The sequence below is a fragment of the Gorilla gorilla genome, chromosome 5 (genome assembly GCF_029281585.2).
Source record: "Gorilla gorilla gorilla isolate KB3781 chromosome 5, NHGRI_mGorGor1-v2.1_pri, whole genome shotgun sequence".
Taxonomy (NCBI): Eukaryota; Metazoa; Chordata; class Mammalia; order Primates; family Hominidae; genus Gorilla; species Gorilla gorilla.
Window position 1 is genome coordinate 91,974,566 of NC_073229.2, and position 243,152 is coordinate 92,217,717.

The 243,152-nt window shown below is 35.2% G+C and overlaps 1 long non-coding RNA gene across 3 annotated transcripts; it reads left to right on the forward strand.

Moving 5' to 3' along the window:
• The first annotated feature begins 39,654 nt into the window (after positions 1–39,654).
• LOC109027129 (uncharacterized) lies at positions 39,655–144,826 on the forward strand. Of its 3 annotated transcripts, none has more exons than XR_008680771.1 (4): positions 39,655–39,910; positions 72,106–72,158; positions 142,111–142,216; positions 144,132–144,826. It is a non-coding gene; the product is annotated as an uncharacterized lncRNA (long non-coding RNA). The 3 variants fall into 3 exon arrangements; XR_008680769.1 differs by lacking the exon at positions 39,655–39,910 and adding an exon at positions 40,006–40,071; XR_008680770.2 differs by lacking the exon at positions 39,655–39,910 and adding an exon at positions 41,971–42,041.
• The last annotated feature ends 98,326 nt before the right edge of the window (positions 144,827–243,152 follow it).

Here is a 243,152-nt window from a genome sequence, read left to right on the forward strand (position 1 = left end):
CTGGGAAGCTATTGTAGTGTTTTTATTGTCCTAATTTTAATATTATAATGTATCAAGAAATAGAGGGATGGTGGAGAATGAGAGAGATGAGGAAATGGCCAGTTGGTGGAGCAGTCAGAACACAAAAAATTTATTAACAGGTTGCAGTGAGCCGAGATCATGCCACCGCACTCCAGCCTGGGTGACAGAGCAAGAGTCCATCTCAAAAAAAAAAAAATTATTAATAGAGAGAGAATGGAGCAAAATGATGAAATAAAAGCCTATACCATTAGTCTCCTTTCCTGGGACACCCAAACTATAACAACTATCTCTATATACAAAAGCAACGTAAGAATAAAAAAATAAGGTGACCAATTACAATACCTGATTTTAACTTCATGTCACTGAAAGAGGCATTGAAGAAGGCAGGAGAAACAGCCTTGAATCACTGACACCACTCCTCTCCTATCCCCTGAAAGAAGCTGTGTGGCACAGAGAGTCTATGCAGTTGGAGGAGGGAGAGTGCAGTGACTGGGGAACTTTACACTGAATGTCAGAGAGCAAGGCTGCGCTGGGTTCACCTAGCATCCACACATAGAGAGAGCATTTGGACAAGATCTGTCCAGAGGGGAATTTCCCATCCCAGGGGTCAGAACTTGAGTTTCCTGGAAAGCCTTGCCACCACAGGCCAACGTGCTCTGGAGTTCTAGATAAACTCAAAAGGCACTCTAGGACACAAAAACTGCAATTCCTAGACAACTCTTAGTACTGAGCTAGGCTCAGAGCCAGTGGACCAGGGTGGCGTGTAACCTAGGGAGACAACAGCTAGGGTGGCTAAGTCAGTGCTTGTGCCACTCCTCTCCCAACTCTAGGCAGTACATCTCACAACAATGAAAATGACTCCTTTCTTCTGCTTAAGGAGAGGAGAGGAGAGGAGAACAGACAGTAAAGAATACTTTGTCTAGCATTGTGGATACAAGCTCAGCCACAGTAGGATACGGCACTGGACAGAGTTTTGAGTCCCCCATTCCAGGCTATAGCTGAAAGGTGACATTTCCAAATAGACCCTGAGCCAAAAGGGAAACTGCTTCCTTGAAGGGACGGACCAAGTCCTGGCAGTATTCATCACCTGCTGACTAAAGAACCAATAGGCCTTAAATAACCAGGAGCAATATCTAGGTAGTATGCTGTGGACTTTGGGTCAAGAATGAAAAAAATACCCTAAAAGCAGCAAGAGAAAAGACACAAACAACATACAATGGAGCTCCAATACATCTGTCTCCAGACTGTTCAGTGAAAATTAAAGGCCAGGAGAGAGTGGTTTAACATATTTAAATTGCTGAAGGAAAAAAACTATTATTCTAGAATAGTATATTCAGCAGAAATATCACCCAAATATGAAGGAGAAATAAAGACCTTTCCAAACAAACTAAAGTTAAGGAATTTTATTAACACCAGAACTATCCTAAAAGAAATGCTAAAGGGAATTCTTCATTTTGAAAGAAAAGGATGTTACTGAGCAAGAAGAAATCACCTGAAGGCACAAAACTCACTGGTAATCATAAACCCACAGAAAAACACATAATATTATACCATAGATATTGTGGTGTGCACACTATTCTTATCTTAATTAGAAAAATTAAATAAACATTTAATTAAAATTAATACCTATGGCAACTTTCAAGACATATTATGAGACATAAAGAGAAAAAACAAAAAGGTTAAAAAGTGGGAGAATAAATTTAAAGTATGGGTTTTATAGTTGTTTTCTGTTGCATGTTTGTTTATGCAACTAGTGTAAAGTTGTTAGTTTAAAATAGGTTATAAGATATAATTTACAAGCCTCATGGTAACGTCAAATCAAAAAACGCACAACAATACATAAAAATAAAGAGCAAAAATTGTAATAATACCTTGAGAGAAAATTACCAGAAAACAAATAAAATAATGGCAGTAGTAAGTTCCTACTTACCAATAATAACATTGAATGAAAATGCACTAAACTCTTCAATAAAAGGATATAGAGTAGCTTAATGGATGAGAAAAGAAGACCCAATAATCTATTGCCTGCAAGAAACACACTTCACCTATAAAGATACACATAGACGGAAGATAAATGGTTAGCAAATGACGTTCCATACCAATGAAAACCAAAAAAGAGCAAAAGTAAATACACTTATATCAGACAAAATAGATTTTAAGACAAAAACTATTAGAAGAGACATAGTCATTATATAATGATAAAAAGTCGGTTAAAAAAGATGATATAATGATCATAAGTAAATATGCTCCCAACACTAGAGCACCCAGATGTATAAAGCAACTATTATTAGAGATATATAGAAAAATAGGCCTCAATATAATAATAGTCACAGAATTCAACACCCTCTTTCAGCATTGGACTGATCTCCCAGACAGAAAATCAACAAAGAAACATTGAATTTAATCTGCACTATGGACCTAATGGACCTGATAGATATTTACAGAAAATTTCATCTAAGAGCTGCAGAAAACACTCTTTTCCTCAGCACATGAATTATTCTCAAGGTTTGACCCTATGTTAGTTCACAAATCAAGTCTTAAAACATTCCAAAAAAATTGGAAAGAGTATCAAGCATCTTATCTGATCACAATGGAATAAAATTAGGAATCCATAACAAGAGAATTTCATAAACCATACAAATACAAAAAATTAAACAATATGTACCTGAATATCTACTGGGTTAATGAAGAAATTAAGAAGATAATAGAAAAATTTCTTGAAACAAAAGATAATGGAAACATAACATATCAAAACCTATGGGATACAGCAAAAGCAGTACTAAGAGGGATGTTTATAGTTGGAAGTGCCTACATCAAAAAAGATGAAAATTTTCAAATAAGCAGTCTAACACATCTTAAAGAACTGGAAAATCAACAGCAAAACAAACTTTAATTTAGTAGAAAAAATAACAAAGATCAGAGCAGAAATAAATTTCATTTTCAATAAAATGCAAATGAACAAAACAATAAAAAAGACCAATGAAACAGAAAGTAGGTTATTTGAAAAGTTAAACAAAATTGGCAAACCTTTAACTGGACTAACAAAAAGACAGAGAAAATCCAAATAAATAACATTCGAGATGAAAATGGAGACAGCTACTGCAAAAATTCAAAAGATTATTATTGGCTCCTATGAGCAACTATTAGCCAATAAATTGGAAAATCTAGAAGAAATAGATGAACTCTGAGACACAAACATCTTACCCAGATTGAGCCAGGAAGAAATCCAAAAGTTAAACAGATTAATAATAAATAATAAGATTAAAACATAATAAAAATTTTCTCTTTTAAAAAAAAGCCTGGGACACAATTACAAACTACACTGCTGAATTCTATTGAACATTTAGAGAAATAATATCAATCCCACTCAAACTACTTGGAAAAATAGAGAAGAAGTGAATACATTCAGACTTATTCTACTAGGCCAGTATTACCCTGATTTAAAATAACAACAAACAACAACAACAATAAAAAACACAGACAAAAATGTATCAAAGAAAGAAAATTACTGGCCAATATATCTGATGAATATTAATGCAAATATCTTCAACAAAATACTAGAAAACTAATTAAACATTTCAACAATACATTAAAAAGATTATTCATTGTGACAACATGGGATTTAATACAGTGACAAGGATTGTTCAATATATGCAAGTCAACAGACGTGACACATCATATCGAGAATGAAGAACAAAAACTATACAATCATTTCAACTGATGCTGGAAAAGCATTTGACAAATTCAACATCTGTTCATAATACAAACGCAAAAAACTGGATATAGAAGGAACATACCTCAACATAATAAAAGCCATATATGACAGACCCTCAGTTAGTATTATACTGAATGAGGAAAAACTAAGTCTTTCCTCTAAGATCTGGAAGATGACAAGGATGTCCACTTTGACCATCATTATTCAACACAGTACTGGAAGTCCTACCCAGAGCAATCAGACAAAAGAAAGAAATAAAAGGCATCGAAATAGGAAAGAAAGATGTAAAATTACCCTTGTTTGCAGATGATATGATAAGCCTAAACACTCCACACAAAAAAATTATTGGAACTCATAAACAAATTCAGTGAAATTGCAGAACACAAAATCAACATGCAAAAACCAGTAGCATTTCTATGTGTCACAGTGAGCAATGTGAAGAAGAAATTTTAAAAGTTATCCCATTTATCCTGGGGGCAGCAGCTTATGCCTGTAATCCCAGAATTTTGGGAGGCCAAGATGGGCGGATCACCTTAGGTCAGGAGTTCAAGACCAGTCTGACAAACATGGTGAAACCCTGTCCCTACTAAAAATACAAAATTAGCCAGGCATGCTGGCACAGGCCTCTAATCTCAGCTACTCTGGAGGCTGAGGCAGGAGAATCGCTCAATCACAGGAGGCAGAGGTAGCAGTGAGCCAAGATCATGCCATTGCACTCCAACCTGGGAAACAAGAGTGAAACTCTGTCTCAAATAAATAAATAAAGTTATCCCATTTATAATTGCCACACATGAAATTAAATACCTAGGAATTCACTTAAAACCAAAGAAGTGAAAGATCTTTTTTATTGGAAACTATAAAGCAATGATGAAAGAAATTTAACAGAACATCAAAAATGGAAAGAAATTGTATATTTATGCATTGGAAGAATCAATATTGTTAAAATTTCCATACAATCCAAAGCAATCTACAGATTCAATGAAATATTCATCAAAATACCAACGACATTCTTTAGAGAAATATAAAAAAAAATTATATGGAACCTCAAAAGTTCCAGAACAGACAAACCTATCCTAAGAAAAAAGAACAAAACTGGAAGAATCACATTATCTGACTTCAAATTATACTACAGAGTGATAGTCACCAAAAGAGCATGATACTTGAATAAACACAGACATAGCTAAGATTTGGAAGCAACTTAAGTATTCATCAACAGATGAATGGATAAAGAAAATGCAATTCATATACATGATGGAGTACTTTTCAGCCATAAAAATAATTAGATTCTGTCATTTGCAAACCATGGACAGAAATGGAGATCATTATGTGTAGTGAATGAAGCTAGGCACAGAAAGACAAACATGGCATGCTCTCACTTATTTGTGAGATCGAAAAATCAAATCAATTGAACTCATAGACATAGAGAGTAAAAGTATGGTTACCAGAAGCTAGGAAGTGTAGTGGGGGGTGGGGTGAGGGGGAGGTCAAGATGGTTAATATGCAAAACAATAAAATAGTTCAAAAGAATGAAGAAGACCTAATATGTGGTAATACAACAGGGTGACTATAGTCAATAACTTACTTTTACATTTTTAAAAAACTAAAAGAAAGTAATTGGAATATTTGTTACACAAAGGATAAATACTTGAGGGGATGGGTAAAAAGTGTATTGTTTACTTCAAAATAGCTAGAAGAGAGAATTTTTGAATTCCACTACAAAAAATGTCAAATGTTTGAGGTGATGAATATGCTAATTACCCTGATTTTATCATTACACAATATATATGTGTAAGAACATCACCTTGTACCCCACAAATATGTATAATTATTATGTCAAGTAAAAACAAAAATAAAACATTAAAAAAGACTAAAAGTATGAAATTCATAATTATATTTATATAGCCATTATAAATTAGGGCTCCTATATTTATGTAGGTAGAAGGAAACTTGGACACAATGAGGAGGGGGATGGAAAATATAAAATAAATTCAGGAAGAATCTCTGAAAATAAAAAATTGTGTATAGTCAATGAAAAATGCCCTGGATAGGATTCAGTATAATTAGCACAGAAAAAGATCAGTGTACTTACAAAATTGCAAAAGATTGAAAAAAAAATGAATACAACAATGGTAAATTTTAGAAAAATTTTAAACAGTTTCTTGAAGATATAAGATATCAATCCCAGTAAGGGAAATGAACAGACAAAATACTTAGACAAATATTTGCTAAAAAATATTCTATTTTGAATACATAAATATAGATATATAAAGATCCAAGAAGTATAATAACCCTATGCTGAACAATAATAATAATGATAATAAGAAGAGCATATAATAATCAATCTTCTGAAAACTATTAATAAACATATCAATCTTAGAAGATCTAGAAAAAAAGACACATCACATACAGAGGAACAAAGATAAAACTTAACAATAGACTACTCACCAGAACTATATCAACTAGAACATTTTTAAACTATTAATTTTTTAATGTCAATCTAGAATTATATAGCCAATTAAAATTTATTTCAAAAACTAAGGTATAAAATGACTTCTGAAAAAAACAGAAGCAGAGAAAATTAATCACCAACAAATTTGCGCTATAAGACATTCCAAACAACATTTTTCAGCTAAAAGAAAAATGATACCTGAAAGAAAGGTTGATCTATCAAAGCAATGAAGGATGATAGGAATACAAATTCATTCACAAACATAGAATCCATGAATAATGAAGATAGACTATTCTTTAAACCTGGCTTTCTCAGTCCTTTGTAGATTATGTGTGCTAACTAATGTGCATTAATTATTTTTCTCTTTCAATACTAAAGTTGTGTTTTTAGTGGAAGGTGTTCCAATCCAGACCCCAAGAGAGGGTTCCTGGACCCCTCGCAAGAAAAAATTCAGGGCGAGTCCATAGAATAAATTGAAAACAAGTTTATTAAGAAAGTAAAAGAATAAATAATGGCTACTCTATAGGCAGAGCAGTGGCATGGGCTGCTCAACTGAGTATACTTAGAGTTATTTGTTGATTTTATGCTAAACGAGGGATGGATTATACATGAGTTTTCCAGAAAGGGGGTGGGCAATTCCTGAAACAGTGTTCCTCCCCCGTTTAGACCATATAGGGTAGCTTCCAGACATTGCCATGGCATTTGTTAACTGTCATGGTGCTGACAAGAGTGTGTTTTAGCATGCTAATGCATTATAAATAGCATATAATGAGTAGTGAGGACAACCAGAGGTCACTTCAGTTGCCATCTTGGTTTGGGTGGTTTAGGCCAGCTTCTTTATTGCATCCCATTTTATCAGCAAGATCTTAGTGACCTGTAACCTGTTCTGTCTATATTATCCTGTGACTAAGAATGCCTAATCTCCTGAGAATGCAGCCCAGTAAGTCTCAGCCTTATTTTACACAGCCCTTATTCAAGAAGGAGCCACTCTAGTTTAAATGCCTGTGACAGTGCTGGCCCAGTGCTGTTCTATAGCTGCTCTTCAATGGCAAAAGAATAGATTGACAATGTCAGGGAAAGGTGGAAAAGAGAAATGGGAATAAATAGAAAATTCTCTCTTGGCTTGAGCCCCTTTGTGGCACACAAAATTATCCTGACTGAGGTTTGGTTTTCTTCTCATTTTGGGATCCAATTACTATGCCTTTTATGGGTGTGACGGTGAATATTAGGTGTCAACTTGATTGGAGTGACGGATGTCTAGATAGCAGGTAAAGTATTGTTTCTGAGTGTGTCTGTGAGGGTGTTGCTGGAGGAGTAGAGAACCCTGACTAATACAATGGGTTATATTTTACTTTCAAATTTTATTCTATTTTGGAATGCATCAGATTCAAAATCTTTTGAAATTCAGTCTTCTTTCAGCTTCTGTGGGTTTTTCATACAGCTAATAAACGGTAAAGCTGAAATTTAAACCCTAAGAGTCAGAGATAATTCAAGGCTTTGGAAAGGTATTGGAGGAAGTATTTTACCAATAATAAACAAACAAATATGTGGAGGATGATACAACAGGTAAAGAAATGTAAAAATGCTCAAGTAGGTGGCATTTTTCTTTCCTTACAAAAACATTAAACCTTTCAAAAAAATTGGAAATAAAAAGAAAAGGAAATAAATAGAGTAAGGGAGGGAGGCAGAAAGGAAGAAAGGAAGGGTATTTTTTATAGCTAATAAATAAAAAATTTTGTTTCATAGTTCTGAAACATTGCTGCATATCATTATTACCTGAGGATCTTTGAAGAATCCTAATGCTAAGTACAGACCACATGTTAATTAAATTAGAATCCCTGTGGGTAGAAACCAGGCATCAATATTTAAAACAAATGGGTGATTTCCACGTGTACTCAGTTTTAGATATGCTCCTCTATACACTTGGTACACAAAAGATGATCAAGAGAACATTATATTAAAGAAAAATAAAATATATTTATCAAAATATTTTGACACATTTTGAAATGGCTGCCAATTGGCCATTCTGACAGAAGTGGCCTTGCAAAGCTGTCTTAAGTGGAAAAATATTATATCTGTAGAGAATCTCCATTAATGCAGAAATGCCCTCTTCCCCTTTCTCTGCCTTTCCCCAGATCTAGGGGAGATTGAAAGTCTGACACCTTTTAAAGTCTGAAAAAGAAAAGTTTATCATCATGTTACCCTCATACTGTTCTCATGATAGTGAGTGAGTTCTCATGAGATTTAATCGTTTTATAAGGGGCTTTTCTCCATTCTGCTCAGCACTTCTCCTTGCTGCCACCATGTGATGAAGGAAATGTTTCTTCTGCTTCTGCTATGATTGTAAATAAGTTTCCTGAGGCCTCCCCAGCCATGCTGAACTGTGAGTAAATTAAACCTTTTTCCTTTATCAATTATCCAGTCTTTGGTATGTCTTTACTAGCAGTGTGAGAATGGACTAACACATTATCCAAAGGAATCTACACATGCAACGAAATCCCTATTTAAAAAAATGAATAAGATCTACTATTTGAAAGCAAAATAAAATGACTATAGTCAATAATAACTTAATTGTACGTTGTAAAATAACTTAAAGAGTGTAATTGGATTATTTTTAACTCAAAAAATAAATGTTCAAGGTGATGGATAGTTCATTCTCCATGATGTGCTTATTTTACATTGTATGTCTCTATCAAAATGTCTCATGTAGCACATAAATATATATACCTACTATGCACCCATAAAATTAAAAAAATTAAATAAATAAAATTAAAATGTAAAAATAAAATAAAAGATGGTGTATAGTCAGCTGTATGACTTGAACAGGTGATGTTAAATGAAGGTTTCTGATAACACTAAAGATTATGCCTTTAAAATCGAGATAAAAACATCCAGGACTGTCATAGACAGCTGATGTGTTCATGAGGATTGTGGACTAATGAAAGATTTGAAGCAAAACAGGAGTTAATTACATGGACTAAACTAACAGAACACTATGTAAGCCAAAAGTATCTGAGACAGGTCTCAATCAGTTTAGAAGTTAATTTTGCCGAACTTTGATGAACTTCAAGGAAATTACACTGAATAAAAAAATCCAATCTCAAAACGATACACACTACACAATTTCATTTATACAGTATTTGTGAAATGACAGAATTCTACATATAGAAAACAAGCTAGTTTTGCTAGTGGCAAGGGAATGGATGTGGAGTTGGTGGCTAGAAATGAATTGCACCAGGAATCCCGTGGTGACAGTACTGGAAGTATCTTGATTATGGTATGATATGGTTTGGATCTGTGTCCCCGCCCAAATCTCATGTTAAATTATAATCCTCAATGTTGGAAGTGGGGCCTGGCGGGAGGTGATTGGCTTGTGGAGGTGATTTCTAATGGTTTCGCACTAGCCCCCTCGTGCTGTCTTGTGATAGAGTTCTCACAATATCTGGTTGTTTAAAAATGAGTGGCACCTCCCCCACTCTGTCTTCCTCTTGTTCCAGCCATGTAAGACATGCCTGCTTCCCCTTTCCCTTCTGCCATGATTGTAAGTTACTGAGGCCTCCCTGAGCAGATGCCAGCATTATGCTTTCTATACAGCCTGTGGAACCATGAGCGAATTAAACATCTTTCCTTTATTTAAAGAAAAAGAAAAAGTTGATTTTGCCAAGGTTAAAGACATGTCCAGGAGAGAGGTCTGTGATTTTCTTCAAAGTTGATTTTGAGGGCTTCAATATTTAAAGGGGAAACTGGGCTGGAGAGGAAAGAAGGAGAGTATGGCCACATTACAGATGCTCCTTAGAGTTCTATAGCTGATTATAAACTACCCAATGAAAGGATAAAAGTAACACAAAAATTGTGGATGACAACAGTCTAGGAACAGTCATGGTTAATGACACCATTGACAAGGAAATTTGGTTACTTTAGTAGCATACAACAATATTACATACTAATTATGATTACTACTGATAACATATACTAAGACACATCAGAATCATAGAAATCTCATGCAACTTTGGAACACATACTAATGGCATATTTACAGAATAATGTGAAGAAATTAAGCAACATTTTATAGTTGCCAAAATCATATTCCTGTATGATTTTATAATACGAAATAGGCTGAATATGTCTCTTTTGGACTTCAAGAGACCTAATATATATTTTAAAAAAACTAATGAGGTCAAAAGAACTGAATTTACAATTTGATTTGGGAAATTTTGTCAAATATAAAAAGTTTAAAACACTTGACACCACAAAATAGGATCACAGGTTACTGTAAAAAAAAAAAAAAAAAAAATTCATTTAGCCAAAGTGACAACACATAGATATCAAAAAAAGGCAAAAACCTTTATTCTTTGATAGGAGTCTTAATTTCCTAAAATATAAGCCCTAATAAACACGGCACGAGAACAATTAAATCTGTCTCCCAAACCTTATAAACAATCTGTTAAATTTTAAGTTCTGTAAACCTTTTTATGACCTTTTATAATTATTTATTAACAAATGGGTTAATGCTCCAAGAAAATCTTGTCAATTTGACACAGGAACCCAGATGCTCGTCTTGCATCAGTGTGCCTTTGATGTTCATGTTTAATTTATGGAGAAACTCTGACCTAATTTTATCTCTCAAGATCAGCCTTTAAAATCTCACATGCCCACCTCTTCTTCAACAGTCCCTGTCCCTAGAGGAGTTGAATAGTTTTCATTCTGGCCTCCTGTCTCATGAGTGCAGTTTATTTTGATTGTCATCTTCTCCTGGATATAAAGGTGAGTCTTTAAATACAGTCAGTGCTTAAGATTTAGCAGGACTTGTCCTTTTTAGACCCAGGAGTCAAAGTCCTGTAACTAATCAGCACAGGTACCTTAAAAGCCACAAGGAAAGTTACATGGATGTAATAACCTTAATTTTAGAAAATTGTTTGTCTCAGTTTTCCTAAGTAAATAAAAAGTTAATAACAATGGCATAGAAATTATTTTGGTCAAACATAAAATCTGTTTGTTAGACCAGTTACCAAAAGTCAAAAAAAAAAAAAAATTCTGCAGTGTAATTGTTTTTCTCTATTGGCAGTCCATTTAGGTAACCTGCAGGTCAAAGCCAATGAAAATGGTATTTGCATTAGTTAGATATAGAAAAATTGTGTCCTGGGTTACAAGTAAAAGTTTTCAGTTTTATAGAACAATCTAAATTCATGATCACAGAATGTTATATAAGAAGAAAACATTTCCTTTAGACTTTTAAGATAAAACATTTTCAGCATGAGGCCACAACAACAGTTAGAACCTGTGGGAAAAAAATTACAGGAATTGATCAAAAATTTGAAAGAGAACTATTATCTCAGATCTTTTCAAAAGGGAGAGAAAGCTGAAAACAATGAGATGCAATAAAAAGTTGAACTTTTGGATTTAAAAAATTAGAATCTCTTTTATATTTATTAAAGATGAATCAATATCTTAAGAAAATTTTATTGTCCTTACCAATTCATTAGGGTATTGGTGTGTTTTTAATGTCAACGTCCAATCTCTAAACTATTATTAATAATTTTCTTAAATTATAGCCAACTAGATTACATAAAGTCTTTTTCCCCCATGAATCCTCTACTTACAAACCTCATTACGACTTAAACAAATCTTTCAAAACATGCTTGGACTGCATATTTTATCATGAATCCCCCTCTTTTCTAAATAATTAGTAATTTTATTTTAGAACGAAATTTGCCATACAAGATTCTTCCTTATATAAATTATTTTTCTTTTAAAAATTCTTACCCCCAAATACTTCATTATATTTGCAACCTTTTTTTACATCTCTCTTATTTACTGGTTCCATTTACACTGTTCTATAAATGACCTTTAAAGGACCTTCAAGTAAGATGAAATTTTTTTTTCTTTTTTTTTTTTTTTTTTTTAATTGAGACAGAGTGTTGCCCGGTCACCCAGGCTGGAGTGCAGTGGTACAATCTCAGCTCTCTGCAACCTCTGCCACCCAAGTTTGAGTGATCCTCCTGCCTCAGCCTCTCTCGTAGCTGGGACTACAGGTGTAACCAACTATGCCCAACTGACTTTTCTATTTTTCAGTAGAGACAGGGTTTCACCATGTTGACCAGACTGGTCTCGAAATCCTGACCTCAGGTGATCTACCCACCTCAGCCTCCCAAAGTGCTGGGATCACAGGCATGAGCCACCATACCTGACCAATTTTTCTTTAAATAAGAACACAATTTTCAAAAAGTATTTTATATAATTTGTTAAAAAATTGGAAATTACTTAGATGTTTGATAAGTGCCTACTATTTAATTTAATATCGCTTTAGATTCTAAATTGTATGTTTATTCAGAACTTATTTCATTGCATTTGCCTAATTTTTTTAATAGCTTATCCAGAGTACCTATGAAAACTATGATAGTGATTACTTAAATTTATTTGCCTCTTAACCACTTTTAATGCCTGTGAATGTCAGGTGTTTTATTTTTTGCCAGTAACTCAGAATTTAGCTGTTTTCATTAAATCAACAATATTAGATGCCTTATTTATAAAAAAATAAATAAATAAACAAGGATAATTATCTTTTGGGCTGCATTTAAAGATTTATAATCCCCATGCCAAATTTTGATACCTTATAATATTTAGCAGAGATAAATATAAAACTACTTGACCAATATATCTAAAAATAATATATGTTGCAATTCTGAAGACATTTCTAATTTTATTTATCCAAAAAAATTTAAAACCAGCTTGTTTATTAAAGATTTACTTAAGTCATGTGAATTTGAAAAAGCATCATGTCCTAAAGTCTCCATTTTTGCTGAAAAATATTTAAGTGCTTTTTCTTTCTTTAAGCCAAATAATTACGGCTTTTTAATATATTTTTGGCAGTGAGACATACATAAAACACATACATGCATAGATATTTTAGACATGAATGTAAAAGTAAATCTCATACATTCATAAGTTTTCCCATTTTTTCTCCTATTTTAGACTCAATTTCTTGATAACCTGTTTCATTATTCTGGGCCATTGTCAGCTACATGGCTCCAAATTTGCATACTAATGGAACAACTATTAGTTGAAATTCAGACAGCTAAATATATATCTCAAAGTATGAAGAGAAATTATGGTATGTTGGAGGGAGATTAAAAATGGATGCCACGTCAAACATAAAATTAGAGAAATCTACCACAAGATTTTATGTAAAGACCAATTTCATTTAGAACGGTAGCCTTAATTTAGTTTCTATTTTTAATTGGACCTCTGAGCTGTGGGAAAAGCCCACACTGATTCCTGGATCTCCAAAAGCAGATACCGTAGAACCTAGGCCACATCGTACACTTTGTTATAAAGATATTTATCTAAGTATCTAAATCATGACCTTTATTATCTTAAACACCCAAGAGCAGCCACTATTGTAATAACTACTTTAGTCAAAAAATCAGGCAATGTAGTACAAAAATAAGCAGTTTAAATCGGAGAGAAGCTTGTCTATTTATACCTTTGGGGTTTCAGAAGGGAAAGTAGATTTCTCCCCAAAAAGGAGTCCGTTGTCTTCTCCGTTTTCTTTAAGGAATCCCAGGCTAATATAAATTATTTTAGACCCCTCATGCAGCAGAGAATGGCAATAGGAAGGAGAAACAGGACAAAGTAAATGGAGAGAAGAGAATTCAGTCAACAGGGGAAAAAAATGTTTAACTAAAAAACAAGATCCTAAAAGACAAACAAAGCGGCTGGGCGTGGTGGTTCATGCCTTTAATTCCAGCGCTTTGGGAGGTCGAGGCAGGTGGATCACCTGAGGTCAGGAGTTCAAAATCAGCCTGACCAACATGGAGTAACCCCATCTCTAATAAAAATACAAAATTAGCCAGGTGTGGTGGCGCATGCCTGTAATCCCAGCTACTCGGGAGGCTGAGGTGGGAGAATCGCTTGAACCCAGGAGGCTGAGGTTGCAGTGAGCTAAGATTGCGCCATTGCACTCCAGCCTGGGCAATAAGAGCGAAACTCCATCTTGAAAAAAAAAAAAAACGCATAAAGACCTTTTTAAACACACGTGCACACACACACACACACACACACACATCTAGAATATCAGCTTTTACTTAAGCTGACTTTTACCATACACCTCTTAAAAATATCCTTTTTAATCTGTTATTATTATATTTTAGCAGTGACAAACTGCTGGTATTTCAAAAGTAACACAAATATCAAACCAGAAATAACTTGATTTAGGAACCAAACCAGGCTGTCTTGGTTAAAAAAAAAAAAAAAGGCAGAATCTTAGCTACTAAAATACAGCATGGGGTAAACGCTATTGCTCTTTCAGTTTGGCTTCACTAGGAAAAGTTGGTGGTGTTGAGTAAATAAAGCCCCTCCGGTTGTCAAAACCTTTTTCCCTCCATTTTTCCCCTTTTGCTGGCCATTGTTTCCTATTTTTCCATTTACTTTCCTTTTTTTTTTTTTTTTTTTCTTTCAGCTGAGAGAATCTAGCCAATTCAGAGGACTTGTTCCTCATTATCTGGAACTTTTTTCAGATTTAATCAAGTCAGATAGAGTTAGTCAAACCCAATTGGAAAAAGACTGAAACAACAACAAAAACAAATAAAGAAAAATACAATTAAGCAAAAGAAAAAAAAAACTTACAATTTATACCATTACTGACAGCTCTAATGACAAGGAGAAATTAAGACCAGCTGGTTTTTAATCTTAAAATTTAGTCATTAAAGATAATTTCCAGAAAAATCTTCAATTCAGCTAGTTACCTAGGAATTGGGCCCAGGCTATAGAGAGCTCTCCATCATCTTAGAAACAGGAAAAAACTCAAACTCATCTTCCATGTTGGAAGTTAGCTGAAACTCCAAAAAGAGTTTGCCTGTTCTCCATCATCATGGAAGCAGGAAAACTTTCCTTTCTTGATGGAATCAAGTAAAACTTTAGAAAAGGAGTTTTATAGCAAAATAAATCTTAGATCTCAAACAAATTTGAGGGACCCAGGATTCTCTAGACAGGAGAGCTCCCAGACCTCAGCAAATTTTCCAATTGGTTTGATCAATAAAAATAGCCTAGAACTAATAGAAGATTTGTCAAAGGTCAGTATCACCTCCCCCAGGGTCTCTTCTGTTGGTTGCCAATTTGTAAACCAAAAAGTATCTGAGACAGGCCTCAGTCAGTTTAGAAGTTGATTTTACCAAGGTTAAGTAGATGCCCAGGACAGAGGTCTGTGCCTTTCTCCAAAGATGATTTTGAGGGCTTCAGTATTTAAACGGGAAAAGTGGGTTGGAGGAGACTGAGGGAGGTTATGGTCACATTACTAAATCCACATGTTGCAAGGGAAAGGGAGCAGGTAGGGGAATGGCCAATTATCTATTGTCTCACCCGCAGTACATCAGCACTTTTCACAAGATGAGGTGAACATGGAGTAGCTATTTGTGGAGATATTTATCCTTTTATCTGTAGCTATCTGCTTAGGAACAGAAGGAAAGACAGCTGCTTCCATGACTGCTTTCAGCTTAACTTTTTCCTTTTGGCTTAACGAATTAGTGTCTCAAATTTTATTTTCTTTTTACAAATATAATAATCTTATGACTTTTGTTTAAAACATTGCTGATTCTTTTTGTTTTGTTTTTTAGAGCCGAGAAAACTATCTTTTTCTTTTAAGCTATTTATAACTTTTAACGAACAATTTTCAAGTATATTTCTCTTTCTGATTTCTCCAAAATTTGGAAACCGTTTGTGAATATTCTTAACTCATAGCAATATAGTTATTTGCATAAGTTCAATAAGAATCTTTTTTATATTGTAATGTAAAAAAAGTTGAGATACTGGTTATTTTACCAAGGCTCTGACTAGAATGGCATACTTTCAGATAAATCCAAATGCATGAGGAATTGAGGTTGACATATAAAGCCAGTAAAAGCTCCTTGGTAAAACTGAACTTATATCTTGCTTTTTTATGGGATTTTTGATCAGTGGTAAGTAATGAATGGCACTTTCTGACAAGCCTAGGAACCACAAATTGCCTTGCAATGTCAAGAAGAAAGGAATTCACCTAATTCATACCATTATCTGCAGTCACAAATAAATCTTTGTTTGGGCTTAACTCTTTTAAAAGATCTATTTTGATATTCCTTATGAAAAGACATGTTCCAGCCAAACCGGTTTTTTAAAGGATACGGCAAATAATTGTTTTGGCTGCACTTTATGCAAATAATCAGTCCACGTATAAAAGACTAGACTTTATTTGGCAAATAAATTGGTCTCAGTATTACTTTGTCTTTAATATAACAGAAGTATTGGAGACAGAAAGATTATCTTTCAAAAGATACTATAATATACCTGCTGTTAGACTCTAACCTTGTCCATTGTTTTGTGGTTTTTTATTATTTTCTTGGACTGACTCCTGAATTTGAACTATATCCTGAGTATTTTTCCAGCTATAAGTCTCCAAACTAATGTTTCAATTTTTTCTTCCATTTTTCTTATTTGACATCAGTAGAAATTAAAACTGTGGTATTCTTAAAGCGGTGCTAGACAATTTAAACTTGGGGAAATAATATAGCAACTTATGTATATAAACAATCTTTGTGCCTGCCTGCTAATGTATGAAGTTCTCAGAAAGTTCGCCTGAACACCTGATTTGAACATCAATCCAGAAGAATCTGTCAAATTGCCACTGCAATCTGAAGATGACTCAGAGATTCTAGAAAAGCTAGTCTATATACTAACTACTCCAGAGATTAACCTTTGTGTGTTTTTTTCCTGTTTCTATAGAAATGCCTCTTTATTAGAGATCTGATTCCTTACATCATATATAGAGGCTTAGCCCATCTGCAATGCCATGTCCGGGAATGGGATGTAGTTTTTTAAATGAAATAATTTACTCTCAGTTCTAACAGAATGACTAAAGAAGATACAGGACAATATGTTTAAATTTGCTCTTTTTCTATCTTAATTTGTCTTTCTAAATCTTTATCACTAACAACCTCTAACCCAAATTTCTCTAAAGCTAACAGCTTGGGTTTTAATATGTGAAACTTGTTTTAAGTTTCAGAGTGGGACTGAAAGAAATTAAAATATTTTACTCCAAAGTATATTTCTTTGACATATTTTGAAATGGCTGACACTTGGCCATCCTGATAAAAGTGGCCTTGCAAAGCTGTCTTAAGTAGAAAAAAATTGCATCTGTAGAAAATCTCCATTAATGAAGAAATGCCCTCTTCCCCTTTCTATTCCTTTCCCCAAATCCAGGAGAGATTGAGAGTCTGATACCTTTTAAAGTCTGAAAAGAAACTTTATCATCTATTCTCTCTGAGGGAGACTTCATCTACATAACAAGACCACCTGCCTTGCCCAGCTTCTTCCTTTCTCTCTCTTAACTTTTCTTGGCATTAAACAATTTACCTGTTTCTGGCCATGTTCTGAGTCTGCATACTTTATTGGCCTCAGGATGATGTAAGTTTCTGTAAGTTAGTGAGAAGTTGAGTCCTAATTCTGAACACTCCTGTGTATACATTTTAAATAAATTTGTATGTCTTTTCTCCTATTAATCAATCTGCCTTATGTCAATAATTTTTAGGAAACCTATATGGGGCCAAAAACCTATGGCCCCCACATGATCAACATCACCTTGTTCTTGTTTTTAAGCCTATTCTCAAGCTTTAGTGAATCTTCTTAAATGCAATTCTGTTCCAGTACATCTCAGGTAGAACCTGAGATTCCATATTTCTAACCAGCTCTCAGGTGATTCTGATGCAGTTCATTCAAGGCCCAGTTTTGTAGTCACAAGTGTAGAAGACACACTTGGAACTTACTATAAATGTGAAATTCAGGTTCCATATCACACCTTGTGAATCACTGTGAATTTTAACATGATTCCACATGATCCCAAATTTGATTATAAGCACATTACATTTTCAAAGCACTGTGGATGAAATAAATGAGTTTGGCAGTTATGGAAGATAGTGATTGACAGAGAATAAAAGAATGCTAAAGTATTGGCTTCAGTTGGGCCAGAAGATGTTGCTATTATACATTTTAAGATATTTATAAATTTAACAAGAAAATATATGCAGGACTTTCATAAGTATATAATCATATATCTATAATTTGATATAAAAATAAAATAAAATAAAGACATAAATATTTTTATGACAAAATTTGTTTTGTTCCGGAAATCCTGGTGATTTTTATTTTCCACCTCAATTTTCATGATCACCATTATTCTACTTAAACAAAGATAGGCATATCTCTAATTCATCCTGAGCCTTATTATGATTGATTACCCGGTTGTAAAAAGAAAAATTTCAAGTGGACAGATTAAAAGAATTTGAAAATCTAAAGACTAAAAAATATGTTGGTGTTAGAGAGACCACCTTTTGTCAAGATTTCAGATACTTGCAGTAAGACACTATGTTCTTCCATGTCCCGTGCGTGGTCCTGCTCAGGGAAAAGTTTGGCATGACAACTAGGTTATGTGAGAAAATATTTTGAATTATAAATGTAGGTTTAATGTAAGGTATGATTGGCAGAAATAATAAGAAATTTGATTCAAGGGCTTATATTCACATAATTTTTAGGCAGCATTTCATGAAAAGAAAGTAAAGAATGTCAATAAGATGCATTTAGGAGTGAGTGCATTCCATTCAAATAGCAAATTCGTGGCAAGACTCCTATGATGCCTTATTATGTTTACTTATATATTTTTCTTATAATTTAGGGGTCAGATGATTTTTTTCATAGGAAGTCATATATTAACATGTTATAGGCAACAAAATAAGTTCAGACTTTCTCCTCATAAGAAGCAATTCTAATTTGACTGACTAGTTTGAAAATGAGTACTGCCTTTAACAATTAGTCTATACTGTGAATATGTTTCATTGAAAAGCTGAATCTAGAGTTCCAGTGATTAACACAAATACATTTAAGGCATGGTATATAATAAACATATTTTATCAAAACATTTTGTTTGTAAAAGGGAAAGGGTATAATTACAATATTTCAATTAAATTTTGCCATTGTTTTTTTGAGCATTATCAAGTTTAAAATGTTTTTACCTCAAAATAATAAGAGCCATTTATGACAAACCCACAGCCAATATTACACTGAATATGAAAAAGCTGGAGGCATTCCCCTTGAAAACCAGCATAAGACAAGGATGCCATCTCTCACCACTCTTATTCAACATAGCATTGGAAGTTCTGTCCAGGGCAATCAGGTGAGAGAAAGAAATAAAGCATATTCGAAAAGGAAGAGAGGAAATAAAACTGTCTCTCTTTGCAGATGAGATGATCCTATATCTAGAAAACCTCATTGTCTCAGGCCCAAAGCTCCTTAAGGTGATAAACAACTTCAGCAAGATCTCAGGATACAAAAGCAATATGCAAAAATTACAAGCATTTTTATATACCAGCAATAGACATGCAGAGAGCCAAATCATGAATGAACTCTCATTCACAATTTTAACAAAGAGAATAAAATACCTAGAAATACAACTAACAAGAAAAGTGAGGACCTCTTCAAGGGTAACTACAAACCACTGCCCAAGGAAATCAGAGAGGACACAAACAAATGGAAAAACACTTCACATTCATAGATAGGAAGAATCATATTGTGAAAATGGCCATACTGCCCAAAGTAATTTATAGATTCAATGATATTCCCATTAAACTAAGATTGACATTCTTCACAGCATTAGAAATAAACAATTTTAAATTCATATGGAACAAAAACAGAGCTGTATAGCCAAGATAATCCTAAGCAAAAAGAACAAAGCTGGAGGCATTATCCTAGCCAACTTCAAACTATAATGCAAGGCTATAGTAAACAAAACTGTATGGAACTGGTACAAAAACAGACACATAGAACAACAGAACAGAATAGAGATCTCAGAAATGAAGATTTCACATCTACGACCATCTGATCTTTGACAAACCTGACAAAAACAAGCAATAGGGAAAGAATTCCCTATTTAATAAATGGTTCTGGGAAAACTGGCTAGCCATAAGCAGAAAATTGAAACTGGACCCCTTCCTTACACCTTATACAAAAATTAACTTAAGATGGATTAAAGATTGAAATGTAAAACCCAAAACTATAAGAACCCTAGAAGAAAATCTAGGCAATACCATTCAAAACATAGGCACAGGCAAATATTTAATAATAAAAATGTCAAAAGCAATTTCAACAAAAGCAAAAATGAACATATGGAAAACTAAAGAGCTTCTGCACGGCAAAAGTGTCACATGCATCCGTGTGAAGAGCCCACCAAACAGGCTTTGTTTGAGCAATAAATCTATTTATTTCACCTGGGTGCAAGTGGGCTGAGTCCAAAAAGACAGCCAGCAAAGGGAGATAGGGGTGGGGCCGTTTTATACGATTTGGGTGGGTAGTGGAAAATTACAGTCAAAGGGGATTTTTCTCTTGCAGGCAGGGGTGGGGGGTCACAAGGTGCTCAGTAGGGGAGTTTCTGAGCCAGGAGAAGGAATTTCACAATGTTAATCACTCAGTTAAGGTGGGGCAGGAACAAATCACAATGGTGGAATGTCAACAGTTACGGCAGGAATGGGCCATTTTTACTTATTTTGTGATTCTTCACTTGCTTCAGGCCATCTGGATGTATACGTGCAGGTCACAGGGGATATGATGGCTTAGCTTGGGCTCAGAGGCCTGACATTCCTGTCTTTTTATATTAATAAGAAAAATAACATAAAATAGTGTTGAAGTGTTGGGGCAGAGAAAATGTGGTGGGGGGTGTGGTATGGAGAGATAATGGGCAATGTTTCTCAGGGCTGCTTCGAGCAGGATTAGAGGTTGCGTGGAAACCTAGAATAGGAGAGATAAAGCTGAAGGAAGATTTTATGGTAAGGGGCAATATTGTGGGGTTGTTAAAAGCAGCATTTGTCGTGTAGAATGATTGGTGATGGCCTGGATGCAGTTTTGTGTGAACTGAAAAACTAAACGGAAGACACAAGGTCTGAATAAGAGAAGAAGAAAAATAGGTATTAAAGGAATAAGAACTGGGAGGACACAGGACATCTAATTAGAGAGTTCCCAAGGGAGTTCAGCCTAATTACTTGCTTGGTTGGCAAGTTTTCGACTCTATCCTTGAGTTTTTTTATGTTGTCATATACCAGGCCAGATAGATTCAGGTAAAAACAACACTTTTCTTTAAAAATATACGGAGTCCCCTCTTTTTAACAGTGAGTAAGTTGAGTCTTTGAGTTTATGTTGTTATACACCAGGCCAGATTGATTTAGGTTAAAAAAACACTCTTTATTTAAAAATATACAGAATCCTCTTTTTTTTTTTTAAGCAGTGAATAAGTAGAGGCGTCGGTGATTTTGGAGGAAAGAGAAATGCAAAGCCAGCAATTGTTTGTTAAAGGATTAGAAACGGCTAGGAGAGAGTGAGTGAGATTGATAGTGTGGTGGAGATAGCTGGGGAGAGGTAGAGGGTGGCATAAGAATGGGAACGAGAATAAGAGAGAGTATAAAAGTAAAGAATAGGACTTCATCAGGGTGAAAGTATTAGAGTGTACTCTGTCAGCAAAGATTATCCACTTTAAGAGAGACTTAAGTGTGGCGGTTTTAGGTAAAATCAGGAGATGTCAGTTATGATGGTTTGAAGGAGAAGTGTAAACCGGCAGTGTAAACAAGGACAGGGCATCTATGAGTAGTTGAGAATGGTGAATAGGAGTATGACTAAACAGAAGATAGAAGGGATGACAGGTTTTTGGGGTGCAGTCCAAATTGGGCTGGTGTCTGGAATGAGACTCTGGCCTAATAAAAAGGAGCGCCCATACAGGAGTTCAAATGGGCTGTACCCTGCAGCATCCTGAGGGATCTAATTCTGAGAAGGGCAAGAGGAAAAAGTACTGTGTCGTCCTTTTTAAGCTGGAGGCTGAGCTTGGTGAGGTGTGTCTTTAAAAGACTATTAGTCCGTTCTACCTTTCCTGAAGACTGAGGATGGTAAAGGGTATGAAGTTTCCACTGAATACCAAGAGTCTGAGAAACTGTTTGGGTGGTTTGACTAGTAAAGGCTGGTCTGTTATTGGACTGTATAGAGGTGGGAAGGCCAAACCAAGGAATTATGTCTGATGGAAGGGAAGAAATGACCTTGGTGGCCTTCTCAGACCCTGTTGGGAAAGGCCTCTACCCATCCAGTGAAAGTGTCTACACAGACCAAGAGGTATTTTAGTTTCCTGACTCAGGGCATGTGAGTAAAGTCAATTTGCCAGTCCTGGGCAAGGGCGAATTCCCGAGCTTGATGTGTAGGGAAGGGAGGGAGCCTGAGAAATTCCTGAGGAGTAGTAGAATAGCAGATGGAACACTGAGAAGTGATTTTTTGAGGATAAATTTTTACAATGGAAAGGAAAAGAGAGGTTTTAAGAGGTGGGCTAGCAGCTTGTAACTTACATGGTTATGAAATGACGACAGAATAGAATGGGCCTGTCAGGCTGGAAGGAGATATTTTCCTTGGTCCAAGAACTATTTGCCTTGTGTGGGAAGTGATTGATAGGTGGAAGTTTCAGTGGGGAAGTAGGTGGGAGTGACCGATGAGAAGGAGACAAATTGGCTGTGAGAGACAGAAGTTGGAACGCTAGCTGCTTTTTAAGCTACCTTATCAGCATAAGTATTGACCTGAGCGATGGGATCTGATGCCTTTTGATGGCCCTTGCAATGAATGACTCCAGCTCCCATTGGAAGTAAAGCGGCCTTGAGAAGAGTTTTTATTAAAGTGGCATTAATGATGGAGGACCCTTGCGTAGTGAGGAAACCTATTTCAGCCCATATAACCGCATGGTGGTGCAGGATATGGAAGGCATATTTAGAGTCAGTATAAATATTGACATGTAGTACCTTTGCAAGAGTGAGGGCTTGAGTTAAGGCAATGAGTTTGGCTTGCTGGGAGGTAGTGGATGGGGGCAGAAAGTATATGTGTCAGGTGTGAGAGAGAAAATATATTTTGGAAGTTATGAGAACTGTAGAGAGTGAGTTGAGCATTGTTTGTGATTTTGAGGGCCTCTAAAAGTATTAGAGCAGTGGCAGCTGCCTCATGCAGATGTGAGGGCTAGGCTAAACAGTAAGGTCAAGTTGTTTGGACAGAAATGCTACAGGGTGCAGTCCCAGCTCTTGTGTAAGAATTCTGACCTCACAGCCCTGTACTTTGGCTGAGTGTAATGAAAAGGGTTGGGATGAGTTAGGGAGAGCTAGTGTGGGAGCAGCTTCTAGGGCTGTTTTTAAGGAATGGAAAGGAGTGGCAAAAGGATTTAGGATTTATAGGGTCAACTAGGTTTGCTTTTATGAGTTTATATAATGGTTTAGTCAGGATGGTAAAACTAGGTATCCAAAGGCAGAAGGAAGTATGTAACCATGCCTAAGAAGGAAAGGAGTTGTTGTTTTGTAGAAGGGGGTTTGGGTTTGGGAAATTAGGCAGACATGATTAGCAGGGAGAGCAGATGTCTTTTTATGAAGAATTATTCTGAGATAGGTAATGGATGAGGAAGAAATTTGGGCTTGACTGAAGTAATGGGGGCTATCTATGAAGCCTTGCAGCAGTACAGCCCAGGTAATTTGCTGAGCCTGATGGATGTCAGGGTCAGTCCATGTGAAAGGGAAGAGAGGCTGGGATGAAGAGTGCAAAGAAATAGTAAAGAAAGCATGTTTGATATCCAGAACAGAATAATGGGTTGTGGAAGGAGGTATTGAGAATAAGAGAGTATATGGGTTTGGCACCACAGGGTGGATAGGCAAAACAATTTGGTTGGATAAGGTGCAGATCCTGAACTAACTTGTAAGACTTGTCTGGTTTTTAGACAGGTAAAATGGGGGAGTTGTAAGGAGAGTTTATAGGCTTTAACAGGCCATGCTGTAACAGGAGAGTGATAACAGGCTTTAATCCTTTTAAAGCATGCTGTGGGATGGGATACTGGCGTTGAGCGGGATAAGGGTGATTAGGTTTTAATGGGATGGTAAGGGGTGCATGATCGGTCACCAAGGAGGGAGGTGGATTAAAGTAGGGAGATACAAGGGGAGGATGCGAAGGAGGCTTTGAACTGGGGAAAAGGGTGGCAACGAGGTGTGGCTCTTGCGTAGGAATAGTCAGGGAAGCAGATAATTTAGTTAAAATGTCTTGTCCTAATAAGAGAACTGGGAAGGTGGGGATAACTAAAAAGAAGTGCATAAAAGAATATTGTCCAAGTTGGTGCCAGACTTGGGGAGTTTTAAGAGGTTTAGAAGCCTGGCCATCAATTATGGAGGCAAGGGAAGCAGGCCCTTGAAAAGAAGGTAATGTGGAGTGGGTAGCCCCCATATTGATTAAGAAGGGGATGGACTTACCTTCCACTGTAAGAGTTACCCAAAGTGTCTGTGATGGTCCTGGAGGCTTCCAAGGCAATCAGGCAGCATCAGTCTTCAGTCGCTAAGCTGAGAAGATCTGGGAAGGAGTCAGTCAGAGCCTTGGGCCAGTTGGATAGTCCGATTTCCAGTGGGGTCCCACATAGATGGGACATGGCTTAGGAGGAATCCTGGGCTGCAGGCATTCCTTGGCCTAGTGGCCAGATTTCTGACACTTGAAAGAAGATGCTGGGGGAGGAGGACCTGAAGGAATGCCTGACCGCTCTGGCTTAGGCGTTTTGAAGTTCTTGTGTGCTGGACATATGGCTAGGATTTCTCTCGCAGCAGAAGCAAGTAATTGCAACCCTTCTTTATTATTGTGCACCTTGAAGGTGAGGTTAATTAAGTCCTGTTGTGGGGTTTCAGGGCCAGAATCTAATTTTTGGAGATTTATTTAATGTCGGGAGCAGATTGGGTAATAAAATGCATATTGAGACTAAGACGGCCTTCTAACCTTTCAGGGTCTAGGGCTGTAAAGCATCTCAGGGTTGCTGCCAAACAAGCCATGAACTGGGCTGGGTTTTTATATTTGATGAAAAAGAGCCTAAACACTAACTGATTTGGGAGAGGTCGGATAAAGAAAAAGGAGCATTAACCTTGACTATGCTTTTAGCTCCAGTCGCTTCCTTAAGAGGAACTGTTGGGCAGGTGGGAGAGGGCTAGTCTCGGAATGAAACTGTAAGCCGAATGGGGTGTGGGGAGAGGAGGTGATAGAAGGGTGGGGGAGAGAAGGCTGAGGAAGATTTGGAGCCTGATTCAGCCTGGAGGGGAGTGACCTGGGGCAGTCTGGGGAGGAGGGGAGAGGTCTGATGGGCTGGTAGAAAATGAAGATTGGAAAGACTCAGCAATGCTTGGGATTGGGACTTAGGGGACAGGTGGGAGGGAAAGAAGGAAGATTTGGGATGAGTTACATTGGGAACAGAGACTAGGGAGGGATCAATATGTAAAGGAATGTCTGGACGTCAGGCACCTCAGACCGTTTGCCCATTTTATGACAAGAATAATCTATATCTTGTAGTATGGAAAAATAGAAAGTGCCATTTTCTGGCTATTTGGAACCATTGTCAAGTTTGTACTAGGGTCAAGTGGCATTGCAGAAGAAAATAAGGCATTTAGGTTTTAGGTCAGGTGTGAGTTGAAGAGGTTTTAAGTTTTTGAGAGCACAGACTGGGGGAGAAGAAGGAGGAAAGGAGGGTGGAAGGTTGCCCATAGTGAAGGAGGCAAGCCCAGAGAAAAGAGAGGGTAGAGACACAGAGAGAAGGGGTGGGGGGGGGTGCTTGCCCCCCAGGAAAGTGGTGCTTGCCACTAAGGGTGAAGGATCAAGGCAGGCATACCCACGGTGATCAGACACCTCTGAAATGTGGGTGAATAATCAAGCAGGTGTCCCCGCAGTGATTAAATGCCAAGGGAAGACTGTCTTCCTGAGTCTGTGATTGGAACCGGAATTTTGGTTTCACAGATAAAACGCATCTCCTCTGTCTCTACCAGAAAAGGAAAGGAATTGAAATTAAGAGAAGTGAGATATTGAAGGATGGCGCCACGATTGAAAGTAGAAGGAGGTTGAGGGATAGTGACAGAGGTTGGATAAGAGAGTAAGAAGAGGCCGCTTACTTGATTTAAAATTGGTGAGATGTTCCTTGGGCTGGTTGGTCTGAGGACTGGAGGTCGTAGGTGGATCTTTCTCACGGACCAAAGAGCAAGAGGACAGGGAATTGATCTCCCAAGGGAGGTCTCCTGATCAGAGTCACAGCACCAAATGTCACGTGCGTCCAGGTGAAGAGCCCACCAAACAGGCTTTGTGTGAGCAATAAAGCTGTTTATTTCACCTGGGTGCAGGCAGGCTGAGTCTGAAAAGAGAGTCAGCAAAGGGAGATAGGGGTGGGGCCGTTTTATAGGATTTGGGTGGGTAGTGGAAAATTACAGTCAAAGGGGGTTTTTCTCTTGCAGGCAGGGGTAGGGGTCACAAGGTGCTCAATGGGGGAGCTTCTGAGCCAGGAGAAGGAATTTCACAAGGTTAATCACTCAGTTAAGGTGGGGCAGGAACAAATCACAATGGTGGAATGTTATCAGTTAAGGCATGAACCCGCCATTTTCACTTATTTTGTGATTCTTCACTTGCTTCAGGCCATCTGGATGTATATGTGCATGTTGCAGGGGATATGATGGCTTAGCTTGGGCTCAGAGGCCTGACAAAAAGAAGCTTTCATCAGAGTGAAGAGATAACCTATAAAATGGGAGAAAATTTTTACAACCTATCCATCAGACAAAAGTCTAATATCCAGAAACTAAAAGAAAGTTAAACAAATTTACAAGAAAAAAATTAAAAAGTGGGCAAAAAACATAAACAGACACTTCTTAAAAGAAGACATTTTATGTGGCCAAGCAACATGAAAAAAAGCGCAGTATCACTAATCATTAGAAAAATGCAAATCAAAACCACAAAGATATCATCTCTCACCATTTAGAATGGTGATTACTAAAAAGTCAAAGAACAACAGATGCAGGTGAGGCTGTGGAGAAACAGGAGTGCTTTTACACTATTCATGGGAGTGTAAATTAGTTCAATCATTGTGGAAGACAGCATGATGATTCCTCAAAGACCTAGAACTAGAAATACCACTTGACCCAGCAATCCCATTACTGGATATATACTCAAAGGAATATAAATCATTCTTTTCTAAAGATACATGCATGTGTATGTTCTTTGCAGCACTATTCACAATAGCAAAAACATGGTATCAACCCAAATGCCCATCAATGACAAACAGGATAAAGAAAATAGAGTACACATACACCTTGGAATACTATGTAACTGTAAAAAGGAATGAGAACATGTCCTTTGCAGGGACATGGATGAAGCTAGAAACCATTATCCTCAGGAAACTAACACAGGAGCAGAAAACCAAACACCACATGCTCTCACTTATAAGTGGGTGCTGAACAAAGAGAACACGTGGACACAGGGAGGGAATAACACACACTGGGGCCTGTCAGAGGAGGGTGGAGGGAGGGAGAGCATCAGAATAAATAGCTAATGTATGCTGGTCTTAATACTTAGGTGATGGGTTGATAGCTGCAGCAAATCTCCATGGCACATGTTTGCCTATGTAATAAACCTGCACATCCCTCCCACGTATCTTGGAACTTAAAATTAAGTTAAATTAAATTAAAAGAAAAGTTTAAAATGTTTTTAAGTGAATGTGTATAAGTTACATGTACTAGTCATTTTCTAAGATCAACAGATATTTTTGGTATTTTTCTCAGATAGTAGAAAGTGAAAGAGTGTGATGAAAATGTTAAAAATCCCTGTAAAATTCTAGTTGTTCCTAATTCTTGGTTTCAAGAAATTTGAAAGAAGAGCTATAAAGTTGACAGCCAACAGAACATAAAAATAATTTTATTGACAATTTTTTATGACTTATGTTTATAATATAAACAAAGTTTGAAGGATTGAGTAATTTGAACAAGGACTCCGTAGTAGTGTTTCTACATAAAAAGAAACAACATGAGATATTATGATATGTCATGATATGACATATTATAATGTCATAATACAAATCCCATATATATATGAGAGAGAGAGAGAGAGAGACAGAGAGATTGATTTACGGAATTGGCTCACATGATTACAGAAGCTGGCAAATCCAAAATTTGCAGTTCAAGTCCAGAGGTCATCAGGCTGGAGGTCCAGGAAACAACCAGTGTTGCAGCTCAAGTCTGAAGCCTCTCTGCTGACAGGCTTCTTTTTGCTCAGAGTAGGTAAGTCATTTTGTTCTATTCAGTCTGTCAACTGATTAGATAAGGCCCACCCACATTATGGAGGGCAATCTGCTTTATTTAGGTCCATCAATTTAAATGTCCATGCCATCCAAACACACCCTCACAGAAATATCCAGAATAATGCTTGATTACATATCTGTGCACCATGACTCAGCAACATTAACACAAAATTAACCATTATCACAGACTCTCAGTGCTTGCAGACTAGATTTTATTCTGAATCCTGTCTCATTTTAAAAATAAGAAGTGTTCAATCACACAACTACCTCTGCCATTAAGAGAAAAATGCATGCATTTTCAGTAAAATTTTACTTTTTATGTTTAGTACTTATCAAGTGTATAGACACACACAAATATATACATACATTATTTAATTATTGACTAATGCAAAGTAAAATAACTATTCAATTCAAAGTATAAGATTTTTTTCCCACAGGACATACAATGACTTTAATTTTAATAAAAGATAATCAATAAAATAGGCTGCTGGTGGCTTGGTTTAGACTACTTTTCAGAGTGAAAAGCTTTTGAATCCCACAACTTCAGGAACCATATTCTATTGCAGGTTTTGCCTCTAGGTACCTTACCACATTCTCACAGTCAAGAATCAATAAACATTGCCATGTGCCTGGCAGAGAAAAGGGAATAGTAGTCATATAAAAATATGGAGAGTTTATTCTCTCTAACAAAAGCCAACTGCCCAGGGAAAAAGACTTTAACAAAGTTTACCTAACATAGGCAGAAGAGCAATTACCCAACTGCAGATCTTGAAGCTTTTCTGTCTCACCTAAGTGGTAGTGTTGTGGGGGCAGTTGGGTAAGGCACATGTGAATGTTACAGCCTAGGGATGCAGGCAAACTAAAAAACAGATTTCTGAGACTTAATTATATGATAGATCTTTAGTTTAATTAAGCAATAGTTTGGCTTTTTTAATTGTACAGATTATGCATATGTTATGGTGAATATATTCCTAAGTGTGACATGACTTAGGATCCTATTTTCCATGTTATTTTAATTTTTCATTTTCAAATAGTTTGCTGATAGCTTATAGAAATGCAGTGGGTTTTTGCACTACTTTGTATCCTAAGACGAGTCTAAATTTATTTATTAATTTGTTGATAAAAAGAGTCAAACTCTGTAAAATATTTGAAGAGATTTATTCTGAGCCAAGTATGAGTGACCGTGGCCCATGACACAGCTCTCAGGAGGTCCTGAGAACATGTGCTCATGCTGGTCAGGGTACTGCTTGGTTATGCACACTTTAGGGAGGCATGAGACTTCAATCAAATACATTTAAGAAATACATTGGTTTGACCCAGAAAGACAGAACAACTTGAAGGGGGCGGAGCTTACAGCTTATTATTTAGATTTAAAAATTTTCTGGTTGACAATTGGTTGAGTTTATCCAAAGACCTGGAATCAATAGAAAAGAATGTCTGGGTTGTGATAAGAGTTTGTGGAGACCAAAGTTTTATCATGCAGATGAAGACTCCAGGTAGCATGCTTTAGAGAGAATAGGTTGTAAAATGTTTCTTATCAGAATTAAAGTCTGTGTTGATGTTAACGCCAGAGAAGTAAAATGAAGCATGTCCAAGTCATGGCCTGAACCAGTCTTACAGATTAAATTTTAAAAGACCCCTGGCTGAGGACTAAGTCCATTCAGATGTTTGAGGGTCATAGAATTTTATTCTTTTGTTTACAAATTCTAGACATTATTTTTGTAGCTTTCTTATGGCTTTCCATGAAAATTACCGGGTGGTCTATGAATAGTAAGTTTAACTTCATGTATTACAAAACGATTTAAATATACTTTTCTTGACTTATTTCACTGTTTAGAATCACTAATCTAATGTTGAATAGCAGTGATGAGGATAAATACCCTTTCTCTTTTCACCAACTATAGAGAAAAAATATTTAGTCTTTCACACTAAATGTAATATCGCTACAGGATTTTTTGTAGATCCCCTTTATCAGGTTGAGGCCATTTCTTTATACTTCCAGGTTGCAAATGAAAGAGTTCATATTATTATTGGATGTGGGATTTTTATCAATAATTATTTTGTAGCTAAAAAAACATATATATATGGTTATTCTACTTTATTTTGTTAGTACCATGACTTGTATTGATTAATTTTTGAAGGTTAAGCCAGCCTTGCTTTATTTATAATGCACTATTGTAACCGCCCTATAGATTCACCTTGCCAGCTGCCTAGACAGAACCGACTTATCAAGACAGGGGAGTTGCAATGGAGAAAGAGTAATTCGCACAGAGCCAGTTGTGCGGTAAACCAGAGTTTTATTATTACTCAAATACGCCTCCATGAGCATTCAGGGATCAGAGTTTTTAAAGATAATTTGGTGGGTAGGGGCTTGGGAAGTGGGGAGAGCTGATTAGTCAGGTTGGAAATGGAATCATAGGGGGTTGAAGTTAGGTTTTCTTAATGTCTTCTGTTCCTGGGTGTGACGGCAGAACTGGTTGGGCCAGATTACTGGTCTGGGTCGTATCAGCTGATCCATGGAGTGCAGGGTCTGAAAATATTTCAAGCTCTGTTCTTAGGTTTTACAATAATGATGTTATCCCCAGGAGCAATTTGGGGAGGTTCAGACTCTTGGAGCCAGAGGCTGCATTTCCCATAAATTGTAATTTCCAATCTTGTAGCTAATTTGTTAGTCCTGCAAACAAGGGGGTCTTTTCGGGTAAAGGGCTATTATCAATTTTGTGTCAGAGTCAAAATATGAACTAAATTCATTCCCAACATTAGTTCAGCCTATGCTCAGGAATGAACAAAGACAGCTTGAGGATTAGAAGCAAGATAGAGTCGGTTAGGTCTGATTTCTTTCACAGTCATAATTTCCTCAGCTATAATTTTGCAAAGGCAGTTTCACCATTATCTTACATATTAATAATTTAATTTGCTAATATTTTTAAAGACTTTTAAAATTTACATTTATGGAAGATATTGGGCTCTATAATAGTTTTCTCTTTGTATGTGTTTTTATGATTTTGGTATGGGGTAATGCTGGCCTCATAAAATGAGTTTGTGATGGGGTTCAGGATATGCTACCACAAAATATAACACCTTGGCATTTGCAAAAACAGCAGAAGCAGAAAGGTCTCTCTGACCTTCTCCCACTGTTCTCCCTCCCCTAAAACAGGCCATAAAATAATTATCTGCCTTTCCTCTAAAGTAGGACTTAAGACCATCCTTTCAGAGTGATGCTCCCTATACTTATAGAGGAAAGGACAGGAAGGCACAAAGGCAGGGAAGAATCTGAACCGACAGGCCTTGCCATGTTCCCCTGCCCACTCCCTAGTTTATTACCATTAAATTATACCTGTTTTTTCTAATCATACTTCTACATACACACTCTTCATCAAACCTAAGCATAAAAATATATACTTTCCCGTGTTTCTTTGGGTCTTTATCTTTGAAGGCTCCCATGACATTTAAAATGTATATTAAATTAATCTGTACGTGTTTTTCTTGTTAATCTGTCTGTTATGTGTGCGTCTAATTGAAGAGACACCCTGAACAGGCTAAGTGTGAGCAACAAGGTTGTTTATTCACTGGGTGCGGGTGGGCTGAGTCTGAAAAGGAAGTGGTGGGGTTGGAGCTAGTTTTATAGGTTAGGGGTAAGCAGTGGAAAGTTACATTTCGGAGCTGTTTATTGCGGGCAGGGGAAGAATGTCATAAGGTACGTTATCATAAGGTTACAGAGCACAGTGTCATGAGGTTGATTGATCAGTTAGGGTACAGCCTGTTACAATGATAGAATGTCACAAGGTTGGCTGATCAGCTAAGACAGGAACTAGCCGTTTTTCTTCTTTTGTGGTTTTCCTGTCGTCCCAGACTTTCTGGCTCCAGGAGACCTTCTGGATGTGTACGTGTGAGTCACAGGGGTCACGATGGCTTGACCATGGCGCCGCCTGCTCAGAGGACCTTACATTCCTGTCTTTTTATGCTAACAAAACAAAACAAGAAAAAGTAGTGAAATGTTGGGGTGGTGAAAATTTTGGGGGTGGTATGGAGAGATGATGGGCGATGTTTTTCAGGGCTTCTTTGAGCAGGCTTAGGGACGGCGTGGGAACCTAAGGTGGGAGAGATTAAACAGAAGAAAGATCTTGGGGTAAGGGGGATAATGTGCAGTTGCTAGAAGGAGCATTTGTCGTACTGACTGATTAGTAATAGATTGGATGCGATTTTGTATGAACCGAGAGATGAGTCTGAAAAGACGAAGTCCAAATAAGATGAGGAGAAGGATGAGTGCAAAGGGGCCTGTCAGTGGAAGGAACCATGAATCTAAGCTAGAGAATGGCCAGGTAGGGCCAGTATAACTATTTTCCTCATTAGTGAGCTTTTGGGCTCTGTCTTTAAGTTTTTTAATGTTGTCATATACAAGGCCTGATTGATTTAAGTAAAAGCAGCACTCTTCATTTAAGAATAGGCAGAGTCCTCCTTTGTCAGCAGTAAGCAGATCGAGGCCTTGGCGATTTTGGAGGACAGCTGCGGCTAAGGAATCGACCTGGGCTTGGAGGACAGAAAGTGTTTGAGTTATATCAGTAAGGCTAGTGGAGAAGTCACTGAAAAGACTGCAAAACGTGTTGATGGAAGTTATAAGGCCTGCTATTCCTGTTCCACTGGCAGCGGTTGAAACTCCTAATCCTACAAGCAAGGGAGTTAATGGGATGACTTTTTTTTTTTTTTTTTTTGTCATGTTGGAGTTATGAGGGGAATGGGGAGTTGTTTGCTTCCATTTGTAAACTGGATCTTGGGAGTAAGGAAGATTAAAGTGCAGGTGCCTGTCCAATTGGCAGGGAGGCACATGTATGCGGAAGAGCCACAGAGAAAAAAAGAGTCCTTGAGGCAGGCAGAACTGGAAGTGGAGAGAAAAAAATGAGAGTGTGTTCTGGAAGCAGAGTCCTGCACCCAGAGCCCTAGGGATCCAGCAAGGGCAGCGGCTATTAGAGGTTGTAGTGGGGTTTGGTAGGATAACTGTGTAGAGGGAGAGGTTCTGTTTTAATGGTGTGAAAAAAAGAATTTGGTATCTTAAGTAGCCATTCGCTGTTATTTATAAGACTAGGTATAAACAGGCAGGAAGAAGGCCTTGGAGGGGAATCCATTGAACAGGGGAAGGGTAGCCAAGGATGGAGTGAGAGCCAGGGTAAATGTCTTCCTAGGCAAAAGTTGCTACTGATGTTTTTAAGAGTGTTAGTGATGAGGGAGGGCTTTTCTGTAATACGAAGCTGGAATGCTCCAATATTTTGGTTAATGTGGGTGGCAGGGCCTTGGAGGTAAAGAGTAAAGGAACATAAGGAAGATGGGAGGTAACCCAAGGGAATTCCAGTAGGTAATTGTAGGGGGATGCATAAGGAGGCAGCAATGGGGCTAGTTGTTTGTATAGTGAGGGGTCCAAGAACAGGAGGTGTGGAAGTGACGTAGGGAGATAGATTTCGTAGGTAGGTATGGAGGAGAGCAGCAGCTTGTTGGTATGAGATATCAGGGGAGTTTTTGCTGAATTTTTCTAGGAAGTAAAGAAGTTGTTCAGGAGGGTAAAGTTGGGGGTCACTGAAAGAGGTTTGGAGGTATAGGGAGATGGGGGAGGTTGCCCAGTGGGCTGGCAGGGCAGGGACAGCTGTATAGTAGGAGGAAGAGAGGGAAATGCATAGGAAGGATTGGAGATGGTGAAGAGGGAGTGGGTGAGGTTGATGGTATGCTGGAGATAATTAGGGAGGGATAGAGGGTGGCAGGAGAACGGGAGTAAGACAAAGAGTAAGTATAAAAGAAAATAACTTCATCAGGATGGAAGAATTGGAGAGTACTTTGCCACAGAAGGTCATCTATCCACTCTAAGAGAGAGTTAAGGGTAGCAGCTTGAGGGTGACTCCATGAGGTATCAGCTACAATGGTCTGGAGGAAAAGCGTGAACTGGCAGTATAGACAAAAGCAGGGCATTTAGAAGTAGGTGAGAATGGTGATTAGGGGCATAAGTAGACAGAGTTTAAATAGTGGGGTGACTGTGTAAAGGTCTACTGTAAATAAAAGGTATACAGGGTTATTGTTCTTTTTCAGGAATGCGGGTAAGTTTAAGGGAAGTAGGAGAGAGTACTCGTGACTTCCAGGAGGAGGTGGAGGAGCTAGGCTGGTCGTCAGATGGGCATAGTTTTATCCTGGAGCGATGAATCCAGTGGGGAGGATTCTGTAGACTGACCATGGTTGGGGTACTATAGATGACCAGGTAGGGTCCTGTCCACAGAGGTTGTAGAGTTTGAGGGGTTAGGTTCTTAACGAGAACTGACAGTCCAGCTAGGGTGTCTTCATATCGCTGGGTCTCTGGAGTAGGTAACAGGAAATTGGCAGCTTGGCAGATTTTATGTCTAGCCTGTTGAAGGACAAGAAGATAATCACCAAGAGGGCTGGTGTTTGGAATAAGGTTGGGCCTGAGCAGAAAGGTGCGACCATATAAGAGTTTAAATGGACTGTACCTGGTGGGTTCCTGGGGTGTGGCTCGAATTAGGAAGAGTGCAAGGGGTAGAAGAGTGGTCCAGTCTTTCTGAAGCTGGAGGGTAAGTTTAGCGAGGTGTGTTTTTAAAAGGCCGTTGGCTTTCTCTACTTTTCCAGAGGACTGAGGGTGATAGGGGGCATAAAGATTCCATTGGATACCAACGGCGGGTTAATGAAGGCCGGCCTGTTATCAGACTGTATGGAAGTAGGGAGACAAAACTGGGGGATTATGTCTGTTAGAAGAGACAAAATAACGGCCCTGGCTTTTTTAGACCTCCTGGGAAAAGCCAGAACCCATCTGGTGAAGGTGTTGACCCAAACCAGGAGGTATTTGAGTTTCTGGACATGGGGCATACGAGTAAAGTCAATTTGCCAATCTTGTGCAGGGGTGAACCCTCGTGCTTGATGCGTAGGGAAAGGAGGAGGTTTGGGAAAGACCTGGGGGGTAGTAGAGTGGCATATAGCACATTGAGAGGTGATTGTTTTAAGGATGGATTTCCAGGCTGGAAAAGAAATGAGAGGTTCTAAAAAGCGGATTAAAGGTTTATATTCTACATGGAAGTGGTCGTGAAAGGACGAGAGGACAGAGTAAGCTTGAGAGGCAGGGAGAATGAGCTTCCCATGATCTAAAAAACAGTTGTCTTGAGTGGGAAGTGACTGGTAGGTTAAGGTTTTGGAAGGAGAGTAGGTAGGAGTGATAGATGAGAATGAGAAATATTAGCCATACTGGGGAGTTTGCTGCGTTTTTGGCTGTTTTATCGGCATAGGTATTTCCTGGGGCAATGGGGTCAGAGGTTTTTTGGTGTCCTTTGCAGTGGATTACTCCAGCTTTGGCTGGAAGGAGGGCAGCTTAAAGGAGGGCTTTTATTAACTGAGCATTGATAATAGAGGACCCTTGTGTAGTGAGAAAACTTCTTTCTGCCCAGATGACAGCATGGTGGTGGAGAATATGGAAGGCATATTTGGATTTGGTATAGATATTAACATGCAGTCCTTTGGTAAGAGTTAGGGCAGGAGTTAGTGCTATTAATTTAGCTTGTTGAGAGGTTGCAGATGGGGGGAGTATGGCAGTTTCAATGATAGATGAGTGAGACACAACAGCATAGCCAGCTTTACCTGGTGATGATCAACTGGTTTTTCAAGAACCGCCATCAATAAACCAAATGTGGTCTGGGTCAGGGATAGGGAAAAGGGAAATATGGGGAAAAGAAGAGGAGGCTATGTGGATTAAGGAAATAGAGTTGTGGGGATCAGGATTTGTAGTGGCTATTAAGTGAGAGGCCAGGTTGAAGTCCAGTCCAAAGGCAATGGTTACCATGGGATTTTTGATAAAGTGTGAATAGAGTTGGAGGATGCAGGGGGCCGAGAATATGTGCTTTTATGTGTGAAGAGGAAACTAAGTCTAGGAGATTGTAAGAGCTATAAAGGGTAAGTGAGGCATAGCCTGTGATTTTGAGAGACTCTAAGAGTATAAGGGCTGTTGCCGCTGTGGCGTGCAAACATGATGGCTAGCCCAGGACTGTACGATCAAGCTGTTTGGATAAATAGGCTAATGGTTGCAGGCCTGGTCCCTGAGTAAGAATACCTATAGCATAGCCCTGCATTTCTGCTGTGTGAAGGAAGAAGGGTTGAGAAGAGTTGGGGAGCGCTAGAGTGGGGGCTGTCTCTAGGGCCTTTTTTACAGAGTAAAAGGAGGGGCAAGGGAAGGATTTAGGATCTATGGGTTCAGCTAAATTTCCTTTTGTGAGTTTACAGAGTGGTTTGGTTAGGATGGCAAAACCTGGTATCCAAAGGCGGAAGTATCCAACAATGCCTAAGAAGGAGGAGTTGTTTGGTGGTGGGGATTGGAGTTTGGGAGATGAGCTGAATATGGTCTGCTAGAAGTAAACGCATATGTTGATGGAGGATTATACCAAGATAGGTAACACTTGGGGAAGAAATCTGAGCTTTGGAGGGGGATATTCTGTACCCCCTTGAGTAGAGATGTTGAAGAAGCAGGATAATGTCTTGCTGGGAAGATTGGTAAAAGGGGCTGCAAAGAAGGTCATCCACATATTGAATGAGATGGGAAGCAGATGGATGAAAAGAAAGCAGGTCATGGGAGAGGGCCTGGCTAAAGTAGTGTGGGCTATTTCTGAAACCCTGTGGTAGAAGGGCCCAGGTGGGTTGTTGGGACTGGTGGGTGTCAGAGTCAGTCCAAGTAAAAGTGAAAAGAGGCTGGGAAGAGAGATGTAAGGGGATGGTAAAGAAGGCATCTTTGAGGTCAATAACAGAATAGTGAATTGTAGAAGGGGGTATTGAGGATAGGAGAGTATAAAGGTTTGGCACAACAGGATGGATGGAGAGGACAATCTTATTAATGAGATGACGGTCTTGGACTAGCCTGTACGACTTACCTGGTTTTTGAACAGATAGGATAGGAGAGTTGTAAGGGAAGTTGGTAGGAACTAAGAGGCCACGCTGTACTAGATGTGTAATAACAGGCTTTAGGCCCCTTAAAGCCTGTTGTGGGATGGGGTACCGGTGTTGAGCAGGATAGGGGTGGTTATTTGTTAATGGGATGATAAGGGGTGAATGGTCAGTTGCAAGGGAAGGAGCGGAGGTATCCCATACTTCAGGGTTGAAGTGGGGAGATGAAAGGGGAGGTTGGAGGGAGGGTTGGAATTGGATAAAAGGGTAGCTATGAGATGTGGCTGTAGTCCAGGAATAGTCAGGGAGGCAGAAAATTTAGTTAAAATATCTCCGCATAATAAGGGGACTGGGCAGGTGGGGATAACTAGGAAGGAGTGCAAAAAGGAGTGTTGCCCGATGTGACACTAGAGTTGGGGAGTTTTAAGGCGTTTAGAAGCTCGGCTGTCAGTACCCACAACAGTTGTGGGGGCAAGGGAAACAGGCCCTTGAAAAGAAGGTAACGTGGAGTGGGTATTCCCCTTATTGATTAAGAATGGGACGGACTTACCCTCCACCCTAAGAGTTACCCGAAGCTCGACATCCTCGATGGTCTAGGGGGCCTCCGAGACGTTCGGGCAGCGTCAGTCTTCAGCCGCCAAGCCGAGGAGATCTGGGAAGGAGTCGGTGGGGAGCTTTGGGTTTGAGCTCCAGGAGCTCCGGCTCCAGGAGCTCCAGGAGGGCCCGCACAGGCGGAGCATGGCTTAGGAAGAATCCCAGGCTGCAGGCATTCCTTGGCCCAGTGGCCAGGTTTTCATCGCTTGAAGCAAGGTCCCAGAGGGGCTGTTGGATGCTGCGTTTAGATGCCTTGAAGTTCTTGCAGGTAGGCAGTGCAGCTGGGGTTTGTCTTATGGCGGAGGCAAGCATCTGTAGTTCTGAAATGCGCTGTCGCCGGGCAGTCTCTTCCCTATTATTGAACACCTTGAAGGCGAGGTTGATTAATTCCTGTTGTGGGATCTGAGAGCCAGACTCTAATTTTTGAAGTTTCTTTCTACTGTCAGAAACTGACTGGGTAATAAAATGCATGTTAAGAATAAGGCGGCCTTCTGTCCCTTCAGGGTCTAGTGCGGTATATCGCCTGAGGGTGGCAGGTAGACAGGCCATAAACTGAGCTGGATTTTTATCTTTGTTCTGAGTGTTTTGTTTTTTTTTTTTAAGTTTGTCATAATTGACGGCTTTATATGCAGCCTTCTGAAGCCCTTGAACTAGGCAAGAGATCATGTAGTCCCGCCTGGCTATGCCTTGGTCCCGGGGCCTGGTAAGTCCATCCGGTGTCTTCACAGGGTACTGCCCTAGCACCTCACTGGAGGCCAGGCTCACGGCACCGGCGGTTATCAGCGTAAGATTGAGCTAGGATCCAAACCCACTCTCACTCCTCAGGAGGGAGGGTAGAGGTAAGGATGACATTTAAGTCATTCCAAGTAAGATTATAGGACTGGGTTAAGTATTGGAATTCTCGTATATATTTGGTGGGGTCAGATGGGAAAGAGCCTAGATGTTCACTAATTTGGGAAAGGTCGAACAGGGAGAAAGGGACCTGAACCCGAACTATTCCTTTGGTTCCTGCCACCTCTCCGAGGGGAAATTGCTAGGCAGGGGCCTGGGGGTTGGTCGCAGGCCCAAACTGTAAGCCAGACAGGATGTGAGCAAGGGTGGTAATGGGAGGGGCATAAGAGGGTGGATTGTGGGTATAAATAGGTTCTGGGGGGGAATTAGGAGCAGGTTCGGGTAGGTGGTGGGGGAGAAAGATCGGAGGGGTCAACAGACAAAGAGGAGTCAGCATCCCCAGTGGAAGAAGGAGGGGTAGACGGAAGGGAAATAAGGAAAATTGGAGATGGATTACATTGGAAGCATAGGCTAGGGAGAGATCGTATGTAAAAAATGCCTGGAAGTAGGGTACTTCAGACCCATTTGCCCATTTTTCCATAGAAGTTGTCTAAGTCCCACAAAATAGAGAAATTGGAAGTGCTGTTTTCTGGCCACTGAGCGCCATTGTCTAATTTATATTGGGGCCAGGACGTGTTACAGAAAAAAATTAGACGTTTAGCCTTTAGATTGGGTGCAAGCTGAAGAGGTTTGAGGTTTCTGAGGACACAAGCCAGACAGAAGAAAGAGGGATGGAGGGCGGGAGATTGCCCATGATAGAACAAGGAAAGATTGGGGGGAAAGAAAGAGACAAGGAAAAGAGTAACCACTAGGATCCTCAGTGGGCGTCCCCATTGGAGGTCCTGGGTTGTGTGGCTGGCAAATGGCCAAGGCGGGCGTCCCTGGCATTGACCAAACACTGAGGGAAGGCAGTCTCCCCAAGAAGAGTCCGTGACCAGTGTTGGATTTCTGAAACACGGATAAGAGGAAGGTTCTTTGTCTCAATTTTGAAAAGAGAAAAAGAGAGGGAGAGATGAGGAGAGACCGAGGCAGCTTACCATATCCATAGACAGAGGCCGGAGTGCTCGCGGAGCTGGTCTGAGGTCCTGAGGGCGAGGGAAGTCTCTTACATGGGAGAACGTGGGTACCGGGAAGATAGAGGAGAGGTCTGCCGGAGGAGTTCCCCTATCCCGGGCTTTCGGCACCAAATGTTATGCGAGCATCTAATTGAAGAGACAACCTGAACAGGCTAAGTGTGAGCAACAAGGCTGTTTATTCACCCGGGTGCGAGTGGGCTGAGTGCGAAGGAAGTCAGTGGAGGGTGGTGGGTTGGAGCTAGTTTTATCAGTTAGAGGCAAGCACCGGAAAGTTACAGTTAGGAGCCGTTTATTGCGGGCAGGGGAAGAATGTCATAAGGTACGTTATCAGAAGGTTACAGAGCACAGTGTCACGAGGTTGATTGATCAGTTAGGGTAAGCCTGTTACAATGACAGAATATCGCAAGGTTGGCTAATCAGCTAAGACAGGAACTAGCCGTTTTTCTTCTTTTGCGGTTTTCTTGTTGTCCTAGACTTTCTGGCTCCAGGAGACCTTCTGTGGGTCACAGGGGTCACGATGGCTTGACCATGGTGCAGCCTGCTCAGAGGACCTTAGACTGTCTTTCGTTTATAGTGGCCTCAGCCACAAAACTACCCATGGGTGAAGAAACTATACCACTTTATTTCTTCCACAATTGGAAGTTTTCCCTCATCTGTTGTCTGATATTATTTTCTAAAAGCTCAGTTTATAGATCTCTGTATTTCATTTACTTTTCATCCCACACATTTGCAGAATAATATTCAATCCAAGATTCCAAGAAAAGTGCATAAAAATTTCTGAAGTTTTTTCAAAACCTCCTTCTATTCCAGTTCTAGGCTACATCTGTTCCCAATGTTTCTATCTCCCTGAAATCTGATCTCTGTCTCCTTGACTCCACGAAACTGTCGTCTTCTGCTTGGGCATCCTCTTTTTGCACTTTAGTCTGGAAACTGACTATATAGAAGACTAGAAGACTACGGCCCTCAGTTAATATATTTCCTATCTCTCAGGAATCAACATTCACTACTGTCTGTTTTCCAACTAGTAAAAAACATTGTTTCTTCTTTCGCCCAATTTTCTAATTTTGTAGGAATAATATATATATTTACATTTTCTATATTTGGATCTTAGTCAGAATAATCCCCCACCACACACAACCGCACACACACATGCTGTTCATTTAGTTTCTCTGGAGAAACTTGACTAATACAGCTGGAGATTCCTTTCTTTCTTTGATCTTCTTTGGAAATGGAAGTGTCTGTAATTCTTACGCTATGCCAGACCCACTATATTACATGTTGGGGACAGATAACTTAATTTTTAGTTTAATTATCTCATAGATAGAGAGGAATTTGTCCAGGGATGGGTCATATTAATTACTTTATTTTTAATTTTGCCTTTATCTTTTTTAGGGTATTTTCCACTAGCATATGCGGTATAATGCTGTGTTTTAAAGTAATTTTTATAAATTATTTTCTTTATGGTTATAAATCAAGCATAATATATGTACAAACACAACACACATACACACATATACATACACACAAACACATATACATACACACACATGCGCTTGTAATTAAACTCAATGAAGGGTGAACCACAGAAACATGAAACAACAAAATTATCATCAAACTTAGGAAGAAAGGAAAAAGGCTGGCTAGGGCAAAAATGAAAAAACACCTCCAAATAGATCTTGTTTTGCAGATGTAACTTTAAACCTGCATAAATAATTTACATAATTTTAAACCTGAAGAAACTTTTTGAAAATTACTGTATTTCAGAGAAAAAATGAAACTGGAAGCTAACTGTTTATTTTTATGTTTTACTCCTGCTTTTCTTGAATAAATGGAAACCTAATTTGAACACTTTTCTACCTAATTTCCCTGAATATAATCTGAAATTGTTCCACAGAACTATTTAAAGATATTCCTCCTTCTTTTCTTGAGCTGCATAATATGACATTGTATAGATGTTCTGTGGTATATTTAATTAATTCCCTATTTGTGTTTACTTTCTATTTATTTGCACTTATAAATTATACATTGTTCTTTTGGGATTGTTTTTAGTATATCTTTGGAATAGATTCTTAGCAGTGTGATGGCCGAATTAAAAAAAAAACATGTATATGTAGTTTTACTAGGTATTGTCAAACTTTCCCCCTGATTAAACTATTTTACACTCCAGCAATTTGTAAAACAACTTGTTTTCTCACAGTCTCAATAGGTAAATATGGAGTCAAACTTTTGGATTTGCCTATCTGTAAAATGGAAAATGCTTCCCTCATCATAGGTTTAATTTGCATTACTGTAAGTGAAGCTGAATTTCCTTTTTTATGGTAAAGAAAATTTGTGTTTTTTCCCCTGTGGACCCTCTTCACATTATCTACCTGTTTTCCTATCATGTTTTAGGCTTTTCATTTTCCATTTTTAGAAGTTCTTTATAAATTAACAACATTTACAGTTACTCTTCACTGAGAATTGGAAATAAAATTTGCTTACGGTGTCCTCAGATCTCCGTAAGTTTTTTTAGGTTAGAGTCAAATTTATCCATCTTTCTGTTGTTGAGTCTAGATTTTAAATTATTAGTAGAAAAAATTTACCTCATTCCCAAGTTTTAATTTTATCCGTGTTTTATTTCTTGAATATTTTAGATTTTTAGATGTAAATCTTTGATCAATTTGAATAATTTTTGTGTAGATTCTGAGAAAAGGATCCAATTAACATATTTTTTCTGTTAAAATTACTTGTATTGAATTTTCTTTAATAGGAAATTTAGTAAGTTAATTTATCCTACAAATTAAAGAGGCTAATTTCATTGCATATTATATTTCCACATGACTTGGTTTGTATGTTATTTTATTTGTACTGTTGGTCCTGTTGTTTATTTATGCAGCAATATCACATTTATTTTAATTATTGAGGTTTTATAATTTGTTTGAATATCTGATAACAATTGCCCCATTCATTGCTGTTCCATTTTATGCCTTTTGTGGTCATTCTGGCTTGCTTAATCTTCAAACTGATTGTTATAATGAACTTCTCTGACTCAGGCAAAACAATCAGACAAATAAATAAAAGCAAAAACTTAATGGTATTGTCATTTTTGCATTAAATTAACTTGGGAAGGAATGACATCATTATGGTATTGAATTTTCTTATTCAAAGATGATATATGGATTCTCATTTGTTTAAGCTACTTTTGTGTCTTTTGGAAGTCTTTTATTATTTTTATTATTATTATACTTTAAGTTTTAGGGCACATGTGCACAATGTGCAGGTTAGTTACATATGTATACGTGTGCCATCCTGCTGTGCTGCACCCATTAACTCGTCATTTAGCATTAGGTATATCGCCTAATGCTATCCCTCCCTCCCTCCCCCCACCCCACAACAGTCCCCAGAGTGAGATGTTCCCCTTCCTGTGTCCATGTGTTCTCATTGTTCAATTCCCACCTATGAGTGAGAATATGTGATGTTTGGTTTTTTGTTCTTGTGATAGTTTACTGAGAATGATGATTTCCAATTTCATCCATGTCCCTACAAAGGACATGAACTCATCATTTTTTATGGCTGCATAGTATTCCATGGTGTATATGTGCCATATTTTCTTAATCCAGTCTATCATTGTTGGACATTTGGCTTGATTCCAAGTCTTTGCTATTGTGAATAGTGCCGCAATAAACATACGTGTGCATGTGTCTTTATAGCAGCATGATTTATAGTCCTTTGGGTATATACCCAGTAATGGGATGTCTGGGTCAAATGGTATTTCTAGTTCTAGATCCCTGAGGAATTGCCACACTGACTTCCACAGTGGTTGAACTAGTTTACAGTCCCACCAACAGTGTAAAAGTGTTCCTATTTCTCCACATCCTCTCCAGCACCTATTGTTTCCTGACTTTTTAATGATTGCCATTCTAACTGGTGTGAGATGGTATCTCATTGTGGTTTTGATTTTCATTTCTCTGATGGCCAGTGATGGTGAGCATTTTTTCATGTGTTTTTTGGCTGCATAAATGTCTTCTTTTGAGAAGTGTCTGTTCATCCTCATACCAAAGCCGGGCAGAGACACAACCAAAAAAGAGAATTTTAGACCAATATCCTTGATGAACATTGATGCAAAAATCCTCAATAAAATACTGGCAAACCGAATCCAGCAGCACATCAAAAAGCTTATCCACCATGATCAAGTGGGCTTCATCCCTGGGATGCAAGGCTGGTTCAATATACGCAAATCAATAAATGTAATCCAGCATATAAACAGAACCAAAGACAAAAAACACATGATTATCTCAATAGATGCAGAAAAGGCCTTTGACAAAATTCAACAACCCGTCATGCTAAAAACTCTCAATAAATTAGGTATTGATGGGAAGTATCTCAAAATAATAAGAGCTATCTATGACAAACCCACAGCCAATATCATACTGAATGGGCAAAAACTGGAAGCATTCCCTTTGAAAACTGGCACAAGACAGGGATGCCCTCTCTCACCACTCCTATTCAACATAGTGTTGGAAGTTCTGGCCAGGCCAATTAGGCAGGAGAAGGAAATAAAGGGTATTCAATTAGGAAAAGAGGAAGTCATAATTGTCCCTGTTTGCAGATGACATGATTGTATATCTAGAAAACCCCATTGTCTCAGCCCAAAATCTCCTTAAGCTGATAAGCAACTTCAGCAAAGTCTCAGGTTGCAAAATCAATGTACAAAAATCACAAGCATTCTTATACACCAATAACAGACAAACAGAGAGCCAAATCATGAGTGAACTCCCATTCACAATTGCTTCAAAGAGAACAAAATACCTAGGAATCCAACTTACAAGGGACATGAAGGACCTCTTCAAGGAGAACTACAAACTACTTCTCAATGAAATAAAAGAGGATACAAAGAAATGGAAGAACATTCCATGCTCATGGGTAGGAAGAATCAATATCGTGAAAATGGCCACACTGCCCAAGGTAACTTATAGATTCAATGCCATCCCCATCAAGCTACCAATGACTTTCTTCACAGAATTGGAAAAAACTACTTTAAAGTTCATATGGAACCAAAAAAGAGCCCGCATCGCCAAGTCAATCCTAAGCCAAAAGAACAAAGCTGGAGGCATCACACTACCTGACTTCAAACTATACTACAAGTCTACAGTAACCAAAACAGCATGGTACTGGTACCAAAACAGAGATATAGATCAATGGAACAGAACAGAGCCCTCAGAAATAACGCTGCATATCTACAACTATCTGATCTTTGACAAACCTGACAAAAGCAAGCAATGGGGAAAGGATTCCCTATTTAATAAATGGTGCTGGGAAAACTGGCTAGCCATATGTAGAAAGCTGAAACTGAATCTCTTCCTTACACCTTATACAAAAGTTAATTCAAGATGGATTAAAGACTTAAACATTAGACCTAAAACCATAAAAACCCTAGAAGAAAACCTAGGCATTACCATTCAGGACATAGGCATGGGCAAGGACTTCATGCCTAAAACACCAAAAGCAATGGCAACAAAAGCCAAAATTGACAAATGGGATCTAATTAAACTAAAGAGCTTCTGCACAGCAAAAGAAACTACCATCAGAATGAACAGGCAACCTACAAAGTGGGAGAAAATTTTCGCAACCTACTCATCTGACAAAGGGAAGTCTTAGCAAGATTTTGGATGTTTTGCATTAAGTTTATGGTTAGGCCACCAAATTTGTTTTACTATACTTTCCAGATATTGTTGCTGTCAGTGATTTGGCCTTACCTGCATGCATTTTGGGACTCGTGGAGTTACTTTGTCAGTTGGTTTTATGGTGTATGTTGGCTGTGATCATTTTTGTTGTTTTGTTCATTTCTTTGCTATATTTCGTGGGATGATTTAGGGATATTAAAAAACTGCTGCCACTGTAACTTTGCCTGGCATGCTAAAAAATTTTTGAGTCTACATATTTTCTAATATAAAATTTCTGTTACCAAATATGCAAAATATATTTCAAAGATTAGGTGATAATTATCCCAAAGACACACATTCAATCACAGAAACAGTATAATGTATAAAATCCTGCTATTTAGTGCTTACTAATGAAGATAGAGAAAGCAAATGGAATCTTCAAGAACCAGGATAACTATTTGGAACCAAACATTTCAGTTTGCTTTGTCCAGCTGTCCCTCTCAATATGTGATCTTTGGCCTTATTTTTATTCTCTACCCCAAAGAAAGCAGATATTTTAGTTCACAGAAAAAATTTCCATTTAATTCATAATTGTCATATGCAGAAGAAATTTTGTGAATTATTTTACAACATTGGCCTCAATGAAATTTAATCACATTATGTAAATTCAACTGGGGCAAAGAATTATTGAACAAACATACAGATTGTTAACACACAACTATCTACAAGGAGACGGTAGGGAAAATTACTGATGGAGCAGGACATGTGGAGGCCATTCATCTACTTAACAACATGATCTCTCTAGTTATGGTGGCTCTGAACAATTCTCTGGAAAAAAATCTAATGCTAATTGGAAATTGGAAATGCTACAATTTCCGTAGAGTGGATATAAGAAGAATAACTTCCCACTCACAGAGTCTGGAGTTGTCTCATGCAGAAATGAAATCCTTTTGCTAGTAAGATGGTCATTAAAACAGTGGCTTACACAGGTTATTATACTTTCTCTCTCATAAAGAAATCCAGAGGAAGTCAATCCATGGTGGTTCCTTTCTACTCAGCCATTCTTAGTATATGATTTTTCTATCTGAGGTCACGTCACTGTCACAGGACGCTTATGGAGGAACCAAACATTATTTCTGGTGCCAAGGAAGTGGGAATAAGACAAATATTCAGGGAAACAAGCAACTTTCTAGCTAAATTAGGGCCCTTTTAAAAAATTGTTCTCTGAGGTATTACTTTCCATTTACATTTCATTCACTCCTAGTGGCAAGGAAAGCTGCAAAAGTTTGTTGTTGTTGTTTTTCCATCCTGAAATAAAGTTGTTATGCTGTTACTAAGGAAGATAAACAGAATGGATATTGAATATGCAGCCATCCTTCTCTGCCACAGGATTAGACTACACTTACCATCTGTCTGGTTGCCTCTTTTTTAGTCTGAATAAGAAAAAAACAATTGTAATACTTGTAAGTTAAATTTTGAAGATAGCATTTTAATAGCTTTTTTTTGCACTTTTCTCCCCTAACTACAGGTATTATTATTTAGCTGTCTTTAAAAATCCAGACAAAACAAACATAACAGAAGCATTTGTTGCTTGAATGATTGGGCACTCATCCTGAAAAACAACAACAAAAAATAACTACGCCATTCAATCCTTATATATATAAATCCTTTGTTTGTTTGTGTTCCAACATGTTTAAGCATTCTACTGCTTTTTGTTTAAAAAAATCAGTACAGCAACCATGAAAAGTTTAACACCCAGGCAGATCAAGATGAATGTGGCCATTCTTGTTAAGTAGGACATTGTTTGCTCTTTAGAAAGAAGATATATTACCAGGAAAAAATGATATATATATTTCTGCAACATCTTGTAACCACACTCCATTAGAAATGATTACCACCACAATGCTGTGTGGGCTGAACAGGTTCATATTTCTCTAAGATACAAGGGCAAGAAAAAGACCAGCTGCCAGGACAGTATGACCCAGTCTACTGCTCTGCCTGACCTGTGTCAGGAGTAATCTCAGTCAAAGCTGTAACCATCACCATGTTAGCCAGGGCACTTCTAACACTGGCGACTTGTTGTTGCAGCACTGGGTCTAAAAATAACAACAATCCATCAGTGGCAGTGCATGAAAAACTGAATTTCATCATAATTTAAGAGAATTGTGGACTACGGTAATACATAAAGTCAGTTTTGTTACTGTAATTTGTTCTTTCTATTGCAGCAAGTTGGCTGCCTTCTGACTAACATTTTACTCATTTCTCTAATCAGCGGGAAAAAAATAAAATAATGTTTTTCAAAAATTTACAAATGTCTGAATATAAATGAGAGTATTTTAATAATCTGTCATTTTGAAATAATTTACCACTGACAGTTGCTCTCTTGGTATTTTGAATTCAACTAATGAGTGTATTCATAAATATATGTTATTATCATATATTATTATTATTATTATATATTATTCTTCCATACAAGAAGAGGTTCAATAAATACCTAATTCTAATGTTAGCCTAAAACCATATTGAAACCATTGAATTATTTAGGGATGAATATTATGTGCTAATGAACCTCATTTTTTAAAACTTTTATTTTAGGTTCAAGGGTACACGTGCATGTTTGTTATATAGGTAAATTGTGTGTTATGGGGGTTTGGTTTACAGATGATTTTGCCACCCAGGTAATAAGCATAGTACCTGGTAGGTAGTTTTTGAACCCAATTTTAATCTTATAATAGCAAAGAAGATTTCACAAATGAATCCTCAGCATGATCCAGCTAACAGCTGGATTCATAACAGTTATGGGGGAAAATTTGGAATTTCAAAGGTGGACATAGAAATTGATTTAGAGTAACTCATGAATTCACTAAACTGAGTTTTTATTAACAGGCTATTTAGAGTAAATCTTTACTAACAATCAGGAACTAATCAACCTTAATAGTAGAGATAATTGATCCGAATTATTGAGACACAATTATTTTTAAGTAATTTTAAAATATTAAGTGATTTTTTTTCAGCGTACATTGTTATTTTGTTTTTTTCAACTACTTTGTTTGTTTATAGTATTGTAAGTTAGAAGATTTCATTCTGGCTTTCCATATTAGGAACAGTTGAATTTAACCATCTGGAGCTAATTAAAACATCCCCTAATATTACAAATTTCTTGTCTAAAATCTGATGAAATTTGTACAATTATTCTGCCTCCCTCAGAGATTAGTTGCATCAAACACATATTAGTGAACTATTTAGACATATGGGGGACAATAAATTCAGTATTGTGTATGGTTAGAAATCAGAGAAATCCAGGATCAAATGTAAGCTCTGAGACTTGATAACTGAGCTCAGTGAACTTTTTATTCATTCAACAAATATTCATTAAGCAATAACAGGATTTCAGGCACTAGTCTAAGAGCTGAGAGTGCTGCAATAAATACAACACGTTAAGTTCTTTATTCTCAACGACATGATAGAGAAGTGAGAATCTAAAAATAAACACAAATATGCATTTCAGATGGTAATACTATTATTAAGAAGAATAAGCAGATTGAGAGGATTAGATAGCCAGTGTAGGTTGTAGAGACATTTTAGTAGCCGCAGAAAGGAAGTGACAGAGAACAGGAGGGAAGTATAGCAAGGAAGCATGTGAGGTTATGCAACAAGCAAGGGAGACAGCAGGTGAAGTTATGGAGGAAACCAAGAATCAGATCATTTGGGCCTTTAGACCATAATAAGCACTTTAGATTTTGGATTTAACTGCAACTTTTTAATCTGACCGACAGTGTTTTTGTTTTGTTTTGTTTTGTTTTGTTGTTGTTGTTGTTTTGAAAGGGGGTCTCGCTCTGTCACCCAGGCTGGACTGCAATGGCATGGTCTCAGCTCACTGCAACCTCTGCCTCCTGATTCAAGTGATTCTCCTGCCTCAGCCTCCCGAGTAGCTGGGACTACAGGCACGTGCAACCACATCCAGCTAATTTCCGTATTTTTAGTAGAGACACGTTTTCAGTATGTTGGCCAGGGTGGTCTCAAACTCCTGACCTTGTGATCCGCCCTCCTTGGCCTCCCAAAGTGCTGGGATTACAGGTGTGAACCACTGTGCCCGGCCCTGACTGACAGTTTTTAAAAGATCACACTGGCTACTTATCTAGGTCAGTCGATATTATAATTTCGACCAGGGTGGCTTTAAGAACAAACATTTATTTTTTAGACTTTGGTGGCTGGAAGTCTGAGATCCTGGAACCAGCATGGTTATTTTGTTACAGAGGGCCCTATTCTTGGTTTACAAACAGCACCTTTTCACTGTGTCCTCTCACATGGTGGACAGAGAACTAGCTCACCTCTCTTACTCTTTTTAAAAGGGCATTAATTCGATCAGGAGAACCTCACCCTCCTGACTTAATCTAAAGCTTATTACCTCATAAAGGCCTTATCTCCAAGTACCATAGCACTGGGGATTAGGGTTGCAACATAAGTTTTGGAGGGACATAAACATTCAGTCCATGGCACTACCATAAAAAGAATAGACTGTGTGAGCACAGGAGAAAGAGGCAAGGTCTTATGGCAAGGAAACTGATTAGCAACTATTGTAATAGTCTAAACTCTAGTCAGTAATGACTTAATGGTTATGGTAATAGTTAAATCATAGTATAGTATAGTATAGCTTAAAGGTAATGGTTAAATCACAGTATAGTGGTTGAAGTAGTAAAAAGTGGCCAATTTTTAGACAACCTGGCAGTCTTTGCTAATGTATGTGGATTGTGAGAAAAACTTGACATAAAGAACAACTTGATTAGCTTCTTTAAACTTTCATCTCCTGAAATACACAATAGAGAACTTATTTACTATAATATGGAGTTGGGAAAACTAAATTTCAATGTAGGAAAGCATTTACAGTTATTGTATGTTATAAAATCAACATATGTAATATAAAATAATTATTATATTATTGTATAATATATAATAAGTAGCAACAATGTTAATTTGAGACCAAGGACAAAAATTGTTTTAAAATCCTCCAGTAATAGGCAAACTAAAGTTGCAGAACTTGGCTTTTCTACATCCATATAGGGATTTTCTATCCCAGACACCTTTGTTCATGTGTCTGTACAGTTAATACTTTCATATCTGTCTTTTTAATCAGGTAGAAGCAATTTTAATTCATGCTAAGTTATATTACTTTTGAAGTTGTCTATCTTCTGTTTCCTTTAGAGTCAGTCAACTGACCCTAAAACTGGAAGACAGCACTGCTTCTCATCCTTATTCAGTGGTGGCATACTCAGTAAATGATAGAGCTGTATGGCACTTTGTGATACATTGCATTTGTATAATTATTATAAGAAAATTTTAAAAAGCAAATAGTAGAGACAGTATAAAATTGAATTTGTATTAATATTTAAATAAAATATTTTCAAATTTCTAGAGAGATAGTTGACCTTCCTTCCATTCATATCTGTCATCTATCTATCTGTCTCTCTATCTATCAATCTTTATGTAAGTATAATTTTTAATACTGTTTTATACTTGAAATATCTACATTCAATTCCTAATCATGTTATATTTTTCCAGGGGGAGATTATTTGTTCTTGAGGAAAACCATCGATGAGAACATTTTGAAAACAAGAACATAGTCTCTTTAGTCTGGAAATAGTCTAACTATTAATAATTTGTAGCCTCTTGTAGATAAGACTGCTCATCAAAATTATATATATGATTTTATGTGAATATCTGGACCTACATTTTTAGAAGGGAATTTAATATTCTTTTAAAACATGAGAAAAATAAATAAAAATAATGGGTTTTATGTATGTAATTTCCATCTCTCAGAAATGGGCAATAGTTTCAAATGATTTTTATTTATTTATTTATTTTAAATGTTTTCATTTTTCTGAACAACTGTGACCTTAAAACTATCTTTAGGTAATCTATTTCTTCCTGGCTTAATCTTGTGAGGGTGTATTAGGATTTATCCATCTCTTCTAGGTTTTCTAGTTTGTGTGTGTAGAAGTGTTTATAGTAGTTTCTTTTTTTTTATTTTTCTTTCTTTCTTTCTTTTTTTTTTTTTTTTTTTGAGACAGAGTCTTGCTCTGTCACCCAGGCTGGAGTACAATGGCCCAATCTCAGCTCACTGCAACCTCCGCCTCCTGGGCTCAAGCGATTCTCCTGCCTCAGCATAGCGAGTAGCTGGGATTACAGGTGCCTGGCACCATGCCCGGCTAATTTTTTCTATTTTTAGTAGAGACGGGGTTTCACCGTGTGAGCCAGGATGGTCTTGATCTCCTTAACTCGTGATCCACCTGCCTCAGCCTCCCAAAGAGCTGGGATTACAGGAGTCGGCCACAGAGCTCTGCTTTTTATAGTAGTGTTGGGAACAGGCCCCCAAATCTGGCCATAAATAGGCCCCAAAACTGGCCATAAACGAAATCTCTGCAGCACTGTGACATGCTCATGATGGCTATGATGCCCACGCTGAAGGTTGTTGGTTTACTGGAATGAGGGCAAGGAACACCTGGCCCACTCAGGGTCGAAAACCGCTTAAGGTGTTCTGACCAGAAACAATAGCATGAGCGATCTGTGCCTTAAGGACATGTTCGTGCTGCAGATAACTAGCCAGAGCCCATTCCTTTGTTTCCCGTTTTATTTAATCTATAATCTGCAGCAACAATGCTTATCACTGACTTGCTGTCAATAAATATGTGGGTAAAACTTGGTTCATGGCTTTCAGCTCGGAAGGCTGTCAGCCCTCTGATTCCCACTCCGCACTCTGTATTTCTGTGTGTTTGTCTTTAATTCCTCTGGCGCCACTGGGTTAGGGTCTGCATGACCGAGCTGGTCTCAGCAGGTAGTTTCTAATGGTTGTTTTTATTTTTGTGGAGTCAACATTACCTTTGTCATTTCTAATTGTGTCTCTTTTTTGTTTGGATCTTCTCTTTTCTTCTTTATTAGTCTAGCTAGTGGCCTATTTTATTATTAAAAAAACAACTATTGGAGTCATCGCTCTTTTAAATGGTTTTTTGTGTCTCAATTTCCTTCCATTCAGCTCTGGTTTGTTATTTTTTGTCTTCTGCTAGCTTTGGACATGATTTGTTCTTGCTTCTCTAATTCTTTCCATTTTGAAGTTAGGTTATTAATTTGAGATCTTTCTAACTTTTTTATGTGAGCGTTTATTACCATGAGTTTTCCCTTTAACACTGCCTTAACTGTGTCCTAGAGATTCTGTTATGTCATATCTTTGTTCTTATTAGTTTCAAATAGCTTACTGATTTCTGACTTAATTTCATTATTTACCCAAAAGTCATTTATGACCATGTTGTTTAAGTTTCATGTAATTGCATGGTTTTGAGCAATTTTACTTCTTTCTTTTCTTTCTCTCTTTTTTTTTTTTTTTGAGACAGAGTCTCGCTCTGTCACCTAGTCTGGAGTGCAGTGGTGTGATCTCGGCTCACTGCCAGCTCCACCTCCCGGGTTCATGACATTCTCCTGCCTCAGCCTCCCGAGTAGCTGGGACTACAGGTGCCCGCCACCACACCTGGCTAATTTTTTCTATTTTTTAGTAGAGACAGGGTTTCACCATGTTAACCAGGATGGTCTCGATTGCCTGACCTCGTGATCTGCCTGCCTTGGCCTCCCAAAGTGTTGGGATTTCTTGTGTGAGCCACCGTGCCCGGCCAGTTTTGAGCAATTTTCTTAATCTTGACTTATACTTTTATTATCCTGTAGTTTGAGAGTGTGTTTGGTATGATTTTGGTTCTTTTACATTTGTTGAGGATTGTTTTATGTCCAATCATGTGGTCAATTTTAGAGTACTCACCATGTGATGATGAAAAGAATGTATATTTTGTTGCTTTTGGGTGGAGAGTTCTGAAAAGCTCTATCAGATCCATTTGGTCTAACATTGAGTATAGGTCCTGAATATTTTTGTTAATTTTCTGCCTCTGTGATAGCAGCCAGGAAGAAAATGATTCCCTGAACAGACCAATAATGAGCTCTGAAATAGAATCAGTAATAAATAGCTAACAAACAAACAAAAAAGCCCAGGACCTCACGGATTCACAGCCAAATTCTGTCAGATGTACAAAAATGAGCTGGTACCCTTCCTACTGAAACTATTGAAAAACAAAACAAACAAAAATGAGCAGGAGAGACTCCTCTTCAAATTGTTCTTGATACCAGCGTCATCTTACCGAAACCTGTCAGTGACACACACAAAAAAGAAAAGTTTAGGCTAATATCCTTGATAAACATTGATGCAAAAATCCTCAACAAAACACTTGCAAACTGAATCCAGCAGCATATCAAAAGGCTAATCCACCATGATCAAGCAGACTTCTTCCCCAGATGCAAAGTTGATTCAACATTCACAAATCAATAAATGTGATACATCACATAAATAGAACTAAAGACAAAAACCACAAGATTATCTCAATAAACACCGAAAGACTTTTAATAAAATTCAACACCCTTCTATGTTAATAACTCTCAATAAACTAGGTATTGAAGGAACATACCTCAAAATAATAAAAGTCATCTATGACAATTCCATAGCTAATATTATACTGAATGAGCAAAAGCTAAAAACATTCCCCTTGAAAACCGGCACAAGACAAGGATGCTCTCTCTCAACACTTCTATACAACATAGTGTTAGAAGTTCTGGTCAGGGCAATCAAGCAAGAGAAAGAAATAAAGGGCATCCAGATAAGAAGAGAGGAAGTCCAACAACTTCTGTTTGCAGACAACATGACTCTACATATAGAAAACCCTATATGTAATAATCTCAGCCCAAAAGCTCTTCCAGCTGATAAACAACTTCAGCAAATCTGTAGGATACAAAATCAACATAGAAAATTATTAGGATTCCTATACACCAACAGCAGCCAAATCAAGAGCCAAATCAAAAAGTCAATCCCATTTACAATTTCCACAAAAGAATAAAATACCTAGAAATACAGCTAACTAGGGAGGTGAAAGATTTCTACAATAAGAAGTACAAACCACTCTTCAAATAAATCAGAGAAGACACAAACAAATGGAACACCATTCCATGCTCATGGATAGGAAGAATCAATATTGTGAAAATGGCTATACTACCAAAAGCAATTTATAGATTAAATGCTATGCCTATCAAACTAGCAATAACATTCTTCACAGAACTAGAAAAAACCTATTTTAAAATTCATATAGAACCAGAAAAAGAGCCCAAATAGCCAAGGCAATCCTAAGCAAAAAGAACAAAGATGGAGGCATCATATCATCCAACTTCAAACTCTATGTACTACAAGGCTACAGCAAACAAAACTGTATGAAACTGGTACAAAAACAGACATAGACCATATGGAACAGAATAGAGAGCCCAGAAAAAAGCCTGTATATCTATGACCATCTGATCTTTGTCAAAGCTGACAAAAACAAGCAATGGGGAAAAAACTCCCTATTCAATAAATGTTGCTGGGATAACTGGCTAGCCATACGCAGAGGATTTTTACTAGACTCCTTTCTTATACCATATAAAAAATAACACAAAATGGATTAAAGATTTAACTGCAAACCCCAAAACTATAGAAATGCTGGAAGACAACCTAACAATACCATTCTGGGCATAGGAGTGGGCAAAAATTTTATGACAAAGACACCAAACGCAATTGTAACAAAAGCAAAAATGGACAAGCGGTGGCTTTGGCACAGCGGAAGAAACTATCAGACAACCTGCAGGATGGGAATAAATTTTTGTAATCTATGCAAAGGTCTAATATCCAGCATCTATAAGAAAGTTAAACAAATTTACAAGAGAAAAACAACCGCATTTAAAAATGGGCAAAGCACATGGACAGACACTTTCCAAAAGAAGACATACCGACGGCCAAGAAGCATATGATAAAAAGCTCTATATCACTAACCATTACAGAAATGCAAATCAAAACTACAGTGAGATACCATCTTATGCCAGTCAGAATGGCTATTATTAAAAGTAAAAAACAAAACAAAAACCAGGTACTGGCAAGGATGTGGAGAAAAAGGAACACTTTTACACTGTTGTGGTAAAAATTAGTTCAGCCATTATGGAAGGCAGTGTGCTGATTCCTTAAAGACCTAGAGGCAGAAATACCATTCAACCCAGCAATGCTATTACTGGATATAGAGCCAAAGGACTATAAATCATTCTACTATAAAGACACATGCAAACATATGTTCATTGCAGCACTATTCACAATAGCAAAGACATGGAATCAACCTAAATGTCCGTCAATGACAGTTTGGATAAAGAAAATGTGGTACATCTACACCATGGAATACTATGCAGCCACAAAGAAAGAACAATATCCTATCTTTTGCAGGAACATGAATGGAGCTAGAAGCTATAATCCTTAGGAAACTAAAGCAGGAACAGGAAACCAAATACTACATATACTCACTTATAGGTAGAAGAAGCTAAATGATAAAAACTTATGAACACAAAGAAGAAAACAACAGACACTGGGGTCTACTTGAGGGGGGAGGGTGGGAGGAGAGAGAGTAGCAGAAAAGGTAACTATTGGGTATTGGGCTTAATACATGAGTGATGAAATAACACGTACAACAAACTGTCCCATGACACATTTTTACCTATGTAACAAATCTTCACATGTACCCTCAAACCTGAAATAAAAGTTTTTAAAAAAACTATCCTTTAAATTTACTCATATAAAAATAAGTGCTATCTGTATAAATTGGAGTTCATTCTCATCAACAAGTGGGAAATAACAGGCCAGGAGGATCACTCATATTTTGTTTTAATGAAAAGTGATTCATGCTGGATATAGTGGCTTACATCTGTAATCCCAATACTTTGGCATGCCAAGGTGAGAGGATCGCCTGAGACCAGCCTGGGCAACAAAGCAAGGCCTCATATCAACAAAAATAAAAAAAAAATCTTAAAAACAAGGCTCATAATTATATAAAAGCATTTTGAGCTTGAAAAATATATTTCATCTTTATAATTTCAAAAGCCACAAAATGTAATATATACTACATTCACAAGGTCTAAGTCTTCAAAGAAACCAATGTTCTTAGGATTAAATATTTCAGCAAGAATGCTACAGAAACATATTTTCTTTCTATAGTTCAGCAATCTCAAAACTTAGTACTTTTAATGCAATAGTGCTCATCTACAAAAGACTAATGAATCATTATTTTTTTCTTAAGAATATTTCTCAAACTGAGATTCCTATTTCTCTACAAACTAGCTGTGATTAAAAATATAATAAGAAGCCAAATCTTAGGTGCCCACTACAGGGCAAAATTATTATTTAATTATATTAATTATTTAGTGTCACATTATCATTGGTGTCCTGAAAAGCAAGCTAACTACACACACACACACACACACACACACACGTGTGCACACACATGATAGAATATGTATACATGAACTTTGAAACTCAGGTTTCTGAGACCCTACAATGGCAAATAGAACAGAAAAAAATTTTAGTGAAAATATTTATATGTGTTGATAAAGCCTGTAGGATTATCATATTAATAAACATCACATTTGTTAATTTGTACAGATCAATGGGAAAGTATACTTGCTATTTCAAGTAATCACTTGAAATTCATATGAATTTTTGAATTGATAATACTAGTAAACAACTATTATAGAATTAAATACTCAGAAATTTATTCAAACCTATTATTAACCTCCATTACCTGATGAAGTCTTCAAGACTACAACTAGCAAAGTAGGCACTTCAAGTACAGAAGGTCAAAGTCTGAAATTTTTACACTTTGTCCTGTCAATATCACTTTTCTAATCTGGGGTCTATGAATAGATGTGGGTAATCTGTGAAGTTGAATGAGCAATATTATAAATATATATTTTCCACTTACCTGCAATGGACATTTTGCATTACATTCCATTTTGATGGTAGGCAACAAACCATAGTAATGCTTATTGTACCTAAGATATGAGGTTTGATCACTCCCTTTACAGTTGTTATAGATATCTCAAAATATCTTTTATGCTAATCGATAGACAAATTATAAGATATTTTAATTTTATATTTTAGTAAAGAAACATATATTTCTATATATCAAATATTTTATTTTAAAATTTTCCCAATGACATTTTAATATAATTGACATTCATTGCAATTGTATGCATTCCTTATATGCATTTAAGCTCTTATTCTAAGTAGAGATCCATAGGTGTCAACAATGGATGTAGACTTCCATTGTGGTTCATGGCAAAAAAGAAATTCTGTTAGGTCAAGTGGATTGAGAACGCTCTTTAGATCATCTTCATTCTCACTGATTTTCTGCCTGCATGATACATCAATTAATGAACAAGGGACAAAGTCTCCAATGATAATTGTAAAGTTATCTATATCTGTTTGCAGTTCTAACATTTTGACTTATGTATTTTGATGTTCTGTTGTTACGTGCATACCTTTTTAAGGTTCTTATCTCTTCTTGGAAATCTGTGCCATTTATCATTATGTGATATTTCCCTTTATCCCTAATAATCTTCCTTGTTTCCAAGTCAGCTTTTCCTGAAGTTAATGTAACTTTCCCTGTTTTCTTTGGTTAATGTTGGTATAATATATCTTTCTCCATTTATTTACTCTTAACCCATCTGAGTCTTTATATGCAAAGTGGTTCTCTTGTAGGCAGGATATAGCTGTGGGTTTTTTTTTTTTAATCCAATCTGACAATTTGTGTCATTTGACTGTTATTTTTATACCATGCACATCTAAAGTGATTATTGATATAGTAGGATTGAAATCGACCATATTGCTAATGTTTATTTTTCTTTTAATTGCTCTGCCTTTCGTTTCTTTTTTAAATTTATTTTTACTCATGTTAATTGAGCATTGTTTATAAATCTACACTATTTTAAAATGTATACTGTCAATCCAAGGGTAACCAACACAAATTTTTTTTAGGAAGTATAAATGAGATGTTCACAAAGGAGATTACATAAGTATATCTTCAAATAATATTATGCTTTTTCATATGTAGTATAGCTATTGTTTAACAGAATGATCCTAATTCTCTGATGTTTCATATCATTGTCATTCATTTCACTTTTATATATGCTAAAAACATCCAATTTACATTATCACAATTATTACTTTAAGTAAGTTAATTTGAGAGCAATTAAGTATAAATACATATATTTTACTTGACTTATTCCTTTTCTGATGTTTTCTTTATACGTATTCAAGTTTTTAACCTACATCAATTTTCTTCTGTCTCAAAAACTGTCAACATATTTTGTGGAGTAGATGTACTGGCAATAAAATTCTTCAGTTTTTATTGTGTGAAAAAGTTTAAAAATATAAGTTTTAAAAGTTTCATATTTATTGAATAATATAAGATAGTACAGAAAATTCCCATTTTATAAATATTTTACATTAGTATGATACATTTTGTTACAATTAACAAACCAATATTTTTATTTTATTATTAACTAAAAAAATAGTTTATTCAGATTTTCTTGATTTTTATCTAATGTCCTTTTGTGTTTCAGGTTCCCCTAAATAACCATATTACTTTTAGTTATCACAGCTTCTGAGGTTCCTCTTGGTTGTGACAGCTTCTCAGACTTTCCTTATTTTCAATGACTTTGACAGTTTTTAGAAGTACTGATTAGGTATGTTAAGGATGCTCCTTGTTGGAATTTATCTGATTTTTTTTTTCATGATGAGGCTGGAATTGTGGATATTTAAGAGGAAAGCCACAAATATAAAGTAACATTCTTATCACATCATACTAAGGGTACATACTAGCAACATGATTTATGACTGTTGCTTACCTTGATCACCAGGCTGAGATAGTTATTCTCAGGTTTCTCCCCTGAGGTTTCCCTTGTTTTCCCTTTTCCACATCATACTCTCGAGAGGAATGTATTTATGCATAGTCAGCATTTATGAAGTTTTGATATATGCCTCCTTCCTTTGAAGGGCATAATATCTATAAATTACTTGGCGTTCTTCTGCATGAGAGATTTGTCTCTGCTCTTCCAATCGTTATTTATATTTTTATTTATATTGTATGGACTCACGAATATTCAATTTACACTTTGTATTATAATCCAATACTACTTTATTTTGTTACTAAATCATTTCAGCTTTGGAACGTGGATCTCTTTTTGGTGGTTCCTGTGTCCTCTTCTTTGACATATACAAATCAATGTTCCTTTTTGTTTGTTTGTTTTTGTACTTCCTTAGTTTTTGGCATGATGGTTCAGGCTCATCTTGTATATTCTGCCCCAATCCTAGCAGTAGCCATTTCTCTAAGGAGCCTCAATTTCTTTTATTTTTTTCTTTTCTTTTCTTTTCTTTTATTTCTTTCTTCCTTCTTCCTTTCTCCTTCCTGTTTTAAAGAATGGTATTAGAAACTAAGATCTACGTTCTTGTTGTACTCACTGCTAATGGGGTATCAGTGCTTTCAGGCCTTCTCAGCTAACATAGCAAGGAAATATACATGTTTTTGCTAACCTATTTTTATACATACATATCTAATTTTTTCTAAGTAGACATTTGCATTTATATTACATTAAATGTATATTAATACTAATGTCTCCAACTCTAATCCATTACCATATACACCATTTTGGCTTCCCTTTGCTAATAATGTAAATTCCCACTCAGATAGTAAAAAACCTGGCTCTGTTTGCCATCCATTTAGGTCATTGTTTATTTTCAGTATATATGTATAATTGTACCAGAATAGTTCATCGTTACCTTCATGGGAAACAAGTTATTCAGCTCCATCACATCACATCAAAGGTGCATGTTATCAACAGTACTTACATTTGTGTAACAAGAACTTTCCTTGTGTGCTGTTCATTTTTTCTTCCTTCTTGTAGACTACTCATTTCAAAAATTACTTAAGTCAGCATTTTTTATTCTTGACCTTACATAAAAATTATTTCATACATTTGTAATAGTTATTTTTTCTTGTCACAGTCTTCATTCCTTCCTGGGAGTCCTCAAACCTCCCCAATATTTATTTTTTGTAATTTGCATATATTAAGTTTCCATCTTTATGCTTTCTACTAGTTTTGAAAAATGCATAAGATCATGTATTCAACAAAATATCACACAGAATAACTTTGCTACCCTAAAAATACTCTGTGCTTTACTATTTAATTCTCATGCTGTGTACCTACCAGAGCTTCTGGGAATCAGTGACTTTTTATTGTCTCTATAGTTTTGTCTTTTCCAAAACATCATATTATTGAAAAGATATCTTTTTTCTTTTTCCTTTTTTTTTTTTTTGGAGACGGAGTTTTGCTCTTGTTGTCCAGGTTGGAGTACAATGGCACTATCTCAGCTCACCGCAACCTCAGCCTCCCGGTTTCAAGTGATTCTTCTGCCTCAGCCTCCCAAGTAGCTGGGATTAGAGGCATGTGCCACCACGCCTGGCTAATTTTGTATTTTTAGTAGAGACAGGGTTTCACCATGTTGGCCAGGCTCTTCTCAAACTCGGACCTTAGGTGATTCCCCCGCCTCAGCCTCCCAAAGTGCTGGGATTACAGGCGTGAGCCACCGCCCCTGGCCCTCTTTTTTCTTAATTAACTAAAGACTATCATAAATTTAGATTTCCTTAGTTTTTACCGTATGTTTGTTTTCTGTCTGAGGAGCCCATTCAAAACAGGACCTTACATTAAATTGTCATGTCTCTTTGTGAATCTCTTTGTGGTGACAGTTTGTCAGAATTTTCTTGCTTTTGATGACCTTGATAATTTTGAATAATACTGGTCAAATTATTTGTAGGTTGCCCCAATACTGGATTTTTTTCTCTGTTTTTTTTTTCTCATTATTACACTGAGTTCATGGGATTTTGAATGGAGGTGTAATTTCCTCTCAAATTACACAAAGCTAAAGTGTAATTTTCCTCAAATGTATATAAATCAAATGTATATACTATCAATTATTTATGACTATCGATATTGATGGTGGTTACCTGGCTGAAGTAGTATCTGTCAGATTTCTCCACTATAATGCTATGTGTTTTTTCCTCATTCTATTCTGTACTCTTTGAAAGGGGGCCAATGTCTGCAGCTCAGACTTAAGGAGTGGAGAGTTATACTTGTCTCTAGGGTGTCTGTAGATAAATTATTTGGCTTTCTTCTTCATGGGAGATTTGTCTCTTTTCATGACTTACTAATTTGCTCAATTATGTATTTATATCAGTATAGATGCACAGGTATTTATTTTATCCTCTATGGTATAATCCAGCACTACTTCATTTTTTGCTAAAATTGTTCCAGCTTTGGATAGTAGAATTTCTTTCACTTGGCTGCTGTGTCGCACTTTGATATATTTCCAACTGTCATTTCTTTTTTTTCTTTTTCTTTTTTTAGCATTTCCTTCCTTTCTGGCATTATAAGATACTCCAGACTCATCTTATATATTTCCTGCCACAGTCCTAAAATCAACCACTTCTCCAAGAAGCTCCACTTATATTTATTAGAGAAACCAAGATGTGGGAATAGATGTGCATGTTGCTACTTGTGTGTTTCTTCAGATCCTATAAGGGGACAAAGCAAAAAATACATGTATGTGTACACTAACATGTGTATAGACATACTTTATAAATAATTCTATATGTAACTGTTCATATATACATGAAATTAAATAAATTCCCAGTGAGATATGTAACTTTAATCCATATTACCAAATGTATCATCCTACTTTCTACCTCTTGTGTATCTACAAAATCCTATTCCAACTGTGAGAACCTGACTCATAGTGTAAGCCAACTTTTTTCTTAATTCTTCAATTTCAGTATACATCTGTAGTAGTAGCAGAAATGTTAACTCATATTTCTACAGAAAACAACTTTATCAAATAAATTCCTTACGAGCATTTTAATTTTGCCTTTAATCTTAGAGACTGCATTCATTTCTGAAAATACTTAAATCAGCACTCTTTTCCCAACCCATTTAGTGGGGTTGTTTCCTATACTTGCAATAAAACTAAATTATCTTGTCACAGTCTACATTGTTTCCTGTTATCCCACAACTTCCTTTTTGTTTGTTTGTTTTTTGTTTTTTGTTTTTGAGATGGAGTCTCACTCTGTTGCCTAGGCTGGAGTGCAGTGGCGCCATCTCACCTCACTACAACCTCCACCTCCCAGGTTCAAGGGATTCTCCTGCCTCAGCCTCCCAAGTATCTGGGACTACAGGTGCACACCACCACGCCCAGCTAATTTTTGTATTTTTAGTAGAGACGGGGTTTCTCTATGTTGGCCAGGCTGGTCTCCAACTCCTGACCTCGTGATATGCCTGCCTCGGCCTCCCAAAGTGCTGGGATTGCAGGCATGAGCCACTGCACCTGGCCTATCCCATGACTTTCTATGTAATTTTTTAAAATTTGTTTTCATTAAGGTTCTTTTTTATTTTCTATATTTCTACAGTTCTTGACAAATGCATAGTGTCAAATATCCTTATTTACAGTATCATACGAAATAGTCGTACTCTTTAAACATTTCCTGTGCTTCACTTATTATCAGCCTTTAGTAATTATTTGATCTTTTATTATCCCATTAGTTTTGCCTTTTCTAGAACATAATATAAATGGAATCTTATAGCACATAGCCTTGTAAGCTGGCTATTATACATTTAAGTTTTTTCCTGTTATTTTTTGGCTTGATAGCACAGATTGTTGATGCAATGAAATATTTTTCAACAATCTGAGCTATCAAGCCAAACAATAACCTGGAAAAACCTTAAAAGTATATTAGCCAGTTGACAGGGCTACATGCTATAGATTCCATCTATATTATATTCCAGTTTATTTATCTGTTCATCTATTGAAGGACTTCTTGGTGTATTCCTGTTTTGGGTAATTATTCATAAAACTACTACAAACTTCTACCTGCAAGTTGTAGTGTGAACATAGATTTTAAACCATTGTGTAAGAACCTCAGGGCATAATTGTCAAATTGTATGGTGACATGTTTAACTATGTTGGAAGCTGCCATATTGTCTTTGACAGAGGATATACTATTTTATTAACACACGCCCATCAGCAATAAGTAGGAGCTCCTTTAGAAGCTCCAATTATCCCTGCATTATTTGAGGAAAAGCCATCATTTCTCCATTGAGTTGCCTTTGCTTCTTTGTCAAAGATCACTTGACTGTATTAGTATGGTTCTATTTCTGAGCTTTGTACTCTGTTCCATGGGCCTCTTATTTCATTAATACAATGACTCCTTAGCTACTGTAGCTTTATGGTAAATCTTTAAGTTGCATAGTATAAGTCTTCCAGCTTTGCTCTTCTTCTTTAATATTGTGTTGACTACTCCAGATCTTTTGCTCTTGCACATAAGCTTTATAATAAGTTTGTTGATAATAAAAATTAGTCTGCTGAAATTTTTATTGGGATTAAGTTGAAGTTTTAGATAAATTTGGAAAGAAATGGCATTTTAAGAATACTGAGCCTTCCAATATATGAATACAAGATCTTTTCATTTACTTGGGTAGTCATCAATTACTTTTAAAAGAGCTTTGTAGTTTTCCATGTCGAGTTTCTGTACATATTTTGTTACATTTATACATATTTTAGAGTCATTATAAATAAATATGGTCTTAATTTAAATTGCTCATTGCTGGTATATGGGAAAGAAATTTACTCTCTGTATTAATCTTATATCCTGTGTAAAATTGAGATAATCATTTATTTCCAGAACTTTTGTCAAATCTCTGGGATTTTCTACATGAACAGGTATGTCATCTGCATGCAAAGATAGTTTTATTTAGTTTTCCCAATGTGTATATTTAATTTTTGTCTCATTGTATTAGCTAGGATTTATAGTATATTGTTGAATAGTAATGACGGAGAGAATTTTGAATATAATTTTATCTTATTGTGGTAAGAACCCAGCATGAGACCTGCCTTTTTAACAAACTTTAAGTGTACAATACAGTATTGTTGACTATAGGTACAATGTTATATAACACATCTCTAGAAATCATTCTTCTTGCTTAACTGAAACATCTTGCCCATTGATTGATTAGTAACTCCCCATTTCCTCTATCCCCAGGCCCTATAAGCTACCATTCCACTCTGATTCTATGAATTTGAGTATTTTAGACACCTCATATAAGTGAAATCATGCAGTATTTATCTTTCTGTGACTAGCTTATTTCGCTTACTGTGTTTTTACTTTAATTTCATTTTACTATGGCCTCAAGGTTCATCAATGCTGTCATATATTACAAAATTTCCTTCTTGTTAAAGGCTAAATAATATCCCACTGTATGTATACAGCATATTTTCTTTATCCAGTCATCTGTCAAAGAACATTTAAATTGTTTCCATATCTTGGCTATTTGTGAGAAATTGTGAGAAAAAAAAATTGCCAATTTGTGAGAAAAAGAAATAAAAAGACCTCCAAATCAGAAAGGAAGAAGTAGAATTGTTTCTGTTTACAAGTGGCACGGTCTCATATAATGAAACTTTAAAGACTCCGTTAAAAAATGTTCGAACTAACAAATGGATTTAGTAAAATTGCAGGATACAAAATTAAAACACAAAAAAATTGTGTTTCTATGCATTAACAATAAACTATTTTAAAATAAAATTAGAAAACCAATTTCATTAACAAACAATAAATTAATTAGAAACAAACTACAGAGATGAAGGACTTACATATTAAAAACTATGAAACATCAATAAAATAAATTTTAAAATACACAAGAAAATGAAAAGACATCTTGTGTTCACAGATTTAAAAACTAATATTTTTTAAATGTGCATATTTTTCAAAGCAATCCACAATGTTGTCATCACCAAAACTTCAATGGTATTTTTTACAGAAAAAAAAGAAATTTTATAATCAACATGCAACCACAAAAATCATAAATAGCCAAATCAATCCAGAGAAAGAAAAACAAAACAGTGGTTATCTCACTTCCTGATTTCAAGATATAATACAAAGCTACAGAAACCAAAATGGTGAGGCAATATTTGCTTTGTTCTCAATATTAGAGGAAAGCATCTAATTTATCACAGTTAAATATAATATTTACTATTGATTTTTTGTAAGTGTTCTTAATCACATTGAGCAAGTTCCCCTATATTGTCAGTTTGCTAAGTGTAATTCTCATAACTGGAAGTTATATTTTGTCAAAAGTTTTCCTGCATCAATTGATATGATTGTATGATTTTTCTTCTTTAGTCTTTTGATTTGGTGAATTACATTAAATGATTTGTGAATGTTGAACCAGTCTTGCATACATGAAATAAATCCCACTTGACCATGAAATATAATTATTTTGATATATTGGTGGATCCAATAAGTTAGTATCTTTTGAGAAGTTTTGCATCTAGGTTCATGAGAGATACTGGTTTGTACTTTTCCTTTCTTGTAATGTTTGTGTTTACTTTTGGCATTAGGGTAATTTTTGCCTCATAGAATGAGTGGAAAGTCTTCATTCTACTTGTAGTTTCTAGGATGGTTTGTGGAGAATTGGTATCATTTATTCTTTAAATGTTTGGTAAAATTTACCTCCTAAAATCATTTTTTCCTGATGCTTTCTTTTCAGAAAGATTATTAACTTTGGTTTAATTTATTTAATAGATATCGGTGTTTTCAGATTATATATTTCTCCTACATGAGTTTGGAAGTTTGTGTTATTCAATAAGTTAATCAATTTCATCAAAGTTTTAAAATTGTAATGTCCATGGAATAAACAGTGATGGCCTCATGGAATCAACAAAATACCCTCTTTTTTAGTTCTTTTGTTTGTTTTTTGTTTTTGTTTTGGCTTTGGTTTTTTTGAGACAGGGTCATGCTCTGTTGCCCAGGCTGGAGTGCAGTGTCATGATCTTGGCTCACTGCAACCTGTACAGCCTGGCTCAAGTGATTCTTGCACTTCAGTCTATAGAGTAGCTAGGACTACAGGCACATGCCAGCATGCCCAGCTAATTTTTGTATATTTTGTAGAGATGGTCTTTGGCCACGTTGCCCAGGTTTCTCTCCAAACTCCTGACCTCAAGTGACCCACTCGCCTGGGCCACTCAAAGTGTTGGGATTATAGGCGTGAGCCACCACACTCTGCCCTCTTTTTCATTGCTGATATCGGTAAACTGTATCTTTTCTCCTTTTTCCGCTGGTTAAATTGACCAAAAGTATATCAGTCTTCTCAGTTTACCAATTTATTAATTATATTGAAATTTTCTAAGAAACAGCATTTGATGCTTCTCTTAAATTCACGGTTTTTTTTTTTTTTTTTTTTTTCAGATATCTAGATGAGGGTTTGTACTAGGACCCTAATTCTCTGATGGTCCGAGAAAAGCTGTCAGTTTTCAGGTTGTTCATCTTTTCTCTTCTTTTAATGTTCAGCATGGAATTTTCAAGCTTTTTACATATCAAAATTGATACTAAGTCTATGTCTGAATTTAAATATATATATGTATACATATATATGTCTTAAAATATTTTTCTTGTGCTCTTGTTACTTTTTAAAATAGCATTCTGTTCTCATTTATGATTTCAATTTCTCCTTGTGGACTTTTTAAATGACTATCTTAAAAAAACATATTCTGCTTCTGAAATTATTTTTATTTATTTTGGTCACATATTTTATTTTTTAAACATTTGTTTATCCTTTTTTTAATTTTGTATTTTTTTAAGTTCCGTTGATCCAGAATGGACCATTCATATTTAACAACGATGCCTGCAACTATGGGAGAGAAATTCCATATGTGGGCAGAATCTGTTCAATGTTATTCTTTATTTTCTGTGCTGGAGCTTAGGGCTGGTTGTTTTGCTGGGCAGAAATTCACTCCTCTAAGGTGCATTTGACATTTTTAAGAAAAAGTGTTGACTCATAGTTTCTTGACATTCTGAATATAAAGTAAGATAGATAAATTGGTGGTTTAAATGCTTTGCGTAACTTCAATTAATTTCCTTGGCTTTCAACCTCATGACTTGCCTCTAACATTCCTGGTGTTTCCAAATCGAAAGCTTCCCAAGCATATTTGGGCAGGATTACTGAATATTCTAACCTGCAGCTTCTGCCAACTTATTTTATCAGTTGGCATTCCTCTCTCTTCATTTAGCGTTCTCACAATCTGTTGAAATCTTTTCTGATTTTTTTTCCTTTCCAATTCTTTTTACTATTTTAAGCCCATGTGCTTTCTGTAATATCATTTAATCATATTTAGGAAAAAGGTAAAAGAGAAAAATGTGTATACAGCAAGCCTTATTTAATTGGAGTTCCCACCTGAAGTGCTTCAAATAAAATTTAATATAAATTTAAGTTATTTTGAAAGATTCTAAAGATTATCACTTATTTATAATATTGTCATATTTGACAGTTCACTAAATAATGCAGAGAAAGCCTCAGAAGCCCAGATTATTTTTCTAACAACATTGACTTCCAAAAGGGAGGAAGTGTGGTGATTGTTCCTTAATTGTTACATTTTGTGATCTACTGATTATTTTTAAAGACAGCAATCTTTATACCTTTCCAAGTAAAAATGTTTTAAAATAAAAAAGTCTATTACAGCAATATTTTTATAAATGTAGACATTTTATTATGAATGCAGAAGAAAGATGTAAACTCCTAATAATGATCAAAAGAGATAGTGCCAGGTCTTACATATAATCTTTCTGGGTTCATACAGTTGTTGTCTGAAGTTGGGAAACAATTGCCTAGCAAAATTATTGAAAATGATCATACAACACAGTAGCCTTTAAGAAGCATTTTATAAGGCATATGTGCTTGGCTATGATGAAATTTAACCCAGCCTTTCTAATTCTCATCATTGACTTTATTAAATAGCCCCAATAACTCTGCTGAGAAACATTTAATCATGAAAGCCAGATCTGTATGAAACATTATAGCATAATTCACATTTTAATGCTGACTAGACCACTGGCAATTACAAGCAGCACCCAGAGATAGATAACACATAATTTATGCATTTAAAAATGTTTTGTTAAGCAAAAATCGACAAATAGGATCTAATTAAACTAAAGAGCTTCTGCACAGGAAAAGAAACTATTCATATCAACAGAGTAAACAGACAACCTACAGAATGGGAGAAAATTTTTGCAATCTATCCATCTGGCAAAGGCCTAATATCTAGCACCTATAAGGAAAGTAAACAAATTTACAAGAAAAAAGCAAACAACCTCATTAAAAAATGGCGAAGGAGATGAACATACTCTTCCTCTTCTCAAAAGAAGATATACATGCGACCAACAAACATATGAAAAAAAAGAAGCTCAACATCACTGATCATTAGAGAAATACAAATCAAAACTACAATGAGATACCATCTCACACCCGTCAGAATGGCTGTTATTAAAAAGTCCAAAAACAACAGATGTTTGTGAGGTTGTAAAGAGAAAGGAATGCCTTTACACTCTTGGTGGGAGTATAAGTTAGTCCAACCATTGTGGAAGACAGTGGCAATTTCTTAAAAACCTGGAGGCAGAAATAGCATTTGACCCAACAATCGCATTACTGGGTATATGCCCAAATGACTATAAATCTTTCTATTACAAAGATACATGCACACATATGTTCGTTGCAGCACTATTCACAATAACCAAGACATGGAATCAACCTAAATGCCCATCAATGACAGACTGGGTAAAGAAAATGTGGTGCACATACACCATGGAATATTATGCAGCCATAAAAAGAAATAAGATCCTGTCCTTTTTGGGGCCATAGATAGAGCTGTAGGCCATTATTCTTAGCAAACTAACACAGGGACAGAAAACCAAACACAGCATGTTCTTGCTTATTAGTAGGAGCTAGATAATGAGAATATACGGACACATAGTGGGGAACAACACACACTGGGGCTTATTGGGGGTGGAGCGGGGCATGGGAAGAGCTAGAGGAACCAGAAGAATAGCTAATGGATGCTGGGCTTAATACCTAGATGATGGGGTGATCTGTGCAGCAAACCGCCATGGCACATGTTTATGTAACAAACCTGCACATCCTACACACGTACTTAGAATAAAAGTTGGTTTGTAGTTCTCCTTGAAGAGGCCCTTCAAATCTCTTGTTAGCTGTATTCCTATGTATTTTATTCTCTTGGTAGCAATTGTAAATGGGAGTTCATTCATGATGTGGCTCTCTGCTTGTCTGTTGTTGGTGTAAAGGAATGCTTGTGATTTTTGCACATTGATTTTGTATCCTGAGACTTTGCTGAATTTGCTTATCAGTTTAAGGAGTTTTGGGACTGAGATGATGGGGTTTTCTAAATAGAAAATCATGTCACCTGCAAACAGAGACAATTCGACTTCCTCTCTTCTTATTTGAATATGCTTTATTTCTTTCTCTTGCCTGATTGCCCCGGCCAGAACTTCCAATGCTACATTTAACAGGAGTGGTGAGAGAGAACTTCCTTGTCGTGTACCAGTTTTCAAAGAGAAAGCTTCCAGCTTTTGCCCGGGCACCCATTCAATATGTTATTGGCTGTGGGTTTGTCATAAATAGCTCTTATTATTTTGAGATAACGTTCATCAATACCTAGTTTATTGACGGTTTGTAACATGAAGAGATGTTGGATTGTATCAAAGGCCTTTTCTGCATTTATTGAGATAATCATGTGGCTTTTGTCTTTGGTTCTGTTTATGTGATGGATTATGTTTACTGATTTGCATATGTTGAGCCAGCCTTGCATCCCATGGATGAAGCTGACTTGATCGTAGTGGATAAGCTTTTTTACTTTCTGCTGGATTCGGTTTGCCAGTATTTTATTGAGGATTTTTGCATCCATGTTCATCAGGGATATTGGCCTGAAGTTTTCTTTTTTTGTTGTGTCTCTTCTCTGTTTTGGAATCAGGATTATGCTGGCTAAACTAAGTTTTACATATTTTAAGTTCTCAATTTGTTCTTTAAAAGTATGTAATTGCTATAAAAATAATAGAGAATTCAGAAAAAATATTTTAACAAAATGCTAATATCTTTTGCAATTATATTTAAATGTAACAGGGATGCTATTTGAAATAAGAAAAATGAAACAACCAACCCCATCAAAAAGTGGGCAAAGAATATGAACAGACACTTCTCAAAAGAAGATATTTATTTGACCAACAAACATATGAAAAAAGCTTGACATCACTGATCTGAGAAATGCAAATCAGAACCACCATCAGAAACCATCTCACACCAGTCAGAATGGCTATTATTAAAAAGTCAAGAAACACTATATCCTGGCAAGGCTGTGAGAAATAGGAACGCTTTACGCCGTTGGTGGGAATGTAAATTAGTTCAACCATTGTGGAAAAGAATATGGTGATTCCTCAAGGATCTAGAACCAGAAGTATCATTTGACCCAGCAATCCCATTACTAGGTATATACTCAAGGATTATAAATCATTCTACTATAAAGACACATGTACACATATGTTTACTGCAGCACTATTTATAATAGCAAAGTCATGGAACCAACCCAAATGCCCATCAATGATAGGCTGGATAAAAAATATGTTGTACATATATACCTTGGAATACTATGAAGCCATAAAAAGGAATGAAATAATGTCCTTTGCAGGGACATGGATGAAGCTGGAAGCCATCATCCTCAGCAAACTAACACAGGAACAGAAAACCGAACACTGCATGTTCTCACTCATAACTGGGAGTCGAACAATGAGAACACATGGACACAGGGAAGGGGAACATCACACACCAGGACCTGTTGGGAGTGGGAGTGAGGGGAGGGAACTTAGAGGACAAGTCAACAGGTGCAGCAAACCACCATGGCACACGCATACCTATGTAACAAATCTGCACTTTCTACACATGTATCCTGGAACTTAAAGCAAAATTTTTAAAAAGTTGGAAATATAAAAAAAAAACATGTTTTGTTTTTGCCTTTTTATTATTGTTATGTTTAATCCACTGAAAAACAACCTGAAAACACAACTATTACATACCGAACACTTTTAAAAAACTAGGTCATTTTCTATGTATCAGTCAGATTCTTGAAGTCAATATAAACAACAAAAAATATGTTTCTGGAAGGAGACTTAAAAAATGTTAATGGACAACCTTGGTATTGAAAGCATTTATTTCACTTATATACACATTTTAAAAATGAAACAGCTGCAATTTATCCTGCAATCAGTTCCAATATCTTATTGTTTTTGTGTAGCTCTTAATTTTAAATTAAAATTGATTTGCAGCCACAAAATTAAATGCCAAATTGATAAGTGTATCTGAAGTATTTCTAAAAACAATAAAAATTTTAAAAAACGACTGACGAAAGTTAAATGCTGTCTAAACTAAGTTTTGCCTGTTTTAAGGTCTCAATTTGTTCTTTAAAAATATGTAATTGCTATAAAAATAATAGAGAATTCAGAGAGAAAATGTTTTAACAAAATGCTAATATCTTTTGTAATTATATTTCAATGCAACAGGGATGCTATTTGAAATTAGAATAAAATTTAGTTATCCTAATTTATAAGTTCAAATTGAATTTTAAAATCTATAAGCTTGCCTACAAAAGTGGTTTCAAATATTTTTGTAAGAAATGTTTAATTACTTATTTTAGAAATTGTGTGATACAGATTTAACTTATAATATTATTTTTAGCCCCAAATTGTTTAAGTGAATTTGATAAACTAGATTGTTATGTATAACCATTTCTTTCAGTTAACGGTACTGGAGCAGATGATCATGTATTAATAAAGTTGCCCATGACAAAATCCTGGCCCTTCCGACCCCCTAAGCCAGAATTCTTTCTATCATTGTTTCAGGCTTCAAAATGGTGAGAAGATAATGAGAAAAGGAACGAATCTATGGATAAGAAGTAAGCAGAAAATCATTGACAATTGTCAAAATCTTGCCTCATTACTTCTCCAGGAATGATGTCTATCCTTTTCTTCAAACACATTCTGTATTCTAGGAATTCTGAATTATTTTGGATTAGCCAAACTCACTATAAACTCTACTGTAAGTATTTTCAAATACCTTACTTAAATAGGAACATTTATCCTTCTGGCCACTTTTATGGGCTATTTCTTCTTTACCTATCATGACATTTTTGCCATTTCTAAAGATCACCAGAACTAAGATTGGTACCTTTCCCGTGTAATCATTTCAAAGCTAATCATGACATGCAAAATATTATTTAGTTATTTGTTTTCAGAAGAGTTGTCTTGTACTCAGAGATGGTATTCTAAAGTCAGTATGTAAAAAAAAAAAATCTAACGTCAATATTACCCTTGAAAAATCACTGAACTGCAAATAAAGAGACTCTCTACCACTTAAGCCATTATGTATGAAATGACATGTGTAAGATCTAAAATTAATCAGTGTTAGGAAAGGAAATTTCCTAGCTTGAACTTTTATAATGTTAAATATAGTAGGTTTTTTCATTTTAAAAATATATAATATTAAGGTATAATTCACATGGAGTAAAATTAATCCTTTCTGGTATATATTTCTGAATGTTTGGCAAAGCACATAATCATGTAACTGGCAACACAATCATGATGTAGAACAAATTCATCATACTGAACAATTGGCTTCAGGCACTTTTGCTTCAAACCATCCTCCAAAACACAACCATTATAAACAGCTATTCTGTTGTCTGCCCCTATAGTTTTGCCTATAACACAATATAAAATGAATAATATCATATTGTATATTGACATTAGTGTATGGACTCTTTAATTTATCATAATGAATTTGTTTTTTTGTTTGTTTGTTTATTTTATTTTATTATTATTATAGTTTAAGTTTTAGGGTACATGTGCACAATGTGCAGGTTAGTTACATATGTATACATGTGCCATGTTGGTGTGCTGCACCCATTAACTCGTCATTTAGCGTTAGGTATATCTCCTAATGCTATCCCTCCCCCCTCCCCCCACCCCACAACAGTCCCCAGAGTGTGATGTTCCCCTTCCTGTGTCCATGTGGTCTCATTGTTCAATTCCCACCTATGAGTGAGAACATGTGGTGTTTGGTTTTTTGTCCTTGTGATAGTTTACTGAGAATGATGATTTCCAATTTCATCCATGTCCCTACAAAGGACATGAACTCATCATTTTTGATGGCTGCATAGTATTCCATGGTGTATATGTGCCACATTTTCTTAATCCAGTCTATCATTGTTGGACATTTGGCTTGGTTCCAAGTCTTTTCTATTGTGAATAGTGCCGCAATAAACATACATGTGCATGTGTCTTTATAGCAACATGATTTATAATCCTTTGGGTATATACCCAGTAATGGGATGTCTGGGTCAAATGGTATTTCTAGTTCTAGATCCCTGAGGAATCGCCACACTGACTTCCACAATGGTTGAATTAGTTTACAGTCCCACCAACAGTGTAAAAGTGTTCCTCTTTCTCCACATCTTCTCCAGCACCCATTGTTTCCTGACTTTTTAATGATTGCCATTCTAACTGGTGTGAGATGGTATCTCATTGTGGTTTTGATTTTCATTTCTCTGATGGCCAGTGATGGTGAGCATTTTTTCATGTGTTTTTTGGCTGCATAAATGTCTTCTTTTGAGAAGTGTCTGTTCATGTCCATCACCCACTTTTTGATGGGGTTGTTTTTTTCTTGTAAATTTGTTTGAGTTCATTGTAGATTCTGGATATTAGCCCTTTGTCAGATGAGTAGGTTGTGAAAATTTTCTCCCATTTTGTAGGTTGCCTGTTCACTCTGATGGTAGTTTCTTTTGCTGTGCAGAAGCTCTTTAGTTTAATTAGATCCCATTTGTCAATTTTGGCTTTTGTTGCCATTGCTTTTGGTGTTTTAGACATGAAGTCCTTGCCCATGCCTATGTCCTGAATGGTAATGCCTAGGTTTTCTTCTAGGGTTTTTATGGTTTTAGGTCTAACGTTTAAGTCTTTAGTCCATCTTGAATTAATTTTTGTATAAGGTGTAAGGAAGGGATCCAGTTTCAGCTTTCTACATATGGCTAGCCAGTTTTCCCAGCACCAAAAGTAGATAAAACCACAAACATGGGGAAAAAACAGAGCAGAAAAACTGGAAACTCTAAAAAGCAGAGCGCCTCTCCTCCTCCAAAGGAATGCAGTTCCTCACCAGCAACGGAACAAAGCTGGACAGATAATGACTTTGACAAGTTGAGGGAAGAAGGCTTCAGATGATCAAACTACTCCGAGCTACAGGAGGAAATTCAAACCAAAGACAAAGAAGTTAAAAACTTTGAAAAAAATTTAGACGAATGTATAACTGGAATAACCAATACAGAGAAGTGCTTAAAGGAGCTGATGGAGCTGAAAGCCAAGGCTCGAGAACTACGTGAAGAATGCAGAAGCCTCAGGAGCTGATGTGATCAGCTGGAAGAAAGGGTATCAGTGATGGAAGATGAAATGAATGAAATGAAGCGAGAAGGGAAGTTCATAATGCATTTGTTGTCTCCTGTATTGGTGCTTCACTACTTTCATTGTTGAAGAGTGTTGTAGCACAGTCACTTTTTTCTTTGTTTTTGTTTTTTATCAATTCAGCAATTGAAGGATATTTGTGTTGTTTCTAGTTCAGTGTGATTCCTAGTAAAGCCGTTATAAATATTGGCATACAGATTTTTACCTGAACAAAAGTTATCCTTTCACTTTGAGAAACAACCTGAGGTGAGATAGCCATGTCATAAAGTAAGCATATGAGAAAGACATTATCTGATTTATACTTTTAAAAGGCATTCTGAGATTTCAGGATTCCAGTATGAAGAAAATCTCGTAATTTGAGAATCTTATCCATATAACAAGAAAAAAATCAAAAAACCAACAAACTGAAAAACAACAAATTTTGTAGGACCCATTAGAAGTCACATAGTAATTCCCTTCCAGAGATCGTATAATGGAGAGAGGAACAAAAAGAACTTTACAGTGGGGAAACTTGACAAAAGTGATAACTCAGGTGTGAAACAACAAGTGAATAGTTTATATGCTTGATAAGATGTGATGAAAATGACATTTCACCTCTGTAGTCTTTCATAACATTCACGATGTTATAGGATATGTAGCACTTGGGTGTGAATTAGATATATCAGAATCATGAGAATGGATGAGAGATCCTCTTGGAAAAGTAAAAAGAAGACAAAGGAAAGAGATTGTAAGTTAAACCATTAGAAAACACCACCAACAACATTTCCTTCTCGATAATAAAATTGAAATGATCTTTAACTTGTATAACTAGACTAATAGCCTCTGAGGTTGTTCTCAGCTTCAGGGCCTCCCATACCTTTTCTGTTCTAAGTAAATAATTAAATCCCATCAGGATTGGTTCTTGTTTGAGTTCCCTTACAACCCATTAACATTAGCATTTGTTTATAACTCTGTTTGGTGAACTACCTTTGAGTATCTAATTATAGCTTACTTACTCATTGATCCCAGAAGAATATGGACCATAGCATGATTTTCTGTTTCCAGTGTAAACATATTTCATCTATTGTGACTTTGCAGAGATCTGAAGGCTGTATTATTTTTATAAGTTGTTGACTATGGCAAGTGCTTTCAAGCCTCAGGCTTCTGAAGGCATTCTAAATAGAAAATAGTTTCTACTCTGAAAAACTGTGAGGAACACTAATACTGAAAAACTTTGGCTTAATAGCATATGGAGCAAATTTGCCCTAAAAGTATATGGAGGGAAAAGTACTTGTGTTACCATAATGCATATTCTCAAGATAAGGCTAGACATAGTTAGATATTGAGCTAATTGTTATCTACAACACAAAATTTACTCGTCAATGTATATTTTTTAAATCAAATATTACAAAGAACATTTGTGTGTACTGGCCTTTTTAAAAACATAATTCTGCCATTGACCAGCTCAGAGGCTACTGCTAGAAAGGTGTATTTTGTGTCTGATATAGCCCTACAGCCATATAAGCAGTTTCTTTCTCTTGAGATATTTTATTCTGCAGGACAAATGTTATGGCTTCTAGCTATTCAATCACCACTGTATTTTAAACAAACAGCTATCCCTAAGTAGGTAAGCCCTACAGCACTTAGATATAAAATGTATGCAACTACTTGGTAAGTGAAAGATTTAAAGAAAGTAGTGCAAACTCCGGTATAGATTTCCATTTTAAATGAATCAACTTTACTGCAGCAGCAGTGAGATGTGAGCTCTATCCAGAGCTTTTTGTTAGCCTTTTGTAGTTACATTCATTTTCCCTGCTAACTCTGATGAAGCAAAAGCTAGAATACAAATTTGCATATAAAAGTAAGTGATAACATTTCATTCTACCAAAAAACCTATCAAATGAGAGAGTGTTCTGTAATTCTGTGTTCGAAACCAACTCTGGTGGTAAAGGGATGGCTAAAAGCTAACTCAAGCCTCTAGCACATAAATCAAACCTAAATTATTCTTCTAAGCTTCCTTGAAAGGCTCTAATCAAATTGCTCCAAATTATTGTTTATTTGATTTATTCTTCCCAATGAATTGACTATAAATTCTTATTTTGTAAATATAAATTGAGCAGTATATTTTGATATTAATGCTCTAAGTCATTAGATCTACTTTCACTAAAGATTTGTTTTTTGACTTTCAGTTAAATATTTATTTTACTCTTTTTTCAAATATTTATTCTTTTGATACTGATATTTTTGCTTGCCTTTATATAGCCAGAGATGTCCATCATATTTCAGGTTTTTAAATACTTATTCATTGAGGACCTATTCATAGGCACTAGTGGGTGATTTAGCTTAGTATTCTCTGTCTCTTTCTCTCTCTCTGTATGTATGTATGTGTATGTAAACATATATATGTATAGTAGTATCTATCTATATGGTTCCTTTATGCTACTCAAAATGTGGCAAAATCATGAAAAAATATCCAAAAAATTTCTAATAATTTAATATAATTTCCTCTTCAGATATTGCCAAAAGGAATTTTATTTCTACCTTGTCTGCTTAATAGATAATTATAGAAATAAAAATTAATATGTGCCAAAGAAAATAATTTTATTCTTCCAAAGAAGACTAAGATACAAATAGATAAACACATACGGATATGCAAATATTCATGCAGATTAATTTGGCAGATTGGAAAGCAAAATAAAAAATCTGAGTACTGCTTTAATAGCTGCACTCTAATTTCTTAAATATTATGAACACTTCATGAGAAAAATGATAATTATAAAAGTCATTTCTTCCCGCTTTTCTAACTTACATTTTTCTTTCTGGCTCTGAATATTACCATATATGTGCTATCACAAAGATTTAGTAAAAATGTAGTAAAAGGCACAAGATTCTTTCATCATTTAAATGTAAGTCCTATATGACACGTTGTTTCAAAAACTTTCAAAGAACTACTTCAAACGTTGTGGGAGCTAGTTCAAATTGATGTTAAGTTTCAAAAGATTATTGATTTGCTTAATCATTTTATTGTATACTCGTTAATAATTATGCAACATTTGGACATAGAAAGGAAGGTAATCAGTCCACTCTCATGGACTATCTTGAAGGAATTATGACACTCTTTCACAAAATACAAACAAAACCTACAAGAGATTCAGTCGATATAAACTTTAAGTCTACATCTAGGTGTCTAAAAGGTAAATTTAATTAAACCCAAATATCATTCAACCACAAATAACATAAAATCAAATTCACATCGAAAGTGCTTTTATTTGGCTGTGTTTTAATATTAATCTTTGATTTTCAATTTTGTTTCTTTTTCCCTTACTATGTCATTAATAACATCTACCAAACTTGAGGACACTATTTTTGAACATTTTCTTCTTGGTCATTTAGTTCTCAGACAGAATAAAAGGGAAAATTAATTTTGAATAAATACTAGGAAAGCGTACATGCATATGTTAAGTTTTCCTTAGTTTATTTGTATGATAATTTCTTAGTTTTTGCCATGGCATGAACATTTGAAATGGTAACTTTATTATAGCTATGAAATTAGCATAAAGGCAGTATAGGAGGATTTATAGCAGAATACTTAAAGAATCTTTGAGACTGATCATGAGGTGAGTTCATATTCTGGCCTTCCAAATTATTAATGGGAATTCAATGGGAAATTCATTTATCTTCTACAAGTCTAAATTTTTACAATATAAAAAAGGAGATAAGATAGTTTTAAGTAAAATAAATTAAAAATATATAAAATGTTATAGAATTAGGGTGGGTATGTAGTAAGCTGTGAATAAACCTTACTTATTAATAGTCACATCATTTTATTCAGATGTATTAAGAATCTCTTTTAAGCTTTAAAAAATGAATAAGACAGACTAATGGCAACATGGAAAGGATGAAGAGGTATATTATAAATATTAAACAGAAGAACCAGGTTATTTGCATTTGCACTAAGATACTATAAAGAATATGCCTTTATGTAATACAAACTAAATTAAAAGCAATGCTACTTAAATAGGATGGTCAAGGATGGTTTCTTAAAAATGTTTCATAACAATAATAATAGCATGATAATGATAATGATGATACTAATTTTAAAATAATAATAGATAAGTATTAAATGTTTCTAAGTATATTTACTGGGAATTTATATATGTTATTTTATTTATTTATAATATATCCCCTGCTGGGTAATTTATTATTATTCACATTTTATTGAGACCTTATATAACTTACCTGAAATCCAAAAATGTTGGCTGCTAGATTTGGATATGTAAATATAGAGCTGATAATGAAAAAAATAGAAAAATAATAAATCAATAAAAATACAAAACAGCTTTAAAAACTATGATTTTTTAATTAAATTCCACAATGGTTAATATGATCCAAAGACCTAACTCTGTGCAGGAATACATGCATGTAATAGGAGTGAATTGTTTGATGCATGTCTTCCCTTACTTTTCTTACCTGTACTGATTTACCTCTGTTTCCTCTACCTCATTCTTTCTTTCTACCATACTCCTTTATATTTACTCACAACACATTACTGGGGAACATTTTGGATTACATTTCTTTTTTTTCTATTAATTAAAATTTTATTTTATCAAGTCAACATATATTGAAATCAAAGGTAGGTAGTAATACCTGTGCTCTTAGAGAGGCTTAAAGAAGACTGTTATGAATGCCATTCTTAAGGAAAGGAATTTAGGAAGAAGTTGTGGCAAAGAGCTACTCATTATCTAAGGCACCACCTAAAGATTAATGCTATAATCATAGAAAGAAGTTGTCCTAATCAGGATCCAACATTATGCATCAAATACAAGATGGAGTAAGAATATAAGTAACGAGGTTTGAGCTTAGTGAAATGGAGAGGTAAGATGAAAGGTTTGGAGAATTTATACTCGCAAAAGAGAATATTGCCATAGTATCGCTTTTGCATAGCACCTGGTGCCTGAAATGAAGTAGGTGAGTGCTACTGCAAAAACGATACTGTCTTGAAAAATAATTTATTCATGAACCATGAATTGTAATATTTATGTAAACTAAATATTTCAATAAATTATAGTAGTTCTGTAGGATTAGTGGTGATATCCCCTTTATCATTTTTTATTCTGTCTATTTTATTCTTCTCTCTTTTCTTCTTTATTAGATTAGCTAGCAGTCTATCTATTTTGTTAATCTTTTCAAAAAAACAGCTACTAGATTCATTGATTTTTTGAAGGGTTTTTCGTGTCTCTCTCCTTCAGTTCTACTCTGTTCTTAGTTATTTCTTCTCTTCTGCTAGCTTTTGCATTTGTTTGCTCTTGCTTCTCCACTTCTTTTAACTGTGATGTTCGGGTGTCAATTTTAGATCTTTCCTGCTTTCTCCTATAGGCATTTAGTGCTATAAATTTCCCTCTAAACACTGCTTTAGCTGTGTCCCAGAGATTCTGGTATGTTGTGTCTTTGCTCTCATTGGTTTCAAAGAACTTATTTATTTCTGCATTAATTTCATTATTTACCCAGTAGTCATTAAGGTGATCATTAAAAAGTCAGAAAACAACAGATACTAGAGAGGATGTAGAGACATAGGATGGCTTTTACACTGTTGGTGGGAGTATAAATTAGTTCACCCATTGTGGAAGACAGTGTGGCGATTCCTCAAGGATTTAGAACTAGAAATACCGTTTGACCCAGCAATCCCATTATTGGTTATATACCCAAAGGATTATAAGTCATGCTGCTATACAGACACGTGCACATGTATGTTTATTGCAACAGCGTTCACAATAGCAAAGACTTGGAACCAACCCATCAATGATAGACTGGATAAAGAAAGTGTGGCACATATACAACATGGAATACTATGCATCCTTAAAAAACCCATATCGTTTGCAGGGACATGAATGAAGCTGGAAACCATCATTCTCAGTAAACTAACAGGAACAGAAAACCAAACACCACATGTCCTCACTCATAAGTTGGAGTTGAACAATGAGAACACATGGACACAGGGAGGGGAACATCACACATACTGAGGGCCTGTCAGGGGTTGAGGGGCAAGGGGAAGGATAGCATTAGGAGAAATACCTAATGTAGATGGCAGGTTGGTGGGTGCAGCAAACCACCATGGCATGTGTATACCTTTGCAACAAAGTTGCACGTTCTGCACATGTATCCCAGAACTTAAAGTGTAATAATAATTTTAAAAAGCTTAAAAAAATTACAGTAGAAGAGCTTACAATTTTTTCAAAAGAAATTACCTTTCCTTGTCTTTAATGTTGGCCCATTCTCAAGCCATTCTGGTACTGAAACACTTTTGTTTTTCCCATTTACTATCTTTAGTCTGTTTCAAATTTTATCTATATATTAGATCAGTAGACACATTTTTCTTACAGACTTTTATCTTAATCTGATGACTGGAAAGATTATTGCCATCATTTTGGAGACATGTTTGAAGTTTTTGTTACCTAATACAACAAAAACTAGCATAAGCCAATATCACAGGCATGTAATTATAGCTTACATATAATATTGAGACTCTTTAGTGTTCAGTAATCCTTTGCTTGTAACTGAAAAGACACAGCTTCCTAATTCATATAAAAAGCTTTAAAATTATCTTTATGATCTTTGTAATCATGTGCTGTATTCAAATGTGAAGACACACATATTGACTTCTTTTGGTATTGCAGAGGATTTTTTATGGGGAGGGCATTTTCTTTTAGTTATAATTAAAGTTTGTATTAGTCTGTTTTGATGGTGCTGACAAAGACGTACCAAAGACTGGAAAGAAAAAATGTTTAATTGGACTTAACAGTTTCACATGGCTAGGGAGGTGTCAGAATCATGGCAGGAGGTGAAACGCACATTTTACATAGCAGCAGAAAAAGAAAATGAGGAGGAAGCAAAAGCAGAAGCACCTGATAAACCCATGAGATCTCATGAGACTTATTCACTATCACAAGAATAGCACTGGAAAGACAGGCCCCCATGTTTCAATTACCTCCCCCTGGGTCCCTCCCGCAATACTTGGGCATTCTGGAAGATACAATTCAAGTTGAGATTTGGGTGGGGGCACAGCCAAACCATATCAATGTTCTCTGTTTATTGACCCATGCTATAGATCTAGTTTTGTCTTTGGTTAAAAGAATTTCTAACGTCTCTCTAGACTATTAAACCATTATGTGGTTTAGACTATTAAACCATTATGTGGTTTAGGCTATTAAACCACATATTAAAACAATTGACCATCCATAATGATTGTCCCCAATTTGTGGACTCTTTAGAAATGTATTCAAAACAAATAAAGGGACTAGCAACACCTCACTTATATGCCTAGTTTACACTTGACACTAATTTGATGCTTGAAAGCAATCGGTGAATTTCATCCATTAAAAACAAAAAATGGTTGAATCACAGAGAGATTAGTAGAATGATTATTATTCCTTGTGAATTCTTATTGGAGCCATTACAATACAGTTGACAGTATAGGATTTAGAAAATCTAAGTTTTGCTTCTGACTTCCTTATTTTTCAGATATATGGAACTTAAAAGCTGCTATGTGTTCATCTTTAAACATTTAAAGAATGTATTGGGTAGCAATGCTCAGTGCTGAAGATACAAACATAAGCAAAAAACTCTACTCCATAGCCTCTCTATCCTTTCATCACCTCTTAGGTGATGTTATCAGTACCTGACATACATTTTTCTCAGATAATTGCAGCTTTCTTCACATCTCTTGTCAAAATTCACTTTCTTATCCTATCTATAATGGCATTCTTGTGGAACTTCTTTTTCCCCATACTCCTTTATTTTTTCCCATAGTATTGAACACCTATTACCTGCAATTATATATCTTATTTATTTGATTTTTTGCCTCCAACCAAAATCATAAATAAAAGTTCCATGAGAACAAATATGTATGGCTCTTTTGTTTACTGTGATACCCATCAGTACCTAAAATGTAACCAAAGGTAGTAGAACTCAAATATTTATAAAATAGTTTTCAATCAGCTCATCATAAGTCATAATTTAAAGGCATCCTAAACAAATAAATGCACAGTTCAATGAGATTTAAATGAAATTGGTTTTGAGTTTCTCAGTTTTTTACCTTCTCCATGAATGAGATATATGGATATAAAGAAAATTTAGCACTTAAACTATTGAATCTGAGGTAGCAGAAATCTATCTTTTGATAGAAATCTATCTTCCTCAACCAATGAGAAAGATGAAACTGAATAAAAGGAGGGGGATATGTCTTCACTTATTTTTTTTATTTATTTTATTATTATTATTTTTTGAGACAGAGTCTCTCCTCTCTGTCCCCAGGCTGGAGTGCAGTGGTGCGATGTTGGCTCACTGCCACCTCTACCTCCGGGTTCAAGTGACTCTCCTGCCTCAGCCTCCCGAATAGCTGGGACTACAGGTACATGCCACCATGCCCAGCTAATTTTTGTGTTTTTAGTAGAGATAGGGTTTCGCCATGTTGGTCAGGCTTGTCTTGAGCTCCTAACATCAGGTGATCCACCTGCTTTGGGTTCCCAAAGTTTTGAGATTACAGGCGTGAGCCATTGCACCCAGCTTGACTAATTTCTAAAATAAAAAATTAATAGAAAAAAATGTTGTGAAGAGCCCTAAATGTTCTAGAGACATTATGTGTCCCAATACAATCTGGTTTAAAGAATTTAGATAACTTTTTGGTATTAATTAGTAGAAATCAAACCTGTATTATTTGGAATTGAATCACTGGTTTTATTATTAGGTTGGTGCAAAAGTAATGGCAAAAACCACAATTACATTTGCACCAACCTAATATTAGTAGTCATTTTGGTAACCCAAACAATTACCCAGGTGTAAATTTTTCTTATTTTCATCTCTGATAACCCAGGGTTACTAGAAAAACAGAGTCGGCTAATACAACATACTTTAAAGTCTTGTTGAAATAAAGCAGATAATTGACATTATTTTTTCTCTCCTGCTTGCTACACTGCAGTTGAAGTGTGGCTGTTCATTATAAGTTTCAAATGCTAACTCTACACATTTGATGAATCTAGGGATTTGAATAGATATTATAGCAAACTGGCGTGTTCTTATAAAAGGCAGAATTCACAATTTCTTGCCCTTTCTTTACTCAAAGGATAAACTTTATGACTGTGTTATCACCACCAACTAAAGTTGATTTAAGAGATATGATGCTTCTTTTAAAGACATGATTTTCATAATAATTGAAGCAAGGGAGACCTCTAGCAGCATCTGCTCATGATGAAATCTTAAATCAATGATTTGGCTTCATTCCCAACTAACAGGTATATCTGCATGGATTATTATTATTATTATTAGCTACCAAGAAAAGAAAGTATTACGCAAGGGGCACTCACCCTGACATTTCCAAATATTCATAAAATGATATAATGTTTTCAAAAATACAGGAGTAATGTTTCACTTATTCACCCTGCGATGCCCAGTCAATTCAATGAATGAAGTCATAGGTGGTGATAAAGCACAATGTGAGTGTTAGTCAGGATAAAATAATACTTGGCTGAGAACCACAATCCCAAAAGCCAAAATCCCTGACCACTTGCTTTCTTCTGACACAGACTTGCAAAAGAGACTTTTAGAAAGGTTATGTAAAACAAAAATCTCCCTATTTTTAGAGTAAGGCATAGCACCTTGATTTAGTCAACAATCGTTAAGCAGCCACTGAGTGCAGTTGGCAGAAATGTGTTGAGTGGTTTCTGGATCCTGAATGCAGACTCTCTAGATTGACATACTAAAGGAAGGCAACCCAAGGCAAAAGACATCAAGGAGAAAAAATGCAGTGAAATACACAGAAGTATCAATCATATCTATTCCCCAAACTTTCCTTAGTATGAAGTTTCTTCTCAAACAGTAAAGGGCAGCCTGATATCCTCTTATATTATTGCTCAAGTGGATGGTACAGAGATACTGCAAAGAGAGAGGAAGAATGATAGATTTTCAGAGAAATTGTGCCGAATGTTTATCATTCACTGAATCTGACCTGTATTTGAGAAAAAATGAATAACAGAAGGGAGAAGAAGGAACTTTATACTCTTCCTAGAAGCCAAATTTTCCACATTTATTGTTATTAATTTTTATCTATTGGGCTTAAAATTCAGACTGTTTTAAACCAAGAGTATAGCTGTGCCCATGAAGGAAGAAACTTGAGTGTCAAGTATCTTACCTAACCCTCGAGTTTTTCTTTTTTTTTCCTCCTTCTTCTCATTGATATAACATGCATTTTTACTTCAAACAATGGCATATATGTTTTAGCCACAGATGACTCAGAAATTGAAAGTTAGAAGACAATCATTAGTTTTCTTCAAGAACACAAAGCTCTAGAACAAAATTTTAATCTTCTAGTTCCCATCTTGATTAATGCGAAGGCATTTGTCTATACAAGCTCACTGTGTAAAAGTCATGTGATGTACACCATATAACACCACACAATGCTAACAATATGAAGTACTTCAAATTTATTTCTACTCCATTAACTTTAACAGTGAGAACCTTTCACATTTTCAAGTGAAACTATTGATTCCACAGTGAAATTAATATTCCACAACACGTATATAAAAGCATTTCTGCCACTCAATTTTCTTATCCTGTTCCAGGCAAGCCAAAAATCTTTCACTCGGGTGCCTGTTTGGAGTCTCCTTCTCCCAATCAGTGGATTCTACCACCTTTTCCAGAGCATCTCCCCTTTCACACCTCCACCATTGGGTTACCCCAACTCCAGTTTGCTCATGTTACGCTCTTTGAGGCAAGGCAGGACATAAGAATATAACAACGCGGTGTTTGGATTTTTGTTCTTGCGATAGTTTACTGAGAATGATGATTTCCAATTTCATCCATGTCCCTACAAACGACATGAACTCATCATTTTTTATGGCTGCATAGTATTCCATAGTGTATCTCAAACACCGCATATTCTCACTCATAGGTGGGAATTGAACAATGAGATCGCATGGACACAGGAAGGGGAACATCACACTCTGGGGACTGTTGTGGGGTTGGGGGAGGGGGGAGGGATAGCATTGGGAGATATACCTAATGCTGGATGACAAGTTAGTGGGTGCAGCGCACCAGTGTGGCACATGTATACATATGTAACTAACCTGCACAATGTGCACATGTACCCTAAAACTTAAACTATAATAATAAAAGAAAAAAATAAAAAATAAAATAAAATAAAATAAAAAGGAATATAACAACACTAGATACCCATGAAAAAAATAGAAAAATGAAATAAAATTTCAAAATTCATGTACAATAACAGCTGCTTATAATCCAAACACCAATTTTATCTCAAACAGATTTTTTTCAGCAAATCAGTGTTTTCAGAACCCCAAAAAATCCAATCTAGAATCACCCAAGTTAATTTACACAGTATGGAACTTTACTAATACGTTAGAATCACGCAGTCAGGAATCCAGACAAAATAGAGACAGACTTGGATCATCCCATGTGGCTCTCTAGGCCCTTGATTGCCACATAAGACAAGGGCTTTCTGCTCCAGGAAAACAGAAGGGGTTGCTATTCCAGCTTTAGGTGCCACATATAGCAAGGAGGATTTCAGTTACGAAACATCTATGTCTTATAACCCAGAGAGTTGTTTTTGTAACATTCTCCATAAATTGTTTACTTAAGAAATTTGAATCCAGAGACATCTTATTAAGGTCATTACATAGACAATGACTAGTATCATTAGTCTATTTACCAAGAAGTTCAAAAATCATATTTACATGGAAATTGAAATTGATTACACAAGGTTACTAGCCTTTTTTATTTTTCCCAAAGTGTTCGCCCACCTACCAATCACGGAAGAAATTGAGCACAGTTCAGCAGCTGTAACTTTTTCTTGCCTGCTACACATCTGACCTTGGATATTATCTCCTCATTGCATTTTATAGATATTCCACAATTTTCTGCAACATATAAAATAATATGCCAATTAACTACTAGATGAATAATAGGATTTGAACCATGAATAGGAATGTAAGTTCTCTCTGTTAAGCATGTTACTTGTGACCATATACTTTGATATTTGTTCAATTATTTGTGACCATATTTATGATAATCTTTGTCCAGATTATGTACTCTTTTTCCTCTACCATTCATGATTATTTGAATCAATGTATCCATGCTGATGAAGGCATTTATTTTCATGGATAATTTTCATGGCCAAATTTATGTTTCCCAGTTAATCTGTCTCCATAGGCGTTTCATCAGTTGGGAGCTTCAAATAAACTGCCACTAAATTTCCAAAAATATTTACTTATTTGACCGGGAGTGGCGGCTCATGTCTGTAATCCCAGCACTTTGGGAAGCTGCGTTGGGTGGATCACCTAAGGTCAGGAGATTGAGATCAGTCTGGTCAACAGGATGAAACCCTGTCTGTACTAAAAATACATAAAATTATTTGGGCGTGGTAGCAGGAGCCTGTAATCCCAGCTGCTCAGGAGGCAGAGAAAGGAGAATCACCTGAACCCGGGAGGCAGAGGTTGCAGTGAGCTGAGATTAGGCCACTGCACTATAGCATGGGCAATAAGAGAGAAACTCTGTCGCAAAAAAAAAAAAAAATAATAAGTTCCATCAATATCTAGACAAACCCATAGCCAATATCATATTAAAGGGGCAAAAGCTGGAAGCATTCCCTTTGAAAACCGGCACAAGACAAGGATGCCCTCTCTAACCATTCCTATTCAAAATGGTACTGGAAGTTCCGGCCAGGGCAATAAGGCGAGAAAAAGAAATAAAGGGTATTCAAATAGGAAGAGAGAAAATCAAATTATCTCTGTTTGCAGTTGGCATGTTTTTATGCTGAGAAAACCCCATCATCTCAGCCCCAAATCTCCTGAAGCTGATAAGCAACTTCACCAAGCCTTAGGATATGAAATCAATGTGCAAAAATCACAAGCATTCCTGTACACCAATAATAGACAGAGAGTCAAATCATGAGTGAACTCCTATTCACAATAGCTACAAAGAGAATAAAATACCTAGAAATAAAACTTACAAGGGATGTGAAGACCTTTTCAAGGAGAACTACAAAACACTGCTCAAGGAAATAAGACAGGACACAAATGGAAAAACATTCCATGCTCATTGATAGAAAGAATCAATATCAATGAAAATGGCCATACTGCCCAAAGTAATTTATAGATTCAATGCTATCCCCGTCAAGCTACCATTGACTTTTTTCATGGAATTAGAAAAACTACTTTAAATTTCATATGGAACAAAAAAAAAAGCCCATATACCCACGACAATCCTAAGCAAAAAAGAATAAAGCTGGAAGCATCACGTTACCTGACTTCAAACTATATTACAAGGCTATAGTAACAAAAACATCATGGTACTGGTATCAAAACAGATAAATAGACAAAAGGAACAGAACAGAGGCCTCAGAAATAACACCACACATCTACAACCATCTGATCTTTAAAAAACTTGACAAAAACAAGCAATGGGGAAATGATTCCCTGTTTAATAAATGGTGTTGGGAAAACTGGCTAGCCATATGCAGAAAAGTGAAACTGGACCCTTTCCTTACACCTTATACAAAAATTAACCCAAGATGGATTAAAGACTTAAACATAAGACCTAAAACCATAAAAACCCTAGAAGAAAACGTAGGCAATACTATTCAGGACACAGGCATGGGCAAAGTGTTCATGACTAAAACACCAAAAGCAATGGCAACAAAAACCAAAATTGACAAATGGGATCTAATTAAACTAAAGAGCTTCTGCACGGCAAAACAAACTATCATCAGAGTGAACAGGTAACCTACAGAACGAGAGAAAAATTGTTCAATCTATCCATCTGGCAAAGGGCTAATATGCAGAATCTACAAAGAACTTAAATTTACAAGAAAAAAACAAACAAAAAGTGGGTGAAGGATATGAACAGACACGTCTAAAAAGAAGACATTTATGCAGCCAACAAATATATGAAAAAATTCTCATCATCACTGGTCATTAGAGAAATGCAAATCAAAACCACAATGAGATATCATCTCACCCCAGTTAGAATGGCAATCATTAAAAAATCAGGAAACAACAGATGCTGGAGAGTTTGTGAAGAATAGGAACACTTTTACACTGTTGGTGGGAATATAAATTAGGTCAACATTGTGGAAAACAGTGTGGTGATTCCTCAAGGATCTAGAACCAGAAATACCATCTGACTTAGCAATCCCATTACTGAGTTTATACCCAAAGGATAATAAATCATTGTACTATAAAGATACATGCACATGTATGTTTATTGCTGCACTATTCAAAGTAGCAAAGACTTGGAACCAACCCAGATGCCCATCAATGATAGACTGGATAAAGAAAATGTGGCACATGTACAACACGGAATACTATGCCATAAAAAAGGATGAGTTCATGTCATTTGCAGGGACATGGATGAAGCTGGAAACCATCATTCTCAGCAAACTAACACAGGAACAGAAAACCAAACACCACATATTCTCACTCATAAGTCAGAGTTGAACAATGAGAACACATACACAGGGCAGGGAACATCACACCCTGGGCTGTATTGGGGAGTGGGGGGCTAGGGGAGTTATAGCATTAGGAGAAATACCTAATATAGGTGACGGGTTGATGGGTACAGCAAACCACCATGGCACATGTACACCTATGTAACAAACCTGCATGTTCTGTACATGTATCTCAGAATTTAAAGTATATAAAAAATTTTTACTTATCCTATGAATTATCATTGACATATATCCCTTTTATTTATTAATTTATTTTGGAGATGGAGTCTGGCTCTGTTCCCCAGGTTGTAGTGCAGTGGCAGGATCTTGGCTCACTGCAATCTCTGCCTCCCAGGTTGAAGAGATTCTCCTGCCTTAACTTCCTGAGTGGCTAAGACTACAGGCATGCACCCCCATGTCCAGCCGATTTTTGTATTTTTAATAGAGACGGGGTTTTACCTTGTTGGCCAGGCTGTGCTAGAACTCCTGGCTTCAGGTGATTCGCCTGCCTTGTCCTCTGTAAGCGTTGGGATTACAGGCATGAGCTACCATGCCTGGCCTCACATTTTTATTTCATCAGTAAACTTATAAACACTTTGATACATCATGTAATTGAGACAGAAAGATTAAACTAATGGTTTATGTATCACATTTCAGCTAAAATGGCAAGTTATCTCTAGCAAATAGTAATGAAATTTTCCCACTTACTGCACATTTCCAGTGACTAGGGTTGTGAATGGAGACCACTCTTCAGTAAATTTTGGATTTCACCTGGTTTGTGGACATGATCATATACCACATATTATAGTACAAGTTTTTATAGAAACTGGATATTTAGGCACAATGTCATATACAGTGCACAACACTACAGAGACCCAGCCTCATTCAGTGTAGCTGTATCTATATGAGTTAAACTAACAGCAGTGTTAAATTAGTTGTGTCTCTCTAGTCATCAAAAAAGTATAGTCTCAGGTTACCTGTGCAAATAGTATTCCAGACCCTTAAAACGGAGTATTAAATTTGAGGCAGAGGGCAGAAGGTAAGATTGCTTGCTACCTTCCCAAGTCAGGTCTGTTCAACCAGCACATAAATCACAGCAGTAGATCAGCTGCCATACCATGTAGATGCATCTGCTCACAAAAACTTGTAGCCACCTTGGCATCTGCGTTCAACCAAGTAATCTCTTTAATTCAATAGTATCTAAAATTAGCAAAGTTCCCTCCTGATCATTAAACCTAAGAATCTATACCAATAATGATTTTTTTTTAACAGTTGTCTGTTATAATTTACTTCTAAAAATATATCAGTTGTTTACTAGAATGCATTCACATTATATAGTCATCTGAATTTAGTCTCTGGCTACCTATACAGTCTTTTGGTTAATCAATGACCTTATTTGCTTCAATTTGCAGGTTAATATAAATCTTGCAGCTAGCAAAAAAAAATTATAAGAACATTATCCAGAGATAGAAAAAACTAGTCCTGCAGAATTATCTTTTACTCTCATACTCTCATCTTTCTCTCCTCTTTTTGTTTTTATCTAGACTTAGGCCTGCTCTATCCAGTACACTCACCACTAGCCATATGTTGAGCATACATTGAGCACTAGAAATATGTCTAGTCCAAACAAAGACACCTTCTAAGTGTTAAAATACACTCTGTTTTGCAAAGTTTTAGTATAAGATATTAATATAGAATAGCCTATTAATAAATTTTATATTGATTACATGGTAAAATAATATTTTGAATAATATTTTGAATTAATTGTTTCATCAAAATTAATTTCACCTTTTTTTACTCTAGTGACTGGAGCTACTGGAAAATTTTAAATTATAAATACAGCTTGCATTTGTGTCTCACATTATATTTCTGTTGGACAGTGCTGATATAGATTTTACTAGAACTGTTACAGCAGCAAATAAATATAATTTTTTGCCACATTTTCCTTAGCCTTGTATTTGTTATCAATTGACTTCCTTAATTTATCCTAGTTGATGCCTATGTCTTCCAAATCCCATTGGTAAGACTCATTTACAGTAATTTGCATCAAATCTTTTATCTATTTATACTAAGGTGAGTAGCAATCATCGACTATTTTATTTTCACTATATTTTCAATCCATTCAATTTTCTTACCAAAATTTTGATTCATTGAACTGAAGGACATTAATTTTCATAGCACAAATCTGAGTGATCTGAGTGGACACCAATATATCAGATCGGATTGTCCAGTCAGATTACCACACATCATAGATCTTACCCAGTATCGAACTCTATTTTAGAGGAAGAGACGAAGAAGGCAGAAGAAGCCTGGGGCATTCCATGTTGCATCCCATGTTCTTTCTTTCCACAATGGACTTGTGTTTTTGGCCCAGAGTCATAGATGAGGACTCAAATGGGTTTGATTAGTCATCTAATACAGCAGGGAGTATTTTATTTATGAAATAGTGCCATTTTATACTACAAGAGTATATAAGTTGTACAACATTCGCCAAAGAACAATACTTCATAAATATATATATATATTGTGTTTGCCATGTGCAATCTTCACCTAGAAATAAGCTACTAAAAGCATTCTGTAAGTAAAAACTGCCCTCACAAATATTATTAGTTAATTTATCCAAGGGTCCAGTTACCATATTTACAAAGATTAGACTGTCACCACCATTTTTTCCCCAAGAGAATTTCCCTGGTAACTAGAACATAGACTAGTATAATTTGTGAACTATGATACAGATAATAAAAGAAAAAGAAAGGCTGGATGTTTAAGACTTGCCAGCCAGTGATGTCCATAGTGTATTAAGACTTGCCAGCCAGTGATGTCCATAGTGTATAATACTTGAATTCAGTTAACTTCTCTTAAAGTGTTAATAAGCTCTCAAAATACAAGAATAAATAAATCCACCACCTATTCAGATTACCTCCCTCCTTTGAGGTTGCAATTTGAAACACAGTTGCAGAATTTTGCTAGGTCTGATCTCATCATTTTCCTCTTCCCTAGCTTCCACACACACACAGATGTGATATGCATATACATATACATAAGCACACACATATAGTAGGAATTTTAAGATATGTGTATGTAAGATACATGTCTATCTATATATAAATATATATAAATATACATATAATTTATATATAAATATTATATATATATATATTTAGTAGAAACGGGGTTTTGCCATGTTGGCCAGGCTGGTCTCAAACTTCTGACCTCAGGTGACCCACCTCCTCAACCTCCCAAAGTGCTGGGATTACAAGCGTGAGCCACCAGGCCCAGCCATATGTGTGTGTGTGTGTATGTTTAATTTTCTTTTTTTATTCTCTACCTTAGCCTCTGTGTTTGCAATCCCAGAGTTAGTTACACTGAGCCTGAGCTTCCCCTCAGATACTCTCCACTTTTACAGGTTGCTCACATTTGTAACAGTTAACTCTTCAAGCAAACTTCATGTCTCGATGTCTCAATTATCTGGTATATTTTTCAGCATTTCTCTCCAGCGATGTCCTAAAAGTATCTTCCTTCGCTCTCTGCTGAAATTTATTTTCCAGGATCTGGCATTCCTTAGCTCTTTTAAATCCTACCTCCATGAAGGCTTGTCTTTGTTTCCACAGTCTGCTAAGCCTCCTGATCTGCCTTAAATATTTGAAAGCAGTTGGTAGTCTTGTTGATGTTTCTAAGCTTCTGCTCTCAGGTTCCAAATACATCCTCAGAGAAGTGACACTCCTCAAAATCATGTCTCTCCTTTTTTGAGTAATATTCGCTATCCCCGTGAGGCTGAGACTTCTCTCTTTCTCACTTAGCAAGCATTGCAACCCCAATATCAGAAAAAATTAACTTATTTTTCCTTCTTTACCACAACCTAAGAGTCTATTTCTTTTTTTTTTTTTCTTTTTATTGAGACAGAGTCTCCCTCTCTTACATAAGCTAGACTGTAGTGGCATGATCACAGCTCACTGCAGCCTCCACCTCCCAGGATAAAGCAATCCTCCTCCCATATCAGACTCCTAAGTACCTGAGAAGCAAGGACTACAGTCATACACCACCATATGCAGCTAATATTTTGAATTTTTTTGTAGAGATGACAGTCTTCCTATATTACCCAGGCTGGTCTTGAACTCCTGGGCTCAGGCAATCCTCCTGCCTTGGCCTCCCAAGATGTTGAGCTTACAGCCGTGAGCCACCATGCTGAGCTCAAATTCCAATTCTCTCTGCCTTCCCCCTCCTCATAGTTATACCATGCAGGCCCAGACATTTTGGTTTTGTTTTTACTTTTTCTATAAGTGTTCATTTTATTGCCCCACCACGTGTAACTGGTGAGGTGAAATGATAGCAATTTGGATTCAGAGTTATGATTATTTCATCAGGTTGGGCATTATAATATCTGAATTGAGAATGTTTTTGTAACCTAGAAGTTCATTAATAGTAAGAAGTTGAGTAAAGAATCCTTGAGATCCACCTAATATTATCTAAGGATAGGGGAAAACTTTACTCATTGAGTACATTCTTTTTCTTATTATTATATTTTAAGTTCTGGGATACATGTGCAGAATGTGCAGCTTTGTTACATAGGTACATACATACAGTGGTGGTTTGCTGCACCATCAACCCGTCATCTACATTAGGTATTTCTCCTAATGCTATCCCTCCCCTAGCCCCCCACCCCCCAAAAGGGCCCAGGCTGTGATGTTCCATGCCCTGTGTATGTGTTCCCATTGTTTGACTCCGACTTATGAGTGAGAACATGTGGTGTTTGGTTTTCTGTTCCTGTGTTAGTTTGCTGAGAATGGTGGTTTCCACCTTCATCCACATCCCTGAAAATGACATGAACCCATCCTTTTTTATGGCTGCATATTATTCCATGTTGCATATGTGCCACATTTTCTTTATCCAGTCTATCATTGATGGGCATTTGGGTTGGTTCCAAGTCTTTGCTATTGTGAACACTGCTGCAATAAACATATATGTGCATGTGTCTTTATAGTAGAATCATTTATAGTTCTTTGGATTTATACCCAGTAATGGGATTGCAGGGTCAAATGGTATTTCTGGTTCTAGATCCTTGAGGAATCACCACACTGTCTTCCACAATGGTTGAACTAATTTACACTCCCACCAACAGTGTAAAAGTGTTCCTATTTCTCCACATCCTCACCAGCATCTGTTGTTTCTTGACTTTCTAATGATCGTCGTTCTAACAGGTGTGAGATTGTATCTCATTGTGGTTTTGATTTGCATTTCTCTAATGACCAGTGATGATGAACTTTTTTTCATACGTTTGTTGGCCACATAAATGTCTTCTTTTGAGAAGTGTCTGTTCATATCCTTTGCCCACTTTTGATGGGGTTGTTTGTTTTTTTCCTGTAAATTTGTTTAAGTTCCTTGTAGATTCTGGATATTAGCCCTTTGTCAGATGGATAGATTGCAAAAATTTTCTCCCATTCTGTTGGTTGCCTGTTCACTCTGATGATAGTTTCTTCTGCTGTGCAGAAGCTCTTTAGTTTAATTGGATCCCATGTGCCTATTTTGGCTTTTATTGCCATTGCTTTTGGTGTCGTAGTCATCAAGACTTTGCCCATGCCTATGTCCTGAATGGTATTGCCTAGGTTTTCTTCTAGGACTTTTATGGTTTTGTGTCTTACCTTTAATGCTTTAATCCATCTTGAGTTAATTTTTGTATAAAATGTAAGGAAGTGGTCCAGTTTATGTTTTCTTAATATGGCTAGCCCGTTTTCCCAACACCATTTATTAAACAGAGAATCCTTTCCCTATTATTACTCGTTTTCATCAGGTTTTTCAAAGATCAGATTGTTGTAAATGTGTTATTTCTAAGGTCTCTGTTCTGTTCCATTTGGTCTATATATCTGCTTTGGTACCAGTACCATGCTGTTTTTGTTACTGTAGCCTTGTAGTATAGTTTGAAGTCAGGTAGCGTGATGCCTCCAGCTTTGCCCTTTTTGCTTAGAATTGTCTTGGGTATATGGGCTCTTTTTTGGTTCCATATGAAACTTAAAGTAGTTTTCTTTAATTCTGTGAAGAAAGTTAATGGTAGCTTGATGGGGATAACATTTTGGGCAATATGGCCATTTCCACGATATTGATTCTTCCTATCCATGAGCATGTAATGTTTTTCTATTTGTGTCCTGTCTTATTTCCTTGAGCAGTGGTTTGTTCTTCTCCTTTCCATCCCTTGTAAGTTGTATTCCTAGGTATTTTATTGTCTTTGCAACAGTTGTGAATGCGAGTTCACTCATGATTTGGCTCTCTGTTTGTCTCTTATTTGTGTATAGGAATGCTTGTGATTTTTGCCCATTGATTTTGTATCCTGAAACTTTGCTGAAGTTGTTTATTAGCTTAAGGAGATTTTGGACTGAGATGATGGGGATTTCTAAATATACAAACATGTCATCTGCAAACAGAAGCAATTTTACTTCCTCTCTTCCTATTTGAATATCCTTTATTTATTTCTCTTGCCTGATTGCCCTGGCCAGAACTTTTAATATTATGTTGAATAGGAGTGGTCAGAGATGGCATCCTTGTCTTGTTCCGTTTTTTCAAAACCAGGTTTTGCCCATTCTGTATGATATTGGCTGTGGGTTTCTAAAAAATAGCTCTAGTATTTTCAAATTACATTCTATTGAGACCTAGTTTGTTGAGAGTGTTTAGCATGAAGAGGTGTTGAATTTTATCGAAGGCCTTTCCTGCATCTATTGAGATAATCATGTGGTTTTTGTCATTGGTTTTGTTTATGTGATGGATTAGTTTATTGGTTTGTATATTTTGGACCAGCCTTGCATTCCAGGGATGAAGCCAACTTGATCATGGTGGATAAACTTTTTGTTGTGCTGCTGGGTTGGGTTGCCATTATTTTATTGAGGATTTTCACATCAATGTTCATCAGGGATATTAGCCTGATTTTTTTTGTTGTTGTGTCTCTGCCAGGTTTTCATATCAGGATGATCCTGGCCTCATAAAATGAATTAGGGAGGAGTATCTTTTTTTCTATTGTTTGGAATAGTTTCAGAAGGAATGGTATCAGCTCCTCCTTGTACCTCTGGTAGAACTCAGCTGTGAATCCATCTGGTCCTGGGCTTTTTTTGGTTGGTAGGCTATTAATCTCAAATTCAGAGCTTGTTATTGGTCTAGTCAGGGATTCAACTTTATTGTTTAGTCTCGGGAGGATGTAAGTGTCGAGGAATTTATCCTTTTCTTCTAGATTTTCTAGTTTATTTGCATTGAGTTGTTTATAGTATTCTCTGATTGCGGTTTGTATTTCTGTGGGATCAGTGGTGATATCCCATTTATCATTTTTTATTATGTCTATTTGATTCTTTTTTTTTCTGTATTAGTTTGCCTAGCAGTCTATCTATTTTGTTAATCTTTTCAAAACCCAGCTCCTGGATGCATTGATTTTTTTAAGGGTTTTTTATATCTCTGTCTCCTTCAGTTCTGCTCTGATCTTAGTTATTTCTTGTCTTCTGCTAGCTTTTTAATTTGTTTGCTCTTGTTTCTCTAGTTATTTTAATTGTGATGTTATGGTGTCTATTTTTGATCTTTCCTGCTTTCTCCTGTGGGGATTTAGTGCTATAAATGTCCCTCTAAACACTGCTTAACTGTGTCCCAGAAATTCTGGTACATTGTTTCTTTGTTCTCATTGGTTTCAAATAACTTATTTATTTCTGCCTAAATTTTAAGCTTCATGAGAAAAGAAGAAATAAAATCCTTTACAGACAAGCAAATGCTGAGAGATTTTGTCATCACCAGGCTTGCCTTATAAGAGCTCCTGAAGGAAGCACTGAATATGCAAAGGAAAAACTGGTACCAGCAACTGCAAAAACATACCAAATTGTAAAGACTATTGAAACTATGAAGAAACTACATCAACTAAGGGGCAAAATAACCAGCATAACATCATAATGACAGGATCAAATTCACACATAACAATAGTAACCTTAAATGTAAATTGGCTAAATGCCCTAATTAAAAGACACAGACTGGCAAATTGGATAGAGTCAAGACCCATCTGTGTGCTGTATTCAGGAGACCCATGCAAAGACACACATACAAAGACACACATAGGCTCAAAATAAAGGGATGGAGGAATATTTGCCAAGCAAATGGAAAGCAAAAAAAGAGCAGGGGTTGCAATCCCAGTCGCTGATAAAACAGATTTTAAACCAACAAAGATCAAAAGAGACAAAAGACAGGCATTACATAGTGATGAAAGGATCAATGCAACAAGAAGAGCTAACTATTCTAAATATATATGCACCCAATAGAGGAGCACCCAAATTCATAAAGCAAGTTCTTAGAGACCTACAAAGAGACTTAGACTCTCACACCATAATAGTGGGAGACTTTAACACCCTACTTTCAATATCAGACAGATCAATGGGACAGAAAATTAACAAGGTTATTCAGAACTTGAACTCAGCTCTGGACCAAGGGGAACTAATAGATATTTACAGAACTTTCCACCACAGATCAACAGAATATAGATTCTTCTCAGCACCACATTGCACTTATTCTAAAATTGACCACATAATTGGAAGTAAAACACTCCTCAGCAAATGCAAAATAACGAAAATCATAAAAAACCGTCTCTCAGACCATGGTGCAATCGAATTAGAACCCAGGATTAAGAAACTCACTCAAGGCTCGGTGCAGTGGCTCATGCCTGTAATCCCAGCACTTTAGGAGGCTGAGGCTGGTGGATCACCTGAGGTCAGGAGTTCAAGACCAGCCTGACCAACATGGAGAAACCCCATCTCTATTAAAACTACAGAATTAGCTGGGCATGATGGCGCATGCTTGTAATCCTAGCTACTTGGGAGGCTGAATCAGAAGAATGGCTTGAACCTAGGAGGCAGAGGTTTTGATGAGCCGAGATCATGCCATTGCACTCCAGCCCGGGCAACAAGAGTGAAACTCCGTCTCAAAAAAAAAAAAAAAAAAAAGAAACAAAGGAAAAAAGAAACTCACTCAAAACCGCACAACTACATGGAAACTGAACAACCTGATCTTGAGTAAATTTTTCTATGTGAAATAAAAGGCAAAATTTAATTTCATTCAGATCACATTAAGATAAGCTTGTTCAACAAGTTGGTTTCAATGCTAAGGGGACAAATTAAATTTAAATTTTCCTGAAAGAGACTATATGAATATAAAAAATAATAAAACCCAAACATTTGTATACTGCCTTAAATGTGTCTCTATTAATAACAAAAATCTATACAAATAACACTATAGGTGTATATATATAATGAGAAGGTCATTTTCTATTCCTGGCCCATTGAGAACAAATTACATATAATTGGATGCAGGTCAAGATATTTACTACATATATTTTGTAGTTTAGTGTTGATTAACCCATTTTGTCAAAGGAGAAAGGGAAGCTTAATGTGAATGAACTGTTCATCTACAATACTTCAAGAGTAAGAGGCATAAACTCAAGAAAACCAAATTTCAGGCCATAATGCTAATGAGTAGATAAAGATGTATCAGCATGATCCAGGAACCTCTGGGCATCCAGCAAATTGGCCGTATGCTAATTTCACTCTCAGAGCCATTTCCAGAAGCTAAAATGTAGCTGGACTGGGAAATACTTGTGCTGCGTTCCTACAAGCCTGGCATATCTGTACTTTCTAAACATCTGGAGACACAGTGAGTCAGACCCAGGAGGAATTTTTACAACTCCCAGTAAACAGTGAGTCCCATCTTATAATTTACAGATTATCAAGGCAGGTAGTGAATCCCCAGGACCTCTTTTCTGGTGTTATCCAATTCATTTTATAAAAGTTCACAAAAGTGGAATACAACATACTATGTGTGATTTGTTTTTTTATTTATGGTTGATATTTATATACAGCCTCAAACTACATACATTCTAAAACACATTCATGTTTGGTTATCCCAAAAACAATTTTCCCTGAGACATAATTTATTATTCACATTCTATATAAAAGGAAGTAGACATAGAAATGTTTGATGAATTGGGCCAGGATACTTTTATTCATATTGGACTTGCTGAGCCTTCTGTTGTAAGTACAAAAAAGGAGATGTAAGAGAAAAGAAATTACACTTTCCTTTTCATGATGCTGTCACAAATAAATAAGCAAACACTTACTATAGAAGACCTAATATAAGTGCCCATAATAAAACAGTCTGCAAACTCAGAGGATGATGTGGGAGCCTAGGAAAAGATTCTCAGGGAAGGTGACTTTAGATGTACAATTTAAAGGATATGCAGAATTTTAGAAAGAAACAGAGAACAGTAAGGACATTCCAGTCAGATGGAGCAGCAGTATCCACTACCAAAACCAAGAAGCTCATCTTGTGTATGAGTGCTATAGTCTGAATGTTTGTGCTTCCCTGAGGTGACTTCAGAGATAGGGCTCAAATTCTGGACAAGACTGAATAATCATTGAAACAAGGAAGAAGTGAAAGCACTTCTCTCTGAGACAAGTCCACGAGTGTCACGTCAGTTTACTATTACCATGGCAACACCCAGAAGTTACCACCCCTTTCCATGGCTGTGACCTGGAAATTACCATCCTTTTTCTAAAAATTTCTGAATAACCTGCCTCTTAATTTGCATGTAATTAAAAGTGTGTATAAATACAACTGCAAAACTAATTTTAGGCTGATATTCTGAGCACACTGCCTCTGAGTAGCCCTGCTCTGCTAGGAGCAGTACCTCTGCTACTGCTGTACAGTGTTGCATCAATAATATTTGATGTCTAACACCACCAGCTTGCCCTTGGATACAGAAGTACTGCTCGTAGCAGAGCAGGGCTACCCCATAGGTACTGTGCCCAGAGTAGCAGCTTAGAAGTAGTTTTGCATTTGTATTTACACCCATTTTTGATTACATGCAAATTAAGACGGTTATTCAGATATTTTTAGGAAAGGGATGGTAATTTCCAGGTTGCTTCCATGGAAAGGGTTGGTAAACTTATGGGCAAAGCCTCAATTTGGGGGCTCACCTGGCCTATATCACACTCAAAATTCATATGCTGAAACCCAATCAATGTGATGTTATTAGAAGGTGGGGCCCTTGGGAGGCAATTTGGTCCTGAAGGCAGAGCCCTCATGAATGACATTAGTGCTCTTATAAAAGAGATATCAGAGAGCTGCTTTGTTGCTTACACTATTTGAGAACAGTACAAGGTGGTGCTGTCTATGAACGAGAAAGCAGGCCCTCTCTCGACACCAAATTTGCGGGTTCCAGGTTCCTTGATCTTGGACTTCTCAGTCTCCAGAACTGTAAGAAATAAATTTGTGTTATTTATAAGCTACCCAGTTTGTCATATTTTGTTATAGCAGTCAAAATGAACTGAGACAGGACAGTCCAGGCAGAGGGAATAGCACTATCCACTATCAAAAGCATGAAGCTTATCTTGCATATTAAGACAGATATGCTGATGCAGTAGGGGTCTAGATCTGTTTTGGCTTTTGTTACTTTTTTCTACAACTGCAAGCTGTTTCTCAGCCTAAGGAGATTTCTTTAGGCTGAGAGCTATCAAGAATTGAAAATGAATTAAGCCCCATCCCCTGGAGTTCAATTAGGGTCCCCCAGGGTGTTCTTGGAAGAGTCTTGGAAAAGTCTTAACATTGATTCAATCTGAGGAACACCATTGAGCCTGGAGGATTACACTCTAGAGTTATCTGTCAATCAAGTTTCATCTTCCAGTAGCTGGTTGCAGAAGAAGAAAGTAATTGGATGCCCACAGGGGCTACTTTCTGAAACTCCATTGTTGATAAACATCTAATTCTTTGATGATAATAAAGAGAAAAGACAGACTACAGGAAAAAGTAAAATTGAGTTCCTGAATAGTGTAATATACATTTCTATTCATATGTGTTCTATATGAGAATAGTTAATATTTACTTTTCCAATTTTAGTTTTCAGTTTTTATTTATTTTTTAAAATTTTTCTTCTTTCCCCATATCTCCTTAGTCCCATGACACGTATATCTTACAGAATCATTACTACATTTATTTATTCTCTTTTATAAGAAAAATAGATTTAGAAATTTTGCTCTTCAGAATGAATAATTCAATTGGTATTTTTCCTGTTTATGAAAGTCATTTTCTACTTTCGCTAAGCTTTCTTTTTTTCATAATTTTTGTTCTAAACAAAGGAAATGTAAAACTGCATGTCCCCTTTTCGGAATTCGTTTTGATGTATAAAAGCTCACCGTGGCTGTATTTTGTACAAGAAATATAATAATTCTTTAGCAAAATAGTAAAGGTTGAAATAGGTCAGTCTCATTTTATATATTGAAATCTTATAAAATATAACAGAATTAAAGTTGAGCAATTTATAACACTAGTTTATCTTTACCATTGAATAAAATATATTTTATTTTATTTTATTTTATTTTATTTATTTATTTATTTTTTTTTTGAGACGGAGTCTTGCTTTGTCGCCCAGGCTGGAGTGCAGTGGCGCGATCTCGGCTCACTGCAAGTTCCACCTCCCGGGTTCACGCCGTTCTCCTGCCTCAGCCTCCCGAGTAGCTGGGACTACAGGCGCCCACTACCACGCCTGGCTAATTTTTTTTTTTTGTATTTTTAGTAGAGACGGGGTTTCACCGTGTTAGCCAGGATGGTCTCGATCTCCTGTCCTCGTGATCCGCCTGCCTCGGCCTCCCAAAGTGCGGGGATTACAGGCGTGAGCCATCGCGCCCGGCCTTTATTTTTTATACAGTAAACTAGTGTATTATTATTTTTGTTCTTCTATTTTTTCTTTTTCCTTTCTTTTTCCTTCATTTCTTTTACATTTTCATAAGCAATTTTAATTTTTATCATGGTTTTGTTTGATTATTTGGATGTAACATGAGGATTTAATATCATCTGGCTCTGTGCCTCAACCTAAACTGCATCTTGAATTGTCATCCGAACTGTAATTCTCATGTGTTGGGAAAGGGACTTTGTGGGAGGTGATTGGATTATGGAGGTGGCTCCCTCATGCTGTTCTCATGAAAGTGAGTGAGTTCTCATGAGAGCTAGTGATTTTATAAGGAGCTCTTCCCCCTTCACTCTACACTTTCCTCTCTTGCCATTTTGTAAAGAAAGATGTGATTGCTTCCCCTTCTGCCATGATCGGAAGTCTCCTAAGACATCCCTAGCCATGTGGAACTGAGTCCATTAAACCTCTTTCCTCTATAAATTACCCTATCTTGGATATTTCTTCATAGCAGGGTGAGAACTGATGAATACAGTAAATTGGTACCGAGGTAGTGAGGATTTGCTGTAAACATACCCAAAAATATGGAAGCAACTTTGGAACTGGGTAACAGGCACAGGTTGGAAAAGTTTGGGGTGCTCAGAAGAAGAGAAGATTTGGGAAAGTTTGGAGCTTCCTAGAGACTTGTTGAATGGTTAAGATCAAAATGCTGATAATGATGTGGACAATAAAGTCCAGGTTGAAGTGGTCTCAGATGGAAATGAGGAACTTCTTGGGAACTGGAAAAAAGGTCTCTCTTGCTATGCAAAGAGACTGGCAGCATTTTGCCCCTGCCCTAGAGATCTGTGGAACTTTGAGCTTGAGAGAAATGATTTTGGAGTATCTGGTAGAAGAAATTTCTAAGCAGCAAAGCATTCAAGAGGTCACCTGATTGATTGTGAAAGTGTTCAGTTATGTATGCTCACAATGAGGTTGTTTGAAATTGAAATTTATGTTTAAAGGGGAAACAAAGCATAAAAGTTTGGAAAATGGGCAGCCTGACCATGTATTACAAAAAAAAGAAAAATTCTGTGGAGGATTTCATGCCGGCTGCAGAAATTTGCATGAGCAATGAAGAGCTGAACGTTAATAGCCAAGACAATGGGGATAATTACTCCTGGGCATGTCAGAGACCTTCACAGCAGCTCTTCCCATCACAGGCCAAGAGGCATAGGAAGAAAAACTGGTTTCATGGGCCAGGCTCAGGGCCCTGCTGCTGTATGCAGCCTTGGGACATGGTGCCCTGCTTTCAGCTCCAGATCCAGCTCCAGATGCTCCAGCTCCATCCATGGCTAAAAGGGGTTAAGGTATAGCTCAGGCCATTGCTTCAGAGGGGGCAAGCCTCAAGCCTTGGTGGCTTCCACATGGTGTTTTGCCTATGGGTGCACAGAAGTCAAGAACTGAGGTTTGAGAAACTCCACCTAAATTTCAGAGGATGTATGGAAACACCTGGGTATCCAGGCAGAAGTTTCCTGCAGTGGTGGAGCCCTCATGGAGAACCTCTGCTAGGGAAGTCCAGAAGGGAAATGTGTGGTTGGAGCCCCCACATAGAGTCCTCACTGGGGCACTGCCTAGCAGAGCTGTGAGAAGAGGGCCACTGTACTCCAGACCCCAGAATGATAGATCCACCAACAACTTGCACTATGCAATTAAAAAAGCCACACACATTCAATGTCAGCCCATGTGAAAATAGATGGAGGGGGTGTATACCCTGCAAAGCCACAGAAGCAGAGCTGCCCAAGGCCATGGGAGCTGCCTAAGGCCTCTTGCATCAGCGTACCCTGGATGTGAGACTTGGAGTTAAAGATTATTTTGGAGCTTTAAGATATAATGAACGCCCTATTGGATTTTGTATTTGCATGGGTCCTGTAGCCCCTTTCTTTTGGTCAATTTCTCCCATTTAGAATCAGAGCACTTATTCAATGTCTTTACCCTCATTGTATCTATTAAGTTGGTGCAAAGTAATGGCAAAAACAGCAATTACTTTTGCACAAAACTTACAGGAAGTAACTAACTCTTATGATTTTACAGGCTCCTAGGTGGATGGGACTTGCTTTCTCTCAGATGAGCTTTGAAGTTGGACTTTTGAGTTAGTGCTGGAATAAGTTAAGACTTTGGAGACTGTTGGGAAGGCATGATTGTGTTTTAAAATGTGAGAAAAATGAGATTTTGAAGGGGTAAAGGGTGGAATAATATGGTCTTAGCTCTGTGTCCCAACCCAAATCTCATCTTGACCTGTAATCCTATTTGTAATTCCCACATGTTGGGGAAGGGACCTTGCAGGAGGTGACTGGATCATGAGGGCAGCTCCCCCATGCTGTTCTCGTGATAGTGAGTGGATTGAGATCTTATGGTTTTATAAGGGGCTCTTCTCCCATCAATCTGCACTTCTTTCTTCTGCTGCATTGTGAAGGAGGATGTGTTTGCTTCCCCTTCTGCCATGATTGTAAGTTTCCTAAGGCCTCCCCAGCCATGTGGAACTGTGAGTCAATTAAACCACTTTCCTTTATGAATTATCCAGTCTCAGGATTTTGTTATAGCAGTGTGAAAACAGACTAATACAGTATTGCTTAAGATAATTCCTCTAGATATGTATTTTTTATCTTAGAGCCATTAGATGAAAAGTTTTTTGAAAAGTAAAAATTACATTGAAATAAGACCAAATGACTACAAAATTAAAATATGATGTGATTAGAATAGTTTAATTTTCAAACCACATATGGTCTTTGCAAAATCATTTTTTTAATTCTGTTAATTTTGAAATCAAATACATCTTTAGCCATTGGAAAAATACATTCTTCTAAACAGTATATGAGCATCTTTTTTCATAGAGTGCACTTTCCTCTGAGGGCTGTTAAATCAAGCTTAGCCTAAAGCTGCCTCCCTACATATTTAAGTTTGGCCTAAAGGTTTTTCTGTACATCATGAATTATAATAAGGGGCAGTATAAACCAACCATAGCTCACACCTTTGCCAATCCCTGAGTTTTGGCCAATCAAATGTAGCCAACTGTTCAAACTGTGTTCAAATATAGCAAATGCCAAGCTGTAACCAATCCAGTTGTTTCTGTTCTTCACCTTCATTTTCTGTATGTCACTTTCCTTTTTCTGTCAATAAATTTTTTTCCACCATGTGACTGCACTGGAATTTCTCTGAATCTGATGTGATTCTGGGGGCTGCCCAATTAGTGAATCATTCATTACACAATTAAACTCCCTTAAATTTCATTCAGCTAAATTTTTGATTTTAACAGGGCCTAAGAAAGCAAATAATTTGAATCAAACTTACCTAGGACAAGAACAATTATTATTAGTTTAATTTTATATATTGTGTCAAGTAGAAATCATATTCAGTTGTTAAGAGACACCCAGAAATGGAAAATGCTTTCAACTGTAAAATGGGGATTGGTTATTTCTCATAAACAAAGAAACCCAAAGATAGACATTCAGGCTCTTTAAGCTTTGCCATCATTGTGGAACTTACTCTTCCCTTCACTGTGTCAAAAAGAATGCCAGATATGTGGGAATCATTTTTTTGTTTCAAACTAAATGAAGGAAGAAAGCAAAGATTTAAAAAGGTGTGCTTGAGATGAAATGGTTCCCTTAAAAAGCCATTCCAGAATTCCTATCTCAACACTTTTGCTTACATCTGATTGTTCAAAATAGTTTCACTTTGCCATTGCTAGCCACAAGGAAGGCTGTGAAATATATTCTTTTTAGCTACGCACATTGCCATTCTTAATGAAATCATGCTATATTAGTAAGCAAGAAAAGATGAATCTGTATTTGATAGACAATTAATCAATGCTTTTTCAACCTGTATTATGCTTGGCTCTAAACCGATAATACAGAATTGACTTTTGAAATATGGGACGATTGTTGTTTTGAGTTACTACTCTAAAGAATGCCCAATAAGAACAAAATGAAACACTTATAGAACACCTTATGAGCCACACTGTAGGAACAAAATGATTCAGAACTTGCTTTTTTAGTCAAAGAGACCTGGGTTGTATTCCTGGCACTAATCTTTTAAACTGTGTAACGATAAATAAGTTACTTAACTTGTGGTCTCAATTTCTTTTTCTGCAATATATGAGAATTGTCTAGCTATCGCATGAGGTTGTTATAAGCATTATGTAAGTTAAACCATAGCAAAATGCCAGCAGAGTGCCTAGCATAGAAATCTTAAATACAGCTTAGCTACTATATAGCAATATGATTATTGAAATCACAAATTAGAACTAATGTAAAAATATAGAAATGGCATGCTCCTTGAAAAGGTAAGTCAGTGGCCAGGCCTGGTGGCTCTCTCTCCTGTAATCCCAGCACTTTGGGAAGTTGAGGTGGGTGGATCACTTGAGGTCAGGAGTTCGAGACCACTCTGACCAATATGATGAAACCCCATCTCTACTAAAAATACAAAAATTAGCTGGGCGTGGTGGCATTCCTGTAGTCCCAGCTACTCTGGAGGCTGATACAGGACAATTGTTTGAACCCGGGAGGCGGAAGTTGCAGTGAGCTGAGATCACATCACTGCAAGAGATCACACCACTGCAAGAGATCGCAACATTTGGGCAAGAGAATGAGACTCCATCTCAAAAAATAAATTAAAAAAAAAAAAGAAAAGAAAAAGAAAAAGGTAAATTCCTGCTCAATACAGTTACAGAAATATTCACATATTGCTTGTCTTTGATGCTTCCAAAATCTTGTGTTTTTTTGAATATTTTATTAAAATGGCAACATGCATCTTACTTAGTAATAGAAAGTGGCAAGTGGCATGTGTCTGTTAAATATTTTAAAAATTGGCACTTTAGCCATTTTTAACATCAGTGATTATATTTGAAAATTAAGTGAAAGCTTCATTGTTATAATACTCATTGATCTACTTTAAATAAGCGAAAGGGAAACTTCGACTTCACAATTCCTTTCCATGCAATAGAAGCAAGCTGGAATATGTGCATGTGACACTATGGATTTTTAGCAATTGAATTGAAGATAAGTACTAAATAATGCCTACCCATACTCTTAGGAATTATGCAGGGTGAAAACAATGTGTTCATAAATATAGAAGTGGGAGGGATCTTTCAGCCTATTCTTAGCAATCTCTTCTTGATCTGGAAAAATTTTCTGTCACCATTTTTGAAAGGTTCCTATCTCAATATTTTCATGGTTTTAACAGTATCTAGGGAGATTGTATTCTAAGGGTGAAAGATGGACTCTAAAAATGTGTTTTATTCTTGTTTACTTTTTATATATTAAATTCATCATTACTAAAAGATAGAACATTCTAGAATAAAAATTAGAGATCCTCATCTATCACTGACTTTGGACAAATAACTTAAAATTATCTATATCCTAAATTCCAGAGTGTGGGGATATCAGTGTATAACTTTCTGACTCAAAAAGTTGAGGTGATGTTAAACAAAAAAATTAACATATTTGTAGTTTAGATGACCTGTAGCATTCATTGTGACTTTCAATGTCAATAGTAAGATCAGGGTTATAATATAAATACCAGTTCAGCATACTGCCAAAATAAAAGGAAATTCAGAGGATATATCTGGGGTGGGGATGGGGGAATGAATGAATTTCCAATGGTCTTTTTTCTTTGCCTAAAAAAATACATAATCATTCCGTGTGACCCAATACAAAAATAACCAAATGAGAAGCTTTGACTCCCATTATATGCATTTCAAATTCTAATTTTCACATCATATTAGCATTTTCTTCTATTTCTTTCAATTTGTGCACTTTCCCTGTAAAGAAAACTCATTCTAGAAGTTAAGTGCTTGAGCTTTTCTTTTTATAAATCAGAGTTGTATATAGTTATGCTATCATAAAAAAGGTATTAAACTGGTAAATGGGTTTTACTGGAACTTATACACTTCACTGAAGAATAACAAGACCAATATTTCAGGGCATTTATTTGAAAAAGTGCACTTGTAGAGACTTTCTGTTGAATGTGATAAATTTCAGATGCACAAACTTTACAATGGAAGCTCTGATATTTCTGCCTATTTCTAATGTAAGCATTTTTATAAATGTCATAGTTATTTATCCTGTAAATGCTCTTTTTTTATTCCTTTACTGACAAAATAATTGCTATTCCAAAGTGGAGAGATTTTTAAATTTACTTTAGAGTCTGCCATGTCCTGGATCCCTTATATCCAACAGTTGGATATGTTGTGTTTTAAAATTTTGCCTTAATCAATTTGTTGGAATTTCATTAATGCAGTTACTAATTCTCTCTCTCTTGAATAATGTCAGTGCTCTCCCTTTTTAGGCTATAGCTATATCCTTTCAACTCTTCTGTTTGTTCTAAATAGAATTGTAGCTCTCACCTCACAATTACCTTCTTCTTTCATTTTACATGATATTTTAACTTTAAAAATCCTAATTATATGTTTCACAATTCTAAATGCTCATATTTTCTTGCTGGAGAGAAATGCTCTCCCTCTCTGTCAGACTGTTTGGTTCTAAAATTTCACCCTCTATTCAACCATCTCTGTGCTACGGAGCTCCACTCTTGTGGACCTTTGAAACAGCTACTACCCACAACAGGTCGGCTGCCTTCCCAAGAAAGCTCAGTTCCAGATAGTTCACTAAGAGATGCCTAGCCTTCTTTCCTAATCTGACTGTTCTTCAGGGTGGAAATTGCTTATATACTTAGACTTGAGTATCATTTTATATATTTTTGTCTTTTTCTTAAATAACTTTCAAAAGCAACAATATATTCGGTATGGGGTTAATGTATTCATTTTAAGTGGTTTGAATAGCTGGTTCAAAAATAATTTCAAATCAATTGAAATAAAAACATAACCTGATCAGTAAAATGCTGAAATCAAAAGATTTAATTAGTGCAGGTGCACTTTATATTATGGGCAAAGGAGCCTTGAGAATCCTTGAGGACTGCTTCTTCTCGTGGGAGAGTATAAACTTACGGACACTTGATTAACCTTTAGCAGTTGGGAATTGATCATCATCAGAAAAGACTCATTAAATTAACATTTAAAATCTCAGCTACTTTAACTTTTCAAAGTAAACTACTTGTAATTGTTTCAAATAACTTACTACTTTTCCCAGAGACTCTTTAATAATGTATATTATTGTTCTACCTGTTGCTTAGAAGTCAGAACACGCTGGTTGCATGCTAATGCATACACATTATGCAAAAACCACCCAAAGATAAAAAGTCTTAATGTATCAGGGAGAGATGCATGTGTCAGAGCTAACCAAGGTCATCAAATATAAAACACAATAAATTTAAGAACTGCTTATCACCTGTCAAAATAACAAATCTCTAAAGTAAAAGCTTTAGAGAAATTGTAAAGAATGCTGAAAGATCCCAAGGAATCAATAAAAAGACTGTCAAAAAGCCAAAGCCTAGAATAGGACAAGGCTAAAAATCACCCCCTCTAAATGGAAGCAATCTTTTTAAAAAAAGGATATAAATGTTTCAGCTAAATCCTTTTCCTATGGTTTTTTGGATGTTAAAGGAAGGTTAATTAAATTATTTACACGTATCCCCAAAATTATTAAAAAATATATACTTTCCAGAAAAAAAATTCTACTACACTAGAATAGCCTTAAAGAAATTCCAAATTCCTAGGAAGAATATAAAAGTTCATTTTAGAGAAAATTTTGAATTATTTAAAAGAGAGCCTAGAAGAGACAAGACATGGGACATCTTATATAATCTCACAGCTGGCTTTGAAGGTTGTCTTATAATAACATTAAATTCTTCCAATCATTTGTCTAACAAAAACTTTCAAAAGCATACATGGACATAGACTATGCCTTTAGTCCGTATTGAGAGTACTCTTTTTCCTCAAAAATTAAAATGAACTAATTATAGGACAACGTGCTAATATACCAAGTGCAATGAGGACAGATGTATCTTGCCTAAATGCCAGGCACCTCAAACCATCTGCTTCTTTAGTTTTTGTTTTTGTTTTTGTTTTGAAGGCAAATTTGTGTTTATTTGTTTTCCAAATAGTGTTAACAGATTATACATAGATTGCACCGAGGAGCACAATGCCATGGAAAGCCTGCATGACAGAAAAGCGTCCTTTCTTATTGCACATTTGTTCTACCCATGCCTAACATACAGAGATAGCATAGTGTAATGCTTTGCTGCTTGACATCTGCTCTGCAGAGCAGCAGCAGCACCTGGGAGCTTATTAGAAATGCACAAGGGGAGCTTCTAGCACAGATCTGTTCATTAGTGTCTACATTTCAGTAAGATCTGGGGTTAATGCACTTGGGAAGTACTGATATCGTGATTAAGAGCAGGCACCGTGGAGCCAGACTGGCTGGGTTCAAGTGGTCTTTCCTCTTGAAAGGATAGGTGACGTTATGCAACTTACAAAACATTTCTGTGCCTTGTTTTTCTCATCTGAAAAATGGAGAAAATAACAAAGCCAGCCCTTAGGACTAGTGTGAAGGCTGAAGGAGCGAATTCATGCAATGCTTTTACAGTGGGTCTGTAATATAATAAATGTTATAAAAATATTTGCTATTGGCCGTCCAAGGTGGCTCACGCCTGTAATCCCAGAACTTTGGGAGGCTGAGGCGCGTGGATCACGAGGTCAGGAGTTCAAGACCAGCCTGGCCAAGATGGTGAAACCCTGTCTCTACTAAAAATGCAAAAATTAGCCAGGCGTGGTGGTGGGCGCTTGTAATACCAGCTACTCGGGAGGCTGAGGCAGAGAATTGCTTGAACCCAGTAGGCAGAGTTTGCAGTGAGCCGAGATTGCCCCCACTGCATTCCAGCCTGGCCGACAGAGCGAGACTCCATCTCAAAAAAAAAATGCTATTACTGTTATTATCCCCATTTAGGTGTGAATAAATGTTCTTTTAGGGAGAATAAAAGAGGAATTGTAATGGTGAGGGGTTTTAGGTTGGAGAAAGGTAAAAATGAATGTGAAGAAGTTTATGCTCACTTCCTGCTTTGTGGATAAAGCTGTTCTGATTTGGAATACTGACACACAATCTTTTAATACCATTGATTCAAATGAGTAAGTAATTGTACATAACATCCTTCCCCAATTGCCCAACATCTCATTCTTTATTATTAATTAAGATTGTGAAAACATATTTAGATAAAACTTTGAAGAAAAAAAGGAAACACCCATAATTGAACCATGATAACAATTATTCTATTTTTATTATTATATTTGTAGTTAGAAACAAGTTTTAAAGCCATTTAAAAAAAAGTACTGAGTAAATATTGAAAATACTAATTTACCAACTGAGAGTGATGCTCATTTAAGTCAGAATATATATGTGTGTATATATATACATATATATATATTCTGACTTAAATGAGCACATATATATATATAAAATGTTACAGTTTTTCTTTTGAATGATTTAAAGCTCATGAAATACAGTTCATGTATACACATTCCCTATGTGTTCACGGCATCTTTAATTGTAAATGAGATAGCAACTAATAAAAGCATCTTTAGTTGTAAACGAGATAGCAACTAATAAAAAGTTTTAATTTCATGTTAACATATTTAAATTATGTGATTTTCCTTGTGCTGTTTTATTATTTTGATATTATTCTATGAAATCTAACATACCTAATCCTTTGCCTAACAAATAGTCTCAAAAAAAACAAATGTTTCCAGAAGTATTATATATGAGTTAAATCTGAGTATTCAGAGTTAATTTTAGAAAAGGACTAGTAAAGGGTACAGACATTTTTTTTCTGTCTACTTGAGTTCTACACTTACTGGCCTCAATGTTCTGGGACTATATTAAAGAGCATTAATATAACAGAATAATGGGGTGACATGTTTGAATATAGATCCAGTGTTGTATAGTCTCGTTTTTTGTTGTTTGTTCAGGTTTGGTTTGGTCTGGTGTTCTCGTACCAACAACAAAAAAAATTCTTTTACGTCAAAGTCCTTTTCACTATAGGTTTCAATTTCACACTCAAGTATTTGTATCTTATTTCACTTGAAGATTCATTTGCAATTTTACCCAAAGTTTTATGGATCACTATCATAAAGATAATACTTTTACTTTTCATAAATAATGAATAAAGAATAAAAGGCCATTCCCCTATGAATTTTTAAGAATTCAATTTGTTCAGAGAAAAAGCAAGTGGGGTTATAGTCAACCAAACCTGTTTGAAAAATAACTCAACTCTTTTGACAAACAAAAGATGGTTGAGTTAAAAAAATGTTAAATTAATTTGAATTCTATAATAAAATAAATTTAAATATTGTTTGTACCTATGAATGCAAAAATTCCAAAAATACAGAGAAAAAAGACTATGATAAAAGCATGCTTGAACAGTATTACCTATTCCATTTAAATAGGATATTTACACCAAATGTGCATTAAAACAATAAAGCAGTAAGTGCAAGAAGTGTGAAGATAAAAATTCAACAGTTTAAAAAATGGTTAAAATATGAATGGTGTTTTTTCTGGAATAAACAGGAAAAACATTTACTATAATTTCTGAAAGTGCCAAGAAATATGACTAGAAATATAAATGCCCTTGTATATCAGGTGATGTGAGTCAAGCCTTCAGAGAAAATCACCAAGGGACTTTGACTATGGGAGAATAGTGAAGGTTTTATATTTTTGTGGGTTCACACAGAGATCACTTTTATTTTCTCCTTTCATTTAACACAAATATATATATGACCTGAGAACTACTCAAAAAATAGAGTAGGGTATGTAAAAGTGTTTGCGGTAATTATTTCACTACATATATGCATTAAAACATCATGTACTTCTCAAATATGTACAATAAAAACACATTTAAAAATATAGTAGACAATGTCAACCCGAAGTTTTTTTATTGATGGCAGCTTATTATAAGATGACTATGTTTACATGTTAGTTAGTAGGAACAATTGACTATATTAGTTAAAACATGTTTTTTCATGTTGCCTATACATGTAACAGCTAAAGCAAGGGCATATTTAGGATTTAAAAAACTGAACTTTGAAGGCAAAGAATTTGTTAAAACTGAAAATTAGTATTTGGAGATTTTAATGACCACTACATATATTTATATCACATACTGTCTTCCTCCCCTAAATTAAGGAAATTATACATGTTACCTAAAAAAGTACAAATAAAAACTTAGTCAATAAAAAAAGTTCTGAGTAAAATTTTAATGGCCTCAAATTCTCACTAATGGATGCATTGAACTGCATAGTTTGGCTTAAAAATCTATTTTCTATACAGCTTGAAACCTTAGAAAGTTTGAGATATTCATAAATAAATGTATAATAAGATTAAAAACTTAATAACATTTATAAATGCATAATCACTTTGTACTGATTTCAAATTATAAGGGATTATATATTTTAAAATTATGGCTCATTTGTTTTAAAATTATACATATGACTAATTATTGACATTCATAATATAACCTTTTAAAAATTATTGTACATATTTGTATGATGACATCCTGAATTCTACTTATGTCTTGATTCCATATACAGGAACTCAGGAATTAATACATAAATGGAGTAGAACATAGAATGGGTGTTTAAGGTTATCAATCTTTTTTTACCATTTGAGTCATCCTAAAACCTGAACTTAATTGATTAGATCTAGTGAGAAGATATCATTTGATTTTCTATCATAATATGTAACTGTAGTTTAATGAAAGTAATAAAACATTAAACATTAAGCAAAATTATTAAACTGCATTAACAGCCAGGAACCAACAGTATATTAAAGGCCTTAAGGAGGTAAAGAAGCATACAAACAAGTATCTGGGAGTAGAATACCTCAGGTAAGGGAAACAGCATGCCTCAAAAGTCCTGAGGAAGGAGTTTGCTTCATCTTTTACAAGCTTGTTGCTAGAGAGAACAGAACAACAAAGAGAGTGAGAAAGGAGGAGGCTAGGGACATGACAAAGGACCAGGTCACTCTGAAGACTTTGGCTTCTACCCTGAGTGGCATAAGTGGCCACATGTTATACTTAGACTTATGTATTAATGGGTGAACAACCTATAAGGGCATACAAGTGAGAGCAGAAGGACCAGTCCAGAGGGGATTGCAATAATTTAAGACATGGCCACAGGTATCTGGTGAGTGGCAATGATGGAAATGGTAAAACATGCTCAGATTCTAGATATAGGTCAAAGGTAGTGGCAGGAAATCCCACCAGTGAATTGGATGTGTTGAGTTTTTATGTTTATCAAATCATAACTTTAAGGCTACAAATCTACTCATTTTAGATCCATCTTTCTTGATATAAATTTTCGTACACAACTATCTTCTACAGCTCTCCTGCTAAGATGGTATAATCGTTATGATTCAATAAGTGAGATGAATAGCCTCAGTTCCACATGACAGTTGCCTCCCCAACAAGAAATGTGATGGTAATCCACAGCAGGGTTATAATAAGCAAAATAAAATTAGGCAAAATAAATTGAAAACTTGTACATATGGAATATAACTTTAAAACTAATTATTGTTATTAACACAACTAATTTTCTATACTTTCTCTTTTTCCAGCCATACTAGTTAATTTCACGGTGCATTCTATTTTAGCCTTCCACTAGGGTCTCTCCATATTCCTTTTGGGAAAGATATAAAGATATTTATTTCTTGAAATTCCTTACTTAATGAGTTTTCTTTTTTTTATGGGTCATACCTGTTTTACCTATCAGACAAATTCTATTTTAAAATCCTTCTCCCATAATTTTCTTTCATAAAATAGACCATAGAGCAGCATTTATTTATTTAACTTCTTGAAAATATCACTTTGCTACTTAGTTTGTTATTGTTTGATATCTAAGAAATTTTGTATCATGTTATAGGTTGCACTTTAAGTGATATTTGCTAATAAGTTCTAATCAGACTAAAGTCTCTTCCATATTAATGTAATGATTTCATAACCTTAAGTGCCTAAATTTTTATTTGCTTTTGCCACATAAAATCAAAGGCAGCACAAAATTTAACAGATACTAATATCTGTGAAAGAAATATATCTGTCTAGTTTACTGAATACTGCACTGGGCTGATTCAAGCCACTTTGCCCTAGAGAACATTTCAGAAGCTTCTAAAGCACTCAGAGAAACTCAGCAACATCTTGTGTCCTAGTTGTCACAGGAGATACCCAGAAGCCCTTCATCTTCCTTACAGTAATTGTGCCCATCAGATCCCTCAGCTGTGTGTTCATTTGTCTGCTTTGTGGGCTCCTAATGAATATTTCCTGTATTTCCTTTGTCTTGTATAGATCTATCATAACAGTTATTCCATCAGTGTTTGTTAAATGGGCAGAGGGACAAAGAGGGATGTAGGCAGGAGGGCATCTTAAACTGCACACAAGAGAGAATCAATCCCCTAGTGACAATTTTCCACCTTACCTCTGTTCACCTTTAGTTATATCAACTGCCAGCTGGCTCTTACGATTTTCCTCTCATTGATCCTTAATTATAAACAATAAGGGATACTTTGTGGGGTCATATAATCAAGCATAATTTCCTGAAGGATCTACAAAATAAAGCAATTTTACTGTTTATCACCAAAAGCCAATGATAATGCATAAATAATCAAAACCCCTAAAGGAAGCTGACGATACTTTGAAAGGCATAATTAATCATGCAAATTCTAGAAATCATACAGTAATTTTACTACATAAAGGAAAAAGTAAAAAAGGCAAAACCCAAAGGAGTTTGGGGCCAGAACATTTCTTGAAACCAAACACTTGGTCAGTCTCTACAGGTGAACTATTTCTGCAACATAATTTTAAATAATTAAAATCACCACAGAACACACATTCACAAGCAAAAAAATCATTCTTTCTTATAGCTACTAGGGTCACAGTAACCAGAGCAGCACCTCAAGAGTGTGGAGAGTTGAGAAGTGAAGTAATGAAAATACTATAGACCTTGTTAAAAAATTTTAAGAACCACATTTCAAATTATACTCTATTTTCATCAAATCCTTATGGGGTGAAAGTGGCTGAATTTATTTTTGTTTTAATGTATACACATTTTTTGACTCTCTTGAACAGGTCATTCTCTTTGGTTTTGCACTTTTTAGTCAATACAGCATCAGTGGGAATCAAGTACCTAAATGATATACTGGTATGTCTCTATACATTAAAGGCCCATGATCTACTTAGTGATAACGTGGTTAATTTAAATTTCTCAGTAGTCAATATATGTGGGAAAGGGAAACAAGACAAGGGAGAAAAGAAATGAGAAAAATACAGAAGCTGAAGGGAAAAGAAAGAAAAAACAATGGAGTTGGGGGAAGAGAATAACTGATTTGAGACCAAAAAAAGTGAACTTTAAAGAAAAGCATATATTTATATCTGAGCGCATGGGTCATTTTCAACAAACAATATGTGCTATACAGCCTGTACATCACCAAGAAGAAATTTAGGGAGGTGTCAAAGACAAAAAATAATCTGCTCACAATGTTTTTGAAACTGGAATGAGAATTTTGGCTAGTAATAAATATCATTTCAACATTAACATGGCCGAACTTGAAAACTGTGTTATTTAAATTTATGTTTTTGGTATCACAAAGAATCGCTCGTTTTAGAGAAGTATTACATTTTAAAATCACCTAAATTCATAGAGGGCATTTAGAAATATACAGTTCTTTGATTTTAACTGCACTTGGCACCCACATGCTTTAGAATCAACATGCTGTTATGACCAGAAAGCTTCCTTTAAAATTAAAGTAATGCATGTCATTATCTATGAATCTCCTCATTTTACCCTCAGGATCTCATCTATATCGTTGGCTAAGAAAAACATATATTTACCATATTCTACCACTTTGATTTCACCAAAATTGTTTTGAGGAAATGAATTTTAATTGTACATAGAATAGTGTTGTACAGAATTACTGTGAATAAAGATCTAGTTTTCTGTCCTTTACAGTCTGTTGCAAAAGCATTTGAAAATATACACGGCTTCAGTGTTACTAGAGAAAGCTCAAACTTCTTTTATTTAAAATGTCATCATCAAGGAAAAAAGTCAGAATTCATAATCCATGGGGCCAATGCACATATAGGCTAATCACATTCAGTACTTTTGAGGTCAGGATTCATATCTGAGTCTGAATCAATATTGATATTCCTTCTCTGCAGTTGGTAGATAAAAAATGTTTTCTGCAAAAGAAAGAGCTTCTATTACTTTTATTAAATAGTAGTTAGTTGGCTGCACTTTCCTTGGATTTAAAAAGAAAGTGTAGAAACAGCTGTGCTTATAGTTTCACAGTTTGCAAGAAGTGGTTTTGAGAAATGATATTTTAGCTTTATGGCATTCTATGACTTCATAATAATAGTACTTTTACTCACTTCAATATGCTCCTCCCTGAGGAATCTAACAGTGTTAAAGTATACTATCTCACTGGTCTTCATAATAATCCCATTAAGTCTGAATAGATTCTTATTCGATAAATCTTTGAAAAACATGCTTCAGATTAAGCATCCTTATTGTTCTTCAAGGAATAGATTGATTTAATCCTCAACCGATCTCTTTTATGAGAATGGGAGCACAAGAATCACTCTTTCTAAATCTAAGTTCAGAGACAGAGCTTCCTTCATTACTGCCAGCTTCAAGAAATTCTTCCTCCAATTTACCCATCTTTATCTCTTTAAAGAGTACACTACTTGGCCAATTAAAAAAAAGACAAAACAGAGAAAGGGAGAAATGTCAGAAAATAATTTTTTCTTCTACCTTATGGAGCAGCAGATAATTTTCAGCTGAGATAATTTTGAATCACTAAAAACATTTTAGTGAACTAAAAAAGCCCAAGAGGCATATTAGGACAATCACATATTTCTTACTCTGCATCAGGCAATATACTATATTAGTTTTATTGTTTATGGAAAACCGCTCCAGTTACAGCTTATTGGAGAGTGTGCAGATATTTACATATTATTTATGTTGCCCAGAATGTTCACAACTGTCACCCCCAGCACCTCATAGCATATAAAATAGCGAGTTCTTGTAAGTCACACTTGGCTTAGCCTCTGCTATCTCCAGAATAATGTAAAGAAGATATCACTCTTTAACAGATGAGTGAAACCTAGGGAGTTGAGTGACAGATCTGCATTTCATGGACTAGCATAGTTCAAATGTCACTGTAAAAAAATTTACTTTTCCAAAATATAAAGTAAAATTTTACTTTTTATACTGTTTCTAAAAACAAAACAAAAAGACAGGAAATCAAACAAAATAATAGTACATCCTGTAATTACTAGTAATTTATAACACCAAATTTTAGATTCTTCTTTTAAATTTCTTAAGCTATATTTTTAATACTGGTGAAAGTAAAAGCCAAACATCTCATTTGTTTTGCCTCTTGGTAAAAATTGGATTATTAATTAGCTAAATAGACTCATCTGCCCAAGAATGTTGTCTTCATTTATTTTTCTACCTACTTTACCCTCAGGAAAGCTTTACAGCAAGAACAATAAAGTCAAGAGGACTTTGAGGCCGAATTTTATTGCTTGTGGCTGAATTTTAGCCAGATTTAGTTTTTGTTTCCATGACTTAAAGTTCTACCTCCTGCGCTAGTTTTCCAATATTCATTCATTCAGTCCCATAATAACGGATTCCTATTGCTCAAATTAAGACAGTGTCTTTGTATTGATTCATTAAGGCAACAATTTTATTTCTCACATCAACAATTTGTATCTGAACCTCGGGTTATGTCCCTACCCCACAGAAACTGAATTCACAATTCGAAAGCAAATCATTTGGGACAACATACCTGGGAATTATACTAGATAGGATTTTCAGCATATACATATTTTTTCAGGCTTGTTTATATACTGCAAAAGCAGAAACAAACTCAGTAATTCTATTTAATAGAGCGTCTCAAAGCTCTGTCTTGCTATAATTGAAGACAATAGCTGTCAGGAAGCAAACACTGAAAAGATGTATGCTGCTCTTTGCTCAGTGATGTAAGTAGAACAATCTTGGACAGAGGGGCCAATATCAGACAACAGAACTGCTGGCACAGAGTGGTGAGGCAATTAATTTCTCAGATGCTAATTCAATGTCATAAAGAAGAAAGGAAGGAAAACAAGAGAGCTACAATAATATTGTGAATATCATGTAGATGATAGATTAATGAAAATTGTAAAAATGAAAAGGAGAAATACATTTTCAATTCTTCTCATTCTAAGTTTGATTGAATGCAGCATAGCATTGCAAAATTGGTTTTTTATTTTTTATTTTTTGTAATGGAAGAAAAGGTGATATTTCTACCCAAATCAATCATTTATCTGTTTTTCCAACCAACATGATGAGATAAAAACTATATTGCCAGAATGGAGTTTGTCTGAGAGTCATATTTCCTTATAAGCTAAATCAGTAGCCATTTAAATGTTTCTAATTCAAAAGTGTAAGAAAGAGGGAAATTAAACAACAAACTAGGTCTCTGAGGGGAGGATTTTGGAAAAGGGAATCACATTTTAAGCTAGACGTCCTTCACAGCACAGACGAGCACTACATGGCTGGTTTGAAATTAGTTGTACTTTTTCTATCAGGTTCCTGTTTCTATCCGTATTTAAGGGGTTGTCCAGGTAACTTCACCACTTGGTTTCATTTTAAAGCCAGAAGCAACTATTTCCGTATGCTAAATTAGAAGTTCAAATTGTCTCAAGAACACAGAAATTAAGTCTGAAAAGCAGAGGTAATCATGTCCTTTGAAATCAAATTATCAGCTCGTTGTCTCTGCTATGGTTTGAATATGTCCCCTACAAAATTCCAGTGTTTCCTTTATCATCATAGGAAAAGGTGAGGCCTTTAAGAGGTAATTTGGCCATAAGTGCTCTTCCCTGGTATGGGATTAAAGCCCTCATAGAAGAGGCTTTATGTAACATTTGGCTAGCTTGCCTTTCTAATTTTTGCTATGTGAAGACACAGCAAGAAGGCCCTCCAAGATAACATGTCGGTGTCTTGATCTTCTATTTCTCAGTCTTTAGAACTGCAAGAAATATATTTCTGTTCTATATAAATTACCCAGTCTGTGATATTCTGTGACAGCAGCACACAATGAACTAAGACACTGTGTTGACATGTTTAAACTCTGCCGCTGTCTCACCTTTCATTGACTCCAGGACACTAAGACAGTGGTAAAGCTAATCATGGGAAGATAATTATCATCTCCAGAATTAATGATGTAGACCTCACTGTCTCTTATGGCAGCAAAACAAGAGGGTGAGGCAGGTAAAGAACCATTTGAAAGAGGGAAAAACATTCAGTCCAAGCTGGATGCAAGAAAAAGCTCAGCCGACCCAAATTGAATTTACATTTCCTACATCGATCAAAGTTTTTCCTTCTCTATTTATTAAAATTTTACTAATGTTCACAAGATATGGCATCTGAGCTCCAAGTGGTTTCATACATAAATCTCATGAGCATAACACATAACAAATAAAAGAACAGCAGAAGGAGGACTTCATATCCATCCTTTAAGGCTATTACAAACTTACAAATGGTGTTTTGTTAGATCATCTGAGAGCCTATGCAATGACAAGAGCCATTTCAAAAACTCATTAAATCAAAAGAGAATCCAATTAGTTCATTCAAAGAGCCACAGAATTTTCTTATATTTTGAACTTAATATATTGAACTATTTATGTAGTTGTTTTGTACAGACACTGAGAATATACTTTTGGAATATGGAATGTGGCTAATAAGTTCTGTGAATTACACCATTACCATTACTAATATCACTTTTGCTAATGAAGTCAAAATAATTCATGGTTTATGAACTTCAGGCTGTGAGAGGTTACTTCAAGTGTGAGGGGTAAGTGTTTATACATTATTAGACCATTCATTTCAATTTTAAAAAACAACTTATGGCATAATGATACCTACATGCACATGGTCTGTCAATGTTATGTTGTCTTGAGGCCATGTTTTTTAACTGTATAATTGTATTGTCAAATGGGATTTGTGTCACAGTTCTAAAGGTGTTTTTTAATATTTGTTTTATTTTGAGTCTCGCTCTGTCATCCATGCTAGAGTGCAGTGGCACGATCTCAGCCCACTGCAGCCTCCACCTCCCAGGTTCAAGCGATTCTCCTACCTCAGCCTCCTGGGTCGCTGGGATGACAGGGGTGCGCCACTGCACCTGGCTAATTTTTGTATTTTTAGTAGATACGAAGTTTCACCATGTTGCCCGCCTGTCTTCAACTCCTGGTCTCAAGTGATCCTCCCACCTCAGCCTCCCAAAGTGCTGGGATTACAGGCATGAGCCACCGCACCTGGCCTAAAGGTGTATTTTAAAGCATGCAAATAAAAAACTATTTTTAATAATCTGACTTTTATGAAAAGATGAATAAAAGTTAATGCTGATTGTCATGAAAGAAAAGTTTAATATGCTTAAATAAAATAGTTTTGTATTCTTTGTCTTAACCATATATTTATAAAGTAGAAGAAAATAGAAAACCTATTATAATACAAATATGTAATGTTTAATTGCATCAGTTGTTTTAAGAGGACAGATCACATAGTGCTGACTTAATTTTAACATTATTTAGAAGAGCGTAACATTATTACTGGATTTTATTTTAGCACCGCATTAATACTGCAGGCAACACTTCAACAGTAGTTTCATGCATCATCACACAACAAAGGTGTTTCTTAATAGACCGTTAAAATATCCATGCCATTTTTCTTAATAATTTATTTATAATATATGTATGCTTGCCTCTGACAAGTAGGGAAGAGCCATGAATTAAACTGATCATAAATGATGCAAATGTTGCTTTAAGAAATATAAAAAAAAAAAAGCATTTTTCCTCAAATGCTGTATCTGTTCTTGGTCTGTTTATTCCTTTCAGTACTTCCAGGCTCATTATTTTGACTATATGTTCTCCATAATGAACCTAATGTACATCTTAGACATTTATTCCTACCAATAGCTGACATTTAATTAATGTCTTTTAAAAATAGTTATATTTAGAAATGTTAATATTTTACTACTTATTAATAACTTTATAATATAAAACAATCTATAATACAAATTGCTATTATCTGAATAGAATGACATCATCTGTTAACTAAAATTACATCACACTGCTGGAATACACTTAAAGTTTAAAATTATATGATATTGTTAAACATATTGATCTAGCATCATTCATAAAAGGGTTACCTTAATTTTTTAACCTATGGATATGTTTTTATTTATTTTTCTTTATTGTTAAATAACTGCCTTTGTATATAGTAGTGGAATGTATTAAATAATTCAAGAAAGGATTTTTTGGTGACATTAACAGAGACTTTTTGTAACAGCAGTTGTATATGTATTATCAATTGATTTTTAACATTTGTAAAATATTAACTAGTAACTTTAGTAAGATGGTATATAATAGAACATATCCTCCATAAGCCATTAACTCAGTCCAAAAGTAAACTTGACTTATACTACTCTTTATTTATCTAAATATCCTTGCTTTTCAGGCCATACATTTATTTTCCATATTTTGGATGTGTTCTAAATGTAAAAAATGAATCCATGTCCCATATATATTGGTTCACACCTGTAATTCCAGCATTTTGTGGAGCCAAGGTAGGCAATCTCTTGAGGCCAGGAGTTTGAAACCAGTCTGGGCAATATAGTGAGACCTCATCTCTACAAATTAAAATGCATTCATGTAAATCCATCATTAATAGAAACTCTCACCATTAAACAGTACATGTGAAGCCAAGAAAGTACATTGACATTATCATCACTTTTAAAGTTGAATGTAATTTTTACAATGCCATTGCATAATTTGGTCGTCTTATAATTAGTTTATTTTGAGAATGTTCTAGGAAAAGTGTTAAGGCACTGAAGGAAACAAGCATTTTGTATTTACATGATTAGTTTAAATACTTAAGGGGACTATAGACTCAGAAATGTGAAAAAAAAAGAAAAATAGAGATATGAAAAAACTACAAAATAAGTAAAGAAATTCTAACAAATACTTGAATGCCTATCAAAGTATAGCATAGGTCCTCCAAGAAGCATAACCAAGACAGTATTAGCTGTGCAAGAGGTTTACTGAGGGAAATGGCAGGGAGGAAAAATGAAAAGTGCCCACAGAAGGCCAACACACCTTCAGAGTGTCAATTACGCTTTTTACAGGAGATTTGAATGGTATATTCCCATTATCGCCATACTACACTTCTTATCTCAAACAAGTTCCGGGCCACCTACTCCATGATCCCCCAGAGCCTCTCTTTCTAAGAAGAAATAAGAAAAGAATTGACAGGATAAACTACAGCCCTTTGGCTGCAGTTGATCTCAGACCAGCAACTCATTCTCTATTTCCTTTACAATTCTTCTATTTCTCAGAGGTTGAAACTCTTGGATACCATATTTTTTTTTTCTGGTTGGGATTTCTGTATGAATTTGTTCACAGGTATAATGGGGAGAGGGAATTGCAGGGCATATAGATGCCTCACCCTCTTGTTGTGCTGCCATAAGAGACAGTGAGGTCTACATCATTAATTCTGGGGATGATAATTATCTTCCCATGATTAGCTTTACCACTGTCTTAGCGTCCTGGAGTCAATGAAAGGTGAGACAGCGGCAGAGTTTAAATATGTCAACACAGTGTCTTAGTTCATTGTGTGCTGCTGTCACAGAATATCACAGACTGGGTAATTTACATATAATAAAGATCCAAATATCCTTATTATTGTTCCTACTGTGAAAAGCAGTCCTATGAACTCTTGTAGATGAGGGTTGATTACTCCTGCCAGACAGTGACTCCTCTTCTTGTCTCCAAATCTCTCAGAACATGTGTCCAAAGTGCCCTGGCAGCATGGTGATGTATAATTCTGTAGGAACTGTACTGTGTCTGCTGTCAGGAAGGTAACTATAGGGACCAGATTTGAGGGGCAGAAAGAACAAAATCTCCCAGTGAATCATTGGAAGTGATGGTAATTGCAAACACTAGTGCTTTCCCCCTTAATTACCAGATTATATATTCTTTCTATTGGGAACAATGCACCATATAGAGGTATCTAATTTCATGCATATACTGCATCCTGAAGGGTGGCACCCATCCGTTCAGCAGGTTGCCTCTGAACTGGTGCTTCAGCTGTAAAAGGCTTTCCTAGAATTGTGTGAGACAGACTGCTTCGGCATAGGGAGATATACAACACAGCTAGTGGATCTTATGGTTATTGTCTGTCTCATGCATGTCTTTCACTGCAAAGCCTGTCTCCTGGTTAGATGGTATGATATGCTTCTGTATCATACATTCTATAAGTACCTACATAGCAGTGATGGCTGAAGCTCAGTAGGAAAGGCAAATCAATACCCGTAATAGGTGTCTACCCTTAGGAAAAACTGGTGGCCTTTCCAGAACGGAAGGAGTACAATAAAGGTGGCTTAATTAGCTGGTTGGTCTCCATTAGAAGAGCATATTTCTCTGTTTCTGTGAAGTTGTATCAACCTTGGTAAGTTGGAGGCCATGCTATTAGACTAATGCTAGGCGCCATCTCTGCCACTGTAGCCACTATGCTCATATACCCATCATATCTGTTTTGGAGCACTCAATGATAAAGGGTTAATAATGTCAACTGACTCAGTCATTTTGTCTACTGCCTTCTCCACTAGAAGGTTGTCTAGTGCCTTCTCCACAGTGAATGGATGCTTTGCGTGGGTGTTAATATGTGAAGCAAAAATATTAATATGTTATCTTCACTTCTATACATTCATTTTTATGCCTCTCCCTCAGACCTCCTTGCTTTTGAATTTCTGGGTTTCATTCTTCCACACCCCTAACTAGGTGACCATACCATTACCTACTTCCTACACACACACACACACACACACACACACACACACACACACACACACTAACTAACTTCAGGCCACTTCTCTTTCCACACAAACTGAATAAACAGTTTCCTAGTAGCTCAGCTGCGAATCTACTGCATGGAAAAAATTTTCCCTCCTCACCATTTTATACTGTTTTTTGTTTGTTTGTTTGTTTGAGAGATGGGGTCTCATTATGTTGCCCAAGCTAGAGTGGAGTGATTATTCACAAATGTGATCATAGCATACTATAGCCCTAAACTCTTGGGCTCAGGCAATCCTCTTGCCTTAGCATCCTGGGTAGCTAGAATTACAGGCAAATGCTACTGCTCAGCTTCCAATGTCTTTTCAAAACCACCCCTGAATAGTGTTATAATGCAACCACCATCCACTTATAGTTTGCTTTGAAACCATATCTAAACTCAACATGTTTTTTTGTTGTTTTTGTTGGTCATCTCCTCTATGTGGTCTCCTCTATGTCCATGGGTATGAGCTTGCCATAAAATGTATACCATGTATTTTTCCACCACTGACATTTCCCAAGCCTTAAGGTCTGCCAGAAATATGGTCCAAGCAACAGGTTTATTGTGTTGCAACTGTACCTGCAGCAGAGCCTTTCCTCCTCCAGACTTCACCAGAAGCCCTTTCCTCCTCCAGATTTCACTGGAAGCTGGCAGACTTCTGTGCTACCCAGAATGTAGGCTAGAGCCACATATCTACACATGGAATGTGTTATCTCTAGAACCCAAATGGTCCAATGAGATTCTGTGTTTCCTTCTTTTTGGTAGAAGATACATACAAAGCAATTTCTCTTTTGCTTTGACTGTGGTATCCTGGCATCCCTTGACCATTCGACCTCCTAAACACATTACTGAAAATAGGTAATCCCTGAATCTTCATAGAGTTTATCTCTCACCTTTTGGAGCTACTGTATCTTAAGGAATCCTTGCACCAATACATACATTTTTTGCCCCATCCACTTAGCATGATACCAACAATGCCAGTATGATATTCTGCAGTATGTCCAGGCAGTCCAGATCCTTCCAGATTATACTATGACATAGGGAGAGAGAATTTGCTTAGACATGTGGTAAAACTGTAAATAAATATTCTTTTGTGTTTCACTTAAATGTATGTTATTTATGATACTCCTTTCTCATTAGAATAGAGTATGCAAGTATACTCTATAGGAATAGAATATAGGAATATAATTGCAAATCACTGGCCATATCTCATGTACCTGAGATCTTATTAATCTGCTCTAAAATGATACCATGTTTAGCACAACAACTGGGACCAAGGCCACTATTTAATTGATGCTGTGAGAGTCTACAGTCATTCTCCCAGGTTCATCCAGTTTCTGTAGGGCAAGACTGGTATACTTCATAAAGATATAACATGATAGGAACCACAAATCCTGCATGCTTGTGCAATATAATAGAGTTACTTACCTCAATTTTTTCCCATTTCCAGGAGTTAATATTGTTTTCGATTTACTATCTTGGACAGGGCAGTTTGAGAGGTTTTTCATTCAGCTTTCCCACTATGATCACTCTTACATCATAAGTCAGGGGAATAATGTGGGGGCTACTCCAATTGCCAAGTATATGAATTCTAATTATATCCTTTAAAAATGGGAAAATTATCCTGGTGCAGGTTCTTGAATCCAGTGAGGATACTGCGAGTTGGTCTTTGGTCAGAAGTTAAGATTCCAGTTATTCTCTGGATCCTATAAGCTCACGCTAATATGGGTGGAAGTGAAGTAATGATGCTTTGCATCTGCAGGTACCAATGTCAACTCAGATCTTTTATCTAATAACTCTCAAAATGTCTCCATGTCCCCCTTCTCCCAGTGTAGTATATGCTTGCAATAGCATAGTTGTGTAATATCACCTAGTGACCCAGTGGATTTCTGATTTGAAAACTACCTCAGTATTAGAAACTTGACAAGAGATCGCACATATTACTGACATTTTCATCACTATACTTTCACTTTTTGCTTCTTGACTTTTTGATATTTTTAATGTTGTAAATATTAATCTCATCTATTTTGTCCTTAGGGACACCAAGCTCTTCTAGCCATCTCTACAACTAGCTGAAGGTTAAGATCCCTTGATTGGTCCTCTGACTTTGCCAGTCTTTTAGGTAATTGTAGCCTCCTGCTTCCTGATGTTAAACTGATGTTCCCTAGCTTGTGTTGCTACAGGGCTATATTATCCATATGGGTATTAATTAGCCCAGCTCTGTGACTATTCGTCCCATTGTCAGTACTGCACTGCAGAAGAGACACACGACAGCATCTCAGGGATGCTGGTGCCCCCTCACTAGCACTTTTATAGTGGCCTTGGTGAATGTTGTGTTCTTTGGGCCCTCCCATGTGATATAATCTTCTGATGAGTTTTCTAGCCTAACGTTCATTCCCAATTGCCCAATTTCCTCAGCCTCTCTAATTTTCCCTTCACTACCTTCTAGAACAACTTGGGCATTTCCACTACTTTAGGCTTTGCCAGTATCTCCTCCAGATTTCAAAGAGCTACCACCACAGCAGCAAGTTTGACCCACCCCCTGGAAACTTTTCCATAATGTCAAATTCTATATCTTGAGAAAGTACCCCCAACCTAATACATTCTGGCTTATTCATTCTGATATTTAGGCTTTCTTTGGTCAAGCAATCTCATAACCCAATCTCAATATTACTGCTTTGATTTTTGCTTGTACATGTTACCAAATTCTTACAATCGTTTTAGAGCGTAATCGTTTTCAGGACCATAATGTTCTCAGGTGAGTTATGCTTAGACTTACTCCTACTTTTCAGCCTGAGAGCTAAGAGAAGAGGTTGAGAAAGGTCTTGAGGTGATAAAACGATGTACTTGTTTCCTGCTGGAAGAGGCCTCTGTGGTGTCTTGGAGCACAGGACGATAGTCTGGTAGAGAAAACCTGGGGTTGTAAAACATGGAATGAGTTTATCTAAAGGAATGCCTCTGAGCATGCTGGTATGCAGACCCCCGTGAATGTTCTGGGGCTGCAAGAGTAGACCCATCTATTCCTAGTAACTGTTGGTATGCTTTCTGTGCTTCAAGATATCCTAGTGGCTGAACACTCAAATATCTCTTGAGCTTTGCAACTCTATTGTATTTACATCCTGTTGCTCAGCATTGTCAGCTCTTCTCCGGGGAGAAATAAGGCCTGTTTTGTAAGCTACTGTGGGGAACCCCTTACTCTCACACAAGTAGCCGTTATCTGATTGTAAGTCACCCTCAGTTCTTATTTTTTGAAGGGAAGAGGTTAAATACAACTTGGTAGTCAGCTAACTCCACTGTAGCTGTATGCATTACTTACCCAATTATCATTCAAATGCCCAAATGATCGCACTTGTAAAAACATTCCCCTCAACCTGAAGATTTTCCAAGGCACCTTTGGTAAAATTTTTAGCAACTGGGGCCCTACTTTAGGCAAGAGACTCTCCTGCATCACCTAACAACTTAAATGGTGTTCTTTTTGCCTGTTGGCTAATAAGTGAGCTGGTCCCAAATTCCAATCTTAATATCTGTTTTCACATATCCACTTGTGTTTTTCTGGGTCCTCCCAAAAGTAGATGACAAGACAGGATTATATGTACAAGATTTTTTTGGATGAAATGCTAGTGAGGGAAAATAGGGAGGTACATAATGAATGCTGTGAGAGCCATTAGATCCTGTTACAGGTCTGTTCATTGACAAGAGAAAAGAAGAAGAAAAAAGGTTGCGTGGAAGACTCAGACTGCAGTGCATTTCTAAGAAATTTTCTGCAATGCCAAGTCTTTAAGCCAAAGTTGTCCATCAGAGGGGTTCTGTGTCTCACAGAAACTAGCCTACCTTAGTATGCCATCTGTTTTAGTCCATTTTCTTTGCTTATAGCAGAATACCTGAAACTGCATAATTTGTAAAGAAAATAAATTTACTTCTTACAGTTATTGGAATGAGAAATTTAGGTTGCAATTTATGAGATCCTTCTTGCTGTAGGGACTTTCTGTAGAGTCCCAAGGAAGCATGGGGTATTGCATGAGAAAGGGACTGAGCATGCTAGCTCATATTTTACTTCCTTTTCTTATAAAACCACTAATTTGACTCCCATGATAATCTTTTCATTCATTAACTCAGTAATCCAGTAATCCAATACCCCATGAATGGATTAATCCATTAATTCAGTAACCAATTAATGGAGTAATCTATTCATGAAGGTAGAGCCCTCCTTACCCCACCACCCTTTTAAGGCCCCACCTTTATTGGGGAATAAATGTCAACATAAATTTTGGAAGGAACAAATATTCAAAGCATTTCACCATCTACAAACATTCACTGCCTGAGAGCAGCCCTTGAGAAGTATGGCCTCAACATCAATGTGGCAATGGAATGTAGAGTGCAGCAGCTGGGGCCATCAGTCAACTATGCAAGCACTATTATGAAGCCTGAGAGGGATATTTTCATGGGTACCACATATTTATGCCATTTATATAAAGACATTATTTTTTAATAATATAGACAATTTTCTCTTTGCATAATGGAGGAAAGTTTTCTGACTATCTTGGTCTATAGACACAGCTAGGATTAACGCTGTTGGTTTCATAAACATGATTAAATAGCATTTACAGTGGAAAGCACTGATGATGAAATAATAATATGATATGTATAATAAGAGGAAGAAAAAATGATAAAATTTGATTGATGAGCTTAAAATGACAGAATGGAAGATATGCAGGTAAAATGTAGCACCTAAAAATGTGAATGGATAGTAAATTTTGCTAACGCTGTTTCTGACATCTCTAAACTCAGTTTTTGTCCTTCATTTAGCAGGTCATGATATCAAAGATAAAAGAATAAAAGAACCATTATGCATACTATATTAAGAGTTTAGTTAACCTCTAATTTCAGTTATCTCAAGCTATCTAAAATAACACAAGTAAGTTATAACTTACTGGAAAGTTTATATTTTCCAAAATTAGCTCTATTTAATCGGACAAAAAATTTATCATTTCAATCTTATAATCAGAGAGTTTCTGTGTCAAATTATGTTGCATTAAACATAAAGTGTGTATTAAAATTATTTTATGTGCAAACAAGAGGCAGTTTGTCCTGAATAAAATTCCCTTTCAACTATATGTCCTATCATACTCTGCCAAGACACTAACATTCTGCCCACATAGTATTTTTTTAAATAAATGCTGAAGAGCCAATTAGCCCATCTGGTATGTAAGGGAAAAAATAGAAATGAATAGATGCCTAAGTAATAGATATGGAATGAACAAGTACATATTCACTTCAGAATTCAGGTATCTCAAAAAATGTCTACAACTGGCTTTTATGAATAATATCAACTTCATTTTATTTAGCTGAAATGCAATGGAAATTGTTCTTTCTATAAAAATATTCTAAGAGTGGTCTTAAGAGAATATGGTTTTGTTATACATCTGGATGTAATATATCGCTATTGTGAAAGGATAATAACTTTGTTCTCTTAGAGGCATTTTAATAATGAATGAGCTATATGTTGTTCATGTGATTTGTTTGTTTCAACAGTGTGTCACCGAAGGCTTATGATCACAGAGACCCTAGGAATACATTTAAATACAGGTCATTAGCGTCATAAAGAAATTGAGTTCTGGGTGCTGTATATTCTGTCTGTATGATGTTTTGATACGATGCATATAAATATTCAATGGTAACTGAGCTCACCGGCTTATGTTTCAGGATCAATGCCATAAAAGCCACTTCTCTCTACTGAAATTGATAAGTACGAGATGTATACTTAATACAAATTTATTTTTCACTGTTGTAGAAGGAAACAAAAGGAGTTACATTATAATAATGTAAAGAATCTGTATAAAATGTGCAAACTTTTAGCTTTTCAAGCTGCAAATATACTGCTATACTAATATCAGGGTTTACTGTGGTTCCTTAGCAGAGGGCAAATTGTTTCTTTGCCTTAAAATGCACAACTATAACAGGTACGATAACCATAGGTGGAGTAAAATTTTACTTATACAATTAAAAACACCAATGAAAGATATCTTTGGGTGAATTTAGTTAGAATTATGCCAATGATTATATAATTTTATATAAATAAATAAAAACATGAATATAGATACATATCCACAAAATTTTCGCTGTAAAATTGTATTTTTACAGTAAAGGTTTTTTTGGACTAAAACTTGGCTGACAAGCTTTCAATCCATATGAGAAAGGAATTTTAAAATTAGGTATAAAAATAAAACATTGTTTAGAAAAGCATTTAAAATAAAAGAGCTTTGTAATTTTAGAATGCTTTCTTCTATTGTTTTTGAAGAAAATTCTACCCCATAAAATCATGGTTCTTAATTCAAAATGCGGTTTCTCTGTAAGCAAATTTGAATAGATGGTAAGGACTATTATTTAGGTGATCAAAATAAATAAGCTTGTTCAAAATAAAAGCGGTTTTATTGGTTCAAATTTTTTAGAGTGAATACATAAATTAATTAAATTAGTTACAAATTTGTCCAACACTTCTCTTTGCATGAGTGGATAAAATCTGAATAATAAAATAATAAAGATATATAAATGGTATACCACAAAAATATGTGCCTCCCTACAAAGAAAGTTTGGGGGAATGTGAAACTGCACAATCATATTTTAACAAATGAGTGAGTCAAGTAAAAATAAACTAGTAAATATGCCTATAATCTTAATAAATCATGTCCATTACAACTGACTCCTACCCAAGGTTTTAATTTTCTTTAACCTAGGATATAACAGAATAAATGTAACCAAATAATGTTCAAATAACTATACTTTCAACGTTACAGAAAATTGCAAGTCAAACAGGCTCTAGGTCACAGTGTGGTATTCTAAATATAAATTTAAGATTCACTTACTGTGATTCTGAAAGCATTTTCTCAGGCCAATATTTTGAAACGATTGACTCAGCCCTATTTACTTGTTAACATTGTTTCCCCTTAGGCTGCACACATACTTTTGCCAACTCTTTTTAAATCATTTCTTATGGTCTGAGTGTTTGTGTCCTCTAAAATTTAATGTTGAAATCCTAACCTTGAAAGACATGGTATGAAAAGGTAGAGCGCTGGGGAGGCGATTAGATCACGAAGCAGAATCCTAAGGACTGCGATTAGTGCCCTTACAAAAGAGACCCCTAGAGAGCTAGTTTGCACCTACCACCATGTGAGGACACAGTAGAAGTCAACCATCTATGAACCAGAAAGCAGGCCTTCACCTTCACTAGCCTTGATTTTGCCAGCACCTTAATCTTGGACTTCCAGCCTCCAGAACTGTCAAAAAATAAATTTCTATTATTGACAAGCTACCTAGTCTATAGCATATTTTTACAACAGTCCATATGGATTAATGCACCATTGGAGTACACAAGGGAGATCAGAGCAACAGTTCTGAGTTTCAGTCCCCACTCTGTTACTTAATGGTATGTAAAATTAAGCAATGTCTCATTATTTTATTTGTCAATATTACATTATTTTATCTACAGTCATTTTAAAATATTTTTATCATTAAAATAAAAATAGCAAGCATTTTAAAGAAAACAAAGTTGGAAACAGTAATTGTTCAAAAAATTATTTAGTGTGAAGATTTATTTAATTTCCTATTGTTTTATCAAGATATTCTTATTGAAGACTATAGAGATTAAGTGTATAGAAACATAATTCTGAAACACAAAAAATATAGTTACTATAGTCATATAAGATCAATGAAAAATAATATTGTTTGTTTGTTTTGTTTTTCTCTATCTACAAATAAATAGGAAACCCTGCCATGTTGAAAGGAATACAACCCAACATGGAGTAGAAACAAGAAATCAAGATATACACTCTAAGACAATGAGCAATAAGAATTTGACTTAAATGGTTATTTAGCATGTATTATAGTTAGAGTTGCAACTGGATTTTATGTAGTTACGAGGCAACCCTGAAAAAAGTACCATTGAACAGAAATGAGATTTGGTTTCAGAACTTCAGCCCAAATGCTATTAAATCTTTTGCATTTCTTGAACTACACCCCTTGTGTCCTTCTCATAATTTTCCAGAGGTCTTCTCAGTCAATATGGGTTCAGTTTACATAATCCTGTCAACTGAATAAAGTAAATATGTATTAGGCTTCTAAGTAAAGTGTAATCATAAGCATTGCATTGATATAAGATATATAAACTCAAGGATATAAAGAAACAATTTTTTTGTTCGTTTTGTTTTGGTTTTGTTTTAAGTCAAAGGAAAGGTGTGGTTCAGGAGTGATAAATTGCAGCCTGGTGACCAAGAAGATTTAAAATTTATCTCAACTTTACTAAAGTCTTCCTGACTATAGGCCCCTGACCACTCTTTTCTTGGAGCACTTACTTCAGAAAAATTGCAAATGTTAATTTTTTATTTGCTGATGATGTAATATCTGTCTCAAGTATCTGGGAATCATCAATTTGAAAAGTAATAAGAAAGAAAGAACCCTTGTCTCCTGGTTTCAGTGAAATGATAGGAGTCTTAGATAAATACCAACTAGCAACACAAATGGCCTAATAACATTGCACAACCTATTTGATAACATCATTGTCTTCCAGTACTTTTCCAGTAGCTTCCCCTGGTGCTTAAGAATTTACCCAACTTCTGTTTGAGTGGAGTGGAGTCATTCTTTCTCCTTCATAATAGTGTTGAATAAAGCCTCCCTTGACTCTTTAACTGGTCTGGTAATATTTTTCTTTAACACTGGGTAGAGATTGCTATAAAACCAACCGTCTCCTCTTCCTTTGTCTCTCAGTCAATGAAAAGAAAGTATAAATTTGTTAAATAAAACTGAAGAAGTAAAGAAAACACAGATTGCATTATAGCGTCTCACAAAATGATTTCTATGTGCTTTGTGATTAAACATAACTCAGCAGTCTCTTGTAGGTAGAAGATTATAGAGAAACTGAGTATCCATTTTAACTACTTTTTTTCATTGTATATGCATATATATTTAAATAACCAATGTAAACAACACCCTGCTGGTGAAGTGGAAAGAGTAAAAAATCTGATGTAGTTTACTAAAGGTTTAAGAGCTAGCATTTGTGCTTGATGGCTGACTTTTAAATAGTGTTTAAATACTTACTTGAAGAGATGCATACAGATGTGCACTGCATCTAATTACTTAGTACACAGTCTACCACTGAGAGAAATTTTCCAATGTTTATAACTTTCATTCAAAACTCTGCAAAAACAATTTTGTTCTCTTACTTGAAAAGTTTATATACTAAAAGGAAGATTAGCATCTAAGGAGATGAGGTAAAATAAGATATGCAATAAAAATCTTGTCAAAAGAAGGGATAATGCCAGAAGAAACAGCAAGTGAGAATAGGTCAGTTTCTAAGTAGAGATTTTCATTGTTCTATATTGTTTTCTTCTGATTATAAAATATATTTAACCTATATTTGTGAAAAATTTGAAATGCACAGAAAATTCTAAAGAAAAAGAAAAAATATTTAGACATTAATGTAACATACATGTATTGAAAAATTATGGTGTAACAAATCCTGTGTTTGACTCTGTGGACACTATAATAAATGACAATAGATGGACTCTGCCCCTAGGGACTTACATATAACAGTGGCAATAGCTGGATTAATATATATAGTGTCATATGATAATTGCACTTTGTTTTAGCTAGGCTTCCTTAGGGAGATGAATCTCAAATTATTTTTTATAAAATGGGTAGTGGCTGATCAGATAGAAGAACAATGTAAATAAATTTCCAAAAATTTAGTTGTACTGTATCTTTCTGTCTTTGAGTATAATACATAACTCTCATATAAATTTTCCACCAAGGTAATGCCAATGTACCTCAATATAATGCAAGATGAATGGCTAATCCCATCATTATGAACAATCAATTTTCCAGGGGGGAAATACTGTAATACAGCCACATCTTAGAGCCATGGAAGAAGGACATTCCTCCCATTACAGACTCCTCTTGTCATCTTGTCACTGCCTGAGGTGGAAAGGGTGGGAGCTATAAAGAAAAAGCTCTGTAAAAATCTAGGCCAGAGATTTAATTGGAAAGTTATAAGATACACCCCCTCTCCCACAATTTATCACCACACCAACATTGCATCATTGAACTAAAATAAAAGAGATGCATGACACAGACTCTTTTTCAACAAGAAGACTTAGGGAAGACTGGAAAGGAAGTAAGCACAAGGGCACTATGGGAATTTGAAATATCTGACACCTACAGTTATAGGAAACATTAAATCAACTCATAGGCAAATTAACATAAAACTTTATACTATAGTTCTACATTACTCAGTTCCTACCACCCAATGCAAAATGTCTGGCTCTTAATAAAAAGTAACAAGGCTAACCAAAAAGCAAAAACAAAAATAAAAACATAGTTTAAAGAGTCAGAACAAGATTTAGATATGACACAGGTTTTAGAACTATTGGACAAGGAAATTAAAGTAGCTATGATTAATACATTAAGGGCTTTACTGGAGAAAGTAGATACCATGCAAAAACAGATGGATATTGTAGATAAAGAGATGCAAAGCTAAGGAAGGATGAGACAGAAATGTTAGAAGTCAAAATCACTGTAGCAAAAATGATGAATACCTGTGGTGGACCCATTAGTAGACTAGATACAGCTGAGTTGAAAATCAGTGTGCTTAAGGTATGTCAATAGAAACTTCTGACTAAAATGTAAGTAGAAAAAATGATGAAAAAGAAACCAGAACATTCAAACATTGTGTCACAATTTCAATAGATGTAACATATGCATAATTGGAATACTATTGGGAACAGAAAGAATGAAGTAGAAGAAATACTGAAAGGATAATACTTGAGAATTTTCAAAAGTTAGTGAGACACACCAAAACAAAAATACAGGATGCTAGAAAACACCAAGCAAACTAAATGCCACAAAAGCTATACTGATTCATATTATATTAAAAATGCAGAAAAATAATACCTTAAGCTAGAAGGGGGAAAATGATTTATCTGTACAGTAACAAGAATAGATAATTACAAAACACTTTTCATCAGTAATCATGGAAGCAAAAAAAGTATAGTGAAATATTGAAAGTGTTGGAAGAAGATAGCAATAACACCTGAGAAGTATATATCCAGCAAAATTATACTATAAAAGTGAAGGGAAAATTAAAACCTCCTCAGGCAAACAAAGCAGGAGGTAATTCATCACCAAAAGACCTACCTTGCAAGAATTATTAAAATACTTTCTTCAGGTAGTACAAAAATGACATTTTTCAGAAACTTAACGGTACATATAGAAAGGAAGATTTTGTTATAAGATACTTGCACTGCACAGGAGGTATTATAGTGCTATTTGAAGATAGACTTAGATTACCTGTAAATATAAACTGAAAACTCTGGTACAAACAATACATTCTTAAAAAATAATTTGGCTGATATACCAGGGAAGAAGACAAAATTAAAGGAAGAAAAATTAGAAACAAATAACAAATGGAACATATACAAAACAATTACATACCATGGTAGATATTATCCCAAATGAATTAATAATTGCATCAATAATTACTTTAATTTCAAATTGTCTAAATATCCCAATTAAAAGACAGAGGTTTTCAGAGTGGTTTAAACAAAGTAACCAACTGTGTGTTTTCTACAAGAAATCCATTTTAAATATAAAGACTCTGATAGGTTAAAAGTACAGAGATGAAATACCTACTATGCAAACACTAATCAAGAGAAAGGCAGAGTGGATATATTACTCAAATTAAGCAGATTTCAGAAAAAAACATGAAAATTATAAAAAAGAGAGGTGTTACCCGATAACAAAGAAGTCAGTTCTTCAAGAAATCCTAACAATCCTAAATATTTAAAAATCTAATAGTGGAAAATCAAAATACAATGAAGCAAAGACTAGTAAAACTATTAGAAGAAACATATAAATCTATTATTTTAGGTGCACTCTTCAACATCCTCCTATCAGTAACTGATAGATTAAACATATGGAAACAATTGAGATTTTAAATTTTTGAAAGTAACCTTTCTAATACACTCCCCAAATTAAATGCTTAGGTATAAATCTAACAAAATGTAAGCAGGATCTACATGCAAAAAATCTACAGAATTCTGAAAAAAAGTCAAATAAAATCTAAATAAATTGAAAGATATTCCATATTCACAGAATGAAAGACTTAATTGTGAAGACGTCGATTTTTTTAAATTGATGTATACATTTGATAAGGTTTGGCTTTGTCCCCACCCAAAATCTCATCTTGAATTGTAATGCCTATAACCCCCACATGTCTAGGGCAGGACCAAGGGTGGAGGTAACTGGGTCATGGAGGCAGTTTCCCCCATGCTGTTCTCATGTTAATGAATGAGTCTCTTGAGATTTGACGGTCTTATAAGATTCTGGCATTTCGCCTGCTTGCACTCGTTCTGTCATGCCATCCTGTGAGGAAGGTGCCTGCTTCTCCTTTGCCTTCTGCCATGATTGTAAGTTTCCTGAAGCCTCCTCAGCAATACAGAACTGTGAGTCAATTAAACCTCTTTCCTTTATAAAATATCCAGTCTCAGGTATTTCCTCATAGCAGTGTGAGAATGGACTAATACAACATTCAATGCAATCCCTCTCAACATCCAAGAAAGCTATTTTGTAAACATAGACAAACTGATTCTAAGTTTTATATGGAAAGTAAAAGGTACTAGAATAGCCAAGAAAATAGTGAAGAATAACAAAGTTGAAAGACTTATACTTTAAGATTTCCAGGCATAGTTTATGGCTACAGATTAAAAGACAGTATAGTATTGAAAAAATAGACACATAAGTTAAGGCAACAGATTAGAAAGAGCAGAAATAGATCCATACAAATATAGTCATCAGATGTTTAACAAAAGAGCAAAATCAATTTGATGGAGAAAGGATAGTATTTTCAACAAATTGTGCCAGAAAATTAACAACCATATATTTGTTTAAAAGAGAGGCTTTACACTTCACAAAAATTAACTCGAAATGGACTACAGAACTAAATGTAAAATGAAAAACTGAAATATTCTTGAAGAAAACAGGAGAAAAACCTACATACCTTGGAATTGGTTGTAAGTTTCTTAATACAAACCAATAGAACAAGCTATGAAGAAAACAATTATAAGGAATTTATTAACGTTAAACCTGTCTCTTATGTGAAAAGCATATTTAAAAGAAGATTTAAAAACAAGCCACAGGCTGAGAGAAAATGTTTGCAAAAACACATAGCTGATAAAGAATTTGTATGAAAACACACAAAGAACTCTTAAAACTGGTTACTAAGAAAAGAAGTCCAGTGCAATAGCTCACACCTGTAATCTCAGCCCTTTGGGAGGCCGACAGGAGACTCACTTGAGGACAGAAATTTGAGATCAGCCTGGGCAACATATGGAGCCCCATCTCAAAAAAATAAAAAATAAAAATAAATAAATTAGCCAATCATGATGGCATGCATCTGTAATCCCAGCACACTTTGGGAGGCCAAGGACAGGAGGATTGCTTGGGCCTAGGAGTTTCAGGCTGCAGTGAGCTATGATCACACTATGACATTTCAACCTGGGCAACAAGTGAGACCCAGTCTCCTAAAAACAAATCATTTGTCCAGAGAAACTGCAAATTGAAACAAGGATCTATCAGTACATGGCTATTAGATGGTTAAAAAAAAATCGACAATAGGAATAGCTCGTGAATATTCAGAGCAACAGGAACTCTTATTCCTTGCAGGTGAGAATGCAAATTGATTCAGACACTTTTAGAAGACTGATAATTTCTAACAAAACTAAACACATTCTTACCCTATAAAATAAGAATTGCACCCTAGGTAGATGTAGAACTGACTAAAATCTTATGTTAACAGAAACAAAGAAAAAAACAACATGTGAATGTTTATAGCAGATTTATTTATAATTACCAAAAATTAGAAGCAAACAAGACGCCATTTAATTAGGTAAATGGACAAACCGTGGTCCATACATACAATGGAAATAATATTCAGAAATAAAAATAATGGGTATAGGAAGAAAAACCCCCAAACAAATATATAATACTATGAAATATAACAAAAGTCAGAGAATAGTGTATTAACCAGCAAACTCAATAAATGATAATAATGTAATCAGGCCAGGCGCAGTGGCTCATGCCTGTAATCCTGGCACTCTGGGAGGCCGAGGCCAGTGAATCACTTGAGGTCAGGAGTTCAAGACCAGCCTGGCCAACATAACAAAACCCTGTCTCTACTAAAAATACAAATATTAGCTGGGTGTGATGGCACATGCCTGTAATCCCAGCTACTCGGGAGGCTGAGCCAGGAGAATCGCTTGAACCTGGGAGGTGGAGGTTGCAGTGAGCCAAGGCCACAACACAGAGTGAGAGTATGTCTCAAGAAAAGAAAATAATGTAATCAACTAAGATTTGGAAGGAAAATTATTTAATGCATTTACTGCAAAAAATTACTACAATTGTACTTTTAGTAAAGTATAGTAGAGAAACAGACATCAGATTCCTGAAGTTCGATAGAAAACAAAGAAAGTACCAACTGTAGTAGATGCTCTAATGTACCAATCAGATCCACAATCACAAGAGAAAGGGGAGTTACTCTCCCACCTCTTGGTAGTGTTGATGAAGAAGCCTTCAGACAGACCCTGAAGGCTTTCAGATATTAATCTTCTTTGAGGATTTCCTCCACAGAGGAAAACTACCTTGCCCAAGTTCTCCATACAATCTATATCTAGTGACTGATCAATGTGAGGTATAATGCCAGATAGTTGCTCAAACTGCGTCAACTCTGTAACTGTATCCCAGCTGCAGTGATTTCCATGAAGTTGGCTGAGAGCTTCATCATAGTTTACTCTCTCTTTCCGCCATATTCTACTGTCATCCTCCGTCTTTCACAGATGTTAATCTCAAGAGCACTCCCTCATAGACATTAAACTCTAACTTTTGTTTCTTAGACTGCTTTCCAGGGAACTCAACCTGTGAAAGTTATTGTCAGCAGTGATACGTAAGATGGGCTTTTGAAGCAGATCACCTGATGTAGTTGTAAATGAAGACCTCTTCATTGGTGGTAGATGAGGCACAAATAATCCTCAGTAAAATGTAGCAGTGAAATTGCTAAATGAACTGTTTTCTCTTGTATACGAAGGGAAATGCATTTGCTCATTTGATGTTTCAGGTATTTGAAAACTATGGAGGAAATAATTACTACATAGATAGTAGAATTGACTCATGCTGAACTTACTTGATGCTCTGGTAAAGGAATCAAAAACTGGGAGCTATTACTCAATTAAAAGCTATATATAAAAATCAGAGGATTATCTTGGTAGCATGAAAAGAGGCTCTCATCTCCTGCAGGAGGAGGACATGTTTCAGGAGATTCACAAAAGGTTAAACTCTCAAGAGAGGGAGATGAGTAATAGCCAGGTCAGGGTCTTAGTTGGGAAAAAAATAAAAACATAGCTCTAGATATTTTAATTAAGGCACCCCCAAATCTTTTAAGTCCCACAATTCCCTGGATCCTGAGAGTCCTTTAAATTTCTCAACTATTTGATAGTGGAATTAATGCTCTCGACTTGATTCAACACTATACAGAGATTTCTCCCCTAACTGACTACACGTACTCCACGTCCTATCCTACTAGGACAGTATGAAAACTCACAGAATACCAAGCCAGGGACTTTCTAAGCTTACTAACAAGGAGATAACCTTTTCCCAGTGGAGCTATAAGACATAGACATGTACAAGCAGATGCTAAAGGAGTAATGACAGATCAAGAGAAGTTGGGACATCCACTTGAGTAAGAGTATTTTTCAATATGGAAGCCCTCTTTCTGGATACAGAATTTAATGCCTTGACCAGTTTCCAAAATAATGGTTCCAACATGCTGCTAGAAAGGCACCTAGAAACGTGAGATGCAATGTGCCTACACCAATGAGATAGAATTGACATAGCAAATGGTGGAAGAAAGTATTAAAAGCAAAGAAGTGATCATGTCTGAGCAGATACATTAAGCTGAAAACTCACCATATGGTTTATTTCATGAAAAGTCTTGAATGTTGTATCATCATACCATTTCTAACATGATAAGAAATGTCCTGGTGAGGATAAAGCAGCATCACTAAGAAGTTTAGTAGTGGTTCTCCTTGGTAGTCCAGGGATGACCATAAGATAATTTGTCTGAGAACTGAGCTTAGCAATGGGAATCATGCTACCGAAACAACCCCAAATCAAACCAAAACAAAACAAAAAAACAAAAAGCCCAAAAACAACAACAAATAACAAACAAACAAAAAAAACAGAGTCCAGGTGATGACGCTCAACTATAAGACATTAAGTACATAGAATTATTGTAATAAGAAGTAAAGTCCGAGGGGCGCCAAGGAGAGTGGGCATTTAGAAAGCTAAACACATAAAAATCCCTAGACTCAGAAGAGTATTGCTCAATCTGCAGAATAAGGAATTACTAAGGATGGGTAGGCAACAAGCTGAGGGCAATGTTCCTAACAGAGACTCATAAGCCATTATCCTGTTTGTAGACTTGATCCAATTTTATAACTGGACCACATTGAATGAGAGGCCAGGTCTTTAGGAGTAAGGATCCTAAAATACTGTGGCAGTGTACATAATATTGATTCTCTAATAATTCCCCAAAACAACTTCCAACTAATGATTTGGGTAACTGACCATTTGGAAAAATGATTATTCAAGTATTGTAAAACTTTTTGGACACAGTGTTCTATTTGATATTTATACCTGGAGATCAGAACATTACTATGGGCCCTGTTAGAGTGGAGGTATATGGAAGTCAGGTAATAAACAGAGTCCAGGCCAAGGTTCAAGTCACAGTGGGTCCACTGAATGTGTAGGTTCACCTACCAGTCATTTTCCCAATCCCCAAATGTATTATTGAAATAGACATATTTGGCAGTTGTCATAGCCTCTACAGTGGATCATAGACATTCATAGTGAGTGGGAATCTCTAAAATTCTCTCTCCCAACTACTGGCCAAATAATATCATACTCCAGGCAGAATGGTAAAAAATTAGCACCACCCATAAAGACCTAAAGAATGCTGGCAAAATGGTCCACTTTATTTTATATTTTTTATTTTATCAGTTTGCCCTACAAAAATCACACAGATCCTGAAGGTCTGTTTGTGTTTGCAAGGACACAGAGGATGATGACTGCAAACCCAACCAAGAAGTAGCATTGATTACTGCCTCTATGCTAAATATGGTATCCTTGCTACAGCCGATTAATACCTTCTCAAGTACATGGTATGTGGCTACTGATATGAATGCATTTTTCTATGGTGTTAGAAGAGGATCAGCAATCCTTCACATTCCCTTGAAATGAAGTACTGTGTGTATTCCAAAATTTTTCTTTAGGCTATTTTAACCTTCTTTCCTTCTTTTGTAATAGAATCTTATCATATCTGGATACCTGAAACATCCCACAGAACATCAAGTGGTCTGCTATATTAAAGACATAATGCAGAGCAAAAAAGACTAGCACACTAGAAGTCTTGGTAAGACACAAGTATTGCAGATATTTGGCTATAAACCTTATAAAATGCTATGGTTTGAATGTGTCCCCAAAGTTCACATGTTGGAAACTTGACCCCCAATGTGGTAGTGTTGGGAGGTATAGCCTAATGGAAGGTGGTTGAGTCATGAGGGCACTGGCTTCTTGAGTGGATTAATACCACCATTGTAAGAGAGGGTTTGTTATCACTGCAGGGAGTTTCTCATACAGTAACATATTCAGTCCCCTCTTCCTTTCTCTCCTAGCTCATGTTACCATTCTGCCTTTCATCATGGGATAATGCAGCAAGAAAACCCTGGCCAGATTTTTGACCCCTATTCTTGTACTTCCCAGCCTTCAAAATTGTAACCGAAAAAATTTCTGTTTATTTTAAATTACCCAGTCTGTGGTATTCTGATCTAGTAGCACAAAATTGGCTAATACATAAATATTTAAAGACCTCGCATAATAGAAATTTTTTTTAGAAATTCAGTAGTCTGAGGCATACACAGACATCCCTTCTGTAGTAAAGAACAAATAATTGCATTTTGCACCTCCCACACAATTCCAGACACAATACTGTCTGGAAGGGTTATTTTGGTTATGGAAGTAGTATATTTCACACCTGGGAAAACTAGGTCAAAAAACATACCAATCCATATGTAAAAAAAAAAAAAAAATCTGCTAGCTTTAGTAGGGTGCAGTGTAGAAGTCCTTGGTTATGTCTGACCTGCCAAGTTTTAAGGTCAGATAGACCTAGCACAACCACTTATAAAATGGAAGCACCATATCCATGATCAGAGGGCACAGGCAAGCTACACAGTGGGCAGTTCAAAACCCTATGTCATATACCATTGTTGCATCAGTATCTCTTCCTCACACCTGCATGGGAAATTCTTTATGACTCTGAAGGAAGAGAAAAAAGACCAAATTTGGCTGATTAATAGGTCAGATTAGTATGTAGGTACAGGTCAAATATGGACAGCTATTAAACTAGAGTTTTACTCAGGGAAGTCTTGAAAGACAGTTAAAAAAAAATCATCCAATGGGCAGAGCTTTGTCTTGCACACCTGTTTATCCAGTGTGTGACAAAGGAAGTGATTCAAGGTTAAAGTATACATGGATTCATTAGAAAATCAGGGTCATGAAAATATGAGGTACGGGCAGGTGGTTGGACATATGGGAGTGAGTATACATAAGGACATTTGTATTGCATGGTAACATGCAATGTACATAATAAACTTTTTAAAAAAAATATATGGTACACTGTCTCTGGTAGATACATTATTTTGCTCCTGTAAACAGGGGCTGAAAGCAGAAGTGGTTCCACTTACCATCACTGCCAATAAATCACTTGGAGAATTTATGCTTCCCATTTAGGCTCCATGAGTTCAGAAGTTCTGGTTCTCAAAGAGAGAACATGTCCACCAAAAGCACTGCAAGAATCCCATTGAATTACAAGTCACAGCTGCCACTTGAGATTTTGGGATTTTCATGACAGAAAATCAGCAGGGAAGAAGAGTTAACATCTTGGTATCAGTAATTAAGGTGATAGAGAGGCAACTGAAAACATGGATGACGTTACACAGTGGAAGCAGAAAAAATAGGTTTGGTATATAGACAATTCACTTGTGTACTTCTTGGTGCTCTCTTGCCCATTTGACAGTAAGTGAACAAGTGTGGACACCCTGTTTGAGAAGGGTACTGTGACAAAGGGTACAGATAATTTAAGGATGAGAATTTGAATCACACTACGAAGAAGACCATTAAGACCAGTAGGGGTGCTACCTGAGGATGAGGCAAATATAGAATGGATAGTAGATAAGAAAGTGGATGAATATAATTTGAAGTCTTGTGACCAGTAACAGTAGCTGGGACTGTAGTTCATCCTGCTCATCTTCCTTTTCTGATTCTTTCAGGAAGAGAAGCACTCTGGAATCCTAGAGGAACTACTTAAATTCCTGCAGAAGGAAGTGGATCTCAGCAACATAAGAATCAACTATGGTGGTACCTGTGATGCCCCCTCCTGAAAAAAGCCAGCACTAATTTGAAGTGACGAAGCACACAGGGCACAGAATTTAAGGAGATACACCCTCTCAAGGTCATACGAATGAGCATTTCCTTGAATTTGTTCCTTAGGCACTTCAGTCGATTCACCCTAGTCCCTGCTTGTTCCAGAATTGTCTTTCAAAATGGAAGATTTATCCCTTAGCTACTGGGAGTGTTGTTAGAAGAAAATCTTTGTCTAAGCAATCCTTAGGATGGGCTTTGGTTGAAAAAGTGGCCATCCAAAAGTCATAACCGCTACCATTGGCAGCCCATAACCCAAAACTACTGATCAAATAAAAAATGTAAATGCCTGGCTTCCTCTCCCCAAATCAGGACAATTCTGTTGGGCCATCTCAACATCAAAGCTTACTGTGAGGTGGCTGAAAGCTTCACTGGGACTGCATCACAGCTCAACTTTTTCTTCACCTTAATACTGCTTCCTTACCCTCTGCACATGTGTTCATCACAAGAGAAATTTCTAATTACTTTCCTTTTCACTAACCTGTATTTCAGAGTCTATTTCTTGGAGGAAATCTTGTGAAACCAAAAATAAATAACAAATACATTATGTTGTTCTGTTAATAATTTTCAGGAGTTTAAAGCGAAAAATATTATCACTCATCAAAACATCCTATGTACTAGATCCACTCAATCTTATTCATTGTAATTTTTCTTAAGTTTTGACTTGAATATTCTCATGTAATTTTTCCCTCACACTCTCCCCACCTCCCTTCCTCTCCTCTCTCCTCTCTTCTTCTCTCTCCCCCAGTTTCTCTTTTCCTCCTCCTTTCTTCCTTTTTTTTTCTTTTTCTAAAGGTGGCTACATGGCTATATAGGCAGTTCTCAGATCAAAACAGGTACATTATATGTCTAACTATAATTCCATTACAGGTACAATCTACATTACTCGAGTGCCTGGACATACTCAGCCTTAATATTAAATATAATAGCTATTTAATTTGCTAAAACTTGTAAGTCTCTAAGGACATATGAACTTATTCATGAAAATCCTCCTTATGAGGAGAATTCATCTTTTTCAGTCATATATATGTAACAGTGATCTCTTGACCTATTTCTTATGTAATTTTTATGCCCCATTTTTTCAAGGTTCTATGTACAGGCAACACAAATATTAGCTAAAGTTGAATAGCTAGATGTAACTAAATTGACACCCTCCCCAGAATAAAACTAGTTAGAAAAAGATTTGCTCTCTAGACTGAATAATTAAGAAAATGCTCTACTTCTTTTAGGCTAAGCTAGCTTGGAGATATGGCCATGGCTGGGAGGAGGTTTCTTGCTAGATTTCATGTACTGTGGCTAGAATGATTTGTTCAAATACATACAGCACAGCATCAGAGCGTATCGGATTCCTATTATCCCTTCTAAAAATTCTGCTTATAGACAGCCATAGAAGTTTATTGGATTATATCTGGGTGATAAAATATGGTTAGATGCATTCAAACAAAGCCTTCATTAATATTCTAGCAAGTCGCACCTGTGACTTTATGTGTGTCCAATTATGGAGGCCTTTATAAAAATATATATTTATAGTGTGGTTGGAAGTCAGCTTTTCCAAAAATCAATAATTTTTGTTCAAAAAATTTTTTTTGCCTATCACATTGTTTTGGAAATCAGATTTTTAAAAGACTGGACTGTGAGGCTTAGTGTGATGTAGTTATTATTTAAACCATTCAGAAAAAAAAAATAATAATGTTGCTTCATGATTTTATTTCCCGTATAAATCCCCCAGGAAAGATTGCAAAAAAGAACATGGATTCTAGTGAAAATATAAGCTCTTAGCTTTGTTAATCAACTAGAAAAAAAATGAAAATGTTTCTGTTATAAAGCACAAAAACAGATTTTCTGTCTATAAAAAATTTACAGTCTAGACTCTGAAATTTTTAACTTGAAAGTTGTAACCATCATTTGAATTTTCTCCTGCTTTGCAATTAGTCACAGATAGACTTACAGAGTTGGAGGAGCTGAAGTTTGGCTTAGTTGACCATATGAAAAATTGGATATTCGCCAGTTGCCACTCTGATTTATCCTGACATTTGAAATGTTTATCCAAACCAAAATTATTTTTTAGCATGTGCAGATATCCTTATTTACCAGATAAATGAGCTCTTCCTTTTCCCTTGTCTTTTATTATCCTTTAGCAAATATCTTTTAGGTTCTACCCATCTCTCTAATCAGTAGCTTGACAAGAGAAGAAAATCAGTAGATCTATGTATCATATGACAACACTTAAGGGCTCTGCCTGTGTCCATTACAGGGTGATTCCTGTTTATATTTCCAGCTGAGTTTGTGAAAGTCTGGCATGAGCAAAACTTTTACTGAGAGGTCTTACGTCACAAGGAAATTGGTTTTCGCTTTATTCGGGATATATTTTTAAGAGAATCACACTAATATTCTAAGCTTTGTGAAGGTTGAGACAGTGTTTAATTTGGTTGTTGTTTACTTTTATCTCCTCAGTGCCTTGCACAGTGACATCTAGCAGATGCTCAGTAAATACATGACACTCAATGAGTATATGCCTTCTTTTTATTTATCTTCAAAAGTTGAGTACTGCTTTAGAATTAGATTCATATTCCACTCTATTTTTTTCAGTCCCCCTATACATCATGTAGTTTTTGAGGTGTGGTCATATATATTTACTCTTTAAGTCTCCCCGAAATGCTTCAAAAGAAAGATATTCTTGAGTTTAAGATTAGACATAAGAACCACAGCAATAGTACGTTATGGCCTCAAGTGATCATAGTCAGGATACAAACCCAGGTTTTTATTAAATCAGTGCTCTGTTATCTTTCCATCAAACTGTAATGGTTTCTCTTTTTAATGTGCAAATTTTGTTTTTTTTAACATTTTTTAATTTTAATGTTTTGTAGTTACATAGTAGGTATATATATATTTATGGGGTACATGAGATGTTTTGATATAGGCATGTGATGCCTAATAATCTCATCACGGAGAATGGGTTATCTGCCTTCTCAAGCATTTATCCTTTGTGTTAGAAATAATCCCATTATATTATTTTAGTTATCTTAAAATGTATAATTAAATTATTATTGACCGTAGTTATCCTATGTACTACCAATACTGTCTTATTTATTTAAACTATTTTTCTTTTACCCATGAATCATCCCCACATCCTCCTCACTCCCACTGCCACTCCCAGTACCCTTCCCAGCCTCTGACAACCCTCCTTCTATTCTTTATCTCCATTAGTTCAATCGTTTTGATTTTTAGATCCCACAAAATAAGTGAGAACATGTGATGTTTGTCTTTCTCTGCCTGGCTTATTTCATTTCACATAATGACTTCCAGTTCCATCCATGTTGTTGCAAATGAGGATCTCATTCTTTTTTATGGCTGAATATGTAACGGCTTCTGAAAGGAATATATAGAGTCTAAAAAAGATATGAATCCGCTATTTTATTTAATATTAAGGAAGTTATAGAATGGCAATATTAAGGTAACAAAACAGAAAACTTTGATGGAGTTAGGTTTTAAAAATAGGGAGAGGGAAATACAGATAGGACTAAAAGACTCAAAGTTAAAAGGTGTAAGAAATGAAGATCTTGGAATGACAATCTACAAGCAGGTGGAAAAGTTCACAAAATATAGAATTGAAAGGTGGAAGCAAAATGCTAAAATGAATATTTGGCAAAATAATAGTTTAGAAAGAATTTGATAAAAATGCCTTGGAAATAACCTATGGTAGAAATAACTAGTTGTAATTTTCTCTTCTGTCTCACTCTGAGCAGCAAATGCTTTCAAGTTCTTCATTATGTCCACAGGTGATTCAGATGCCTATATAACCTTATGGTGGTTGTATTAGTCAGGATTCTCTAGAGCCACAGAACTGACAGGATATATAGATATCCTATTAGAAAATCAGGAAACCTATGTATCATATGACAACACTTAAGGGCTTGTGTAGATATAAGATATATGTATATTTATCTATCTATTTATCTATCTATCTATCTATATAGAGATATCTCTAAAGAGGAGTTTATTAAGTATTAACTCACATGATCACAAGATCCCATAATAGGACCTCTGCAAGCTGAGTATCAAGGAGAGCCAGTTTGAGTCCCAAAACTGAAGAACTTGGAGTCCTATGTCCAAGGGCAGGAAGCATCCAGCAGGGGAGAAAGATGTAGGCTGGGAGGCTAGGCTGGTCTACTCTTCACATTTTTCTGCCTGCTTCATATTCTAGCTGTCATGGCAGCTGATTAGATGGTGCCCACCCAGATTAAGGGTGGGTCTGCCTTTCCCAGCCCACTGACTCAAATGTTAATCTCTTTTGGCAACACCCTCACAGACACACCCAGGATCAATACTTTACATCCTTCAATCCAATCAAGATGACACTCAGTATTAACCCAAACAATGTTATTGAGAAGAGTCTTTAATGTGTGTTCTGGTTTTGGGGTTCTAAACTTCTGCCTGACTAAAAATTAATCTCTGCTTATGAGTGCTATAATTTCTCCCATGTCAACTGGTCTCTTACTAACTTTCTTTTCTACAGCATGTATAGTTTCACCAGACTTACTGAACTCTTGGGTATTTTGATCATCTAACACTTCCCTTTTTTAGGGATCCCCATTCTCCTCTCATATAAGGCTACCACAGAACGTATTTTCTAGGGCCCTCCATCTTTTGATTCCCTAACTTGAGTTACACAGGCCAACATGGTCTCCATGTTACTATTTCACCCTATGTGTTAGACAACATGCCATGTAAGTACACTTTTACCCCTAATTTACTTTGGCAACTTTCAGATCTCAAATTCTGACTTTGCCATTGTCTAAGAGTTTAAGTAAAACATAGGATAATCTGACTGACTTAAACCATATGATATTCCCACTTACCTAACTTTCTAAACAAAATAAAATAAGCACTCTGAGTATTTCTACCTCCAGCAGGGCCTCAGCTTGGTTGCAATGTGGTCATTTGGCTGAATGCTACACCTCCAATGTAGGAGAATGTCACAGCACTCAGTGGCTACATAAGGCACCGATGCATGATGGAGATACTAATATTGGAGTCACGAGAAGTATGAGGACTCAGTAATAAATAACATTATGAGTATAAGAGATAGCATCAAATATCCAGAAACTCTACTTTTATTGTGGCCATTGAGGATACCATGTAGAATCTTGCTATAAATGTCTTTCCATTTTAGAATCTGATTCTACTTCAAACCATTTTTTTAAAATTTCTACTTCTAGGATTTGGCTGACAAACCACCTTGTTGGTTTCACAGATTTAGATTCTCCCATAGATAGAAGAACCTCCATATTGTTGCAATTTGGCTGGGGAGTCCCATTTTACAACTCTTGTCCTATTGTCACAGCAAGTTTAGAATGTATTTCAGATTTTTTTCATTTGAAATTAATAGACATTAATAACAAAGTACTTTTAATTAATAGTAAATCTGAGTTTTATAAACATCCATTTTGTCCTTTCAGCTTCTGCCTAGTGGTCTTGTCTACTAATGGGAGATACAAGTGCACTGAACAAAGTTTTCAATTTTACAAATGTCAAACCTGAAAGTATAAATTGCCCATTTTCCTTTTTCTCACACTTTCTAGACACTGCATTACTAACACCTCTCTTCCAAGAATAACATGAAAGAGTATCACTCAAAATGGTTTGTGCTCAGATGTAAGCAGCTCAGCACTGCTAAGTCCTTCTATTGTCTAAGCTGGTGGGAAAAGCAATTTATGCTGTGGCTTCTGCAGGAAATATGTTGTACCAAGCAGTGGGCACATGTCCCATGCCTTGGCCTTTAAAGTGTGTGCAGCCACCATGCCAACATTCAGCAGTCAGTGGGAAAAATGAGGAATTATAGGTTAGGTGTGTATGAAATATGTTGATAAATAGGATTTCAGTAGTTCTGTCTTAGAACCTATAGAAAATATTCTGGATGCTGTTGCTACAGAGATTTTGACTTTTACAAAATGCTGTAAGACTATTTATTTATTTTTAGCGATTGTAATGCTATTTTTAAATGTTATAACTTTTTAGGTAGTAATAAATTTAAAATATAAAAGGGCATATTTAATGAAAAAATCACAAATTAACTTTGTCTCTTAAAACATATTAAAAATAAATGAATAACTGTCTTTAAATGTATGCTGACATTTATTATCCACCATTGGCACCAGAGTGACACCATTAATCACATAAAGCTCATAAGACACTCAATTTCACAATTTGTCTATGTAATAAACTTACTTATGTAACCCTGAACCTAAAATAAGTATATATATATATATAGCCAGGTATGACTATATGACTATATTTAAAAAAAGAAACAAAAAGACCATAAGAAACAAAAATGCTGAAGCAATATTAACATCTGATTCATATGTTAGAAATTATTTTAAAACAATTGCATTCAAAGACATGATTTAACATATCCAGCTACAGAAGTTGCATATAGGAAAAGTACGACTTTTCATGTAAATTAAAAATGACCATGGTTCTGAATGACTTCTGCACATTTTTTATTAAAAGTTTTAAATACATTTTTATAATATGAAATGATGGCTTTTAAGGTATTAGCTACAGAAACAGAAGAATACTTTTTCAAATAGTTAAATAATGTCAAAATTGTATGAGTATTATCAGGTAACTAAATAGAAAATTAGTAATTTCTAAGATAAGCTTGACTTTTATGTTTTAAGAGTTACTACAGTTGACATAAACTGCAGATATTATTGTGATTGCACTATTGCAAAAAAAGTTACATTCAATACTGAAGATAAAATTGTCTTTATAGTGATTATATAAATACACATTTTATTAAAGCATATTGTTATGATGAAAGCAATAATCCTACTAAATTAAGAAGGTTTCAGAGCAGAAATATACTTAAAATTGATTACAGTAAACATATACATGTATAATTATATTCACATAGGCTTAAATAATCTATCAATTAAAGTCCAAGTTTACAGATGTAAAACATTTAAAACATTATGTACATAAAGAAACTGAACTAAAATATTTTGTGATATTTGATGTAAAATTTCATAAGTATGTAAGTACATAATCAGTGAGACAGTATATCATTTGTTGTTTTAGGACCATCTCTAAGATTATAGAAAAGTCTAGGCAGTTGAAAAACTACTTTGTATATTAACTTAAATGTCATTCAGCAGTATTGGACCTCATTAGATCTGTCTAGGTTCCCTTTGTAACCCCACTATTTTAATCTACCGGGTACCTTATAAACTAATACTTAGATTTAATCGTTGGTATCATTAGTCCTGGATTTCTCTACTTTTGAATGATGAGGATGTCAAAAGTAGTTAATTTAAAAGATGCTAACATTGCTGTCACCTAAGTTCAGTCTCTTGACTTTTAGCCAAGCCTCCTGGGTTCTCATGAGTCCTACACTACCATTAATGGCGAGAATTTAAGATTTTGCCATGAAAACCACAGAAAAAATTTATTGGTGGCCCCTTTTCTCGAAAATCTTCCATATATTTATGTTGTAATTCTTATCCTCTACCCTCGGTGAAATAATCTTTAAGCATAGACCATTTCTCTTTAAACATTGTACTCCTCTCATTCAAAGGGAGCATTAATCATAATCACATGAACAATTTTCCATATCTGGACTAGTAAACTAGATTTCCTCAAGGTAGTTACCCAAGTTATTTTTATAAAAATATGTCCCCTCCCTGACCAGAGCACTACAAGATAAGTGCACTGCTCTGAAGAATGCCAAGGAGCAGTAATTATACAGATGTGAGGGTGATCTGGCCAAAGCATCTGGTACCCAGTGATCCATAATGCTCCATGTGTGTTCATCTGGAACCACTCTGCTTAGTCAATGAGGACTAGACAATAATATATAAATTGCAATAACATACAAATTGTTTTTCTCCTAGAACTCCTAAGATTGAAAAATACACATAGACACAAAAGAAACTCTGATAACACACCCCCGTTAGAATCCCCATGCTCAGCTGCACAACAGTTGATATTCCCCTCATTCAGCGTATTATCTCAGTGTGTCAGACGTGATGAGCTTTAAAGGGTAACTGCAACAAAGAGATTTCCTCTTTCTTTTTTTTATTTTATTTTATTTTTGCCAGAGTCTCGCTCTGACGCCCAGGCTGGAGTGCAGTGGCGCCATCTCAGCTCACTGCAACCTCTGCCTCCAGGGTTCAAGCAATTCTCCTGCCTCAGCCTCCGGAGTAGCTGGGATTACAGGCACATGCTGCCATGCCCGGATAATTTTTTATATTTTAGTAGAGAGGGGGTTTCACCGTGTTGCCCAGGCTGGTCTAGAACTCCTGAGCTCAGGCAATCTGCCTGCCTAGTCCTCCCAAACTATTAGGATTACAGGTGTGAGTCACCGAGCTCAGACCAAGAAGTTTCCTCTTTCATTCATTCACTTAGTCAAGTAGTCAATAAGTTTTTATAGAGCACCTAAAAATTTTACTCACTTTACCAGAACTAAGAATATTATATTGAATAAGAAAAACTTGGTTTTTATCCTTCTTGTTTAGTGAATAGAGTAAATAAACTAATAAATTCCAATGAAGGAAAAGATCAAAGAGTCAGAGAATAAAAATATAAAGGTGTATATTTGTGTTGGGAAAATGAACTACTTAACACTGAGTGACGAGAAAAGGCTTCTCTGACAAGGTAATCTTAAATTTGGAAATGAAGGGTGACATGAAGCCAGCCATGCTTTAGCACTAGAAGAGTTTTTTAGCAAAGAGATTGATTTGTGTAAAGGCCCTGAGGTTGAAAAGAATTTGCACTATATTAAAAACTGAAAAATGCTTGTTAGGCTGAGGCGTAGTAAACAAGGTGGATTTGTGGCATGAGATGAGGCCAGAGAGTTGAGCAGGAATCACATGAAGTAGAATCCTGTGAGCAATGGAAGAATAATGTGACGTGTATTTTAAGCAGGGAATTGATACAAACCTGTTTACGTTATTAAAAGATTCCTTATTACTGTGTAGAAAATAAACTGGGGGAGATGATGGACACAGCAAGAGAGGTACTTAATGGAATAAGCCCATCCAGCGATAAAAAATTAATCTCTGCTTAAAACCAAACTGAGAGTTCTTCTTTAGTACATTATTTACAGTCTTATTCCATTTAGAGATCTGAGTTATCTGTTATGTATTTATATAAGAGGTAAAATGATAAAATTGAAAATAAGTTACCATTCACACTTCTATTTATTTATGTAGAAATATTTTCACAATATAAATACTGCAGATACAAGCTGTATTATTTTTCCTGTTGCAAACGCTTTGTAATTCAAACACATCTGATTTATATTGATTTTAAATTTAGCACTGAGAGAAAACACTTACATGCTCTATAACATTGTTAAGCATCACAAATAAAATTAGAAGATGAATTATCATTGCTTTTCTAAGTTGTAAATTAGATGACTCACCATGTAGGAAAAATGACTCCATGATCATTGACTAGTTTATAATTTGAATTATAAGTTAGGCACCATGATGTGTTTTCTGTTACAAAATTCATGATCTGGCATTAGATCATGTATTCTTATCTTGCATTCAGTTAAGCAATAAAATACTGAATTTATTTATTGAATAAAACTTAAGATATAGCAGCTGGCTTTCCCCCAAATTATGGTGGTTGTCAACTGTGCTGATGCTGTATCATCTATGAACCTCCTGTTTCATTTCATTACCTGATCATTTCAAGTCATGCAGGTCCAAAATTTCCCCATTGTTATATTTATACACTCTTTTCAACTGTATTTAAAAGTCCTCATTTATTCTAGAATATAAGATTGATAATAGACATGTGTCATTATGAAAATTTGCTTGGCTGAAAAAAACAAAGTCCAAAAAAAGGACTGTGTTTAATTTAATCCCCCAGCCAGAGAGATTTAATTAAAAATAGTCATAGTTACCTAATCCTGTATCTCTAAGTTAAGTTGCCATGAGAATGTCTAGTGCTTAGATACTGTTAATTTTTTAAGAAAGTATTGTTTGCTTTAGAAAATTGTGGATCTCTCTTTGCTTTGGTTCCATAGATTAATGTTTTTCTTCATGGACAGGCAGCCGATATTTTTCTAGGGCACTAGATATGGTGCTGTTAGGAAATCTCCAAAAAATAGACCCAGCCCATGACTCAAAACATTTTTGCTGTGGGTAGAAATAACATTTTTTCACATATAAAACAAATTATGTAATTTCATAGAGTGTTCACAGAGTTTACATATAGAGACCAGTGCTTGTTACCACTAATATGTATGAGTGCATATACCTTTTTGCAATGAAAGATAATACATAGAAATCATGATAAATACTTTTAGTTTATTTCCATATGTCAGTAGGATATGTAGGAAATGAGGTGACTAACTGAAACCACATCAACTTTCCATGCATCAGACTTTGAAGCTTCAGACAATGGTTTTCTCTGCCTGAAATGCCTTCTCACCCAGTTTCACTTTCTTAGTCAATTGCTAATGATTTTTGAGATCTCAACTCAGATGTCTCTTGCTCAGGGGAGCCATTCATGCTTATTCAAACTAGGTCAATGCTTCTGTTTTAGATTCATATAACAACACTGTAGTTTTCTTTACAGCATGTTTTATGAAAGTTTTCAATGTGTGTAAATATTTGTTTATTGCTTTCTCCCTCTCTTGACCATAAGCTCCATGAAAGCAGTGGCCAGGATTCTTTTTACACACCTCTGAAACGCTAGCTCTTAGCATTATGCTCAACACATAATGAGCACTCAACAGTTGGGCTAAATGCTGAAGGACAGACACTTGTAGAGCCAGGAGTGAAAGAATACATTTAAAGAATAAGTTTTATAAGGCATAATGGAGAGAAACATAGCCTGATTAAATCAGCTAATGGAGGTTCCATTATTTAAAATCTGAAATCAGAATAAATGTTCGTTAAATATTCCACGCTACAGGTATAAAGACTATTTTTGAATTCCAACCTTGTAGGATAAAAATAGTATGAGGCCGGGTGCGGTGGCTCAAGCCTGTAATCCCAGCACTTTGGGAGGCCGAGGCAGGCGAATCACGAGGTCAGGAGATCGAGACCATCCTGGCTAACAAGGTGAAACCCCATCTCTACTAAAAATACAAAAAAATTAGCCGGGCGCTGTGGCAGGCGCCTGTAGTCCCAGCTATTCGGGAGGCTGAGGCAGGAGAATGGCGTGAACCCGGGAGGCGGAGCTTGCAGTGAGCCGAGATCGCGCCACTGCACTCCAGCCTGGGCGACAAAGTGAGACTCCGTCTCAAAAAAAAAAAAAAAAACAACAACAAAATAGTATGAGACACACAAAATTATATGTGTGTGTGTGTGTGTGTATATATATATATGAAAGATAATACATAGAGATCATCATAAATACTTTTAGTTTATTTCCACGTGTCAGTAGGATATATATCACTAATACAGGAAGAATTTTTAAAAAACAATAATATACATGATCAGAACGTTAACAGATCTTGATCTTAATCCTACCAGAATAAGACTTTATACAGGTTTTTTGTGAAAACAAAAAAGGAAAAGAGCTACTGGCATCCCAATGTAGAATGTAAGGTCTTTGGTCAGAATATCACATTAAACATACATTTCAGCACCAAATTAAGATATTTATCTTTTCTCTTTTGTATGCAAAAGTCTCTACTTTAAAAACCTCTACAGTTTGTTTTCTAAATAGATACTTAACTAATATGGAAATTTGTCACCAACATCCTTGGACCTAGAGTAAGTAATAGTACCCACTGTCATTAGTATCAGCAAAAATCCAGATTTCATTCATAAGTGACCTTCAATCACAGAAGCTCTTGGTGGTGCTGAAGGTCATCTTTCACATGCAATGTACACTGCAAGGTAGCAGGGGCCGTGATGGTGACAGGAAGGCCTATCTATCCTCCATAGTAAAGTTTGTGGATAATAGTGGCATGGCTTTTGAAAAGCTGGACTCTAAGGACTTGGAAGTGTACTGGATAGGCATGAAGTTCTGTGTGTCTTCCAGTTGTCAAATGGGAGTGAGTAGTGAGGCAATGGGAGAGGAGATTCAAATGAGTGTATCAACAAGACAGGAAGCAATAATAATGCTGTGTTAGCTTAGCCTTGAGTCCATACTGTGTGGTCAAATGCATTTCTCACCAATTTAGTTATCTGAGGAAAGGAGAGTATGGTAGGCTGTATAAAGGTCCTCCAAAAATGTCCATGTCCTAATGTTTCTTAATCTTTGGTATCTGTGAACATGTTACCTTACATGGCAAAAGGTACTTTGTAGATGTAAATAAATTAAGGACCAGGAGATAGGATGATTACTTTTGGTTTGTACAATCTAAGGCTCCTTACAAGAAAGAAGTAAGAAGGTCATAATTAGAGTCAGAGATGGAGAAGTACATACAAAAACAGAGGGGTGTGTGTGAGACAGAGACAGAGAGAGAAAAAACAAGAAAGAAAATAGGATTTGAAGATGCTCCACTGCAGGCTTTGAAGATAGAAAATTTAAAGATAGAAAAAAGAGCCGAAAACTAAGGAACTGGGGTGGCTACTATAAGCTGGAAAAGACAAGGAACAAAATTCTCATCTAGAGCCTCTAGGAGAAATGCAACCATGCTAACCTATTTTGGATTTCTGACCCCCGGAACTATAAAATTTTTAAAAAGTATGTACTTATTTAGCCACTAAGTTTGTCATGATTTATTAAAGCAGCTGTAAGGGACATAATACAGAAAGAAAGAGTTTCTGTGAGATTTACATGGAATACAACAGAAAAAGGAACAGTGAGCCCAAAGTTGTTATGTCTTCAGGACCTGATTACCATGCCATGAATCTTTCTAGCTAACAGATTGCAGGCAGCAGGAACTGGCAGAGTCTTTTCTCAGCATAGAATAAAGAGACAAAGAGAGATGCATAGCCATGTTTTAGAAAGCCAGATAATTATGAATACGAAAGAAATGAATATGAGATTAAAGTTGTTTGATACGGATGTAGTTTTGAAAACTAATATTTGATGTGTGCTGTGTTTCTTTGAAACTTCAGAGTTTGCTGCCTTAGGTTCCACAGAAATCTTTGAGAAAGAAGCATGACTAGAATTCCAGCCTTAATAAGTAAACAAACTGAAGCCCAGAAAGAGTAAGACATTTGTGCAAAAGCGCAAATTGGCTATCTTCTGACTCAAAATAAAATGATATTTCTAACAGAGAATAATTATCTCTGAAAGGATTTTAAACTATGATTTACAATGTAATAGGTATGTAGCCAATATGTAAGCATTAAAGGGGTATGAAATAAGTGAATTGTCATAATGAGGATTAGTTGGAATGAGTATTTGGTGGGGGATGAGTTTTGAATTACTAGCAAGTATAGTACAAAGAAAATGACAGTTGGTTCTGCTTGGAGTACCATCATTAAGTTTGCAGTGAAATATTCAGCATTACATTCTTTTTGTTTGAGTTTTCCCAGATTTAACTGTGAAAATTATCCCAGCCTATGAATTTTTCTTTAAGTTATACCTCTGCCAGCACCCTACCCATTCCTGGTAGTCCCCTGGAACACCACTGAATGTCTGAGTCAGTCTGGATGTCTCCCAGCCCAGCTTCCCAGAGTCTGACATGCCAAAGGGCACAAGACATCATGTTCTCAAGTGACTGTCACTCTCAGGATGTGATAAAGGCAAAACCAGGACCCTCTGAATGGGCATCAAGACCTGAGGGCCTGTGTTGTTTTGTCAACATATGAGCAGGAGAAAGAGACCAAAGGAGTTTCTTGGCACGACTTGAATCACATTCATTCCAGAGATGCAAAAAAAAAAAGAGCCATAGTGTATCAATTTCATTGATACATCTGGAAATTGAAAGGCTCTATTTATTTACTTAATCGCTGCACATTTCTTGGCCAGACCTGATGTGACATGACTTTACAGTAATAATAAACAAAACAGACAAGGTCCTTGATCTCCTATAGTTTACAGTCTCATTGAGAAGAAAGTTAATAAACAGGAGAATGGTTAAATAAATACATAGTTATCATTGAGGAAAATAATTGAGCAGATTGATAGGAGAGAATATATAGGAATAGAAACCCAATTTAGCTTGCATAGTCAGAAAGGACTATTCTGAGAGAAAGACATTAAAATTGAGACCCAGTAGGGAAAGAGGAAACAAGTAATGTCAAGATGCCTGGAAAGATATCAGAAAGAGGGGCTAGCATTTTCAAAGGCCTGAAGAAGAAGGGGCTTAAGGTTTTAAAAAAAATTCTGTGTGAAAAAGAACATAGTGAGAAAGGGTAAAAGTGGTATGACAAAAGATCAAAGAGTAGGTAAAGGTGAGTTCATGAGAGGTTATTGTTAAAATGTAAATAAACTAGGATTTATTCAAAGTTCAATGGAAAGTAATGGACAGTTTTTAGGCACAGCCTTCACTTCTAAAAACGAGGTTCTAATTAAAATTCATAAGAGTTGTGATTAGTCAATGTGGAACTTAAGATGTGGTGGTAGAAAGTAAAGGTGCCTTATAAACTATTTTTAATGTTTTAAATGTCAGTTCATAGTGAAGCACCTAGCAAAATGTATTAAATATTATATGATTAATGAAGTAAAGTAAAAAGGAAGGAAAGAAGGAAAGATGGAAGGAAGGAAGGAAGGAAGGAAGGAAGGAAGGAAAGGGAGGGAAGGAGGGAGGGAGGGAAGGGAAGGAAAAGGAAGGGAGGGAGGGAAGAAGGAAGGAAAGAAGGAAGGAAGCAAGGAAGCAAGGAAGAGAGGGAGGGAGAGAAAGAGGGAAGAAGGAAGGAAGGAAGGAGAGAAAGAGGGGAAGGAAGGAAGAGACAAAGAACGAAGTGGGGTTCTTTCAAGCACAAATTGGTAAAAACAAAGTAACAACAACAACCAAAACTTAGTAAAGTTAAATTGAGATAGAAATAAACAAATTAGGCAATATATACTAAACTCTTCACTATTACAGGAAAGGAAGGGAAAATGACAAAATAATTTGTTAAATATACTTGTGCATCACCTTTAACAGCATTCAGGTTTCGATCTTTCAGTCACTCAACAAATACTTACCAAACGTTTAGTAAATGCCAGTTAGTATGTTAAATATGCCCTGTCTTTAAGAAACGTATAATTTGGGAAAGAAAATTAATCATTTATAACTACTGTAACATTGGGCTAAAGAAAATGAAATCAATGGCATTGTTACTATCATGAAAGAACTGAAAGACATTCCATATAAAGAGAGGAGAAATAGCAAAAAAGGAAGGATGTGAGTGGTGAAATGTTAAAGATAGTTCTTGTAAGTCATGGTCACATTTTTATAACTTAAGGGAAATAGAAAAACATAAAATGGACTTAAATAGTGGAGTGACAAAATTAGATTTCTATTTTCAAAAGATACATTTGTCTTTAGGGGGCAATATTAAAAATGTAAGTAAGAAAGTAAGAGGGCTGGGCATCATGGCTCACACCTATAACCCCGGCACTTTGGGAGGCCGAGGAGGGTGGATCACTTGAGGTCAGGAGTCCTATATCAGCCTGGCCAACATGGTGAAACCCCATTTCTACTAAAAATACAAAAATTAGCCTGGTGTGGCCACGCACACCTGTAATCCCAGCTACTCCAGAGGTTGAGGCAGAAGAATCTCTTGAACCCAGGAGGCAGAGGTGGCAGTGAGCCAAGATCATGCCACTGCACTCCAGCCTGGGTGACAGAGCAAGACTTTGTCTCAAAAAATAAATAAATAAAGTGAAATGCTGATGCTGCGGGGTGGAGTGGTGGCTGTGGATTTGGTCAACAGAAGAGCAGGTTGAAAAAGGACTGTCAAAGTGTTTCTGACTGAGGAACTAAAAGGATGTTGCTGCATTTCTAAAAGGTGGAAATGCAGAGGAAAAACAGGCTAAATGAGTACATGTTTAAATGTGTTGTTTTTTTTTTTTAAGTTTCCTGAGAGCTATCCAGAAGGATGTCTCACATGCCTACAGCTCAGGAGGGATGTCTGAGTAGCAAATATAATTTGTTAGCCATCAACACTCGGAAAAAAAGAAAGTTGAAGCCATATTTTGGATTAGTTCTGCCATGAAAGGAGTTCAGTGAAACCAGATTGTAGATCAAGTCTCCATGATTCATCAGCATGTAATATTTTGATAGATGAAGTATTAGAATAGCTGGGACCACAAAACAAGACACTATTATTACAGTATGAGATATGCCAGAGATTGTAAGTTCTTAGAAACCAAACAAAGAAAAATGTGTAATCAGAAATAGGTAGTCAACTGTTAACTGTTATTTTAAAAAAGTAAAGATATTAATTGAAATTGGTACCTTCAATTAGCGAAAATCGGGGAAAACAAAGTATTGGAATTTCAAATTTAAAAATAGCATGTACAAAAGCATAATTTTTAAAAATAACTACAAACCCTTGGCTATGGGGAGTGTTATGAAATTGTGAGAAAGTGAGATGCTGATGCTTTGGAGTGGGCTAGTGGCCATGAGTTCAGTCAACAGAAGAGCAGGGAGAAGGAGAGGGAGTGTTAAAAGTTTTCTTTGTATGTAGGGTAGTGAAATAGCTAGGACTAAAGGAAAGAACAGGGAAATAAGCTAGAGATATAGCCTGGAACTCATGTGCTAACACAGTGACTTTTCTTAATTTCAAATATAATGGATATGTTAAAGTTGGGATGTGCCACTATTATACTTGTACTTTTAAAAAATTAATTAATCTGAAAAAATTTGGAAGATTGTGTCTGGAGTGAGCAAAAGGGGTGTCTGAACCAATTTTAATAAATCAGATGAGTAGTTAGTGGGACACAAAATAAGTCAAAGCATATAAGTAAGAGGAGGGGCCGGATTGGAGAGTTGACACTTCTGAATTTAGTGAAAGATTAGATGAAAAGAATGACAAATGGTAGGCAGGAATGTCAAAAATGAGTCTTGGTTTTAAAACTTGGTACAGACTAGAATATAGCATTGCTACTCACCAGCACTGGGAACCAGAGATCATTAAGTTCATTGATTTCTTCATTCAGCAAATGTTTATGGAGCTGCCACAGTGTTCAAGGCAACAGTGTACAACAGTGAATAAAATACAAAAAAATTTACTAAACACGTGATATTTTCATATGATAGGCAAGAAAAGCAGTACCATTTTATTGATCTCAAATTGGTCAAATAACATACCTACTTTGTTAATATCTCAAAATGAATGGCTCTTTGGGAGAAGTTTTGGAAATTGAAGATTTCCCTTACACAGTTCAATGTTTTACCATGCTATTTTATTTGGAATAATTGCAAGCAAATCAACTTTAAATACATTTTAATAACTGAAAAAGGCCAAATATTCTGAAGCTAAAACAAAAATTATACTTGCCTTAAATATACATTGAATTCAATCTGCCCCGATCCTATACAAATAGTCAGCTAACCAATAATGGTAAACCAGAAAAACTTCAGCTTCTTTCGGAGCCTATGGTGTTGGCATTTGCTTTCTCTGTCTTTTACTCTCTGATGCTTTTATTCTTTTATGCTATGCTTTCTGCATAATTTGAATCAGTTTCCAATTCCGGCTCTGTTAAAATACACTGATTTAACATTCAAGGCAGTATCTTAAGAATTCAAGGTATCCACTATCCCTAATCCTTAACAAGGGAGAGTTCAGGCAAATAGTGTCTACATAAATCACAAAGGACGTTTTCTTCTTAACTCCATTAGTAGTCAAACATGTATTAGCATAGTAGGTTGCATTTAAACATCCCTAACTGAGTCATGATAAAGAGAATTTGGAAAGAAACCAAAGAGGAGTAATAAAAATGATTAACAATTTAAGAAATGTGTCCTAGGAGAAAAGGCTAAAGGAACCAGGTTTGTAAAGCCTGGAGAAATAAATGTTAGAGCTAGAGGGTCAGCTTAAGCACTATAAATAGTCAAAAGACTCTTCGTAGTGATAGAGAGCAAGTGTTCTTTCCAAGAAGTAACCGTAGGTATAGAGATTACAGTAAGGTGTTTAGCCCGAGAAGAGCCTTATTGATTTAATGGATTCTAAGAGTTAGGTATATTTTCTAGTTTCCTAGTGGGACTATGTTATTTTTCCCATTACAGGCATACATCTATATTGACAGTTATCCTACAATTGTGTAACTAAAGGCACAGAGGGATATCTAGAATATTTGGAATCCCTATAAATATCAATAATATTTAATTGAATAGATGTGGTTTGACAACTAGTAAGAGAGGGGGAAATATCTCTCAAGAAAAAATAATATTTTATTTTCATTTAAATATCTTGGCCTTCCAATTATCTTGGAGTTATTGTTGTACTACAAATGCCATAAACTTCATGACTTTTAAAATGTCTCTCATGTATTTGTGCCTTTAGGAAAGAATTTATTTGGTATTAAATGGCAAAATGTTTGGGAGGAGGCAATAAAGAATACCTTAAATGTAAAAAAAAAGTATCTTTTTTCCTTTATAATATTACTAAACAATATTCAATGCAATTTATTTTCTGTTTTAGCCCTTGATTTGGAATGTGGGCATTCAGTGTCTACATTTAAAGAAAGCATATCAATGTGTTTATAATCCAAAGTGCAATCTTAGTGCCTCGTATAAAAATACCTAAGCAGCCAATTCTGCATGCTGAAGCAATGAATAATATTACATATTTTACTTAATAGTTTTGGGCCTCTTTATTAACATGAATGATATATTGATGCTATATCCCAGCATGGAATTATTCCTATTTGCAAGTGTTTTTAACAGCCCAATTAATATATTTGTTTTCTTAAAAAGTATACCTACGGGGGTATTATATTAATTTTATGATACTAGGCTATAGAATCAGATGTTACATGAATATGAGTGTTCATGCAATTTATTCCATGCTCAAATCCAATTTACTGCATTCAAAGTAACAGAACACTACTGAAGGAAGCACTATGCAAAATTAGTCACAGAAATTGTTTGATGATATTATCGGCGTTTGTTAGTTGTACCTCCACCCATATTACCACAATGTAGCGAAGCTAACATTAATCTACTCAGAATGTTAGTCTAGTCCCAGAAGAGCCCTGACACTAATTATTCAGAACAAAGTAAAAATTTGCTCCATTTTAAATAATTTTTCAAAAATGCTCATAAAATGTGATTTTATAAAATCTCCAATGTTTAACAATGTCGGATTCAAGAATTCTCCCCAATATTACAAAGTCCTTTTGCTCAGTGGAAAATGACACTTTCTGACTATAGCCAATAAGAGTTCTTCAAATTATTGGCAAACACTGGTAAATGGAAACTTGGTAGCATTATATGTTTTATAAAGCGGCATACTCACTCCTTCTTTATTTGTGCTTTTTGGTGTAAGTATCCACCTCTCTTGTAAACCCTCAAGATAGGGCTTCACCATGTCCTTTGTGAACACACTTTCAGTAAGAGATTAACAAGAAGAAATATAAAGGGAGAAATATAAAGGGAGAGTTACATTTATTGAAAAATTATGTATCAAATGTCTAATATACAATTATGATATTAGCTAATAAGAGGAAAACAAAGAAAAAAGTAAAAATACTGTTCTTGTCCTTAGAATACTGTGTGTAAGTTTGAAAAACAAAGCATACACAAATTAAGCAATTAGTTGTATGTAGTGAGGACCTATTATGTGCAAGGTAGTAAAATGAAGAGATCACTTTCATTCTCTCATTAAATCCTTGCAATGACATTTTGAGATATTTATTATTGTTGATATTTTGAAGGGAAAAAGGCTAACTTTTATAAGATTATACAATTAATAATTAGATGATTTGGGTTTGAAACACAGATTTGAGTCCCACACTTGGGCTTTCCATAGAAGACTATGCCATCTCCCCTACTAATTAAGAAACAAAAAGCTTAAGAAGTTATGGAAGAGGAAAGGACAATCTTCCAGTAGCTAGATGAATTCAACTCATCTTAAAACTGAGGTCTCCTTTTCTTATCTTTCTGAAGACTAAATTGTTGCTGGTTGTTCCTAAAGTTTCCTTCCATCTCTAGAATTTAATAATTCTATAATTCTATGGTCTTCATGTGACTAGATTTATTGGAGTGGTATTTCTGAAATAAGCAAGACCCAGCTAATTCTTGAAGAATGGGAATTTTGGGGACTGGTGGAGGGAAATCCATGACATTTCAAAGGGGTTTGAAAGAAAGAAGGAATTCAAGCTCAGCAGCAAGAAAAAACAGAAAAAGGTACATATAACTTGATCACTATGTTTTTGTTAGAGCAGAAGGTGGTATTGTTGGCTAGGTAATGTGCAGTTACATTTATAAAAAGTTTGAAAGCAAGGCTGAGGAGCCCAAGATCAAACAAAAAATGTTAATACGGTGGTTGGCCTTGAGATGGTGATGAACAGATACTACAGACCTCAAAAGCAGCCTATAGTAAAATGCAGAGTATTTGGAGATGATTAATCCTAGTGAAAGCCAGCTGAATTAAGAAAAGGAAAGTGTCCAAACCAAGGGCATTGATGAGAAAGCATCAAGGTACTAGACAATTAGAATCTGGGCTAGAAACATCATGCAGAAGGGGATTAACCAGAAGGAAGATGAAGAATAAGTATAAGGTCTCTAGATTTCATTTACATAAAGGAGTGCCTTGATGTTATCCTCAGAATTCCTTTCTCTGTATACTAATACTGTTGCCTTTTTGTATTTTTTCAATTTACATAACCGTATATATATGTATATGGTTAATATATAACTGATCTTTGCTTTAATTTATATTTATGATATCTTTTGTCTAACTCAGATGAAATATCTAACATGTATTTATTGTTCATGCTCCACTACCTCACCCTTTGCTTCAGATCACTGTTCAAATTTCAAAAGGCTACTTTCACTGCTGATTTTACCTACTATTCACCCTTCCTCATGCATCTTCAGATGTTTTTCAAACTTAGCCCATCCTGGTCACTGAAGAGAATGTTAGCCCCCTGTGAATTCACAATTGCCTTCTAGTAACTATGTTTTCCTCTGTATCTCCTTTGACAGAGATACTAGAATAAATAGTCTGATTGCAGTTCTGCCTACTTATTATGTGTAACTCTACAGTTCTGTAATTTCAGGCCTTCGAATGATGATAACAATATATGAGAAAGTTGAACATTTTCCTAAGCGAAGAGCAACTCATTCATGTGATGCTTAACCATAACATATATACAATTATTTCACTCAGAAATGATTGTTTGAGAAATTCTCCCTATTTTGGAATTTGACAATTTGCAAAGTGTACTTCACATATATTTAAGAAAATGTTGTTGAATGCAACTTTGTATTTCATGGACATTTATGAGAAATATTTATTAGCAACTAATATATGACATGGTATGTTACTTTGCACAGCTGTATTTCATTTAGGTTATATTTTTCATTATTTTCCTGTATTTTTAAAGTAGGTTTTTAGGATTTTCAGATAATGACAATAGCATGTCACTCTCAATAAACTGCTCTTACAGGAGGTAAGCTCTCTCTTTTCTCTTGAGACACTTGTAGCATAATGCAGAAGGTGTCAAAAATAATTAAGATGAATGAATGTATATCCAATAAAATGAAATTTATCTTTGGAATCTTGACATTTTTTCTATGCTGTGCACGATTTTAATAAGAGCAAATCAAGTGTGCATTTTCTCAACAGGAGTGGAAAGAATATTATATAGCAGTTTTGAGTAATTAGTTGGTAGAATAATATAGGGAGTTCAAATCATTAGCAGCCTCTCTGTTTCAACTGTTACACAAACATGGTTAGGGCTTACGGCCTTTGATATTGGTAATTTGATAATCTTGCCAAATGAAATAATTTCTGTGATTTACATGAACATAAAACTAAGTTCGTTTGAAAAAGAATGCTGTTGGGTAATAAAAATAAGTTTTGTAATTTAACTTATGTATTGCAACCCTCTATTTGTTCAGGAAATTATAGACATCTCTAAAAGCTTCAGTAAAAATGGTCAAAATATTTCCAGAGAATATCTTTTTCTATTGACGTGAGTATGTTTTACTATGAATATTTTACTCATTAATTAGTTTTCTGAAAAGGACTCCCTGCAACTACAGTTTCCTAAGATTTAGATTTGGTCATATCATTAACTCATTCACTCAGTTATCCAAAAGTCATTTGATATGCATAGGAACATTTCTTCAAAGTAAGTATGCTCGTATTTGTTTTATATAAGGTCACTGTCTTGTGGGTTACAAATTTGGGGATTCATTTGCCCCCATTTTCAAGCTGTATCATTAATGTCCTCATGTACTGAGAAGTTGATAAGATTAGAACAATTCGCATGTTCATGCTGGTATTTAAAGCTGTGGTATCACTCTAATTCCTTGCTATCCAAGTTTCTCCAAATCTAGAGGTATGTCCCCAAGGAAAGAATCTAAATTCTATGATAGTGCATTCTAGCCAAGAAGTTGAGGCAGCCAAATTGTTCTCTGGCTTTCAAAATTTTATTTCAAATGGTCTCAGGTATCGTATGTAAAAATTGGTCTTCTACTTTCAAGGAAAAGATGTTGCATTTTTTATCAGCATAGAAAAATTATATCCTGTCCACCACATATAGCCAGAATCTGAGAAATGATATAGAGCTCCTGATTCATTTTCTCCACATTGCTGGAAATTCTCTAATTAGGTACATGCACTCATCATTTCACACCATTAGCATGTGGATAACAAGAGGATCCTAGTCAGAGGAGGCAACTAGCCAAGGCCATGCCAGGATAGGAAATGCATACACTCCTGCAGCTGCCTTATGGGATCACAACGAGTCTGCATTTTTAGAAATGTTATGATAGTGTCAGTTTGAGTCACTAATGGCTACACAGAGAACGTACATGATACCAGCAACGTGACTAAGAGTGGTAATTAAATTTTATTTTCTGATGTCAGTATAAAATGATATAAACTACTATAGAGTAAAATAATATCTCATAAAAATATGTTTTGCATCATAGCAAATATTTTAACAATCAGCAATAGTTACACTGAAGAATTTGGCAACTTACTAGCCAAAGTGAACTTAGCAAGTATGTCAGAGTGAGGTGAGAATTACATGAGCTAATGCTTGTAAAGTGGTCTAGTGCAAGGTGTAGCCCTTCTGAAGCACTCAGCAAATATTGATTTCATTATTACGTGTATTAGGCCTTCCTCAAACTATACTTTCAAAGCTTCCTATCTTCTGGCTTATAATTCTCCATGCTTGATAGGCACTACTTCAAATTTTTGTGACATAAAGTGGCAAAATTTTGCACTTATTAAATTGGTCACAGGAGTGCTTTATTACCTTTATTTCTGGGCTCTCATTCTGCACCTTTGGTTTATATGTCTTTATGTCTGTACCGTAGTGTTTTTATTATTATAGCTTTGTAATATATTTTGAAATTAGAATGTGCAATGCCTCAAAACACATTAAAAACTGAAATGTAAGACCTGAAACTGTGATATGCTTACAAGAAAACAGTGAAAATACTTCATGAGTTTGGTCTTGGCAATGATTTTATCAATATGACACCAAAAGCACAGGCAACAAAAATGAAAATAAACAAGTGGGACTACATCAAGCTACAAAGTCTTTGCATTGCAAAGGACATGAGCCACAGAATTTGAGAAGGCAGCCTCTGAAATGGGAGAAAATATTTACAAACCAAATATCTGATAATAAAAATATTTCCAAAATATATAAGGAATTCCTACAAGTCAATAAGATAAAAAAACCCAATAAAAATGGACTTGAATAGGCATTTCTTTAAAAAACATACAAATGGTCAACAGGTATATTTAAAAAATGCACAATGTCATTAATCATCAGATAAATGCAAATCAAAATTACAATATATCATCTTATAGCTGACAGGATAAATAGACACTATCAAAAAACAAAAGACAAAAAGTGTATTCAAGAATATGGAGAAATTGAAACCTTTCACGCTGTTGGAGGAATTGCAAAATGGTTTAGCTGCTATGAAAATAGCATGGAGGTTTCTCAAAAAAAATAAAAATAGAACTACCATATGTTCCCACTTTTGAGTATTTATCCAAAAGAGTTGAAAATGGATCTCAAAGCAATATTAGAATTCTTATGTTTGTTGGAGCACTATTCACAATAGCTAAAACGTGGAAATAATCTAAATGTCTATCAGCAGATGATGGATAAAGAAAACAAAATGTTATTTATTCTGCTTAAAAAACGAAGGAAATTCTGCAATATGAAACAAAACAGATGAAGCTTAAAGAAATCATTCTTTTTTATTATTATATTTTAAGTTCTGGGATACACCTGCAGAACGTGCAGTTTTGTTACATAAGTATACACGTGCTATGGTGGTTTGCTGCACCCATCAACCAGTCATCTACATTAGATATTTCCCCTAATGGTATCCCTCCCCTAACCCCCCACCCCTCAACAGGCCCCGGTGTGTGATGTTCCCTTCCCTGTGTCCATGTGTTCTCATTGTTCAACTCCCACTTATGAGTGAGAACATGAGGTGTTTGGTTTTCTGTTCTTGTGTTAGTTTGCTGAGAATGTTTTCTAGCTTCATCCATGTCCCTACAAAGGACATGAATTGATCCTTTTTTATGGCTGCATAGTATTCCATGGTGTATATGTGCCACGTTTTCTTTATCCAGTCTATCATTGATGGGCATTTGGATTGGTTCCAAGTCTTTGCTATTGTGAATAGTGCCACAATAAACATACATATGCATGTGTAGAACAATTTATAATCCTTTGGGTATATACCCAGTAATGGGATTGCTGGGTCAAATGGTATTTCTAGTTCTAGATCCTTGAGGAATCACCACACAGTCTTCCACAACGTTTGAACTAATTTACCCTCCCACCAACAGTGTAAAGCATTCCTATTTCTCCACATCCTCTCCAGCATCTGTGGTTTCCTAACTTTTTAATGATCGCCATTCTAACTGGCATGAGATGGTATCTAATTGTGGTTTTGATTTGAATTTCTCTAATGACCAGTGATGAAGAGCTTTTTTGCATATGTTTGTTGACTGCATAAATGTCTTCTTTTGAGAAGTGTCTGTTCATATCCTTTGCCCCCTTTTTGATAGGGTTGTTTTTGTTTTTTTCTTGTAAATTTGTTTAAGATCTTTGTAGATTGTGTATATTAGCCCTTTTAGATAGATTGCAAAAATGTTCTCCCATTCTGTAGGTTGCCTGTTCACTCTGATCATAGGTTATTTTGCGCGCAGAAGCGCTTTAGTTTAATTAGATCCCATTTGTCAATTTTGGCTTTTGTTACCATTGATTTTGGTGTTTTACTCATGAAGCCTTTGCCCATGCCTATGTCCTTATTGCCTAGGTTTTCTTCTAGGGTTTTGATGGTTTAAGTCTTTAATCCATCTTGAGTTAATTTTTCTATAAGGTATAAGGAAGGGGTTCAGTTCCACTTTTCAGCATATGGCTAGCCAGTTTTCCCAACATCATTTATTAAATAGGGAATTCTTTCCCTGTTGCTTGTTTTTGTCAGGTTTTTCAAAGATCACATAGTTATAGATGTGTGGTGTTATTTCTGAGGCCTCTGTTCTGTTCCATTGTTCTCTATATCTGTTTTAATACTAGTACCATGCTGTTTTGGTTACTGTAGCCTTGTAGTATAGTTTGAAGTCAAGTAACATGATGCCTCTGGCTTTGTGCCTTTTGCTTACGATTGTCTTGGCTATGTGGGCTTTTTTTTAGTTCCATATAAAATTTAAAGTAGTTTTTTTTCAATTCTGTGAAGAAAGGCAATGGTAGCTTGATTGGTATAGCATTGAATCTATAAATTACTTTGGGCGGTATGGCCATTTTCATGATATTGATTCTTTCTATCCATGAACATGGATGTTTTTCCATTTGTTTGTGTCCTCTCTTATTTCCTTGAGCAGTGGTTTGTAGTTCTCTTGAAGAGTTCCTTCACATCCGTTATAAGTTCTATTCCTAGGTATTTTATTCTCTTTGTAGCAATTGTGAATGGGAGTTCACTCATGATTTTGCTGTTTGTCTGTTATTGGTGTATAGGAATGCATGTGATTTTTGCACATTGATTTTGTATCTTGACACTTTGCTGAAGTTGTTTATCTGCTTAAGAAGATTTTGGGCTGAGACTATGGGGTTTTCCAAATAAGCAAACATGTCATCTGCAAACAGAGGCAATTTGACTTCCTCTTTTCCTAACTGAATACCCTTTATTTCTTTCTCTCACCTGACTGCCGTGGCCAGAACTTCCAATAGTATGTTCAATGGTAGTGAGAGAGGGTATCCTGGTCTTGTGCTGGTTTTCAAAGGGAACACTTCCAGTTTTTGCCTATTCAGCATGATATAGGCTGTGTATTTGTCATAAATAGCTCTTATTATTTTGAGATATGTTCCATCATTGCCTGGTTTATTGAGAGTTTTTAACATGAAGGGGGTGTTGAAAGCCAGCTGTGGAAAGACAAATACTGCATAAGTCCAGTCATACCAGGTCTCTAAAATAGTTAAATGGATAGAATCAATGAGTGGAATGGTAGTAACCAGAGGCTGAGAGGAGGGGGAAATGAGGATCACTACTCAATTAGCATAAAATTTATATGAAGCAAAATAAAGAAACTTTACAGGTCTGCTGTGCGTCATTGTACTTATAGTCAACAATTAGTTATTGTACACTTAGAAATTTGTGAAGAGGGTTGGTCTCATATTAAATTTTTTTAGCATAATAAATATAAATCTCTCTCTCACTGTCTCTATATATATATAATTCTTATGATAATGACATTGAACATTTATTTCATATACCTGTTGCCCCTTTGTTTTTGTTATTTTTAAGAAATGCCTATTTGAGCCTCTCTCTCTCTATCTCTCTCTCTCTTTCAGAGAGCGAAAATGGTACAATAAAGGTAATAAAATTCATTCCTTATGCTTATATAGGGATGTACAACAAATTAGGAAAATTCATCTAGAACAAGGAACAGCATACTTTTTCTGTTTAGGCCTAGATATTAAAAGTTTTCAGTTTTGTTATAGTGAAAAAGAGTTTTCTTAAAGGATAAAATGAAGGTAGACTATGAAGAGTGTTTTGGGGGGCTCCCCTTAAAATCCTGCTGTGGAGGTTTAGTAGTTCCTTTGGGAATTAATCCCAAGAAGCTAAAGTAAGAGACCTAGAAGAGTGAGTCAGGGGAGGATGAAAACACAATCCAAGAGTGCATTTTTATTTTTACTGCTGTGTGCAACAGAAAGGACCCTGCCAGACATCCTGAAATGTACAGTTGCTTTACAGAATTCTCTGCTTGAAAGGCTATTAATCCTTTAGCTCCTACCTCCTGTTTGTTGAGGGCACCCCAAGAACATTAACTCCAGTACTTCCGGGCTGAAGTGCATATGAGTCAAGGAGGCTCCTACGGCATTAGAGAAGGACGAGAGGCAGAAAAGTATATCTGTGCTTCTGGTGTTGCGCTGTAAGTTTGAGATAAGCCTGACTTACATAGAGCAGTTCAGCATTGCTGCTACTGAAATAAGAGGTGAACCAAAGAAAATAAAGGAAATAAAGACTGCTATCATCTACTGCTTACACAGATCAAATTTACAAATGGGGAAACACTTACTGTACATTCTTTTTTCCCTGCTCAAATTTATTGAAGTATAATTGATATATAAAAATTGTATATATTTAAGGTGTACAATGTGATGTTTGGATATATGTATACACTGAAATAATTAACAAAACCAAACTAAGTAACCTAATTAACCTATCACTTCATATAGTTTCTATTTTGTGTGTCTATTTGTGATGATACAATCAAGGTTGACTTTCTTAGCAAGTTTCAATTACCTTACATTATTATTAACTGTTCTTGAAGTGTCTTTGTCAGGTCCTCCTTCAAGAATCTCCTTTTAGATCAGCAAGACCTTGATCTAAAAATAGGCTCAGAATTGGAACTGGTGGGGAAATCACAATATTGACACTATGGTATCTGACATCAATTACTTTTTGCCAATATGATAGGTAAAAAGCAACAACAGTATTAGTTTATTATTTTTTTCTCTTATGAGGAGAATCCAGAATGTTTTCATAAGTTTAACAGTTAGTTGTGTATCTGTTTTTGTGAATTGTTTGTTCATGGCTTTTGCCCATTTTTCTATCAGGCTTTGAGAGTTATTTTTGCTATCAAATTATAAGAATTATTTTTAGGACGTGTGAATGGCTCATTCCTGTAATCCTAGAAATTTGAGTGGACCTGGGGAAGAGACCGCTTAGATCCGGGAGTTTGAGACCAGCCTGGGCAACATGGTAAAAACCTGTGTCTACAAAAGAATACAAAAACTAGATGGGCATGGTGGTGCACGCCTATAATTCCAGCTATTCAGAAGGCTGAGGTGAGAGGATTGATTGAGACCAGGAAGCCGAAGCTTCAGTGATCCATGATAGTGCCACTGCACTCCAGCCTAGGTGACAAAGTAAGACCCTGTCTCAAATAAATAAATAAATAAGTAAATAAGAATGATTTGTATACTGGAGAGATTACCCTTTTGCACATAATCTGTATTGCAAATAGTCTCCCAGTTTGACACCTCTTTTTAAATATTGTTTATGGTGTTTATTGCTATCATACAAACTTTTTTTTAAAAAGGTAATGTAATTTGATTTTGAATTTGAATTTTGAAGCACAGTTAAGTTTTCCCCAGGACACTTAATAGCACTTGTATGTTTGACATGTCTTTAAGAGCATTAAAATCCATTTTTAATGTATTTTGTCAGTCTCTGTATTTTCTGTAGCATCTGATTGTAAGAAATATATACATTTTTTAATATGGCCCAAAGATCTTCAAAATCATTTATACCACATGAGAAATCTGACCTTTACTTTGTAAAGCATCTTTCTCTTCTTTCATTTCTTTTGGCTTCAATTCAATCTTGTATGCGACTAGGTTCACAATCGATGCTTTTTTACTGCCTCCATTTGCCATGCACACTCTTGCCTACAGAACATCTCTGATCTGAATTTCTGTAATAGCATCCTGACTGGTCTTTTGTGAACTACTGATTGTCCCCTAAACTTTGTTTTCAAAGCATCAGCTGGAGCAATCTTTGTAAAAGTTAAATCATAGTATGCCATTCCTCTCCTTAAAGGTTTGCAACAGCTTCTTGTGCCACTTGGAGTAAAACTCAAATTTCTTAAAGATGGCTTGAAATGTCCTAAGTGTTCTGGTCCCTCACTGCCTGTCTGGGATCCTCATCTACTCCTTGCTGTTCCTGATCCAACTACATCAGCGACCTTACTGATCTTTGGGATTCCCACTCACATTCTCACCTCAGGGAATTTACACTAGCTATGCCCTTTAGTTACCACACCTCTCACATATCTGAATAGCTGATTCCCTCATTACCTTCAGATCTTTGCTGAAATATAAAATTTAAATTCTTCCCTCATCACCTTTTTAAATATTACAACATGACCCTGATCCCTCTCACCCTGATCTACGTTTGCTAATTTATCATGGTTATTGTTACTGTGCCTCTCCCTGCTAGAATGAAGGCACCAGGAGGAGAGGGATCTCACACAATTTGTTCACTGACGTGTCCTAAGAACCTAGAAAGACACCAGAACATAGTTGGACTCTGAATAATATGTGCTACATGAAGGTCTTTTTCCCCCTCCTACTAATCTTGCATCATACAGATATGTTCTTCTTAATAATGCCAGTGATCTTTCAAAGCATCATAGAACCACACTACCTCCTTTATTTAAAACCTTTTAGTGACATCCCATCACCTTTAAAGTGAAACTAACTTCCCTAGCCTGAGGAGCAAGGCCCTTCATACTTTATTCCCAGGCTCTCTAATCTTTCACAATTCCCATCTCACATTCTGAATTCTAGCCATGATAAATTGCTTGCATTTTGCCAAATATGCTATGTTTTCTCACAACTCTCTGTCCCTGCCCTTAGGTAGGGTGGCTATATAATTTATCGTCTAAACCAGGACACTTCTGAGAGTTAAAGTGGGTGTTATTAATAATTGCACCAGAACATCAGGCACAAAGTAGGACGTTCTCAGACAAACAGGGATGAATGGTCAGGTATGTTACCCTCAGGCTTTCTGCCTGAAATGTCCTTCCCAATTTCTTCGCCTGATACTGTCAAAACATCTTTCATGTTTTCAGCTTCTATATCACATCCTTATATAAGCCTTTTCAGATCTCTGATTCCCATCAGACATCCTTCATTCATACCTGATAATAGCAATCACTTCTTTTACCATAATTACCATTTACTTATCTGGGGGCACATACGAGTGTACGTGTGCTTCTTAAAGGCAAGGAGCTTCTATCCCTGGCACTAGACACAGAGTATACCAAATAATAGATAATATATTGTGAGAGTGTAAGGTTAGTAGTTGAGTTTATGGGCTGTGGTGCCAAACTAATGAGTTTAAATTTGGGATTTTCCGAATTTTAGCTGGGTGTCCTTGAGCAATTAAATAGTCTGCCCATAGAATGGTTGTGGAAACCAAATGAGATAATACCAAAATGAATAAGCATAATGTAAGAACTCAGCAAACCTTAAATACTTCAGCAGTAATTCAATAACAATTCACTGAATAAATAACTTTTCTACCAAAAAAATCATATAAATATTATAATTAATATTCTCACTGGAATCTTAGATAGAACACCTATGCACATAATATTTCAACTGACCACTCCCTCAAGAAAACTGCTAGGAAGAACTAGCTCACACATTATAATATTTTCTATTCATAGTGAAAAAGCTCATTCAAAGCATTAAATGACTTGCACAGAAATTGAGAGAATTGGGAGTTAGTATGCAAATTAACTGTAACACAGTCTTGTGTCTTCATCCTTCATCCATGTGCTCTCTCGGCCTAAAATATTCCTCCCTTTTCCGCCAGCCAATCTTCACAATGCTTTAGGATGAGATTTCACCTCATCCAGGAACTTTTTCTAGTTTTGCTCTTGCCTCCTCCCAGCCAGGCAAGGTGCCCCTCTCCTGGGCAGCGCTGTGCTGGACTTTGCTATCTGAGCTGTTTTGCCATCTAGGCCAGGAACTGTGTCTTTTTTGTTTTTCTCAGAATCTGTCTCTAGGAGCTAGCTGCTATGCTTGATATTTAGTAGTTGCTTTACTAAACCTGACTCTAAATCTAGTTATAATTTCAATATTCCAAGTGGTTGCTGAAAATTGGCCTTAGAAATTTTTGCTACAAAATGAACACGTGCACGCACACACACACACACACACACTCACACACACACACGTACAAAAAACTGCATGTTAAACAGAAAATGGGATGTTAATTGGAAATACTGATTTGAAAAATAATACTGGCATTTATTAAATATTTGTTCTGCGCCCAGGACTCTGCTAAGAACATCATACATGTTTTTGTTGTTGTTGTTGATTTTCCATTTTTGACTTAGAGTAACCCTATGGACAAAGTATGGCCTTCCACCTTATAATTATACTATCATTCTCATTCTACACATGAAGAAAACATATTTACACCATTCTTCATGTTTTGTTTGTTGCAAAACTTTAGGTCTAGATAGAAGAAAATATTTAAAAAGAAAAGATGCAATTCTAACATATATCCATTTATCTTAGAAAAATTATCAGATGATACATTAGTAGTAGGGGTTAGGGAGAAGTTTTAGAATGAAATTCATGACTGTGACTGTGCCATTTCTATTTTCTCATATACATAAGGAAAGTCTTTATGTTCTACAAACACATTACAAAAGAAATATCTCCTCAAATTATTATGTAGAGATGGTTCATTCATATACTTTTGCTCTCCAAAATCATCTTTTATTATAGAGTCCCCTAATGAATATCTGATTTTTCTTTTCAAGACATTTATTTGATTCTTCCAGGATTCTTAGTTTATTCTTCAAAATCATATATTTTCTACTAAAACTTTTAGAAGTTAATTTAGGTTTTCCTTTATATTTTGCAATATAAAACATCTGATTTACTAAAATTAAGTGTATTATTTACTACATATTGTTTATTTTTATAAACATTTCAGAGTGGTACACCTAATACTTTTCGTATGCACACCTGTACATCTATTTGTAAGATTTTATGTAATGTGTATATGTGTAAAAATACCATTAACATTTTTTCTCTGAGATCACATAGAGTATTTGAATCTGTTTAGATAGTGACATATGGGCTGCTGAAATATGACAGTGGATACAGAAGTATATGGTAATAGCCTTTGTTGACTTCCATGACTATACTCAGTAGAAATAACTAAAATTTATTGCATTACAGTGAGTTAAAAATGATACTAGCATTTAGTTTGGATTTGACATCTGATTGCCCTTTTTTATATGGATTCATATTAACTTTAAGACTCTTCCTAGAGCAGCAAATCAGCCCCATAATTTCCTCCTTGGTGCTTTGCAATGGCTCTTGAGCTTTTTTCCCCCCATCAATATTGCAAGTAAGTTTGTGCTTCCAGGAAAGAAGAAAATTAAACTCTAGCATCACGATGGCCTCTGTTTCTCTTTCTCCAGCCTTATAGTTCTTATATCCCAACAGTTTGATCTTTCAGTGATTTTAGAATACATAATTTAATTTGCACAATCCACAGCAATTTCATGACTTTGGAAATCCTTCAGAATTCAAGACTAACACTACTCCTATCATTGCTGCTGTGGCAGGAACTGCTGACTATTAGAAAATGAAAACAACAAATGAAGAGGGATTCTTTTGTTCCAAAATTTGAGAAGAGTAAGAAAGAAAATCTGTTTCTATTGCTTTATGATTCTTATCATGGTTTATGTGTAAATTTGTTAGAAAATGGTTAGATAATTTAGAAATGACTTATTTTAACATCTATAGATGTCAGTTAGCAGACATGTTATAAGCAACTTCACAAAGACATAAATAGGAATTACGTAAAAGTTAATGAAACATAAAAAGTATGTTTGTTGGCCAGGCGCGGTGGCTCACGCCTGTAATCCCAGCACTTTGGGAGGCCGAGGCGGGCAGATCACGAGGTCAGGAGATCGAGACCATCCTGGCTAACACAGTGAAACTCCGTCTCTACTAAAAATACAAAAAAAAAAAAAAAAAAAAAAAAAAGCCAGGAGTGGTGGTGGGCGCCTGTAGTCCCAGCTACTCAGGAGGCTAAGGCAGGAGAATGGCGTGAACCTGGGAGGCGGAGCTTGCAGTGAGCCGAGATCACGCCGTTGCACTCCAGCCTGGGCGACAGAGCGAGACTCCGTCTCAAAAAAAGTAAAAAATAAATTTAAAAAGTATGTTTGCTTTTTTTTCTCCATGTATGTATGCATGCTCTTCTTTTAGAAAAGACTTAATCAGGCCAGGTGCAGTGGCTTATGCCTGTAATCCCAACACTTTGGGAGGCCAAGGTGGGCAGATCACCTGAGGTCAGGAGTTCCAGACCAGACTGGCCAATATGGTGAAAACCCATCTCTACTAAAAATACAAAAATTAGCCGGGCATGGTGGTGCATGCCTGTAATCCCAGCTACTCGGGAGATGGAGGCAGGAAAACACTTGAACTTGAGAGGCAGAGGTTGCAGTGAGCCTATATCCGCCACTGCACTCCAGGCTGGGCTACAGAGTGAGCCCTCGCCTCAAAGAAAAAAAAAGGAAAGAAAGAAAAGACTTAATCATTGGTCACTGTTTAGTAAATAGGTAGCTTTGCTTTACTGATTATTATTTCTTACTTGGGAAAGGGATGTGTTTAAAGGTCCCATCTTCTACTCTCTACATTTCAGGGTGGAATAATTATACAAGCATAGTTAAATGTATGCAAAATGCCAAATCCCTATAAAATAAGAGTTATTGTCTTTTTATTTGACAGTAGTAATGAAACTGACATACTAAAACTGAATTTTTAACTGTGTCTGCACATGCTACTCGTTCAAATGTAACTTTCACTCGTATATCAAAGTAAACAATTGTTCGATTCCACTAACTGGCTTTTAAACTGTCTTTATAAAAATCGGCCAGTGAGATTATTGAAATGTGCAACTGCTGAGATAACTTGGTGAAACAATTTTTATGGTGATATTATGCAGTCTGATATCATATTACATAATAAATTCAGTAGATGAACTGGAATTTAATCGTTATTTCTGTAACAATTTTAAAAATGAAATGAAAGATAGATTGATCTAACCAGAAAATAACAACTATAGAGAAAAAATTATGAGTTTATTCTTATGAGATGTAGCCTGCACTAAAGTGGAAGTTTCAAATATTTTGTCCATTCATTTATTTTATAAACTAATTATTATGTTTTAATGAATTCATATCAATTTTATTTTTATTGTATTGGAAATTATTAATATCTACAGAATCACTTATTTAATAAAATAACTCGATATTATGACCAATCTATAATACAGAAGAAAGTGGAATCTTATGGCTGAAAGGGGAACTTTAAGGGACCCCACATTGTAAGTTTCTTCATTTCTAGGCACAACTGAAGAAAATTATAAAACTCAAAATTTTAAAACCACTATGTGTGTTAATGTTATTGATCACTACCATAATCACTGACATTTTAATTTTTACAGGACAAAGATGATTCAGTATCTTAGTCTTCCCTTGACCCTCATGATATTTTATATAGGTCCTTTCTTTCCAGTAAAATATGTTAAAATAGTTGCTAGCTTAAAAATCTTTCATAAACATTCAAACTACAAGCAAAGTTTTTATAGGAACTCAATATAAAACATTCCCTTCTCTGTTCCTTTTAGATAATGGATTCATCAATACAGTTAATTCACATAAAAAAATTACCTTTCTGAAACACAATGTTGAGATTGGCATAAGTTTCAATATAGTGCAAGTCGATAACTAATTGGCATACATAGAAATATTTCATAGCATATTTTCTTGACACACCTAAGTGAATTAACTCTATAAATATTAAATGTTTACTTTTGATGTCTCATTAATCATAAAGAAATTTTATTATTACTATCAACATTTGATTTAATAGACCCGGAAATTTTAAACTTAGGATACTTCAAATGTCAAAAACAAAGATATTTCTGAGACTAAATTTGAATTTATAATTTAAATCTTTCTAATTGCATGTTCACATCATGTTTTTGCAAGATAAAATCTTTCCTTTTGAGAAAGTAAGCTCTATTCTGGGGGACTGTCAATACTTTAAGGAAAGGAAAGAAAATGTAGTAGGCTAAGAGAAAAGAAAAAGAAGGTTTTCAATTCTGGGAACGAATGGAGGGCAGGAGCGAAAAAAAGAGAAGAAAGAATGAGAAAACATGAATGATCGAGAAGTTTTTCTTGCCTCAGATTCCATGTAGTACAATCTACTAAGATAGTGTTCAAACATTCTTGAAGCATATAAAGAGTACTCCACATGAACATCAGTTTTATGTGAAAAATAAAAATTTTTAAATAGTTAAAAGATATATATTTTTTCCATTAGAAATATATATTTTTTATCAGAAAAAAATTTCTAATAACCCACATATTAAATACACAGGAGCTGAAGTGAAGTAGAAGATACTTCTTGGACTGAAATACAGGAAATAAAACTTGAAAACTGAAAGTGAAATTATTAATTTCATTAAAAAATAATGGAAATGCATATTAATAGGTATTGGTGGATCATTATTTAAGCATTAATTAAATTCTTTAATCTTGTGCCTAGAAATGTAAATTTAGTTCTTGAAAAGCCTTCAGGATTTGGAAACTTAACTGACTGTATACATTTTTCTTAGCTACTATAAAACTCAAATTCGCTGCACATTGTAAAATTCTAAAAATAAATTTAAAAGTTTCTTCTTACTTTTCTTCTTTCTGGTTCAATCTTGATTTTTTTTCCAAAAATGTTTTGTTACGTACACACACAGACATATGTGTGCATGTACACGTATATATATGTTTTACCATATTAATATTATAAGCTTCTGTATATTAAAAACACCATTAAATAGTAGGCAAAAAATACAACTTTGGAGAAGATATTTCAATGCATATAATCTAAAAATAATTGTAGTATATATTATACAATAACATTGTGTACATTGCTTTGGTTTGAATGTGTCCCATAGAAAATTCAAACATTGCCAATATGATAGTATTAAGAGGTAGAGCATTTAAGAGGTGATAAGGTCTTGAGTATGCTTTTCTGATGACTGGGGATCAAGGCTCCTATAAAGGGCCTTCTTCACACAGTATTTGTTCTTCTGCCTTCTGCCATGTGACTACATGGGATTCCTGTGTTGTGTGGCCTTCTCCCTTCCACCATGTGAGGACACAGGATTCCCGTGTCTTGATGCCTGATGCAACATCAAAGCCCCATCTTGGAAAAAGAAAGCAGTGCTCACCAGAAAACCTAACCTGCTGGTGCCTTGACCTTGGACTTTCCAGCCCCCAGAACTCTGATGAAATACAATTTCTGTTCTTTATAAATTACTCAGTCTACAGTATTTTGTTACAGCAGCACAAATGGACTAAAACATACATGAAAAGCAGAAAAACAATTGACATAAGATAGACAATGGCAAAAATACAGACATTTCCCTGAAAAAAATGCAATAATATTTAATAAATACATTAAAAATCTCAACCTAGTCAGTAATTAGGGATTTATTAAATAAAACCTTAATGAAAAAAATTCAAACCACCACAGCTGGCAGCGATAATTTTGTCAGATAATATTAGCATCTGTGAAGAAATGTAACAGCGCAGACCCTAATACACTGCTAATGAAAAATCAACTGATACAACTACTATGGACTGCAAGTTGATAAGTATTATGTAAAACTAAATATGCACATCCCAACAATCAACACTTCCACTACTAGGTAGATATTTTTACTAGATACTTTTAAACAAGTGTATAAGAAGCCCCAGAAAATAATACATAGTCATAGGTTATAGAAATATTTATTGTTCATAACAAGTCCAAAGATAAAAGGTAATAAAACAATCTACAAACAAGAGAATGGAAAAAACATATGCCATTTATAATAGAAAGCTTTATACTTGAGTAAACAACAATGAAGAACAGCTTTGTATATTACCATGAATGAAGCTTAGAGAACAATGCAATGAAACAACTGAATTGATACCACATATACAAAGCTCAAAAAGTACTCAGAACTACCATTCAACTCCAAAAATCCCATTACTAGGAAAAAACCCAATGGAAAATAAATCATTCTGTCAAAAAGACATACACACTTGTATGTTTATTGCAGCACAATTCACAATAGCGAAGACGTGGAATCAACTTAGGTGCCCATAAACGGTGAATTAGATAAATAATATGTGGTACATAAACACCATGGAATACTACACAGCCATACAAAAGAATGAAATCATATGCTTTGCAGCAACATAGATGCAGCTGGATATTATCCTAAGCAAATTAAATCAGGAACAGAAGACCAAATACCACATGTTCTCACTTAGAGTAGAAACCAAATATTGGGAACAAATGTAATAAAAGTGGAAATAATAGATATGTGAGACTAGTAGAGGGGGGAAAGAGAGGGGGGACAAGGGATGAAAAACTACCTGTTGGGTACTATGCTTACTACCTGGGTGACTGGATCATTATTAGTACCCTAAACCTCAGTGTCACCCAATCTTACCATGTAACAAACCTCCAGATGTACTTTCTGAACCTAAAATAGAAGCTGAGCTTTCTTTTTTCCTTTTTTTTTTTTCTTTTTTAAGAATGTTTAGAAGAAGGGAGGGGTGCTCCTCATATCGAAGTTCTCTTGTTTCACTGGAGGGCACAATATGGAGGTTACAATCATTGGCTACAGATTGTAACATATAGGCTAACATGTCTACAGGTAAGACAATCAGTAAAACTTCGTGATTCAGAAACAAATCAGCATCTTTCTCAATATTAGCTGTTTATGCATTAATCAGTATATACGCAATTTGAGGAACTCAGAATTTTTTTTTTTTGAGAGATGGAGTCTCGCTCTGTCACCTAGGTTGGAGTGCAGTGGCGCGATCCCGGCTCACTGCAACCTTGCAACCTCCATCACCCGGGTTCAAGCCATTCTCCTGCCTCAGCCTCCTGAGTAGCTGAGACTACAGGCACGTAGAAAATATTTTTTATCCTAAGGTTTTCTTCACCCTAAGGAAAGGATGTCATTATGAATCACACCACCTCCCAAGACAGGTTAATTTGGAAGCCTGTTTACTTTTAAATTGTCAAAAGTAACCTAAAGGTTAGTTTTACAAATGTTAATAGGGTTGGCTTTACTGTATCAACAAACAGAAACCAAGACTTAATGACAAGTATGAGTATCTCCAGAAGGGTTAGGGTAAATTAGTGTCAATAGGATTATTTTTAAACTGGAAACAAATAAGTTGATAATTCAACTAAATAAAAACACTAGCTATGACCATAAAAGTCACTTAACCTCCCTGAACCCATCTTTCTGCTTATTGAGGTAAAAGCATTGTTTCTATTATTTTATTATTCTAAGTTAAAAACCATGTGATTAAACAACAGAATGTATATCTAAAGTTCATAGGTGACTATTCATATAAATTCTTTCTCTTTGTGAAATATGTGTATCTAATTATGACTTTCAGGATATTTATTTCAGTTTCTGAATCCAAGGAGGTAGGATTTTTTCTTTTTAATTTCTTTAAGAAGGGCAAATCTTGACTCTGGGCTATATGTTATTCCAAATAATCAGGCTAGATTGAGCAAGATCATTTCACAAGTTAGCCAAACAACATATCATTCTTATTAAGAATCATTGCAATGGCTTTTTCCAAAAAGGGTATACAACTCTTTCCATGACAGCATATACAAGATAAGCAAACCAAGGCCCAAGGATCAAACCTAGTCTGCTATTAATTATTGTAAATCAAGTTTTATTGGAACACAGCCATACCCATTTATTTGCATAGTGCCCTTGGCTGTCCTACAGTGGCTATTTGAATAGTAAGGATAGAATCTATCTAACTTGCAAAGGCTAGAATATTTGCTATGTGGCTTATCATAGAAAGTATGCTGACCTGGTGTATTAATTAGTCCATTTTCACACTAATATAAAGATACTACCTAAGAATGGGTAATTTATAAAGGAAAGAGGTTTAATTGACTCACAGTTCCCCATGGCTGGGGAAGCCTCAGAAAACTTACAATCATGGCCGAAGGTGAAAAGGAATAAGACACGTCTTACGTGGTGGCAGGAGAGAAAGAGAGAACACACATAGGTGAAAATTGCCACTTTTAAAACCATCAGATCTCATGAGAGCTCCCTCACTATCATCATAACAGGATGAGGGAAACTGTCCCCATGATCCAATCAACTCCCAACAGGTTCCCCCCTTGACATGTAGGGATTATAATTTGAGATAAGATTTGGGTGTGGATACAGAGCCAAACTATTTCATTCTGCTCCTGGTCCCTCCAAAATCTCACGTCCTTTTCATATTTCAAAACCAATCATGCCTTCCCAACAGTCCCCTAATGTCTTAACTCATTCCAGCATTGACTCACAACTCCAAGTCCAAAGGCTCATCTGAGACAAGGCAAGTCCCGTCTGCCTATAAGCCTGTGAATTCAAAAGCAAGTTAGTTATTTCCAAGACACAATGTGGGTAAAGGCATTTGGTAAATGTTTCTACGTCATATGGGAGAAATTGGCCAAAACAAAGGTGACACAGGCCCCTTGAAAGTCTGAAACCCAGCTGTGCAGTCATTAAATCTTAGAGCTCCAAAATCTCCTTTGACTCTGTGTCTCATATCCAGGGCAGGCTAATGCAAGGGGTGGGCTCCCACACCCTCGGGCAGCTCTGCCCCTATGTCTCTGCAGCGTGCAGCCCCTGAAGCTGTTTTCATAGGCTGGTGTTGAGTGCCTGTGGCTTTTTCAGGTGCATGGTGCAAGCTGTTGGTGGATCTACCTTTCTGGGGTCTGGAAGATTGTGGCCTTTTTCTTATAGTTCCACTAGGCAGTGCCCCAGTGGTACTCTGTATGAGGGCTCCAACTGCACATTTTCCCTCTGCATTGCTCTAGTAGAGGTTTTCCGTCAGAGCTCCAATGCTGTAGCACTTTTGCCCAGACATACAGGAATTTCTATGCATCCTCTGAAATCTAGGCATAGGCTCCCCAAGCTCAACTCTTGTCTTCTGTGCACCCCCAGGCAAAACACCAAGTGGAAGCTGCCAAGGTTTGGGGCTTGCACCCTCTGAAGCAACAGCTTGAGCTGTATATAGGCACCTTTTAGCCACGGCTGGAGCTAGAGTTGCTGGGACACAGGGTACCAAGTCTGGAACATGCACAGAGCAGCAGGGCCCTGGGTCCAGCAAACGAAGCCATTTTTCCCTTGTAAGCTTCTGGGCCTGTGAAGGGAGGAGCTGCCATGTCTGGGCTATTAACATTCAGCTCCTCTTTACTTATGAGGCAGATTTCTGCAGCAGGCTTGAATTCCTCCCCAGAAAATGGGTTTTTCATTTCTACCACATGGTCAGACTGCAAATTTTTTAAACCTTTCTGCTCTGCTTCCCTTTTAAACATGTTCACATTTCAAACCATCTCTTTGGGAATGCATATAACTGAGCACTTTTGGAATAAGCCAGGTCACATCTTGAATACTTTGCTGCTTAGAAATTTCTTCTGTCAGATACTCTAAAATCTCTCTCAAGTTCAAAGTTTCACAGATCTCTAAAGCAGGGACAAAATGCCACCAATCTCTTTAATAAATCATAGCAAGAGTGATATTTGCTCTGGTTTCCAATAAGTTCCTCATCTCCATCTGAGACCACCTCAGTCTGTACTTTATTGTCCATATCACTGTTAACATTGTGGTCACAACCATTCCACAAGTCTCTAGGAAATTCCAAACTTTTCCACATTTCTGTCTTTTTCTGAGCACTCCAAACTGTTAAAGCCTCTGCCTGTTACCCAGTTCCAAAGTCATTTTCCTTATTGTCTTGGCTATTAGCATTCAGCTCCTCTTTACTTATGATGCAGATTTCTGCATCAGGCTTGAATTCCTCCCCAGAAAATGGGTTTTTCATTTCTACCACATGGTCAGGCTGTAAATTTTTCAAACCTTTTCCGGTTGTCTTTATAGCAGTGCCCCACTCCCAGTACCAATTCTCTGTATTAGTCTGTTTTTACATTGATATAAAGGTACTCCCTAATAAATTAGAATAGGATAAACATGAACATTTAGAAGACTGGATTGTTATAAATTGTTTTATTAACATGCATGTGTAGATGGATATTTTCAGGACCTAGAAATGATGGGGGGGGGGGGGTTATGCAATAAGTTAAATTATAATAAAAAATCATTTGGGCACAATTTGAACAAAAATGCTACTATTCATTTATCATTATGTAATGCCTAAGGTTCTTGCCTAGCCACGCCAAAGAATTTGTGTGGCAGCTGACCGTGGTGAGGGATAGAGACACAGACCGAGAGAGAAAAAAGCTGTAGGCTTTATTGAGCAGAGTGAAAGGACAAAGCTTCCACAGTGTGGAAGGGGTCCCGAGCGGGTAGCCAGAGTTAGATTATGTGACTGCCTTTTAAACTCTTTAAGGCGGGAAATACGTGTGGCGAGATGTTACCAGAGCGAGAAACAAAGGCAATTAACCGTTTGTAACATGTCTTAGATCTTGAGGAAAACTGGAATTGCAACTTAGGTTTTATCTACTTTATGAACTTGCAGCAGCATGGCAAAGGAGACGGGACCTTACAGGACTTTGTTACAAAGTATGTTTTCTAGGAATTGGAATTGGGAGGATAGATAAGGTCCGCTGGTCACAGAAAAACAGGCAGTTAACGTTCCTTTTACTTTAGTTTCGGGGGAGGCGGAAGGGAAAGAGAGAGAGAGGACACAGGGAAACTTACAGCAAAAGTTTCGATGTTTATAGCTTTCTTGGGGAAGAAAACACATGCACAGATCCTGGTGTTAGGAATATTTTAAGCATGTATCTTCAACATTATTCATCCAGGACCGAAGTAAGTCCTGATGCAGGAAATGAGTGAGTTTCACAGCTTTCTGAGCCCCTACTCGACCCAGGAAGTCCAGCTGGCACCTCCTCTGGATCACAAGGTTTTTTTGTTTGTTTGTTTGTTTTATCATATTGGCGTTGTGTTTATTTCCTCTCTACTCCTCTAATGCCTGCAGAGTAACAAATGCACATCTAAATGCTTATGTTGTGCCTCTTTGCTAGCTTGTACGTTGTTCTTTCTTCTCCCCTAACCTCAGCTCCACGGTATTAACCATACATACCTCTGAAATACATCTGATTGAACATATAATTATTGCAGTGATACAGATTGCATGGTTTCATGTTGATGTAAATGTTCACCCTGACCACCAGTCTAACACATAATCAATGTTTTCATTTTACTTAGTGACTGTTATTTTTTCCTATAGAGGACAGGAAAAATAAATAAATAAAAACCTAAGTTCACTTGCTTTTAAATTCACTGCAGTTTTTTTTACTACCCTTAAAAAACAGCCTTCTACCTTTTCAACTTACCCTATTTTGTACCCAAATCAAGTGATATGATTGCAATTGGGTACATGACAGAATACTTTAGGCTGACTGTAATAAGGATAGGAACATTGCATATAATGTTTTACATAATTATAAGCCCTCAGTAACCTTTTGTTCAGTGGATCCGGTGATAATTTCATAACTAGTTAAATGAAGGAACTACCCTGGTTAATTACGTAATTCCTCCAATTAAATCAAGCTTGAGTTCTTGACTCGATTAATTTAGCTTAATTTAATTTAATTAAAAACAGCAGCAACAACAACAACAATGCCCTACAATTCAGCAAGATATTTTGAGAATTTCAACAAATGTAAATAAATTTAAACATATGTTTACATGGAAATGTAAAAGACCCAGAATAGCCAACTTAATACTAAAGGAGAATAACAAAGTCAGAAGACTGACACTACCTGACTTCAAGACTCCCTGTAAAACTACAGTGTTCAAAACAGTATTGTATTGGGGAAAAATAGACAAATATATCAGTGGAATAAAATGCAGATCTCAGAAATAGACTTATATAAATCCAGCAAACAGATCTCTGACAAGAGCAAAGGCAGTAGCATGGGAAAAGGATAATCTTTTCAACAAGCAGTGCTGGAATAACAGAACATCTGCATGCAAATGAGTGAATCCAGGCACAGACTTTATTCCCTTTTCAAAAATTAATTTAAAATGGATATTTTACACCATAATGGATATTTTATAACTATAAAAATTCTGGAAGATAACATAGGAGAGAACACAGATGACCTTGGATGGTGATTACTTTTTAGATAGGACACCAAAGGCATGATCTATGAAATAGACAATTAATAAACAGGAATAAATTAAACTTAGAAGTTCCTTCTCTGAAAAAAACAAAAACAAAAACAAAAAAACACTGTCAAGAGAATAAAAAGAGAAGCCACAGACCGAGTGGAAATATTTGCAATCCACATATCTGATAAAAGACTGTTAAAGAAAATAAACTCCAATTTTAAAAAATGGGCTAAGGACCTTAACAGAAACCTCACCAAAAATATACATAAATATTGCAAATAAGCATATGAAAAGATGCCCAAACCGTGTATCATCAGAAATATGCACATTAAAATAACAATGAGATACCATAACACACCTATTGAAATGGCCAAAATCCAAGAAGAACACTGAAGCCACCAAATGCTGGGAAGCTGTGGAGCAACAGACTCTCATTCATTGCAAAATGAGACAACGATTTTGGAACTTAGTTTGGCAGCATTTCACAAAACTAAGCATACCCTTATTATAAGATTTAACAATTGAGCTTTTTGGCATGTACCTAAAGGAGCTGAAAAAGGTATGCCCACAGAAACATCAGCACGTGAACGTTTAAAGCAGCTTAGTAATAATTGACAAAATGTGAAAGCAACTGAGCTTTCCTAAAATGAGTTAATGGACAAACAAAATATGGAACATCCAAATGATGAAATGCTATTTAGCGCTAAAAAGAAATAAGGTATCAAGCCATGAAAAGTTATGAAATTAACTTATTAAATACTGCCAAGTGAAAGAAGCCAATCTGAAAAGGCTAAATACTGTATAATTTCCATTTATGACATTCTGGAAATGGTGAAACTATGAAACAATGAAAAGATCAGTGATTGCCATGGGTTATGGAAGAGTGGGGGATGAATAGTCAGAGCACAGAGGATTTTCAGGACAGTAAAAACCAGTATGATTTCATAATGGTACATACATGTTATTATACATTTGTCAAAACCTATAGAATGTAGAGTACCAAGAGTGAACCCATATGTAAACTATGGACTTTGGACAATATGATGCATCAGTGTAATTTCAACAATTGTGATAACAATATACCACACTGGTGGGGGAATGGTAAAAATGGGGAAGGGTTTTTATGGGTAATCTCTGTATCTTCCTCTTAATTTTGCTGTGAACCTAAAACTTCTCTAAAAACATCATCAAGAAAGAAAAAACCCACTTCCAACAAGGGGTAAATAGAATAATCTTTGGGTTAGATTTTGTAGGTGGAGATAAAGAAAATAAGGACAAAAACAGCCAATTTATTTAGGAAAAAAGATAATCTGATTAGGCCTGAATTGCTATTAAAAAAAAAAAAAAGCCCCTCTACTATATTCTGAAGAATATCTGATTTAATGTAAGGATATTTTAATACATGCTTACAACTTACTAACTTTGTCCTTAACTTTGCAAATTGCTTCAAAAATCATACTGGAGTCTGAACTTTGCAGGAGCAAAGATAGGGCACTGCATGTTGAGCTTTTTGACATACTACAAGTAGTGGCAGAATAATCGGATTTCCTTTGTGTTGAAAAAAATACCCAGTGAGTTTCTGGCAATCCTAAAAATATCTAATCTAAAGATTCTCATTCAGAGAAATAAGCTTCCTGCTGTAGGAAAGGTATCATGAATTCCAGGCTGCAATTTATATAATTGGATGTGAACAACAACTATTTATATAATAGACATAATACATTTCTCCAGAATTCTCTTGAGTGATTTAGATAATATCGTAGATGGAACATTGATACTCAAATTATAGTCCAACATTTTTAAATTGAGGGTAGGAAAACAAAAGAGATTTTTACAGTTATTAAAAGAAAATATAAATTTTAAAATGTTGAGTACTGAACTCTGTTTGCTATGTAATTTCTGGGCAATTGTAAGCATATCAATGTAATGAATCAATAACACTTCAAATATTAAGAAATTAAACATTTTAAGAATCAATATCCTCAGTTATAATTTTTCAGTGCCTATAATTCTGTAATTATGTCCAGAAAAATAAGAAATTGGAAAAACAAGGTATAGATTTAACAAAAGATTATTATGTAATATATGGTTTAGAGCATATTTAAACTTAAATATTTTAAATTGAATTAAATTAGTTTAATAATCCATTCCTTTTCTAAAATTTGAGATCATATTGATTCTGTAAAATCAGGGTAAGCACAACAGTGAGGTTGAGTGAGATGAAGGAATCAACTCTTCTGGAGGCAGCAATGTGCAATACCACCTGAGTTCTTGTCCTGAGCTAATGTCACTCCACCTTGCATTCTATTCAGAGTTCCAGCAATTTCTGCTAATATCTGGGTCCTAAAATGCCCCAGAGTCATGTTGAACAATAAATAAAATCAGACTCTGGGTGAATTCCCAACCTGTATAAAATCCTGATTTTAGCTGATAAGAATATTTTGAAACAATGTAAACCTTATTTAAACATTTGTTAGCTTAAAATAATAATTTCCACCAGCTTCTGCAGGAGTGGTATTTGAAAATATCGGTTTTCAAATTGAGAGATTTATGACAAAGCAAACTATAATCAGGATTGGTTTAAGCAAGACAAGACTTGAAATAAGTAATATATTTGCAATCAATTTTATATTCTCACACTCTTTAATAATTAGACTAAAGAAATACAAAGAGAAACTGGAAAGGGGCCAAAGTAAGAGTATTATTTTATAAGAACTAAATGACAGACAAGTAAGTTGGCTGTTCAGTACTCATTCAGATTCTCAAAGGATATTGCTGTCATCTGAGAAAAAAGAGATACTCACATTACATCTACTTTTATAAAAATTTCAGCAAAATTCCACATTGGAGGTTGCTATCTGGGTTACAGAAACGGGAAATAAATCGAAAGTTCAGAATATTAAGCTGACTGGCATAAAGAGGTTATCATAAATATATGCTGAAATGCAGTGATGTCTTAACCTAGAAGCTTTATTAAGAAAAAAAAAAAACTACAGAAAATAGAACATGTCCTCAGGTAACTTTTTCTATGTGCTAATTTGGGTCTCTCAAGTGTTTTCTTGCCTGAAAAGTATGTGCGTGTGTGCATTCCTATACATACTTGCTAACTATATCCATAATGCTAATACAATTTCATATTGTAGAAAATAATAATGTCTGACTTAGCAAGATCTTTCACGTGTTTTTCCTTATACTTACTTTGAGTTTTTTATTTCTTGAGTATCTCAGGACAACCTCTCATTCTCTATGCATGAAGTGCTATGCATTTCTGAATTTCTCAATATAACTTTTCTCTGGTACTGACACCTAATAAAGCACCTTAAAGTGACTAGTAAAAGAAAGTAAACTGTTCCATTGGTCAATGTGTCAGTTTTCATGCTAGTACCATGTCGTTTTAACTACTATCACATTGTAGCATAGTTTGAAATCAGGTAGTATGATGCCTTCAGCTTTTTTTTTTTTTTTTTCGCTCATGATTTCCTTGGCTATTCATGTGTTTTTTGCATTTTCATATGAATTTTAGGATTACTTTTTCCTATTTCTATGAGAAAACACATAGTGTTTTGTTAGGAATTACATTGAATTTGTAGAACATTTTAGTAGTGCAAACATTTCAACAACATTTATTATTCCAATCTAAGAACACAAGATATGTCTCCATTTATTTATATCTTCTTCAATTTATATTAATGTTTTATAATTTTCAGTGTACAGCTCTTTCACCTTCTTGGTTAAATGTATTTGTAATTATTTCATAGCTATTGTAAATGGAATTATTCTCTTGATTTTGTTTTGGTAAAGTTCACTGTTAGAGCAGAGAAACGTTACTGATTTTTGCATGTTGATTTTGTATCCTGCAACTTTACTGAACTTGTCAGTTTAAACAGTGTTTTCAGTGGAATATGTAGGGTTTTCTATATATAAATTCATGTTATCTGCAAAAAGGGAGAATTTAACTTCTTTCTTTATAATTTGAATATCTTTTATTTTTTTCTCTGACCTCACTGCTCTGGCTAAGACCTCTAGTACTATATCGAATAGACGTAGTACAAATGGGCATTCTTATCTTGTTTAGGATCTTAGAGGAAAACCTTTCAACTTTTCCACATTAAGTATGTTGTTAGCTGTGGGTTTTTCAAATATGGCTCTTATTGTGTTAAGATATGTTTCTTCTATGCTGAATATTTTTTTCTTTTTTTCCTTCTGACCCTAATCTTAACCCTGCCCTTAACCCTTAATTTGTTGAGAGTTTGTATCATGAAAGGATATTGGATTTTGCCAAATGCTTTTTTTCACTGTCTAGTGAGATGATCATATGATTTTGCTTAATTCTGTTAATGTGGTATATCACATTTATTGATTTGCGTATGTTGAGTAGGAAGCTCAGAAAAGAATCCATACTTTGGTGATCAATTGGTCTTTGACAAAGGTGTCAAGAATATACAATGGGAAAAGGTCAGTCTCTTCAATAAATATATAGGGAAAATTTGGTATCCACATGCAAAGAATGAAATTGGCCCCTTATCTCACATTGTATACAAAAATCAACTAAAAAATGGATGAAAAACTTAAACATTTTTCTGGATATATACCCAGTAATGGGATTGCTGTGTTGAATGGGAGTTCTGCTTTTAGCTCTTTGAGGAATCTCACACTGCTTTCCACAATGGTTGAACTAATTTACACTCCCACCAACAATGCATAAGTGTTCCCTTTTCTCCACAACTTTGCTAGCATCTGTTATTGTCTGACTTTTTAAAAATAGCGGATCTGACTGGTTTGAGATGATATCTCATTGTGGTTTTGATTTGCATTTCTCTAATGATTAGTCATATTGAGCTTTTTTTCATATGGTGGTGGCTGCATGTATATCTTCTTTTATAAAGTGTCTGTTCATATTCTTTGCCCACTTTTTTATGGGGTTGTTTGTTTTTGTCTTGTAAATTTGCTGAAGTTCTTTATAGAAGATGGATATTAGACCTTTGTCAGATGCATAGTTTGCAAATATTTTCTTCTATTCTGTAGATTGTCTGTTTAATCTGTTGATACTTATTTTGTTGTGCAGAGCTCTTGTTTAATTAGATTTCACTTGTCAATTTTTGCTTTCGTTGCAATTGTTTTTTGTGTCTTTGTCATGAAGCCTTTGCCCATTCCTGTGTTCAGAATGATATTGCCTAGGTTGTCTTCCAGAATTTTTATAGTTTTGGGTTTTACATTTAAGTCTTTAATCTACTTTGAGTTGATTTTTGCATATGGTGTAAGGAAAATCATTCTACCTTAAAGACACATGCGTGCAAATGTTCACTGCAGCATATTCACAAAAGCAAAGACATGGATTCAACCTAAATGCCCATCAATTACAGACTGGAAAAAGAAAATATGGTACATATATATCATGGAATATTATGCAGTCATAAAAAGAATAATATCATATATTTTTCCAGAACATGGATGGAGCTGGAGGCTATTATCATTAGCAAACTAATGCAGGAACAGAAAACCAAATACTGCGTGTTCTCACTTATAAGTGGGAGCTAAATGACACATGGACACAAAAGAGAAAATAATAGACACTGTGGTCTACTTGAGGGTGGAAGGTGGGAGAATGGAGAGGAGCAGAAAAGGCAAATCTTGGGTACTGAGCGTAATACCTCGGCAATTAAATAATCTTTACAACAAACCCTCATTACATAAGCTTACCCATGTAACAAACCCTAACATATACCCCTGAACATAAAAGAAAAGTTAAACTTTTCTTAACTTTTAAACTTTTAAAGTTAAACTTTTCTTAAACTTAAGACATGAAACTATAAAACTACTAGAAAAAAATAAAAAGAAGAAAAACCACTTGACACTGGGCTGGGCAATGATTTTTTAGATTTGACCCCCAAAGGGCAGGCAACAACCTCAAAGATAGAAAAATAGGATTACAATAAAATGTTTTAAAATTTGCCTATCAAAGGAAACAATTAATAACAGTGAAGAGACAATCCTTGGATTGAGAAAAAATATTTGCAAGCCATATATCTGATAAAGAACTAATATCCAAAACATAGAAGAAACTCAACTCTATAAAAGAAAAAAAAATCATTTGATTAAAAAACAAGCAAAGGGCATGAATAAACACTTCTCAAAAGAAGACAAAGGAATGGCTAACAGATACATAAAAATGCTCAACATTGTTAATCATTAGCCAGACATAAATTAAAACACAGTGAGATATCACCTCACGCCTTTTAGAATGGCTTTTATAAAAAAGACAAGAAATAACAATGGTTGTTAAGAATGTAAAGCAAAGGGAACACTTGTACAGTCTTGGTAGAAATGTAAATTGGTATAACCATTATAGAAAACAGCATGAAGTATCATTTAAAAACAAAATAGAATTACCATATGGTCCAGCAATCCCACTTCTGACTATTGACCCAAAAGATTTGAAATTGCCCAGGTGCAGTGGCTCATGCTTGTAATCCCAACAGTTTAGGAGGCTGAAGCGGGTGGATCACCTGAGGTCAGGAGTTCAAGACTAGCCTGACCAATATGGTGAAACCCTGTCTCTACCAAAAATACAAAAATTAGCTGGACGTGGTGGCAGGTACCTGTAATCCCAGCTACTCAGGAGGCTGAGGCAGGAGAATTGCTAGAACCCAGGAGGCGGAGGTTGCAGTGACCCTAGATTATGCCATTGCACTCCAGCGTGGGGGACAGGGTGAGACTCTGTCTCAAAAAAAAAAAAAAGATTTGAAATCAGTATGTATTGCACTCCCATGTTCATTGCCACACTATTCACCATAGCCAAGATGTTAATTCAACCTAAGGGTCCATCATGGGATAGATGAATAAAGAAAACGTGGGATATATACTTAGTAGACTACAATTCAGCCTTATCAAAGGGAGAATTTCTGTCATTTGCAACAACATGGATGGAAGTAGAGGAGATTATATGAGTGAAAAAAGCCAAACACAAAAAGACAAATACTGCATGTTCTCATTTGCGTGTGAAATCTAAAACAATTGAACTCACAGAATACCCAAGTAGAATGGTAGTATCGAGAGGCTGAAGGTTGGAGGCAATGGGGAGATGATAGCTAAAGGGTACAAAACCTCAGTTAGATAGCAGGAATAAGCCTGACTTCTTTTCAAAAGCATAGCGTGTTAAATATAGCTAATAATTGCATACTGTTCATTTCAATATTACTGACAGTTAATTTCTAATGTTCTCACCACAAAAGCTGTTAAATAGTTGAGGTGATAAGTATGTTAATTAGCTTAGTTTAATCATTCCACATTGTATTCAAAAATTATAGCAACACTTTGTACCTTGTAAATATATACAACCATAATTTGTCAATATACAATTTAAAAAACAGTGACTACACTAACCCATAAAATGGGTATCTTTGATAGATATTAACTAAAATCAACTTTGGCATTTGAAATATACCTTAGACCACATCTGCTTATATGAGTCTCATGGACATCCAGCACCAAAAGTATATTGCCTCGCTTTGGTGATGTCAATACAGCGGACAGAGGCTCTGTTTCACTGGGCCAGTGTAATAACAGAGTATGACAAAATTTCCAGTTAAGCATTCCTATGTAGCAGAAGTACCCTAGTCAGCAGTTTTCCCTTTTATCCCTAAATTTGTTGCAGCTTATATGTAACAAATAAACCAATCTGTGACGTGAGTAGCATTGCATCAAGCCCTTAGGGTAATAACCATAATTTAAATCAGCCAACTGTTTCATTCTGAGAAGAGTTTACTAATGTGTGAATTTCACTGGCTAGATGCAAATAAAAACCTTAATTTGTGATTTAATGCATTGCTACCTACACACAGCCAAATATCACACACTTTCTCCAGGTAAAAGTGCCTGGAAATACGCAAAAACCAAACAAAACAAAACAAAACAAATTAGTTTTGAAAATTTTTTAAAAAGACTGAATAAATGAGATTAATTTGTTTAAAGCAATTTTTCTATTTTAAGAATAGTTTCTCGTACTTTGGTGTCTACCATGTATGGCAATTAAATTATTAGGATTATTTGCACTGGCACCGTGTTTTTAATTTTTTACTTAGTAGACTTCATTTTTCAGAGTCGTTTAAATTTATAGTAAAATTGAGCAGAGTGCAGAGAGCTTCCTTAAACCTCCTGGCTCCCATCCCCAAACCTGATTTTCCCTATGATTAATATTTTGCATTAGTGTGGTACATTTGTTATAACAGATGAGCCAACATTAACACAATATTTTTAGCTAAAATCCATAGTTTACATTTGCATTCACTTATTGTGCTACACATTTTATTGATTTTGAGAAATGAATGATATTTATTTGTTAGTATTTGTTGTTATATTATCATCCATAACAGTTTCACTGTCCTAAAAATACCCTGTTCTGCATCTATTCATCCCTCCCTTCTACCCCCCAAGCACTTGGCAACTACTGAACTTTTTATCTTTCTGTATTTCTGTCTTTTCCAGAATGTCGTAGAGTTGGGATTATATAGTATGTAGCTTTTTCGGATTGGCTTCTTTCACTTACTAATATGTATTTAAGTTCATAACTTTTCAGGGCTTAATAGCTCATTTCATTTTATCACTGAATAACATTCCACCATTTGGATATACAAGTTTCTTTGTTCTTTCACCTATTGAAGGATATCTTGGTTACTTTTAAATTTTGACAACTGTTAATAAAGCTGACATAAACATTTGTTTATGTGGACGTAAGTTATCAATACCTTTGAATAAATACCAGGAACACAATTGCTGGACTTTATAGTAAGACCATTTTTAACCTTGTAAGAGACTGCCAAACTACTTTCTAAAGTGTCTGTTCCATTTTGCATTTCCACAAGCAATGAATTGTAGTTTCTGTTAGTCAACATCCTCGCCAGCATTTAGCAATGTCTAGATTTTTGCATTTTAACCATGCTAGTAGGTGTGTGATGGCATCTGTTCATTGTTTTAATTTGCAATTCCCTAATGACATATGAAATAGAGCTCTATTTATATGCATATATATTCTTTGACATACATGCATATAAATGGAAGAAGCCATATTCTATTTATTATTTATTCTATTTATTTTTCTATTCATATCTATATCTAGATATAGATATATATAGATATAGATATATCTAGATAGAGATATATATAGATATAGATATATCTAGATAGAGATATATAGATATAGATATATCTAGATAGATATATATAGATATAGATATATCTAGATAGATATATATAGATATAGATATACCTAGATAGATATATCTAGATATGTATAGATATATCTATCTATCTATATCTATAGAGATAGATAGATAGATAGATAGATAGATAGATAGATAGATAGATATCTCCTTTGGTGAGATGCCTGTTCGGATCTTTGGTCGATTTCTCAATTGAATTGTTGGTTTCTTATTTAGTTTCAGAAATTATTTTTACATTTTAGATATACAAAGACTTTTAAGTTAGCTTTGCATTTTTCATTTTTTTTCTCCCGGTTTGTGATTTGTCTTGGCTTTTCTCAACAGTGTCCTTATCAAAATTGAAGTTTTTAATTTTAATAATGCCCAACTTGATTTTGTTTTATAATGGTGCTCTTGTTTTTTTATTCTTAGAAAACATTGCCAAACCCAAGTTCTCCTAGATTTTTCTATGTTATCTTCCAGATTTTAGATTTAAATTTTTTTGCAATCATTTTTATGCACTCAAACTTCAGAAATTGGACTGAAGAAGTACAAAGTTAGAGAAACTGTAAAGGGGCCAAAAAGAAAACTACTCTTTTACAAGAACTAAGGAAAAACAAGGAAATTGGATGTTCACTACTCATTCAGATTCTCAAAGGATATTGCTGTCACCTGAGACAAAAGAGAAATTCATATCACACCTACTTTTAGAAAAACTTCAGCAAAATTCTGCATTGGAGGTTGCTATTTTTGTTTTACACTTAGTTCTACCTTCCATTGAGAATTAATTTTAGTGAAAAGTGCAAAATCTGTATTTAAATTTATTTTTTGCCTATATATGTGTAGTTCAGCACTATTTGTTGAAATCACTATCCTTTCTCTATTAAATGTCTTTTACTCATTTGTAAAAGATCAGTTGACCAGATCTATGTGTTTCTATTCCTGGGCTAAATTCTTTGGCTGGTAACATATTTTTAATTGTCAGCATTTTTTTTTACTTTATTTTTTTATGAGTATAGCACTATTGTACATTGGTATGCAAAATTGTTACTTTTCTTTTGTAATTATTTTTGAAAATTGTGTGCATTATTATATAATTAGGTAAGAATCAAGTACCTTATTTTATTTGTTAAGAAAAAATAATGGTTTTAGGGGGAAAATAATATTTGCTAAACACAAACTCATTTTATAGAAAATCTTGGATTGTGTCGAATTTAACTAGAGATATCTATAGATTAATATACTCATCTTCAGATATATAGATTGTGCTATAAAATAATTCAGAATAATGATGTAAATGTTTGCTTAGTAACACTAAGAATAATAGTTAAGAGGTATGGAAATATTATTATGTATGTGACACTTTTATAAGGTTGTTTTTTTAATTCCTTAAGAATCTTTTCAAGTCAATGGGTTTTCAATATTTTTAGTCACAGATATCTAATAAAGAATAATAATCTCTCTCCACATGAAAGCATTTAAATAAACCCAACTGACTGTATACAATTTGAGGAGCTGATAGTTCCTTTGAAATCCATCCATGGATGCCAGAAATGGAACCAACAAGACCCAACATTCACAAAGTGTATTCTCAGAGCTCAGCAAAATATTAGTAAGCATTAGGTGATTTTCTGGTTTCTGTAGTCTATTACATTTTTAAAATGTCTACTTCAGCAAAGTTAAGACTTTTCTTAACTACTACCTATTAGATTCTTGCAAATATTAATGTCCATTGTGACTATTAAAGAAGGGCATGGCTACACAACACTTCTAAAGCTAATTTGAAATTGAAATCTTTTTATCTTATAAAAATAATATTACTGTGATATTATTGAGCTATTACTCAATATTAATAATAATATTACTGAGCTAGTCTAAGGTCTAGTAGTCTCTCTGATAAATAGATGAGGTATAAAGAGATGAGGTAAAATTAACTATTAAGTTGAATATTTCTTTGTCATTCAGCATCAGAGTTTCTACTATGAAAGTCTGAGCTCCTAGAAAGTGCCATATCAATTTAGCTTTATTTTTGTAGCACTCAATATTTTAACACACATATTTAAATATTTATTATGAAATTGATTTCAAAAATTAATGATATATTTCATGCCCCCTTCCAAAATGTTGCATAAAGTATTAAATATATTCAAATATCTTCCAGTTATGGTTACTATAAATTATGCTAAGATGGTTTTCATGTTCACAGAACATGCACTGAAAAGTTTCTCTTTTGAGATATTTTTGTTTTGTTTGAATCAGGAAGTTATTTGGAAAGCTGAAAGCTGGGTCGAGTTTTTCAGCTCAGGAGAAATGTTTGTGGAAACAGATTGAGAATATTAGAAAGAATGAAGACCCATTTCTCTTTCTCTCACTGTATTACATCACCGGGAATCCATTCATTTAGTTCAACAAGTTTCTCTTTAGAAATACATATAATGGCTGAGAGAATAATTTGTTTCTCATACATATAACGTCTATCTCTGTTAGCTTATCTGCTTATGTCATCTCATAACTGTATATTCGCTGACATTTCTTTTAATCTGGGAATATGAGTAAAGCCAAGCATGCACTGAATTGTTTGAATGATAAATGAATCTTTGTCAACTAGCTGACAGGAAGTTATCTGAAAATATTGACGCTGAGAAGTAAATAACAGAAGGATAATGTGGACTTGAATGAGATGTAACAGTGTGTAGCAGGAGGGCAATGAAATCTTCCCCGCCAAAAAAATGCACAAGTTCTTGCCCTGTCATGGCAGCTTAGGCTATTATCTGCTGATAAATGTCTTATAGTATATTTTGGGTTAAAATGGAAAACTTAAGTTGCTGATATTATATGGATAAAGATAAGTATGTATGTAATAAAATGTAACAAATGAGAGTTCAAAGAAAACAACGTAGAATTTTGTAGAGAATAATTTCAAGCATGTGAATTGTCTTTGTTCTAAGAGCTTTTGGAGATTTTAGACCCTGTCATTATGTGAAGGGAGCAGGTGTATTCATTTATTTTATTTATCACTTTCTCTTGCCTTTCATCATCAAAATTTAAAAGTGAAATTCATCACTCTAAGTTATATAATCAAAAGGCTTCATTTGAATAATGATTAAATAATTGAGGAAGAAATATGTAAAGGGGCAGATCTTGAAAGATATATTATGAAATAGCTGCTGAAATTACTTACATTAAAAAAACAGTGTCAATAAATGAAAAATACTCTCAGCAATGCCTTTGGCATATAGTTACATTTCTGGTAATTACAGAGATTGGGGCTTCTCATCAGTCTTCTCAATTTGAACATGTTCCAAAAGAAAACATCTGGGAATCTAGTAGATGCAAAATCAGTGTGTGAATACAGCTATAAAGTAGCAACACACTGTCCTGTCCGTGAAGTTCATCACTCTAAAATTATTCCTTTGTTGAAATTATTCAAAACACTAAACCATGGTTTATTAAGCATAGTCTGTAGGGTACTACAAAAAAGACATTCTTAGGGTAGAACTAATGTTACCCACAACATACCAGTCTATAAATTCCAACCAAGTTAGCAAACTGTTATGTGACTTGGGAAATATGAATTCTTGCAGCAGTAAATAAGTTATCTCTTTTACATTCTTCCTTCAGAAACAGCCAGTGAAATATATGGCCATAAGTAAGCATGTACAGGATGACTTCACTGGATGAGATTTGCCAGATTTTCTGAGGAACAGAAATAGGAAATGAAATAAGAATTTTAAAAGAAAATGAATTCTCAGTAGAGCTTTGTTAAGTATTGTTTGTATAATTTAAGGGAAGTTATTTCAATATGTTTGGCTTTTGTTAGACATAGAGTTTTCATTTTGGTAATGATTTTTCAGTCATAAAAATAATTTAATTTTCTCTAGGTTCAAGTGAATCTGGATATTTCAAATAATCTTTCTTTTGCCGTAAATTACAAGATTTTCCAGTCTGACCACTGGCGCTTAACCTAACTACATACTGAAAGTAAATAAAAGGACTTATTAAAAGGATCAGTTGAGAAGATATGGAAAACACATTCTTGTCCCAGTGTTGAACTGTTTCATAAATACTTACTAGCATTTAGAATTGTTTCAACAAATTGCACTATTTGCATACAGATTTTGTAATTTTTTTACTTCAGTAATTTTTAAAATTTATTTCTTTTATTCTGAAAAAATACTTACAACAGATTTTAAAATTTTGCTTATATTTGAAAATTACCAATGCAAAGGTAAACATGTTCTCCAAAAGCTTTAAAAATGAGTTTCCAAACACAAATTCAACCTTTTTTTTTTTTTAGTATAGGAGTGATAGTAAAAATAGTATAATTTAACATTCAACCACCTTATTGCCTCTTCTAAGGTAGAAGAGTAAAAACAAAGAGGAAAAAAAACAAAAAAACCTTTTTTTTCTTGTTTGTGTCTTCTGGAATGCTCTTACCAAAAATGAACTTAGTCTTTCTGCATCACATATTCCACATCTATAATATCAGGAATATAGAAGAAAAATTTTAAATGTGGCTAAAGTTCAAAAGAATATCTTTGTTTAGTTCACTTACAATAGAGTGTCACTGGACGTATCATAGCTAATGGTATCCTTTGTCCTTTTCAGTGTTGTAAACCTGGGACAATATCCACCAATGTTAAGGATCTTGTGATGACTCAAAATAGCTAAAGAGCTCCCTTTTTGAAATATCTTCTCAATAACATTACACACACCCACACACAAACACACACACAAGCACACACAAATGAAACATCTTATTACATTAAATATTATTTGCCTACAATACTATCATGTACTTTGATGTTCACCTCAACACAATAAATACTTTTGAAATTTTTTTTCTTGTTTGCAAAAGTCAAATCCGGCATCCAAAATAAAGACTTGCTGCCTGAAAAGTCTTTTCAGATTGCCTGGCAATTACAATATATCTTAAGCACAGGCAATATCCGTGGTTTAAGTGGCTACTTTGAAGAGCTGATGCCTCTTCAGATGCATAAATTCTAATTTATTAAAAATAAGTCATCTTGTGTCTTTATAGTAGAATGATTTATAATCCTTCAGGTATATACCCCGTAATGGGATTGCTGGGTCAAATGGTATTTCTGGTTCTAGGTCCTTGAAGAATCACACTGACTTCCAAAATGGTGGAACTAGTTTACCCTCCCTCTAACAGTGTAAAAGCTTTCATATTTCTCCACAACCTTATCAGCATCTATTGTTTCCTGACTTTTTAATGATGGCCATTCTAACTGGCGTGAGATGGTATCTCATTGTGGTTTTGATTTGCATTTCCCTAATGACCAGTGACGAACTTTTTTTCATATGTTTGTTGGCTGCATAAATGTCTTCTTTTGAGAAGTGTCTGTTCATATCCTTCACCCATTTTTTGATAGGGTTGTTTGTTTTTTCCTTGTTAATTTAAGTTCTTTGTAGATTCAGGATATTAGCCCTTTGTCAGATGGATAGATTGCAAAAAATTTCTCCCATTCTGTAGGTTGCCTGTTCACTCTGATGATAGTTTATTTTGCTATGCAAAAGCTCTTTAGTTTAATGAGATCCCATATGTGAATTTTGGCTTTTGTTGCCATTGCTTTTGGTATTTTAATCATGAAGACTTTGCCCATGCCTATGGCCTGAATGGTACTGCCTAAGTTTTCTTCTAAGGTTTTTATGATTTTAGGTCTTATGTTTTAGTCTTTAATCCCTCTAGAGTTAATTTTTGTATAAGGTGTGAAGGGGTGGGTTGCCCCTCCACACCTGTGGGTGTTTCTCGTAAGGTGGAACGAGAGACTTAGGAAAGAAAAAGACACAGAGACAAAGTATAGAGAAAGAAATAAGGGGGCCCGGGGAACCAGCGTTCAGCATATGGAGGATCCCGCCAGTCTCTGAGTTCCCTTAGTATTTATTGATCATTCATGGGTGTTTCTCCGAGAGGGGGATGTGTCAGGGTCACAAGACAATTGTGGGGAGAGGGTCAGCAGACAAACACGTGAACAAAGGTCTTTGCATCATAGACAAGGTAAAGGATTAAGTGCTGTGCTTTTAGATATGCATACACATAAACATCTCAATGCTTTACAAAGCAGTATTGCTGCCCGCATGTCCCACCTCCAGCCCTAAGGCGGTTTTTCCCTATCTCAGTAGATGGAACATACAATCGGTTTTTATACCGAGACATTCCATTGCCCAGGGACGGGCAGAAGACAGATGCCTTCCTCTTGTCTCAACTGCAAGAGGCATGCCTTCCTCTTATACTAATCCTTCTCAGCACAGACCCTTTACGGGTGTCGGGCTGGGGGACGGTCAGGTCTTTCCCTTCCCACGAGGCCATATTTCAGACTATCACATGGGGAGAAACCTTGGACAATACCTGGCTTTCCTAGGCAGAGGTCCCTGTGGCCTTCCGCAGTTTTTGTGTCCCTGGGTACTTGAGATTAGGGAGTGGTGATGACTCTTAAGGAGCGTGCTGCCTTCAAGCATTTGTTTAACAAAGCACATCTTGCACCGCCCTTAAGCCATTTAACTCTGAGTTGACACAGCACATGTTTCAGAGAGCACGGGGTTGGGGGTAAGGTTATAGATTAACAGAATCTCAAGGCAGAAGAATTTTTCTTAGTACAGAACAAAATGGAGTCTCCTATGTCTACTTCTTTCTACACAGACACAGTAACAATCTGATCTCTCTTGCTTTTCCCCACAAGGTGTAAGGAAGGGGTCCAGTCTCAGTTTTCTGCATGGGGCTAGCCAGTTTTCCCTACACCATTTATAAAATAGGGAATACTTTCCCCATTGCTTGTTTTTGTCAGGTTTGTCAAAGATCAGATAGTTGTAGATGTGTGGTGTTATTTCTGAGGCCTCTGTTCTGTTCCATTGGTCTATGTATCTGTTTTGGTACCAGTACCATGCTGTTTTGGTACTGTAGCCTTGTAGTATAGTTTGAAGTCAGGTAGCATGATGCCTCCAGCTTTGTTCTTTTTGCCTAGGATTGTTTTGGCTATACAGGCTCTTTTTTGGTTCCATATAAAATTTAAAGTAGTTTTTTCTAATTATTTGATGAAAATCAATGGTGGCTTGATGGGGATAGCATTGAATCTATAAATTACTTTGGGCAGTATGGCCATTTTCATGATATTGATTCCTCCTATCCATGAGCATGGAATGTTTTTCCATTTGTTTGTGTCTTCTCTTATTTTCTTGAGCAGTGGTTTGTAGTTCTTTTGTAGAGATTCTTCACAACCCTTGTAAGTTGTACATGTATGTTTATTACAGCACTATTCACAATAGCAAAGACTTGGAACCAATCCAAATGCCCATCAATGATAGACTGGATAAAGAAAATGTGGCACATATACATCATGGAATACTATGCAGCCATAAGAAATAATGAGTTCATGTCTTTTGCAGGGACATGGATAAAGCTGGAAGCTGTCATTTTCAGCAAACTAACACAGGAACAGAAAACCAAACACTCCATGTTCTCACTCATAAATGGCTGTTGAACAATGAGAACACATGGACACAGGGAAGGGAACATCACACACTGGGGCCTATCAGGGGGTGGGGGGCTAGGACAGGGATAGCAGTAGGAGAAATACCTAATGTAGATGACTGGTTAACAAGTGCAGCAAACCACCATGGCACATGTATACCTATGTAACAAACCTGCATGTTCTGCACATGTATCCCAGAACTTAAAGTATAATAATAATAATAAAAGAAAAAAATAAGCCATCTTACTTATCAGTCTTAGAGATAATATTTTGGAAGATAAAATAAAACAAAAATAAGACATATCTTTGGGGAGTAAAATGATAAGTCTAGTAAATATGCAGCCAAATAATTTGGGCTGCTCTTTCGGAAAGCACCCAAAGACCTGGGAGGCAGTAGAGTCCAACGGCTGAGAGAGCAACATGTGAGGGGCCAGGCTACCTGTATTTGTGTGCTGGTTCTGACACTAACTAGCTCTATGACCTTAGACAAATTATGTCACTTTTATGTGTCTCAATTTTCTTATCTACCAATGGGCATAATGTCCCACTTTGTTGTTAAAAGGATTAAATACGTTAATAATTAAAGCATTTATATGGACTTATACAGTAGCAATTCTTAGCGTGAGAACAATTCTTAACACATAGTAAGTACTTAACAAATAAAAAGAGACTTGAACTCATGCTCAGCAGTGGCTATATATAACCATATATATATACATTTTTTTCCGGTGATCTGCATGCCTATTAAATGAGAAGGTTGGATTTGTTGAATTATATTTAAATTAATCGTGTTAAAACTCTTAAAATCTGATAAGCAACCAGGATAAAGAAAATTAAGACTGGTTTTTGTATGCTAGTACTTCAGAAAAAGAATAAATCCCATTATTTAAGAGAAAGATGTTTCTTTCTATTCCTGAATGAATGCAAGTGAGCAACCTTTAAAAACAGAAAATAAATTAGAAGTTTATTTTAAAATTACAAAATGAGGACTAGGGCTAGCTCATAGAAGAAAGCTGTAAGAATTACCATGAATACATGTACACTAGTATTATGTTATAGACATATAACATATGAATTTCTAGGCATAAATATATTCAGGAAAATGATCACTTACATGAATAGCTAAGTTACAGCACCTTATTTTTTTCCCCAACTCACTGGGACACTATATTAAATGTTATAACTATTAGGAACCTAAGTAATAATGTCACTTATATTTATTATACCTATTTCCTCTAGTATTGATATTAACCACTAGAAATCTGATTTATTATCTTCCACATTAATCCCATTTCTTGGGAAATTAACTGTGGTTAACAAGCAGAACAGGAATTTGGAGTGCCTGTTTTGTGTATCCCTCAAAATTAATGGAGAAATTACCACAGGACCATCTTAGAGGACCAAATACTGAATACAGAAACAAAGGCCAGAAGGCTAGATCAAAACTGCCACTGCTATTCTGGTGGGTCACCATGGACAGTGCGGTAGTGCTGCTACCATGAAAAGTAAATTTTAAACTGCCTTTGCTTCCTTGTGACGCTCCCTACAGATTCAAAGGTTGGTACAGCTGATGGGCCAAATCTAAGTTATGGGCCATAATCTAGCCGTCACAGAGTAAAGAGAACAAGTATTTGAACTTTCCACCATTCACTCTGCAAAGCAGGGAACAATGTAGTAGTCTGGTAACATAAGTTCAAATTGCTGGGTAACCAAAACCAAAAAAACATACATTTATTACATTTATCACATTTATCAAGATGAGGTAATTGAAAGAGCACGTATTCTGAAGAAAGACAAGCTAAGCTTGCATCCAAATCAGGAATCAGTAATTGTGTGTTATTTCACAATGTAAAAAAAAAAACTTAAAACTATGACTTTTCCAAATGTAGATCACGTGTAAAATATTGGAAAACATGTGAAAGCCTGTTGTGAGAGCTAAAATAAATAATTCATCTAAAAGTGTGAGACTGGTAGAAGTTATCTAATGCATGTTAATTAACATCCATAATCTACTTTCACTTTTCTTTGCCTTTACAAAAAAGAAAAGAAAAGTGTTTGATATTGAGAATTTTACATCTGGAACCGATACTGAAACTTTCTGTTTTACATTTTTGGTTGACATTAATAAGGCGCTTCAAGCTGGTGTGGGTGGATGTTCTTTCCTGTTGAAAAGAGAACAAAACCCTCAACAAGGAGCAGCTGGAGACAACTTGGAGTGAGGAAAAGCAGAAAGTGTTGCGAAGCATAATCATTTAAATCACAGATTAAGTCAACATAATAGCAGAGAAAAGGCAGGAAATTTAAAATGTTTGACTATAGTGGCAACCTCACAGAGTCTTTTCATTGGGATCAACAGAGAAAATGAGCTAAATGAATACAATTTTATATCTCCTGACATAGAAGTAAAGGATTCATGAGCAAATGTTTTATTTTATACTACAATTTTTAAAATATTTCCTTTAAATACAAAGCCTTAACCAACAAAATATAAGCATTAGCTTCATGAAAAACAATAAAAATAAGAGCTATTAACTATTACGCTTTCTTGATATTTCATTATATACATATCCAAATTAATTTGATTTAAGAAATATCATTTTTATTTTTATTTATAACTTGTATTTTAAGTTCAGGGGTAATGTGCAGGATGTGCATGTTTGTTACATAAGTAAACATGTGACATGGGAATTTGTGGTACCGATTAAAGAAATATTATTTTTAACTATCTCATGTACACCATGAATATATACACCTACTAAGTACCCACAAAAATTACAAATAAAAAATTTTAATACCATTTTTTCTGCAATCATTGAAAAGCTAAAATTGAAATAATAGAAGCCAAATAAATGTATCAGAGAAAGTTATATTTTCCCCCCAAAATAAAATTGTAAGTGAGAAATCAGGTACCATTATATGATACAGCTAGAAAATGAAGTAAAGATATATTTTTAAATGAATTTTTCACAAGACGCTGATTCTGATGTGCAAAAAAAAAAAAAAAAGAGAGAGAGAGAATGAAAAAAATAGTAACTTTAAATTCTTGGCTGCTGCGACCACAGGCTAGTTTAAAGTTTTCAAGTTAATGGTTCAAAAGATCACAAGCTCTCCATCTGTCACCCTCAAGTCAAGCTGCATATAATGATGAATACCTGTCACCTTGCTACATAAAAGTTTCATCTGAGGCTTTCTCCCTCATTAATTAATGCAATAGGAAACTGGCATGGCTCTAGAGAGAAACCTTTGCCATGCAAAGGAGAGAGTTAGCTTTATTTCAAAATGAATCAACCCTTCAGTATTTTTACAATTTTATACAAATGTGAGGACTTATATACGTATTAATTATTTATTCCCTCCTTATTCTAAGAATGAGTTAGGAGCTTTGCCTTACAAGGCAATGTGATTAGGGACTTTATGGAAGACTTTATTTTTTTAAAAAAGATATTTTTAAGAGAAAATGGTTGTCAGGTTCGTACTTTTTATTAGCTAGCAGTCATGGAAGTTCCAAGTGACTGGTAAATTTATTTTTTAAATTAAGACAAGGGTGGAAGTTGTTTTCCTTTTGTTATTTGTTCGTTCACATCTTCAATTGAAGCAAAACCTCAAAATGCTCAGGTTCATGGAAAATCTAAATTTGTTGCATATTTGTATTACCAGGAGTAATTTTCCAAAGAGCATCATCAACCTCACTATTTGGTTTGAATGCAAACTTACACAGTATTTCTTGAAGATGAAATAAGATGTGGAATTGTTTATGTGCTTCTTGGATGCCACTTCTGAGCATAACTATGATGACAGATTTGAGTAGATCAGTAAATAATGCCTAGGCAGGCTTACAGATGACTTTGTCCTTGGACTAAATCTTTAAAACCAGAGACCTAATGACTGAATCTATATTGCAGACTTCATCTTCTTGAATCTTGAAGTCAAAAAACATAGACATAGCACTTTTCACTTTCCATTCCCTTTTTTCCACTTTATCCTCTGCCTTTCAAAATAAGACAGAAAAAAAATAAGCAATTGAATCTTGAACACAGTGTTCCACTTATTTATCACTTCTGAAATACCATAATCTTGAGCAGATGTTAATCAAAACTTTATCATCAACAATCTTCTCTATCTCTGTATTTGGAGTAGATAATGGAGTATTCAGGCAAGATAACAATTAGTAACGATATTTTCTATTAACTTTCCAGAAAGTTTGTTTTAAGGCATAATTATCCTCATTGAAGTAAAACTTCAGGATAAACACAACTGATAAATTCATTTTATGAAAACAAATTTAGCATTGATATCAAAACATTGTAAAGATTACACACAAAAAATACAGATAAATCCTATTTATAAGTATTTATAAAAATTACACATCATGACCCAGATTAATTCCATGAAGAAGCATGCAGTTGAATATTAGAAATGCATTACTATAATGATTCATATTAATAGGTCTAAGGAACACTAGTAAAATACACATTAATTAATAAATACTTAAATAACATGCCAAAGAAATATATGCACTTCTTTACGTATCCGGCACAAATCCAGCATATTACATGAGAAAGGAATACTAAAGTCAGTTCTAGTAATGTCAGAAAAAATACAAGTTTGGCTACTATAACTAGTAATATATTGAACATATCTTCAATGTAATCAAAGCAAATAGAGGCATTAAAAATCAGAAAAGATATAAAACATTCTCCAATTTAATGAGATAAAATGAGAAATTAACTCATAAATTAATAGCCTTTATATGTGCAAGTAATAGCCAACTAGATAACATGATGGATTAAAACATGACATTTAAAATAACTAAAATATCTAAACATAAACTTATCAAAGAATAAAAGTCATTTCTGAAAAGCAAAAACATAGACTTGAACAAATGGAAAGACATACCATACTCATGAATAGAAAATTCAACATCAAAAAGCTGCTAATGGTTTCTAAGTTAATTATAAATTTAATATAAATACAACAGATAAAAGTTTATTTTTTATTCTGTAGCTTGAAATTTTTATTTAAAAGTTTCTAAGAAAACAGAAAGAAAAATACCAGAATAGCTAAGTAAACACTTAGATTTAAAAAAAGCAAAATGTGTGTTTGTTTGCATGAGTGGGTGAGAGACAGAGTTTGGGAGGTAAAGGTGGGTAGAGCTAGTCTGTAGGATGTTAAAGCATACTATAAAGGCTACATAATTAAATGAGTATGGTACTTATGCATAAATGGACAACACAGATCAATAAAACTGAATGGAAATTATAGAAATAGATCCAAGTGTATGGTGAAATTCAGTATAGGATAAAAATGGCATCTCAAATAATGTAGAGAAAAAAATAGACTTGTGGCCGGACATGGTGGCTCACACCTGTAATCCCAGCACTTTGGGAGGCCAATGCAGGCAGATCATGAGGTCAGGATCGAGACCATCCTGGCTAACATGGTGAAACCCTATCTCTACTAAAAATACAAAAAATTAGCCGGGCGTGGTGGCGGGCGCCTGTAGTCCCAGCTACTCTGGAGGCTGAGGCAGGAGAATGGCATGAACCTGGGAGTTGGAGCTTGCAGTGAGCCTGGGCGACAGAGCGAAAAAAAAAAAAAAAGACTTGTTAATAAATAATCCGCTCCAGGAACAACTGGATAGATATTTAAAGTACAAAGATAAAATTAGATCTGTTCTTATGAAACATATTCTACTACAAATGCCAAAAATATCAATAATCTAAATAACAGAAAAGGAAAAAACACTATACAAGCACTAAAACACTAAAAGAAAACAGTGGCAAATTTGGTTAAAACCTAAGAGTAGGGAAACATTTTCTTGTAGAGTTGCCACAACAAAGTACGACAAGCCAAGTGACTTAAACAACAAAAATTTAACAGCTTACATTTTTGAAGGCTAGAAGTATTAAATCAAGGGGTTGGCAAGATTTGCTCCGAGGGCTGGGAGTGGAAAACCTGTTTCAGGCTTCTCTTCTTGGCTTATCCACAGTGATTTTCTCCCGTGTCTCTCCACATCTTTCCTCTATGTGCGTCTCTGTGTTTAAATTTTCCCTTTTTCTAAGGACATAAGAGATTGAATTAGAGCCACTTTAATGACCTCATTTTAATCTAATTATGGTTAAAACTCTGACATACCTTTTTTTTTGAGAGTGGGGAAAAACTCAACCCATAACAACTCCAAAGAATAACAAAAAATACAAAATAAAAATACATAGTAAATTTGAACTACATAAAAGTATAATAATTCTATATATGGCAGACAAGTCATACCATATTGTAAATGACAATTGACAATCAGTGTCACTAATGCAAAATATTGGCACTAGAAATGAAAATAAAAGACTGGTAACCCAATGGAAAAATAGCCAATGATATGTTGAGATGGATTACAAAAAAATTATCCTTGGAAACATAAGAAGTTAATAAAAGAATAAATGCTTGTCATTCCCCACTTATTAGGTTGGTCCACACTGTGACAGCATTTTCTGTTAGTGACACTGTGGGGAAATGGCTATTTGCTCTGGATATGAAAAATAAAATAAGTGAAAGAGTCATGGCAAACCAGGTGACAAAATTATCTAAGCATTTATTCATTGATCCAACAATTCCACTTCTAGAAATCTAGCCCCAATCTTACAGCAAAAATATGAAAATCTTTTACACAAGATTATTCATTGTGGCATGACTTGTTAATCAAAGAATGGAAACAATTCTACTATCCATCATAGAAATATATTAAAGATAAATGTAATTAGAAAGAAATTATGAACTCTATTTAGTTATCTTATTGTTAATAATATTGGAAGAATGGAAATAATGGAAACAAAGAATGGAAACAATCCTACTATCCGTCATAGAAATATATTAAGGATAAATGTAATTAGAAAGAAATTATGAACTCTGTGTAGTAATCTTAGTAATATTAGCAAGAAAACTTATTTCAGTTGCCAGCATCTCATCTCAAGTACAAGTTTACATCGTCAGTCTTTTCCTAAGCACATATATTGCAAAAACTGCACACAAATACCGCCTAGAATTAAGAGTGAGAGTGAGTCAGGGAAGTGGTTGGGAAAAATAGGGTAGAAATGCGGGGGTGTGGAAGATTAAAATCAGCAGAAGCAATTCTTAAACATAACAAGCAAATAACTTGAATGGGAGAAGTTCTCCACACAAAGAGAGAAGACTTAAATTTTCAGAAGCAGGAGGGATACCAAGGATGAAGAATAAAAAGAAGCAAGAAACCAATCCAGCAGGAGGCCACCAATGTCCTGTGAGTGAATATGATGGAGTGGCAGAGATAAAAGCTGCACTACAGTGAGTTGAAAGACAGATGTGGAGAGCAAACAATTTTTAAAAGCAGTTTTGTATTGGAATCAGAATACGATGGGGTGGTTTTGTAGCCAAAATGGGAGGAAGGGACAAAGAAAATTATCTTTTCAAAAATGATGATAATATCCATTTCAGGCTGGATGCAGTGGCTCACACCTGTAATCCCAGCACTTTGGGAGGCTGAGGCAGGCAGATCTCTTGAGGCCAGGAGTTTGAGACCAACCTGGCCAACATGGAGAAACCCCATCTCTACTGAAAATACAAAAATTAGCTGAACATGGTTGTTAATGCCTGTAATCCCAGCAACACAGGAAAGTGAGGCAGGAGAATCGCTTGAACCCGGGAGGCAGAGGTTGCAGTGAGCTGGGATCATGCCACTGCACTCCAGCCTCGGCTACAGAGCCAGACTCTGCCTCAAAAAAAAAAAAAAAAAAGATTTCATGGTATTTGGAATATTCAGAATTATACTTACCTTTATAAAATGCCATAAAATCTACTGTAACATATTTTACTCTGAGATGAATTTACTTATCTTGCCCCTCAATCATGATTTCCGTAAGACAGGGATTACATGGGTGCTTTAGTTAAAAGCATCAGGCCATGGACTATGAAACCATGCAGTTTAAATCAACCAAGACACCTAGGCAAATTAATCTCCCTGAGCAGTGATTTTTTTTCACTTATAAAATGGGGCTTCTAGTAATATACAGGATGCTGGATGAGAGGATATTTTGTCAATTGTACAAAACTTTCTTCTGAATACAGAGAGTATATAAACAGTCTGGAAGTTAAACTTCATCACTCCATTATAAAACATGTTAAAGTCATAATAATGACTCTAATAGAAGTAGTGGTAGCAGGTACAAAATTTTGAGGTACAAAATTATACAGACATTTTAGATATGTTATTTAATATAATGTTTTATTAATACACTAAGATGTTAATAAAATTCCACAGGCAGATAAGTACATTATCATGCTCAAAGCATAACTACCCATGAAATGACTTACTAAACCACCGTGGAACTGCATCTTTTGTAGATAAGTTTTGGCTCTCACCCTAACAAGTGAATATAGAGATAATAAGCTGTAATCACTAAAACTAATCCTAATAAATGGTCAAGGTATTGGTTAGAAAAATAATGTAAATAGGTAGGCTCATATACCTTCAAAGAAACTAGGTCAGACTAATGGTAATTCTTGTTTTTGAATTTACTATGATCCTACTAAGTTTAATTGATGTATAGTTCAAATAAGCACTTCAGGAGATTATTTTTCTCAGTTGTTTGTTTTACCACAAAGACAGAATAAAATGTTAATCTCTGAAACTTTGTTACACTGACAAAAATTGACTTAGAACCTCTTTGAAGAAAAAGTTTTGGTGTTCTGTTACACAGTGGTGTGATTATAGCAAGTAATGATATACATCTCAAGATAGCTACAAGGTTCTAAACATCACCACAAACAATGATAAATATTTAAAGTGATAAATATAGTAATTACCTAAATTTGATCATTATGCCATGTATACATGCATTGAAATATCACATTGTACACCATAATTATGTACAATTATGTGTCAATGTATAATTTAAAAAATTAAAAATGAAAACAACAGTTGATAGAAATGGTTCATCTGCAGGATTATGAATGACTATTCTTTATATTGGGGGATTTGCAAACATATTAATATTTAATATTAGTAAGTAATAAAGAACATAGGCTTAAACATTGGACCACTTGGGCTTCTGTATCGGTTCTGCCAATTGCCAGCAGTATGATTTTTGGCCACATACGTGATCTTTCTTGCCTCAGAGTTCTCACTTGTGTGAAAAAAAAATACGTTTTTTTGTTTTTTTTAATACCATACAGTCTTTTTATTTGAAAAGTTCCTGCATGATAGGAAATGTTCAATAATAGCAGTCTCTCATTCCTTACCATATGATGTGAGGAAGTAGAAAACACTGTGTTAAAAATAAGCTTATACTTGAAAATTAAATGAAAAGTGGGATTCCGTATTTGAATCTGGAACAGAAAAAAATAACATTAATTTTAAAAAACCTTGGTAAAATCTAAATAAAGCCTGTAGTTTAGTTAGCGGCATTTGTCAATATTAATTTATTAGCATTAATAATTTTACTGTGGCTATACAAGACGTTAACATGAGAGAAAGCTGGTAGAAGTGCATACAGGAGCTTTCTGTACTATTTTTTGCAATTTTTAAGTAAATCTAACATTTTTTTTTTAAAAAAGTGCTTAAATCTTATAGAAAAATATGTAATCACATAGAAATATTCTCAGAATATAAATTTTTATGTGAAGGATGCAGGTTACAGAAAATGTACAGAATGATGTTGCATTTGTTTAAAAACTAAATAAATGGATGAAAAGGCAAGGAATAAATGGAGCAGTAGGTTCACATTGGTTCTCCTTCTATGATGAGAATATGAGTGATTTTTAAAAATGTCTTTGCCTATATTTTCTAAGTTTTCTGCAACAATATTTTTATTTTATAATAAGAAAAGTTTGGAGACCAAAAGTCATTTGTTTTAACATATAAGATATACCTTTCTTAAATTCAGTACAATCATTTGGTTTTCAGTTTGTTCCAAATAACATTAAATTAGTTTATATGCATAATATTTTCAGCTAAAACTAAAAATTACTGAGAACAATTTTATCATTTTATTTCAACTCATGTATTTCTATTTGTAGAAGTAAATCAGTACTTCAAATGACAAAACATTAGAAAACATATGGATGTCTAAAATATGTATAAGATTCAGTGTTCATTAAGATCAAATAAATACAAATAGATTGAGACTCAGGTAATCATTGTTTGAAAATATTGAACATAAATGTATTTGTCTAGTTAATTTTTCTCTAACGTTGGAAGTCTAAATCAGGCCATTCTTTAGAATAATATGCTTTAAGACAAACACTGATAAACAATATTTTCATGCTACATATTTCCCTGGAAGAGAAAATTCAAAAGTGAGTAAAACTTGATCCTAATCCACAAATAATTATACTAATATGGGTTTGTATGCAGGCAAATAGTTACAAAAGAGGCAAGAAATGGGAGGGCATCATTCATTCTTTCAGTGTTGTGGTGAAGTCAGAAAATTTCATAAAGGAGGTGCCAACTGAGTTGTTTTGAAGTGTAGATCACAATTCTTAGGAAAGACAGAGAATACCATTCTAAGCAGAGAGAAGAACACCCAGGAGTTCACAAACAAAATGGGGCGTGCTCACTTATGAGTTCTTTAGGCTACAAGTAACAGAAAGCCTCACTGATAGGAGTTTAAATTATAAGGTTATTTCTTGTTTGATTACAAGAAACATAATTAGTTATAAAGTTGGTTCAGCAACTCCACAATGTTAGGGTGTTGGAATAGTATATTTCCTACTACTTTAATATTTCCTGTATCACTGCAAGATGACAACCACACTCCCAGGCATCATATTCAGTTCTTTCTGTGAGCCTTACTTCATCTACCAGAAAGAAAGCATCTTTCACAGAAGCCTTATTAAAGTTCCAGTGAAATTGTCAACAAACAGATCTGGATGATATTGTTCTTTTTAGATTCAAAGGATTCTAGGAATAAGATCCAACCTCCTTAATCAGTGATAGTCAGAGAAAGGAAGAATACATTTGTTCAGACTATATATGAGGTTTGGCCAACAGTACATTAAGGAGAATTAAATACATCAGTACTGCTGGACAGTAAACAATGGATAGGAGAGTATCAGAGGCTGATTCTGGGAAGATCAGCAAGTTTCAGAGTATAAAAGAGAATACTGGGCTTTGCCAGAGTGGTCAGGGACAGCCAATGAGGAATTTAAAACATAAGCATCATATTTAAATTTCCAGAGGCACATGATGGTGTTGGTGTAAAGAAAGAAAAGTAGGTCAGAGAAATCAAAGTAGTTATAAATAAATAGAGATGTATTTCATGTTCACGGTTAGGAAGACTTAATATTTTTTAAATGTCCTCCCAACTTTTATTCTAAAGATTAAATGAAATGCCAGTCACAATCTCAGCATGTTACTTGGACACTGATAAAGTGAATCTGTAGTTTATACACATGGCGAAAGCCTCAAAATAACCAACACAATATTGAAGAACAAAGTAAAAAAAAAAATTGATTCTGATTCTAAGTCTTAATATAAAGCTACAGTCTCTAGAGAGTCAGTGTAGTAGTGGTTAAATAATAGATAAACAAGTGAATGAGACAGAATAGAGAGCTCAGAATTATATCTACACAGGTACAGTCAACTGCATTTTGACAAGCAAAGGCAATCCAATAGAGAATGAATGTTTTCAGCAAGTGGTCCTGGAGAGACATCCACATGCCACAAAAATGAATCTAGACACTGACTTTATGCCTTTCATAATAATTAATTTAAAATGAGTTATAGAAGTAAAATATAAAACTATACAATTCTTAGACGGTAACATAGTTTTGGCAATGTTGAATTTGTAATGAATTTTTAGATACAACACCAAAGTCTGATTCATCAAATAAAATTGGTAAATTGTACTTTATTAAAATTAAAAGGTCCTATTCTGTGAAAGACATTGTTAAGAGAATTAAAAGGCTAGCCACAAACTGGGAGAAATTATTTGCAAAACACATATCTGATAAAGGGGTTGCTTGTTTGCAAAATATGCAAAGAACTCTTAAAACCCAACAATAAGAAAAAGCCAATTAAAAAATAAGCAAAAGATCTTAAAAGACACCTCACTGTCAGGCCTCTGAGCCCAAGCTAATCCATCATATCTCCTGTGATCTGCACCTATACATCCAGATGGCCTAAAGTAATGGAAGAATCACAAAAGAAGTGATAATGGCCTGTTCCTGCCTTAACTGATGACATTACCTTGTGAAATTCTTTCTCCTGGCTCATCCTGGCTCAAAAGCTCCCCCACTGAGCACCTTGTAACCCGCACCCCTGCCAGTCAGAGAAAAACCCCCTTTGACTGTAATTTTCCACTACCTACCCAAATCCTATAAAATGGCCCCACCCCTATCTCCCTTCGCTGACTCTTTTTGGACTCAGCCCGCCTGCACCCAGGTGATTAAAAAGCTTTATTGCTCACACAAGGCCTGTTTGGTGGTGTCTTCACACGGCCACACGTGAAACTCACCAAATAAGATTTGCAAATGGCCAGAGCATATGACAAGATGTTCAACATCATATGTCATTAGGGAACTGTAGATTGAAAGAGCAACGAGATACCAATGAGAATGGCTAGTATCCAAAGTGCTGACAACACCAGATGCTGGTGAGCATGTGGAATAACAGAAACTTTCATTAAATTTTGCTTGGAATGCAAAATAGAACAGTCACTTTGGAAGAAAGCTGGGGCATTTCTTATAAAAGTAAATGTATTCTTACTACACAGTTCAATAATCATGCTTCTAGATATTTACTCATCTGAATTAAAAACTATTTGACAAAAAATCCACATATAAATGTTTACAGAAGTTTTCTTCATAATTGACAAAACTTGGAAGAAATCAAAATGTATGTACCAAAAGCAAACTGTAGTACATATGTAGACTAGAATATTATTCACTGATAAAAATATTGAGTTGTTAATCCATAATAATAGAGAAATTTTAAGTGCATATTGTTAAGTGAAATAAGCCAATCTGAAAGGCTACGTACCATATGAATCCAACTATATGACATTCTGGAAGTCAAAAATTATGGAGATAGTACAAAAATCAGTGGTTGTCAGAATCTGGGGATATGGGAAGAGAGATAGATGAAGAGACGAACCTCAAAGGAGTTTTAGGTCAGTGAAACTATTCTTTATAACACTGTCATAATGGATATATGACATTATACCTTTGTCAAAGCCCTAAAACAGTTTGACACAAGAATGATCTGTAAATTATGAACTTTAGTTAATAATAATCAATATCAATATTGGTTCATCAATATCAATATTGGTTCATCAGTTGCATCAAATGTATCATGTTAATGTGAGATGTTACTAATAGAGGAAACTGAGGAGCAGACAGAAGTATTTGGGAACTCTCTGTACTCTCTGCTTAAGTTTTCAGTGAAGCTAAAATTCGAAAAATAGTGTGTATTGATTGAGAAAATAAAATTTTGGCAAGTTTGAAAGCCACGGGAGCTCTTGAGATTAGTAATGCAAATAACAAAAAATAAAGTTCAAACAAGGACAAATGTAATAACATTAGGGAAAGGGGAATGATTTGGGTGATGTTAAAGGTCTAGCATCAATGTCACTTACGGTTCAGTGGTATCATGGAGATAGGAGGCAATAAGGGAAAAAGTAGAACCTGGAATAACTTTTATAATCCTGACTTGCACGCCTGGATGACCGTGATCATGGTAGGGAAGAGAAGATTATGACAGGGAACAAATGAAGCTTTCATCTTTGAACTTGTTGAGATTTACATGATAGTGGCAAATAATAAAGAAGACAGCCTGCAAAAATAACATGACTTAAAAATAAAAAGATGCTCTCTCTTGCCAGAGATTTGAGGGATTCTGTATGTTTGAAATAGGCTTTCCCTCTTTACTAATCTTCTATGCTATGTAAGCCAGTCTTAGAATGGAATGAGAAGAGAAAATTTTAAAATCTGCTTACTCATGCTAATGAGAGCAAAAGTAAAGGGGATTGATATTTTAATGACTAAAAATAGTCAGTCATTGTGAAAGAGCAAGTACTAAGTATTATTTCCAAATTATTAGGTAATCTGATTTTGCAAAACACCAGTAGTGGAGGGGGACAAACTTAGATATGAAAGCACTACAAATCTCAGCATGAGATGCTTCAATTGTGTCTCTGAAAATATTTTGATTTTTTAGTGTAGATGCCACTGCATATTATTGCCTCTAACTAAATACTTACAACACTCTTTAAAAATTGAGCTGGTAGTTTAGATAGCATATCATAACAAATGTAGCAAAGCAGGAGAATATTAAATTGATATGCAAATTGATTCATGAATATGAATAGTATCTGAGGTTACAGATACTGTCATAACATCATAAAGCTAAAAATAGGATTTTATCATAAAGATTCAAGGTCTGTAGAATAAAGTAAAAGTGGCAATCTATTCATAGAATTCTAGTTTCATGAAAGACAGACAGTATTCTTCTATTCAATTTTTTTACTGAAAAAATGACTATTCTAAGTACTGAGTAAGTTGTAACAGGTAGAATATAAAAACTTACTTGGTTAAATAAATGGTAATAATTTTTAGTATTTTAATAACAATATATGTTTTTCACAAGTACCACCATATAAATGTGTCATGGGCTACTTGATTCTTGCAGAGTGAGTAGGGCAGGTACTAATATCTCTATTTATAAAGGAGTAAACTGTGGCTCAGGAAGCTTAAGAAAGTTGGTACAATCAGAACCTATACTGGGTTCCAAGTCTACACAGAACACCTTATGTCATATGAGTCTCTTAGGGTCTTCTAAAGATTCGGTTTGTGTTTGTCATTTTTCTTTGTGTTATTTATTTTTGTTCTACTCTACTCTGCAAGTCTCATGGATCATAAGAAGGATCCCTTTGAATCCCCAAAGTTGCTTATCCTGGAGGTAGTGTATAGGCATCCGTGAAGCATTGAAGAGAGTTACCCTAAGGAGAAGTGAGTAGGTACTCCATGATCTGGAAAAGTAAGTTGCAGTGGTACAGTTGTATGAAGAATATGTAAAAAGAAAGCTATAATAGTTTACAGTAAGTGCTGTGAGAGAACTCAGTGCTAGTTATGGGTCAGCATTCTATAGCTGTTTTACATAAACAGGATCACACACATAAGTAAACATCTTTGTAATAAAATGACTAGTGGCATTAACAAACGACTTCCCTAGACCTTCACGAAAACAGAATTTATAACCAATGAAGGAGCAAAGAACCATACCATTACCTGACCCATCTGAGAAACTTTCATTTATGATTATATGTGATTCAAATTTAAATATATATGAATGGTTCTCCAAATGTCATCCAGCTAATCTCACCATTAACCCCATGTGGTTTAATTTAGCTAAGCTCCTATTGTTCTGTAATTTTGCCTTTTCTCATTTCATTCTATGTATTTCCCCTGGGTAGTTTCATACATTATCTTTATTGGAAATCTTACCTATATGCTGAAAATCATAAATCTCTTCTCTAAAATTGAGACAGAAAACACTGCGGCCCTTAGGATCTATTACATCACTCTACACACAAAACAGATTATCCAGCTTTCCTTTGTGTCCTTCTACCATTTCCAATTGGTCATTATTTTCAACACATTTTTCATAACAGTAACAGGGTAGTACGTTTCTTAAAGGAAAAGTGTTGACGACCTGCACTACTCAAAACCAGTTTCCATTTCCCAAAGCCTACAGGAAAAAGAAATCTAAATTCTTACAGGAAAGTCAAGGTTTTTCATCATTTGGCTTTGCCCTCCGTCTGTTTCCAGCCACTAAACTAGACCCTTAGTCCGTCTTCTGCCACTTTTCTGAACTTCTTGCAATTCAGGAGTAAATAAGCTTTTTATTTTCTGTCTCCTGGCAGGGTTTGTCTTCCCCACTTCACAGTTTTCTGCCTCTAATAGAAATGCCCTTTTATCCCTTGCTCACCAAGAAAATTTCTATCTTGAGTCTCAGTGCAAATGTCACTTTCAATGGAAAGCCTTTTCTTCTCCTTTTTTTCTGCTGTAACTTTTCTTTGTATCTATTATATCATGTTTCAAATAATATTATTTTTATTTGTTATGTGTGTAAACATACCTGGTTTCATCTACATGGTCTCACTGAAAATAATAACTAAAATAGAGCTGCACTCCTTAAGTTCACAGTGTATTGATGCAGCTGCTTTAATCAGAAGACGTTTTAAATTGAAATGAAATACAAATTATTGAATATCCAACTTTTGCCAACATTGGCAAAATATCCACAAAATGGCAGTAGAATGCCACTCCAGCATCTCATCTCATCCTGGTGTCTATAGGGAAAATGGTCAGATGCATAAAAATGGCTAAGTTAAACCACTTATGTCAAAATGGCATGCTGGAAAAAAAAAAAAAAACTGCATGACTAAGGTATTGAGAATATTTTCAGATAAGAAAGGTCAGACACATTAGATCCTACATAACTATACCTATGTAACTATGAAGATAAATGCATATGCTATATATATATATATATATATATAATATATACAGCCACCATCTCTGAAGTCAAGTCGCCTCTCCCTGACATCCAGCCACTTCTCTCCTCTGCCAGCTGAATCTGAGGTCTTTATAGGCACAGGTTGGGTGGCATGGTGGACCTTAGGTAGTTCTGGAAAAGGCAACATTCAATTGTTAAAAAGACATCATTCAGAAAGAACCAGTCGGGATAGAGTGGGCGTGCAGACATAGAAGTTCTCACTTTGGGCCGTGTGTTTCAGGCTTTTCAGCTTGAGGGTGGGGTACTGCCAATCCATTAATCCTATAGACCAATGTTTCTAAAATTTTTAAAAAATTATTAGTCTCCTGAGCAGGCTTGTTAGACATTTTATCTTAATTCCTCCCAGGAAATTTTAATACTACAGCTGTACTGTATATCTATTTATACAATTTATGTATATCTGTGCTTTACACGTAAGAATAAGGTATTCTTACTTCCCTGAGGAAATGGTATTGCCTCCATTGAGAAAGCGTGTAGTAGAAAAGGGTCGGAAAGAATACTCAGTTTATAATTTTGCCTAACCATAGACACAATGTGAATTTTTCCACTCATTTCCTTTAGCATAATATGACAAACTGAAATTTTGTGAAATGTGACTAAGATTGGTGTACTTCAGAGTAACCATCAGTTACCAGAGTCCTCTCATGTTCCCTGCTAGCTCTAGCAAAGTTTCCCTTTAGAATATTTCTGTGCTGCACTTCTAAGCAAGCTGGAACTTCTCAGGAAGATATGGGCCAAGCTGGTAATCAGCTTTTCTGCTAAACTTGAAAGGAGGGCCACTCAAGGGTCTGCTTTCTCAACATGTATATTCTAGGGGCGTTAGAATATTAATGGTGCTCGTTCAGTTAATGGTGCCTAGATATTTATGTGTCTTTTGGTAGAAAGTTGGGGGCAATGTAGGATGAACATCCATAAAAAAAGCAATAAAGAAAAGACATCTATACAAAAGTTTTAGAGTATGTACACAGACACAGGAGGACTGGATATTCCCTTAAATGCTAAACTCTTGAAGGTGTTCCCACAGTTATAGGAGTCTAAATCCATTCTCCTTACTGGCACACAAACAAAAACAAACAATTTCACATCAGTTGTGCGATACAATGAACCTGTAATTCACTCAATAACACATATTTATTGCGTAATGCTTTAGAGATTGAAAGCCTACTGTATCACACAAGATATGATTTTGTAAATGTTGAAAACAATAAGACTAAGGGTTTTCAAGTTCAAGGCAGGTTCAAAACATTTCTCCATCCAGGGAATTTCTTTTTGATCACAAACAGAGATTTGATACCTCATCGCCAGAATCTCAGTTTATTTTATTTTATCCTATGTAGACTATAGTGAAATTTATCCTAGGTAGATTTGAATGCTAATGGTAATTTTCTTATTAACTTACACACTAGTCACAGAACTCTCACAGACAATTTTCCCTCCAGATCATGCTGTGTATGCATAACTGTAGGCAAGTCACATAACCTGGAGAAATTTATTTTTTTGTGCTTGTGAACTGGAGACCATCTTGCCTGCTGTATAAAAACTGTTCCATACCTTTTAGTTCAAATAGCTCTTCAAACGTTTCCTATTTTTGTGGGTCACCTAGGCAAATTTAGCAATTTTGTGGCAATGATAATGGGGCATAAGAATAAAAATAACCAACTACTTGAAATGCTAATGCTACTAATACCTTCTAGCTGGGGAGAGGGGAGAGGACAGGAAGGGCAAAATCTAAAATAGGATAGTTAGGACATCTGCAGTTCAGATCTGTGATTACACAAAAAACACTTTGGTCTTATGTGTTTTCATGTGAGACATAATGTTTACTGAATCAGAATTATATCCCAAGAATGATACTGAGAGAAAGGACTCTTAAAACTAAGTTTCAAACCTCTTAAAGAGAATACCTTTATTACTTGAGAAAAAAGAATATCACGGCTGGCCTGCAAGTGTGGTAGGAAATTCCCCTTCATAGTCAGTAGGCTTTTGCAGTCAAAGTATACTTCATCACAAGGAAGAATCCTTGGAGAACATTACTCCCCATATTTCTAATGGATGGAGTCATCAACACTGACATATTTTCAGGATGCTACTCAATCTTGGGTGGAAGCTACAACATGTGAGTGAGAAGTTGCTGAAACGGCAATTGTCAGAGTAACCTTTCTAGTGAGCACAAAGCCTGGAAGTGATTCTTTAAATACTTTAACTGATGTCTGAAGAAGAAGAATAAGTTTATGTATTGAAGTTGAATATCTTGCCAGAGCATACCTGGGCACAGGATCACTGGATTCTAAAAAAAAATGTGATCAAATACCGGTTGGCTGTCAGGCTGGGGCTATTTTAAGTGGACATGCCATTCAAAAATTAACCAAGAATGTTTTTCCCAACGTAAAAAGAAGGTGATCATGACCTGGCAGGGCGTTGGTGTGATGCCTGCCATAGTTGTAGCAGCTAATCTAGATGAGTACAGATCACAGCTGATGAAAGCAATAGCAACAACTTTACAGGCCTTTGGACAATGTCATAGTAGTGCTATTCTTTGAAAACTTAAGAGCCTACTACTAAAGAGATGGAACCTTCATACCAAATATAGGGCTCACAGCATATGTACTTATATGGTGTGATTTTGAAAGTCTAGCTTGTAAGCAGATAGATTGTGATAGGAAGCAGTCTTTCAACTCTAAGCCTTAGAGCTTGGAAAACTAGGAAATCCATGGAAAAGAGCAGAAAGCCAATGAATGAGCTTTTCCCAGGACACACCAGAATAAGCTGTCCTGTACATACATAAATACAAAACTGTCCTGTCCCTTTCCATTCCCCAAATGAAGGTGGATACAAAAATAGAAGAGACCTAGATAATGGGTTACTGCAGATCACAGTGATCAAAACATTTTCTTAAAAGTATCAGAGCCACTTTCTATTGCAGATTGTACATGCAACAGGTCTATGAGTTTTTAGCCTAGAACATGTTCTTATCTAAATTGCATGGTTATTAGAATGAAATTTCCTTAAAGGCTTAAGTTGACAAATGATGCTGTAGAAATTTTTGAATTATATTTTATAAATCTTGGATGCATGGAAGAACATTTGGACCTAAAATAAAATATTTTTGGCTTTTAAAAAATTAGTCAGGCTGGGTGCGTTGGCTCACCACTGTAATCGCAGCACTTGGGGAGGCTGAGCCGGGCAGATCATTTGTTGTCAGGAGTTCAACATGAGCCTGACCAACATGGTGAAACCCCATCTCTACTAAAAATAAAAAATTAAATTAAATTAACCAGGTGTGGTGGTGTGCGCCTGTAATATTAGCTGTTCAGGAGGCTGAGGCTAATATTATTAATAATTAACTATTATTAACTAGTACTATTAATAACCATTATTAACTATTAATTAATATTAATATTAATTAATTATTAACTATTAATTTCCGTGTGTTTTCTTCTTACAAATTTTTCCTTAGTGTTTTTATTTTCAAATTATTGTGATCTCACTGGAATTACATGTTTTTATCATTTGTTAATAAAAATTCATTGACCCTGGAATGAAGGTGATATGAAAAGAATCTTGAAGACAAATGTTTCCCACAGTTGGTCTTCTTCAGGTTAAAAAAAAAGAAAAAGATGTAGCTTTTTTGATAAAATTGAAAAGATGCAGAAAGCAATTCTTATTTTCCCTGGTGATAAAAATGCTCAATTTGTTGCCTTATGTAGCTCTGCTTTCATGATGAATACAGGAGAAAAGCTAGGAAAGAAAGAGGAAATAGGAGAAGAAATGTCTGATAATTCTCTCAACATAGTAATTTAGATGCATCAATTGTTTAGCTATTACTATTTAGTAAGTGCTGGGTTAGACAAGTACTGGTTACTTTTGTGAAAGCTTATATGTACATCAATTGCAGCTTGAAAAAGATCTAAAGGATGTGGCTTGAAAAAATATATTTCCAGGATCTCAAAAGAGTAACATTTCAAAGAAACAGTTAATTTGATCTCCCAAATTTACCTGAAAACACATAAATAACTTGATTTGTCATTTGAGTAAAGGAATGCTAGTCCTTTTAAACCAAAGCTTTCCCTTTTGATTTATTTTTTCTTTAATGAGAGTTAATCGTTAAATAATTTTGTAGTGTCTGATAATATATTTGTTTCATTAATATTTATTTTAAAAATATTTTGTTTAATTTCCCCTTGACTCTATACCCCTGTTAATCTATCATTTATGTATTTATTCTCATTTACATTAAAACTTCTTAAAATAATTGTCTATACTTATCTCCCTTCTGCGCTGTCCATTCTCTGCTTAAATGAACTCTGCTTAAACAAGAAGGATTCTCTGCTTAAACAAGTAGGATTTAGTCTCCACCACTTGAAAGAAATTCTTCCTCCCCAGGCAAGGTCACCATTGTTCCTAATAACATTGCCAAAGCCAGTAGTCAATCCGCTACACTTACCTGTCCCATATTGGATAATTAACTCCTTTTAGAGAACTTCCTCCTCTATGGTTTCAGTATTATAAGTTTGATTTTTTCTCCCACCTTTAGGCTACTTCTCAGGCTTCTTGGCTGTGTACACCCCGTCAGGGGACTTCAAGTATGTGAGTGTCCTTCCTCCCTCTCAGTGATTGCTTTTCTAGTTATATTCCCTTAGGTGATTCCATTCAAACCAATATCCATATCACTATGATAATGACATGAAGTCATTATCTCCAAATCTTGCCTCTTTCAGGCCTTCCATGTCTACACTGGGTATCCAATACGTTTCTCAAACTTAAGGTGGTAAAACATAATTTATTTATCTATCCCTATATCCCAATCTGTTCCTTACCAAAGTTTCTCCCTTTCAATTAGTGGTGGCACTCTTCAACAGATATGCTCAGGCCAAATTCATGGAATTATTTTTTATTTCTTCCTTTTCATCAAATGCCATAAACTCTCTCTCAAATATATATTTCTCCTATGACTAACTTTCATCAAGATTTGTGCAACAATTTTTATAGATGCTGTGCTTTATACCAGGAGTTTCTTAGCTGGCCTCACTCCTCTGTTTCCTTTGCTTCACAATCTGTTTTTTGTTTTTTTTTTTTTTTGAGATGGAGTCTCGCTCTGTCACCCAGGCTAGATTTCAGGGGTGCGATCTTGGCTCACTGCAAGCTACGCCTCCTGGGTTCACGCCATTCTCCCTCCTCAGCCTTCCTAGCAGCTGGGACTAGAGGTGCCCGCTGCCACGCCCTGCTAATTTTTTTTTTTTTTTTTTTTTTTTTGAGACAGCGTCCTCACTCTGTTGTGCCGGCTAGAGTGCAGTGGCGTGATCTAGGCTCACTGCAACATCCGCCTCCCGGGTTCAAGCGATTCTCCTGCCTCAACCTCCTGAGTAGCTGGGATTACAGGCACGCGCCACCACGCCGGGCTAATTTTTTTTTGTATTTATAGTAGAGATGGGGTTTCTCCATATTGGCCAGGCTGGTCTCGAGCTCCTGACCTCGTGATCTGCCCACCTCGGCCTCCCAAAGTTCTGGGATTACAGGCGTGAGCCACCGCGCCTGGCCCACAATCTGTTCTTTGTTCTTTCTTTACCTTTTGATTGGAGAACTCTTTTTCCAGTTCTTCACCTGACAGTTGTTTTATCATAATGCAATGCTCTACTATAATGTTTAATTTACTGTGAGACAGTGAGACACATTGACGGACTCCTCTCATTCTACCTTCAAGCTATTATCCTTTTCTCATTCCCAAAGCCATATTAGCATATATACACATATTAGCATATATACATATATTAGCATATATATATAATTTATTGACTGAGTAAACTTAGTGAACCTAAAATTTTTAGGTCACACAATCATTATTGACTCCTGCAAAGTCCTTTCTTAATTTATGTTTACATCCATTACTTTCTCCCTGCAATATGTAACCGTCTATATCTATATATCTATCTACACAGATAGATATCGTTTCTTAAACTTAAGGTGGCAAAACATAATTATAAGCTTGATTTTTTTTCTACCTTAAGGCTACTTCTCAGGTTTTAGATATAGCTGGAGATCATTTCAGTGTGTTATTACAAAATCTATATTGTCCTTTCATATAAATGAAACATTTCATATAAATGTTCTTCAAATTTACAAAAATGGAATTGTGTTATGTATGTACTTATCTATTCTGCTTTAATCACTAAAGACCATATGTTAAAGATCCATTCCTGTTGTGTGTTTATCCTGTCTGTTGCATATACTTCTTATATAATACTCTAGAAAGTATATATTTCAAATGTTACCTAATCAATAATGCTCCAATGACCCACCACTATAATCAATGCCACCATGAATATCTTACATGTCCTCATATAAAACAATGGAAGAATCTCCCTGTAATACCCACCCGAAAATATAATTGCTGTGTAGTAGAATATGCGTATGTATAATTTAAGGAAGAAGTATTACGTTGCTTTCTAGGAGACCTGTACCACACTACATTATCAACAGCAGTGCTTGAGGAACACCATATCTCCACATCTTCTTCACAGTTGGCTTTAAAGAACATCCTAATTTTTGTCATTCTAACAAGTATCAAGTAATACGTATTGTTCAAAAAGGTGTAGTCTAATTAAAATCATTTTGACCACATTCTCTCATGTTTGCTAGCTTTGAGGAATTTTCCTTCTCTATGTTGTCTGTTCAAACACTTTTGCTGTTTTCCTATTGTTTTAAAAGTTATTTTTATACTCTGGATATTAATTTTATGTCTAGATATTAATTTCAGGCATTGTATATATATTTCAATATTTTTATCTTTAAATTAATGGTGTCCATGGTATTTTTTATTGATAGAAATTCTTACTTTTTAAGTTAAGCACATGCACACTTTTTTTCTTAGGGGTTGAGCTTTGGAATTTCTTTAAGAATCCATATTGCCTTATAGATAAAATAAAAATATCATTTTTTGTCTTGTTTTGGTTTAGTTAACATTATAGTTTTACAATTTATATTTCATTTTATTTTATCTTTTTATATGGTGTTAGATAGGAAAACTTTTTTACATTTCTCCATTTAATGTGCCAGGTTTCTAACACTTTTGCTAAACAATCTACCTCTTCCCTTTTGATTTGTGGTGTTACCATTACTTATATTAAATTTGTATATATACATAGAGAAATCTCTCTTCCAACATATCATTTGGCTTTGCTTGCCCCAATACCACATTGTGCTTTCTTTTTTTTTTCTACAAATCTTTTAAATATTTTGTTCTTTCAATTTCCTGCTACTCTCTTACAAAGTTAACCTTTCTATTCACATTTCTCTTCTGCCATTTACATTTTAGATTCCATTGTCAAGTTTCTAAAAATGTACATTAAGAATATTGGAACTTCATTGAATAGTTATATAAATTTGAGAATAATTAACATCGTTAGAATGCTAATGTCACCTTCAAGGGCAACAACTGTCTTCTCATAATTCAGCTTATCTTCTATTACCTTTATCATGTTTTATATTTTCTTCCATAGATGTTTTATGTATTTTTAATTAGCTCCTAAATAATTTTTTAGTTTTTGTTGTAAATTGCTTATTTTAAATTATAGATTTAATGCTATTTGTTGTTTCTAAGCTGTAGGCAGCTGCCAAGTCAGCTCCATACTGTATCACAGATTTAGCAAGAAGAAAGAAGCCTAAATGGATTTAGACAATTTATTACTCATGACACAGCAGACCACATGTGCTTCATATTCCCATTGCTTTCACTTTCTCTCCTATCTACTGGGCCAAGGTAGAGAGGACTCATGTGGATGATAAACACATGATGGATCAGTGACACAGCTGAGGAATACTAAGCTTAGGACTCCTTCAAATCTTATAGGGATGCTCTGGTAGGCACACACATTCTCCCCTCCAAGGAGATGTATTATCTTATTACCTTGGAAAGTAAGCAAATCTCATCCTGGGAGGAAAAGGAAGACTTTAGCTTTAAATTTCTGGAATGTCTTGTACAAAAAATCTTAAATTCTGTAATTTCAGCACTTTGGGAGGCCAAAGCAAGAGGATTGCTTGAGCCCAGGAGTTTGAGACCAGACTGGACAACACAGTGAAACCTCATCCCTACAAAAAAATAAAAAGTAAAAAACGAAGCCGAAGGATCTTTTGAGCTCGGGAGGTCGAGATTGCAATGAGCCGTGATCATGCCATTACACTTACACCTGGGTGGCGGAGTGATACCCTGCCTCAAAAAAAAAATAAATAAAAATAAATAAATAAAAAATAAATCTTAAATTGACTGTAAATGCTTTTGCTTAGAAGACCTAGATTGTCTAGAAACATAAGAGATCTACAAAGAACTATATCCAAATATTTAGTTATTTCTGATAGGGTTCCATTTCTCATTTTCAGAGAAGGCTGCCAGGATATGATCAGTGTTCCTAACAGTTCTTGCTGATTAGAAGAACTTCATCAGGAGTTAGTATTCAACACTCTACTGTACTGTAATATAATCTTTTTCTGCCTCTACTGCCCCATGCATGCATTATAGATGGGATTCACAAAAACACACAGAGAACAAATATTTGATTCCCAGAAGACAGTAATTTCAAATTCAACTTAGAACAAATATATTTTTCTCCAAAAGTCTAATCTATGATTTTATGTGGTTCACTTCATCAATTTATCATTCTAATTTTCTTGCCGACCTCTGGCATTCTGAGAAGTTCACCTTCCATTCACATATAAGAAGACGTCTTCATGTGTTTATAGTGTGGCTGTGAGTCAATGGGTGGCACCAACTCTTTGTGCCATTTCATTTATCTATTTTAAAGCAAACTTTCATCTGATTGGATTTACTTAATTTTGTTATAAATAGTCCTTTCATCCTATTGCTGTTTATAGAGTATTCTTCAGTGTATAAAAATAAAGGCAAATATAACTATAATGTATTTTAGAAATACTCTACTATTACCTTTTCGCTTAACATATTTTTATACAATTATTATCTGGAACAAAGTTTCTCAAGCTTTGGTTGACATTAGTATCATCTATGAATTTTTTTTCTTGTATTTGCAATAAATAGAGATGTTCATATTTACAGAATCAAAATAAAAAACAGTGGAATATATATATGTATACATATATTTTAACTCCTTAAAAGTATTGCTGATAGGCATGATAGTTTGAGAACAAATAGCTAGCATGTAGAAAATTTTTAAATAATAAAAGAAAACTTGTAATTCTATAATGACTATTTTTAATCATGATTTTTTTTTAGTGTTCAACCTGTCACCCTGCTCTTGTCTCAATACAATACACTCATTATTACTACTTCTAAAACTCTTCTTCACTTTCTAATTAGCACATAGAAAATTGATTTTTCTCTCCATCAATTTATAAAAAATAGAAGTCATAAAGAACATTTTAATGACATCTTCAGTGTCACAATTTAATTTCTATGCTTGATCTCCAAATTTTACAATTAATTTTTTCTGTGAATTTTTTAAAAGATTAAAAATATAAAAAATTAAAATCTATTGTAATTACAGCCAATCATACATGATTATAAATTATCTATATTCAACTCCTTTGTATATGCATCTATTTACAATTCATTTTACAAAAGTAACAATAATAGCTAACATGTTAAATGCTACTTTGTAAGGATATTTAATACCAACAGCACCACTGTGAGGTAGGTTTATATTAATTTAACCTAAAAGGTGAGGAATCTGAATCAAAGAGTTGAAGTAACTTACCTAAAGACCCATGATTACTAAGAGTGGGACTAGGCAATGAGTTTGGCATCTGATTCTGAATATTATGCAGTCAATTACTGTATTGCCTCCATATGCAAATCATTTATAACTTGCTTTTTTGTTGTTGGCTTTTAAAAATATGTTATGAACATATTTGCATGTTATTAAATAAGCTACCGCCACAATATTTTTAGTATTTGTATAGAAGTACCATTTATCTTATTAATCACTTACTATAGCACTAAATCTACAAGTATATGCTTATGTATTTATTATAAATTCCCATAATTGGGTGATTTTGTCAAAAATAAATATATTTTAAAGCTTTTGATGTGTTGTGCCCCAAAGAAAAATTGTACAATGTAGCACATCACCATATCCTCTCATTGTTGCATTTCCTCATTCTTCGTATACCCCTACATTAATTTTAAACAATATCATTTTTCTGGATTTTTTTCTTAGTGTTCTTTCATCTTTTTTTGCCTCCTTTTACTTTAATTTTTTAAGTAGACAAATAAAAATTGTATATATGTCTGTGGTATACAACATAATGTTTTGAAATATGAATACATTATGGAATGGCTAAATAAAGCTAACTAATATATGCAGTATCTCACAAACTGTTATTTACTTGTGGTGAGAACACTTAAAATCTATTCTCTCAGCAATGTTCAAGAATACAGTACATTTTTCCTAACTATAGTCACCATGTAGTACAACAGATCTCTTAAACGTCTACTCTTCAATTAGTAATTCTTAGCTTTGAAAATCTATATCTATATCATTGGGGAGTATATAAAGAACACTGAGCAAAATTCTCTTTCTGTTTAACACACAGACATCCTATTCCATAGAAATGAGACTACTTAAAAGTCTATAAAATGAAGCCATATAAAAGTTTTGTCTTTCTTTTTCCTCTATACAGTTTTCCTGAATGAGATTATGTATTCCCGAAGCTTCAGATACTAAGAGACACTAAAAATAAATATTTCACTTAATTCTCTGCATACATCCTGAACTCCAGAGTCATGTTTTCAACTACTTTACATATACTTCTACTTGTATGAGCCGAAGATATCCACATGTATCGGGGGAACCAGCCCCAAATATTTCAACATAGGTTCTTTTCTATTTTCCTTAAGTGTCAGCCAGTCTGAGAAATAAAGAGAAAGAGTAATAAGAGAGAAATTTTACAGCTGGGCCTCCGGGGGTGACATCACATATTGGTAGGTCCTTGATGCCCACCTGAGCCTCAAAACCATCAAGTTTTTATTAGGGATTTCAAAAGGGTAGGGGTGTACGAATAGGGAGTAGGTCACAGGGATCACATGCTTCAGAGGGCAATAAAAGATCACAGGGCAGAGGGTGAAGTTAGAATTACTGATGAGGTTCCATGTCCCCCTGGGCACACATTGTCTTAATAAACATCTTAACAGGAAACAGTGTTCAAGAGCAGACAACCAGTCTGACTAGAATTCAACAGGCTGGAATTTCCCAATCCTGGTAAGCCTGAGGGCACTGCAGGAGACCAGGGCGTATTTCATCCCTTATCTCCAACTGCATAAGACAGACACTCCCAGAGCGGCCATTCATAGACCCACCCCTGGGAATGCATTCCTTCCCCAGGGTTATTCCTTGCTGGGAAAAGAATTCAGTGATATTTCTCCTACTCACTTTCTGCAAGAAGAAAAATATGGCTCTATTCTGCCTGACCTGCAGGCAGTCAGACCTTATGGTTATCTCCCTTGTTCCCTGAAAATTGCTGTTATCCTGTTCTTTTTCAGGGTGCCCAGATTTCATATTGTTCAAACACACATTTTACAATTTGTACAGTTAATGCAATCATCACAGGGTCCTGAGGCGACATACATCCTCAGCTTACAATGATGATGGGATTAAGAGATTAAAGTAAAGAAAGGCATAGGAAATTATAAGAGTATTGATTGGGAAAGTGATAAATGTCCATGAAATCTTCACAATTTATGTTCTTCCATGGCTTCAGCTGGTCCCTCCATTCGGGGTCCCTGACTTCCTGTAACACACATGCCCCCCTATTTCCTTGCTTTTATTTAGAAACAAAATGTCTGACATAAAGGAGCAAAAGTCAATATTTGCTGAACTTAAATAGAGATGTTCATATTTACAGAAGTGAAACTGTTAAAATATACCTTGCCAAACATATCTTGATTTCAAAGTAGTGCAGCTTGTAACTGAAGTCTAGTTACTTTATATAAAATTTTACCTAGGATTTCGTAGTGTGTATAACTGTTAATGATAATATTACTCAGGCAGAAACACAGTAGTGCTGGCCACTCTAGTCCCTTAGCACTTTTCTGCTCTCCTTCCTTGGAGTATTCTTGCTTTTTGAACATTAGAGCTCTCTGAGGTCAATGCCTTACTCCCCTGACTTTGTTGACTATCTACACAGTATTATCAAGCTTTTTGGACTAATGCAGAAGTAGAATGGTATGCTTGAAAAACCTTATGTGAATGTCTTTAAAAAACAACTCAGGGGAGTATTTAGCTTCTCAGGTAGTTGTATTTTGATAGTATCACAAATGGCACAGGATCAACCACTTGTACTTGCTGCCAGGGACAATGCTCTTCCAGAGAAATAAAGTAAATAAATATGTTAGAAATTCTAATAGAATTAAATATGTACATAAATTGTATCTTTATCATGCATTAGAGAAAAGTACACACCTTCATTAACTGATAACATTTTAAAGATATTTCATTATTTAGAAGAAAATTGTTTTTGAGAAGCCTGAATTTCACAAAGTAAAAGAATTATAGATACAAAGAGAAAAATTACTTTTAATTTAAAAATATTTCCATAAAATGCCTTTTTAGTTACAGTGAAGAAACCCCAATATTATGAAGATGTATAAACTTTCTGTTAATGCAAAATTGAGGGCACTGAACAAACCACAGTACTTACTTTTATTTGCTGACTTTGTGGAACAAAATAAGAAGGGAACATATAAATTTTTAAAGGAGGCTGTGCATGGTGGCTCACATCTGTAGTCCCAGCGTTTTGGGAGGCCCAGACAGGAGAATCACTTGAGGCCAGGAGTTAGAGATGAGCCTGGGCAACAGAGCAAGAGTGTCTGCTGGCCCAGCTACTTGGGAGTCTGAGGCAGGAGGATCCCTTGAGCCAGGAATTTAAGGCTATATGAGCTTTGATCATGCCACTACACTCCAGTCTCGGCCACAGAGCAAAGTCCTATATCTAAAATAAAAAGTATATCTTTTAATTTAATTTAATTTTATAAATTTATAAATAATTTTATAAATTTATAAATAAAATTTATAAATAATTTTATAAATTTATAAATAATTTTATAAATTTATAAATAAAATTTATAAATAATTTTATAAATTTATAAATAAAATTTATAAATAATTTTATAAATTTATAAATAAAATTTATAAATAATTTTATAAATTTATAAATAAAATTTATAAATAATTTTATAAATTTATAAATAAAATTTATAAATAATTTTATAAATTTATAAATAAAATTTATAAATAATTTTATAAATTTATAAATAAAATTTATAAATAATTTTATAAATTTATAAATAAAATTTATAAATAATTTTATAAATTTATAAATAAAATTTATAAATAATTTTATAAATTTATAAATAAAATTTATAAATAATTTTATAAATTTATAAATAAAATTTATAAATAATTTCATAAATTTATAAATAAAATTTATAAATAATTTCATAAATTTATAAATAAAATTTATAAATAATTTCATAAATTTATAAATAAAATTTATAAATAATTTTATAAATTTATAAATAAAATTTATAAATAATTTTATAAATTTATAAATAAAATTTATAAATAATTTTATAAATTTATAAATAAAATTTATAAATAATTTTATAAATTTATAAATAAAATTTATAAATAATTTTATAAATTTATAAATAAAATTTATATAAATAAATTTTATAAATTTTAATAAAATAAAATTTATAAATAAATTTATTTTAAAAATTTATAAATAAATAAATAATTGTATTTAATTTAAAAATAAAAAAGTAAATTTCTGAAGCAAAAGAGGCATCAGAATAAAAAAAGAACTAGAACGTTCAGTGTTGATTTTGGTGTACTAAAAGAAGTTTCAGATTCATGGTTGTAACTCTTTGGATAAATAGCCAATTGTTCAACAATTATTAAAATTATGCTCAAGAACTTGTTCTCTTCAGTTGCAGAGTACAAGTTCAAAGCAAATCAAAACCACTTCGTATTGCAATAGAATTTTGCTCAAGAGAAAAAAAAGAGAGAGAGAGAGACTATTCAAATCTCAAAGTCAAAGCCAAGAGGCTCTGGTGATGAAACAGAAAGTAAAAAAAAACCCCACTGTTTGTTCTTTCTACCTTCTCCAAGCTCATTGTAATAATCCTATAACTTTACACAGCTGTTTTGTTAGCCAACTCAGACTCAGGCTGAAAAGAAAAGATTATAAAGTTAAAGAAATTAGGAAAATATTTTTTGCTCCTTCTTACCACTCTTGGAAATGTTGTTTCGCACTAAATGGTCAAAAGAGGGGAAAAGAGAACAAAGCATTATGTAAGTTATGTTAGCTACAAGAATATTAAACATGAATTGTGGAAATAAATCACTTTGTGCTTAGTTGGGGGAAGATAATGGCCATTTTTGGCAAAAATGATTGAAACTGGCAGTTAGCACTCACTGTTGTATTTTCTTGTTAAAAATACAGCAATGAGAAAGAAAATTGCTGCATTCATATATTCCACTTGTTTCTTTCATGCCTCAAGTAAACTTAGATTCCTTTCTCAATTTTCAGCCACTGAAGTAAGTAGGATTTACTTCAAGTAGTTGTTTCTGAAATTGTTTTCAATTATCTCAATAAGCTTGTTTCTTCAGGCAGCTGAGAATTTTACTTTCCAGAGGCCTCTATTTGAGATAAATTGGCTCACCAATGCCTAAGCCTCAAGAATAATACATCAACTCAGACATTTTTTCAGGGTTAAGGAGGAAAACGTGACTGCTTCAGTAATGGTAGACAATCCACTTGACAACAGACAAGCTCCTTTATTCAGTGGTGCTAATTCAGTAAATATTTACTGAGTAAAAAGGGCCAAGCTCAATGTTGGGTAGATAATAGCAATAAAATTATTTATGTTACAGTATCTGAACTCAAATGAAAACACTGGCACTATCTTCAACAAGTAGAGAATTCTTCATTCCAAAACTCATGGAAAAGGTTTATTGATTTATATGGTTGAATTGAGATACAACAGAACATGAAGAGGATTAAAACTTGTACTGTAGCTGAGAGATACTGTAATTATAATAAGGGAAATAACATTTATTACAGGCTATCCTAACTATGTCACTGAAACTGCTTTTGCAATTCATGTTATTAAAGGCAATGCATAGTATTATTTCCTTATTTTGTCAAATCCACCTGCAGCGTTTACTGTGTTTACTACCTTACCTACTTCAAAATACCGTTTGGCTTTCATATGTCAGTGTGTCCCTTTACAATTCTCATTGTTCCCTCATAGCTTAACTGAGAAACTTTCTTCTACTTGTTCCCTCATAGCTTAACTGAGAAACTTTCTTCTACTTTATAACACCTTTCTTCTACTTTATAACACTCAAGCAAGAAGTTATGTGCTTTGGACTCCACAATTTGAGAGCTTCTTGCCCTTCTCCAGGTGCACTGCTCCTCACAATGAAAGAAATGGGTGAAAGAGGAAAGAGCATGACCACCTGGAGCCCATGATCCCCCTTCTACAACAAATTCTAGTGATCCAGAACCCCAGGAATCCCTGCCCCATAAATACTCTTGTTTAAATCAAAGGACATCATGAGCCATTTTTTTCCATTTTCATTCTTCCATGAATGTTCTATGCACATTCATGCACACGTGCAGGTTTGAGAAGTGCCAAAAAACAGCTGTTTGGAGTAAAGGAGATGAATGGACAACATGTTTGCAGGCAAAGGTGAGCACCATCATCTGCATGCATGTAAGCACCATACGGTATGATAAGAAAGCGTGAGTAAGAATGGGCTGTAAACTTGGTTCTGCAGACACTATATTGCACAAGAAACTGGTAAGAGTGGATGCCTCTGAGGTGTTAAATCTTTCATTCACATCCCACTAAAATAATAAAAATTAAATATATTGTTAGTAAGTCTGGAATATTATAAATTTAAAAAAAAATTTTGAACAAAAGTAATGAAGTTACCAATAAAAACAGAGAAAAATATTAATTTACAGAATTATGCCATGATCAAAAACTCAGTGAAATTTCTACCACAATTTCATGTCAGTCTTCAAATAACTTGGCAAAGTAATCCTAACTTCCTAATAATGTATGAGAGTGAGGAAGAGTCAAGATGATTCTGAAGAAAAATAAGAGGGGGAAGTTAACCTACCAAATACTACGTATGTACTGTAGGTAGGCTATAGTAAATTAAACATTATTAACTAAAATCAAGTCATGGAAATGAAAAGAAACATAAATCCAACTCATTAGTATTTTTGGATCTTGGGGTTTAACAGTTGAAGTCTGTATATGTCTGATTGCATCCTTTAAGGGGAAGTTACATGTGTTTCTCAGTTCTATGTATTTGACAGCTAGATACAAAGACTTGATGGAACTCAAGTGTTTGTATGTTTCTTCATTAGAAGACGTATATATCTATTTTTGTTGCTTTTGGAGAAAAGTAGCAAAAATGCTGATGATGTTCAATGCCTGTTTATTTATTGCAGAGATGGGTACAAAATGGCAATATTCTAATTGCATCATTTTGTTTTCATTTATTGGTTAGGATAATTTTATCATATGCTGCTTGTATCTATTATTTCTACAAGGTTTCATTTATGTAGGAAAGGTAGAATAAATGCTCAATTCTATCCTGTAATTTTCTTATTTTTCAATTTCTCTCTCACCTCTGAAAATCACCAATTAAAATGTATAAGATCAGAGATTTAAACATATTTTTTCACCTTTACTCTACATGATTGCAATTCTTATGCATATTGAAGTACAAAATGCCAATTCACAGGCCAGTGAGAACCCCTTCAAGTTGACTGTGGTGGGTTTTTCGTAAAACCCTCTTTGACTTTAAGAGCTTGATATCTCTATCTAGTATGTCAAGATGTTTCAGGCTTACCTTGAACATTTTCCCCAAAATACCGTATATTTTGGTACTAAATTATATGGCCTAACCACAATTTCGGCACTATGAACGTTCATTGCCATTGTTGCTAATTGGTTCTAGGATTTTTAGTGAACAAATCTGGGGATAAGTATATATATATATACATCACACACATATACACACACACACATATATATATATATACTGTCATGATATCACGGATATATAAAATAATATATTTAATCATATCTGTTTATTCATAAATGTGTGTGTGTGTACACAAGCATTTGTCATGATGTTTAGGGTGATTTCAAATTCAGGACTATGTGGTTTACTTAATCCCCTCTACAATATATCTCTGTTGCCTTCTTTTCACATAAATTTCCAAAGAAAATTTCCCAGAATTTTCAATGAAAAAGGGAATAATAAAGAATACAACATTCTTGATTACTCATTTGCTTAACCACACTTTATGATACAATTTATAATATAACATTCTTGAAATAATAATACAATGTTAATACTATCACCACCTATTACTGCTCTTATATTGATGTCTCTCTAGTTATTTTGGTTGTCTAAAATTTTGTCTCTAGTATATTTTTAGAATGAGCTTATGGGGCAATATTGCCTGAGAATACTCAGGGAAAATGTTTGATAATAGTTTGTGTCATTAATAACTGAAATTTTAGTTTAATTGCTGAATATAGATGGTAAATATATAAAAAAGATAAAATGAATTGTAATTAAACAATATTATCTTTATGATATGTAATAGGCATTTACATTGTCTATTCTATTTTGTATTTGTTTAAAACTTGTGAAGTGAACTAAACTGATCTCACTATCCGTGAGTAGGTTAGATTCTAAAGAACATCACATCTAGAAGTTACATGTAATGGGATGACTTTCTGGAACCATAAAATTAAACATACCAGAGCAACAAATACTGGTATCTTTTATATAATCAATCTACTCTTCTCCTATCGTCCTCTTCCACTTCCACTTCCCTATTTCCATTGCCTTTCTTACATTTCTCCTGCCACTCCCTCCCAGTTACTCACCGCTACCCTGCGTTCCTGCATAGACTTCCATCAGAGAGAACATGTTAGGAAACTTAAATTGCAGTAAGCACATCACAGCAATGACGAGGACAGGTACTTTTCTGGGAAACACTGGAAGACAGCTGGAGAGGATTCTGCTGCTGTGAAAGCACCTAAAGCCTCCTTGACTCAGCCTCACATCCTATCTTCAAGAAAACATCATATGGTTATTATATAAACCTCTTATGGGATTTCTAAGGTTAATTTCAATATATAAATGGCTACTCAACAGAATCAAGGTAATTAGAGTTTGCTTATATTCAAAAAGAGTTGCAAAATGTCTCCTAGAAAACAGAATTAACTATAAGAACCTGAAATTTGCATTTCATAAATTTAAGGAGTTTAAATTATCAAGATTAATATTGCACTAAAAAGTTTGTGGGTTCATGCATGATCGAATATGAAAACACAAGACCTGTGAACTGAGCAAAAGGTATGCTTTCCGAAGCATATACTCTGTGTGATTAGGTCACTGATGCCATTAAAATATGTAGATTTAATATTAAAGCTACTGGTTCTCTGAGTGTTTTCATGATCTCACCAGATTTTTTTTTTTTTTGTACCATTCACTCTTTTCTATTTAAAAGACTTTCAGTCGTAGTCTAAAAAAAATTCCAAACACTTTAGTTCTGGAATTTCACTTATTCTCTACAAGTTATTATTACTACAATTTAGTACAAACTCTCATTTTCATAGCTTACTATTCCAACTTCTCCTAGTATGTAACCCTTATGCTCTATAACTGAAAACATTCTGGTAAAAGGAATCAGCATGCTAATACTATTTTAAACACACATCCTCATTCTCTTTCCTATTATTCATAAAACTAGAAAAATAAAAAAGCACTTTTCTTCCAGCAGTGGATAGAAGAAAAAGAAACTCAAATTTACAATTTAATTGTCATGGGTCACTCACTTGCAGTGACTTGCTCTAGTTGCTTCTGTTGTTTTAATGCTAAGGTAAGATGATGAAGGTCTGTTTTGAGTAAAGTAAGCTCCAAATATGAGCTTTGCACTACTACCATTCTTAATTTGTGGATCATATCAATGTTAGGAGTTGAAGGTTTAATTTGCATTTATTTAAATAAATTATCCCTAGACTATAACTTATTTTCCAAATGTCTCATTCTTTCTCTCATGTTTATCTTTTTTCTTGACATTCATTTCTTATACACGCATTCATCAATATCAGCCCTTCTATGTGGATATACTAATTCATATTTACTTCAATCCATTAATATTTGCATTCTAATAAAATTCATTGCTTCTCTACAATAGATAGTTCAAGCAGAACTTATAGTTTTGGTCATTAATTTCTAGCTACAGATTGCAGAAGAGAAGCAGCACATAATAAAGTATATCCTAGTCATGTTTGCATATAAATACATACTACATTGCACAGAATAATTGTTACCCTCCTACAAAAGCCCAAAATAAATTAAAGATATAAAATCACTGATATAATTCAGTTTTGTATCTCAATCACAATCCAGTTTCTTTCTTTTTCTGATCTTATAGCCTGGGGGTTCTCAAAAGAAAATGTTTTAGAATAAAATTTTATTTTCTATAAACCTAAGGATATAGTGCACATTCATTGATAGAACAGGCATCAACTTCTGTTTCTCTGATCTCATTTCACTAGGGCTTACATTTTCAGCCATATCACTAGGCAGAACTGTGAAAGCAATTCTGTATTAATGTTCAAAGACGCATTTTTTTTATTAGAAAAGAAACACATGTTTTGTACTTAGCCCTATATCCTGTATCTTCCCCTCCCTTCCTCTTTTGGTTTTTCTTGACCTATAATAAAAAGCACTAGAATATCCACTGGATGTATTGTTTATAAATTAAGTAACATATTGTTCATATAATAAAATGATTCTCTTCCCCACATGATTTCATCACCACTGTCTCTTCCTAAGTGTGACAATGTCTTCTGCTTACTTCAACATTAAATATTTTATATTTACTTCTAGATTAATAAACTGTAGACCCTACCAATTGTCTCTATAGAAGATTACTAGTTTGCTCATTTATATAATACTCATATTCCCCTTTCATGTACCTTCCTTAAATTTTAATAGTTGCATTTATCCTTCCAAGTAGCGTTCAAACTTTAAATATAAATACATCTTCATCACTTGTTCCCTCATTTACACAATACTTCCTAATTATTTACTACATAAGACAGTGGTCTTATAACTATATTTTCCTCTATATCCCTTGTATCAACTTTCAAACTGGAATTTTTGACAGATACCACTTCTATATATAGGTGTACAGGTCCTGCTAATGCTGAGAGACAAAAAAAGAGAACAGAAAGGACCACTCTTGCTGAGGCAAAAAAGAGAACTGGGAGGACAACTCCTGCAGGCATGTGGACATTCATAGAAAATACAGCCTTCACCATCCAAGACTTGGGACAGGAAAGCAGAGCAGAAAAAGATAAACATAAAATGAAAGGGCCAGATGGGAGAATAAACTGTGTAGAAAAGCTGACAGGTTCTAAAGCACTGTGATATCTCCTACTGTTTATAAAACAGGCATACGGACTTTAAACCAGGAGCAAATCTCTGGAACATCTCTGGTTATCAGATTTCAAATTTTGATAAAAAGAAGACTCTGATTCCATTCTCAAATAATTTCAAGACAGTAGTGAACTAAATTTTAGACAACAAAAATGCATATTCACCTTCTACAGAGATAACTGTCTCAGAAATACTTGCTCAATACTAGAAGCCTGACGAAAAGAAAAGCACATATTTTGAGGGTATACATATCATTTAATATAGTTTCTACTATTTTCTGCACAAAATCTGGGATAACCTTTAAAAAATGCAATAAAAACAAGCAAGAAAATATAACCAACTGTCAAGAGAGAAAACATTTAATAGAAAACAAGCAAGGATGGCCAAGATGTTGGTTTTTATCAGGCTTATAAATAAAAATACGTATGAAAAAGTCAAAAGATATATATATGTGTGTGTGTGTGTGTGTGTGTGTGTGTGTATTTGAAGAATCTCAACAAAGATGGAAAATATGAAAAAAATTCAAATAGAAATTTTATACCTGGAAAATGTAGTATTAGAAATAAATAGCCATAGCGGAGAAACTTGAAGAAAAGACAAGATAAATTATTCAAACTGAATTAAAAATTAGAAACATACAGTGATCTGTAGGACTATGCCAAATGTTCTAACAGATGCATAATTGAAATTCACAAAAGAGGAGAAATCAGAAGTATGTAAAAAATCAAAGCCTGGTGTTGTGGCATGTGCTTCTCAGGAGGCTGAGCCAGGAGCATTACTGGAGCCCAGGAGTTTGAGACCAGCCTAGGAAACATAATGAGACTCTGTCTCAAAAAAAAAAAAGAGAGAGAGAGAGTGAGAGAGAGATAATATTTAAATTTTTCTAAGTGAAAGACATACTGTAACTACCAGAAACATAAAACCCAGTGAACTTCAGAAAGTATAAGTAGAAAGAAAAACACACTTAAATGTATAGCAGACAAACTGGTAAAAACCAAGGATAAAGAATGGATCTTAAAAAGTCACCACAGAGTAAAGGACATTGCTTCAGATCAATGGAGGTCAGAAGACAATAGAACACATTTTTAAGGGGCTGCAAATATATTGCCATGTGGAATCATCCCATGTTCAGTAAAATATGTGTTCTCCAAATGAAGGCAAATTAAAGTCTTTTTGATGAACAAAAGACATGAGAATTTTTATCCAATCGATTTGAATATCAAGAAATATTTTTTAAAATGTTTTTTGATGATAAAAAATTAAAGCATATCATAAGAAAAACAAGTCTTCAGGAGTGAATGAAGAAACCAGAAAGGATAAATATAAAAATAAAACTTCAAAGTCCAACTACTAAAATTTTCATAACATAGCATTGACTGTGTGAAGTAAAATTATCAATGTTGCACAATTGATACTATATGCAGATGTGAATTATGTGTTATTAGACCAAAAAAGCAGAAGGATGATAAGAAAACCATATTACATCAGGTTCTTACATTACTAAAATATGCTTTTCAACAAAGATAGTAATAGGATGAAAATGGACATTATAATCTCTAAAGTAACTCACAAAAATTAATAATACAAGGAAGCATAATAAAACAAAAACTAAATAGAGATAAAAGTACATGATTTACGAAAAAAGAAGGCACAAAAGTGGGAACAAAGAAAAGAACAAATTAAAGAGAAAATAAACACCAATGTGTTAGACTTAAACTTAACAAGAGTTGCATAAAAAATTAAAATGTAGAGATTGTCAGACTGAATAAGAATGTGAAGCTCAACCGCACACTGTTTGCAAGAAAAAATTTTAAACATAAATAAGAGATTTATAAAAAGGGATAAAAAATGCATACC